The sequence below is a fragment of the Mirounga angustirostris genome, unplaced genomic scaffold (genome assembly GCF_029215605.1).
Source record: "Mirounga angustirostris isolate CCGP_5_RB_7025 unplaced genomic scaffold, mMirAng1.0.hap1 SCAF_8, whole genome shotgun sequence".
NCBI classification, from domain to species: Eukaryota; Metazoa; Chordata; class Mammalia; order Carnivora; family Phocidae; genus Mirounga; species Mirounga angustirostris.
This window is the reverse complement of record NW_026991716.1, coordinates 42,988,416-43,250,315: the sequence shown is the minus strand read 5'-3', so window position 1 is coordinate 43,250,315 and position 261,900 is coordinate 42,988,416. Positions and strand designations below refer to the sequence as shown.

General features: G+C 38.0%; 2 protein-coding genes and 2 pseudogenes across 3 annotated transcripts; 2 read left to right on the top strand and 2 right to left on the bottom strand.

Annotated features, from left to right (window-relative positions):
• Positions 1-15,259: 15,259 nt before the first annotated feature.
• LOC123837303 (putative adhesion G protein-coupled receptor F2P) lies at positions 15,260-33,848 on the bottom strand. Its single transcript, XM_045866178.2, has 7 exons — positions 33,777-33,848; positions 29,413-29,455; positions 28,564-28,715; positions 25,937-26,170; positions 23,434-24,795; positions 18,728-18,769; positions 15,260-15,361 (listed from the first exon to the last, which is right to left on the bottom strand). Exons 1-7 carry the CDS (start codon positions 33,846-33,848, stop codon positions 15,260-15,262), a joined length of 2,007 nt encoding a protein of 668 aa, XP_045722134.2.
• Positions 33,849-67,131: 33,283 nt separating this feature from the next.
• On the bottom strand, positions 67,132-199,871 carry CD2AP (CD2 associated protein). 2 transcript variants are annotated; one of them, XM_054505401.2, is made up of 18 exons: positions 199,395-199,871; positions 166,489-166,649; positions 149,386-149,539; positions 143,059-143,159; positions 140,082-140,202; positions 121,441-121,628; positions 118,906-118,984; positions 118,412-118,506; positions 116,967-117,071; positions 109,765-109,801; positions 108,605-108,667; positions 90,745-90,910; positions 89,980-90,122; positions 81,265-81,377; positions 80,426-80,527; positions 78,944-79,125; positions 74,437-74,511; positions 67,132-70,141 (listed from the first exon to the last, which is right to left on the bottom strand). In XM_054505401.2, the coding sequence occupies exons 1-17, from the start codon at positions 199,396-199,398 to the stop codon at positions 74,451-74,453; spliced, it is 1,875 nt and encodes a 624-aa protein (XP_054361376.1). In that variant the 5' UTR covers positions 199,399-199,871; the 3' UTR covers positions 67,132-70,141; positions 74,437-74,450. The 2 variants fall into 2 exon arrangements, with proteins under 2 accessions (XP_054361376.1, XP_045722954.1); XM_045866998.3 differs by having other exon boundaries at positions 74,437-74,500; positions 199,395-199,869.
• On the top strand, positions 174,377-175,446 carry LOC123837102 (serine/threonine-protein phosphatase 2A 56 kDa regulatory subunit alpha isoform-like; annotated as a pseudogene).
• LOC123837101 (activated RNA polymerase II transcriptional coactivator p15-like) lies at positions 186,092-188,872 on the top strand (annotated as a pseudogene).
• Positions 199,872-261,900: the final 62,029 nt, after the last annotated feature.

Here is a 261,900-nt window from a genome sequence, read left to right as displayed (position 1 = left end):
TCATTTAATCAGATGGCATAAGACAGTATTACCATCTTCATTTTATCAGTGGAGAAGCTAAGGTACAAAGTGTGGAGCAACTATGAGTCAAGGTCACTCATAAAAAGTGGTGGAGCCAGATGATGCAGCTGGAAAGCCACGTTCTAGAACGGGACCTCTCAGCAATGGTACTATTGACATTTGGGGCTGGATAGTTCTTTGTTGTCGGAAGCTGTCCTGTAAATTGTAGGATGTGCAGTAGCATCTCTGTCCTCAACCCAGTAGATGCCAGGAACAGCCTCCTCCCCAGCTGTGACAGCCAAAAATGTCTCCAGACATTGCCAAGTGTGCCCTGGGAGAGAAAATTGCTCCCAGTTGAGAACTACAAAGGGGCAAAGGGGGTCAAGTAACTTAAAATGAAATGAATATACACTACTGTCTGTTACTGGAGCAAGCACTGAGACTCTCTCTTATAGATGGATCAACTATTATACAGAGAAACTAGAAGCATGAGAAGGTAACTATTCTTTGGCCATGTCTCTGTTTCTTGCCTTTTTCTTTCTTTAATATATAACTGACATGTAACATTATATTAGTTGCAAGTATACAACATAATGATTTGATATTTGTATTTTTGTAAAATGATCAGTAAGTCTAGGTAACATCTGTCACCACACATAGTTACAATTATTTTTCTTTTGATAAAGCCTTTTTTCTTGATAGTTCCACCTTTCAAAGACAAATCTCCAAGAAAGCATCTTTACAACAGTTGAAATTCATCAACATCATCATGATCATCACCACCATACTTTTCTTACAGGATAGTGGAAACTAAGACCATTTATTGGAAACAAAGTTCCTTAGAACAATTTTCTGGTAGTACAGATGCAACAAAGTAAAAATATCATGAACTTTAGATTCAGCATGAGCTAAGTTGTTAATCATATTTATGCTATTGATGAACTATTTGACCTTTGTTGAGCCTATTTTCTTTCTCATCCATCTCATAAAATGTGGGATGATTATACATTCTACCAACCACCCTTTATCAAGTGCCTCCTATTTGCCAGGAACTGTGCCAGATGCTGGGGGTAGGGAAATAAAGGGTGCTGTCATTTCCATAAAGGATGTCCAGTGAGGAATGCAGACAAGTCAAACCAATAGTGAGAAGAGAGATCATCTACATACTGCAGCTAGTGAATAAGGCCAAGCAGAAACTGAGCCTCAGCAAACATAAATTCCTTTATGCTCTAATGGAGACAAACTAACTCTGATCCATCTAGGCTCACCAGGCAATCTGTGGCCAGGGAGCAAAGAAAACTCACTGATCAGGGATCAGACCTTTCCTGGGTGGAGTCAAGACTAGGATGGACTTTCATGACTCCAGTGAGCCTTCACATGAGAGGATGAATCACAGGCACTTACAGGAAGGCTTCCAAATTGTCTTTGAGCTTAAAATTCTTTGAGTTCCTAACCAATGAACAGGGGGGAAGTATTTTGACTTATACTATCTTCTTATAGAGCAAGTCTGAGCAAGGGAAAGAAAACATGGCAGAATGACAGGCAAAGTGTGGTAATGGATTTGCATAGTTGCTGGGATATGTGTGTGGAATTCAAGATCTTACTTGAGTGGGTGGAAAGAAGTTCTCATGTATGCAGCAAATTGGTGGATGGGCACACTAAGCAATTTGCAATATTAATATTATTTAGGATAGATTTTTAACTGTCCTCACTAAAGGAAATACCAGAAGAACCAGTATAAGTTGTCTTAGATGTGTCTGTATGTTTCACATATACACCTGTGGCTTTCAAAAATTTTTTATCCTGACACAGTAATAAAACAGATCTTACGGGCGCCTGGGTGGCTCAGTTGGTTAAGCGACTGCCTTCAGCTCAGGTCATGATCCTGGAGTCCCGGGATCGAGTCCCGCATCGGGCTCCCTGCTCAGCAGGGAGTCTGCTTCTCCCTCTGACCCTCCTCCCTCTCATGCTCTCTGTCTCTCATTCTCTCTCTCGCAAATAAATAAAAAATTAAAAAAAAATTATAAAAACAGATCTTACATCATGACTCATTGTGTACAGACATATATATGTATGTACACAGATATCCATATACAAAACTGGAAAGTACATGATTTTTATATTTCAAAAGCTTTTACATATTACTTATCCTTCCCACCTATGAGCAAGACACTCTGCTGTGTTTGTGATTTTTATCTTGCATTCCGCTCTATCTGACATTCTTTTGGAAACTGGTTGCCACCCACTAAATTGAATCCACAACCCTCTAATGGATTGTAACCTGCAATTGGAGAAATAGAAATACAGACTGGAAGATTCATTTTCATTATCAAGTTGAAAATCATTCACTTCTCCCACTGAAGTGGTCCTTTTGGTCCTTTCTCTGTACTATTTTTCACAATTCTATCAAAATCTTCTTCCCAAGGTACATGCATCAGTGAAAAAAGATATTTACATTCAGAGCCAAATAATAGGACTAATGCTAAGGGTAAATGCAATTCTCTTCCACCTAGAGAGCAATAGTTTGAAATGTACAATGAAAATGGGTGAAGACGAGCCAACAGGAGGCCACTTATAAGTAATAATGCCTGCTATCTAAGGCTTCAGAAGGAAGCTTTCTACTGTCCACAGTTTTCAATATAAGAACTTCACTTAATCTTGCTGGAAGAAAGTCAGGCATTTGGTACAATGATGTGATGTGATGTGATGTGATGTGATGTGATGTGATGTGATGTGATTTAGGAAGCCCAAAACTGTTTTCCTGAGCAGTGCTAGGGCCTCTGTAAGTCCACAGCTCCCGGAAGTGTTCGGGGACTAAAGGATCCAATAGTCATGGCATTTTCTGTAGATCATTATGCTCTTTATGGAACATGATGAAATAATGACACATTCATTTTTTTCCTAAGAAAAAATTTACTAGCCGATCATTTATATGTAGTATGAACTCATAAGCATGACCTCAAAAAACAAAAACTTTGAACTGAGTACAATTAGCTGTTTGGAGAGTTTTGGTTAATTAATTTGCTATTTCATCATTCCTGTTCTTATAGTCTGGTGCAAGGGAAAGGAAACATTTTGTATGATAATTATATGGTAAAGTTCCTTCAATTATTACAATTGGGAAGGAGGGGATGTTTAATAATGTTACCCAAGAGGAGGCATGGCATTCTTATTTTTGCTCAGAGGAGGATTGGCAGTGACGGGTCAGATGGAGAAATGTTTTCAAGGTATAGCTCCAAATGGGTTGTTTCTCTTCTCACCAGAAAGAGTAGAATGGAATCTGTCCCATCACAATATAGATGGCTGAAGCCACAAGCCAGAGTGTTCTGCAGAGCACACAATGAGCCAGAGCTTCAGAGCTCTGAAATGGGGAATTAAAAAATAAAAAGAAGTATATCCGGCATAATTCATAATCAGAGGCTGATATTTTATAGAACAGAATGGAAGAGACATACTTAGATTCACCGTTGATAAAGCCTTAATAATTAAAGTGAACTTTGAGTTTTGCATAACGCTGAATGAAAATTTTCTGCAAATATAAAGTATTTCTGGGCACCTGGGTAGCTCAATTGGTTAAGCGTCTGACTCTCCATTTCAGCTAAGGTCATGATCTCAGGGTTGTGAGACTGAGCCCCGCATTGGGCTCTACACTGGGCATGGAGCCAGCTTAAGATTCTCTCTCTCCCTCTCCCTTGCCACTCCATCTCTAAAAAAAAAAAAAAAAAAAAAAAAAATACTATATATATATAAATATAAATATTTAAAAAATAGAGAGAGAGAGTATTTCTCCAATATCCAGCACAGTGTCTGCATGTACTAAGTGACCTCTTGAAAGAATGAAGGAAAGAACAAGGACACAAAATCTAAATACATGCAACAAGACTGGATTGTGCCAAAGAACACTGGCAAAAACACAGACAGAACTGAAAGAGGCAGCTTTCAGATGTGAACCTAATCAAGGACAACTTGCCGGGCCCAGGGATCTACTGATTCCTAGTGAAGAGTGCTGGAGTCGAGGCCAGGTCCTCTCCCCCATGGAGAATCCGGAGTTACTCTATGTCTAGTATGCTTAAATTACCTTTACCTTAAAATACCATTCACTAACTTCTGGCTTTGCAGTGTGTTCAGTTTAACAACGAAATTGCGTGTTTTCATAAAATCGCTACTTCTCAAAACCCCTGGGGTACAGTGGCAGAAAAACGCTTTGTTGGGAAGAACTGTCCCTGGCTATTTAAATCAAGATCCTAGTACCTGGTAGGGGGAACATAAAAACAGTAAGCAGTAATCCTGACAGAATAGTGCTGCAACAATGGGTACGTATGCCTAAGGTTGACACATATTACCCGCCACTTATTTGCCAAGTTTGTAGCAGGCACCAAAGTTGAATTTTAAATGAATGGAAGAGAAACTTGACCCTGGGGACATGTGTATACACTGACTTAAATGTTCTGTGATTTCAGGAAATCTGCCTGTTTTATTTAGTAAGGCAAACAATACAGAGTTTGGTGTCAATTGCAGTTGGCCAAGATATTGTGTCCTAAAGTGGGTTTCTGTGGAACACTGGTCTCATGAAAGACTAAGGGGTTCCACGGTCAGATCAGATGGAGAAACCATGTGTCCCAGCACCACCACCCCCAGCCCCTCACATATATGCAGACGGATAGCAGAGTTCCTGGGAATCCTTGTGGTAAAAAGACTTGTTTCACTCTGGTTATACCGATTTACCTTATCATCCAAAGTGCTCTGGGGGATTTAAGGCTACTGCTCAAGGACCGCCCATCATCTTGGAACACGTGCTCTGGGTGGAGAGGTGAGGAAAGGCAAGCAGAGATGAGATGACCTTGAGATGTCTAGGATGATCCCAGGAAGGGAAAAGCAGACTCAGAAATGGTTAATTAAAAAGAGGAAGAGAAAACAAGGTGCAGAAGAACTCATGCCTGAGGCTTCTGTGGTGATTAGGTAAATAGTTCCCTGATATTTAGAAAGAAACACGCCCTACATCTTGTTCCCAAAGTGCCTGAAAGCCGGCCTATTTCAGAGATAAAAGCAACGAGCAACCTGGAATTGGCAGCTTCTCAGGTACTAGAAAAGTAGCATCCCAAATTCTTCCTCCCTGCTTCCCCAACCTGCCTCTCTCTCCCTCCCTGCGTCCTCATAAAAGTGTGAATTGCCCACTACCATCCACTTTTGTCTTTCACTTGATAATGAACAGCAATTCTAGGCCACTGAATGGAAGCCAGACTCTGCTCTAACAGAGTGATTACTTCAGAGAGAGAGAGAGAATAACCTTCGCTGGCCCCTGAGGCTGGGAGGACAATGTAGCTAGACTTCAGGGTCCCAGAGGTCATGTGGCTCAGGATGTCCCTCCCCAGGGAATTCTCAGCAAGGGATGCCTCCCATACCACTGCCTGTGGTCTAAGCCCTGATGATAAGGGGTCAACAGAGCACAAGACTTAGTGCTTCCAGCCCCAGAGCCTGAGAGAAATTGGCCCACACCTAGCAGAATAGACCAAAAAAAAAAAAAATCAGGTTGTCATTAGGAGGTGAACAGAAAGGGCTAGTTTTCTGTCCCCAGCACCCAGCAGAGTGTAAGAAACATAATAGCTACCCAGTCAGCGTGTGTTGAATAAATGAATGGCCCCCACAGAGAATGATACCAACTTCTGAAGTTTTTGTTTTAAAATCACAAGGCAACTTCTCTATCTTAGAGGGAAAGGTGAGCATATGTGGTACTCTAGATCCTTTTGGAACCTGGTGATTTAAGTAGACATGCTCCCAGCCTACCTCTTTGTTATACTACCTGGAGCCTCTGTGCCAAAAGATTGTGAGGTTCTATCTAGGTTCGGCAAGAGACAACACCACGTCAGATGAGTGAGTCTGCCCCGGGCATGGCAGCATGAGCATCCTTTCTGCCCTGTCTCCACAGTCAAAACTCACAAGATACTTTCTTGGACAGACCTAGAAGACCCCAGCTGTTCGGACAACCATTTCCTATTCGCCCCACCTCCCTTGTACTAAGAGCTGGGTTTCTGAATGAGTTGGAATTAGTCTGCCTGGGTCCCAGAGCTTGTTTCTGATCTGCGCTAGAATGGGGTTGTAGGATATGAGTCATGGAACCGAAGCACTCCCCACCTGCCCGGACACGGTGTGCGAGGGCTAGCATCAGAACTCTCAAAGCAAATTAAAAAGGGTACAGCCTGGGAACAGTAACCATAGTCAGGAAGGAAGGAATGCATGGGAAGCCATGATCTCTCAAACCCCTCCACACAGAACACCCCAAGGCAAGCTGGACTAGGATGTTTGCCCACGAAGTGGACACTGCCCCAAAGTATTCCCCTCCATGAACTTCACCCCAACGTGAGAGGGAGGGCCCCTTCCACTTGTTGGCTCACCTTCTAAGCAGCAACTCACCTCACATTCGTTGGCCAATCCCTTTGATGGGAAGGCCCAGTTCAGAAAGGTTAACTGAGGGTGAGGAACTTAAGAGTCTGCTGACCCACTCGTTGGGGTGTGTGTGTTTTGTTCCCCTCAGCTGAATTTCATAACCGTCCGTTCTGTCTACTCCACTGGGGTAATTAGAGCTCTGATTATAGAGTCAGACGGCTAACCAAGTTGTTTGTTGCTTGGCCTCAGTAACAGAATGGATTCAGTCACTCTTACCAGTTGTCCCTTGCCATGGAAGAGCTGTTTCATAAAGAGCCTTGCGGGAAAGAAAGATAGAAAAGATCTATTAGAATCAGAAGCATCTGGCGCCTGGGTGGCTCAGTTGGTTAAGCGATTGCCTTCGGCTCAGGTCATGATCCTGGAGTCCCTGGATCGAGTCCCGCATCGGGCTCCCTGCTCGGCAGGGAGTCTGCTTCTCCCTCTGACCCTCCCCCCTCTCTCTCATTCTCTCTCTCTCAAATAAATAAATAAAATCTTAAAAAAAAAAAAAAAAGAATCAGAAGCATCTTATCCTGGGCTATTTTAGATGGCTTCCATCCAATCTCTTTGTAGCTCAGTATCTTTTCTGAGAATGGCAGTCTGGTTCGAATACTGTTATGTTTGAAGAATCGCATGATTTCAGAGCTGGAAGCTATCTAGCCTCTCACCAGCTATCTTGAGACTTACACGATTTTAAAGTAATTGGTAAACTGGGCAATTGCTCGGCTCCAGGAAGAAAGCTCACTGGAATGCTGACACACACACAAAAGAGCGCTTTACGATACACATCTAAAAGGCCGCAATTGTCCTCAGAGGACAAGGAATATGGGTGATTAAATGGTACGGTAGACCACTCAAAACAAGGGTAGATGCCTTCGCAAAAAGGTTTTAGCCGTCACTGGAGGAAATGTTTCCTTTCAAGTTGATATAAAGACAGCTTTGTCAGCCCCACTATACGAAGAAACGACTAACGAATGCTTTATCAAAATACATATACAACTTTACGTTCAGCCTAAAGGAAGGGAATTGAAAGCTGGTTTATTTATCCATTTTATCAGGCAAAGGCACAATCAGAAAATGGAGTCCAATTGCCTGACAGAGTGCTTTGCATTTTCACTCCTAGGAGGGAGCAATTAGATCCTGACAAATGACCTTTTAAAGAAAAACAAATGCAAAAGAGATCTAGGACATACTTTAACCTTGAGCTAGCCAATTTCTAAATAATGTCAGCAAAGTTTCCTGCAGAATCAATCATTCCAGAGGATACCACCATAAATCACACATTTTCCCCATTCCGGAACACATGCAATACCAACCTGGTCTTCAGTCCGAGGAAGGTTTGGTCCTGGCATGTGTACTCACCGCACGCAGGAAAGCTAGCAGCCCAGAGGGAGAGTCGGCACCGAGCGTCCGGCCGCTGGGCCCCACCATCACGAGTGCCTGCCTTTGCATTTCCCATGGTCCCCCTTCAGCCCCTGTGATCCCTCTTCTCCATTTTCGAAAGGGAAATCCAAGAGGTCCCGGTGCAAACCAGCCACCGATTGTGAGAAGCCTATCTGAAACCGCCCTGGGTTTCAAGGCCTGTGTAAGTCTGTGATTCACTCCACGATGGGTCCATCAAGCACGCCTAAGAGAAATTACAGGTTTCTCCTGTCTGGAGTAAAGCCATTATAATGAGTCACTGTTTGTGCTTTAATTCCCCATCTTTATCTCAGATGATCACATGAGACCGGGTTGCATCTACCGCCCCGGTGTAATTAGAACACAGGGGATAAAATGCAAAGGTGGGCGGGCCACTGTGGATGCTGAGTTTTAAGGGCTACCAGAGTTTTGCCTGTGTCGGTGCTGAACTTGGGGAAAAACTGGCTAGCAAATGGATCCGTAAATCGTGATCTAATCCCTACCTTACGCCAAAGAGATTTTCGTTTTATTTTTTAATAACTGGGCCAAGAGTTCTTACTGAGCCTCGGGCCATGACCGGGGGCAATTCAGACATGGAAGGTGCAGTCTCAACTTGCAGGAAACTTCACATGGTCTGATTTCTTTTTTTCTTTTTCTTTTTCTTTTTTTTTTTTTTTTAAGATTTTATTTATTTATTTGACAGAGAGAGAGAGAAAGCACAAGTAGGCAGAGAGGCAGGCAGGGGGAGAGGGAGAAGCAGGCTCTCCACTGAGCAGGGAGCCCGATGTGGGGCTCGATCCCAGGACTCTGGGATCACGACCCGAGCCGAAGGCAGCCGCTCAACAGACTGAGCCACCCAGACGCCCCCACATGGTCTGATTTCTGACAGGGTAGCCCGGCTGGATTTCCTCTCTCACCACCAAAGCCCACACATCCAGATCCTAGTGTCTCCTATTTACATACCCTCCTCCGAGCCCCAGAACCTAAGGCAAACCTCCATTTCAGTATCACCAGGGGAAATGTTGACATGAAGGAGAAATAAGGGAAAGGCAATTTTGTTACATCTTTACGATAATGACAACTAAGGAGGCCACATTTGTGGAAATAGGTCATTTCTCCTGAGGTTGCTAGCTGAGTACCGGGTCATTTGGGAACTGGAAAAGCCAGTATCATCAATCCTGCGGTTGTGTAATCAGAAGCCTTTATTGAACATGTTCTTTGTGCTACACACCTGCTCTGCACTTCGGGCATACAAAAGGGAGTAACGTAGTCAGCAAATCAAGCGAGTAACCCTACCTCCAAAGGTTTACAGTCTTATCTGAGAAAGAAAATATTTGCACACCAAAAGATTAAAGGTAAATAAACAATAAAACACAATAAATATAAAGTGAGTGGCACACACTATTATAGGAATCAGGTGGGGACCATCAGCACTTCTGGATGGACCCATCAGGGAAGACTTCACAGAGAAGGCGAAAAGCGAAGCAGAGCTCAGACACAGTGTGCCCTGAATAGAACCCCAGAGTCTTTCCCAGGCAGGGGACTCTGTATTACAACCACAGTAACACTGAATGAGAGAACTGTCCAATGATAAGCTCAGCAGATTTTGCTGGCTGATCCCCCTGATGTTGAACAGACTGAATCAAATGCTTAATTCTTTTATTTAGAAGTCAATGAACTAACTTCCATGAGGGTGTCAATGTCCAAACTCCTGCACAAGGCCACGCCTGTGTGTTTGCTTGGGTCTGTGTATGTACGTGAATTCACAGGTACTTTAACAAAGACAGCTAACATTTCAATGGCCAAATACTATTCTAAGTATTTTACCTACACGTATTCATTTAATCTTTGCAATGACCTTATGAGGTAGACTCTATTTTTTTTCAATGTACGGTAGAGAAAATCAAAGTCTAAGGAATTTAAATAACTTCCCCAAGAATCATCATGTCTTAAGTGTCTAACCACGCATCAGCCTTAGACACTGGTAGCACCAGTTTCTCCTTGAGCCACCTGACCAAGTCACTTCCTTGGTGAGGTGTGAGCAGGGCACTGAATATGTCTCCACTTGGGGTCTTCCCTAGTGGAATGGACCTCCTTTCCATTTTTCCCAGGGCTCTGCCATTCCTGGAACCCTAAACGTGCGGTTCAGACATCTTTCAGGAGGGGACAGACTGAATTGTGGGCTGCAGGAGAGAGGGCACAACTTCTTCAAGGGATTTCCAAAAACTTCTGGAGTTTCTCTGTTAGCATCCATGGGCCCTTTCTTGGTTAATAATAATCCCAAGGCCAAATGCCTTTATTGCCATCCCATCCTAGGAAGTGCTCTGCATCTGAGTAAAGCATGCCTTCATCCTAGATGGGACTGTTCCCTGCTTAATGCACATACAGATGAAAGACCAATCTCTCTCTCTTGTTCATGCCCAGAGTTCCCATCTATAAAATGAGGCCACTGGACCCAGTCCTTTCTAAAGTTTTTCCAGATTTCTAATCCTATAACTATTTGGCTTCATGAGATTCCATCCTCACTTCAATATATTGACTCTGGGTAAGTCCCATTTCTTTGTACTGAGATCTCTGCGTTATGAAAACCGGGACTGTGCCTGCCCCACTCCCTTCCCTAGAAGAGACTCGACAGAAATAACTAGGGAAATGTCAAGTTAAAATCCCTTTCTGACTTCATTTGAGAAAAATGAGACTGCTGTTGTAAGATAAGCAATGCCACTTGAAAGATGACTTACCTGCAAGTTGGTGTATTTTTCTACCTTCTGATTGACTTCTTATATTTTTTGCTTTTTCAAGCTTCCTTACTTAGAGAAAGTTTTTTACAGTAAAAAAAGGAAGAGAGAGACCCCCTCATTCACAAAGTGTGTCTCACTTTCCCTTTTGTAACGTAACATCATTAACACTGGCTTCTTGGTAGGATAATTAGGGGCTGTTCACTGCCCCCTTTTCCTTTATCCACTCATTTCCTTCTGATGCATCAGCCTGGGTGCCTGCTTTATAAAAGAGCTTCCCCCACCCCCACCCCCAAAGGAGCTTCTACCTATTGTACTGCTCTCCTATCGGGGGGCTCCTTGTTTGAACATCGAATTTGTTTACCTACAAGGTTAAGAAAATGAGCAGCTCTGTACTTGAAATATGATAGTCTCCCTTCCTCATCACTGGTTTCAAAAAAACATATTGTTGGTGAGGGTTAATCTTACATCATCAGAGTAGACAGAGTCCCTCAGTGGTTCCATGTCTTGAGAAGCAAGTCCAGAGCTAGAAGCCTGCAGACTTGGTTTCTAGCTCTGGCTCAAGCCTGGATTAGCTATGACCCATCCCTCCAGGCTCCAGGCTCCATAACTTACAACGAGCATCTTTCTGGTTCAAAAGCTCTGTTTTCACTTGGCTCACGGCCAACTTTCCTCCAAGCCCAAGCCAGGCTAACTGTGCAATCCATTTAAATTTGGACAGGTGGACTATGCTGGCAGTTGGATTCCTTTTGTACACAGAACCAGCAATGACCTACTTAGAGTCAGCCCAACTCTTGGTGACTATTCATGAGGGCCCCTCCTTAGCAACCCACAGAAACCAGCCAGGTGACATCCCAGGCCACCTTGGCCAAGATGAACCAGACTCTCGTCCTGAGGATAAACACAACCCGACAGCATGGAGCTGGAGGCTCCAACAGGACCAAGGTCCTGCTGCAGCTCATTTGGTCTTTCTGTTCCCTTGTGGATGCCTGGCATGGCATATACACATGTATGTTGACAGTTGTTGGGGAGAAATGTTTAGCAGCGAAGAACGGCTTAGCCAGGGGGGACTTCCATCCTTCCCATACTTCATGCACTCTTCCATCAGCACCACAGCATGGGAGGCTTCCTTCATACTCCCCGGAGGCAAGAAGACGGGAAGAAGCACATTTTTCCCAGGGCTCTGCCATTCCTGGAACGTATGACCTTCTCAAGAACAGAAAATCACAACTTTAATGTACAAGCAGCACGAACCCGAAGCCTCACAACAGCTGCATTATGGGCTCACTCTTTCTGGAACAATAAGCCCCTTTGGGTCAAGTCCCCTGGGCAAATGGGAGTCTTTTAAGTCACTCTGGAATCCAGGGAATAGGCTGGTTTTCTGTTGCCTACAAACACTGAATTACAAACCTTGTCTTTCTTTAAGCTGGACCACTTCCTTTCCTCTTGGAAAAGACCCCTCTCTTTGTACAAGGCCCTGGGCTGCCACAGAAAGTCTCGGCCACACCGGCACACTGGAGCCCCGATGTACTGGGGTGGGGGGAGGGAGGGTCTGTCTGGATTTCTGAGCGCCTCTCTCTGCATCTCCCTCTGCTCTGTCTCTGTCACTCTCTGTGTGTCTGAGTGAGCCTCAGTCTCTCTATACATCTCTGTTTCTTTCTGTATTTTTCTGGGTCTCTCTCTGTAACCCTTGGCCTCTCTCTGTGTCTCTCTGACTCACTGTGAATGTGGGTATCCTGTGGTGGGTGTCTCCATCTCCCTGTCTGATCTTCTCTCTCTAGATCTGTAGAGACACGGACACAGAGGATTGGATGACTTGTCTGCACATGTCCACATATCTGGGTGGCTCTCTTACAACCCAGAGTCACCACGCCCCTCAGTGTCTCTGTACTTCTGTTTCCCCCTTCCCTCTGTTTCTATGTCTCTCTCTCTCAGACATTACCTCAAAAGTGAATGAACTTCTACATTATCCCTGAGGTCTCTCACAGATAATGTTTATGATAATTCCTTGATCTTTTCACACTAGGGAAAGAGAGGGGCCACAGTGGGATATGTGCAGATATTGTTGATCTCACGCCCTGGGGATGGCGGACTAGAGAGGGGAGGGGGCGGCAGCCACAGAGAACTGGCACCTCTGCTCACTGCCAGTGAGGAAATCATTCCTAATCACGACTCACATTGTGATGTTTTTAAAAGAAAGGTCATACAGATGGCATGTCTTTGAGAACCCCCTTCCTTCGCACTCACCTCCCAAGTTAGGAGTATGGCCGGGTTTGTTAGCTTGGCCCTTTGGTGGCGTGACAAGAGAAATCAGTACAAAGGTTCTGTTGATGACAAAAGTACAAATTGCACTTAATCATCATTAGTCCGTTTTCGATTATCACAATTATTCAAAGCACATAGAGAATGGTGACCTACAGCAATTGATTTCATCCTTTCACTCCAACCCCTCCTGCTTTATATTAGCACTGCTGACAACATGGGAACAGGCTGCTGTGAGGACTCCTCCACCGGAGCCTGGCCTGGCTCTCTCGCCTGAGGGGTCTCTAGTGTGGGAGGGAGGTGGGAGGAGGCAGGTGAGTGGCGTGGAGAGACCAAGCAACACTAGAATGCCTCCTAGCCCTCAAACAGCTCTCCTCAGCTGGCCTGCTGGAACCTTCCATGTTACAGTCATCCTTTTATAATGCACCCGAGTCTAAAACAGCCTCATGTTTTCGGGAAATGTTGCTTAAGACAGGTAATACATTAATTTGCCGGTGGGATGATCCCCACATGAGCATAGGCTAACGCACCACAATGGATGTAAAAAGAACTCAGACAAGCACATTTCGTATCCTGGGTATGGGAAGCCAGGACTGACACCCCACAGGCAGGTACTGTGAGGGGACAGAGTTCAGTCTGGTCTGTGGGAGGTTGCTACACAGGGAGCCCAGGTCTACAAGGCAGGAGAGAAGACAGATGATAAGCCTACTTCCTCTGAGGGGGAACTGACTTTCAAGAGCCTAAAGCTAGTGGGCAGAGGAAGGACTGCAAGAAGTTAGCATAAATTTACCCGGTTCCTAGACCCGTGGTTCATAGCCCTGGCAGCTCATCAGACTCACTGGGGAGTTCTAAAAATAAATAAATAAATAATTTTTTAAAAAGTGACAGGCCCTAACCCCAAGAGTTTCTGGTTTAAATTTTCTTGGGTGTATGTGGTATTTTTTAAAAGTTCTCTAGGTGTTTCTAAGGTGCAGCCCGCATTGAAAACCACGGACTCCAACAACAAACAAACTGATAATAAAGTTCTGGGTATAATCTTGACTTATCTTTTATGTAAAAGCACCAAGAGAAATGGGCCAAATGACTATTTCTGGATAGCACTGAAGGGCGGAGTAGCCCTGTATGGCTGGATGGATCGTACTGAAATCCCATCAGAAAGGAGCCATGCCAAATTGGAAGGGATTGCAAGCGCCCAGCCTCTGGGAGAGCACCAGGCAGACCAGTGAGGCACTGGTTGGAGGGGGGGCGGTGTACTTTTGCCAGGCAGTCTGGTTAGAGCAAACATGTGCAATGCTAGGTACTTCAGGAAGGCGTGGATGAGAGGGTCCCAGCCTCAACTACATTAGAACCACCCCGGGAGCTTGTAAAATTCCCAGACACACCGCACACCAATCCAGTAAGACTCTCCAGGGGTGGGACTCAGGCAACACGATTGGAAGCTGCCTACCTGACTGCAATCTTTGGCTAAGGTTGAGATCCACTGCTTTAAATCACTATTGATGTTTATTCTCAGTAAAACGTAGCTTTTTAAAATTTCAGCTGGAAAGGATATGGAGGGGTCAACCATCCCCCAGGTTTGGAGACCAAGGACCAAGTTTGGGTAGGAGTAACACCAAAGGACCTAGGAAAATAAAGGGAAGAGCAAGGAGGGAAGGTAAAAGGGGGATGAAGGAAATCAAAAGAGAGACTAGAAGGGCAAGGGATACGGGGTGGGGCAGTGCTGCTACTCAGGGCCACAGGGTGTGGCCCTACTGTGGGTATGGATCCCGTCCAATGTTGGCGTGCGAAACTCCACATTGCCTCTTCTCTTGTGATTGGGAATGTCCCCTGGGCCAACCCTGATGCCCCTTCTGCTGCCATCCAAACATTTTCCCGTGTTTCCCTCACTCAGAACAGCTGAGGGGTCGGAGCTTGGCATAACAATACCTGGTTTCTGCACTGTGCGAGTGAAGGTCAAGGAAAGGGCGTGTATGCAACTAGACTGGAGAGCCTTCTCTACCGCACCGCTGAGCCGGCCCCAGCCTTCCTTTACATCTCCAGTAACCGTGGCAACCAGCCCCTCTTGAAAATCAAGCTATTGGGAAGTTCTTTGTGTAGCTGCAGAATTTGTTTCCCTGGACTTCCTCACTTTGTATGTGGCTCAGCCAACTGGAGTCAGAGAGAAGGAGCAGGCTGTCACAGGAAGATCAGATTTTCTCTGCTCTCATTTCTGGGCTTGGGCAGGGGCTTGCTCCCCTGCTGCCTAGGTTGAGGTCTGCCCCCCGCAGCAAGCCCCCACCCCCATCCCCTGCCTGGCCACTCTCTTCTGAATACATCTAAGTCTGCTTTCCTCTCTTTGGCTGTGGTGCCACTACTCCAGAAAGAATCGGAGCAGCTCAAAGAGGTGCTCACGGGGCACTTTGGAAACACCCATACCACAGAGTGTTGGGGTGACAGTTTTAGGAACCCTCCACATGCAATAACGAGTATGAAGGCTTTACCTCAGATATTCTGGAGACCCATTTTGCAGAAGTTACTCGACTCTTCAAAGCTTCTCTTATCTGGAGAGAGAACAAAAGGAGTTAAAAGATTATGAGAAGTCAACACAGGTGCTCAGGCCGGGCGAACACTCTGCTGAGAGAGTGTGTGACCAGCCAGGCCCTGGCAGTGGGATGTGTGGGGTGAGCAAGTGGGAAGAGTGCTTCAGGAGAAGGTGGGGAGAGGGAGAGACATAAGGACATGAGGCTGGCACAGGAGACTCCGACTCAGAGGGTAGAACCCGTGGCTATGAAATACAGTTTGCCCCAAGTTGGAGGAATCTTTGATTTCACTTTGGGAGTGGGTTTTTGGAACACTTGAATAGTTAGACATTTCCCACAGCTTGCCTGTTATTTGAGCCCCCCTTTCTAGGGGCGCCTGGGTGGCTCAGTCGGTTAAGCGTCTGCCTTCGGCTCAGGTCATGATCCCGGGGTCCTGGGATGGAGCCCCGCGTCAGGCTCCCTGCTCAGTGGGGAGACTGCTTCTCTCTCTCTCCCTCTGCCTCTCTGCCCTTCTGCCCCTGCTCATGCTCTCTCTCTCTCATATAAATAAATAAAATCTTTAAAAAAAAAAATCTTAAAAAAAAAACCAACCCTTTCTAGAGGCCAATACATACTTTAAAAAAAAAAAAATCCTATGCAACACAGCAAAAGTCCATGGAATGAAGAAAATAAGAGTTATAAATAACAATTATATTTTGTTTTTTTAAATATATATTAGATTTCACATAAATATAAATATGAAATGTAAATATATTTAATACATATTAAATAATATATCACATATATAATTATATATTGTATATTAATGTAATCAATAATAATATAAATTGATCTAATATACTAATAAAGCATGCTTATGTACTAAATAATATAAATAATATATGATATATTGTATGTTAATACTAACATGATATATAATAATATAAATTAATATAATGTTAATAAGGCATGCTTATATATTAAGTAATTTATTAATATATCAAATACATTTTGTTGCTTAAATTATATTTTGTTTTATATTCATACATTTTTTTAAAAACTCTTTAAAGCACTTTTCATGCCTATCATCTCATTTTATTCAAGAAATAATCCTGTAAAATAGATACTATTATTTCCATTTTACAACTGAGGACAGTAAGAGCAGGAGATGAAGTGACATCCAAAGTCAGTTGACTCCTGAGAAGAACTGAGACTTGACTTCATGTGCCCAGACTCCAGACCAACCTGTCATTTTCCCTACATCTCTCGTGCTGAATGCAGGCGCTGTCTTATTTCTATTCCATCTTCCCTTCTACTTCATAAAATGTCATTCACCTTCCAAGGCCTTCACAGTTAAGAGGTACCAAACTCCTCCAGCTCAGAGTGACTTCACACTTCCCAGAAAATGCGGTATTCTTTGTCACACACGGGACCCAAAGGGGGAGAAGCACTCCCTGGGACTTGGGGGCTGTGCACTCAAGGGTCCATGGGGATATGGGGAGACAACCTGGGCCTTCTATTTACATCTCTTTCTTTCTCATCCTTTTTAAATTTTATGTTTCATAACGTGCAAAATACATACTTTGTAATTTGATAATAAACCCATCTGGGGACATATGTTCACTGCCTTTTACTGATCCTAAAAAAAATGTGAGGATTACTGGCATAAACAACTTTATGTCAATTAATCATGTATGGTCCTGTGACATCTTTGAATCTTGACCTTTTACACTATAATGTTAAATGTAAGAGGTTTTGATCTTGATAGAAAGTTCTATGTCTTAGAGTTCTTTGCACATCTCATGACACCTGGTAAATTAATAAGTAATAATGCTGCTGCTGATGCTTTGACAATAAATACTAGTTGTGGTATTATGATTAATAAAAAAAAATAATCATATGGTATACAACTGTGTACTACCTTAAATGCTCTCTGTGTTTGTCACTTGCAAAATCACATTTGTTCTTTACCAGGATCTAGCAGAAGAGGCAGGAAAATCATCATTATCTCTGCTTTCCATTTGGAGGATCTGAGTTCCTGAGAATTAAGGAACTCCCCCAGTGGCGCAGAATTAGTACACAGAAATAGAAAGACTGAAACACTAATACTCTACCACCTCTAAATAATTTTTATTGGGTCGATATGTTATTCTAATAACAAGATAAAGGACCAGTGTGAAATACCTCTTTCATAAACCTCAGCTATTATCTTAATAATAGAGTTAATTAATTAATTAATTAAAAATCAACCCTGCAGTGAAGGTGTTTGCATCTACATTTGAGAGGGTTGTTTACTTTGCTCACTCCAGGAGGCAGCACAGTACAAAGGAAAGAGGGTGAGCTCAGAAGCCGGAGGAAACATTTGATACTTCATGCATGTTTGTTTCGTTTTTTGATATTTCATGCTTGTTTCGTTTTTTGGTATTTCATGCATGTTTCGTTTTTTGATATTTCATGCATGTTTCGTTTTTTGATATTTCATGCATGTTTCGTTTTTTGATATTTCATGCATGTTTCGTTTTTTGATATTTCATGCATGTTTCGTTTTTTGGTATTTCATGCATGTTTCGTTTTTTGATATTTCATGCATGTTTCGTTTTTTGATATTTCATGCATGTTTCGTTTCACCACCTATACACACTCAATCTGCAATTGGAAAATTCCCTTCCCTGAGTCGCCTGCTCTTTAAGGTGGAACTCACTGTCCCAATCTCCCCTGCTGCGGAGGTGCAGCCATCTGACCTGGACTCAGCCAATCAGACATGACAGTGCAAACAAGCAGGTGCCAGTGGACGCCAACAGGCTAGCAGGCGGCGACCTCCAAGACAATAGGAACAGCAATTCTAGCTCAGCATCTGCTGCCTGACATGGGCCTGGTGAGCTGTGCTATCTGTGCCCAGGGAAGTGGGAGGAGCACCGGGGTCTAGTTCTGTGCTCTAGATTGGGAATTGTCCCTGGCATGTAGCCTCCGAGCCTCCAAGCCAGAGAGACCTTCCCAAAGATGATATGAACTTAATAAATCCTCTTTCAGCTTCAACTTGTTAGAGTGGGTTTCTGTAGAGCTCATGGGCAAGTTTAATCACTCTGAGTCTCGGTGTCCACATCCATAAAACTGAAAATAAGAATACCCAAGATCGTTTTAAGGGTTAGAGCTGACGTACATAAAATGCTTAGCTCCATAGGAGTTTGCCAGAGGGTCGATTTTACTTGCATCATAAAGAAGAGTGATGCCGTGTGCAAATGATTGAGGTCAAAGATGCTCAATAAGTGGTCTTTACAAGTGAGGATTTAAGGGCCAAGTACTGATAATGAAAAGAAGAAGAAGAAGAAGAAGAAGAAGAAGAAGAAGAAGAAGAAGAAGAAGAAGAAGAAGAAGAAGAAGAAGAAGAAGAAGAAGAATTTACAATACCTTGGGATCCAGGATTGTTCCAAACACCAAGATGAAGAAGCCCTGAGAAAGACAGAAGAGGGAAGAAGAGCCATTTTAAATACCAGTACTCATCAGTTCCTATTCTGGTAAAAAAACAAAACAAAACAAAACCACCTAAACTAAAAACAGTTTATTAAATCTTTGACTCTCTTAAGGTCACAACACCTAGATTCATCCATTTGACGAATTTTGACTGAGCATCTTCCATGTGCCAGACACTTGGGATACCTCAGTAAATCAAACAGACCAAGGTCCATGATCCATACCAGATGATGGGATTTTTCTTCTTAAATTGGGCAAAATAAAAGTGTTTTGCATTTATCAGGAGCTCACCACAATGTATATCTCACCAGAATATAATAGTCTGAGCAAGAGCTAGAGGAGATGTTCAGCCATGGACAGCAACCTTGCAATCCTTGGAGAAACTATAAGGAAAGAAACTTCCACAGGAAAAAAAAGCAGAAGTGGCTATGCTCAGCTTCTGTTAACACTCTCAACCTCCTTCCCCATCCATAGCCAAAGATTGTTATAAAACTTGCAAAGAAAAATCAAGTGCATGGACCCTCAGAAGACTAAGACCCAAAACAGACTGAGCTGCTAAGCACATAACGTGTGCTCAGAAACAGATGCTGCAAATATGAGGACATGGAGGGACTTACTTAGCTCTCAGATCCCTTACCATCCATCCAAACACAGACCCCATTCAAGTCAAAAGGAAGCTGTTCCTCTCTAGGTACAGTCCCTTTGAATTGGCCCCAAACCACCCTGGAAGAAGGAAGGAAACGTATTTGTCCCATTTTCAGACAAGGAGAAAGAAACTCAGAGATTCAACTTTCAAAATGTGATAGATTGCAACATTCATTAGACAGTTTCTCCTGAAGGTGTGGTTACTCAGGTCCTGGCTCACCTGAGAGGAGAAATGAGATAAAGACTTTGGCTAACAGGACATCACCTTGTTAAGCTGCTTCGATTTCATAATCGAATGTTAACCCTTACCCAGGCAGAGGTCTATTAAGACACCTGGGTTTAATGTAAATGGCACCATAAAGATGTTGCACCCCAGTGGTCCTCAGCAGGAACAATACCAAACCCACTGCTACCTCTATTTGTAAAAAAGCTTACCTGAGAGGTGGAGGATTTCACAGAGACTGGTGCCGGCCATAAAACTCATCCATTCCCCCCAAAACATACTAAATATACCTATCCATTCAGCCAGTCCAGCAAGCACTCCAAAGCTTGGAGAGCTTCTATGGGATTGCTTTTCTGTGTGACACTCTTAGCCTACAAGGTAACTATTGAAATCTGTCACTCTGTCTACCAAGAAAATGTCATAGATGGCATGGTCCATTAGGTTACAAAGTGTCATTTGTATAAAGATGTTTGGGACAAATACATCCAGGCCTGGTTTCAGTACTAGGAATACATTTTTAAATCAGAACCTCCATGAATTTTGCCTAAGAATTAAAATTTTTAAATATCTAGGAACCATAATTTTAGCCTGTTTCTTCCAAAAAATACATTCCTCTGGCTAAAGGACGAAGAGGAATTTCTGTCCTTATAAGATTTTCAATTTCTCGAGGCTAAACTAAGTATATTCATATCTGCAAAATTTAGCATAATGCTTGACACAAAACTGTCAGCAAATGTGGTGTCTCTGTGTATTTATTTGTGTGTGTGTCTGTGTCCACGTCTGTGTGTGTGTTTAATGGCTTTATTATGCAACCTGCATTCATACAGTCTTAAATACATAACAGGGAAATATTCCACTTTTCATTGGTCCCACCCTGGGAAAAGTTACACAAAACATCATTCAGAAAATGTGGATAAATTACTAATCAAGGGTTTAGTATCTGATTGATAAAAATTCACTGGTAGCAGCTTCTTTGTATTTCTTTTAGTAAATAAAGCACAATTTGAGCAGATAAATCTCAAGGTATTCTCCAAAATTTTAAAATATATGCTTTACTGTTATGGAAGGAATGTTCGTATCCCTCCGCCAAAATTCATCTGTTAAATCCTAGCACCCAATGTGAAGGTATTGGAGGCATGCCTTTGGGAGGTTATTAGATCATGAGAGTGGAGCTCTCATGAAAGAGATTAGTGCTTTTCTAAAAGGGACCCCAGAAACTTCCCTTGCCCGTGCTGCTATGTGATGTTATAGCAAGAGGATGGTTATACGTCTATGAGGCAGGAAGCGGGCTCTCTCCAAACACCGCATTTGTGTGTGCCTTGACCTTGGACTTGCCAGCCTCCAGAACTGTGAGAAATAAATTTCTGTTTATTTGAAACAATCCTTGGTGTTTTTGTTATAGCAGCCCAAATGGACTGAGACATTTACTTTTCTCCCACCAAAACAGCTATGAGGGGGTCCCCAAAACCTTACCCGGCCCACAGTTACTCTCAGTAAATACAAGAGAGGATACCAACCAGGAGTTGTGGATTACAAAGTAAGCAGTCAAGTCAGCAACTGACTACATACTAATAGTTCCCTAGCAAAGGGGGTGGGGAGGGGGCTGTTTGAGCTTTAAAACCAGTGGAACAGGGCTAGGACCGGGAAACCTCCAGAAGAGTCTTTCTCCTACATCTTCTGGACCTCGCCATGTGTTCAGGGGTCTCTTTTCTCTGTCTGCTCCATCAGCGCCCCTCATCTCGGTTCATCCTAGGATTCTGCTTGTCCTGCTTCCTTCCTCTTGCTTGATTGTGTCCCCCACCTCAGCAGATTGATGGCTCTCCTTTCTCTCCTCCCACACTGGGCATCCCGAGGATGCCCTGGCCCACTGACATGCTGGTAAATAGCAATAACCAGCTCTCCTAATTTGTAGCACTTGCCAGTCTCCATGGTTCAATACTCCCACACTGGCTGGTTTAAATCTAGCAATGCGACATCACCAAACGTGGAGTTAGGAAGCGACGGACACATCATCATACAGTGTTTCCACCGTACAGATACAATAGATGCAAATGACCTCAGGAGCATAGGAAAGTGTTGACAAATAATTGGAAAGTAATGCCTTTTGAGGATGTAGGACCTTACACAAAACCTTTGTTTTATTTAATTACAAGTTTACATATTTAATTTTTAATGAGGTCAGTTGGCAAAACTCCTGAAAATAGAAGTCATTTCTCTTGAGCCAGTAAACACCAGCCCCAGCACACCAGTGCCTATGGCCTGCCCCAGTGTCTACCCTTCACCCACACCCCGCTCTCAGCTTCTCACCTCCATCAGTACCAGCATTTAGATGAGCTCCACCCTCCTTGGCAGGAGTCAAGGCAGAAACTGAATTGAAATTACAGATTGATCCTGTCACCACAGGTAAAGGAGCTCATGGTACCAAAATGCAAATGCACACGGCCTAGTCCAGAACAAAACTCACAGGCAAGGTGGCCCCTGGGGAGACGAGGAAGGGGAAATGCAGGGGAGTAGATACATGAACTCCTTAAGGGCTCCTGACAGCCATGGGATACACTGAACAGAAATTTGAGAACACTAGGTGGTTATCCCAGCCCTATCCGTGACTAGCTGCATAAACATGGGTAAAGCTATACAAAAAATGTTGGATACACTTCATCTTTTTCCTATAGAAATGCATAAAAACAGAGATTCAAAAGATGAGGCACCCCTATTATTATTAACCTTGTTCGCCAAGGCGTCAAAATGCTTATTGTAAAACGAAATCATTTTTGAAAGAGAAAAAGGAGAAAATATTTGACTTCAAATCTCTATTATCCATCAGGTAAAACATTTATTTTCAAATAAGCCTACATTCAGAAAAAAGGATTATTTTAAAGGTCATTAGAAAAATCAAAGCTTTCTTATCAATTAGTTCCTATCTACATACTTAATATTCAGTAGAATAAACTTTGGCTCACTGGTACACAATGACAGAAAACAATGAAAAAAAACAAATTTCAGTAAGGAATTATTGAATATGAAATACCATACAGTCATTAAAGAGACATATTTATACACAGTAACCTCATAAGAGACTACTATGTATTTTTAAGTGAAAAAGTAAGGTGCATAATAATGTATATTTTTAACCCTTATATTATATCAAAATATATTTTTATATAAGCATAAAAATTTGGCAAGGAGACACATGAAACTGTGAACATTGCTTAATTCATAGAGGTGAGAGAAAAGAAACTCTTTAATATCACTCTGTATGACTTGCCTCATTAAAATAAGATGGCTTCCAATGGGAATTAAAAATTCTAAATGGAAAGAAATATAATAAAGATGCACATTTTAATACCTCCAGTTAGGTACCTGGATTTGGGGGAAGTGGTGATGTTTAATTTCTAAACAGTAGGAGCTCAACCTTACCGTTGTGCTATTTATGATCTTTAGGTCATTTTGGTACTTGGTGCTTTCCTATTCGGTGTTTTATTTCATTTTCCTAACACCATTATAAGGTGGGCAGTATTATACCCATTTTATAAGTGAGAAAAACGTGGCTCAGAAAAGTTAAGCAGGTATCTTAAGAGATCATTACGCATTAGTAGGTGAGAGGGTCAAGATTTGAACCCAGGCCTTTCTGGGGAAAAATAGCTTATTTCCTAACTCAATACGTTACCCCGAATCTGTTGTCTTTTATAAAGAAATACATTGCAGAAGCTCCGGATGACAAAGCTTCTTCCTGAATTCTCCCACTTAGTACTGGGTCAGTAGCACCTAGACTTACCTGGAACGCATTGAGCAAGGAGAAGATAATGTGGAAGGCCAGGATGCTGTCATCGATGACAGTGGCTATCCCGAATCCCCAGGTCAGCCCCAGCAGCGGTGTCAGGATGGCGATATTCTTACTGATTCTCACAATGGCTCTCACCTCTTGGAACATGGAACTGCCAATGGCAGCGCGCTGGGTCTTGACAATCACCAGTGTGACCGTGATCAGGTTTACGACCACGATGGCCAGGGCTGGGACCACGAAGGCCAGGAGGGCCTTGGTCATGTCCCAGTTGAGCCAGCAGGCCTCAGGTCGTAGGTAGCCTTTGCTGGGCTCAGTGGCAGCAACCGTAACAGCAGCAATGAGCAAAGGGCACCCGTAGCCGACTGAAAAGAGAGCAGCCACCAGGACTGATTTGGGCAGTGTACGGAAAATAATCAGGATTCCATAGAGGATAAGGAGTGCCTTGGCAAGCATCCAGAAAAACACAGAAAGGTAAAAGAAATGAACAAAAAATGTTGCTGCCACACACCCATTGTGGTGTGTCACAGGACCACTGAGATAGGAAGCCACAATGAACCACACGTCAGCCATCAGCAAGGTGGCCGCGATGTTGGCGATGCACACGTGGCGTAAGTATGAGATCTCTGTCTTCGTCACTTGGCCCCAGACCAAGGCCTCGATGATCAAGCAAAGGATCAAGCTGCAAATCGAGATGCCCAGGCCTATGTACGTGATATGAATCAGGATCGGGCTCTCCAAGATGTGGGGTGACATAAGAATGGAGAAGGAGGTAAACAACTTGCTTGGCCTACATTTGCAAACAGCTTGCTGGGAGTTTTCTTGAATTATTTGACAGGCCTGCTGGTCCCATCTGCTCTCCAGGGAGTGCCAGCCAACACACTGGGTCCTCCTCTCCTCCGACTTGCTGATCTTTTCAAAAATCAGCGAGATTCTTTTCAGTTCCTTGGGCAAAATGACAGACAAGACAAGCCCATTGACGGTGACATTCTCCAAAAGACTGGCCTCTAGGATGGCCCCAAGAGTCGGAAATGCAATGCTGACGGCCTGGGAAGGAGCGGGCACGTTCTGAAGTTCATCTCTACCGATCAGCACCTGCCCGGTGACCTCACGGCCTGTGTCATTAATTCTCATTGAAAAAGTGAAATTCTTGCCAGCGTTGTCTCGGGATATGGTGGTGCCCGTAGTATGAATGAAGACGTCTGATATGTCAATGGGATACTTACTTATAAATAGCTTTCTTGCAAAGGAATTGACCGAGTGTAGCAAGACACAGCTGCTGTTTCTTTCGGGGATGAAGGTCCAGTTTGAGATGCTCTTGCTGTTAAGAATGTGGTTGGCCATGACGCTGTAACTCTGCCAACGAAGGAGCAGCGTTAGTACCGAGCCACCACCTGAATCTGCCAGGACAGTCAGGGTTCACTTCTATAAAGTGTGGCCCGCCAGCCAGCCGCATAGGCATCCCCTGGGAACTTCTTAGAAGTATGAAATCTTGGGGCACCTAGTGGCACAGTCGGTCAGGCTTCTGACTCTTGGTTTCGGCTTGAGTCATGATCTCAGGGTCCTGGGATCGGGCCCCGTGTGGGGCTCCTTGCTGGGCATGGAGTCTGCTTAAGACTCTCTCACCCTCTGCCCCTCCCACTCGTGCTCTCTCTCTCTCTCTCAAATAAATAAATCTATAAAAAAAAAAAAAAGAGGAAGAAGAAGTATGGAATCTTGGGGCCCACCCCAGAGCTAGTGAATCAGAATCAGCATCATAATGAGATCCCCAGGGTACTCGCAGGCCATGGAAGTTTGAGCCGGAGAATAGAGCGAGGAAGGCATTGCCCTCATGTCATGTATGAAGCGTCTCCCTGTGAGGCAGGCAAGTGGGCAGCCTTCCCCAAGCTCACTGACATCATCAGTTTCCCTTCACACCGTGGTGAAGCCAGCCACTTGCCTACCCTGCTCAGAGGACCCATCATGCAACGAACATCTATTAAGTCCCAACTGTATGCAGGACCCTGGACAGGAACATAGTAAATTGAAATCTGACACCAGAGGCTGAACCTCCTTTTTCTCCTCTGCCTCAAAGATCAAAAATAAAAGAAGTGAATCCAGGTCCACCTCACACTTCTGCAGCAGACATGTGTGGCTGTTTTCTTTGCTTGCGGCTATTTTCCATTTTAGCAGCCTGTTCTGACTCACAGGTGAGAGTAGGAAAAGACTCTCTGCAGAACCAGAATGGTTCTTAGAGGTGTTCAGTAGCCGAAATGTACGTTGGAAAAGATTCCCGTGTAGGACCCAGCACCCAGTAAGTTCTGTCTCTAAACGCGTATTGGTTGTGTTCACCTTTTCCATTTTCCCTTGTTTATTCTGTGGTGAACATTTATTGAGCATTTGCTACCCAAGCATCACAGACACCGATGTGAAAGACCCTAAAAAGCCCACAGAATACTCCAGCAAACCTGCATTCCTTTGCACCAAAATGTCATTCTACCAAATCAAGGTCACTCACCTTCATCTTCGCCTCATCAACACCCGTCAATAGCACCGTGGATATGTTGTGTAGGAGCTGCACGATGACAGCGATGTTTCCCGGGATCCGGGGAGACCGCTGAATGTTCCTGAGTACACAGGACAAATCCTCCGGACACTTTTGCATCAGCATGTCTGTGATGGTCTCAGACTTTCTGGCATGCTCTTTTTCTATTGTATTTCCTCCGAATGGCTGACCCGAATAGGAATTTGTCTAAGAAAGGGCAAAAAGAAAGTTTGTATTAGGTTACTTTTGCTTTGAATATGAAAGTACCTTTAAAAAAATTTAGGATAGCCTTATCACGCAATTGTACACGCAAAATGTTTTTCAATTTTACATTTTCATAGTCGCATTTGCTATGGGATAACTTGCCCCATACCAAGGTAGGTGAAGAGAAAACCAGAGGTCCAGGTTGCCAGCTGACTGCACCTAAACCCTCGCCATGCCGAGAACAAATGCTATCTCTAGCATAGCACTTCAGAGCGCTTCTGTGTATATACACCGTATCTATGTCCTGTGCATCTGATAAATTTCTAGTGTCATTTAAGCTTATTTTTACTAAGCATATTTTATTTTTATTTTTTTTAAAGATTTTATTTATTATTTATTTGACAGAGAGATAGAGAGAGAGCACAAGTAGGCAAAGAAGCAGGCAGATGGAGAGGGAGAAGCAGGCTCCCCGCAGAGCAGGGAGCCCGATGCGGGACTCGATCCCAGGACTCTGGGATCATGACCTGAGCCGAAGGCAGCCGCTTAACCGACTGAGCCACCCAGGCGCCCCACTAAGCATATTTTAAACATAGACATTCTGAACCAGATTTGGATGAATCAACAGACACCAGCACAAAAGAGTGACTGAAAATAGTGATAAACAGGCTGCCCCACAGATTCAGGCTCTGGGTCCCACACTTCAGAGCAGGGGGGGCAAACATGGTCCCCGACTGGCTGCCTATATTTGTAAATAAAGTTTTATTGGGACCCAGGCTGCTCATTATTGAAGTATTGTCTATGGCGGCTTTCTTGCCACAGTGGCAGAGTTGAATACTCACAAGAGAGACCCTATGACCCACAGGGACTAAAATATTAACCATTTGGCCCTTTACAGGAAAAAAAAATTGCCAACCGTTACTTTAGAGGACCCTTTTCTGGCCTCCTTTTGCCTGCCCCCTCACAAGACAAAGAGACTGTGGGCCTAGAGGATATGCCCACTCAGAACTCATGTCCCGGCATCTAGACACTCAAATCCCCTGCTCAGCAACCCCAAGCCCACTTCCGGGGCCTTCATGGGCCTCTTCCCGAAGTCTATGCTACCAAGGATGGAGCATGGCACCATTATGCTCACCACTAGGCCTGAGAGGTGACCAAGGGACACTGGTTGCAGGGTTATGAGCATGTGACCTTGGCTTTCCACCACACTGGAGGTGCAGGTTAGAATCTGACGGGAGACCAGCAGAACATATTTTACTTAGCAGTCTGGAAGCTTGATTTAAAGCATTTAGATATTAAAACATATTGGAGATGGATCTCTGTGTGTATCTTTGCCCAGATTCCTCAAATTAGGGGTGGGCCCGGTGATGGACACCCTGGGGTGGGCAGTCTTTTGAAGTCTCGTCAGGGACTTCAGGTGCAGCATCCACTGGCACTCCCCCTGGTCACCCCCAAAACCACCAAATGGGGAATGTTCCCTAGGACCAAAGAGATGCAAAAGCATTGACTCCTCTGAAGGAATCAGGAGCTGAACTTCAGAAAGGTGAAGCCCCTAGGAGAAGAGGAGTGAAAGAAATAAAAAGAGAAGAAATAATATTTCACCTGATTTTATTTATCAAAATTTGATTTTTTTAAAATGTGTCATTACTTAAGTATGTATGGAAATAGGTTCATTTGTTTGATAATGAAGTCCTTCCCTTTAGGTCAGCTTGCTCCTCATGCTTTACTGAGCACAGAAATCACCTGGGGATCTTGATAACCTGCAGCTTCAGATTCAGCAGGTCTGGGGTGGGGCCTGCATATCTAAAGTTCTCAGGGTAGGGGTGCCTGGGTGGCTCAGTCGTTAAGCACCTGCCTTCGGCTCGGGTCATGATCCCAGGGTCCTGGGATCCAGCCCCACATTGGGCTCCCTGCTCAGTGGGGAGCCTGCTTCTCCCTCTCCCTCTGCCTGCCGCTCCCCCTGCTTGTGTTCTCTCACTCTCTCTCTCTCTGTCAAACAAATAAATATAATCTTTTTTAAAAAATAAACAAATAAAAGTTCTCAGGGTAGCTCATGCTGCTGGTCAGAGAAGGGTACATTGAGGACCGAGGCTTTGTAGTAAAGAGCTAAGAGCAAAAATGGAGAAGTAGGCCATGATCATTCTCGACAGCTCTTCTAGCTCTGAGCTGAGGATCAGGTTCCTTTGTGTCATGAAGTGTGTGAGCCCAGAGCACAGACTTTCAGATGCCCAGATTTAGGACTTCCATTTTTGTGCAGAGAGAGAAAATGAGTAGGTGTTTATTCACGTTAAAAAGCACTCACCTACCAGCCCTGCTTCGTGCTCCCCCTCTCTCTTATTGACCACAGTATGCATTGCTAATTTGGGGCTCCCCTCTGTGTATGAGAAAAAGGATATTACCTCAAAGATGTTGAAGGCATTAAGAGTCCGGCAGGTTTCAGTGATCTTGTACCATTTCTTTTGCCTGCATAAAAACCCCATATTCCCCTGAGTGTCAGGAGGGCAAGGTTGGCTACAGTGGGAATTGTCTACACAGACACCATCACATACACCTGGGGAAATAAAAGGTATCAGCATCAGATGGAGAGCTCAGGGCTGTGCACTGCATGGGCCAATCACCAAGGTGTCAGCATAATGAGGACACATAAACCCCGTGGACATCAGATGTATTTTCTTCACAAAGTGGAGGAAGGTTGAAATAGATCAGTGATCATCATCTATTTCAGTGACAAACACCTGTTGTCTCCAACAAACTCTTATCCAGAACTCAAACGTATAAAACAGATAAAAGTGGAACTTCGCCAGGTGAAGTGACAAGGGAGAGCCCACGTTCAGTCCACGAGGTCTCTCATACCCCACAGCTCCCTCACAGTCCTCCAGCTCCCCAGAACACAGTATGGAAGCCACTGCACCCCATGTTCTTTGAGAAAGCTCTCAGCTCCAGAACTTCGTTGAGTTATGTCATCCATGAGTTCTCACAGCCCTGCTCTGGCCACTGCTCCAGGCTGGCCTGGCTCAATTGAAAGAGTTCATGGCAAAGAACTCTCTGGCCAGGATGGCGCAGAGGGTCCTGGGAGGAGAGGGGAGCAGGGGCCAAAGGTACAATTTAATATGAGAAAACTAAAGAGTCCAAATGCGAGCCATCAGGGAGTCCCATCTGTCATGCCATCAACAGAGGGCTGAGCATGGCTCTCTGTCCTAATAAATAAACAAAAACTTCCATTTGATTACTAACCACTGCCAACATACCATGTGGCCTGGCAGAGATCTTCTCCTTGCTTTTGTTGGCAACCTAGAAAGGGAAAATCAAAATCCACGTGAAAACTAATTGTTGCAATGCCAGCCCAAGGATCCACTTTAGGCACAGACTAATGATGCCAGGCCGCCACCAACAGCCAAGACCATGAAGTATGTCATCATTTTGTCATCAGTCTGGACAGTTTTCTCTCCTGCTGCAACTCAGCAGGATCCCTCCTTCCTCTCCAGCAAGAAGGACCAGCATTCTATCCAAGAAATACACCAAGAGCAGAGGTGGAATTACGTGGAAGCTAAAGGAGGCTAAGCTTTGGAATCCCTTGCTTGTATGGTCCCCTTCAAAACACTGACAGAGGGTCCAGCAATGTGTTCACACGATCGTATATTTTATTAAATTTTCAAAGCAAAACAGTTTAACCATCTTCTGTTCAGACCACTACTTTTTGCCACTCCACTTTGCCTTCCTTCACACTCTCCCTCATTTTGGATGGATAGCACCAGAGAGGTTGTAGGTATTTATGGAATCTGGACAAGTAAAGGTTGAATTGGGGATCCATCTAGTTCGAACTTAATAGGATAGAGTTATGAAATTTGCAGTCATTTCCACATTACAATGGGGACGTCGACATGTAAGTGGCACTCATTTTTAGAGTATTTACAATTCTTAAAAATATAGTATTTACAATGAGTCACAGAATGAGAAAATTCTAAGTGTTCTGGACATCTTGCAGCTCATATTTCAAAGAAACTTGTTAGATGCTTTCCCAAAGTTGACAACAGACTTACATATTTACATGGCATTACTAATAATGAAAGGAGAAGCTGAAAGATATTTTTCTAAACTAGCAATAATAAAAAACAAATTTGATCAGCAATGCTGGAGGAAAAACTGAATAATCTTTCTATCTTCTCTACAGAAAAAAAAACATTATAAAATTATTGACATGCAAGTATGCAGCCAAAAATGTAGAGAAAAAGATGTGGGCAGTTTATTAATAAAAATACTGTGATTTTACTGGGTTTATTACTGAATAATGCTGAGTAATTGGTGAATGTAAAACTCTTTAGCATTTCTAAATTTGTTGTAAAATTTGAAATTTATTGTAATTACTTTCCTCAATTTAAGTAGACATTCACTTTTCCCTTAATTTTGTATTTGTAATTTTGTATTCCTGTTCTTTAAGGAAACCTCCTCCAAATCTAGGCTTCCCCCTATCACGAGCACTTCCCACTCTCCTGAGTAAAAACCCCTCTTCATCCCACTCATTCATATCAGACTGGAACCTTCACTGAGTGGCAGTCACACATTGTTGTCAAGGGGTATACTCTGGGAACAGACCACCTGGGTTCAAATCCCAGTACCACTACTTGAGACCTTGGAAAAGTTCATCTCTCTGGGCCTGAGTTCCATTATCCGTGAAGTAGGGTAAGAATGATAGTATTATAATTGTGTGATACCTCAGAGCACTTTAATGAAGAATAAATGAGATCATCCTATGGAAAACACTTAGAATGGGGCCTGGAATATTGTAAGCAGTATTTAAGACTTAGCTCCCATTATTACTCTCTGAATAGGGACTTACTGAATATCTATGACATACAAAGCTCAAGTTTGTCCCTTCCAAGAAGTCTTTCCTGATCCAGTTCTAAATGATACATCCTTCTCTCTCTCTGGCTCCTGTAAGATTTATTATATATACCACTATAACCCTCATTCAATGCTTTGTATATATGCACATAGTCACTTACCTGCTATTTAATATCTAACCATTTTTATATGCACGTATTATCTTTTCAGTTAAATTGCATGTTCCTTAAGAACATGGGTTGTGTGCTATATCTTTTATATCCCCCTAAGTAGCTAGTTCTGTGTCTCCCATGTATGTGTGTATGTGTACGTATTAACATGTATGTATCCACTGACATATGCATACATGTATGTGTTTGTGTGTGTGCGAAGAGAGAATGAAAAAGAGACTGAAATTTCCTGTTTTTGTGCCAGAAGTTTGCTCTCTAGTGGCTAGGAAGAGCCGTGGTCCAATTCTCCAACTTGCATTCCAAGATCTACACCACTAGGGAAGGACCTAGAAACACAGTGACTTAGTTATGTGAGTAACATGTGGAGTTCATGTCCCTTTCCCCTTCAAAATATTGTTTCTCTCTATGTTATCAAGAAACAAGCCCAAATCTTCCATTTTCTCTACCAATAAGAATTTATGGAAAAATCTGAATTGAGCATTTAGGGTCTACTCAAGGGGAAGAAGGTATCACCGAGGATTCGTGAAATACAATGTCCTTCGAAGCACTGATGTAAAATGACTTCTCATTTCACAGTCTAGAGATCCAAGCCTTATTATATACCTAGAAGACTTAAAGGCTTTTGACCCAACAAGAATAATAAAATGGCATTTTTTGCATTTTGAAAGACCTTTTTATTTTATAGGTAAGGAAGATGAGTCTTTGATAGAAGAGGTGACTTACCTGAGGCCATACAGGGGGTTCCTCTTAGAGCTGGGTCTAGAACACAGCTCTTCTCAATCCTATGACACTGTCCTTTCCACCAAGTCAGCCCACGTGCAAGGACGTAGGGTGTGGGGAAGTGATGCCCTAAACCCATCTTGAGAGGGCCATGGTCCCTAATACACCACAATAAAGGACTTCAAAGTGAACAACTCTGGATAACCCTTGGCCCATTAAACAGAACCTCATGAAGTCACATTATATTAATCAGATATGTGGGCAGAAGACCATGGTGTGCTATTTACAAGGAATTCTGGAAACCCTGTCTTCTTAAGTGAAGGACCTGATTTGCCTCTTCCCAATTAACTTGCCAAAGCACATCCACATCCAACTCCTCCTGGTCATTTCACTTCTAGGCTGGCCTCCAATATGAGTCCCTTCAGCTTCAGACATCTGCAATCTTCAGCAAAATACTATGAAAAAGACCCTTTGGAAACGTGTAATCTGCTAAACCTGAGAAGTGGCCTGAGTGAGAAGGGAGGTCAGGAGAGAGGTAGCACCCAGAAGCTCAGCATCCAGCAACTTGTACATTGAGAAGAAAGGTATGGAATGTTTGTAAGGTGGTCCCCAATAACCAAGAAAACAAAACCAACATCCCAGACTCTGTCTACTCTCCACGTTCTGTCTTGTGGGAAAATATGGATGAGGAAATGAAGAGGGGAAGGAGAACCAAGTTGTGGGGTTGGGATGCTTTCTGGAAGAAGTCTTTCTGAAGGAGTCTTTAGCCTGTCCCAAAGCAAGGCACCAGCTCAGCGCTGGGGAGAAGGGGAGTCATAGAGAAAACTCCCAGCCAGTGGCATACTACTTAAAATGTAAAGTAAGTATCATTTGGAAACTCCTACAAAGAATTTCCAAAGTCATTCTTTCCTAAGGAGGCTTCTGCTAAGAAGGCACATAATACAATGGAAAGAACAAGAAGCAGAATCTAAAGAAATAGGGGTCCTGCCTTGGTGGTCCTGTGGCTGGATCAGTATGTAACCTCAAGAAAATCACATTCCACGACATGGGCCTGTTTCCTTCTCATGTAAGAGATGGAGCTTCGCCAGTTGATCTCAAAGCTCCCTTCCAGATCTTGTAGTCCAATAATAATAATAATTTGATATTCCCAAGAATATCAAAGTAGTTTTATGTCTCTCTCTCCATCTGTCTATCTCAATGATCCTCCACACCTTATTTTAAGTAAGTAACTGTTAAGGACATTAAAATGACTTATGGTATGAGGGAAAATATTCCAGAGAGCGTCATAGGGCTCACTGCCCCAACAAAATTTACAACCAGTACATTGCTACAAACTTCATCCCAGTTAAACCTTGATTAACCATTGACTATCTGAGGGGCTCATTCCTCCTTCCGGCCCATCCATTGCATTCACTCTCAGGATTCTCAAAGAGATCTCATTTTGGGTGGGACAATGCTTCATTGAGCCAGACGATTCCTAGGTCCTGCCCACTAACTGCCATTAAGTATCTCCCAGTCACTGTGACACCCCCTCACCACCCCCACATTTTCATGTGCCTCCACGGAAATAGCACTCCCCTGGTTATGAGCAATGACAATCTTCACCATCAAAGGATATGAGAAAAAAAAAGGAGTTTATCAACCTTAAATCATTTGAGCCTCATTGCATCTCAGGAACTCATAGGAAAAAATTAAAGTGAAAATAGTTTGAGGCTATTAGCCAAAGTGGGTTTTGGATACCTGTCGTTGCAGGTAACTTCTTCTGGCTGGACCACTGCCTTCTCCCTCCACTTGAGCACAGATAAGTAGGAGCTGCCTCACAGATGGGCTTTCGCTTCCATTGCTTTCCCACCAGCCTTCTCCCACCTCCCTTTTCTTACCTGGCATAACATCCTGCAAGACTCTGTGGGCATAAGAAACACGAAGCAGTACAGCCAAAGCATGTGAGTCATCATCTTTCACGTAGCTGCCTTTCTTGCTTCTAGAAAAATTAATGAAAAAGCAAAGTGTCTCCAATCTGAAGCTTTTGAAGCTTCTCCCTGCAGACCCGGTCAACCTGTAAGTCTAGGTTCTGTCCTTCATGCGGTCAACTCAGACTTCTCTGCCCCACAGGTGGCTTCCCTGTGACCTCCCATTGATCACGGGGAGGCTGCAGGTGTGAGTAACAGTTGGACCCGGGAAGCGCAGGCAATGGGATACCTCCTGTGGGAATCCCTCCAAAGGACGCCGCCTGCTGGGCTGCAGTGAATAATAGCCCGTGTTCAGGCAACCAGAATGATGGTTCACTCCCTGGGTTAGGCAGGCCTGAGAAACGTGTGGGTGGCTACGGTAGAAGGTGAGCTGGGGTTCCTATGTGCAAACTCAGCCCAGAAATATCTTGGGAAGGAGAGTAAGCTCCAGGCTTGGCCCATAATCCTCACTCCCACCTGACACCAGAGCTGTATTTTCATAGGTAGGTATCAAACTTCAAAACTGATCTTAGCCAAGTCCTGACATTGTGATTTCTGTCCAAATTGATGTCAAAACTGAAATGGTTCCTTGGCACCTAGAACATTGCTGGACACATGGTGGGCCCACGATATGCTCATTATAGAAAGAGGAAAGGAGGGAGGGAGGGGAGGCGGTTAGGAAGAGCTGACAATTTGTATCAGGTCCATGCTCTGTAGAAGACTCACGTAAGTTGAATTTTTTTAGTATTAAATTTTAATAATTTTAATATTTTTCATTTTGAGTGAAATCCTCTTTGAATGGTATTTGATGTTTCTCTGCTTTTAGATGGAAGTGTTCAGAGGACTTGGTGTCATCAACAGAGGCCAGGAGCTTTTGCAATGGTCGATGTTTGCTATTTGACCATTTTTAGCCAAAAAGGAGTAGCCTTTCTCCCAATCATGCATAATTCTACAGCAAACAATACCATTATTTTAAAGACTAGGCAAAATGTCTTTTTAACCATATTTCCTGCAGTGAAATATTTACCGCACTGAAATCCAATGACTATTTAAAATATTTTACATTGCCTGTTTCAGCCTGTTGTTAATAGGGTTTTCTGGAGGTCCGTAGTTCTTTAAGCACAAGGATTACTTTGTTGCTCATCACTTTCTAACGTATTTAGTAGAAACCCAGATAGACACACAGTTTCAAGTAGATTTCAGTCAGGTTGGCTTCCTTTTTTCCAACTTACATCTTTCAAAGGGATAAAAATCCAGTATGAAAATCACCAAAGTGACTTACCACAATCATCACCAATGCAGTTACTGCTTTGGGTAAAATCATCAAAATTAGAAAGAAATTAAAGCCACTGATGAATTTGTTGGCATATTTTCATAAAATCTGAGCATGAGTCCATGTTTTTCTGAATTACATTAATTTTACATTAAAATTCTCATCATACAGAATGTTTTCTCTTTAAAACTCCTTTAAAAAAAAAAGATTTAAGGAATGATAGAAGACAACAAACTTTTGAAGGGTTAGCACTGCTCTGCCCAGACCCTCAAACAGATTTTTTAAAGGGGGCTGGGAAGAAGTTGAATGATTAGATCAGGTGGATGGATCAATATGAAATCTTTGTTTGCTTAAAAAGTTTAAGGTGTCATATTGAAAAAAATATTTTATTGTCCTGTTGCTTTAAATTTTAAACGTAGTTGTTTTAATTTTATCAAAATGCATTTTGATTACGGGTGCCTGGGTGGCTCAGTCATTAAGCGTCTGCCTTTGGCTCAGGTCGTGATCTCAGGGTCCTGGGATTGAGCCCCGCATCGGGCTCCTTGCTCTGCAGGAAGCCTGCTTCTCCCTCTCCTGCTCCCTCTGCTTGTGTTCCCTCTCTCGCTGTCTCTCTCTCTGTCAAATAAATAAAATCTTAAAAAAATATAAAATGCATTTTGAGTAATTGTTTTTTATGCATGGCAAAATGAGCACTTTGTGCTTTATGTGGTAATGACCTTCACAGACTTTACGGTAGGGACTTTTTTGATAGTTATGCTATTAAAATTTTGGAGCCCAGAATTTCCGGGCGCCTGGGTGGCTCAGTCGGTTAAGCGACTGCCTTCGGCTCAGGTCATGATCCTGGAGTCCCGGGACCGAGTCCCGCATCCGGCTCCCTGCTTGGCGGGGAGTCTGCTTCTCCCTCTGACCCTCCTCCCTCTCATGCTCTCTGTCTCTCATTCTCTCTGTCAAATAAATAAATAAAATCTTAAAAAAAAAAAAAGAATTTCCTAGCAACTTCTTTGCTATCTGGGACTAGCTTGTCATAGAAGAACTGAGGACCATAACTCTGGAATGCTATCTTCGTGCAAGTTTCAACAACAGTGGGACTCTAGGTGCATTTTGAACTTTTTCTTAATTCTTTTAACTGGAAGAAACATTTTCTAAGGTTGGCTTTGTTGGTATTTTGCTTATAAAACTGCTCTTTAAGTAAAGTGGACTTAAATAAAATCAATTTTCTTCCAGACTTGTTGACATTAAGCCATAATCATTGGTTCTTTTTCCAGTCCCTTGAAAGCAAAAAGTTTGGAAGAAGCCAAAAGTATCGTGGCAAGACAGCAGCAGGAATCCAATCTTTGACCCCCCGCCCCCAACCCCCACGCCACCCACCTCCTTCCCATTTTCTTTTGAAAAGCCTCAGGTCTCTAATGGTTCAGACCTCCCTCGCCTGCTCACCCCACACCTTTCTGCAGTGCAAGGGTACCCAGAGTGTAACTCTTCTCTCTCAAACAAAGGTTCAAAAATGTTGGTTTCATGTATCCCAAGCCAAAAAAAAAAAAAAATTCATTACAGACATTCATTTCAGGAAAGGCTTATCTCTCAAGAACATACCACCTGAAAAAACAGTTACCTCATGCGATTCACACCAAAAAATCATGAAGCAATTACATCAGCGCTGACATTTCACAAAGTAAAATGTGCCAAATACAAAATGTTACAATTTTTTTCAGGGAAGAAAACATGTCCCTTCTCCTTTATCAAGAAGAAGAAGGAGGCGGCGGAGGAGAACAGTAGAGTGTCCGGGTACTGTGGCTAGATCTGCAGACATCCTATTTCCAAACATCCAAACTAAAATATGTTTTCCCATTCTCTGCTGTCTGCTTTCCAAATCTGAAAAAGGTGCCTAAGATGTTCATGTATGTGTTTATTCAACAAACACAAAATGAGCTCCCACTTTCCAAGCGATGTCCTAACAGCTCGAACTTAAACAACCACAAGGATAATTTCTTTCCCTGTCTGCTCACCACCTCAGGGAAGCCACAGGCTAATGAGGCTTCTAAAGCAGCTCCAAGGGTTTGGGAACTTGGATGGGCTTTGCTCCCTAGAGACCTGAGGACTCTAGAAGTCAAAGCTACTCAAATCCAGCATCAGAGCAAGAATTCCAAAGTGCCAGATTTCACCTATCGATTCTCGTCTACGTTAACAATTTAATTTCGACATAGCTCTTCCTCTCTCTATGTCAGATTCCTCCACCCCAAAGCCACGTGGTTGACTGGCAACAGGCACAGCTCACTAATGAAAGACAAAGCAGGCAGAAAACAAGCAGGGGAGCTGCATGCTGGGGCGTGTTCTGTGGATGGCCCCATCAGAAACAAACAGGGCTTAATTTAAACACACACTCACACACGTAAGCGAGAGAGACCAGAGCAATTTTATAGGGTGATTTTGGAGAAAAACTCTACAACTTGAATCCTGAAATCTTGATTAGGAAAACACAAAAGTATTGGAACACGATTCATGGCAATCACAAACAAAATAAACAAAACTCCAGACAGAACTTTATCAGCCACTCAGGAGTATTTCAATCCCCAGCTCTGTCAGCTGACAGTCTGTGGCTAGCACTTGCAGCAATTTTTTTTTAATTTTTTTATTGTTATGTTAATCACCATACATTACATCATTAGTTTTTGCTGTAGTGTTCCATGATTCATTGTTTGTGCATAACACCCAGTGCTCCATGCAGAACATGCCCTCTTTAATACCCATCACCAAGCTAACCCATCCTCCCACCCCATAATTGGGTTTTGTAGCAAATTGCTGAGGCTCCCAGTGAGATCTGCAAAATACTATCAAAGTTCCCAAACAGTGGGAATACACTTTGGATGTATCCAGGGGTGGATGATCCTTTGTGTCTGTCATTTCTCCATCCCGCTGTTTTACCTCTAGTCAATCACCAATTCCATCCCTCCCACCTGAATGCAGACATCATGGAAGGCAAGAAGAGAATAAAACAAATAGTTATTGTCTATTTACTCTGCGTCAGGCTTATGTCTGCATTAACTCTTTTAATGTCATCAGGTAGTTCTGTGAGACTGAAGTGACTTTCACGATGTTCCAAAATTAAGGGGCTAAAAATTGACCCCGCCGAACTTCACGGGTACTAAGTAGCATATTTGGGATTTGAACTCAGGTCTGTGATTTTTTTTTTTTTTTTTTTTTGGTATATCATACGGCTTTTCTGATAGGAGAAAGAGCTGATCTTTGTATGGGGTTAATTCTTTCAGAACAGTTTCACATGTAACTTTCATCTTGACATCATAAAATTTTATGAGCTGGGCAGGTTCTTTTAACTACATCATTCTGTCCCATCCTCCTTCTTGCCCTGAAGATATAAAAAGACTGAAATGCTGATCACCATCTCCAGGGGGAAAAAAATGATGATAGATAGATAGATAGATAGATAGATAGATAGATAGATAGATGATAGATAGATGAAAGAGATTGAAGTTTAAGTAACCTTAACTAACTAAGTAGAATTGCCTTCAGAATTCCTTCTGTCTTTTTCCTGAGTCATGTCCCCTGCTGTGCCCAGATGTTCAGGTCTCACTTTTGGCTCCAGTCTAGAATCTCCCTCCTTGGACAAAGCTTCTCACTCTGAAGCAAACTGTCCCACATCAAGGGCCTCCTTCCCTAGGTCTTGGTCCTTCAGAATTCGTTTGACTGACAAGAAGGAACAGTTAATAAGATAAGCTGACTTGCAGTGATGTGAAAATGAATACAAATGGTTTTGTGATTTAGTCATCCCAGATAAGCACTGCAACACTTCTGGGACTCTATCGTATAGAAATAACTTATACAGGAAAACAGCATGCTACACAAAGTTGCTGATGGCAGATTTGTATATACAGCAGCAGAAAAAGAGTATGGAGGGGCGCCTGGGTGGCTCAGTCGTTAAGCGTCTGCCTTTGGCTCAGGTCATGATCCCAGGGTCCTGGGATCGAGTCCCACATCGGGCTCCCTGCTCGGCAGGAAGCCTGCTTCTCCCTCTCCCACCCCCCTGCTTGTGTTCCCTCTCTCGCTGTCTCTCTCTGTCAAATAAATAAATAAAAATCTTAAAAAAGAAAAAGAAAAAGAAAAAGAGTATGGAAGCAGTGTAAATGTCAAACAATAATGAAAGGAATAGGAAATTATGATAAATCTTATATAAATCTGTGATAAATCTATATAAAAATCTATGATAAATCTATATATATGATAAATCTATATAAACATTAAAAAACATTCATGAAGAGGTTTGATAATATATTAGTATGAGGTAGCTGTATTACATATATATTTATTAATATATTAAATATTATAATTATAACATTATATAATATGAATGGGAAAATTAGTCAATAAGGTGCTCTCTTAAAAATATGCACATCTGGGCGACTGGGTGGCTCAGTCACTAAGCATCTGCCTTCAGCTTAGGTCATGATCCCAGGGTTCTGGGATCGAGCCCCGCGTCGGGCTCCCTGCTCCACGGGAAGCCTGCTTCTCCCTCTCCCACTCCCCCTGCTTGTGTTCCCTCTCTCGCTGTCCCTCTCTCTGTTGAAAAATAAATAAAATCTTTTAAAAAAAATGCACATCTATAGAAAAACAGTGGTGGGATTTCTCAGTTAAGATGTTTGATTGGAAATGAATCATAGAATATTTCCCTCAACACTAACAAAATATTGAAAAAATAGCAAAAACTTCACTAATTGAAAAAAAATGAGAGAAGGGGCAGAACTTAAGGGAACAACTTCAAAAACTCTTAAAGAAGTGGAAAATTTTGAAATGGAGTAGAATATAGAAGCAGAGCACAGCTCCTAAACTTTATCTTTCTTTTCTCTTCCCCTTTTAGTCAAACTAGAGTGGAAAAAAATCTTCAGAAATCTTATTAGTACCCAAAAATATAGAAAGAAGCACAATGTGAGAATCCTTTATTTCTTCTGTTTTAACGGGACAAATTTTCAAATTGGATGTTAGCAATAGATTGTATATGGAGAAGGGAAATTATGACTGATGGGATTTGTCTCTCTCTCTCTCTCTCTCTCTCACACACACACACAAAATCAGTTCAAGCTATGATTTTTTTTATTACACATCAGCTTCAAAAAGAAATGATAAGAAGCACCTGGGTGGCTCAGTCGTTGAGCGTCTGCCTTCGGCTCAGGTCATAATCCCAGGGTCCTGGGATCGAGCCCCACATCGGGCTCCCAGCTCAGTGGGAAGCCTACTTCTCCCTCTCCTACTCCCCCTGCTTGTGTTCCCTCTCTTGCTGTCTCTGTCAAATAAATTTGACATAAAATCTTAAAAATAAAACCTTAAAAAAAAAAAAGAAATGATAAAATAACAGATTAAGATAAAGCCCCCAAAATCAAAATATCAAGAAATTCATGGGGTGCCTGGCTCAGCCGGTTGGGTGTCTGGAATACTATTTAATCATTAACAATGGCTTTTTCTGGTGTCAGAATTGGGCATTGTTTCTCATATTTTTATCCTCTAAATTTTCTGCTCTCTTTGAATTGCTTTACCATAAGCATATATTATTCCTACCAAATCAAGGGAATGGTTTAAAAGGAGGGAGTGAGTAGACCAGAACCAAATATAGCAACATATTAACAGCAGGTGTTTCTGGAGATGGGCATGTGGATGATTTTTTACCTTCATCTTTACCAAGGTTTTTCTAATTTCTAAATTTTTTTTTAAGGAAATATAAATAAAAACACTGGAAGGACACCAAAGTATTAGCAACTACAAAAAAAGGATAGAATAATTTTCCACATACTCTTCTTTCTCTATATATAGAGTATACATACAGATATATATAGAGTATACATACAGATACATATAGAATATATTTTTTACAAATAATTAGATTTATAATTGGAAAAAATAAGCTTTTTAACATTGTGGCAGAAAGAGCATGAAATAAGTTCAAAGTCAAAAGATCTATGTTCTTCCTCCAATTTTATCATGATTCATTTTATGAAATTTGGCAAGATATTAACTTCTCTGAGTCTCATTTCTTTATTCATTCATTCATTCATTCATTCATTCAGAAAACTTTTATCTTGGACCAGTTTCATGCAAGTACAACTTAGGCTCCAGAGACAGTTATGAAGACAGATAAGACGAGGTCTTCATGGATCTAAAGTGTAATTAAGGAAGACAGAAAATATAAATGCTATAAATTAAGGTCATAAGTATTCCCCTTGAGGTATACAAAATAAGCTTTATGGCAAAAGTCATAAACTATGGCAAAAAGTCATAAACTCTCCCTATGGGAATTTGGGGGACCACCACAAACAAGGTGACTTTAGGTGTGGATCTTGCGGGAGGCAAGGAAAAACAGTATTCCAGACAGAGAAATGGCAGGTCCGAAGCAGGAAGGTTAAATCAGTGTTCAGGATGACCAGGAGAGTCACAACATCGGAACATCAGGTGTTCAATGGGAAAGCAATATATGTAGTTCATCAGCTAAAACTGCGTTGATGCCAAAGTGAGGTGGGTTATGTTGCCCAGTAAAGCAATGAGATTCTTCCGTGGATGATGAGGAGCCATCAAATCCTTTAATGACAGGATTCGATTTCATTTAAGAAAATTATTCTACCAACAGCACGGAGGATAGGAGCGAAGGCAGAGATGAGGGCCAGGAAGCCAGTGGAGAGTCCATTCCTTAATCCAAGTGAACAATCGTAAAGACCGGAACCATGGCAATGGCATTCGGATGGATTCAAAAGACCCGATGACCAAAAGAGCAAGAAGAAGGAGCAAAGAAGTGAATACGGTTAAAAATTCGGTTTAGAAGAATAAGTGAAATTTAGGAAAGAAAGCATATGTGAAAAATATAGCAGAGAAAAACATGATGTTAATGTTTCTAGGCTAAGCATCTGGGTGAGTTTTTATGACATTAATCGAGAGGAAGTGTAGGAGGAGCAAAATAATCGAGATAACTGGGCTAAATATTTAGGTAGTACTTACAGGGAAAAATCTGTCTCAAGATTTGTGTATTTCCATTAATGCAAATTTTCTCCTACTTCTATCATCTTTCAGCTTTCAATAGACTTCAGGACTTTTTTTTTTTTTTTCAATAAAAGCCCTGCTAGTCTCATGGCTGTGAAACACATGGAGCCATAACACTCTGTGCTTCTGCAAAAGCCTCCCCGAGCTCTCGCATCCACATGAGTGAAGACTCAGAAGTGAGCAATCCCAGCATAAAAGTGCATAATAATTAATCGTACTAAAATAACTGTTAGAAGATTAAAATGTGTAACGGTCTCAGCACCTAAGAACGATTTCTGAACTGTGAGTATCTATAGGAGTATTAAATTTGAATTTTATATAGTATAAATCCTTATGATTATGCTCATGGATGAGTAATAATTCCATTTTCTTGTCACAAAATGAGAATATTAAAGTGAGGAATTTTAAAGAGCACCCTTACTCTGATCAGCATGGCAGCGGAGGGATTAAAAATGTGGATTTCTTGGCTCAATGCCTTAAACATTACATTAAAATATGCATATTTTTAACCAGATCACAAGTTGGAGTTTCAGATTACTATGTCACATTGAAAATAGTTATTTCAGATGAAAAAGGTTCCTGATTTGTTGGTGCTCTTTAGGTGCCTCACATTTGACACTTGGTACTCTCTCATTTATATTACATATATATGAAAGTATTATTCACAACTCATATGTATGGAATAGTCATGAATAATTATTTTCTTATATAAATAGAAAGAGAAAAATGTCCTTAAGTAGTTATAAAAAAAAAAAAAAAAAAAAAACAGTATGAAAACCAGGGGCCATTTAACACCTAAACCTGAAAAGATATTTTCATTCTGGTTCAGTTCTATGTTTAGGGAAAAAGTCCTTTCTCTTTTGGTTCCTTACATTTTACATGCTTTCTTGTATTACGTGCCTTTTCTTTTCACTTTACTTCTTGCTGGAATGTACCTTTTTAAACTTCTTTTCATGAAGATCTCTGAGAGGCAAATTCTCTTAATCTTTGAATGCCTAAAAATATTCTTATTTTATTCTCATTTGGGACGATTCAATGAATAAATAAATAGTCCAGGCATCAGTATTTCTATTCAAAGTGGGATTTGTTTATAATTCAGTCATTGGGCAGAAGAGACTTTAGCACCAAGTAAGTTTTGAAATGGCTTTCACGGATGAGATCCTGCAAAAAGGACAGCGGGCAAAGAGAACCAAGACACAGCGGGCTCGGGTGGATGAGGCAGAGCATCTCAGGCACAGCCAGCATTTTGGAGGGAAGCAAGACCTTCTGGATAAATCCACTGAGGAAGGACAAGTACACAAAGACCGAGATGATTATGTGTAGCAGCGCACATTTAGCAGTCATGAAACTAGGTTGGCACAGATGTAACTGTGTTCTGCGCTATTACTGAATTTAATTAGCACTAGAACCCTATTTGAGCCAATGATGGCAAATTTGCCCATACAGGGTAAACTCATTGATTTTCAGTTCAAACTAGGTCTCCTTTGATCAATTCAATATTTGCTCCCTCTTTTCCTCTTCCTTTCTCCCCAGGGATGATATCCTAGCATTGGAATAGAGGCATGCTAGGATAAGCCTCCAACCATGCTAGCTTCTGCTGAGCTGGACAATCACTGCTGGTCTTTGGGCCTCAGTGCTCAGCCCCACATTGCCCACACTGAAACATCTGTGCCCCACTCTCTTCTCTGGCAGCCAGGTCCGCAGGGATCACCCTGATTATTTCCTCAATGGTCAAAAACTACCCGGATCAAGCCCAGTCTCTGCAACTTCCCAGGGACATGGAGAACTGCTCCTCTGTCTTCATGTGTTCTTCCTCCTCTCTCTTCCTGCTCTGATTCCTTCAGAATCAGAGTCTTTCTCTCCCCTAAAGTCCAGTTCTTGCTACAGGAAGCCCAGTCTTCTTTTTGGGAGCAGCTGGAAACTTGGCACCATTCAGCCATTTTGCATTAGCTTTGTTCATCTCCTGCTTTCCTTCACCAATCACTGCCACCCTCCCCATCCCCAGAGAACAGACTCCCTGGTCCTCAGCAACCCAGTGCCCCTGGAGATGACAGGACCTTCCATGGGTGACTCAGGGACATGGAGCACTAAAATCCAAGAGCCACAGAATTAGGGACCATCACAAAAGGTCTGCACCCTGAAGCTTGCAGAGAAGTGATAGCACCACTCTCTTCCAGCTGCGAGACAATTTGAGACTGCTCAGACTCTCAGAATTCTTGCTGGACCCTTCAAGAGGCAGCCCCTTCAAAGACAAGACTGAGACAGAATGTCCTGCAAGACAGTTGTGGCGGGAGGTGTGACTCAGAGCCTGCTAACCAATTTAGAGAATTTCTTTATGGAAACATGAAAATGTATACTTGCTGCAACTGGAACATTATTTCTAGAAGGGACCTTCATTAATGGTATTTATTCATATACATTATTTAATGCATAACAACTTATAAGGCCTGCTTTGATATGGACAGAGTTTTTGCTTTGTTATTAAATGGATTTAATTTTTATTTTGCTATACAAAACTTTCAAAAAAACAGAATCATTCTCCATCGTTCCATTCTTTTTTTAAAAAGACATAATTTGAAATATAGCTATAATAGGGGGGCACCTGGGTGGCTCAGTTGGTTAAGAATCTGAATTTTGGTTTCTGCTCAGGTCATGATCTCAAGGTTGTGAGATTGAGCCCTGCGTCAGGCTCCACGCTCAGTATAGAGTCTGCTTGAGATTCTCTCTCCTTCTTCCTTTGCCCCTGCTCCCCCAAGTAAATGAATAAATCTTTTTTAAAAAAGAAAAATAGCTATAATAGGAAATAAAGGCTTTGACTTCTCAACAGCCAGATGTTCTCAAATTTAACCGTTCAGAACTCAATTTGCATATCTTCTGGAAGAGTACACTGGACAGCTATTACGATTATTAATAATTTTGCCTAGCGGGCCCCCACAGCACCCATGTGAGTCTGGAAACTGCTTACATCTCTCACGTTTGCTGCGTGTGCAGCCGTTCTGAAGATGGGCTTGGCCAGAGCTGACCTCATCTGGGCTGACCAGTCCTCACCCCAGGGATTGTCAAACTTCCATAGGAGAAAAGAAATGGGACTCACTCCCTTCTAGAGAAGCTGACAAAGATAGCAGCCCATAGCAGGAATTTCTGACTTTGAATTCCCAAAGGAGCTTTAAAAAACATTGCCAATGTCTGAAACCCAGTCTAGACCCACTGAAGCAGAATTTCTGGCAGTAAGGGTCAGATACTAATATTTCTCCAAGAACTTTTTATTTTATTTTGAATAATTTCATGACTACTGAAAAGTTGAAAGAATTGTACAGTGAACACCTGCACACACCCCTTCACCTAGATCGCATTAATTGTTAACATTTAGGGATGAATGAGTTTTTAAAAACTCCCCAGGTGATACTAATACAGAATTGAGACCAACCCCCAGTGATATGTAACTGAGAAGAACCCAACTATGAAAAGGACAGTATAAAATGAAGCAGATACACCAAGAAGGAAAAAGATTTTTTTAAAAGAGTCCTGGTGATGCTCAGAACCCTGCTATTTCATGCCCTGGGTTCTATGAGATACCCCAGAATCTTTATAATAAAATTACCTTTGGGACTTAAAGTCATGTGATTTAGGAGCTCGTTCATTGCAATCAAAAGATTCAAGAATAATACGCAAAGGCAGCATGATTCTACAGACTTACGCCTAACTAAAAATAAAACCAGAGTCTATTGGCTTTCGAGATCAAGATTATGTTAAGAGAAATACATTTTTTTAAAAAACACACAGAAGCCTTGAGAGATCAAGATTATGTTAAGAGAAACACATTTTTAAAAAAAATACACAGAAACCATGAATACCCAAGATTATGGGATTAAAGATAATTAGACCACATGCTAAACTATGGTTTTGTGGAACTAGCCAGTGTGTTCTAAAGCAGACTGTTTTTCCACTGGTGAATGAAGTCCAATCTTGCATAATGCAAGCACAGTACCAAGGCAGGAGGGGCTGGTGGCAGTGGGAGGGGGAGTGCTCTGTCCCAGGGGTGAGAACTAAGTATTTTATCAGTGAGGTGGTTTAGAATCACTGGAACATGCAGATAATAAAAGGGAGACTGACTTTTAGTCGGTTCTATTATTTGTTTAGACCCATTTAGAAATATTATTCTCCATAGACACTGCAACCCATTATGGCCCAGACCCAGGACAAACCACTTCCACCCCAGACCCCATGTCCCCGCTCCCAGGTCCAATTTTAGAAAGACCAAGCAGTCACCAGGCTTGACACTGTCCCCTGATCTCAGTATCTCTGAATAAGAGTCTTGGTTTTTATTTACAAATTTTCATTCATTTTGCAAAAAGACAATGATGCTGTAACTCTATATCATGCAAATACATTTGGAACGGGATTTGGGCTAGTACCCTTTTAGGATACAAGCCCTCCAGGCATAAAGTACATGTTTTGCAGTCTTTTAAGGCTAATTATTTGCTCAGCAAAGTACCTGAAATCATTTCTCTGAGCTACAAATAAGTTGATGTTTCCAAACTCTAAGAATAGAAATGAACTCTGAAAGAGGAAATTGAATACAGTAAACCAAAGATAATGTGAGATAAACTCAAGCCTCACTCTTCCATCTGTGAGTTTCCTGTAGGAGGGGAAAAACACACTTTGTCAAAATTCAAAGGATAAAAGTTTGTTGGTTTTTTTTAAGATCGATTGATTGATTGATTTGAGAGAAAGACAGAGACAGTGACAGAGAGCATGAGCAGGGAAGGAGAGGGAGAAGCAGGCTCCCCGCAGAGCAGGGAGCCCGACACGGGGCTCGATCCCAGGACCCTGGGATCATGACCTGAGCCGAAGGCAGACGCTTAACTGACTGAGCCACCCAGGCGCCCCAGGATAAAAGTTTTTAAGCAAAACTAAACTCAAAATTTACACTCAAGAAATAGCGATCAATAATCCTTCAGGGAAAGGAAGAAGAAGAATGAAGCATCCACCACAGCAGTATTTTAAGGAATGCTGTGAAAATCGATGCCAGCAGAAGCATTTGGGGTTCCTCTCCCCATTGGGAAGACGGACACAATGCCGACAAGCTTATGAACCAAGAGAAATCTCCCCAAAGGCTACATTCCTCCTGAGAAAGTCTGATCTGAGGAAAATAAGGTTCAGGATCAAATTCTTAATGCCATCGGTTAGTTGTTGGAAGTGCAGGACTTTTTTTTTGTGAAGGTGTAAACATATTCCTCTGTTTTCAGGGAGCCTTTAAAGCTGATGATGCCTAATAATAAGTCCAAATTATAGATAAAACATGACAAAGGTTGATGAGGGGAAATAATGATTTAAAAACAGTTAATTCGCTTCTGTATTTGCACGTAATCATTTTTAAGTCATCAGAAAAAATAACCATTTCTTTCAAGATTCCAATTTCCTGGACTCTGATATCTGGACGGGATCAGAGGAGCAGAGGGTAATAAAAACACAATATTTTCATACCAGGCTAGAGATCTTACTGAAGTATATAAAGTGCCTCCAAATTACCAAATTCCTTTTCATTATTTATTCACTGTGTATGTTATTAACGAAACCCCAAATTACAAAGCCTCACAACTGTAGAATCATAATGGGTTGCTCATCTCTGAAATTCCTCTCCAAAGGAAGTCACTGGAAGGAGAAGGAGGATGTGAGAGTACTCACTGTGGCTAGCCGACTGCAAAGTCCCTGGCCCCTGGACACATAGGTGTCAGTGGCTCTTCTTCATGGTATCTTGCAACAAATCAGCAGGCTGGGCTCCTGCAGCTCTGAGCAGCCAATGTAGCCCCGAATGGCGGATTGTCAAGCTGAGGCGTCCAGGCTGGGGCTGGCGCCCGTGCCAGCAGCCAGCCCCACATACAGGAGGAGCACCGCAGCCTGACGGACAAGTCCAGCATGGGAGTAGCTCCTGCAGTGGGAGAGGCCCAGTGCCGGAGAATGGATGAGTCATGCGCTAGGTGAGCCACACAGACTCTCACAAATAGCAAAGGCTTCTCTTTCTGTCAAGGAAGCCAAGACTACAGCGGTGGCACAGTGTCCGTGGTACTCGGCCGTACCTACGAACACCCTTATGAATCTACCTACACCTGAAAATGGGGTATGGAAAACACAAGTATCTACGCCTGCAGCTCTGTCTTTGGCTGGCTTTTGGGTCACTAGGATTATGATAGTATGGGTCTCTGATCGTTCCCTGTTGTCCCTACATCCAGGCACGGGGTCGCATTGCAATTCGTAACCTCTCTATGGGTGGATGGGGGCATGCAAGCTGTTCTGCCATGGTGACCGGCAATTCAAAATGGTAGCCTGGATCCCTGAATGACTGTAAGAAGCAGAGGGCCTTGCTGGCCTGTGATGGGCATGAGCCAAAAACTAATCCTTATTGTTCTTAGTCACTGAAATTTGGGAGCTATTTGTTACCTCAGCATAACCCAGCCTCTACTGACTGACTCGAGGACCAAGGCTCTTGGAAGGAAACATGGGCAGTGAAGTATTTTTCTAACTTTGAAACACTCGAAATTCCTTTCTAAATTTTTTTAAGCATTCACGGGCTTTCTAGCTCTCCAAAAAGGCCCATGTTTCAAAAACCACATTTATGATTATTTGTGGAGTGGCATTTTTCAAAACCCTAAGAAGATCTTATAACATTGTGACAGACACTCCTTATTTTTAATCCCAGCACTCTTTCATCATCTTTTGCTTCTTAGTTCTTGATCTTCTGGGGAGTGGCAAGAGATTTGAGAATCCCCTTTGAGGCTGAAATCCACTCAAGTCCATCCATTAAAGGGGAAAATTCAATATTTTTGTTGTATATATACAATGTTCCCAATGTGTCATATAGTGGCAGATATGTTGTTTATGTGAAATATGACCCTGACCTCTCAGAGCTCACAGTCTAGTTGGAAAGAGAAGAAACATACATGTGAAAATGGGCAAGGTCTCCTTTGTTAAGAGGTGAAACAGTCAGTCCAATGCAGGGGAAAGTGGATGGAGGCTGGTGGTCGGGACCACTTCATGGAGCCTGCAGGGCTGGGCCAGGACACAGCCATTTATATGGATGAGCAAAGTTTGGGCAGCAGGAAAGAAGTAAGCTTGTTCATAGTTCATTTATTCAGTAAACTTTTATCAAGCATCTACTAGAGACCAGGAATGTAGAAGCTGGTAAAAGCTCCCACTGCAAACCGAGAAAACCAGCTCAGGCATTCTTACCTGGGACTCTTAACTTTTTAAAAGGTAAGTACTGGCCTAAACTAAATAAAGCAGAGCCTCCTCACCCAACGCGCCCTGACTCACACGTTACACACTGGTAATGCCCTACTGAGTGTTTCCATCGTGTTATTTCAAGTGTCCAAGCCTCCATGCAAGCTGTGTCCCATGCCTAGGACAGCTTTCCCACCTCTGACTGCTGGCTAACTCCTTGTCTTCAGTCAGGAGTCAACCCCACTGGCTCTTTCTTGAGGGAGTCTCCTCCAGAGCCTGAGGTGAAACTGAGTACCCTTCCTTTTGCACACACTTTATCACTGATTTTGCAATGTTGGAATCTGAATCTTCCCCTCTGAAGTCATCTTCACCAGGGTTGTGACCTAGCCCATCTTGTTCATCTCGCTCTAGCTTACAAATTGGTTCATATCCATTTTCCATTCCATTGGCCTCTTCTACAGCCTGAAAGGCCCCCGCCCATCCCCACCCACAGCTTCACCTGGCTGACTCACTCTTGTCCTCAGGTGTTTCCTCCACTGCTGGACCTTCTATGACCAACCATCCCTGCCCAGTTCCCTGCTTCGTACCACCATGGTCCGTGGTACACAAGACCAGTGCCGCTCCATCATGTAGGTTTCAGTTCACATGTCATCTCCTCAGAGAAGCTTTCCCTGATCTGGCAGTCATTATTTACCTGCCCAAGGTCATTCTGTCTTCTTTCTCACCCAAAATCTACATTTGATGATTCATAACTATTTTGAACAGGTCTTCTTTCCTGGTCACTGAATCAAATGTGGGCAGGTGACTGTGTTCAGTGAATTTTAAGGGAAAGTCCACTGGGAGATGACAGTGTTCTAGGAAGAATTTTCTCCTGATACAATGAGGGAGATACTCTGGTGGGTGGGGGGGGGGTATCTTCCCTCCTTTCCCCCAACTCTTTCTCTCTCTGGCTTTGGGAACCATAAGATGTAATGTCTGCAGCTATGGCAGCCATCTTGCAACTATGAGGCTGAGGAGAATTCCAACATGTTAAGGAGGGGAAACAGAAGGATAGAAAAAGCCTTGGTCCTTAACGACACCACTAAATTACTGAAATTAATAACATCTGGCTTTTTAAAATAATTAAGTCACCTAAGACTTATGCCACTGTTAGGTTTTCTATTACTCATAACCAAAGTAATTTAGTTGATACTCCTAACCCCCTATCTTAAGTAGCACCCCATTCTCTATTATACTCCATTTATTTTCCTCATATATATCACTAGTCAAAATTACCGTGCTTATTAGAACACTGTTGGTTTATTATCTTCCCCCACTAGAAGCTAAGGACTGTGGGGGCAGGAACCTTGTCAGTTTTATCACTGCTATATTTCTAGCACCTAGAATGGTGCCTGGCACTTGGTAGGAGCTCAAAAAATATGTTACCCAAGTGATTGGATGAATGAATACCTCTGGTAACAACTCTGTTTCTTCTCTGTCTCTTATAGCAGACTGTGAGCTCCTTTATATCAGAAACCCAGATTTTGTTTATTTTTATTTCCCCCCAAAACAGACTGCTTGAGATACAGCAGATAATTAACAAATATTTCATGAATAGCAACATATGCTCTCCAGACTCTGTCTTGAATAACCACCCTCCACTTAGGATACAATTGCTGAACATCCAATATTGGACACCTTGGTAAAGGAAATCTAGACTGTTGTTTCGTGTGTGTGTGTGTGTTTTAAAAAATTATTTATTTATTTATTTTAGAGAGAGAGACAAAGAGAGAGCAGGGGGGAGAAGCAGAGGGAGAGGGAGAAGGAGAGAAGCAGACTCCACATTGAGCACGGAGCCAGATGCGGGGCTTGATACCACATCTCTGAGGTCCTGACCTGAGCTGAAATCAAGAGTTGGACGCTCAAGCTACTGAGCCACCCGGGTGTCCCTGGACTGTTGTTTTATGATAGTTAAGCTTACAAGAGAATTTTATAATAAAGTCTTAACTTGGCAAAACATCTTAGAGATTGGCCTTGTAGACCAAACTTCAGATCAAATACTTCCAGTATTGAAGAGCGGAGCCCCTCAGGAAGCAATGCTCACAGTCCCGTTGCAATCACATTCCCCAAGTGAGCTCTACTAGGCTTCTTCAGGATTGACAGCTAGGGCCAAGCTCTTACCTATTCATCTTGTCTTTGAAACCCAACCCGGAAAGAAATGCCTTCTCCATGTCTGCACACAAGCAGATGAACCTGGCAGGGATAAAAGTGCCATATGTCACTGACTCTAAGATGCCACTGATTGTAAGATTCCCATTGTTTTATGGCCCACTAAGAAAAAACAAAGTTAAACTCTAAACAATGATATAAAACTATGGGACTGTCAGCCGAGAAAAGGAGGCAAAACTGACAAAGAATAAAAAAAGTCTTTATTTGGCATCTCAGAGTTATATTTGGGGGAGCACAGATTCCAGAGTAACCGGAAAAGTGTCCCACTCATGCAGGGAAGAGCATGAGGTTTTTCTGAAAAAGAAGGGTAGGGTAATTACACGAATTAAAGAAGAGAAGAGGAAAAAAAGTTGCTAATTTGGTGCCGACCAGTTGAGACACTTTTGATTACTACCTTAATGATTAATTTATTGGTGTTATCAAACAAAACTGTCCCTGGTATGTATTAGTTAACTTCACTGTCCTCATTTGATCAGAATGCCAGTTGCTTTGTTGAAACTTTATGAGCAACTACTTTTGAAACGATTGCTGTTTCTGGCCCAGCTTAAGAGTTCATTGGTGGGAAAGGAAAATGGAGTTTCCAAATGGAGTCTCTCATGTCCTGAAACTTTATACAACCCCACAGAACAATACTAGAATATATCTCAATTTCAGAGGTGCAACTTAGAATTGACAAAATATAAAATATGGTACTTTTATTTTAAAATAATGAATACAGAATTCCACAGCCCCTCCGTGCAGTGGGTCAATCCTGCTGTGATTCACTGGCAAGCTCCTTTTTTCCATAATCCTGGGTGACAAATGACAGTACATTTGTTCTCTTCAAACCACTGATGTAACTTCTCCCCACCCCTAATGTTACCATCCTTACTGCACATTTTACAGAGAAAACAGAACCCATCAGATGAGAACTCTATCCACTCCTCACCTCCAGCCCCATAAACACCACCCCCCTCCATCCTGCATGCACTCCTGCCTTCTCCTCCTTCCCTCCTATCATGTTAGAGGAAGTGTCTGTCTTCCTGTCAAGATGTGTCCCTTCCCAGGAGCTCTACCCCTTCTCCTCAGGCTTTCTCCAGGACGGCATTCCTTTAGATTTCCCACTTCCTCCCTCATCAATCTCTCCTCCACAACAGATCATCCCATTAATGCTCAAATATGCTCAAGTATCTTCCTTCCTAAAACAAAACAACAGCCCCTGCTTTGTTCCCTGTGCTCCTACTGACTCTGCTCCAGGCTCTCCTTCCTAGCTAACCTTCTCCTGGGAACTGTCCACATGGCTGTCTCCACTTCCTAACCTTTGGGTCTCCCTCAATCCAGTTTTCTCCTCACGCCACTGCAGCCAATGTAAAAAGGTCACCAATATTCTCCCTCTTAATAAATCAACCTATCAACTCTATTCTCTTCTCACTTGATCTCCTGGCAACATTCAACTCAGTTGACCTCTTCTCCCTTTTTCGAAACACCTTAAAAAAATTATTATTTTGGGGCGCCTGGGTGGCTCAGATGGTTAAGCATCTGCCTTCAGCTCAGGTCATGATCTCAGGGTCCTGGGATCAAGTCCCATGTTGGGCTACCTGCTCCTTGGGAGCCTGCTTCTCCCTCTGCCTCTCTCTCTCTGTCTCTCATGAATAAATAAATAAAATCTTTAAAAAAAAATTATTATTTTGGTAAAAAAAAATATATACATATATATATATATATGTATGTATGTATGCAATTCAGGGATGCCTGGGTGGCTCAGTCGGTTAAGCGTCTGCCTTTGGCTCAGGTCATGATCCCAGAATCCTGGGATCAAGTCCCATGTTGGGCTCCCTGCTCAGCAGGGAGTCTGCTTCTCCCTCTCCCTCGGCCTGTCTCCCCCTCCGCTTGTGTACTCTCTCTCTCTGACAAACAAATAAAATCTTTTTAAAAATAAAATAAATAAATAAATAAAATTTACCATCTTAACCATTTTTAACACTCAACAGTGTTAAGTATATTCACATTTTTGTGCAATAGATCTCTGGAACTTTTTCATCTTGCAAAACTAAAACTTAATACCCCATGTCCTCCTCCCCCCAGCCCCTGGTAACCACAATTCTACTGTCTGTTTCTATGAATTTGGCTTCTCTGAATACCTCACATATTGTGGAATCATACATTATTTGTCTTTTTGTGACTGGCTTCCTTCACTCAGCATAATGTCTTCATGGTTTATCCATGTTGTAGCATCTGTCAGAATTTCATTCCTTTTTAGGGCTGAGTAATATTCCACTGTGTATATATACCACATGTTTATCTGTTCATCTACCAATGGACATTCGGGTTGCTGAAACACCCTCCACTTAAATCCATGTGATCCCCATCTTCCTATTTCCTCTCTGGTCTCTTCTCTACTGACTTCTAAGTTTCCCAAGTCCTCTCTCTTCATCCCTTGCCTCACTTCCCTCTCCTCCCGCCCCACCTCTGTCCTTCCTGGAGTAGCTCATCCATTTCCACAGCCTTGATCTGCAGGCCATATTTCTCCTCAGCAATACATTCATATGTCAGCAAGTCCTATCATTTTTTCCTCAAAATACATCTCAAATCTGTCCATTTCTATCTCCAGCCAGTCCAGGACATCTTTTCCCCTTGCCTACACTAATACACTTTCACATTGTCTCCCTGATTTTACTCTTGCCCCCTTCAAATCTGTCTTTCAAAAGTATCCTCAAACATATATTTAATCACATCATTTGCTCTCTTCAAACCACTGATTAAACCTACTTTCGTTGCACTTAGAATAAGATTGGTGCTCCTCATGTGCCCTGAAAGGCCTAGTTGACCTGGGACATGTCTGCCTCTCCAGCCCCACGTTGGGCCTCTCTTCTTCCAGTCCACTCTGAGGACCCAGAGGTAGAAAAGCTCCGGAAACATACCAAGCTGTTTTCCACCTCCAGCCACTGTGTATCCTGTTTCTTCTGCCTAGGACCACTGTTCCAGGTCTCCTTCTCCCCACCCCCTTGCCCCACTGTCTTCTTCAACACACACACGCACACGCACACACACACACACACACTCTTTGTGGGACTGGCTGTCTCTCCTCTCTAGCATGCCAAGTAGACTAAAATGAAGGAAAAGAAGCACCTGGGAGTAAACCTTAAAGAGGCTCTCACTCAGGGAAGTGCCAAACCTGCACTTGACTGAGAGTGAAGGCCTCCTTAAACCTTGTGTCCTAGGCCCCTCTCCTGTTTTGCCTCAGTCCAGCCTTGCTCCTCCCTCAGGTCTTAGCTCCAGTATCACTCTCAGAAAGGCCTTCTTTGACTATTCTCTCTCTAAACAGGGAACCCCATCCATCTACCCACCTACCTCATCATCCTGAATTACTGCACCATTTGTTTCTCTCAGTTCATTTATTCTAAGTTATAATTATCTACATATTTATTAATTTGGAGGTTGTCTGCTTATCCCCCCCCACTTCTGCAGGAAAACCAGAGCTGTACACATACAGTAAATGTTTGGTTGTGAATTCATTTAATACCCACAATTACTTATCCTGGAAAGAACATTGTTCAAATTCTATCAGGCTCTGGTCACCTTCTTCTGCCTTCTGGGGGTGGAGGAAAAGGGAGAAGGAAGGAGGGTAAGAGTTGCCACAGGACTGATATGGGAAATACAGTTTCTGTGAACTCTTCAGATTTCCAAGGGTGAAAAAAATTCAAGGATTACTAAGATCTTCTTGGAAGGAGCCAAAGAAATCTTGACATTTAACCCAATATGCAAAATTTAAAGGCCATTTGGTATGATATAGTGGCCTCATTTCTGACATGATACAATAAAACTTTTGTCATACGTAAGAACAACACTTCACTTTTGACGGGTCAACAGCCCAAATAACTACCTAAACAATTTATTGATCAAACAAAGCTGAGTCCGTTAGACCTGTTGTATGTAGTAAGAGAACGTCACCTTGGCAGAATGAGTTGGTTTCTGAAGAGGGAAGTCAGATATTTATAGAGTTTACAGGCCTTGAAAACTGGAGAACTGGTTGGGTTTGGCCAGTCTATGACATAAAGACTTGGCTGGATGGGAACAGCACAGCAAAGGTCTCCAGCATGTCTTGATGAACAAGCTGCTTCAGTAGATAATAAGCTGTTCTCTGTGGTTCAGAGCTTATCTTCCAGGGGTAAATATTTCCTGAAGAGCAAGTACCTAAGCTATTTTTGCTTATTTCTGCATGTGTTATTTCACACTGGGACAGGAAAGAATGTTCAGTTCCAATATTGCTTAACACAGGAAAGTACGTTGGTTTGAATTCGCAGCCATCAGGAAAGCTTATCTGTCAAGTTCTACAACTCGCCCTCAATTTTAATTTGCATTCCCTCTTCATTGCCCACCCCTCACCTTTCTTCAACTCCGCTGTTTATGTGGTTGATAACCTCGTTTCCCGTCTTAATCACTAAAGAGGCTTTTAGGCTCAAATTTGATCAGCAGGAGATCCTATTTTCTTCCTCTTCCAGCCTTACCATCTACCACAAAATTAGCCATCGCTGGCTAACTTAGAGTCTGGTTGCTAGAAGGAACTGTAATGGTGAATAAGTCCCAGGGGGAACGCGTTTCCTTTCCATTGTATTCATCAATTCACCTCAAGCCACCTCCTTGTTTTCCTTTTTAAAGGACTGGTCCTTTCAGCTGATTTCCTGTGTTAATATTTACTGGCGGCTCCAGTTCTGGTTCACTTCCCGATGCACCTCCCAGTGCCTTCATTCAGTGTGGTTGCTGCTGTTCTTGCCTGGCATCCTGTGGGTTTGGGTCTCAGGGGAAGGCTTCCAGCAGCACCCGCTTCCCTGACTTCTCAGGGGTTACTGGACTCGTGGGTAAACACTGCTGACTTGTTGACTATAGAAGTCCTCCCTAAGATTAAATAAGAGTAATTCTAAAGAGGAGTCACAACCAACTGTTCATACAGGTGGAATCAAGGGCAAGAAGGGGTAACACTAAACATACTACTTTTTAAATGTATATAATGCTAGAGTTTGAACAGCCCTTAAAATTCAAGTTTCTAGTTTTTCATTTGAAGACACAGATGCAAAGAGGTGATAAAATCTACTTAAGGTCCCTGAGATGGGGAACACAAGGCCAGGTTAGAAGCCAGATCTTGACTCTGATCTCCTCATTCAAGAGTAGAAAAGAACTACTCAGTAGTGAATCCAAATACTGACATGTAACCTAGCCTTTGCCCCTTGCATTGTCTGTAGATCCTGTCTTGCAAAACTTTTTATAAGAAAAAATTTTAGTTCTTATTAATTCAATTTAGTGTTATAGAGGTGATTAGGGGGTCCTAAAATAGTATCTATTAAAATAGGCTGTAGAAGCACATCAAACCCTTAAAACTGTATGAAAATCATGTATGTGTGTGAGTGCATCCTTCTGAGCCAAAAGAACTATTGAGGGATTCTCAAAGCACATAGACCCACTGTACCAGAGCTTGGTTCTCTAAAAGGCACATTTATGCCTCCTCCATCACCAACCAGCTGTGTAAACTTGGCCAGTTATCACCTCTCCCTTCCTCAGTTTGCTCATCTGTAGATGGGGGGGTGGCAAACTATTTGTCCACCCAATATTTACACTCCATTTTCCCTTATTAACAAGCTCTGTCTGATTTTCTTCAGAGTTGCAATGTGTTCTGTTAAAATGCATGCATTCCAACAGACCCTTGTGACTAGAGCTGGTTATGTGACCAAGTTCTGGTCAATGAGAAGTTAGTTGAAGTCATTGGGTGAAGCTTTTGGAAAAGTTCCTATTCTTTTCCATTAAAAGAAAGGGAAGTCGGGGGAGCAGATTCAGCAGGCACATGAAAGAAGGCATTCCTGCCTTCTACCTGGGATTCAGATTCAACACCTATTTTGTAAAATCAAGAATGAAAGCCACATGCTAAGGATGGCAGAACAGAAATAGGAGAAGTTGTGGTTCTTGATACCTTCCTTGAGCAGTTTACACAAGTTCTGGGCTATCTCCTGATTTGTGACATTATGAGAAAAAATTACACTGTACTGTGGTTTTGTTGTGTGTGTGTGTTTACATGCAGCCAAATACAGGATTTGATAATATTACCTTCCTCAAAGGATTGTCAGAGTTGATCCGTTCTAAATCCCTTCCAAGAGTACCTGGCATGAGTCCTTATAAGCGTTAGCTACCTTTGCTACCACTCCTACTACCATTACTATCACTAGTTCTCCCATCACTGGTACTGCTGTAGTTTAGCTCAGAGCATATGTGCCTTTTGGGGCATGAGTAAAACAGAAGAGAAAACTAGAAAAGTAAATACAGATCACACTGGGATGTGCTTTAAATATCAGGCATCAAAGCTTGTGAATCTAATCTGTCTTCACACAGGTCTAGAAGAAGAAAGTTTTCTAGCAGACTATTAGCCTTAGGAACTCACTGCCTCATGATAAATAATTTATCCTCATAAGAGAAAACTCTTCTGAAATGGAAAAGCCTCATCTGGGACAATGACCAGGGTCAGAAGGGGGTTTGAGTCGAGCAGGGCATTAGCTTATTACTCTCTATTGTTTTCTCATTAGGTCCTTTTTTTTTTTTTAAGATTTTATTTATTTATTTGAGAGAAAGGGCATGAGCAGGGGATAGAAGGGCAAAGGGAGAGGGAAAGGCAGACTCCCCACTGAGCAGGGAGCCCCACATGGAGTGTGGGACTCCATGTGGGGCTTGATGCAGGGCTCGATCCTAGGACCCCCAGATCATGACCTGAGCCAAAGGCAGACACTTAACTGACTGACCCACCCAGGCGCCCGTCTCATCAGGTCTTCTCTAGTCTCACTTTCTTCTCCTTGCCTCACTGTGGGTGTGTATTAATGGATTTGTATTAATGTCATCTACTGCAATAGCTACCAGAGTTTATACACAGGGTAAACCCGGGATGGAGGCTCAGCCTACTTGGAGCCCATGCAGACTGATGTAAGCCTTGTGAAGAGAGAAGTAGGGAGTATAATTAGGTACAATTTATGTAAAGGGCTCTGGGTACATATATTTAAACCATTAAACATCTTCGTATCATTAACTCAGCTGGTAATGCCACTTCTAGGTCTTTATTGTAAGGATATGAGATGTATCCAAATATTCATGTAAAAGAAGTTTTATCACAGCCTTATAATAGTGAAAAACAGAAATTTATGTAAATGTCCAACAGTTCAACAATTAAATTAGTTAAATATATTTTATAGTTTATATGATAGAATATTACACATGTAAATTCATGTTTTGGGGAATACTTAATGATGTGAAAAAACTAATAAAATGTCAGGTAATAAAATATCCAGTTTATATCCATGCCACATGGACAAATATTTTTAAAAATAATTTTTTCAAAATATTTGTCATTGTTAAAAAAAATGTAATTGTTATCTCTTTTCTGGTTACCAGATTTGTGGGATTTGTGGGAAAAGTGCAAAACAAAAACCTTCATCAGTCAGGTTTTCAGAAAACAGAAGCAACTCTTCGTATTCCAAGTACTGAGGGTTTTAATCTAGGGAATGAGAGGTTTACAGGTCTGTTGGAGTGGCCAGGGGAGCAATACTAGGAGCTGTTACCAAAGTCTCAGCCTGCACCTGCAAAGCGGGTGGTTGCCAAGAACGCACCAGAAATCACAGAGTCTGCAGGAAGCCCTGCCCACTCTCCTTGCGCTCTGGGGATTGTTCCGTAGGGGCAGGAAGGAAAAGCGCCCAGAAAGACGCAGCTCGGCCTGAAGCAATCCCAGGACCAGGCTGCAGCACGTGACTCCCAGGCAGCCCACAGCGCAGGTGTGCGTGGGTGGGCCCCCAGCCAGCTCCAGGGCCTCTCCTCTCCGTCTGCAGGCCGCCCCCCGTTTACCTGCAGCCCCAGTGGCGGAAATGCCCTATAGTAAAGTAAAGGAAAAAAGAAAAAAGTGTCTAAAACAAAATGCAAAAGCAACAAAAGTTTTAAAAGTGATAATACTGTGAAAGTTTCCACTTACCTCGAACTTCCCATTTGGGGCACCCGAGTCCTGAGGTTCTACCAGGGGGACTCCTTGGGGGGGAGGGGGTCTCTAGAAGGGTAGTGTTCCACCAGTCCAGCTATCTATTACACATGAAACAATATGTAAAGGGTTCTTTGTTCTATTTTGTTTTTTGTTGTTGTTGTTGTTGTTTTACCTCAGAGGATTATGCAAAGGATTTGTACAGCGCAGTCCTCAATTCTGACAGAATTCCATAAATAAGTCACTGCTCAAACTGGGGATGACTTTTTGAAATACACCCCTTAAAAACGTACTTTCTCTCACCTGTGAACTGAATTGTTCTCCTGAGCCTTTCCAACAATACTCCAAACAGAAGGGAATAAGGCTGGGACATAGGAACATTTCAGTCTGACAGGGAGAAGAGAGCCTATAGTAGGCGGAATAATCCCCTCTCTTCCCCACACCATAGATGTCCACGTAGATGTCCTAATCCCTGGAGCCTGTGAATATATTCCCATACATGGCAAACAGGATTGCAGATGTGGTAAGTTAGGACCTTGAGATGGGGAGGTTAGCCTGGATTACCCAGGTGAGCCCAGTGGAATCACAAGGGCTCTTCAAGGTAGAAGAAGGAGATGGGAGATTCGGGGTCACAGAAAGTTGGGACTACACAAAAGGGTGGAGAGAGGCAATGTAAGGACTCACCCCAACATTGCTGGCTTTGAAGACAGAGAAAGGGAGTCCCAATTCAAGAAGCATAGGCAGCCTGTAGAAATTGGAAAGGGCAAGGAAAGAATTCTCCCCCAGAGCCTCCAGAAATGAACTTGGCCCTGCCAACACCTTGATTTGGCACAGTGAGACTTCTGATCTCCAGTGTGTAAGATAATACTTTCTGTTGTTTATGCCACTAGTTTGTGGTGACCACAGAAGCAATGGGAAATGAATACAGAGCCCTTCTCCTTCTGGGACAGGAGGGGCCCGAAGAGAGAACGAGAGCAGGGCAAGACATGAGATGTAAGTATCTTCTCAGGTCTATACTCATCTGGGAAGGAAAGGGCAGAGGGAAGCAAGGGGCTCAGGAACACACAGCTACACTTGGGGAGACCCAAGAACGGGGGATGAAAGCCCCATTTCCACTAACATGTCATGGGGAGTTTCAAACTAGAGGAGTCTCATGAGGTGCCCGGCATGTTGCTAAATGTTGAACCAAGACAATAAATAGTAAAAGCAAAGGAAATAAGAGTGTAATGAGCTAGGTGTTAATCATCTCTCTTCCCCTGCCTGAGCATAACTTTACCCAGAAATCTATGGAGGCCTTAGTTAGGGGAAGCTTCGAGAATTGTTGGAAAAATCAACATGAGATGAGGCAGTGCTACGATCAGAGACTTGTTCTTGGAGATCTGGGCAGGAACCAAGTGTGTTATCAGTGCAATGCCATGGGAAACTCGTCAGGGTGAGCAGCACCTCAGTGGACATGGGATCAGTGAAGATACTGCCCTGGGAGACCAAAGAAGACTCAAAGGACAGAGCATAAAACTGAGGTCCTACCTCCTCCTGCTGCCAAGATGTATCTAATTTCCCAGCACACAGTCACCACCCTAAGAACAAAGACCCTTGAGTAGGGGAAACAGCTTGAGAAGAACTTTAATTGCTACTTTATATACATATAATAATGTAAGCCATATAAGATTGTTGCCTTTGAATGATAAATTTTGTCTTTTCTTCCTGCCGTCAGCAGGAACAAGGGCTTTAGACCAAGATAAAATCAGGGGCGCCTGGGTGGCTCAGTTGTTAAGCGTCTGCCTTCGGCTCGGGTCCTGATCCCAGGGTCCTGGGATCGAGCCCCACATCGGGCTCCCTGCTGCGGGAAGCCTGCTTCTCCCTCTCCCACTCCCCCTGCTTGTGTTCCCTCTCTCGCACTCTCTCTGTCAAATAAATAAATAAAATCTTTAAAAAAAAAAAAAAAAGATCAAGATAAAATCAAATAAGCATAAAGCCTTTTTACATGACACGTACACAGACATATGCAATGGACTAAGATAAATATACATTATTTTCTTTCATTTTTCATTTCCTTCCCTCCTGCCACGGGACTGGTGATAATCTTGGTGAGATTAAGGAAATGGTTCCTTCTACATCTGAATACTTTCATTGCTTTTGTCACCCTCCAGAACCTTTACCACTATTAAGAATCATAGATAACCTCTAGTTCTGTCACTTGCTCAAAATAACTAAGCCTTGAGCGCTTATCAACCAGCTGATACTCAGGGAAGTGCCCTGCAGATGGCTGGCTGAGTCTACTGGTCATGGAAAGAGCTGTCTGATGTTGTCCCACTCTGTTCTCCCCCAACGTCTGTACCACCTCTGCAGTCTTCCTGATGACCTTACCCTTTCTGGGATACTATTCTTCTCTGTTTCTGTGGCCCTGTAGTCATCACCATGATACGGACACTTTAATTCCATTTTCTCGGAATTGAAAAGTCATTTTAGGCTTAGAATTTGAGCTGAAAACAGATTTGCTTTTTCAAGCATAGTCACAGCACCATGGACTCTCCGACGACTCCGTGCTCTGGGCTGTCATGCCGGACTCCAACTCTGTGGCAATTACACTAGGCCCTTGGGGAGAAGACAGAGTGGCAAAGTAAGGGATGCTTGATCAGAATCTCCGCAAGAAGCCCACAGCACAAGCTTACTATTTTGTGAACTTGTTTCCTAAGTGCCTGTGGAGGAGATTTGTTGTCTTTGGCCTGGTTGATATAGGAACACATGGCAGGACAAAATGGAGAAACAGAAGCAGCTCCCAGCGAAGCAAGGATGGACAATAGCAGATCACATGTGTGAGAAGATCTGAAGAACCACTACAGCAGCCTGGGTTCAGAGGAGCCTTCATGGTCTCAACAAACAGGAGGAAGATCGTTTGGTTGCTGTTGTTGTGATGAGATTACAAACACAAAGCGCTCAGGGCCCCCTTTCTCTCTCTTCTCTGAGTATGGTAAGAGGGAAAGGCTTTAAGTTATGAGTAATTTTTTTTTTAATCTTTTTTTTAAGATTTTTTATTTATTTATTTGACAGAGAGAGAGCGAGCGAGAGAGGGAACACAAGAGTAATTTTTTTATAAAGATTTTATTTATTTGACGGAGAGAGAGAGACAGCGAGAGAGGGAACGCAAGCAAGGGGAGTGGGAGAGGGAGAAGCAGGCTACTCGCTGAACGGGGAGCCTGATGCGGGGCTCGATCCCAGGACCCTGGGACCATGACCTGAGCCGAAGGCAGACGCTCAACGACTGAGCCACCCAGGCGCCCCGAACAAGAGTAATTTTTAAAAATTCTCCTAAGATATCAGGGAAGAGACAAGATTTGAGTGATTTGCCAAATTCACACAGCTACTAATTTTCTAGAGCCAGTTTTCAAAGCCAGATCTCTTGGATTCCAAGGCCTCAATTCTTTTCATTGTATCATGCGGAACTCAGCAGAAGTGGCTAGGTGCTTGTGTCCTACTTCTGCATGAATTCAGAGGGCTGGAGCCCAAAGATTTTATTTGCAGCTTCTACAAGCCTTTTTACCTAAGACACACAAAAGCAGCTGAGCTTTATTTGACTACCATCTAGTGGTCATTTCTTTATGGGAGCCAAGTAAGGCTTTTCTTTCCCCACCTTGACTGAAAAGCCATGAAAATCACTTACGTTTGCAAAGATGTACACTAAGAAACAGAGAATGTTCCTTAAAATCTTACATGTGACACAAACAAATCTAAACAGACTATGGGATCACTGAAAATGGATTTTGTAAATTATCTAGTCTCCCTCACTGATGGAAAAATTTGGTAATATAAAGGATTACGAAGACTGAAAGAACTAAGAATAGAAATTTCCCAATTCAGGCTCCTTCTTTCCCATACATTATCTATGTAGGGCTAGCATACCATCAAGAACACAGGCTTCAAAACCTGTCTGGGTTTAGCTCCATCTCTTATTAGCCCAGCAGACTTGGCCAAGTTGCTTAGCCCCTCAAGCCTGTTTCCTCATCTGTGCAGCGTTAACAATAGTGCCTATTACATAAAATTGCCAAGATACATGATAGATGACAAATGTTACCTGCAACAGTGCTTGGAACATGGTAAGCACAATGCATACATTAGCTCAGTATTTGACATGATACCTATTTTTAGAGTAAAGATAAATTTCCTGTTAACCTTAGGGTAATTAAACTGACCACTTAGGGGCGCCTGGGTGTCACAGGGATTTCTATTTGCAGGATCAAGTCTTTGTTTTAGGACAATGTTTTACAAATCTGAATATAGCACAAGCTATAAAGGTCCTTGTGTGTCTGATCACTCACCTTTGAACGGTGTCAGTTACTTGCTGACTAGCTCAGGGAGGAGTTCGACAAGGGAGGGAACGTAGCTTTAATTCCGTCTGTTACCGAAACACGCTCTCATCAGAGCTGTTTTCTTTCCTAAGAGCATGTCTCCCTCCCCTTGGTTTTCAGCCTTCAAATTAATAGTGTGGCTTCTCTTTCAGTCCCATGTCCTGTGCCATTCTGCCATACAGGACTTGGGCCTAAGATGATCAGATAAACATTTCAGAGGAATCTGCACCTGACACAGGTCTGGGGAGGCTTATGTCAGTATTCAGGCTGTCCCTCATTTTGTTCCAAATCTCAAAGCATTTGGGAGGTTATTTTTTTTTATTATTATAAACTGTGGTTGTTTCCTTATTGGACAGCGATTTTTTAAAAGAGTTTGATAGAGAGACAGTGAGACCAGGAACACAAGCGGAAGTGGGAGAGGGAGAAGCAAGCTTCCCGCTGAGCAGGGAGCTCGATGTGGGGCTCGATCCCAGGACCCTAGGATCATGACCTGAGCCGAAGGCAGACGCTTATTGACTGAGCCACCCAGGCGCCCAGAGAGTGATCCAGGCGCCCGGAGAGCGATGTTTTTTACATCTCTTTTTTAATCTACTAAATCTATTTTTCATCCTGTTTGTTTTTAGTCATTTTCAAGGAAGATGAGGAGTAAAAATGTGTCATATCAGATTGTATTTGCATTCTGTTCAATTAATGTTTTAGGAATAGTTCTAAAAATACACTACATACTATGAAATGTTAAGTGATTTTCTTTACTGAAGAATTAAGTTACTCAGTACACTTCTTAAAAATGAGTTTTACTTGTAATAACTTTATTCACACAATTTTTTAGGAACTGAAATGTAGCTAATAAAAAACACTTGTAACCTGATAGGAAAAAAATACCACCCAATAGTTGCAAAATGAAAACCACAACACCTTCTGTGATAGAAAAGATTACTGGCTCTATGCAAAAAATATTGATACCTATTTCTAAATTTATTTTCCTTATATATATATATACAAGCATATTCACAATAAAGGTCTTAGTGGCAAAATGAAAGCAATGTTTAGTATTCAGAAACAAATTTTAACACCAAGACCCACCCAGTCTACTCTCTAAATCTTAATTGGCAAGTAATAAAGCCAAACAGATTGAGTTGAACTGCTGCTTTTATTTCCTAGAATTAAACCTGCAAATTGTATTTTCATATAAAACCATCTGCACAGGGATTGGATTGTTCAACCTCTTCAATGTCCCTTCAAATACTAAAATTCTGTAATCCAAAAGACAATGACGTCGTTTTGGAATGTTGGTGAGGTTCTGGAGTCGACAGCCAAGATTTTAGAGCCGTGTTTGGTACAAAAAGGGTTTTACTAGAGCTTGGGGATGAGAAGGAGCTGAGGCCCTGGGACTGTGAAGAGCAACTGATTTTATACTTCGGGGGTGGGGGAAGTAAAGATAAGGGAAGTTTCAAAAGGATTTTCATTATGCTAAAGAAGACTCACAGGATACTGGAGGTCTTGCTGTTGTCAAACCAAGGCTCTTTTTCCCTCTAGCAAGACATTAGTACTAAGACAAATGGGAACTTCCTGGAGGAACATTATACTCTGCCGGCCTCAAGTTATTTGTCAATGGGCTGCAGGTTATAAGGACATTTAATCTTATCTACATTTCCTTCTGCCTTTGTTTCCCACACCAATAAAAATAAAAAATAAAATTCTATAATCCAAAACTTCACCATCCTGTACCTGGCAGGCTTAATTTATGCCTAGTGTTTATCAAGGCCAGTAAGAAGCACGTAGAAATTTTCAAACTACATTTTTAACTTAAATGACTTGCTACATTTTTTTCTTTTCTGTATTACTTCATATTGGTGTCTTATTCCTTTTCTAGGATTCAAATCTTCAGGTGGATTTCTAAAAAGCCTACAGTCATGTATGTGGCATATTTTCGGCAAGAGTACATGGGCCTTGAGGTCTTCTGGACTCTTGTTTTTTTATTTTACCAGGACTTCCAGTTGCGAGATCAGAAACCCAAAAAATTTAAGAGCAAGTTTATGCTTAAGGAACCAAGCAGTGGATGGACAGCTGGGATTTAGGAATGACTGTAATCAGTTTTAAAATTCTCTGGATTGTTTCCATCTCTTTATGCTCTATTTAAAGATCTGTTCTTCCAAATCAGCTTTTTCCAGATGACAGACTATTAACTGAGAGCACTCCCATGCTGAGACCAGTGCTATTTCAAAAAAGAAAAAAATTTTTTTTTCTTTCAAATTTTTTTTTTTTTAAGGTTTTATTTATTTCAGAGAGAGAGAATGAGAGAGAGCACATGAGAGGGGGGAGGGTCAGAGGGAGAAGCAGACTCCCCGCCGAGCAGGGAGCCCGATGCGGGACTCGATCCCGGGACTCCAGGATCATGACCTGAGACGAAGGCAGACGCTTAACGACTGAGCCACCCAGGCGCCCCCATAAGAGACTCTTTTTTTTTTTTTTTTTTAAGATTTTATTTATTTATTTGACAGAGAGAGAGAGAGCGAGAGCAGGAACACAAGCAGGGGGAGTGGGAGAGGGAGAAGCAGGCTTCCCGCCGAGCAGGGAGCCCCATGCGGGACTCGATCCCAGGACCCTGGAATCATGACCTGAGCCGAAGGCAGTCGCTTAACCAACTGAGCCACCCAGGCGCCCCTTTCTTTCAAATTTTTACAATCAGTCTCTAAGTCAGGAACTCAATTTGGGCAAAGTACTCGCCCTTGGGTCAATCACTGGGTGGTCAGGGAGGCAGAATCTTTAAGATGGTAGCAGGTCTATTTGAATATAATGCAAATATAAGGAGCTATCTCCCCCAAAAGAAAGAGATGCTGTATTCAAAAACAGGGGGAGAACTACTATGCCTTTCTTTTAAATCTTATCTAATTTACATCATAGAAGAGTGTAACAGAAACATCCACTAAAAAAAAAAAAAAAAAAAAAAATCCACTCTATGCCAACTATTCTGCAACATACTTATATGTACATCATTTCAAATTATCCCAATAAACTTGGTAGAAATTATCATCTCACAGTTTCAGGGGGGAAAGAGACTCGCAAAGGTTCAGTAAAAGTCACATAGGCCCAGAACTTTTAATGCTTTCATTTTACTATTTACATTGTTTCCCTTATTTGGAAAACTCCCAAGTAATAGAATTTTCATCATACTTTGCAATAAACATATGCTGATGTGAATGAAAAATTAATAAAGACCAACACAACTGGCAATACTATTCTTTATTGTTTTTCTTCTTGAGGGAGAAGCATGCTTTTTTACAGCACCTGTAAACAAGTCAGTGAAGTATACTATTTTGAGTTTCCCCACATATATATTATTTTTATTTTTTTGGAATGTTAGAATACCACAACGCCAACTGCATTACATAATAGTTACTGAAGGCAAGTCAGGCTAAAACAAGGGTAAAGTTTTATGGCTAAAAATATTCATAGCAGCAACTTTTAAAAGATGATTTTATTAAATCAAATCATTGCACTTGGTCATTTTATTGCTACAGCAAAACAAGGCCATTAAATTTTTAACGCTTCTCATTTCTGATTTTAACTGATTGTCTTATTCTGTTCATACATTTCAAGTTTAAATGCAAGCACAAAATGTTTACCAACAACTCAAGAGAGCACTTGGTTTTTTTTTTCCCCATGATCACAGTAAAGCATAAAAAAGAGAACCCCCATTCTCTTCCTATCTTCAGACTTAAATTTTGTAAAGAGGTAACACCTTTATAGTAAGACCAACCACTAAAGCTTGGTGGTCACACACAAGCAAGCACGCACGCGCACACACACACACACACACACACACACACAATACTTCCAATATTGAAATACAAGTAGGAAAATTAGTAATATTATGTGTTTCAAAGAATAGCAGACCTGAAAAATACATTCACTAATAATTTGGCAATGACAGATTCTACGCTGTTCATCTCTAGTCTGTCATTTATACTCACTCATAGAAAAAACAATGATTTATCCCCAAATAAAGGCTATTTTGTGATATGAACTTTATGAATAAAAATAATAAAATTCCCACATCAAGAGCAAATACTGGTAAATTGCTAGATTGAAGTAATCATTTTTCCCTTGAGTTTGGCTTTAAGAACTTTACTTTTTGATCAAGGGCAGAAAAATAGAGCCACAATAATTTTCTAATAGAGACACAGTACTTTAATTTCTATTCTGACTGAGGAGTATACAAAGCAGATACTTTAAATGTATGTCAGCATTCATGACCACCTTCATTTTATGCACTAGTGAGAAAATGACCAAGAAAAACTTTAAGAACCGTCTGAAATCTGCTGGAAACTTCCCTTACCCCATTATCAGGGTGAGGAGGGGTCACTTAATAGATGTTCCAGTCAGAAAGCTGGAGAATGATTTCTAGGATACAATGTTTTTATTTCTACCTAAGGACTTAATTAAAAGAAAACAAAATCTAAGTAACATAAAATAAAAAAAAAGAAAACCTAATTTTTTTAGCAAGAAGGAAATCATTCGACAAGTCACTTAAAAATATTAGAATAGGAGTAAACAATTTTGTTCAGTAGTGACCTAATCAGAAAAGCCCAAGGACTCTTTAAAGAGTTAAAATGTACATACTCAATGCACAACCATGTTTCCTCAATTTAACATTAAGTAATTCCTGGAATTTCTATTATTTTCTACTTCAGTTCTCTTTTATGTGAGACAACATGGCAAAATTTCATTAACACAAGATTTCAGTATATAAGATTAAAACTTAAAGGAAAATATTGGTTTGGTCGTTTAAAATAACACAAAACGGAAGCATGATAGGTGGTACTCAAAATCTGAACGTCTTTGCTATAATAAAGCTTAAAATCTAATTTTTTTATAAATGAAAAGTCAATTTTTCTCTTTTTAATAGAAACCCACATATTTTAAGACATGTTATCTATAGAACCAACATTTTAAAACGTTCAACTGTTCATAAGTGACTCTGAAGAAACTACTAATTCATCCATCCTGTGAAAATGCATTTTGAATATGGTCAACTATATTTGGTTTTAAATAAGCTGTACTGTTATGTTTTATGATATACTAACACCCTGGTATCTAAATGACAGCCTAAAATATCTCCATCAGTTAGTTTGGTCTTTTAGGTAAACTACACATTGTAAAACCTGAGTATTTACATGATGATAATTTGTCAAAGTATGAACCTCACACCGAAGTTCTCAATGTTCTGAGTTTTGTTCTCATATTACCATTATTAAAAATCAGAGGGAGGAGCATGAAGAACTCAATCACAAGATCACAAAATGAGTAATATCTGAGCCTGTAAAATAAGCAGAAAAGTACAGCAATAAGGCTGGTGTTTGCATATTATATGTGCTGTAGTTTCTAGGCACAGGTTAAGGGTTAAATTGACATTTTTAGTTCCTCGACCTAATGAATTTAAAATATAGCTCATATTTTCCCAAATATAGTTAACAATCCAATACGTTTTAACTAAATTCCTTTTATGAATCCTATAGTGCAAGCAATATAAAACATTCTAAAAATTGAAGAAATTATTTTGGTTGTTTCATTAGTTATTACTATATGCTTGGGTGAATAATCTGGTTTATAGCTAGGAAACTCCTATTTCATCACCCAGAGTATAAACAGCACTGCAAACAAACAGGCACAACAGTGTAATCCTGGGTAAGAAGCTAAAAGTAAAAAATATATATATATATACACAAAGTTTATATCCCTTATGTATTATGGGAAAAGTAGTAGCTATAGTTACTATAAAGCTAATTTGTCCCTCTCAAATAGTATATTTTACAGATTATTTGTAAAGATATCACCATATTTATAGTATAGATCTCTTTAAAAATAATACTACAAGTTTCAATAAAAAGACTATTGTGAACTTTCTTTCCTTTTTATACAGATTCAGTAGTATTTTCAAGCAAACTAAAAAAAAAAAAAGTTTGCAATTCCAGCACATAAGAAATATAAGGCCTCTTCTTTTTTCATATTGGCAAAACAAAATATATATAAAAAAAAATCCACCCTCTCCCTACTTTTCTATAGATTATAGTTCAAATACTCATATTTCTTTATCAGGACAACAGCATTTGTTATTTTTAAGTAACAAGTCAGTTGAAGTTCATAGTGTTGCTTCTGAATTCCTGGAACCTTAAGAACACAGGGCCATGCCATTTTAAGAAGACAGGACTGCTTTTTTCAGCTTCTCTATTTCCACCTAAGATATAAAACATAAGTTGACAATAAATAAAATATCTTTAGTCAAATTTCTTTATTTTATCCTATGTCATTAAGATCCAATAATACTTTGAAGACTCCAGATTTTGATTTCCATTCTAAAATCCAATTTCCGATGGTGTGATCAATATAGAAAAAGTTTAACAGAAGAACACATCACAAGTTCCTAATACAAGTTCCTAAATGGCAGAAGACAACCACAAAACAACAACTACAGTTGTTTCAGCCAGAACAATATTAAGGAATGGGATTATCTGAAAAAATACTGTCATAAAATCAGCCCTCCAAAGAACAGGAGAATCCTTGAAACCAAATTAAGAAATGTACAAGTACCTGTAATTAAACAAAGGGGGGGGGCAGTAAAGAACTGAAAAATGATAATAAAGACCAGTTTAGTCCTATGTTTTTCACTTACTACCTAGTGAAATTGGCAAATCCCTTAACCTCATTTGCTCTTAAGTTCCTCATCTGTAAACAGTATGTTCTAGATTAAATTCTTTTTAAAACCCAGGAATATCTCTAAGATTCAGTCAATGTGTTGGAAATATTTCCACCTTTAGGCAGAAGACATCCTTCACTTAACAGAAATTCACAATTTAAGAAACTTAAGAGAATTAGGAAAATTCAATACATGTTCACAATAACTGTGGTTAATTCTGACATATTACAAATCATGATTAAATACCATGCCAAGTGCCCACACTAGCAAGTGGTACAGAACTTGCACTGATTGGGTCTAAGGCTCTGAAGCCCAGTTTTTTACTCTTCCCAATTATATAAGGTTTTGATGATCTCTGACCTTTCACTGCATGTGGAAATATTTAGGCTTTACCTCCTCCTGAGAGCATCATCCCTGTCCCCAATGCTGCATATAAGTAATACATGCTATAGCTAAACTCTGACAAATAATTCATTATTAAATGATAGCACTTTGCCAGTCAAAATGTATAATTTCAGTATGCTCAGAATCTCCTAAGGGATTCTAATCATTCAAATATGGTTTGTTAATTCTAGGATCTTTCCTGATATTAATCTTCCACTAATATGATTATTAGGTAAATATTTTAACAGCACTAGTTTGGGACAAGCCTTGATCTTCAGCCTGGACTGAGACAAAATACCTTCAATCTTCATCATGATGTGCTATTATCATCTCTATTCCAAAGATACATGAACAAACTATACCAATTTTAACAAGCAAGGATGCAAAGAAAATGGGGGGGAAAAAAAACACTGGTGAAAAAAGGAGTAGGGGACAGAAAGAATAACCCTGCATCAATCAGTAATACTCCTTATAGACTGTCACATAAATTTAGATATCAAGCAAATATTTTTACTGCTAGAGTTTCTCTTCTAGCACTTCTATGTTCATTGTTCATCTTTATTCCTTTTATCATTCCTCAGTATAATTTAATACTGTACGTTAACTTCATAGTTCAAAGTACTACTTTTAATCTTTAGGGAAATAGAATTTCTCCTTTCAATGTATGATCTTAAAACTCTTATTAAGTATGCTTTTATAAATACAAGGGTCAAACTTTCCCCATTAGGCAAAAAAAAATTGTAATACAAATCAGTGCGAGTCTAAGTAACAGCTGATTTTGCTAAAAAATTGAATCAAATAAAATTCTTCAAAAATGAAATATTCATTTGACTTGTCATTATTTTTATGACAAATTAAATCATATATAGAAATTCAACACTGTATTAGTTCCTCTTGCTTATAACACCTTATTTTCATATATGAATATGTGTATGTAGGAAATACAAGAAATAAAAATCAAGAAACTTGTTTTTAATTTCTGAATTTCTACTGTGTTACACACTGGGAATTTAAGACATTTTTAATATGTATTCTTTGACAAAAATTAGCTAATATGTATACAGCACTTTGCTAGGAGCTATGGACAAAGATGGAACAGACAGATACACCCTCAAAATAGTCTTACAATCTAGAAGATGGGCAAAATAAGTCCATAATGTCACAGTGATAAGATAGAAAATTATTACTTATTTATCCTTTTCAAAATAAAGGACATGAATTTCGAAGAAGACAAAATTACTTTTAAATCAGAGGAAGATGGGTACTAAATGAGGGTGACTGCTGGAGGTAAGCTTTCAGAATCTGTAGAACCTACGCATGAGAAGATGAAATAAAAGGAAAATCCAAGAAAATACAGTAAGAGCAAAAATTCAGACGAATTAACTGTGAGGGACAACTGAGGATCTGCAAGCAAGAAAAGATAAACCAGGACCAAGACATAAAAGACCTCACACGCTAAGTTGAGAAGTCTGAACTTTATTCAGCAAGTAACAGAAAGTTCTTGAAAGTACTAAATAAAGGAAGATTAATTTGAGATAAGAATGAGAGAAGCTTAAACAGCTAAAGAGAAGATAAAGAGCATGGGAAAAGGACAGAAATACTAGGAACAAGGTGATAAAGGTGAGGGAGTAAAGCTAACTGGCCTGAATGTGAATGCAACTAGACTGGAAGTACTATGTCTGTAAGACTTGAAAGGCAATGAAATGATCAACAGAACAGAAAATCGGAAAAGCAGGAAAGGAAGATGATAAACGTAAAAGGGTACATGCTAGTTCTAAGATCACAGCAGAACAACCAGAGAGACAAGCAGCTGGAAACAGGAGAGAAGCTGGGAAAAGAGAATTAGATTCAGATGGGAGAAGCACGAGAGCTAATCACGATGCTTGAGGGCACAGGTAGGAAAAGAGTGAGGAGATGCTGAGAGGAGGGCCAAGGACAGCTCTGAAGGAACATTTCACTTAGAGAAAAGAAGAGGAGGCTGAGAAGTGGACTGAAACAAAAGAATGCAGGATCACATAAACCATGACAGAAAAAGTGGCAACAGATTTAAAAATGTGAAATGCTGTAGAAACTGGAGACACTGGAGTTGCCTTCAGTAAACCTAAAATGTAAGAGTTGTTAATGACTGAATTAAAGGTGAAGAATTAGAGACCACAAACGTACACTTTTTTTTGGTTGTTTATTTTGCAGCAAATGAAATGCAAAATGAAAAGTGAAAACTACAGATTAAGAGGGCAGCTGGACCTGAAAGAGGGCTTTGATTTTTTGAAATAGGGGAAAAACTGAGTATTTTCATGGAAAAAGGGCAAGTGACAATAAAAGGGATACATCAGATGTAAGAGTGAAAATGGAGTTTTGATAATTTACCAAAGACCTTCATATATATTATCTCAACAACTAAAACTAAAAGGCAGCTAAGTGACTTCCTCAAGTTCAAATTCAAAGAGTATAACTTAATCCCTGAGAGCAAAGTTTCTGAAGTCTGGTTGTTTCTGTTAAAAATTTCAGCCCAACTGCTGATTTAATCACCCTAAACCCTTGTTTCCTCATCCTTAAAATAGGAACAATAATCCTTACAAGTTGTTATGTGTGTCCACTGAGATAATGTACAGGAGGTGCCAAGCCTAACTGACACATAGTTTAGAGCTGAAAGTCACCAGTATAAGTCAGAAGAGGGGCTCAAGATCTTCTTTGGTTGTTGTTTTGTTTTGTTTTTCCATTCCCATGTTCTTTCTGTTTCACAATGCTAACAAGAGAAATAGGGTAAGCAACAAGGCAAGGTAAAAATAGGGAAGCATATGAAATACTTAAGTACAGAATGGGAAGAGCTTCTGAAAAAAGGCAGAGTACACTTTCTCTGAAATATGCAGAAAATAAGAATACAAATGAAGACCAAAGTAAGCGTGGATGGAGCAGATGGAAAAAAAGTTAAGGAAAATAAGTGAAATTGTAGTCATCAGCAAAGAGTGAAGATGATGACTTTATAGTTATGAAGTAAATGCTCAGTGAGACATCAAGTCAACAAATCTATAGTCATCCCATTACCACCCTCACCCCCACCACCCTTGCCTCCAGGCCAAAAACAAAAAATTAAAAAGAAAAAAGTTTAACTGTGGGAAAAAAAGAGAAATAGTTCAAGAAAGCAAGAATGCAAAAGATCTAGAACTACACACTCTTACAAGGCCAGAACCATGTTTGTTTTATTTATGAATGTATACCTTATGCCTCTCACACATTGCCTGAGAGCTAGTGCTCAAAAATATTTGCTGCATGAATGAATGGAATGTGACAAGGAGTCAACAAAAGGTTAGTTAAATGGCTATCAAGCGGCAGGGAGTGTCCAACTTAAGTAGGATAGCATAATTTGTAGTGAACCCAATCACCTAGCAGAGATGGGAAAAAACACCTAGTTTATGCTGACTACAATCTCAATGTTAAGAGAAATGAATTACCTCTAGATTACTTCTCATTGCCTTCTCCTCTTCCAAATCCTTTCGTAGTTTTTCCAGTTCTTTCCTAAAAACAAACTATTCATTACTGTTAAGTCTTTCATTTAAACAATATATTTGACTAATGTTAACAGGATCTCTGTTACCTGACATACCAGAACAAGAGGAAAACGTTTTAAAGAAAATAGCCATATTGATCAAGAAAAATTTCAAATTCACTAATGGAATGGTTCAATACAACAGTTAAAAAAAACCTCAGCAATACCATGGCAAACCTATCTGTGATAAAGAATTTAAGTGAATAGAGAAAGCAGCTCATGATAAAATAAAGAAATAATAATTGGCCTTTAGAAGAATTTTCCATATTCAGTTATCATGCATTTTCCAGGCTGGACACTCTAAAGCCCAAGCAATTTGGTAATGTCAAAACATGTCACAGTACAAGGCAAATTATTTAACAGGGTTATCTGGACTTCACATTTCTCTTTCTCTATTTTTTAAAATTAAATATTACATTAAAATTACCAAACCAGGGGCACCTGGGTGGCTCAGTCAGTTAAGTGTCTGCCTTCAGCTCAGGTCATTATCCCAGGGTCCTGGGATCCAGCCCCACGTCAGGCTCCCTGCCCAGCGGGGAGTCTGCTTCTCCCTCTGGCCGGCCCTCCCCCCTCTCGTGCTCTCTCTCTCTCTCTCTCAAATAAATAAAATCGTTAAAAAAATAAATAAATAAAATAAAATTACTGGACCAATAAACAAACTTTAGCCAACAATCCATCCTCCTTAACTCATGTTTGCATTTTTCTGTGTCCTCGTCTTTTTTTATATAGTCATCTTCCCTCCACAGCTCTAAGTATATATTCCATATTGTGTCTTTTCACAAAGTATTTTAAAATATTTCCAGGCTGCTAAAATTATCATATTTCTGATAATTGTTGCTTGACACTCAAATATCCAGGTTTTCTGGTTATTGCTTTTTGGGGGGAGATGGAAAGAATAGGAATTTTATTTAACATCATGAATATACCAGCATATCAAATTTCTAAATCAAAAAGTAGGGACATTTTCACAGCTTTCTGACATATGCTAGGAAAATTCACTTCAAGAGTATCATAGAGGGGCGCCCGGGTGGCTCAGTCGGTTAAGCGGCTGCCTTTGGCTCAGGTCATGATCCCAGGGTCCTGGGATCGAGCCCCGCATCGGGCTCCCTGCTCTGTGGGAAGCCTGCTTCTCCCTCTCCCACTCCCCCTGCTTGTGTTCCCTCTCTTGCTCTGTCAAATAAATAAATAAAATCTTAAAAAAAAAAAAAGTATTCTAGAAATAATAGCTTGAAAAATGCATGAAAATGATCAGGAAGAAAGACTATATGAGAAAGAAAGGAACTTTTATTTTTTATTTTTATTTTTTTTAAAGATTTTATTTATTTATTTGACAGAGAGAGAGACAGCGAGAGAGGGAACACAAGTAGGGGGGGAGTGGGAGAGGGAGAAGCAGGCTCCCCGCCGAGTAGGGAGCCCGATGCAGGGCTCGATCCCAGGACCCTGGGATCATGACCTGAGCCAAAGGCAGCCGCTTAACCGACTGAGCCACCCGGGCGCCCCAGAAAGGAACTTTTAAATTCTATAGTTTCAAAACTAGTTTCTTCTGCGGTTTTAATGATTATAAAACTATTTCTCTATATTGAGAATAAATGTCCTACTGTTTCAATTTAAATTATAATTTAAATACTTAATTTATCTAGAGTTTATTTTGGTACATGATAGAAAATGTGCTAAAATATTAACTTTCTATTTCTAAAATGTTACCATTAAATTAAATAATGCTTCCATTTTCTAATTATTCTATTGAGTTTATTATACATTTAAATTATATTTAAATGAGGATCTATTCCTAAAAATATTTATCCCGCTGTTTATCACATTTTTATTTTTAAAAACACATTTGTGAATATAAAATTTTTATGTAACATTGTTTTCTTTTTACAGGAATAGATCAAACTATATATCTTGTTCTATAACTTTTCAACTAAAGAAATGGATTACTAATATATTTCTGTCAATCATTCCATGTCAATAACCTTCAATTTTTTAAATGATTTGTTCCAAACATTTTAGATTCTAATACTGAATGCATAAAGACTATGTATTTGTAAGCTATAAAGATAAAATTATTGGGCGCCTGGGTGGCTCAGTTGGTTAAGCGACTGCCTTCGGCTCAGGTCATGATCCTGGAGTCCTGGGATCGAGTCCCGCATCGGGCTCCCTGCTCGGCAGGGAGTCTGCTTCTCCCTCTGACCCTCCCCCCTCTCTTGTGCTTGCTCTCTCTCATTCTCTCTCTCTCAAATAAATTTAAAAAAAAAAAATCTTTAAAGATAAAATTATTAAAAAACCTAAGAATTCCAAGTCAGCTCAAGAAATAAATTATTATTACCAGTACCTCTGATACCCAGAGTGACCGGCAATCCTATTTGCCGCCTCTCCTTCACAGGAAAAGTTCTATAGTCTTTATTTCTTTTCTTTTCTACCACATATACAAATATATCTTGAAACAACACACTTACTGTTAGATTTTATATGCTTTTCAAACTTCATGTAAATGAAATAATACTATATGCATGTCTCTGACTTGCTTTCCCCACCCTCTTTTTTCAGACTGATTCATGTTGACACATATAGCCACAATCCATTTATTTTTTCTTGCTGTACACTGTATAGCATTTTGTTGTATCAACATACCAGTATGTGTTTTATCCATTCTCCTCTGATGCTCTTATTTTTCAGATTAAAAAATCTGCCATCCATTTCATTTTCCCATAGGAAATAACTTTGAAAACACCCTTTGGAAAGATTTCTAAAATATCTGATATATGTTTTAAAATATATACGTCATAAATATTTTATTCAACCTACAGCTACTTTAAGAACACCTACAGGCAATTTGTAAATGTAATTATCAGTTCATTAAATTTAGCAGACTTGGTATCAAAAATGTAAATGTCAAAATCAACAAATTAGGAGAGTTCTCTAACTTACGCATGGATGGTGTTCAATAAATACTTCCTAGATGAATGAACTTACAGTTTATAATGTGTTCATTGCGGAATCTGTAAAAAATTTCCGCAGGATTCAGACAGATAAACTGAAGAGTAAAGAAAAGACCCATCATGTATCAAATTAAAAACACTCTCTCTCTCCCTCTTCTTTCTCTCTCTCTATATATGCAAATATATTTTTTAAGTAGTCACTCAAGATAAATTTTTTGGTTCTACCTAAGAGACGTTTGTAAAAGTGCTCTGCAGCTACAAATATATCAACTGTTAATCTCAGTATCTTTTTTTTTTTTTTAAGATTTACTTATTTGAGAGAGAGAGAGAGAGAGAACGCACATGGTGGGGAGGAGGGGAACGAGAGAATCTCAAGCAGACGCCCCAGTGAGTGTGGAGCCAGACGTGGAGCTTGATCTCATGACCCAGGAGATCATGACCTTAGCTGAAACCAAGAGTTTTGGACACCTTACCAATTGAGCCACCCAGGCACCCCTCAATATCATTTTTAATAAAGAATCCAGAGCCAACTGAGAACTGGGGGAGAAATGGTAAATTCAGCTCCGAGGCAATGACTTTTATACCAGATTCCATATACCATCAAATACTTTTAGAAGCTACAGGGGAAGATGAGATAGGGGAAGAGCACCTGAACCAACCCTCACCCTTGGTTCAGTTAGATTAGCTCATCTTTGACCTGTTTTACCTACTGGGCCTTTGTAGAACTATGTTTAAAATGTTAACAAGTTTTATTTTTATATTTATTTATTTTTAATGTTAACAAGTTCTAAAGCTCAAATAATAACGGTTCTAGAAAAATATCTCTAAACCAACAGAAAATATGATTTCAATTCTAGCTCTGCCTTCTAAGAACTGTATAATCTTAGATAAATAGCTTTACCTCTCTGAACCTTTACTTCTTCAGTTAACAGAAAAGAGGGGAGCTATAGTAGGTGACCTTTTACATTTGTTTTCACTCTAAAAAGTCCGTAAGTTTCACTTAGGATCTCACCATATACTATTATTGAAAAGTTTCAGAATTAAGAGAATGGCTTTAAAGATCACCTATTCCCAACCCCTTGGTTTTATTTACATACCAATCTCAACTCTAACAGAGACAGTGATCCAGTCCCTCTGAAAAGTAAATATACATATACAGTCCAGATCCGAAATACAATATAACTTTTCCTAATATTTTTAAGACTAATTAACCCATGTGTTTGACCAGAAGATTTCTACCCTTGAATTATGGGTACATATATACCTTTTCCATAATAAGCCTATGAGAACAAGTTTCCTAATTCAAGTTTTTTGCAGAAAGGAGAGAAGCACTATTAATGAAAACTTCTTTGGAAACATACTTGCTTATACCAAAAATTTGGCAGATTACATTTCTACTTGATAGAATTTCAAATAATTCTTTACATATGTGTTAAGTAGTTTTCAAAGAGGAAAACAAGGGCTACTTACCCATGATCCTTTTTCAGCGCTTCTACAATGCAGAGCAATTCAATAATCTGAGCTCTAAGTTCATCCAGGGGATTTTTTTTCCCATCATCTGATTCTACTTTAGCTTTGATTTCTAATGGACTTAAAAAAGCAGCCGTATTTGGTTTAGAAGCACTTGAAGGTGTTGAAAGGTACACAGATGGCTGAAAACATAACAGAAAATTTTCTTAATTTGTATTTATATTTATGTTTAAGTTCAAAAAATTTTATAGCAAGGAGGTAAATAATTAAAATAATAATTCAAGATAAATGGTAACTTTGGAAATTCAAAAAGCAGTTTGATATTCACTAGTAAAACCACCAACCAACCAAAGAATAAACTTGTAATCACTAGGAGTTTATGTGAGAAATGTCAAAAGATTTACTAATAATAATTTTTAAAGAGTGGAAAAGAAAAGAAAAACCTATTAGATTTATCTTATGAATGAATGGTTTGCCGAGTGGAGCATCTAGAGGCAAGAATATATCAGCATTATTAAGGTGCTGCTTTGATCCTCCACTTTAAATAGTCATTATTTAAAATATCCAAAGAATTTCACTTAAAAGTAATTATGAAGAACTGAATAAGTCTGTGGAAGAGGCATTAAAATGAATCCATGGCCTGATGCCCTTTTTACTATTTTCACTAAAATAACAGGAAGTAAAATTTCAATCGACTGTTGACAAGTTGAGAGAATCAGACAGTGTATCTGATAAACTGGAAGAGCAGCCAAATGCTGCTTGGAATGAATTTGAGGAGGAATGAATAAATTTGAGGAGGAAACACGAATTTCTTAAATAGAAGATGTGTATAGGTTGTGATAATACTATCTTAAATAAAAATGCAAGAGTTTAGAAGAGTTTTGTTTTTTTTTTTTAGATTTTTATTTATTTATTTGACAAAGAGAGACACAGAGAGAGAGGGAACACAAGCAGGGGGAGTAGGAGAGGGAGAAGCAGGCCTCCCGCGGAGCAGAGAGACCTGAAGTGGGGCTCAATCCCAGGACTCTGGGATCATGACCTGAGCCGAAGGGAGACGCTTAACGACTGAGCCACCCAGGCGCCCCGAGTTTAGAAGAGTCTTAACACTATGTAATAAATAGAAGAATCCATGTATACTACCATTCATTCCAGTATATATTCAGTGCACCACACTAGGTTAGAAGTAAACAAATGATGGCTTCTGGCCTAAAGAGTGTATGTTTAATGGGAAAATGAAACAGATGGATAGATCTATGCCTTAAAAAATATGAAATGTGTAACATTTATACTACTCATTTAAAATAAGCTCTTTTAAAAAATGACCTACAGAGGACAGTGTGACTTTAGTAACTCAATTTTTTAGCAAGAATTTTTTTATTTCTTGGCAGAAGAAATAATTAGAAGACACTTTAAATTCCACAATTTTAGTGTTCACAAAGAATCCTACAAATTATACAAATCTTAGGCCACAATGCCCCTCACCTTTGGAGAATAGCATGAATCCTTTTTAAATTCAGATGGCTTTAAGTTGGCACCATCTTCTTCTTTTGGTAACTTCAAGATTTTTTCTGGGCTTTGAGTTGGCTGAATATTTTTTAAAATCAAGAAACAGAAAATACCAAAGAAGGAAAAGGCAATAAACATTTGGATGATAAACTAAGTAACTTTTATCACTGTTTTCAGCACCTACTGTTCCAGATATTCCATTATTGTTAACAGGATATTACATAATTTCAAGCTGAATAACACACTTGCGTATCTGGAAAATAAAAATAGCCTGCCTCTTGGCAACAAAAATTTTCTTTACTTCGGTAATTTAAAAGCACCATAGTGCTCAAGAGCTATTACAATATATCAGAAAATAAAATACTACCAGCATTCCAGGCAATGTATAGAAAACATAAAAAGAAGCTACACATTTAGATACCAGCATTAGTACTACAAAAAAACCCCACTATTTCAGAGGAAAAGAACGTTCTCATTCTTTCCTAAGGTGAGTATGTACCACTCAATTCTAATTATTGTTGTGAGATGGGTAGATTACATGGGTACCCTGACCCCTTTTGATTACATGTGCTTTGTGGTTACGGTCTCAGGATAGCTCTCTATTCCTGATTCTGTAACCTTCCATTGCAAGCCTCTTTGAAATGAACATGACCCCATATCTCCCTAAATACAACCAACCATTTGCCACTTGAGTATAATAACTATCTTCCTGATTTTTAAACTGGTGGAGTTACAAATCCTCCCTTGATCCTATCTTTAGAAGGACTCTGGATTTGCTAAATTCTCTGTGTTTTAGAACAGTAAGTGTAACTCACAGAATGTCCACCATTGAAGCGGCCCGGCAACCTTCTTCCAGGCATCTTCGGTCTATTTGCAGTGAGATGTAGCAAGTTTTCTGAGGAAGCTATGTCATCAAAATTTACAAGATCTGGAGAATAAAATTAAATATATCTACTAAGAGATAACCGTACATTTTAAAAGATAAAAAAGAACGTTTCTGGATTTCTAACAAATTATACATTAAAAAGTACCACTAGGACTCACAAGTTAACCTGTGCTTTTCATATGCATTTGGAAAACAACACTCACCCTTAAAAACAAACATCCTAATCTTTACCTGATACATTTTATAGCATAAGACTTTACTAACAATAGAAAGTTCATGTTTCTAAGTTAGACCTCAATAAGTTCTCATTGAAAAATACAAATCTGAACCAAAAATTACAGTATGATAAAAAAAACTGTCATCTTAAGTTCTTGCTTGTAAAAACAGATGATCTACTTCTTCAACTCATAATTAATTACAATATATCCGAAAATTAACACATAAAATGTTTTAAATTTAAAGTAGTATCCTAATATTCAAATTTTAAGAACTCAACTGTATGTGGGACCCTGATGCTTTCCAACTGTGAGGTGAAAGTATAATTTAATGGATCTTTATATATGTTGAGTGTGTGTATACAAACACTGTTTTGTAGCTGGGACTCAAACTGTTAATAGTTCACTGCACTTTTGCTTAGACATCAGCATGTTTGGGAACTATAAGACAGTTATAAATCTAAGGCAAACAGGATTATCAAGGAAAAATGCTACAAAGATCATTCACTTGTTTTACCACTATCAAAGGCTGGTTGACCTTTGATCCAATGACTTGGGTTTCTTTAAACCTATCCATGTAATTTGTATCTTTGAAACAATGGCATATAATACCTTCTCTTTTTCTAGATGATCCAGAAAACCTTGCTGAAAGAGGTGATTTTTAATTTTGAAACCTAGGAATCTGTAAGTGATACGAGAATCCTAAGGATAACTCCAGACACTTCCATTGTCAATATTATCTTCTTTTAGCCCAAATTCCAAACTAGGGATATTAATCACAGTTGAGATACTTGATATGGCAGCAGATATCTTTGGTTTAGTCTTCCAAATACAGAATTAATTCTGCACATTCCCATTGCTTAGATGTTTATAATGATTTGTCAAGTATTTAGATATCCAAACTCAGTGATGTTATTTCTTAAAAGACATCTAAAGATAATTATTATTACTGCCCTCAAAGCTTATTTATCAATTTTCATATTCAAAGTAATCAATTTAGAAAAAAATGTTAAGAGTAAAAGGGCACAAAGACATAAGAAAAGGTATCATTGTTTGGCAATATGTGTTTTATAACAAATTTAAGTATTTGTTGACCTCTGTTAATTCTTTTCCATCCTCCCATTGTGGGATTACTTTGTGTATTCTATCTTATATCTCGTCATCTGCTTACCAGGCTAATACATCACAACAGGCAATCAAATGTGCTCAGTTTAATTTTGGTCTTGAGTCTTTTGATAATTGTTTATAATTATAAAATATAACAAACCATAATAAGAGACAGTGGCTTTAATGGAAAATACATTATATAATGTGAAAGACCTTGAATTTAAATATACTTTTAAATATTTCATTTTATTTGTAAAATTTCATAAAGAAAATCAGTATTTTAAAAGATGTTAAAAATATGCTGTAGTTTGAAGGGTTAAAAATTGCTTTTAACACTGAGAAATGTACATTGACAACCTATAAAAAAAAAAAACCTTGAAAAGTACAATTCAGTAATTTTGGCCTGTGAAGATTATTTTCAAATGCATATTTAAGCAACTTGCAGAAAGAAAAAGAAACAGAACAACATAAGAAGGGATGAAGATAAATGAAACTGAAAGGATAAATAAAAGGTAGATTTATAAAATTATAGACCATGCTCATGTAAAAATGCCTTCCATATGTCCAGTTTTGGGCTACACCATCAAGACAAATAATTTTACTATTCTAAAACTTTCTCAGGTCCTCCATGTAAGCCATTAGGTTAGTAAAATAAAACAGTGCACATTTTGGAATCATGATATATTTGAACACATTTAAAATTTACCTAAGAGTAATCAGAGTGGATTTATACTGTACAAATGGCATGAAAGGCATGATAATCACTTAACTCTTCCAATTATATTGCCACTCTGCCAGCCATTTACATTTCTATACACAGAATTTTTAAAAAGTCAAAATGAAATATCAAATTTTGGTAGAAAATAAACTGATTTTTATGGTTTTCAATTAAAAAAAAAACTTTTATCGAAAGAATATCTTAATCAGGAAAATTTTTCCAACATAAATTTCATTTTATTTTCAAATGGAAAACCAAAAGGGTTAGAATAGACAGACAAACATGTACACTTTTAGTACAATTACAAAGAAAAATCAATGTGCACCACCTATTTATATGGAATATATTGTTTTGATTTCTTTTATAAATTGTCATCTTACCAAAATGGAGAAAGGTAGGATAATTTCCTGACACGTAAGAAGGGAAACATGGCAAACAGGCTAGGAAACAAAATCTGGAAAGAAAAGTCAAGGATAGGAATGTCTAGAAAAAAAGACTAAATCAAAAAAATTATTTTACAAAGCAGGAAAAAGGAACAGTTGTAGAATGAACAGAACCATTTCAATGTTTAGCGCATACCTACTGCAGTTTATCTAAACTCACATAAGATGTGTATTAGATTTTAGATTTATCTTTCGAAAGAAAAAATTATTAGTATTAATTTCAATATAAGTAGAAAGAAGCCTTTTTAAAATTACTCACTGAACACCAAGACAGCTTCAAAAGGATGTTTTAGTAAAAAATTAGAGGTCAGAGTAATAAATCAATATATTAACAACTCATTTATATAGTTATAACTAAAATTAAACTACCTTCCAGTCAAGTTTTAGTCTTCAGCATATGATAGTAATTAAATGAGACAATTTTAGTTCTATGACATAATAAAAGAAAAACATGACAAATAGTATTTTTAAATATCTCACTATAAAAATACAACTTATACATTTAAAATCACATAATCCATAAATGAATCTTCAATTATGCCTCATATGACACTATAAAAGAATTATCAAGAAAATTATTGTAAGAAAATAATAATTTTAATCTCTGCTCTTAATTCTCCAGGTAAATTCTACATTTTTGGGTGTGTTTTGTTTTGTTTTTGTATCCTAGTTTAGATATAGACTCATTTTTTATAGTATCTACCACTCAACAGGTAAGCATCTTATTAGAAAAATTCCACCTTAAACTCTTTCTGGAAAAAATAAATGAATAAACACTGAGAACATAATTCAAACAAAAATAGATTAACTATCAAACAAAACAAAGAATGTTTCAATATTTAACAATGAATGCTTTGGGATCAAATAATATTATGTATCTCTAAAATTTCCTTTTAACCCAAGAAGAATTTATCATAAAAAACAGTCAAAAAGGATAAAATATAATAACACTCTAAAAATACTTCATCAGCTGTGCTTTCTCAATGTAATATGTATTTACCACTAAATCTTCTATCTTGTATTTTAAGACTAATGTGTAAACCAATTTCATGTCCCAGAGAACTTACTATTTTAGAAATATTTAGACCATGTGAACTTTATAATTAACCAGTAATAGCAGTGAGATTATCCTAAACCAATTTTTAATGAAAAAGAGAGGGAAAAAATTAAAACATGGTTCTAACAACTACTCAATTTATAGTACTATCTTATATATGAGAATATATACTGAAGGACATTTATTTTAAAAATAGTTTATAAATGGCTTTATATACAGTATAATCACATCTGAGAGTACTGTCAGGAATTTATATCCCATTTTATAAGGAAGAGCAGAAATAGAATAAGATGAGATTAACAACAGAGGAAAGGAAAAGAAGGGAAGTAACATTTTATAACATCTTCCATGTCAGGTATTCTAGTAGGTATCATAGACATATTGGATTATTCAATTATCATTTAAGTTCAAAAACAAGACAATGATAAATGAGCTAATAATTTAAAACCCACATTTTTAATAACAAAGTGTACTTACTACTATATCATCACCTGAAATTATTGTTTTGTGTAATAATAAGACTGTTCTAAGAAGATTTTCATGTATATTTTAAACTTTCTGAAACATGTTAAAGGGCTAGGTTCATATGCTATTTTAAAAATTTGAAACCTCTAACTGTGCCAAAAATATAAATTAAAATATGCCTCAACCTAATGCCAAATTTGAGGCTGTATTTGATGCAGAACACAGTGTTTTTTTAAGGTGTCAATATCTCAAAAAAAGAGTTTAAACACTTTTGCACTACAAAGACTAAAACCATAATATTCCAATAAAAAATGGAAATGAGGAATAACCTGAGTTGAAGTTCAGAACATGAGCTATATGCTGCTTTAGCAGTCAGGTCTTTTGTCTTAGCATATTATTTGTGCCTAAAATAGTAATGGGATATAACACTTGCTCAGTATATATTTCCTGTGTAATATGAACACAAACATAAAATTTCTCATTTTACTGTGCTTTGCAGATAACTCCATTTTTACAAATTGAAGGTTGACGGCAACCCTGCGATGAGCAAGTCTATCGATGCTATTTTTCCAACAGCACTGCAAATCTTTGTGTCACATTTTGGTAATTCTCACAATATTTCAAACTTCTTCATTACTCTAATACTTGTTATGGTCATCTGTGATCAGTGATCTTTAATGTTACTATTGTAACTGTAACGAACTGTGCCCATGTAAGATGTTTAACTTAATTTGTAAGTGGTGTATATGTTCTGACTGCTCCACAGTGAAGCTGCTTCCCATTTCTCTCACTCTCTTTAAGCCTCCCTATTCTCTCAGACACAATACATTGAAATTGGGGCAATTCGTAACCCTACAATGGCCTCTAAGTGTTGGAGTAAAATGAAAATATCTCACTGTCACATATGGAGTAAAATCACACATATCTCACTGTCAATCAAAAGCTAGAAATGATTAAGTTTAGTTAGGAAAGCATACAGAAAACGGAGATAGGCCAAAAGCTACGCCTCTTGCGCCAGTTAGCCAAATTGTGAATGCAAAGGAAAAGATCGTGAAGAAAATTAGAAGTGTTACTCCAATGAACACACAAATTATAGAAAGCAAACAAGCTGATCGGGAGAAAGTTTCAGTAGTAGTCTGGATAAAAAAATCAAATCAGGCACAACATTCATTCCCTTAAGCCAAAGCCTAATCCAGAGCAAGGCCCCAACTCTCTTCAATTCTGTGAAGGCTGAGAGAGGTGGGAAAGCTGCAAAAAAAAAAAGTCTGAAGCTAGCAGAGGTTGGTTCACGGAGTTTAAGGAAAGAAGTCATCTCCATAACATAAAAGTGCAAGGGAAAGCATTAAGTGCTGATACAGAAGCTACAGCAAGTTATACAGAAGATCTAGCTAATTAATGAAGGTTGCTTCACTGAACAACAGATTTTCAATGTAGATGAAACAGCCTTAGAGCGGAAGAAGATGCCATCTGGGACTTTCATAGCCAGAGAGGGGAAACTAATGCCTGGCCTCAAAGCTTTAAAGGACAGGCTGACTCTCTTGTTAGAGACTAATGCAGCTAGTGAAAGCTAAAGTCAACGCTCATTTACTATTCTGAAATTCCTAGGACCCTTAAGAATTATGCTAAATCTGTGCTCTATAAATGGAACAACAAAAAAGGATAGCAGCACATCTGTTTACAACACGGTTTACTCAATATTTTAATCCCACTGTTGAGACCTACTGCTCAGAAGATTCTTTTCAAAGTATTACTGCTCATTGACAAAGCATCTTGTTACCCAAGAGCTCTGATGGAGGTGTACAAGATTAATCTTGTTTTCATGCCTGCTAACACAACATCCATTCTGTAGCCCGATTAAGGAGTAATTGTGACTTTCTTCTGACTTTCAAGTCTTATTATTTAAGGAATACATTTCATAACACTACAGCTTCCATGGATAATGATTCCTCTGATGGCTTTTAACAAAGTAAATTAAAAACCTTCTGAAAAGCATTCATGATTCTAGCTGCTATTAAGAACACTGGGGATTTATGGGAGAGGTCAAACATGAGTTTGGAAGGAGATGATTCCAACCTTCATGGATTACTCTGAGGGGTTCAAGACGTCAGAGGAGGAAGTGACTGCAGATGTGGTGGAAATATCAAGAGAACTAGAATTAGAAGCGGAGACTGAAGATGTGACTGAATTGCTATAATCTCATGATAAAACTTTAAAGATGAGCAAAGAAAGTTGTTTCTTCAGATGGAAACTACTCCTGGTGAAGATGCTATGAAAATTGTTGAAATGACAATAAAACATATAGAATAGTAGATAAACTTAGTTGATAAAGCAGAGGCAGGGTTTGAGAGGACTGACTTCAATTAGAAAAAAGTGCTACTGTAAGCAAAATGTTATCAAACAGTATCACATGCTACAAAGAAACTGTTCATGAAAGGAAGAGTCAATTGACGTGGCAAACTTCACTGTTGCCTTATTTTAGAAATTGCCACAGCCACCCCAACCTTCATTAAGCCACCACCCTGATCAGTCAGCAGCCATCAGCATTAAGGCAAGACCCTCCACCAACAAAAAGATTATGACTTGCTAAAAGTTCAGATGATGGTTACCATTTTTTAGCAATAAAATTATTTTTTAAAGTATGTACTTTTTTTAGTCACAATGCTAATGCACACTTAATATAGTATAGTGTAAATGTAACTTTTATATGCATGGGAAACCAAAAAATTCATTTGACTCACTTTAATATTTGTTTTATTGCAGTGGTCTGGAATGGAACTCTCAGTTATCTCTGTGGTATGCTTTGTGTATTTCCTGAATTTAACTGGGTGTTAAGTGTAGTACACCAAAGGCTGCCTGATAGTGGAAGGAATAAAGGACAGTAGTATGGAAGTTAGCTGTTAGTTTTCTGTCCTTACGTATGTCTCAGCTTCTCTAAATTACTTCCTTATTCATTTGAAGAAAATAAAACAAAACAGAAATTAGGAATTTGCAAACCCTGTTTCATAAGACCTATTTGTTTTTTAATGACGAGTAAAGAATGGATATGGATAAAAGTAAAAATTGGGACCAAAAAGAGTAAAAAAATCAAACTTTACAAACCACCAATAGTTTGACATTATTACATGTGTTATTTCTTTTTTTTTTTTTAAAGATTTCATTTACTTGAGAGAGAGAGAGAGCACAAGCAGCCGGAGCAGCAGAGGGAGAGGGAGAAGCAGGCTCCCCAAAGAGCAGGGAGCCCAATGTGGGGCTCGATCTCAGGACTCTGAGATCATGACCTGAGCTGAAGGCAGATGCTTAATCGACTGAGCCACCCAGATGCCCCTAAAGGATATTTTTTAAAAACCTTCTATAAAGAACATTTTTTTTTATTTCACTAACAGTAAATAACAATTTTCACCAGATAAAACACACTAAATATAACTGAATGAATGTCTCTAAAATACAATCAACATCTCATTTTCCAGAAATTATTAATGAATATGGCTTCATCCAGAGCAGGCAGGATCCAAACATATGATGAAAGGGTCTATAAAACATTCAAATTAAAAAACTAAAGGAGACCATGTGTAGGTCAGAGCTTTTGTATTGGCAAAATGACAATTCAGAAAAATAATAAAATCACCTAACAGTTTTCAAAAGGTAGTAAGTAGCATATCTTACAATATAGTGACAAAAAAAAAAAACAACCCTGAGTATAATTGGCCTTTAAGTCTGAATGTAAATATGAAATGTTAACACAAAGGCTAAACATATTAAGACATTAAAACTTTTAAAAGAATATCATGAGCACTTTATATAAAGGGAACTTAAAAAGTTCTCTTCTGCTTTATGTCATCTTGGACACTTGATGTGTCTATAGCGTAATTTCTTCAGAAGCAAAATAGCGTCTGTCTTTTAGAGTTATTATTAAGATAAAATAAGAATATATAGGAGAAAGTGCTTTGAAAATGTAAAAAAAACCCTAAAACCAAATGCAAGGTACTATACAATAATCACTACTACAAAGTAATGATTGTGCTATGTTTTTAATATTGAGACCTTTATCAAAACTGCTCTGTTTCAGGTTTTCCATTTTACAGCTAAGAGGTATAAAAGACCAGGAGACAAATCAGATGATTGATGAGTTGAAAAATCAGTCCTAAAACTTAAGGAACAACATTTAACTAAAGAAGTAAAGCCTGCTGATACACATACACAAAGAGAGAGAGAGACATAAAAAGTGTATTTTCCTGAATTAGAAACAAAAGTATCTTGAGATAAAGTAGAGAAGTAAAAATAATCTTCAATATAATCTAGTGCTGGCATTGATAATCTGTGTTATCTCTTTATTCTTAAACTTTTAAAACTAAAATGTATTCATATCTGCCTTAGTATGGACATTCCATTACAAGGGGACAGAATATATGATAAATGATCTTTTAACCCATTTCTCAGTCCTTACATGAATCAAGTATTTTGCTCATTTATCTTCTTTTAGTTTTATTTTTCTATTTTGGCTTCATAGATTTTAAATTTTAATTAATTTCTACTCTATCTATCCACACATAAAATGCATACACAAGTTTCTTAAATAGTTTCTGAAAACTGTATTGGCAACTTTTTTTTAAATGTACCACCCTTCTACATGTTAACTTACCTGTTTCTTTAGAGCTCCTAACTGTAAATGAATCTAGGTCTACTGATTTTGGTCTAAGTGGTAACTGTTCAGAATCTAGCTTTGGTTTTGATACTGGCTCAGTTTCAAATTTTGATGAATTGGTAGAAATTTCCCCATTAATCCTGAAATGAGAAAATCAAACATATGCAGAAATCACTTGTATGTGAATCATAACCATTTTTTAACATTGTGAATTAATGACACTAAAGATGTTATAGCACAATAATTTTTCTTTCTGTTCCACAAAATTATTTCCATAAACATAAACCTTCCACAATAACACTAAACATAATAAAATCAGAAACGTAAAAACAGCCTAATAGGTGTGTATTTACCTAGTATGAATATAAATCATTTAACAGAGAATCATAGTCTATAGAAAAAAATCTAGAAAACAAATAATTTAAAAATTATTTTGACATTTAGAAAAGCAATACAGGGGTGCCTGGGTGGCTCAGTCATTAAGCGTCTGCCTTTGGCTCAGGTCATGATCTCGGGGTCCTGGGATCGAGCCTCGCATCGGGCTCCCTGCTCTGTGGGAAGCCTGCTTCTCCCTCTCCCACTCCCCCTGCTTGTGTTCCCTCTCTCGCTGTGTCTCTGTCAAATAAATAAATAAAATCTTTAAAAAAAGTAAAAAAAAGAAAAGCAATACAGCCATTTATGTCAAAGGCAGGTAACCAATAAACTAAATTAGGTAAGTTAACTAAATTAAAATTACCTAAATTAAAATTAGGTAAAACTTACCTGGCTATAGGAGGTGGTGGAGGGACTGGTTTTTCAGGTCGCTTTGGGTATACTGTTCCAGGAGATCTCAATAAATTATTGGCTTTGGTGGGTGGAGTAGGCTTCTTAGGTGGGACTTGTGGTGCGGCTGGTTTAGAAGGTTTCTGTTCCAGTACTGACTTTTCATCTGGTTATTTAAAAATATTTAACAAGTTACTAACAATTATTTGGGTTTTTCTATTTCTTAAAGCTCACATCAGGCTGAAAATGTGTGAAACAGAGAGAGACATTATCTGTGTATGTGTTCACTGTTTAAAAGTTATAATTTAATAAGCTTAAATATCTAAAAAAGCTTACTTTGGTGGGAAGGAGGACCACTAATAAGCTTCTGAGCAACAAATAATGCCCAGTTCTTAATGTCTTCTCAGCATCCTTTGTTTTTAGGGGCGGTATACTATATATAATCACATATGATTTTACTCTAAGCAGAGGACAATATTATCTATGCTTAAATCCAGACCATTTGCTGAGACTGAAGTATAGGAAACTAGTGACATTTAACATACTTATTTAAAAATAATCACAATGACAAAGGAAAATACCCAATGTTAAGAAAAACAGGCTAGCTTGACTAGTCACAGATGAGAAAATTACAGGCTTGTATTTATAATCCTCACAATTGTACTCGGAATATATTAACACAATTTCATTGTTTCCAGTTTATTAACACCATTAGTAATTCTATGAACTAGGGGCTCCTGGGTGGCTCAGTCATTGAGCGTCTGCCTTTGGCTCAGGTCATGATCCCAGGGTCCTGGGATTGAGCCCCACATCGAGCTCCCTGCTCTGCAGGAAGCCTGCTTCTCCCTCTCCCACTCCCCCTGCTTGTGTTTCCTCTCTCGCTGTGTTTCTCTGTCAAATGAATAAATAAAATCTTTAAAAAAAAAAGAATTCTATGAACTAGATAAGAAAATATGCTGGAAATAAACAACACTGGGAACGATTTTAAGCCATGTTAATAAAAACAATTTTATCATCAAAAAGGCATGGTACTATACACAATGACATACTTGGTTCCTCATCTTTCAAGGTACTAAGGACAAATATTAAAATTGACACACACATGTGACTCTTAAACACAGAGAACAAACTGGGGATTGCCAGAGGGGAAATGGGTAGGGGAATGGGCGAAGTAGATTTTTTTTTTAAATTGACACAGTTGCACACATACTAGATATTCATGATATAGCAGTCAGCAAAAATGTGTCTAACGCATATATGCAAAAATAAGAAACTTATCTTAAGCGCAATACTGAGTAATTTTCAAAACTTACTTGGTCTTTGTAAAGAATGTCTATCACAGGACCACTAATAATTTCATGAGATTTCATATCAATCAGAAACTGGTGACTGAATCTTGAACAAACATACAAGCCATGGGTAAACCCCTGGTTCAAAATAGTTAGATTTAATCTAACAACAATGAAAATACAAATTACCCTTGTTTCAGTTTCATCATTTATGTATAGCTTCCTTGGATCATTTGAAAATATAGCTTAAGTCTATTAAAGCCATGGTCATCATGTTGTACAAAAATCCACTTTCATATGGCCTCAAAGTAAACAATGCATCATATCATTACATCATAATAATACCATCCAATTCTAACTATAAGCCAACAGAACTATCTGTATCATTTATAATAGTCAACCAAATCTCTAGAAAATGTTAAGAAAGCTGTTTTATATAAAATATCAGGAAAAATATTGAAGGTTAAATAGAAGTTCACTGATTAATTGAACATACTTCTTTTAACAGATATGTAACTAAAAGCTTGATATCAATTCAACGCTGTAGTTTATTCTAAAATAAAAGAACACATTTAAATATTCACAGAAATCAAAGGTGATAAAACTAAGATTCATCATTTCTGGTATAGCCATGACTAAATCAACAATAGTATATTGATATATAATATATGATGGCAATGTATTTGGGAACTAGGTTTTATCTACCTTTATTGAGGTGAAATTTACCTAACAATTTAAAGTGAACAATTCAGTGCCATTTAGTAAATTCACAGTGTTCTGCAACCACCACCTCTATCAAGTTCCAAAACTCATCATCCCAAAAGAAGAGTCTGGTTCCCACTGTTCAGTTACTCCCCATTTCCTCCTCTACCCATCTCTTGGCAACCACCAACCTGCCTTCTCTCTCTACAGATTTGGTATTCTGGGCATGTCATAAACATGGACTCATATAGTATGTAACATTCTGTGTCTGGCTCATTTCACAATAGTAATGTTTTCAAGGCTCATTCTCAATGTAGCATGTATTATTATTTCATTCTTTTTGTGATTACATAACATCCACTATATGTATATAGCACAACTCATTCATCTGTTGACGGGCATACGGGTTTTTTCAACCTCTTGGCTATTACGAACAATGCTATAAACATTTACATACAAATATTTGTTTGAATATCTGTTTTCCAATCTTTTGGGTATATATCTAGGATCACATAGTAATTCTATGTTTAACTTTTTGAGGAACTACCAAACTCTTTTTCACAGCAGCTGAAACATTTTACATTCTCATCAGTAGTGTATGAAAGGTCTATTTTGTCCACATCCTTGTCAACAATTATTATTTTTCATTTTTATTATTATTATAGCCATCCTAGAGAATGTGAAGCAGCTCACTGTGGTTTTGGTTTATATTTCCCTAATAATTAATGATACTGCACATCTTCTCACGTGCTCATTAGCCATTTGCATATCTCCTTTAGAAAAATGTCTATTTGGGGCGCCTGGGTGGCTCAGTAGTTAAGCGTCTGCCTTAGGCTCAGGTCATGATCCTGGAGTCCCAGGATCGAGTCCTGCATGGGGCTCCCTACTCCACGGGAAGCCTGCTTCTTCCTCTCCCACTCCCCTGACTTGTGTTCCCTTTCTCACTGTGTCTCTCTCTCTCTGTCAAATAAATAAATAACATCTTCCTTAAAAAAAAAATGTCGGGCGCCTGGGTGGCTCAGTTGGTTAAGCGACTGCCTTCGGCTCAGGTCATGATCCTGGAGTCCCTGGATCGAGTCCCGCATCGGGCTCCCTGCTCGGCAGGGAGCCTGCTTCTCCCTCTGACCCTCCCCCCTCTCGTGTGCTCTCTGTCTCTCTCATTCTCTGTCTCAAATAAATAAATAAAATCTTTAAAAAAAGAAATAAATAAAAAATAAAAAATTTAAAAAAAAATGTCTATTTCAATCCTTTGCCCACTTCTGGACTTTTTGCTGCTGAGTTGTTATAACTCTTTATATATCAGAACACCAAACCCGTTATATATTCCTGATACTGAATATAGGATTTGCAAATATTTCCTCCCATTCTGTGGTGTATCTTTTTACTTTCTTCATAATGTCCTTCAGTGCACCAAAGTTTTTAATTTTAATGAATTACAGTTTAACCATTCCTTTCTTTTGTTGTCTGAGCTTTTGGTGTCATATCTAAGAATCCATCGCCAAACCCAAGGTCATGAAGATTTAGCCCTATGTTTTCTTCTAAGAGTTTTAGTTTTATACCCCTTATATTTAGGTGAATGATCTATTTTTAGTCAAATTTTGTATATGGTAAGAGGTAAGGGTTCAACTTCATTCTTTTGTATGTGGATATCCAATTGTGCACAGAATTTTAGTTTAGCTAGAAATTCACCAAAACCAAGAGGAAATTTAGACTAAAGAAAAAACATCTTGTTAGTTTTTCAAATGCCCAAAGGAAGAAATATGTAAGGTACAGACGTTATAATTTAAGATAGAGAAAAGAATTATCATAAGTGTATGGAGAAAATTTTTAACTGAGAGCATCTAAAATATATGGCAGCTAACAAAATACAGCAAAATAACTGATATATGCCCTATCTTATTTACTACAGAATATAAAAATATATTACTAACACTATATGTAATAAATTCACCCATTTGTTAATTCAGATGAAGATTAGTTCCCCACTGCATGAATAAGAGTAGAAAAACAATTCTCAAAAAATTAAAAATGGAAATACCATATGATCTAATAATTCCACTACTACGTATTTACCCAAAGAAAACAAAAACACTAATTTTAAAAGATATATGCACCCTATGTTTATCACTGCATTATTTACAATAGCCAAGATATGGAAGCAACAACCTAAGTGTCCATCAATAGACAAATGAATATGGAAGATGGGGGGGAGGTGTACGTACATACACACACACACACACACACACACACACACAGAGGAATATCATACTTATAAAAAAGGATAAGATCATGCCATTTGAGATAACATTCATGAACCTAGAGAGTATTATGCTAAGTGAAATAAGTCAGACTGAGGAAGACAAATAGCTTATGGTTTCACTCGTAAGTGGAATTTAAAACAATAACAAATGAATAAACAAAAAGCAGAATCAAAACTATAAATACAGAGAACAAACTGATGGTTGCAAAGAGGGGAGGGGTGTGGAAGGTTGGGCAAAATGGGAGAAGATGACTGGGAAATACAGGCTTCCAGTTATAGAGCGGGTATGTTACAGAAATGAAAAACACTATAGTGAAGTATGGAAACAGACGGTAGCCACATATGTGGTGATTATAGCATAATGTATAAATTTGTTGAATCACTATGTCGTACACCTGAAACTAATGTAACATTGTGTGTCAATTATACTCAAATTATTAAAAAAATAGAAAAATAAAATAATTATACTGGCACCAAAGCATGAATGGATTACGAATGCATAAATTCAGACTGAAAAAATCAAATCCATTCTTTATCAATTGTTACTCAAAGATGTGTTAGAGAAAAATACAGTACTATCCAAAAAGTAGGAAATGAATTTTTTGGGGGGGGAGAGAAAGAGCACACTCATGCACGTGTGGTATAAGGAATGGACAGAGAGAAGGAGAGAGAGAATCTCAAGCAGGCTCCACACCCAGCCTGGAACCCAACACGGGGCTAGACCTCATGACCCTGAGATCATGACCTGAGCAGAAACCAAAAGTCAGACGCTTAACCAACCCATCCACCCAGGTGCCCCGGAAATGTATTCTTAATTGAATCTATTTTCCTAACATTTTTAGAAAACTTAAGGACAAAAAAAAATCTACCCATATTAATCTCACTGAAATAACTTAAACTGAAGGATAACATACTTTCAGAACTGTAAGTACAAAGCTCAAGAAATTATCATCACATGAACACACATGAATAACCACCACTCAGGCCAAGAACTGAACATTAGCCACAATAAGTTCCCATCATGCCCCTTCCCAATTCCTACACAACTGCTCCCACCCAAGGGTGGCTTCTAACCCTATATAGATCACTTCTGCACATCAGTAAAATTCTAAGATTCAAGTTGTTGCATAATATCTTGCTTGGCATGTGAATATACTTCAATCTATTTATCCATTCAACTGTGAATGGACATCCGTGTTGTTTCCAAATAAGAGCCAATATAAATAATGCTATGATAAACTTTCTTATTTGAATCTTTGGTACATACACACAGCACATTTCTGCTGGATATATAACTAGGAGTGCCAGTGCTGGGTAAGAGGGTACGAATATATTCAATTTAAGGCCTCCAGATTAGATATAACAATTTGCATTCCCACCAACAGTGTATGGGAGTTCTGCTAATCTGAATCCTCACCAACATTTGGTATTGTTAGTCTCCTTTTCAAAACTTCACCCATTTTGGTGAGACTTTTACTTTGCTTTAAATTGTATTTCCTTGCTGAGTAATGAAATTGAGTAACTTCATACTTTGATGAAGTATCATATTCAAGGCTCTTAGCTGCATTTTATCAAGCTGTCTTTTTCTTACTTACCTGTAGAAATTCTTTATATGTTCTGAATATAAGTACTCTGTCATTTATCTGTGTTGTAAAAAATCATTTCCTTCTCTGTGACATAACTTTTTATCCCCTATGTCGTGTCTTTGTAAAAGACACTCCTGATTTTAATGTAGTCCAAAAAGTCAATCTTTTGTCTTACAGTAATGTCTTATATATCCTGTTAAAGAAATAGTTCCCAAGGACACAGAAATACTGGTTTATAGTATCTTGCAGAAAATTTGTGGAGCCATCATCCACTTGGAACTTTTATGCCTACTGTAAGATAGGTAGGTAGGTATAAGGTATTATAAAGTAGGTGTAAGGTTTAAGTTTTATTTATTGAAGAATGCCCTTTATCACTTCTTTACAGTGCAACTTTGGTCATAAGGCAAATATCTATTTCTGGATTCAAATTTATGTACTATGTGAGAAAGAGATTAAGACTTAGTTCTTATATGAATATCAGTATCATTTACTCCATCTTTACTGCAAAGGCAACTTCTCTTTATAAATCACATGGCCTTAATTAAATGTCCCTCTTAATAAGCTTCTTGCTATCCTGTCTACTTTGTCAGCTATTAATATAGTTAGACCAGCTTTTTATTTTTAGGCATTTGCCTGGCATATTTTTGTCTACCCTTTTAATTTAATCATTCCTGAATTATTCTCATTAAGATATGTCTTGTTAGCAGACGATGGTTGGATTTTTTTTTGAGTCTAATAATTTTTCTTTTAAATGGAATCTTTAGTCTATTTACATTTTCTGTAATTACTATTATTTTTTTCTGGCTTGGTCCATTTCATTTTTTTCTCCTTTCTTGCCTTTTTGTATTTTTGTTATTCCACATTCTATTATCTTATACATTATTCTATTTTTTATAATTGCCTAGAGATTACAGCACATATCCTTTCATCATATATAAATTTTTCTACTGCCCTAACACTTTCACTCCATGTACACCCTACTGTCTTGTTGCACTTTTGTATCTATAAAAGCCCAGAAGATATTGTTTCTTACAGTCAATATTTAGATTTACCTATTTAAGCTTTTCTGTTGCTCTTGCTTTCTGTTTCTCCAAGTTGACATTTGGAATTATTTCCATTCTGCCTATAGTACTACCATGCAGTGATAAATTCTCTCAGATTTGACTGGCCTAAAAATGTCTTCATTTCACCTTTTTTTCTGAAGATATCTTCACTGGCATTATACTTCTAGGTCAGCAGTTATTTCCTTCCACACTTTGGTGACACCATTCCATTGTCTTCTGGCTTCAATTTTTTTTTTCCACTGAGAAGCAACTGTCAGCCTTATTTTTGTTCCTCTAAAGTTAATGTGTCTTGTTCTCTGGCTGCTTTCAGTATGATCTTATTTTTTGTTTACAGCAGCATGACTATAATGAGGGTATGGAGTAGTTTTTTTTTATGTATCCAGGCTGGGCTCCGTATTATTTCTTGATTCTGTGGCTTTTTGCTTTTTATCATTTTTGGAAGTCTAGAAACCATTGTATCTTCAAATAAGGTTTCTAGTCCCTGTTCTCTCCTCCCCATCTGGATCTTCAACTGCATGGATATTGAACCTTTTCACTGTATTCAATGTCTCTTAAGATCTTTTTTTCCACTGTTAAGCTTTAATTCAGAAATTTTCTTTTGAAAGTAACACCACATATTCCCACACATATATATATGAATATATATATGAACAACATGTTTGAATTGTACAGGCCTACCTATACACAGATTTTTTTAATACAGTGTTGTAAATGTATTTCTTCTTCCTTAACATTCTCATTTTCTTAATAACATTTTCTCTTTAGCTTACTTTACTGTAAGAATACAGTATATAATGCAAAATATGTGTTAGTTGACTGTTTATCAGTAAGACTTCTGGTGTACAGTAGGCTATTGGTTGTTTTTGGTGAGTCAAAAGTTATATGGGAGGGGCACCTGGATGGCTCAGTAGGTTAGTAGGTTAAGCATCAGACTCATGATTTTAGCCTCAGATCATGATCTCAGGGTTGTGGGATCAAGCCCTACCTCAGGCTCTGCATTCAGCATAAAGTTGGTCTGTCCCTCTCCCTCTGCTCCTCTTTCCACTCGCACGCTCTCTCTCTCTCCAATAAATAAATAAAATCTTAAAGTCCAGGAGTTTATTAAGGTATCTCCTTTTATCTGGGCCCTGAACTCCAATTTTTGTCTCTCAAACCCTAAAATATATTGAAAGTTCTTTTCACAGGCTCAGCTACCACTTTCCAAATTGGCAAATGCCTCAAAAGGAAACACAGGCTCAGATACCGGACTTACTCTACTGGGCTCCCCTCCTCTCCTAGATCTTGACCCTATAATTTCCTGTACCCTTCACAGCTCTTCTACATCTAGTATGTATGTATGTATTTCATACAACCCTACCAGCTGTTCTCACTCAGATCATTCTCTGCCTGCCTGTATGGTCACTCATCAGTCTTCTTCAAGAGTTCCAGTTCATCTAACAACTTCTTAAATGTACACAGATTCTAAGACTCCATGCTGAACCCTCTTCCTATTCTCATTTTAACCAACCATCTTGAACATATTACCCATATCCATACATTTAATAGCTAAGTTCCAAGACAGCACCTTATAAATAAATGCTTAATATAAACTCTCAGCCAAGATTCATCCCATATTTCCTATATTCATATCAAATTCCATGTCAAAAGCTGAACTATATGTGTTTTCCACCAGAAACTGTCTTGATTTTATAATTCATACCTCATTTCCCCATCCTCACAACCCTTGGGATTTAGTCAACAAGATGTACTAATATAAAACCTAAGCCACCTTCCTTATGGTATAGCCTAAATATATGTCAACATCTCTAGCAGATAATATAGTTGATTAACTCAAATCTATCCTACCTTCATATGATTACACCAAGCTAGTTAAGTGCACAACATTCATTTTATAAGACTTATTGGCCTGGAATTGAACATGTACCCAAAACTGGTCCAAGAAACTGAAAAGGACTTACATTCTATGGTTCTGGAGAGGTTTTCCTCTCTTTCCTATCAAATGGACAAGATATCAAGTTGCCCTAATTGTCACAGTCAGCATTCTTGTGACCTCAAGGGAAACCAATCTGAAGACAAAGTAGACACTAAGGATGGCAAATGGAGAGAGATATAATCCAGGTCCAAAATGAAATTATTCGGTGGGGGGTCATATGACTCCTCCCTCTAGACTTCCAATTATATGAGACTATTTCCCTATTGTTTCAGTTTGAAACAGTCTTTGCTCTTAAAACATTCCAATTTCCTTTTTATCCACACCACCACCACATCTATTCAAATAATAGCAATAGAACAGTTTCAGAAAAACGTATCTGAACATGTCACACCAGTTTTTAAAAATATTGTGTATTATTACATAATAATTAATGTAGTGAGTATTCCTTATGCATTATATACTTACTTTGCAAGAAACCATAGAACCAATGTCGAATAAAATTCACACACACACACAAACCCTACACCTTGACCCCACGAGGTTTAGTCAAATGTACAAAAATAAATATGCACAAAATATCTAAACTAATATGTGACAATATTGAGAAATATCTACTTTCAGAGCAATAAAGAAAAGACTAATGTCAAGGAGGTGACATTAAACTGGACATTTTAAGCTAGAATCTGAAAAATGAGAAGGAACCACATATAAAAAGATTCTGAGGGGAGTGCAAGACAAAGATGGGATTCCAAGGAAAGGATACTTACACCATGTAACTGGGAGGGAAAAAAATTCATTCTATGAACATTATAGAGTGGGGGACCCTATGACCACAGTCAACAAGAGAAGTATGGAATATATTAGAAAACCCAACAGGGGGCAACATCCCTCAAAATCTGGTAGGCTAAACTAAGGCTAATGTGGTCAGGAAAGTCTTCTTTTGAGACTAGACTAGACTAGACTATAAGCTAGAGTTTTTTCCCCAAATGCAACAGGAAGTATTCAAACACAGTAATAAGTTCATGTCCCATTAGTCATTATACAACTGACACATATTTGTATGAAACATGCACATACACACTTTATTTCCATAATATAAATTCTGAAACCCTTATCACTACTTTAAATCTTTTTTGGAGCAGGGCAAGATATAAACAAATAGCTAAATACAACTCCTTGCCATAGCACTGAAACACCTTTTATGAATCACACAAGTGATTATTAATTTTGTCTTCAGATTAGAATCCCGTAGAGAGCTTTAAAAACACTACAATGAGTTCTACCCTATAAAAATTCTGGAAGAGGATCCTCGGCATCAGCCTATTTTTAAGAGACACCCATGTAATCCTAATATACCACCAAGACCAAAAACAACTGTACCAAGCGACCTTTCTAGCTTGATTTCTTACAATTTTTTAGTTACCTATAGCCATTTCCTGAATATGTTATGCTTTCTCTCATTCTTTTCACATTCTCTTTCTGTGGCCTGGAATCACCTTCTCTTTTCTAGTCAACACATTATGCTCATTTTCAAAGTCTCTGAATAGTTACAATCTCCTCATTACAGTGCATATTAACTAGTCAACTAGCAATTGTCAGAATATCATTTGAAACAGAAAAAAAAACAGTAAACAAAAAAAAAATTAATCTTCCTAGTGACTGGCAGAAGCCAGCTGCCTCACATATACACACGGATTTTGCAAACTGTTAATGCATGTTTAACATTTGATTAAAAATCTGTTTCATGTGTGGCTTAAGTATAATAAAGAATATTCGCTACTTCTTTTTTAATTTTATTTTATTATGTTAAGTTAGTCACCATTCATTACATCATTAGTTTTTGACTTAGTGTTCCATGATTCATTGTTTGCGTTTATTTGCTACTTCTTAAGAGGTCAAGATTATTTTTAGGTTCAGACTGGAATGATTCTTTGTAGAACATTTTTGGTACGCATACTAAATATATAATACAATAGAGTCCTGCCACAGCTCTCAACTCAAGAGTCCATGTGCTACAGATTGTATCACAGATGAAAAGGCATTTGAGTTCAGTACCTCCAATAATAACTGCCGTGAAATGAGTCTTAAACACACAGATCTTGATTTTAATTCCACACTAAACTGTACTATACCAAAATTCCAGAACACATAATAATTTAAAAGCATATTTTGAATACTGATTTCCAAATCTCTCTGTAATATGAACAATACTATCCATAGCCAGCATATGAATTGGAAAATCTACAACTTTTTATTACATTTCAATTTCATTAAAATTTTTACTCTGCATTCTTTTTATTGGCTCAAAGGAAGAAGAGAACACTCCTAAGCAAAGATGTAAAGAAGACAACACCTCAAGACTTCCATTTCAGGCAATATGTTGAATTATGTACTAAAACCTATTTTGCCAGCTTAGAATTCAATGTAAGGTAAAATTATCTCTCAAGAACAAGGAGAAAAAAATACATTTCAAATAAAACATCCTACCACTAGGTCCTCCATTAAAGGACATTATTTTTAAAAATTATATATAGCCTATACATATAAATAATTTTATACTACATATATAGCTTATATAGATACATATAGCTTATATAATTTTATATATATATGGCAGAAAGTATGAAATGCAAACAAAGTACAAAGAAAGCAGCAATGAATATGAACAAACCCAAACAGTGAAAGGGAATCAGCAGCATGCAGATGGTGGTTAAGCCATGAGCGTTTATATATATGACTGTCTAAGCAATCAAGAATAAGACAACAAAAGATCCAACTCTGATAGTCCTTATTAATTCTTAGTTCAGTAACTGAACAAATGAATTAATGATGCTATTGGACCTTTGTGTGGGAACCAGCAGCAGTCACACCTTTTGCAAGAGACAAAATCTTAGTCAATAAAGTGTAACTTTTTCGAGGAGATAGGGTAAGATTCACAATTCAAATTACTGGGGTTGGAAGTCTCAGAAATCAGCCAACTAGACCCTCAAAATCTGTAGTCTCCTATATTAGCAGTGAATTCCTAGCATGTAAACATTTTCCTAGCAATAGTAACTTGTCCCCCTTTAATGCCAGATACAGAGACAAGAAAACCTCAAGAACATCCACTAGCACAACTCTCCCTTCCCTTTCTGCTAATTATGAAACAATATTGCCATTATTAACATATTGGTGTTTAGTTCCTGCCTGGAGGTGTGTACCATCTGGTTATGTTCTGCTTATGAATCAACTGAAAAATAAGACAAATTCTGTCCTTTAAAAACCTGCAGATACAGATACTGGAAAAAAATGTTCCTCAAGCAAGTGAATACAGACTCACTGCCTCTACTAGTAAAAGTATTAAACCAGTCTGGGCTTTAGCAGCCCATTACACCCTTCCTATGGATATGACTGGGACCACAGGGGAGAACATGTACATAAAGGTAACCATTTAAATGATTTTATAAGCCTAAGAGCTTTGCTTACATTCTCTCCTACACATATACATGTCTCGCTCTCTGTCACTCCAAAGTAAGTATCAGTTGCTCGCTTCCTCTCATATATATTTCATATCAAGAATACAAGTCACTGAGAATGAAGTGGGCTACTGAAAGGTATGTCCAAGAAACTTTTTCCAAAAAACAGGAGAAAAACTTGTGCTCCAAAGTGTTGATGTTATTCTTCTAATGAAGCACACTATGGCCAGCATTCAGGTACCTCTGAGAAAATAGGGGGCAAGAAACTACTAAGCAGATCTGAGAAAATAAAAACTACATGGTGGCCTGGGGCAGGGAGTAAACAATCAAGATTTATTCTTAAGATTTGAAAAGTATCCCATGAGACAATGGGGAGTCACTTAAGACTCAAAGGTAATAGGGTAATCAGGTTCACGTTTTCTTAAGATTTTTATTTTTATTTATTCGCCGGAGAGAGAGAGAGAGCACAAGCAGGCGGAGCAGCAGACAGAGGGAGAAGCAGGCTCCCTGCTGAGCAAGGAGCCCAAAGTGGGATCAGGACCTGAGCTGAAGGCAGACGCTTAACCGACTGAGCCACCCAGGCGTCCCATGGTTCATGTTTTCTAGTAGCTCCTTTTCCCCCTCTGCTCAACACAGCAGAGCTTTTCAAAGTGTATCTTCTGTAGAATTAAGATCATAACAGAGATAAAAGTCATGAACACACATGCTGGTGGGATATACTGTATTTCCTCTCAGAAGGTTTAACGCTCCTCAAATTGGCCCTGGCCATGGTTTGAACAAGCTCCCTCTGTTGAGGGTGGAAAAAGGGTAGAACTTTGTGTTTAATTTTATTTAAAAAGAAAGACTTTAATCTATACCAATATTTAACACTCAGACTGATACTAGTTCTCTCTCCCAATGCACATCTCCAACGCTTACTAGGCAAAGCACTGACATTTTTTCTATTCCTTGAACCAGATTTAGGCATGTCAGATTAATGAAAACATTTTGAAAATATTAAGAATTGTTTCCCTCATTTTACATTTGTCCTGTTTCATTAATTAAAAAATCCTTATATTTGCACACAAATCTGAAACCAACACTTAGTTTAAAAAAAAAAAGTTCTAAAACCTTTCCAATGAAGAATTTTGGTGCTATTGACAAATATTGACAAATATTTTCTTATTTAAAAATAAGAAAAAAGGGCGCCTGAGTGGCTCAGTCGGTTAAGCATCTGCCTTGAGCTCAGGTCACGATCTCAGGGTCCTGGGATCGAGCCCCGAGTCGGGCTCCCTGCTCAGCGAGGCTGCTTCTCTCTCTCCCTCTCCCTGCTGCTTCGCCTGCTTGTGCTCTCTGTCAAATAAATAAATAAGATCTTTAAAAAAAAAAAAAAATAAGAAAAAAAAGTCTTTTATATTTACTTAAATATTTACCATTTCTGGCATTATTAGTTTCTATTTATCCAAATGCCCATATAACATCATTTTCCTTCTGCCAAAAAGTACTTCCTTTAACATTTTCTGTGTAGTACATACAGGTCTGCTGGCAACAAGTTCTCTCAGATTTTGTCTGAAAGCTTTTATTTTGCCTGCACTTCCTGAAAGGTATTTTGCTAGGTAGAAAATTCAAGGTTGAGAATTATTTTCTTTCAGACTTTATGCTTTTCTTTTTATCACGGCTTTTCACTGAACTGATTATGATGTTCCTTATGTGGTTTCTTTTATGTTTCTACTGCTTTGAGTTCACAGAGCTTCTTAGATCTATGGGCTTATAGTTTTCAATAAGTCTGAAGATTTTTCAACTATTATTTCTTCAAATATTTTTTCTGCCCCATTCTCTCTCCATTGATTCAGGGACTCCAATTAGACATATGCAAAACTACTTAACAGGGCCTGTGGGTGGCTCAGTTGATTAAGTGTCCAACTCTTGACCTCAGCTCAGGTCTTGATCTCAGGATCATGAGGTCAAGAAGCCCTGTGCTGGGCTCCATGCTGAGTGTGGAGCCTACTTAAAAAAAAAAAAAAAAAACTATTTGATATTGCACTCAAGTTACTAATGCTCTACTCATTTTTTTCTAGTACATTTTTTTAAAAAGTAGGCTCCACACCCAACATGGGGTTTGAACTCACAATGCTGATATCAAGAGTTACGTGCTCTACTGAATGAACCAGCCAGGCACCCCTCTAGCACATTTTAGATAGTTTCTATTGCTGTTTCTTCCAGTTCACTAATATTTCATTCTGTAGTGTCCAATAAGCTGAATTCCATGCAACGTTTTTCATTTCTGATACTGTATTAATTCATCTGCATAAGTTCAATTTGGGTCTTTTTATATTTTCCATTTCTCTTACCATCATGCTTGTGTTTTCTTCTACTTTCTTGAACACATGGGATACAACTGTAATAGCTGTTTTAATGTCCTTACTGCTATTTCCATCATCTCTTGTCATTTCTGGGTCTGTTTAAGTTGACTAATTCTTCTTCTAGTTACAGGTTGCTATTATCCTGGCTTCTCTACATGCCTGGTAATTTTTTTTAATCAGATAAGGGACATTGTGTATTTTACACTCGTGGATGCTAGATTTTGTTACACTCTTTCAAACTGTATTGAATTCTGTTCTGGAATTAGTTCCATCTGCTTCCAAGGTACATGCAAAGAAACCTTTAGTCTAAGGTGATACAATCTTTTATAGACTCTATCCTATTCCTTATGAAGTCTTTCCACTGTGCCTTGTGGGAACATGAGCTATTAGTGAGTTCCAGAAACTGCTTCACCAAATGCTTTCCAGCAGTTATTTCTCCAGCTATGGAAGTTTCCTTTCTTATGTGTGTAATTCACAGTACTCAGCCAAAGCTTCATGGAAAGCCCTACAAAGATCTCAGAGTGCTGTCTGTGCAGTTTCCTCCATTCTGGAACTCTGCCCCACACACTCTAGCTGCCTTGGCCTCCCTAAACTCTTATCTCCTATTTCTGCAATTCTGCAGGAAAACTGGGCTCTGTTGGGACTTCCTCCTTTCTGTTGCCTGTAAACTGCTTCTAGACAATGAGGTAGGGTAATTTTAGGGCTTGCCTTACTTTTAGTGATAACTTCCTTCAGTGATAACAATCCTATGCTGTTGTCCAATATCTGAAACCACTATTTCATGTACTTTGTCCAGTTTTCTAGTTGTTTAACTCAGGAGGGCAAATTCAGTCCTTGTTACTTCATCATGGCCAGGATTCTGACCACATAAATGATATAAAAATGCATCACTTTCTAGTTTGTTTATAAGATCACCTGACTGATTTCAGGGAATATGGGAAGTCACTGCTACATTTAACAAAATCCCAATCTACCTGATGGAGGAGACTATAAAAGGAATATCATAATGTTGGTAATGAAGCCAACAACATAGTTCTTACATGTAGTTCTACATATCTTTATAGAACGAGTCTTTCATGTAGGACAGGTATTATAACCAGATACCAAAATAAACTGATCCAAGACTCAGACCTAACAATAGCCATATTACACCTGAGATTAAGAAATACTTCAAAGAATAAATTGTTTTTGCATAACAAATAAAAAATTCACAAATGTAAAGAAAAAAAGAATATAAAAAACTTCCATGCTGAGCACAGATGAGAAAGAAATAAAGCTATGAAAGTACATGACATGTTCAGGGACAAGAGTGTGATTATTGTATTTAGTGAATGAAAAAGATGATACAAAATTGTAATTTGGGGGTCAGTTCCCAACAACACCAAAAGCTGGCCAGGATAAGAAGCAACAGGAGTTCTCATTCATTGTTGATGGGAAAATGGTACAATTTGGAAGATAATTTGACAGTTTCTTACACAACATGCTCTTAACACATGACTCAGCAATCACATTCCTTGGTTATTTACCTAGGTAAACTAAACACTTATGTCCCCAGGATACCCAGACAAGGATGTTATTTATGGTAGCTTTATTCATATCTGACAAAGTTTAGAAACAACCAAGATGTCTTCAATAGGTGAATCTGGATAAACTGTGCTATAGATAGTCAATAGACTATTAATCAGCACTAAAAAGCAATCAGCTATTAAGTCATGAAGACATGGAGAAAATTTAAATACATATTACAAAATGAAAAGGCTATATACTGTTATGATTCCAACCACACAACATTCTGAAAAAGGCAAAACTATGGAGACAATAAAAAAGATCAATGGTTGCCAGGAGCTGAGGGAAGGGAAGGATGAAATGAAAGAGCAAAAGATTCTTAGGGCAGTAAGACATATTCTGTAAGATATTACATTACACATTTGTCAAATTACACATTTGTCCAAACTCATAAAATGTACACCAGGAGAGAACTCTAAGATAAACTATGGACTTTGGGTGATAATGTGTCAGTGGAGATCCATTCTGGTTCAGGATGTTGATAGTGAGGGAGGCTACACATATGAGGGGCAAGGAGTATATGGGAACTCTCTATACTTTCTGCTCAATTTTGTTGTCAATCTAAAACTATTCTAAAAAAGTCTATTAAAAATAAATGAATCTGGCAACAATATGAAATATAAGCCAGGCAAGGAACTAAAGTGAGAGAAATCAGCTAAGAGAATAAAGGAACACTGCAGGCAACACACAAGGATAGGCAGAAACAATACTGGCAGTAGAAACAGAAGCACTCTAAAACAGTGTTCAAGTTGTTGCTTGTACAGTTGACCCCTGAACAACACAGGGAGTTAGGGGCACCAACCTCCCACACAGGTGAAAATCTGAGTATACCTTTTGACTCCCCCAAAACTTAACTGAAAGTCTACTGTTGGCCAGAAGGCCTTAACCAATAACATAAACATTGAATTAACACATTTATTGTATGTTATGTGTATTATATACTCTATTCTTATAATACAGTAAGCTAAAGAAAAGGTTAATAAAATCCTAAGAAAAAATACATTTACAGTGTTGTATATTTATTGGGAAAAAAATTCATGGGCAAGTGGACCTCTGCGGTTCAAACTGGGTCATGCCGCTCAAGGGTCAACTGTATATATAACCTAGTATACTAGATATAATCATTGCAGATTTTTCTGCACAAAGAAAAGTTAATTATTTTCTCCAAATTAATAATAACAAAACAAAATGACTTTTTTTTTTATAACAAAATACATGTGTAACTTGGAATAACTTTCCAAGTTTGTATGACAAATATAGGCAGTAAAAATTAGATAATACACAACAAATCACGTCCATGTTTTAAAAGTTAGAACTCACCTAAGAAATTTTTTTTTAACTTAATTGGGACTCTAAAAAAATAATTAAAATATAACTATTTAATGCTTAGTGTTCTTATTTAACGAGCTATAATGAAACACTACATTCTTACTGAAGTAATGGTTTAACTTTTTAATGAATGTAAACTGGTATCAGTTTGAGTGAAATCTTAACTTCCTACCCATCTTGACAAACTACTTCCTCCCAGAAAACTCCAAACACTGCTAAATACTGAATAGCTGTTAAAAATCAATGTAAATCATTCAGTGTGGAGAGATATTATTATTTACAATGACGACCAAAGGGAGAATTACTTTTCTGAAAGTGGAAGAATTAGTCTCACCTTTTTCTTCTGGCCTTATAGGAAAATACTTCTTCTCTGTAGCTATTAGCTCAGGCTTTGGAGCTAAGGGGAAAAAAAACAAAGTTAATACTTAAAAAAAAATAGTTTAAAAGCACAAAGACAATTATACTACTAAACAGTACAGGTTAGTTTTAAAATAACATCAGAGGAAACATGGCTTAACAGAGGAACAATGTACAAGAATCACTAGACTGAATATTTAATCCTGTACCTACCACTATTACATGACTAAATAGTTACTTTGTGATCTCAGTTCTTTCTTTGTCAAATGAAGTTCATATCATCTATAACACTACTCTCAAGTAGAAATTTCTATGAGGATGGAAATATTCTATTTTTGTGCTATCCAATATTGAGTGTGGAGACTTGAAATGTTACTACTGTGACTGTGAATTCAATTTTTTTATTTTATTTAACTTTAGTTAAATTTTAAAAGCCCAAATATGACTAGTGACTAAAAAGCCTCCAACACCAACTTCTATAAAAATTACTTTTAACTTATGCTTTACTTGTTCTGGGATTAGGTCAGCAAATACAAAGCTGAAAACTTGGGAGCAGGGAAGAAGGACTTGTATTATTTTAAAATAAAGCAAATCTTCCAAGAAAAATAATTGTACTTCATTTGTAAACATCAGAAATTAGGGGCTAAAATTTACAGAAATAGACTAAGAGCCAGATTATAAAACTGTAACTCTGGAAAAGTCTTCTAAGAATACCATAATATATTCAACTGCTTAAAAAAAAAATAAAAATAAGCTGTTCTAGTTTGCTTAACCCACATAGTCTGAAGAAATACAAATTAGTATTTAAATGAGACACTAACAAATGGATTTAATGTGAAAAGGTTAAATTACTAATTGGCCAGATCAATATATTAAGTATTCTATCTAAATACATTTGACAAGTTATAACTAAAGTATCCAAATTACTTTTAAGATCCTATTTTAAGTTTATACTTTAAAAAATACTGATATTAATATATGTAAACATTTAATTTTTATATATTTCTAAAGTTTGTATATATCACATCATATATGGTTTTTGCTAATATAAGTGGTTTATACTTAAAACCCAATTTCACCATTTTATAACTTGAAAATATGAAAAACAGCAAACTGAATAATGTGTTTCTTACCTACCTGGACCTTTAGCAGGTGGTGGTGGTTTCTTTGGTTTCTATTAAAATAACAATGGTGAAGATACATGAACACTTACATGTTACATATTTATACTTAAATTCTGATCATTAATAATCTAAATTGAAGGACTATCTGTCCTCATCGCATCCCTGCCAAAAATTATAAAATAAAAAGATCTTAACAACCAAAAGGTCACTGACAAAAAATTTAATCTATCAGAACAAATGCTGGGGCGCCTGGGTGGCTCAGCCTTTGGGCGTCTGCCTTCGGCCCAAGTCCCCGATCCCAGAGTCCTGGGATGGAGCCCTGCATCCGGCTCCCTGCTCCAAGGGAGGCCTGCTTCTCCCTCTCCCACTCCTCCTGCTTATGTTCCCTCTCTCACTGTGTCTCTGTCAAATTAAGTAAATAAAATCTTTAAAATAAAAAAAAAGAACAAATGACTTCTTGATCAAAATTCAAATATGTCAAAACTCACCAGTGAGTTTGGTAAATGCCAAAATATCTTAATGATAATCAAAACTATTCATGACTGCCTCCCCTACTTTAAGATTCCTAGGCACAATTTTACCTCCCTTTAACAACTGAGTAGTACGGGGAAGGAGAGGTGGCAGGAAAGGAAGAGAGACAGGTTTACAAAAAAAAAAAAAAAGAGTAGCTTATACACTTAATTCTTCAGAACTCTCAAAGAGAAGATTTAAAGCAAAGGTCTGTGGGGCACATGGGTGGCTCAGTCAGTCAAGTGTCCAACTCTTGATTTCGGCTCAGGTCACAATCTCAGGGTCATGAGACTGAGCCCCACATTGGGCTCCATGCTCAGCATGGATTCTGTTTATCCCTCTCCCTCCCCTGCTTGTGCGTGCACACACACACTCTTTCTCTCTAAAACAAATAAATAAAACCTTTAAAAAAAAGGTTTATTTTTCCTCAATTTATTCAAATTCTCTTGGGTTTATAAGCATTCATTTCTTTCTTTTTTTGAGAGAGAGAGAGCGGGGGGGAAGCAGGGAAGAGGGAGAGAGAGAATGTTAAGCAGACTCCACACCCAACGTGGAGCCCCACATGGGGCTAGATCCCACAACCCTGAGATCGTCACCTGAGCTAAAATCAAGATCAGACACTTAACTGCCTAAGCCACCCAGGCACCCCAGTGTTCATTTATTTTTAAGACTTAATTTAGTGATTTAAAAAACGTGAAATATTCCTAAGCATGTGAATTTGGTTTTCCCAAATTAAAAAATAACTGAGTCAAGGCTGTATAAACACCAGATAAAGCCCCCCCAAAATAATTTGTTCATTAGGCATTAAAATAAAGCACCCTGAAAGGCTGAAAAATACTGAATGAAATCTAGCAAAAGAAGGACCTCAGACAGCATTAACCCACAGAGTAACCTCTAATAATTTACTTAACTACATAAAGACTACAAGGTTAGAAATTTCTACATTGGCTTAAATAAAATACGGTAGACTGTCTTGCTCTGGGTGTCTGCTCTCTAACTCAATTAGAGAAGCAGCAAAGTGGAGGCAGTCCAAGAAGGTGGCACAGGAAGACTCTGAACTGACTTCCTCCCAAGGACACAGTAAATTTACACCTACATATAGAGCCATTCCTCCTGAAAAAGTGAGGGTGGATTGAATAGCTTCTACACAACAAACAACAGAGGAACCACACAGAGAACAGTAGCATACAAGATAACAACACAAACCACACCCCAGATACAAGAACCTGCAGTAGGGAGGGATATCACTGAGGGTCCCAAGCAGACTCACCTGCCCTGAGGCACAGAAACAAAACAGCAATTTAAAGGGCAGCTAGACTACAAGTGAAGGAAATCCATTTACTAACTCTAGAGCCTCTGCCAAATGAAGGAACTGCTGGAACTCTTTCCAGGGGTCAAAGACGCCTGCAAGCGCCACTGTTTATGTTCCCCACACCCATACTTGACAGTACTGATGAAAAGAGTCCAGGTACTCTAGCTGGCCTGCTAGGACTGCCCCAGCAAATCTGGGCCCCCAAGCCCAGAACAGTTTCAGCTGTCCCACCAAGGCAATCCACTGCCCTGTGCCAGCCCCAGCTCTAGTCATCACAAAGAGGTGGCCCCAGAAGCTCCAGGATACGCCAGGCCTGCAGCCAATAGCTCAAGCTCTCCCACCAGTGTGGCCCTGGCACAGAGTACATTGGAAGCCCTCCTATGCCCACACCTGCTCAAGTCATCTGCCAAGGAGCCTGGACCAACTCTAGCCCCAGCCATCCTGCCAAAGTGCCCTGGTGTAGCAAGCCCCAGGGCACCCCTAGTTCATGTCTACTCCAGCTCCAGCTGCCCACCCTTGGTACACACAGTCAACAAAGGAGACATTCCTATACAAGGCCACTCCTTCAAGACCAAGAGGTAGCTGTTCCACCAAATTTACAGACAAAAACACAGAAAGACAAACAATATCCAGAGAAAGAAGATGTTCAAAACAAGAGAACAATATAGAATAAGAGAGATAAATAGCTTTCTTGATAAACAGTTCAAACTAATGGTCATAAAAATGTTCACTGAACTTAGGAGAAGAATGAAGGAATACAGAAAGAAACCTTAACAAAGAGGTGGGAAATATAAGAGATTACCAAAAAGAGGGGTGCCTCAGTCGGTTAAGCATCCGACTCAAGTTGGGCTCAGGTCACGATCTCGCGGTCAAGAGATCGAGCCCTGGTGTCATGCTCTGTGCTGGGCATGGAACCTGCTGGAGATTCTTTCTCTCCTCTGCTCGCATGTGCTCTCTCACTCAAAAAAAAAAAAAAAAAAAAAGTCACAGAGCTGAAAATTTCAGTAACTGAACTAAAAGTACACAGAGGGCATCAAGAGATTAGAGGATAAAGATGAATGTATCACTGGAAGGCAGAATAGTGGAAATCACCCAGTCAGAATAGCAGAAGAAAAAAGAATTTTTAAAAAATGAGAATAGTTGGGGCGCCTGGGTGGCTCAGTCATTAAGCGTCTGCCTTTGGCTCACGTCATGATCACAGGGTCCTGGGATCGAGCCCCACATCGGGCTCCCTGCTCAGCGGGAAGCCTGCTTCTCCCTCTCACACTTCCCCTGCTTATGTTTCCTCTCTCTCTATGTCTCTGTCAAAAAAATAAATAAAATCTTTAAAAAAAAATGAGAATAGTTTAAGGGACCTCAGAAATGACATCAAGTATACTAACATTCACATTATAGAGGTTTCAGAAGGAGGAAAAAGAGTAAGAAAATCTATGTGAAGAAATAATGGCTACAAATGTTCTTAACCTAGTGAAGGAAAGACATCCATGTCCAGGAAGCAAAGAGAGTTCCAAACCAAGATGAAACCAAAAAGAGCCACACAAAGATATATTATATTTAAAATGGCAAAAGTTAAAGAGAAAATCTTAAAGGTAACAAAAGAAAAACAGTCACATGTAAGGGAAACCCCGTATCAGCTGATTTTTGCAGCAGAAACTTTTTGTGGGCAAGAAGGGAGTGACCGTATACATTTAAAAACCTGAAAGGCAAAACTCATAACCAAGAATACTCTATGAGGCAAAATTATTCACAACTGAAGGAGAGATTTCCCAGATAAGCAAAAACTAAAGAAGTTCATCGCCACTAAAAAGGCCTTACAAGAAATGTTAAAGGGTCTTCTTTAAGTAGAAAAAAAGACCGTAACTACAAATAAAATAATATATGAAAGAAACAAAATCTCACTGATAAAAATAAATATATAATAAAGGCAGTAAATCAGCCACTTAAACAGTATAAAAGTTAAAAAACAAAAATAGTAAAATTTACTATAACTACAATAACTAGTTAAGGGATATACAAAATAAAAAGATGTAAAGTAAAACATCAGAACATAAAACATGGATCACATGCGGGATAAAAGTTTAGTGCTAGAAATACATTTGACTTTAAGTAACTATTAGCTTAAAATAGACTGCCATATATAGGTCAATAATACAGAAACCGTGTAGTAACCACAAACTAAAAGCCTACAGAATAAACACAAAAAATAAAGAAAAAGGAGCCCAAACATAACACTAAAGAAAACTATCAAACCACAAGAGAAGAGACCAAGAGAAGAAATGAACAGAGAAAAGCTACAAAAACAAACAGGAAACAATAAAATGGCAGTAAGTACATACATACAAATAATTACTTTAAATATAAATGAACTGAATGTTCCAATCAAAAGACACAGAGTGGATGAATGTATAAACAGAAAACCAAGACCCATCTATATGCTGTCTACAAAGACTCACCTCAGATCTAAAGACACAGACTGAAAGTAAAGGGATGGAAAAAGATATTTCATGCAAATGGAAACAAAAAGAAAGCTTATGTAGCAATACTCATCAGACAAAAGAGACTTTAAAGACTGTAAGAAAAGACAAAGGGTATCATATAATAAAGGTGTCAATCCAAGATGAGGTTGTAACATTCATAAATATTTATGCCCCCAACACAGAAGCACCAAAATTATATATAAAGCAAGTATTAACAGACATAAAATTGACAGTAACACAATAATAGTGGGTGACTTTAATACTCCACTTACATCAATGGATAGATCATCCAGAGAGAATATTAATAAGGAAACACTGGCCTTAAACAACACATTAAACCAGATGGACTTAATAGATATATACAGACAATTTTATCCAAAAAACTACAGAATACATATTCTCTTCAAGTGCACATGGAACAGTCTCCAGATGTGAAGCCACAAAACAAATCTCAAAAAATTCCAGAAGACTGAAATCATAACAAGTATCTTTTCCAACCCCAATGGTATAAAATTAGAAATTAATTAACAAGAAGATACCTGGAAAAAAACACAAACACAGGGAGACTAAACAATGCTACTAAACAATCAATGGGTCAACAAAGAAATCAAAGAGAACATCAAAAAATATGTTGAGACAAATGAAAATAGAAACAACTTTCCAAACCTATGGAACACAGCAAAAGCAATTCTAACAGTCAAGTTCATAGCAATACAAGCAAGCCTACCTCAAGAAATAAGAAAATTCCCAAATAAACAATCTAAATTTACACCTAAAGGAACTAGAAAAAAAAAAAAAGAACAAAACCCAAAGTTAGTAGAACAAAGACCAGAGCAGAAATAAACAAAATAGAGATTAAAAAACAAAAGACAAGATCAATGAAACTAAAAGCTGACTACTGAAAAGATAAGCAAAATCAATAAACCTCTACTCAAAAATCATCAAGACAAAAAGAGAGGACCCAAATAAATATACAAGAAATTAAATAGAAAAAATTATAACTGACATGACAGAAATATAAAGGATCATAAGAAATTACTACAATTATATGCCAACAAACTGGAAAACCCAGAAATGGATAAATTCCATTTATGGATAAATTTCACTTTTCTAATAATTTATCCATTTCCTCTGGGTTCTGAGACTTGATTACAAAGAAATAGAAAATGTCAATAGACCAATTACAAGTAATAAAATTCAATTAGTAATTTAAAAGTCCAGGACCAGACAGCTTCATAGGTTAATTCTACCAAACATTTAAAAAGGAGTTAGTAACTATCCTTCTCAAATTATTTCAAAAAACTAAAGAGGAAGGAATGCTTCCAAACTCATTTTATGAGGCCAGCATTACCCTGATATCAAAACCAGTCAGACATCCAAAAAAAAAAAAAAAAAAAAAAATTTACAGGCAGTATCTCTGGTGAACACAAATGCAAAAATCCTTAACAAAATATTAGCAAACTGAATACATCAAAAGGATCATACATCATGATCACTTAGGATTTATATCAGAATGATTCAACATCTTTAAACCAATCAACAAAATACACCATTTTAATAAAATGAAGGATAAAAATCCTATGGTCATCTCAACAAATGCAGAAAGACCATTTAAAAAAATCTAACATCCATTTATAAAAACTCTCAACAAAGTGGGTATAGAAGGAATGTACATCAATGTAATAAAGTCCATACATGACAAACCCAAAGTTAACGTCACACTCAATGGTAAAAAGCTAAAAGCTCTTTCTCTAGGATCAGGAACAAGATAAGGATGCCCACTCTCACCACTTTTCTTTAACACAGTACTGGAAGTCTTGGCCACAGCAATTAGGCAAGAAAAAGAAATAAAAAGTATCCAAATTGGAAAGGAAGAAGTAAAACTGTTCACTACTGGAAGACAACATATACATATATACACACACACATGATGTATACATACACAATGGATTATTACTTAGCTATAAAAAGAATGAAATCCATAGATGGACCTAGAGGATAATATGCTAAGTGATATAAGTCAAACAGGTAAAGACAATACCATATGATTTCACTTATTGTGAAATCTAAAAAACAAATGAAAAAAAAAACAAAAACAAAACAGAAACAGACTCACAGATATAGGAAACAGACTGCTGGTTACCATAAGGGGGAAGGGGCTAGGGAGCAGGTGAAATAAGTTGAAGGGGAGTAAGAGATACAAACTTCCAGTTATAAAATAAATAAATAAGTCATGGGGCTGTAATGTACAGCATAGAGAACATAGTCAATAATATTATAATAACTTTGGTGACATAACTAGACTTATTATAGGGCCCATTCAGTAATATATAAAAATATCTAATCACTATGATCTATAACACCTAAAACAATAGGATACTGTATGTCAATTATATTTCAGTCAATCAATCAATCAATCCTCAATGAGGTCCATCGTTCTATGGGGAAAAAAGGGATCAAGTTGCAGAAAAGCAAAAGAGCACTAATGACTCAGCGTTACTTTAAATCCTGTAATAAAGCATAGACTGCTTCTTACCCTCCCAAAAATGCATTGACAGAGTAGTACTATAAGATCAAGAGTAGCTTAAAATAAGATTTTCCAAAAAATTAAAGTATAATTTCTTCCAGGGAAGTGTTAATTTGTCTACTATGAGAGACTTTTTCATTTAATTATAATAAAGTAACAAAGTCTAACATTACTTTTCAATATAGTCAGTGGGGAAAGAACACCAGAAATAAAACACAGAACTGTAATATTATTTTGTTTTACTACAGTTCAAATCAATTTTACCTCAATATATAAATTGGAAACCCCCTCATAAAGTTATTCAGTAACAAAGCAAAAAACCTGTTTTTAAAGAAATATTGGCAAAAGGTTCATTAAACTATTATCATCATTGAAAAATAAAAGCTTACTGGAAAGTCTTTATCCAGTTCATTTATCTGAATAGCAAAATTATCCGGAAATACTCCTTCTTTACCATTAAGTTCACCCTTCCACCAGCCAGCTTCTCCAGTCTCCTATAATGCAAAATGAGGAATAATTAAAATAACTGGGGTTATCTTTAAATAAGAAAAAAGTTTACAACAAAATGGGAAAGTACTGAATTCCATTATTTTTACAAGGAAAAAAAAGGGCTAAACAGATCATAAGGTCCTCCTAAAAGCAAATATTACCCACATATTACTTCCAGCAGTATTATAAAATTGGGTTTCATTTTTTTAAGTAAGTCAAATAATTTTAAAATTCCGTTTACAAGGAGAAAGGAAAAAGGAAGTGGGAGAGGAGGTGGAGCGAGAGTATGATTTTCTAAACTGTATCTTACTTAACATTCTTAACATTTTATATACCAAAAAACAAGCACATTATTCATTTGCCTTAGAAATTAGCAAGATATTCTACAATTCTTTCCAAATACCCCCCCTTCCATGAGAAATTGGGTGATTATCAGTCCAAAACTATGGATATTAAAAATCACATACACTAAACCATCTGATAACAAAGTCAATTTAAAACAAGGGGAAATGTTTTAGAAATTATTCTATATGGTTATAACAAAACCAAAACATTTATAGTCTTCTTCTATTACAAACAGTAACGGGGTTCTGCCCAGACCCCAATACTCCTGAGTTTTCTATTTTTTTGCCATAATTTATTCCAAGTTATAAAACTACTTCATTCTTTGAAATAACTGCATCACTTTCCACTGTATGGTTTTATAAACATTTCCATATTGATGGAATTTAAATTGTTTCCTTCTTTTTCTTCTTTTTCTTTTTATGTCATTTTTTTTTTAGGAGTTTATTTATTTATGTGACAAAGAGAGACACAGCAAGAAAGGGACACAAGCAGGGGGAGGGTCAGAGGGAGAAGCAGGCTTCCCGCCAAGCAGAGAGCGTGATGTGGGGCTCGATCCCAGGACCCTGGGACCATGACCATGGCCAAAGGGAGATGCTTAATGACTGAGCCACCCAGGTGCCCCTCTTTTTCTTTTTTTTTTTAAGATTTATTTATTCATTTTGAGAGAGAGAGATCAAGCAGGGGAAGGGGCAGAGGGAGAAGATCTCTTTTTATATTATAAACAACAAACATTAGATGGGGAAAATGTAATGAGGTAAACTAGGAAGTGGGAACAGAAACCTGGAGGAGCTGAGGTTAGAGAAAAAACATACATGATGGTAAAAATAATCCCCAATAAATCAATTAGATAGACAAGAAAAATGTTCTCAAAAAAAAGCCTTTCTGAGCACTTACTATGTGCCAGGTTCTCAAAGTTCCAGCTCCTCTAGAGCTTACATTGTAGGAGGAATGTAAGAATGAATAATTAAATAATGCACTGAAAAACTGAGAAACAGCTTACCTTACTAATCAAGTAGATTATCTCTCCCTCTTTAAAAGAAAGCTCATCTTCATTAGTACCTTCATAGGCAAATAATGTTCTACAATATTCCTTTGCTAAAATAAAGAATGTAAATAATGTAGTTTAAACAAATTGATTCTTTCAAAAATACTTATTAAGCCTCTACTCTGTGTAAAAAAAATGCACACTAGAAGCTATTAAAGATGAATGAATAATTTTGGCCAATACTATACACTGAATTAAGTAATAATTTCATTAATCCATGCACTCAAATAGTTACTAAGTGCCTACTATGTTCTAGGCGCAGTTCTAACCACAGGGGGATACATGAGTGAACAAAGCACACTAAAATCTTTGAGCCTGTAGTACTTACATCTCATAGGATCTAATAGTCTGATCAAGCAGTACAGTGTTAACAAACATCTTCAAAAAATCTAATAATGTATTTGGGGCATGCTTCATTACCAATATGCAAATTTTATTCAAACACTTACCTTTAGTTTTACTTTCTGTGTCTGTTTTTGTTATGTCCACACTCTGTGCTTTGGATCCTACTGACTGTATAACTAAAGGCTGGAATAGAAAAGGATGGTATCAACTATTTTAGGTGAGAATTAAGATAATATTCTTAAATAAAATTTCCATTTGCATTAGCCAGCTTTCCCTAACGATACCTACAGCCAGGTTAGTAATGTGACTGACAACTCTGTAATGAAAAGACAAAGATGACATAGGCTTTCCTAAATGATAGCTCAGAACTTCACATTTTTAAAACTCCCTATCTTAAGGATAATTCACATTCTCTGCTACCCATAATACAGTAATTTAATTTTAAACCTCTAAAATCAATAAAAACAATAGCATCTGGGACACCTGGGTGGTTCAGTCAGTTAAATGTCTGCCTTCAGCTCAGGTCATGATCCCAGAGGCCTGGGATCGAGCCCCATGGGGCATCGGGCTCCCTGCTCAGTGGGGAGCCTGCTTCTCCCTCTCCCTCCGCTGCTCCCCCTGCTTGTGCTCTCTCTCTGACAAATAAATGAATAAAATATAAAAAAAAAAAATATCATCTGAAAATGTACTGAATACCAATCCCTTAGCTAACGCTTAATATACATTATAACTTAATCCTCAAAACAATCTGCATAAAGTAAGCACTATTATGTGCTCCTTTTATAGATTAGGAAGCAGTTAAGTAACCTGCCCACAATCACAGTAATTTAGTAGTGGAACCCAGATCTGAATCTTTTAGAAAAGTCTGACTCCAGAAAGTGGCTCTTAAACAACAGCACTAAACTTCCTTACGATGACATAGGGAAGAAAACAAAGTCTTTATACTTCATTGCTGCTATCTGAATAAAAATACCTAGGTAATGTTATAACCTCTGTAACTATAGTCTAGGAGAAAATTTTACCTTGTAAAGGACTGAAGTAAATCCTTCATACTAGTGTTTTCCTTGACTTCTCTCCCCAGAAAAAACATTACATTTGACCTTAGCTGTCATTAGTTAAAAATCTAAATGTATCAACTACCTATTACTGTGTGTTCTGTGTATTTTAAGATACTCACTTTAATTTGTCCCAATTCTACCCATCATTTCTTCTAATCTGATGTCACCCACAAACATAGCAAATGTGCTCTCTATCAATTCCTGGGTCAGTGATCAAAGCAAGGCTCAAAGGCCATCAATACAGGGTAACCCTGAGACAACTCTCACTAATAATTAACTCTTGAGTAGTGAACATTTTAAGTGGCATCTTGAAAGAGTACTAGTGTAATCATTAATTAAATAAAGTTACTTGATATAAATCATAAGCTTTAGAGTTAGAAGGGAGCCCCAGATTATCTAATGTCCCTCATAATGCAAACACTGCTTCTCCAACATTCCTGGCTTTTACATGGCTATACTGCACCATTCCAAAACCACAAGAATTCCAATCTTCACCTTCAAAACTAAGAATCAATTAGGCTCCATAATCTTACTGCCAGACAGTCTCAGAGCTAGGAGAGGGTAGGGTAGAAAGTACAAGTTCTCTTTCCTGAATCCAAATCATTATTACATGAAAAAGTATGTAGCAAGCTGGGAAAGAAAAAATATATTGAAACTAACCACTTTAGAAGAAAACTTGAGAATATATCTCACCAACCAAAACAGTCTTATAAGTGAAATATAGCTGAACTAGGCAAGCAAATACTGAAATACTTAAAACTCTTAAGAGTTAAATACAGATAAACAACTGAGAACTAAAACGAAACAACACCCTGAAAGTCAATGGAAAAAGCTCCTATCTGAAATAAGTAGTCTGTATTTCTAAGGTGTGAGCCTCAGAAACAATACAGCCTTGTAATTAGTGTTCCAGAAATTGCAGCTATTTCCCCCCAAAACAAAGACTTGCGAGTTTATTTTAAAATCTGTTATTAATTTGGAAAGAAAAAATAAAAAGGATCTCACCAAGTGGTAAAAAATAAAGTAAAATAAGTAAAATCTGTTATTAGATGTTATAATTTATGGTACATTCATTTTGATTTATTTCACAATGCCAGTGAAATACTAATGAAAAATAAAGTTCTCCATACACTTAGAGAGAGATTAGCAGATTTCACCATAGCAGACAATCCAGAGGAAAGTTAAGTAGAGCCTAATTAACTTAGTATCTCATTGTGAATCCATTTTAAAATGACCCATGTTAGGCCTATTTCAAATTAAAAGAAAAAATATGTAATTTTAGCTTTTAAAAGGCAAAGCAAAAAAAAAAATCACCTTTTCTATTTTTACCTATGATAACCAAAAACTCTAAAGTTTCCACTAAGAAAAGTTGGTGTTAAATTTACCAGTAAACGTTCTCATTTTAAAGGAACCAAATATAAACATTAAAGTAATCACTATAAAGTTGCAGTTTCTCAGTCTTCTCATTCATAACCAATTAGTGATCTCAAAAAAGGAAATATAACAGAGTTGCAAACTTTTACATTTTAAAAAATACTTAATGAGAGAATAAGTGCAGTTAATCTAGAAGTTCAACATTATTACCTTTTCTGTTTTCTTCTCTTCTATTTCACTACCAGATGTTCTTGTCCTAAGTTTCACAGAGCCTTCTTTAAAAATATCTCCAAATCCAATTCCTCGAATTTTCTTTGGCTGTGTAACTGATCCAGGTGCAATTTCATTCCCATTCCCCGGAGACGGTAAAGGTGAGGTAGTCCCAGTCAAAACAGTTTCTGAAAGAATAATTTGTTTTTGAAGAATGTAGAATCACAAAGATCTTGACTTTCCCCTTCCATACTGTTTACATTCTATACCTCCTAATTAAAAATGGTAAAATAAAAATAAAAAATTAAATGACAGACCACTAAAATATCCAATAAAGTAAAATTCACTTAAACTGATTATTTTGGATATTGTTTTAAACGATAACAATTTTAGGAATATTTAGGTAGTAAAATGCTAATTTAGAAATCCAAGAAGTCATATTATACAAGTTCCTTAACAAAAGCATGTCAAAATTCACAGCTCTTAGCCAAACATGACAGAGCTGTGAATTTTGACATGCTTTTGTTAAAGAACTTGTTGGACAAAAATTAATCATTTTCTAAAAGTTATATACATAAGATTCAATCTGATCAAAGTAGGTGAGTTTCCAAATACAGCAACTAGTAATATTAGCAAATTTTTATTTTAAAAAGTCCATTTTCATTCTTAAAAGTTTAAGATCATTTTAACTCATAGATGACTGAAGTCTAAATTTGAAACAATAAAAATTTAAACTACAATAAAAAATTTTTTTAAGAAATTTTAACATTATATAAGAAAGAAAGTTGTTTCGACAATCTTGCTCAGCAGGCAAAGGATCTTATTTATAGGCTTTAATGAATTTATGAACAACCCATGGAAAATTTTATGGGTATTTTTTCAGCTTATTTTTCTGGGTATAAGAAGCATATCTCTTATCAGATTCTCAAAAGGCCTTATAATCTAAGAAAAAGTTCTAGAGTGTATCATCCAAGAAAATCCCAGAAACACTTCAGAATGGGGTTGAGGGGTAGGGAAAAACACATGATCTCAGTTCATTGAACTAAAGGAGTCTGTTGAAGTTTAACAGTAAGGATAACAACAAGGTAATTAATAAAAATGTAGTTACATTTATTCAGGGCGTAATCTATGGCAGGCACTTGCTAAGCACTGTACATGAATTATATCTAATTTACATAATCATTCATAGGCTTAACATTAAGAACTATTATTCCTCATTTTGAAAATAACTGGGTAAAGAGATATTAAGAACTCCCCCCCCCAAAAAAAACCTTTCCAAAGCCATATATGTAGTAAGTAACAAAGCCAACATTTGAACTGAATTCTAGATGATCCCAGAACCAAACATTTTAATTAGATTAATAACAATAATCATTAATAATAATGGTTCAAACAACAAAAGCCTCCACTCACATATCTGAAACATTTGATAATTAAAGCAAACAACTTTTAATAACTTAAATGTAATGCTAACAAGTACAGTGATCTATTCTAACCACTTTCAATATTAGCCTAAGCCACATATCTTTTTGTAATATATTTTAAATTAGTTTATTAGAATGTTTACATACAATAAAATGAACCAATTTTAAATGGACATTCCAATATCTTTTGACAAATGTAGGCACCACGGAACCACAACAATCAAGATATAGAACACTTCCGTCACCCAAATGGACATTCATACACCACCCTCATCAATCCTTCCTAAGTTCAAGCTTCAAGAAACCTTGATTTTCATTGTCACTACAGGTATCTGAGTTTCAAATAAATTTAATCATACAGCACATACGTCTTGTGTCTGCTTCTTTTGCTAGGCAGAATGTATAAACTATATCCATGCTGTTCCATGCATTCCTACTTCAGTTCTTTTTATTGCTGATTGGTATTCCATTGTACAGATATATCACTATTTATCTAACATTAAGAATGTTAACTGCAGGGGGGCACCTGGGTGGCTCAGTCATTAAGCGTCTGCCTTCGGCTCAGGTCATGATCTCAGGGTCCTGGGATCCAGTCCCACATAGGCCTCCCTGCTCAGTGGAAAGCCTGCTTCTCCTTCTCCCACTCCCCCTGCTTGTGTTCCTGCTCTATCTCTCTGTCAAATAAATAAATAAAATCTTTAAAAAAAAAAAAAAATTGTTAGCTGCAGGTTTTTCATAGATGAGCTTTGTTCAATTTATAAAGTTCCCTACTGCTGCTATTATGGAGCTTTTTTAGTGAAATTAAGTATTGAATACATAAAATTCTCTTTCTGCATCTACTGAGATGGCCATCTTTTAAGCTGTTTAATATAGTATATTAACTTTTGAATACATGGGATAAACATCATTAATTATAATATATAACCTTTACATTTTACTTTTGAATGAATGGGGTAACTCCCTTTAATCATTATGTATAACCTTTACATATTTTGCTAAGCTTGATGTGCTAATGCTTTGTTTTGATTTCTGTGTTTATGCTCATGAGATAATGGTTTATAATTCATTTTTTCATGACTTCATCAGATTTTTAGATCAAATACCAACCTAAGAAATCTGAAAAACTCTGTGTAAGGTTAAATTCTTAATAGAATTCAGCAGTATTTTGTGTGAAGATTTTTGATAATGAATTCAAATTTCTTCATATGCTACTCAGACTATTAGTTCTATTTCTATTTTAATAAGCTGTATTGTTCAAGGAATGTGTGCATCTAAGTTATCAAATTTATGAGTATATTTTTTCATTATCCCTTTAATGTCTGATCTGCAGTGATACTCGTATCACTGGTTTTTACTCAGACATTTCATATCTGATTATCAGTAATATTTTTTCCCTTCTCTGAGCAACCATTAGAGCTTTAACAATTTTATACCTTTTTGAAAAACTCAACTGTTGAAATTGATTTTCTTGAAAGTTGGTTTGTTCTTTATTTCATAGTTTTTTGCTCTCATTTCCTGACTTCTAATTATTTCAGGTTTACTTTACTCTTCTTTTACTGATTTCAGATAAAAACTTATGATTATTGACTTTTGTTTTTTCTAGTATTAGCACTGAAAGCAATAAATTTCTCTATAGGTGCTGTTCTACCTGCATTCCACAAATTTTTATTGTTGTTTCCTTTTTTCTTTTTTTCATTTGAAAAACCAGTTTAATTTCCCTCACAATTTCTTCTTTGATCCACAGGTTATTTATAAATATTGCTTAATTTCCAAGTAACTGAGAATTTCCCAAGTATCTATCCCTGAAATACTTCCACTGGGGTCACAAAACCTACTGTGTAGGACTTCAAACCTTTTAAATTTCTGAGACTTGTTTGATGCCCAAACATTAAGGGTCTATTGGTAAATATTCCATGTACTTTTCAAAAGTATGTGTATTTTACTGTTGTTGGGTTAAGTATTTCAAAACATCAACTAGATCACTTATTTGATCATTGGACTCTTCTATATCCTTACTAATTTTTTTGCCCACTGGTTCTATCAATTAATGAGAGAAGCATGTTCAAATCTATGCATAGATTTGCCTGTTTCTTTCAGTTCTGGCAGTTTCTGTCTCATGTACTTTGTAGTTCTGGTATTAGGTTATACATATTTACAACTGTTACGTAATTTTTATGAATTGACTCCATCATTATGAAATGTTTCTTTTTATCCCTTTTTCCTTTGTATATTAATATATCATTATTAATGTAAGCATTCTAGATTGCTTATGCTCTGCACAGAATACCCTTTTTCTTTCTTTTAACCCGTATCTTAATATATTGAGCAAGTTTCTGGTAGGCAGCATATTATCCAGTCAACTGGCCTTTCAATTAGAGTTTTTAGACTTTTTTTTTTTTTTTTTTTAAGTAGGCGACATGCCCAGCGTGGAGTCCAGTGTGGGACTTCAACTCACAACCTTGAGATCAAGATCTGAGCTAAGATCAGACTTAATGACTGAGCCACCCAGGTAACCCTAAACCATTTAATTTTAATGTAATCACTGATGTGGTTTAAATCCATGATCTTGCTATTTGTTTCCTATTTGCCCAGTTAATCTTTGTTCCTTTTTTCTTTTTTCCTTTGGCATTAACAAGAGACTTTATTTTTTCAGTTCTGGAGTCTAGAAGCCCAAGATCAGAGTGCCAGCATGTTGGGTTGTGGTGAGATCTCTCTTCATGGCTTACAGATGGCTGCCTTCTCACTGTGCCTTCACAAGGCCTTTCCTCAGTATGTGGACATAAAGACAGTGGGCTCTGCTGTCTCTTCCTCTTTTTTTTATTGAGATATAACTGACATATAACATTATATTAGTTTCAGGTGTACAAATAATGATTCCTTATGTGTATATATATTGTGAAATGATTACCACAAAAGTCTAATTAACATCTATCATCACACAGTTAACAAATTTTTTTTATGATGAGAACTTTTAAGATCTACTCTCCTATGACTTTAAAATATACAACACCGTTTTATTAACTATAGTTACTTTGCTGTACATGACATCCCCAGAACTTATTTAGGAAGTTAGTGCCTTCTGACCACCTTCATCCATTCCACCCATCCTATACCCTCCGCTTCTGGCAACCATCAATGTGTTCTCTGTATCCCTAAATTCAGTTTTGTTTGTTTTTAGATTCCACATGTAAGTGAAATCATACAGTATTTGTCTTTCTCTGTCTGACTTATTTCACTTATAATAATGTCCTCAAGGTCCATCCATGTTGATGCAAATGGCAAGGTTTTTCTTCTATTTTATGGCTGAAAAATATTCCATTGTGCATATATAACACACATTTTTTTATCCATTAGTAAACAATGCTGCCATGAACACAAGGGTGCAGGTATCTTTTCAAGTTAGTGTACTTCTCTTCCTTAGGTAAATGACCCAAAGTGGAATTTCTGGATCACACAGTTCTAATTTTTTGAGGAACCTCCATACTCTCTTCATTAGTGGCTACACCAATTTACATTCCTACCAACGGTACAGGAGGGTTCCCTTTTCTCCACATCCTCACCAACACTTCTTGTCTTTTTGAAATAGCCATTCCATCAAGTGGTTTTGGTTTGCATTTCTCTGAATATTAGTGATGTTGAGCACCTTTACATGTATATATTGGCCACCTCTACATCATCTTTGAAAAAATACCTATTCAGATCCTCTGCCTATCTTTTAATCATGTTTTTTGAGTTGGATGAGTTCTTTATATATTATGGATATTAACCCCTTATAAGATATATGATTTGCAAATATTTTCTCCCATTCCATAGGCTGCCTTTTCATTCTGTTGATGGGTTCCTTTCTGCGGAGAAGCTTTTTAGTTTGATGTAGTCCCATTTGTTTATTTTTGCTTTTGTTGCCTTTGTTTCTGGAGTCAGGTCCAAAAAATCATCTCCAAGACTGATGTCAAGGAGCTTACCACCTAGGTTTTCTTCTAGGAGTTTTATGGTTGCAGGTATTTGTTCGAGACTTTAATGCATTTTGAGTTGATTTTTGTGTTTGATGTCTCTCTTTTTTAAAGTATTTTTTTAGCATTTCATTTTATTATTAACTTATTAGCAATTCTTCATTGTTTTATTTTCTTAGGGGTTGCTCTAGGCTTATAATACGCAACTTTAACTTGGCCAAAAACCATTCAAATAAAATTATATCGCTTCACGTGTAATAACCTTGTAATAATAGGTACATTTCCATGTCATCTCTTCTGTGTTTACAGCTACTGTTGTCATGTTTTACTTTTACATAAACTATGTTTCCCGTAATATATTATTTTAAAGTCAATTATCTTTTAAAGAAATTTAAAAATGTAAAACAGTGTTTTATACTTATCCACATATTTACCTATATTTCTGTCACTCTTCATTACACTTATATAAATACAAGTTTCCACCTGGTATCATTTTGCTTTTTTTCCTAGAGAACTTTAATTCTTTAGGGTATAGCAGGTCTGCTAGCAATGAATTCTCTATTATTATTTGTCTGAAAACTTTATCTCACCTTTATTCTGGATAATATTTTCACGAAAATAGAATTCTGGGTTGACCACTTTTCTTCTTTTAGCACCTCAAAGATATCATTCCATTGTCTTCTGCCATACTTAGTTTCTGATGATTATCTGTGGTTTTTATCTTAATTCTTCTCTACTTAAAGTACCTTTTTCTTCTAATTCCTAAGATTTTCCACTTTACTGTTTATTTTCAGCACTTAATTATAATGTGCCATTGCAAGCCCTGTGTGGGTGTGTGTGTTTATCCTTAGTTTGCATCAAATCTGGGCATATTTTAACATTCTTCAAATTATTTTTCCTGACCACCTTTTCTCTACTCTTTTTCTCTAACTCAAGCTATACATGTTAGACTATTTAAAATTATCCCAAGTTTTCTGCAGTCTTTATCCTGTTAGTGCTTCATTTCGAATGGAGTCTATTGCTACGTGTGTAAGTTTCAATTATCTTTTCTTCATTCTCTAGTCTACTGTTGAAATTCCACAAGAAGGAATTCATTACAGATACTGTGTTTTTCATCTCTAGGAGTTAGTTCCATTTGCTTCTTTTTTAATGTCTTCTATTTCATTCATTACATTCACATTTTCTATTACATCCTTGAGCATACTGAGCATTTTTATTATAGTTATTTTTAACATCCTTGTTGCTAATTCCATCATTTCTGGTTCACTTTCTATCAACTAGATTTTCTTCCAAACTGTGGGTCACATTTTGCTACTTCTTGATATACAGCTAGTAATTCATTTTATTTAATGTTGTTGAGGGCTAGATCTTGTTGTAATCCTCTAAAAACCAGTGATTCTTGGGGCCCTGGGTGGTCCAGTAGGTTAAGTGTCCAACTCTTGATTTCAGCTCAGGTCATGATCTCAGGATCATGGGACTGAGCCCTGTGTCAGGCTCCATGGAGCCTGCTTAAGATTTTCTCTCTCTCCCTTTCCCTCTCCCTTTGCCCCCACCCCCCAAGAAAATTTTAAAAATTTAAAAAAGTTTTAAAATAAAAAAACAGTGATTCTCAACCTGGGGTGCTTTTATCCCCCAAGGGATACATGGGAACATTCTGGAGACAATTTTGGTTATTACAACTGAAGAGTGTCACTGATATCTAGTAGGTTTAGATCAGAAATATTTATAAACATTCTATATGCCCTGAATAGACCCCCCCCCAAAGTAAAGAGTTATCCTGCCCAAATGTCACTAAGGACAAGGTTGAGAAACCCTGCATTAAAGAGTACTAATTATGGGGGCACCTGGGTGGCTCAGTAGGTTAAGCATCTGCCTTCAGCTCAGGTCAGGATCCCGGAGTCCCGGGACTGAGACCCACATCAGGCCCCCTGCTCAGTGGGAAATCTGCTTCTGCCCTTCCCCCTGCTCCTTTTCTCTCTCTCAAGTAAATAAATAAAATCTTTAAAAAAAAAAAAAAAAGAGTGCTGATTTTTTTTCTGGCAAACAGGCAAGTACCTGCATATTAGTGTGAAGCTTTCTCAGGGTAGAACTAGAATAGCTTCCATTTGAACACCAATCTACCCTCACTTCACCCTTCCACTGAATTGCCCATGTATTCAATGAAGTCTCTCAAAACCAGATGGAGAGAATTCAAACAATTCTTGATCTTGTGTAAGCACTGGAAATTATTCAGGTTAATCCCAGTGATTTATTTTTCTTCACCAACTATTCATGTCTAAGCTCATGGGGTTTCACTCTATGCATTCACAGACTGATATTAGCCAAACACTCAAGGAAACCCCCTAATCACGTTGTTGAAGCGCTTTCTCTCCTCCCCCCCCCCCCCTCCAACCACCCTCTCTCTTTCCCCAAGTAATCAGCTCCACAATTCTAACTACCCTGGATTCCTTGAACTCAAATCTCTAACTCCTCAACAAAACTGACAACCTTCTGCTGAGGTTCACCCTTTTGGCACTGCAGTCCAAAAATTAGTTCCTGGTAGAAATTCCGGACAATGATAGGATTTTCCTTGTTTCCCCTTTTCTCAAGTATCTCATTCTTGTGCTTCCTATTGTCTGAAAACATTTGTTTTCTATAATTTGTTCAATTTCCCAGTTTGTACGGTAGGAAGATAATTCCACTGTCTTACCTCCTCACTGCTGAATTGTGTTCTAAATATTGTAATATACATCTGCAATAACCAGCTTATCAGACAAAATAATATTCAGACACAGAACAGTATGAGGTACCTACCTGAAAGGCTTTTTTGAAACAATCTATGATATTAATAAGCTGCACATTAATAAAGGCAACATCATCAAATTATTCTAAGGTACGATTTTCAGTTTTTAGAATTATGGCCATAAAATGAAAATTTTCTTTTAGATTTAGTGACTGTAAACTTTACTGGAGTCATTAAAACATATCATTAAAATAAATGGCTAGATATTAAAAATATCTAAACACGAAGGATAGGCTAATTACTTTCAGCTCATTGAAAATTGTCAAAACTACTATAATGACTATTCTTTTTAAGATTTTATTTATTTCACAGAGAAAGAGAGAGCACATGAAAGAGCACAAGCAGGGGGTGCAGCAGAGGGAGAGGGAGACGGTGAGAGGAGCAGAGAGCCTGATACAGGGCTTCATCCCAGGACCCCAGGATCATGACCTGAGCCGAAGGCAGATGTTCAACTGACTGAGCCATCCAGGTGCCCCTGTAATGACTACTGAATCAATGGCTGGAAGGCAGCACAGTGCAGTAATAAAGCACATGAACTCTAGAGTCAAATCATATCACCTCCTCCACTGTATGTGCCCAGTTTCTTCACCTATAAAACAGGATTCTTCATAGGATTGCTATGAGGATTAAATAGATTACTATAAAGTGCTTAACAGGGTCTGGTTCAGTGCCTATGATTTTTGAAGAGTTTAAAGATGTATTGCTGAGCACCATTCAAGCAAGAGAGAGCATTATCACATAGAAGAACCAAAAAATAAAAGGGAAAATGTCTTAACTACTACAAGGAAGAATGGGTGAAGAAGGGGTAGTAGAGAAAGGAAAAGAGGTAGATGGGGAAAGCGGCCAAACAGGAGGTTTTATAATCAGACAAAACAGAAATCTTACCTATATGGTATTCCTAATATTTTTATGCCTATATACTTTATCTGTCAGATTGTCCTTGAATTTCTAAGTTTGTAGAAAAATTATATCTACATTTTATGTGTGCCACTGTCAGTCAAAAAACATAACAAGCAAGTGTTCCTATTAGGCCTAAAATTCTTTCTCCCTTTTTCATTGAATCTCTATAAGCAAAAGCCACTTAATGTCTTGTACCTCCGCATAAAATGACAAAAGAACCAAGAGTCCCAAAGTAAAATCACTGGGGAAAAAAAACAAAACAAAAGCAAAAAACCAAGAATCTTTATGTGAACTACACTGAGTGCTAAAGTAGAAACTTGATGAAAATACAAAGCATTTAATGGAAGCAATCCAAGTTCACTATTAAACTAAATGGGAACTCATGTAGAATATGTTAAAGTAAAATATGTAAACCAAGTAGAAGGACTTAGAATCTAAAGTTGCTGGCACAAATTTCCCCTTTTTACTCCAAAGAGTATCTTTTACCATCATTCAAAGATTTTAAAAATAATCCTACATTTCCTAAGAAAATGTTGCATGTGTTTTAAGTAGTTAAAATCTGTATTCCTTAGTTCCTCAACAGAATCTTTAGAAACCGCATCTAGCTATAACCTAATTTATAAAGACGCATAAAATATTACCAGTAAAAGCATCAAAGCCCCCAATAATTTTCCTTACAAAGCCATTTACTTCAGGCTGCTCAAGGTGAATGCTAATGTGGAAATACAGACACCACCTTAAATCCCGCAGACCAGGCTGCAGGCCACCGAAGTTCAACCCACCACCTTTGGCACGACCAGCGTACACCGCCATTACACAAGCTCCTATGCCCCACCAGCAATAAGCACTGTCTTCTTCTTCAGAGCTTGAATAATCAAATTAAAACACTGTTCACTTCTCCTAAGAGAATGACTATTTCTACCCACAAGAAACCAGAACTTCTGAAGAACAATCCGTCAGGGTTTCTTAACCATTTTATGCCACGCATCCCTCCAATAGCCCAGTGAAGCCCAGAGGGATGCATGGCTCTAACATTTGACTACTGGGACCCTTTTAATTGCCTCAAAATTCTGACCTCTCATTCTTAGGATCTCTCCTCTTTTATAGAAAAAAATCAGAAGTCAGACATCTCTCCCTCAGCTTCTCAACACTAACTCTGATGTATCGCCAATCAATTGAGATTAATGATACCTACAATATGAATCTCATTCCCTCTACCTTCTGGGTAAATCCTGTTCTGATGATAAATCCCATCCTTCCAAATATGCATCTTCAACTTCTTCCTCTGTACTTGTTCTTTGCCATTAGCATTTAAAAATGATCAAGACTTTTCCTTCTTAAGAACAAAAACATTCTTGAATATGTTGTCCTCAACTGCTGGACTGCTTTATGCTTCCTTTCTCCACTGCTCTCCACCCCCCCCCAATCAACTCAGCTTCTGTCCCAATCACCTTTCTTTACTGCGCTTATCCAGGTCATTAATGATCTCTCCATCCCTAAATCCAGGATTACATTTTCTCTCTTATCTAACTTATCTTAACTTCACAAGGAGCATCAGACATTACTGTCTATGTCCTCCCTGAAAAACTCTCTTTCCTTGACTACCACATACTCATAGGTTTTCTCCTGGCTCTCTCTCTATGCCCTCTTGGTCTTCTTTTTAGTAATTGTATCTAAATCCACACCATAAATGTTGCTATATAGGATTCGGTCTGGAGCTCTTTTCTTCACTCTAGACCGTCTCTCTGGGTGATCTCATCTAACTCCTGCAAAGGCTGAGACAGGAATGTTCCTGACATCTTTAAAAAACTATAAGGAGACCAACATGAACAAAAGGGAGAGTTAAGTAGGAGACAAAGTCAGAGAGGTAGGGGAAGACATTGAGGGTGCCAGGTCAGAGGGCTCTGTAGTCAATTTAAAAAGACTTTGATTTTTACTCTAAGTAAAATATGTACCTACTAGAGTGTGAGCACATTAACATTCAGGAAGCAGGTAATGGCAAATTAAGAACCCACTGCAATTGTAAAGCAAAAGATAACTTACACCAGGTAGAGGCAGTAAAAGAAAAGAGTTCTATTTTTAAGATTTTATCTGTCTGAGAGAGAGAGAGAGAGAGAGCACGAGTGGGGTGAGGGGCAGAGGAAGAGACAGACTTCCGGCTGAGCAGGGACCCTGATGCAGACTCGATTCCCGGGACTCTGGGATCATGACCTGAGCAGAAGGCAGATGCTTAACCGACTGAGCCACCTAGGCGCCCTAAAAATAGTTCTATACATTTATTTAGTAGGTAACAAAATCTGTTAATGAATCAAGTGTGGAATGTGAGATTAAAGAGAGTTAAAGATGAATCCAATTCTTTGGTTTAAATAAAAGAACAACGGAGTTGCCATTAACTCAGATGAGGAAGACAGTATAGAGCAAATCTAGGTAGAGAAAAGGACAGATGACCAATTTTGACTATCTTAAATTTGAGATGTCTCATAGACATCTAAATGGAGATTTTTATAGGTTTAAGATGGGGAGAAGACTTTATACAAGGCAGGAAAATACCGGAAGCTGTAGTCACTGGCTTTACAGAATATGGGGGGAAACTGAAAGCAGGTCCTACTTAGCAAATAAAGTGGAATGTAAAAGATGATAAAGGACACTCTAAACAAAAAGGGTTACGTATATTTGACAAAATGAAAAAGGAGTCATTTCATTATAAAAATGGAAACATAACACTTCTTTACAGAAGCAAAGCTTTTCCTGAAATTGAATATTAGAAGATATTTATCTAAATAAGTAAAATAGACTAAAAAGATTATAAAAATACCAATTATAGACAGAGTATGTTATACTTCATTAGGGCATAGGAATAGTGGACATCAATTCTGTAAATAATGCATTAGATGGAACTCTTAAATCAAAGCTTAAAGATCTGTATTCTTTTATCACAAGAGTTCTAAAGTTCTTATAAAGCACTCACTTCCTGGCATTCAAATCAATATGCAAAAACTTTGTGCCTAAAACTTAAAAGAGTTTTTTTTTTTTTAAAAGGGAATTATAGTGTACTTCAACCACTGACTTCCCCCCCCATAATCACAAAGCTCCACATTTAGAATGCAGTGTTATTTTAAAAGGGTTAAGTAAGCAAGGAAGTACATTTTTAACAGACATACTTCTGCAAAGTTACTAAAATTCAAATAAGGCTGAATAGTGCAAGAAAGTACCCAAAGTATTTATAATTATAAAAATTTAAAATAAAAATTTATAATATAAAATGTAAAAATATAAAATATAATAAAATTTAAATTGTATTTCTTTTGCTAGTGGTCCCATATAGCCTTAAAATTCTGGGGCGCCTGGATGGCTCAGTTGGTTAAGCGTCTGCCTTTGGCTTAGGTCATAATCCCAGGGTCCTGGGACAGAGTCCCGACCTCATAGTGCTCCCTGCTCAGCAGGGAGCCTTCTTCTCCCTCTGCCTGCCACTCCCCCTGCTTGCGCTCTCCTCTCTCTGTCAAATAAATAAAATCTTTTAAAAAAATTTTTGTACATATTTTAAGAGCTGAGTTTACATGGCATCATAAACATCATTTCACCATAAGCTTTAATTCATAATAATTTTTTGAGGGGGGAGGGGCATAGAGAGAGGGAATCAAGCAGACTTCATGCCCAGCACAGAGCCCTACACAGGGCTCAATCTCACAACCCTGAGATCATGACCTGAGCCGAAATCAAGTCGGACGCTTAACGAAGTCAACCAGGCACCCCAAATGTTAAAAATAAATATTAGAAGATCCAATACCTATGAAACACATGAACAAAAATATGCATCAGAAGTAATTCAGGGGACAGTCTGCTAAGTAATAACTATACCACTATGTTTTCTGTACTTGTTTGTTCTCAATGTTTTTACACATCTTCAAGACATGAGTTCTGACTTTAGAATACCAAGTATTCTCAAATAAGTAGAACATAAAATAGTATATGTTTTTATGACTCATATATCTTCCTATCTAAATGATTTTCTATATTTCAATGTAATCAGCATCTGCATTGAAAGAATGATTTCAATGTCCCAACCCCACCCCACTATAACTCCCAGTATTAGGAATACAATAGTACCCACAAATGCTAAATGATCAAGCCCCTAATTTTAAAAGCACAGTGCTCCATGCAATTAGGTTAACCAACCATAGCAGAGACTGATTCATCTACTCTCCCTAGGAATAACCCGTACCATGTCCTTGCGCTCCAGAAAACAGATGACATAATCAACTGGTATGAGGGCTACCTGTTCCATATATAAATTACTAAGTTTTTTTTACACTATCCCCCCCAAAGTGTTGGCCCTATAAAAAGGCACATGACATGAGAGAAAATATAATACACCGGAATAAAAATTAAACAGACCATAAGCTATTCATTTTTTGGATCCCTACAGTAAGCAGTAAGCAAACAAAGAAAAAGAACAGTCTCTGTCTATAAACAGCTGACAGTCTATTGGAGAGGAAAAACATAAACATGTGAATAGCCATACGTGCCATGATAAAAGTCTGCATAGACTGGTCAAATGAACTTCAACAAGGGTGTTATGGCGACTCAGAAGGGGAAAGGACTCTCTCTGTAACAGCTTCACCACAGGTCTCAAGGGTAATTATTAACCTTGCTACAAGTTTACGCACTCCTTGCTTGCTTTAAATCCCTTGATTTTGCAGCAGAACTTTCTTTGAGATTTGCAGATCACTGACCTTGAGGACTAAAGGACCAGACTTTCTCAGAAGATAAGGCCTGACTACATTGAAAACAGCTGCCAATGATGCCAGCAAGTCCATTCCGGGTCATGTCAACATACGGCTACACCGCCTGGGCACCGGCTTCTCCTGCAGGTTACCCTCCTCCTTTTTTCCCATGCCTTCCCATTTAAAACTCTCCAGCTTCACCTGGACAGTGAAGATGGCTTTGAGACATTATTCCACCATCTTCCCAGGTTACCAGCTTCCTGAATAAAGCAACCTTTCCTTTCCCACCATCACTTGTCCTTCGAGTATTGATTTTTCTAGCAGTGAGCAACCAAACCTGAGCTTGGAACCAGTTCTCTGTCCAGTGACATCCTTAACAAATGCTGCTAGCAAAATTGTATATCCACATGCAAAACAATGAAGTTGAACCCTTGTCTTAAACCATACACAAAAATTTACTCAAAATGAATTAATGACCTAAACATAAAACCAAAAATTATACAATTCCTAGAAGAAAACACAGGGAGAGAGTTTCATTTGCACTGGATTTGGCAATGATTTCTTAAATATGATACTAAAAGCACAAGCAACAAAAGAAAAAACAGACAAATGAGACTACCTATATGAAAAACTTCTCTACATCAAAGGAAACAATTAACAAAATGGGAGAAAATACCTGCACATCATATATCTGATAAGGGATTAATATCCATAATATATAAAGAATTACTACAACTCATCTACAAAAGGAAAAAAACCAAATAACCTGTTTGAAAAACAGAAAAGGACTTGAACAGATACTCCTCCCAAGATGATACACAAATGGCCAATAAGCATATGAAAAGATGCTCAAGATCACTAATCATTAGAGAAATGCAAATCAAAATCACAATGAGATATGATCTCATACCCATCAGGACAGCTAATAAAAAATAAAATAAAATAAAAAACAACCCAGAAAACAAGTGTGTTTGCTGAGGATGTGGAGAAATTAGAACCCTTTACACCGTTGGTGGAAGTGTAAAATAGTGCAAACACTATGGAAAATGATATGGCATATCCTCAAGAAATTAAAAATAGAACTAGCATATAATCCAGCAATCCCACTTCTGGGTATATATCCAAATGGAAAACAAGGTCTCAAGTATCTGTATGCCCATGTTTTAACAGCCCATGTTTTACTCACAACTGCCAAGAGGGGGAAACAACTCAAACATCCATGAATGGATGAATGGATACACAAAATGCAATACATACACAGAATAGAATATTATTCAATCTGAGAGAATTCTGTCACATGCTGTAACATGGACAAACTTTGAAAACGTTATGCTAAGTGAAATAAGCCAGTCTCAAAAAGAAAATATTGTATGATTTCATTTATATGAGGTATCTAAAGTGGTCAAATTCACAGAAACAAAGTGGAATGGTGGTTCAAGGGGCAAGGAATGAGGAGTTATTTAATAGGTATGGAATTTTGATTTGTGAAATGAAAAAGTTCTGGAGATCTACTGCATGGCAATGTGAATATACATAAAACTACTGAATTATACTAAGAAAATGGTCAAGATGATAAATTGTATATAATGTGTTTTTTATAACAATTAACAATTTTTTTTTAAAAAATGCCTGTATAGTGGAAAAAAGGGGAAGAACAATTAGAAGGAAAAGAAGTTTAGAAAATAACATCTTCTAAAATAGTTGTAGTCAGAGCTGCAGATATTTTTAATGTTTCCTAGATTATTTCTGAAAATATGAAAATGTACAAAGTAATTTTTTTAAGTGACAATGTATTCTGTTTAGAACTGTTTTCCACCAGCACCTCTTACACTCAGACCATTTTAATCCAGACTGAAATGTACTAATTTGAGTTCGTATTTGTCTTATCCCTCAGAGGCCTGGACCTTAAGCTTCTGGACTGCAGAGGGGATTCTGTGCCCTCACAAAACCAACCTAGCACTTAGCACATAGAAGCCTTAAGAAATTTCACTGATTAAACTGTCCTCCACTGCTTCCTAAGGTCATTTATTTTATTCTAAAAATAAGATTAGAGTTAAAACTATTCACCAGACTGATTTATACCATCACTCTATTACCTATTATTACTAAAATTGATTCTTAAAACCCTTTCCTGAAAATTCCCTTTAAAAGTAAAGTAAATTCGGGCGCCTGGGTGGCTCAGTTGGTTAAGCAACTGCCTTCGGCTCAGGTCATGATCCTGGAGTCCCGGGATCGGGTCCCGCATCGGGCTCCCTGCTCGGCAGGGAGTCTGCTTCTCCCTCTGACCCTCCCCCCTCTCATGTGCTCTCTCTCTCATTCTCTCTCTCTCAAATAAATAATTAAATCTTTAAAAAAATAAAAAATAAAAAATAAATAAATAAATAAATAAATAAAAGTAAAGTAAACTCAATTATTTATTTCATTCATCTCTACAGCTAACGGGCTTAAGGATGAAATCATTGCAGACTAGAATGCACCCTGTGTATTAAAATAGAATTAGAGGTACCAGTAGAAATAGGTAGGCAGGCAGATAGGTAGGTAGGTAGAGAGATGGATGATAGGTAAAGAGATACAGGAGTGTGTATGTGGGCATGTGTGTACATGTGAAAGCATTCCCCCGTTTTATCTACTAAGAGTGCCTAGAAGCAATAGCACCCCAGATCAGTGAGCACACTTGTACTCAGATCTCAGTGATTAACTACTATACCTCTCTAAAAGTAACCAACTTTGCCTGAATAAGTAGCTGATTAAGGATGAAGTAGGTAAAGTTCAACATGAGCCTGGAACATCTTGTACAACAAAATAACGAAGTGCTCAAACAATGATGAAGACCTGTTCAGAGGACACAGCAATGCAAACTGATCCATAATGAGAAAAAAGCAGACCTATGATCACCTGGAACCAGAGACAGAAACAGAGATGGACTGTATCAGGGAATGAGGAATATTCTGGGGATGATGCAAATGTTTTGTACATTTATTGTGGCAGTGGTTTTCATGGATGTATACTGTACATCTGTCAAACTTACACTGTATATTTTAAATAGGCAGATTATATATAAATTATATTTCCAATAAAGTTGATTTAAAATAAAATCACAGAAACTAATTTGAAGGAGCTTTCATGGGCCAAATCTGGTGGTATCAAAATAAATAACAGTAACAGATTAATACCTAGTAAATAAAATAGAACACTGGTGAGTCCACACCGATAAATAAACAAACTGAGCAGAAAGAAAGTTCTTTAGAGAAAAATGTCAATTTTATAGTCTCAAAGTATTTCCCCACAAGACACTTACCAATTATAAAGAAAACAACAGTACCCTTACACTGGCATCACAGCTTTAACCAAGTAATTAAATTGAACATCACCAAAAAGAAAGCACAGACATCATGTGCCTCCTGATACAATGCAATGAGATAACATTTTGTAATCCTGTTAATAAAAGACAACCTGAAACTAATCATGAAGAATCTGAAGGAAAGCCCAAACTGGGATCCATTATATAAAATATCAGCATAAATCCTTCAAAATTGTCAAGAAACACAATGAAATACTGGGAAACTATTCTAAAGAAACTTGAGAAATAAATTCCCTGCATAGTCTTGTCCAGAATCGGGAGAAAAAAACAACTATACAAAGCATATACTAAAACAATTAAATCTGTATGTGAACTATGAAATAATAGTCAATATTAAATATTGTCAATATTTAATGTCAATTTTGAAAATATACTGAACCTCACTACATACATTTTTCCATACAGAAAAAGATCTACTTTAGATCCCTGCATTACCACTTTTGAATTTAATTTCTCTTACAAAAAACAAAAAACAAAACAAAACAAAAAACAAGGGTGCCTGGTGGCTCAGTCAGTTCAGTGTCAAGACTCCTGGTTTCAGCTTAGGTCACCATCTCAGGGTTGTGAGATCAAGCCCCACATTAGGCTCTGCGCTCAGGGCAGAGAGACTGCTTGAAATTCTCTCTCCCTCTCCCTCTGACCTTCCCCCTGCTCACTCACACATGCTCTGTCTCTCTTTCTTTCTAAAATAAATAAATAGACCTTAAAAAAAAAAAAAAAAAAAAACTAAACTCCACAGCAATTCTTAAAAATAAAAATAATTTAAATTCAGCTTTGGGATAAAATGTTCTTTTTTTTTTTTTTTAAGATTTTATTTATTTGACAAAGAGAGACACAGCCAGAGAGGGAACGCAAGCAGGGGGAGTGGGAGAGGGAGAAGCAGGCTTCCTGCCGAGCAAGGAGCCCGATGTGGGACTCGATCCCAGGATCCTGGGATCATGACCTAAGCCGAAGGCAGATGCTTAATGACTGAGCTACCCAGGCGCCCCTGGGATAAATGTTCTCAATCATACTTTTAAATGGTGAGCAAATTTAAGATGAATTTGTGGGTAAGCCTATAAATGAGGGCAATCACAAAATATTAAATGATATTCTGGCTACACAAAAAACTAATTTATTATCTGAATATGAACAAAAACAAAAGCAAGATTTTTTAATTAAAAAATTCTAAAATCTCTGAAGTAGTTATGACATTTGCAAACTCAAATCAAAACATTAGTACATCTTAAGTGGAAAGAAATCAGATAACATAAGTAGTATTAACTCATAATCAGGGTACTAAACTTTTACTTTGGGTTGAAACAGACATCAGAGAAGGAAAAATATTAAATTATTTGCCTAGATATGTAGTTCATTTTAAGTCCCTGTCATAGCTGCTTTTTAAAAGTAGAAAAACTGAAGCTCATAGTTCAACAAGAACAGAGTTTCAAAAAATACCAAATAAACATCAGATCATATATAATTTTATTTAAATCTATTCAAATTTTTAAAATAATCTACCTGAATCCTCCTGGGTTTCATGAGTTTCACCATCATCTGTTACCTCTAATTCTTTCACAAAATTTGAGGGAAACAGTCCCAACTTGTTGTTCAGCGTTCCACTCCACCAGCCTTCTTCTACCTGAAAGAGTTCACAACTCAAAAATAATAAAAAGTTCTCTTAAGTAAAATCTTCCCACTATGGGAAAATTAAACTACATTAAGTGAATGAGCACAAAGTTAGTGATGCAAAATAATCCCTCTAAATCTGTAAGAAAATAATGGTGAAAAATATATTTTAAGTAGATTAAATCTAAATTGATTAGACTTATCATATATGGGATTAGTCATATCAGTAGCATTTACAATGAGAATTTGTAATCAACTGCAATCCACGGTGTAAGTAATTTTTATAAAAATATCAGATAACCAAGAATAAGGTATTAATAGCAGGAAGTAGATAGCTCTCTTCTGGAACATCACTCTTTTAAACACCACTGAGCCTCAATTTGTAATTATTTCAATATTTGTAATATGTTTCATATATTATTTAAGTATATGAAAATTCAGATTTAGAAAAAGTTTGATGACTATATGAATATAACTTCCCAAATGCCACATAAAATTACTAAGCCTTTTTACTTAAACAGTGAATCTTAACCCAAGTAAGAAAAAGAATACTCCCCAAACGTCAACCAGAAATATCCTCGGGAACCAAACTCTTTAGAAAAATACTTACGTTCACTAGTAACGAGGTTATTAATTTTCATGGTTATTTAATACTATTTAATAATTTTTAAAATGTATAATTTTTACTAAGGATGCTAAAAGGTCTTAATAGGTAAAAGAAAAATTTTAAGAGTAAACTATTCACTGTTAACAGCAGAACATGAAATATCACTACTAGAAAAGGCTCTTTATTTAAAATATGTTTTAAATGTTTTTCACTTCAGAATTACAAAGCAAACTTTAATAAGGTATTCATCCAACAGGCATTCACTACGTATGAGCCATGGTGTTAACTGCTAGTGAAAGGCTGAAATTTGCATATGAGAAATCTCTGCCCTTGAGTGAAACAATCTAAAGAAGAAAACAAATACTAAGTAGATATTACAATGTAATGTAAGAGGTACTACAACAAAAGTATGAACAAATTGCTGTAAGAGCACAAAAGGGCTTAAAAGATTCAAAAAGGCTTCCCTAAAAAGAAATGACCAAAAAAGCTGGATATTAAAGACTGAATAAGAGTTTTCTAGGTACAAACCAAGTTAAAAATACGGTGACATAAAAATAAAGGATTTATTCCTGGAATATATACAGCTGAAATACAAGATGGCTAGAATACAAACTGTTGGAGGGAGAAATGGAAAGCTCTTAAGACTGAAGAGTTCAGAATTTTTTAGCAGACTTAAGGAGACACCAAAGGATTGAGAGTTCTTCAAACCAAGGTGATGGGGATATACAGACCAAACTGTAACAGATACAACTGAGAAAAACATCAGGAAACTTAATTATCTACACCTGCAATCCCAAATGGGCAGCAACTGAGTAGTTAGGGTAAAAATAACCTTGTAATTCCCATAAATTAAGGAATTCCTAAGAGGCAGGATAGTATAGCAGTAAAGAATAATGACTCAAATTGTAGATTCGGATTCTGGCTCCTCTGCATCCCATGCATATGGACTTGGGCAAAAATGGCTGAAACAAGATCTCCTATCCCACATGATCATCTACAAGGTAACCTTGACATTCCACCAACAGATGGTCTTTGTTCCATTGCCTTCAATCTTGCTGGCTTTTGACATGCTTGTAGCCAATAGAATATGGTGAAAGTGACACTATCACTTCCAAGGTCAGATTATAAAAGGCTATCACCATGTTTGCTGAAATGTTTATACTAAGAGCCCTGAAATGGCATGCAATAAGTCCAACTATCTTGGGGCCTCACACAATGAGAAAGCCAAGTCAAATGGAGAAGCTACCTAATAGGTCTCCAGAGGCAGTCTTCGAGCCTTTTAGGTACCAATCACGTCAGTTAAGGCGCCTTCCCATGATTCCACCAGCACCCGAACTTTGAGTCTTTCCAGTTGAGCTCTCCAGACATCTTGGAACAGAGGCACAAGCCATCCCAACCATGCCCTATCTGAAATCTTGAGTCACACAACCCATGAACCTAATAAGATAGCTATTCTTGGCTACAAAGTTTGGGCCAGCACATTATGCAGCAACAGTAACTAGAATAGCCCATCACTTATCTTCCATGACTCCATCTCTTCATATATAAAATGGATATAAAAATTCCTGTCTGCTTAGGTTGTTTAGAAATTTAAAGAAAATAAATGTGAAACACTTAGCATAATGCTTTAGACACATAGCCTCAATAAACATTAACTATTATTATTGCCACCTGGTAGAAATAAAACAGAACTGTCTCATATATATTGGAATTTAATATAAACATTAAGTGATAAGTTATATTACATGATGTTATGACATAAAATCAATCCCCATGACTATATCTGATATCAAAACATATACTTTGAAAATGGGATCTTCAGCTGCCAAATGAAATCTTTAATATTCTTTTAATGGTAAAAGAAGAGATATGAAAAGTTATGTCTACCATCTTTTTAAATCTCACTGTAATATATTAAAATGTGGGAAAAGTGTTTTTGGTTCACATTTGAATGTGACAATTCAAACAAGGCAAAGCTTTTAAAAAGATTCTGTTTTTTGTATCCCTCTGCTATGCAGAAGGTAAAACTGCTTCTATTTTATTTCTTTGGGCCTAAAAGGAATTCAGAATCGAAGGAAATGTTTATTTTTATTCTTAGCTACTTAGATTACATTAATCTAAACCTGTATCTTAAAATTTTTATAAAATACAATGAAACTGGCAAAAAATTCTAATGAAAAATTAATACTCTTACAAAGCAGTTTTCTAATACCCAGAGCATCAATTCCAATTGCTGCTTTATCTCTAGCACGTTTTCCTTACCTCTTCACTAATATCAATAATATCTCCCACTTTCAGCTCCAGTTCATCCTCATTTTGTGGAATATACTCAAAGAGAACTTTACACTGACGCTTCTTGGTCTCTAAAAGAAGTGACATAGTAAAAAATGAAGTTAAGAAAGATCATTAAAACAAATAATAGCACCTTTATTTACACACCATATTTATTGCCATAGAATTCATATGTATGAATAAAACAGAACATGTAAGCATTCAAAGCAGCTAACCACAATCAGTTCTGGCTGGCTTTTCACCTTGCCCCCACATTATGCATGCCAAAATAAATTCAAACCAAATACAACTAAGGTACATGGTTCCCAGCCATGAAATCTATTTATACATCTAATCCCACCAATTACACCAAAGTAAAATATCCAATGCCAATTTTGAAACTTAAAATATAAACAATAAAAGACACTGTTGGCACAACAAATTTTTTCACAGACAAGCTGTCTTCCAAGCCAGTAATTTTCAGACTACTTCCTGATTAAAGTCTGGAAATACTAAAAATGCACTAATTTAAGAGTGTCTGTGTTAAAAAGTCACAAAATGAAAAAGTCCAAAATGTATATTAAGAGTTCTATTTTCTGACATATAAAAATCAAACTCACCTAGGTACAGATAAAAATTTTACTTAAAGTTTTCAAACAAGTTTCATTTATTCAAATAAGTGACGATCATTTATAACCATCCAGGCTTGTAGTTCTCAACTTCTTTCAAACTCTAAGAGTTGAGAACTCAGATTCACCCTCATCTTTAAAACTGACTCATTAAAGCACCTATGGGTAGATCAGGTATAACTGATTCAAGGGTAACTTCTTGCTATTCAAAGTATGTTCCTCAGACCAGCAGCAAGAAATGCAGTATCTCAGGCTCCACCTTGGACCTACCCATTATGGATTGAACTGTGTCCTTGACTATATTGGGAGGTAGGGTCTTTTTGGGAAGGTAATTACGGTTAAATAACATCATAAAAGGGAGCCCTAATCCCCACACACACTTAATTGTGCACATGTGCATGTGGGCATACATACACAAAAGGCCATGTGAGGATACAGGGGAAAGGCAGGTACTTGCAATTCTGGAAAAGAGGCCTCACCAAAATCCAACTCTGACAACACCTTGATTTTAGAATTCTAACCTCCAGAACTATGAGAAAATAAGCTTCTGTTGTTTAAGCCACCTAGTCTGGGATATTTTGTTATAGCAGCCCTTGCAGGCTGAATCAGAATCTGCAGTTTAAGATCCCCTAGATGATTCTTAATCTTGTACTCAGTGATCTAATGATACTGATTTCTAATTGCTTGAAAATGACAAATCCTATTCCTTCTAAGACTTAAATATACTGTTTTTTGAGGCACCTGGGTGGCTCAGGCAGTTAAGCATCTGCCTTCAGCTCATGATCCCAGGGTCCTGGGATAGATCCCCATGTCAGGCTCCCTGCTCAGCAGGAGAGTCTGCTTTTCCCTTTCCCTCTGCCCCATCCCCGCTCGTGCTCTCTCATGCTCTCTCTCCCTCAAATAAATAAATAAAATCTTTAAAATATATATATACTGTTTATTTGGCCAAGGACGCTTTACTTTCATCCACAGAGTCCACCTTTCTCGGGCTTCAACTCATCTTCAGGTCTCAACTAAGAAGAAACCTCTTCCCAAATAGCTTTCTGAATTAGGCACTCTTCCTTTGTGTTTCTATAGCACCCTATACTTACACTATTTAATTCTGTAACCTACCTGTTACTGACAACTCACTTCTTCCTTTTTATTCTATCATAATGATTTTTTCATGTGTGTACACCCCATCCTCTGTAGGCTAAAGATAAATGGGCACTGAGTTTAACTGCTTTCTCCCTAGTATCTAACATAGTGCCTGGCCTATTGTCAGGCCCATTACATATTTTTGAATGAATTAACAATTATCTAGGCCTAACTATATGGCATTAATGCCAAGAAATATCATGGCAAGAGTATCTACATTCCTTTACAAACACCAACAATCTTGTGACTTTTCTTAATAAGTTAAATACACACTTAAGCAACTAAAAGAATTTAGGAAACAGGCAACAATTAGTAATAAAATACAAATACATAATGAGACAGTAAATATTTAGAGCAAACTACAAATATCCCAAAAATTAATAGAAAGGACAGGTTTGAACTGGAACAGACATGGAAGAATTCAAAGAAAAATGATCAGAGTTACACAATTAAAGATGAACACAATACAAGAAGGTGGAAAAGACGTGGCAGATATTCTAGATAAAAAAGGTTTTCCCAGGGGCGCCTGGGTAGCTCAGTTGTTAAGCATCTGCCTTCGGCTCAGGTCATGATCCCAGAGTCCTGGGATTGAGCCCCGCGTCGGGCTCCCTGCTTAGCAGGGAGTCTGCTTCTCCCTCTCCCTCTGCTGCTCCCCCTGCTTGTGTTCTCTCTGTGTCTCTCTCTCTGTCAAATAAATAAAATCTTAAAAAAAAAAAAAAATTTTTTTAAGTTTTCCCAAAGAAATAGGAGTTGATAATACAAGGATTCTAAAGAAATTGTTGCTGACAACAAAAGAGAATGCTTAAAAGCAGTCTAGATAGATACAACTTCACTACATCAAGTCATAACCTCTCCAAATAAACTTCTGTATATAGTAAAAAAAAGATGCCATGGTACAGAAGAAATAACACTAGCTTGGAAGTCAGAAGACTTGAGTTCTAGTACAGCTGTCATTTCCTCATTATTTGACCTAAGTTCTCTGGGAATCAATGTCCTGAACTACAAAATAAAAGAGTTGGACTAGACAACCATGACCGTTACTTCAGTTCTGATATTATATGGATCTATGAAAACTGTTTACCAAAACAAAAAATAAATCCAACTGAACCTCCAAAACAATAAAAGAAGCAATCAACACATGAAAGAGGTACAAAATAGATGACAATCAAATAGAAAAATCTAGTCTCCAAATAAGAAACAGTTACACCTCAGTAATTGTTTCCTCCATTTCATAATGGAATATCTGATTTTAAAAATGTTTTACAATAGAAGAAACCAAAGAAAGTAAACACTGACCATACTTTTTTTTTTTTTTTTAAGATTTTATTTATTTATTTGACAGAGAGAGAGAGAGCACAAGCAAGTGAGCACAAGCAGGGGGAAGGGCTGAGGGAGAGTGAGAAGCAGGCTCCCCGCTGGCAGGGAGCCTGATGTGGGACTCGATCCCAGGACCCAGAAATTATGACCCGAGCCCAAGGCAGACGCTCAACCAGCTGAGCCATCCAGGCACCCCAACGCTGACCATACTTTTATAACTAACCTAGAGTTTACAGTATAATTTTTCAAATGTCACCTTTCATTACATCTCAGAGTAAATTTTTAAGTAGTAATTTAATAGTGGCTTTTATGCATACTGCAGGAAAACTTCTCATTTCTTACACTATAGATAAATACAGTCCCTAAATACTTTTGGAAGTTGAAGTGAGCTTGAGAAAATGTGTCCATTGTAGTTAGCACTTCATAGGTGAAGGAAAAATGATCTACATTACTGAAAAATTCTATTCTGCTCAGGGTGCACTTCACAGAAAATCCTATCATTTGATAATTTTAGGCCTTTAAAAAAAATGTAGCTTGCTTCTTCTTAATGAGTATGAGTATCTTTTAAATAACTTAAAGTAGATAAAGAGTATTAATTAGCTCCCCCGCACCCAAGCATATCAGTAACTTTGAGGAGCCTAGTTATATTATAACCAAAAACTTTTGAGTTTGTGCTTTTTTCCCTGTTCACACACTAAGCATAATTCACCAGAGTGTTTTCCAAAGTAGTTTGCAAAATTATTTGCAAATAATTTTTCCCCCAAAGGAAAGAGCCACATTGGATAAAAAATATCTGAACGGCCCCTATTATTACTACAAAATATGAGCCATTTATTTAAACTTAGGATTTTCTGTTTTATTTCCTATTTTAGGAAAAATAGAAAGTAACTTTACTTTTTTAAGTTGCTTAAACAAAATTCTCTACTACATTATCTCTGTGCCTGATTTTATAAGGGTCTCAGCAGCAATGTGAGCTGTACCAGTTTTTGCTATGAGATGTGCAAATTTTTCTCTTCTATAACTTTAGCAACTTATAGTAATTGTTCTGAAAAACATTATTCTGTGCTCACCCTAAAAAACACCTGTTTGTTTTACCAGTTATTATGGTTAGCTTACACACATAAGCAAAAGTGCGGCTTTGTGACTAGACTTCATGAAATAGCCAACAGTTTTTTGGCTTGGGAGACTAAAGAAGAATAGCTAACAAGCCCAGTTTCCAGCTACTTACCACCACAGTATGTACCTGAAACTCTCTTTTTAAGTTGCTTAAACAAAATTCAATACACATGCAGATTCACTTGTCTTGGCATACAGAGATTAAAATTGAACATTCACATTGCAGATTATTTTATCAACTTTTACAATGTTTTTTTTAATTATTAATAATACTGGATAGTAGTATCCACTACTATTTAATATTAAAATAAACCACCTTTTGAATTACTGGTCTATTTTGTGAATTAAGGATATGATACAAACAATAACAAAAAAAAATCAGATTAAAAAAAAAAAACATTAGCTTGCTTTTCCTGGAAAATCAATCTGAAAGCAAAAACAACCTGCATCCTGTTTTACATGTTAGCTAGCACCAAATTACCAATTTAGTCCTTGCAAGAACATGCACTTAAAAACAAGTTATGGAGGATCCTCAGGAAAAAGTCTAATAAACCTCCTGGCACCAACTACATAATGGTTTTTCCTTTTACAAGAAAAAGAATTATAACCAGTGTTCTTGAGGAAGGTAAAATTTAGTATGTCTTCTCTTATTAGGAGACAAAAATGAATAAAATAATCATAACCTTGAAGTCCTTTGTCTAGTCTCTACTTAAGAAAACTGTCCTTTTATAGCTCAGTAAAACTAAAAGTGGTAAATGGATTTTATAATAGACAGATGTCATAAATTAACTCTCCAGTGGGCCTAAAAATTCTCCTGTGCACAAAAATTCCATATAGAGGTACACCTGTAGGATATGAAATACTCTCGGTAATCTGTCCCCCAGTCTCTAAAACAGAGTCTGAGCATCCAGGACAATTAAAACTATTGAAACTGTTCACCTTCAGGCAGTAGTCTGAAAGCAGTATGCGTAATATCTAAATATTGTTTGTATAATGCATTTACTGGGAAACAACACAGAATCCTTTAATTGGTCTTATTGTCATGAAATCTTTTTAATTTTTATGAAAATCTGCTTTCATCTTATGAAAATAATCAAAGGATGACAGAACCGAGAAAGTAAAGGTTTCCCCCAAACTTCACAGATAGTAGCACAGAAGTAGCAAGATAATAAGGAGACTCCATAAAAATCATAAATAGTCTTATATTTGTAAAATGTATATAAACAAAATTTCTTTACTGTAGACTACTTGGTACCACAAGGGATTTACAGACCACAATATCAAAGACATTGATCTAAGATAAATATGGTTAAATACTCATTTACCACTTATTAACTCAAATTAATCATGTAATTCAGTGTTCAATCTCTCAAGGGGCTTCAGGTCTTACTATGTTAAAATACCATCTGCTCCCATAAATGCTGTATTTTGTACATGTTTAATGTTTAATACTTTAGTAACTGTCTTTCCCAATACCGTAAGCTTTTCGAAAACAGCAATATTAGCTGTCTTTTTTACCACTTTCTCACCAGCAGCAAAATAAAACTCAAGAGATTAAATGATCTAAGGTCATAAGATGGACTCAAACTCATGTCTGATTTCAAATGTGGTGCTCTCCCTCTATGCTAAAATGTTCTAACATATTTATAGAGTACTAACTACCTAAAAGGACTGCTGGGCCAATCACCTTGTGAAGCTGAATGTCTATATTCAGATGTCTAACCAATGAAGAAAAACATACTGCCAAAATGCATGCATCTATACTGCTTAAAGATGAGCAGACATCTTAGCATAAAATAAATTTTATTTATGGTATAAATATATAAATTGTATTAAAATAAATTTAAGGCAAAGCATCAACTATTCAACAGAACCTGTAAGGCTAATAAGAAAACAAAGCCCCATACTTTCATTTCTAATTCCTATAAACAATTGTCAGCAGGTCATGCTCAATTATTGTATGAAGAATGACTACAAGGGCCAATAACTAGTAACATGAGAATATGAAGTTTCTGCAGTCCACTGCAAAAGGTTAAGCTAATTTTTCTTAACATAACTTATGAACGGTTATAAAACATCCTTTATTTTGGTTTAAACAGGAAAGAAATTATTTACATACTCTTCTTAATGTTTTTGGTTTGTGGATGTGGTTGAATTCCTCCAGCTGGAAGTCCATAGGTGCTTATTCGTTGTACAAGACTTGCTACATTCCCATGTCTTTCCCGTTTAATGGGCAAATTGTCATCCTTGGATTCTGTCTCTCTCTTAATTTCCTATAAAAGAGGAAATCAGTAAATAGGCAAATTAAGTTGTAGTTTATTAAATTAAATCCTCAAATGTAAAATACCAAAACACCGGTACAGTGATTATTATATAAAACATGACATCAAATTTTTCTCTGCCCACACATATCTAAAGAATGCAGCACACTTTGGTAACAGTGACTCATGAGTTTAAGTCTTACCAAAATGGGAGACAGACGTAAAGAAAGACAGGCTGAAACACCACCTCCACCCCAAGATACAAAGAAACTCTGAGATACATAAACAATGAAACAAACAATAATTCTAGATCAGGGTGGGCAAACTTTTTCTATAAAGGGCCAAATAGTAAAATATTTTAGAATTTGTGGGCCATATAATCTCTACTGGAAAAATGAACCCTACCATTTGTAGTGCAAAAGCAGTTATATACTTAAATGAATGAACACAGCTATACTCCAAAAAATTTTATTTATGGACACTAAAATTTCAATTTCATGTAATTTTTACATGACATTAAATGTCATTCTTTTGATTTCTTCCAACTATTTAAAAATTCTTAACTAGCATTCTCAGCTCATGGGTGTTATAAAAACAGGAGATGTTCAGATTTGACCTGTGGGCTGTAGTTTGATGAAACCTGTTCTAAGTCATAGTTCTAACAGAAGATATGCAAACCTTCATGAAAAGAAGGGGCGCCTGGGTGGCTCAGTGGGTTGATCATCCAATTCTTGATTTCATCTCAGGTCGTGATCTCATGGTCATGGGGTCAAGCCCCAAGTTGGGCTCCCTGTTCAGCAGGTAATCTGCTTGAGATTCTCTCTCCCTCTCGCTCTGCCCCTCCCCCTGCTCTCTCACACTCTTTCTCTCTCTAAATAAATAAATCTTAAAAAAAAAACCCTCATGAAAAGAAGTATGCAATTAAAAAAAGACAAATGGAAAGTCATTCCATGTTCAGTGATTAAAAGCTCAATTATTATAAGGATATCAATTCTCCCTAAAATTGATGCAATGATGCAATGCAATCCCAATAACTGTACCAAAGATTTGGGAGAGCAATAAACTGGTTTTAAATTTGTATAGAAAAAAACACAAGGACAGCCAGAATACTTCAGGGAAAACAAAGTGAGGAGGCTTTTCTTTTTAATAAGATATAAAGAAAAACTATATGATACTATAATTTAGACAGTGTGGTACTAGCATAAAAAGACATACTGATAAATGAAACAAAATAGTCCATGAACAGAAAAGCTTGACTTATAACAGATAAAAAGCAAAGAAAAACACATGATGGCTCATAAACTAATATTCCATATTTAGGGGGTTGGGAGAAAACTGTATTCCTATACCTCACACATTTGATAATAAAACTTAAAAATTTCTGTTTATTAAAAGTAGACATCAGAAAAGCAAATCACTAACCAGAAGATACTTTTCACATACAAAGTTAACAAAGAATTTGTTATCTCTAGGTGTTTACATCTACCACAAGGTTAACCAAGTTGTTACTCTCTAGCTGGTAGGATTTCAGACAATTTTCACTTCTTTATACTGTTCAGAATTGTTTCATGTTTGTTTTGTTTTTAACAATGCATATTATCTTAACAGTGAGAAAAAAAGTTTTTCATTTTGGGAAAACTATTACACTGGTCAAGAATTGTGAGAAGTTATTAAAGTATAAATCGTGGAAAATACAAAGTATTTCACAAAATGGGCTGCTTCATTTTTATTGGTAATTCACTTAAGGAAAAATACTCCAATTTGCTATTAACACATGGGATATCAACACCTGAAAACCTTAAGTTTTCAGACTGCACTAAGTATACTTCAAACTAATAAAAGCATAAAATTTTTGTAAAGAACGGTACTTACAACTTCAACTTGCTAAAAAGTATTCATTTTGAATTCTTCTTACTGTCTCATGAGCTGCCCACATTTTAAAAAACTAAAAGTCGTATCTCTGAGGGCTATTGTTTTCTAATACAGGGACCAAGAACTTGGCTTGCCATTCAAGTTTTGTTCCTCTAGGAAAGTAACTCCAGTTTGACGAAATGTGATTAAGAGTACAGGTTCAGGAGACAGATGACCTGGTTATAAATCCTGATTCAATCCTGTTCACTGGCTATATAACTTTGGATATTTGTGTTATCTTTTAATAAAAACTTACCACATGTATAAATATATTGACACAACGTTTCTTGTTTCTAAAAAAAAAAAAAAAACTTACAACATATTGCTCAAGACCTAGAAACATTTTAAGGACCTTCAATATTATCAGAGACATAATCACATCTAAGAATATTAGATATAATAAATCTTCTGAGGGCATAAAACATAAAAGGAAAGGCGGAATGTGAATTAGAAGTATATAGACTACACTGAATAAAGAAGACTCAGGTTTACAACCTCCCCAATACACAGTGCCAACTAAGATGTTTAATCACAAATATCAAGTGACCTCAAAGCTCTACGTAAAACTACAGATAAATTTGCTTTGAGCTCCACCTCCTCTTCCTCTGGAACCTCTTCCTGCTACAATCCACAACCACCAGATACACACACACACTCACTCACCAACCTAATTTTCCCTAATTCCTGGACACACAGTGCCTCCAAATTACTCTTTGGCTATCATCTTCAACAGCAAATCTCACTGACTCCTATGAAGTGTTACTAAGGTGTCCAGTGTTTCTTCCTTCTTCTGCCCTTTACTTCCTTTTACCTAACCAGCCAGTAAATAAACTACTAACATAGTAGTATCTATTTTCTACCAACTTCACTTCCTTTCCTAACTTTGAAAAATGACTCCAGGAAATCCAGTAAAAAAGAATCCTCACTTGGGGAGTATCACGTATTGACAAACTCAGAAAAACTTTGAATTTCACCCTACAAATGAGAAAAACATCCTACAAAATAGGTAGTATCAATGCAAAATTGGCCAAGAAAAAGACAATGTGGATAATCTTCATAGAAATAAGAATGCAATTACACTAATTTGTTCCATAGATATGGAGTAAGAAGAGGCAATTTAGAGGGAGGCAAGAAATACAAGCAAATGAGAGGGAGCTAAAAAGTTTGGAAAGGATACAGTTATTCTTCATCTATTAAGATAATCAAAGATACTTAACTCTGCACTAACCAAAAACAACTTAAAAGATGATCAATAAAATTCACAAACCACTTCTTGTTTTAATATATCTTCATAATAATTTGGTTATCTAATCATAGCCAATGCATGATCATAATCTGAAAAAAGAAAGCAATTAATTTCTATATCACAGAATTAAATAAACATCACAAAGAATAATAAAAACCAGATTAAAGGGAAAGAGTCTTTTTTTTGTTTCTCAAGTGAAAGAGGTCATCCTAAACTGAGTCACAGTTCTTATGCTAATTAAAATTTAAGGAATACACTTAATGTTTTTAATATAACATTAAGGATTTCCAAAAGTGTTATTAAAACTAGTACCTCCAACTTTACAAAACATAAATCAGAAGATATGGAAAAGTGATATTACTAAAGATGTATGAATCTAAGCAGAACTGAATGTTTATTTAATATGTCCACTGTTTTAGCTTTGGCTACATCCATTAGACCCATGTTTGAAAACGAGGTTTGCAACCTAACAAAAATGGTTTACCCTATTCCTAAAGTTTTTATTTTGTTTTTTTAGAATGTAAGTAATAGTATATAAGTAATCATGTACCTCAAGTCATTAGATTTTCATTTTTATGTCTAAATTAAATCAGATAGTAGCAAAGAACCTTTAAGTCCAAAGTGAAAGGACCAACAGGAGAAAATCTCCTTAATATGAAATAAGTATACACCTCCTGAGTGCCAACATATCAAAATCATGAAGGAAAACAACAGATATAACAGGACTATTTTGAAAGTTTCTAAATTTATTCTTTCCCGCAAATATGCTATTCTCCACACAACTGCTGCCTCTCCAACTTGGACAAAGGGCCTTCCTATTGCAGCTGCCCCTCCCCCACTGGAAAAGACAAAAGTAGGAAAAGAGAGAGAAAAAGTTATGTACATTCATTGTCAATGGAATCCTACTCCTTTCTCTTTTTCCATCACAAGAATGTTAATGAGAGCCAAGAGAAGTAGAGTGGGAAAGACACTAAATAAAGAACTCAGACATACTACACTGAAAACACCCCAGTAATTTATAATAGTCACATTTCTCATACTAGTTATATGGATTTAAAAATGTTATTTGTGCTTGCAGTTCTAGGATGAAGGGATTTTAGGGTAAGAACGGCAGGTAATGAGGGCTAATATACCTATGACTCAAAAGACATTAGACCCACATGGAGATCCTTCTCCCAAAGCTGCTAGACTCCTTGAGGCCACAGATGACATTATCAAGCAGGCAATGAATGCTGATCCAAAAAGCAAGATCAGGAGATATCCCAGAAGCCCAGGTTCTGGCACTCAAACTTTCCAAGCTTCAATTATTTCTACAATTTGAAATACCTTAGCAGAAACAAAATGTATTAACTCCTTCAGGGGAAAAATCAGAATTTAACTTTCCAGGTAAGTCCAAGGTACATTAACATGATTTATATAATAATGTCTTAAATTTAAATTTATGGTTTAAATATAGGATATAAAGGGGGAAGGGGATACAAATAATTCAGTTAAAAAATTTTTCTATAGATAACAGTCTGTATCTACCACATTCCTAAATGTGGAAGGAGGTTGGAGGAGGGTTATAAGGAAAGAAATGTAATTTTCACAATAGCCACTTCTATATTCCTTGAATTTTGTTTCAACATGTATTATTTCAGTGATTTTTTTTTAAATAAAAAATTTGATGTGCTCACAAACAACAGTGCTACAAGTCAAATTCTTCCAGGGCATTTAGAGAAAGATCTTAGTTGTATGAACACACATTACTACGTCTAAATCCTTACACATCTTTTCTAGCATTACCTGTACTGAACTATTTCGTTAATACAGTGAACACAGCCTACACAGGATTCAGAATATTATCAAAAATATCCCAAGTCACAGAACAAATTGCTCTTAATCGGTGTGTATACTTACTGTTTTACAGTACATAACAAAATATGTACTACAATGTATCATAAGTATAACTTCGACGTTTTATCTACTGTTTTTATTGTAATTCCCAGTAAGTTGTCTTCCATTTAGTATTCTGATATCTACAGTTGTTTTCTCATCTAATGTGTTTCAAATAATGAAAGTAAATCAAACACAAAATTTTCTCCTGATATAAAGCCAGCTTCCTGAACTATTCTATTAAGGTCACCAATACATCTCCTAAAACTTAAAAACATCACTGAGGTTTATCTAAAAGAACAGGTTTCATAAAATAAGGGATTCAAAAATATCAAGGTAACATAAAATCATGTTGACATTTCCTTCATTAAAAAAAATTCTTGGGTGCCTGGGTGGCTCAATTGTTGAGCGTCTGCCTTTGGCTCAGGTCATGATCTCAGGGTCCCGGAATCAAGCCCCACATCAGGCTCCTTGCTCAGCAGGGAGCCTGCTTCTCCCTCTACCTGCCACCCCCCCAGCTTGGCTCACGCGCTCTCTATATCTGACAAATAAATAAAATCTTAAAAAAAAACAACACAAAATCTGCATTCTTCTAGAAAAATGTGATATTAAAAAAACAAGAAATCACGAAGATGCTTCCAAACTAGCCACATACATCAGATCATTATCTTATCCCCATATTGCCATTTCTCTTTAAAAGTAACTTTTTAAAACTTTTTAAACACACTTAAAGACTTAATGTCTGCTTAACCATTTAACCCATGGAATACAGACATAAAATGCAAGATAAGTTGTCAAACTCCCCAATTAAAAAAAAAAAAAAGACTCAATGAGGGGCGCCTGGGTGGCTCAGTCAGTTAAGTGTCTGCCTTCGGCTCAGGTCATGGTCCCAGGGGCCTGGAATCAAATCCAGCATGGGGCTCCCTGCTCAGCAGGCAATCTGCTTCTCCCTCTGCTGCTGCTTGCTCTCTCTGTCAATTAATAAAGTAAAAAAAAAAAAAATCTTAAAAAAAAAGATGCAGTGATTTGATTTAAATCTCTTTCTAAATGAGAAAAATATTGCTAGAAATTTATGTCAAAATAAAGAAAGAAGGGCGCCTGGGTGGCTCAGCTGGTTAAGCGACTGCCTTCGGCTCAGGTCATGATCCTGGAGTCCCGGGATCGAGTCCCACATCGGGCTCCCTGCTCAGCAGGTAGTCTGCTTCTCCCTCTGACCCTCCTCCCTCTCATGCTCTCTGTCTCTCATTCTCTCTCTCGCAAATAAAAAATAAAATCTTAAAAAAAAAAATAAAGTAAAATAAAATAAAGAAAGAAATATCCAAATGACTTTTATTCACTTGCCAGCTCCCAAAAATACTTAAATGTTAAAACTTTTGTTTCCTTGTTCCTTATTATATCAAAAATTATATCAAGCTCTGAGGACTCTTCAAAAGGAAACAAAATTTCATTTTAAATTTAAAACGATGGGAAAAAGCAATACATTTACCAACATCTGAGACATCAATGAATATATCCACTTATTTTTTAAAGTAAAAAAATCATAATAACATCATGTAATAACCTATAATACCATCAGTATAAAGCTCACAAGAAAGCTATATCAAAGCTCACAAATAACATCCCTTATCCACACTGTCCTGCAAATACTCTTTAAGTACAACCAATAAAAGTATTTATTAATTTCTTTTAATATCTTATTTCACTCATATTTCTCTGCTTAAGAGAAACTAGCTATTACTACACCATTTCTAAAAGGAGAAGTTCTTTCTATGTAGTGAGTTTTTAGACCATTAAGGATATGCACTTCAATCTCTATTAAAATGTGTAACCATCTATCTGATGGTTACGAGAGGGGAGAAGGTTTGGGGAGATGGGTGAAACAGGCGATAGAGATTAAGAAGTGGACTTGTCCAGTGATGAGCACAGGGTGATGTATGGAACTGTTGTATCACTGTATTGTATACCTGAAACTGTATAACACTGTATGTTAATTAACTGGAATTAAAATAAAAACTTTAAAAAAATGCATCACCATCTAGATGGAATAGATCAACTGTTTCCTTAGTCCTCCCACTTAAGTACAGTTAAAAACTCTAGACAATACATATTAAAAATTAACAGATAAAAATATTCTGAAAGTGGAGAAAAGCAGACAGATCAGCCAAGAGAGCCCAGGTTCCTCAGAACCTGGTTAGTGAGCTGACAAAGTTTTCTTTTTGCCTCATATATTCTAGACTGAGTACTGGAGAAACCAGCAACTGTTACTGCCCATGAGAGGAGAGGAAAAAAGCTCCAAGAAAAGTCTGCTCTCTCCAGCAGAAGGACCAAGAAAAGGGTAACCTAGCAAGATGGAAACCAATCCACTGTAGTCAAATAGTACAGAGAAAAAGAAATCAAACTGGCAGGGAGCCTAGACTTCCACCCTCACCAGGCTGTAACCAGACCACCCAACTCACCACCACTACCCCATTTTTCCAGCCAGCGTGGTGTCAGACAAGGCCAAGTGGAGAGCCAAGACTCTCGTACCCACCGGGTGGGAATGAGCCCCCTTCTCCTCTCTGTCAGTGGAGGCCAGAAGACAGCACTAAGTTGGCATACCTGCCCTTTCATCAAGGGGGATTCAAGGACTAGTGAGCCGCAATCCTACACCACTCAGCAGTAACAAGCAGCTCTTCCCTCTACAAGTGTCCACAGAGACAGAGTGGGGAAGTAGACTTGGAGGTAACTCATTTTTTTTTTTCATCACAGCTTTTCTCTTTAGTAAGATACAATTTAAATGTAGATCCAAGGTCCTCAACCAATGTTATGATTTTTAAAAAATTACTGCCAATACTTCTACCAGGACATGAACACAAATCCTCAGCTTTAAATAACATGTCCTGACAAATGTCGGCTTTCTCTCCTTTCTCAGTAACTAACTTTCCAAAGGCATTTTAGTGGAGCCCCTTTATCTTCTTAGAACTACCTTTTCCATTCCAAAGAACTTAACAAAAAAAATTAATTTCTACCAGATCACTTTTCTAAATACATCCTGACTCCAAAGGCCATGTTCCTTTCCTAATGTCATGCTATCTTCTTGACATAGCTCTAGTCAGGATGATAGAAGACCTATCAAAATTAGTTTTACCCTAAGGAGCTAGTTCTTACACAAATCCGAACACACTAAAAGCTTTTTTATTGTCTAGCCTCTCACACACAGTTGGTCCACTTTTAAACACACTTGATCTGTTCCACCACAACCACCATGAAGACTATAGATTTGGTTTAGAGAAATAGGCTAATCAAACTAACTGCTTGTCCCATATTTTCTCATTTTAATTACTTTCTTCTTTATTTCTGTCCTTCCTTAAAAACAACTAGCTTTGGGGCGCCTGGGTGGCTCAGTCAGTTAAGTGTCTGCCTTCGGCCCAGGTCATGATCCCAGAGTCCTGGGATCAAGCCCTATGTCAGGCTCTCTGCTCAGTTGGGGGCCTGCTTCTCCTTCTCCCTCTGCCCCACGCCACTGCTTGCTCTCTCTCTAGTGCTCTCACTCTCTCAAATAAATAAAATCTTTAAAAAAAAAATTAACTGCTAGCTTTTTTAAAAGAGAAATTAGAACAGTTTTAACTTATTTACCTATTTTATTATTGTTTGATTTAACAGTAGCTGGTATAGTATAGTCACCAGGAAAAAAACCCCATTTGTTGACTAAATTAACAATTTAGGTGATTTCCTTCTCTGACTTTCCCTTTATGAAATGGATGGGCAATTCCTGAGCAAAAAAAATAATAATAACAGGATAAAATAATAAATCCATAATGTATCTACTTGCAAAGTACAGACACTCAAAATCTAGAACACCCAAAGTAAAGTATTAAATGCCATTTTCCACCTCCCACAAATCACTTTTTTTGCTTTCAAAGCACTCATGACTATCAAAATTATCATCTTATTCATTCATTTTTTCATTTTTGTCTTCTCCCCACCATTAGAAAATAAACTCATAAAGAGAAGGGAACTTACTTGTTTTATCCACCATTGTGTCCCTAGCATCTATAAAAGTCCTAACACATAGAAAGAACCTTGGTAAATATTTAACAAATGAATAAATGGCAAACAGAAAAGAATAAAACAATGGAGAGGCAGGGTATGAGGAGGATATGCCACAGTATTGCCACCAATCTTACTAAAACATAGCTCAATAGAGAGTGCCTGGGGAATCTGGTTTCTTCTTCTTTTTTTTAGATTTATTTATTTCAGAGACAGAGAGAGAGAGTGGGTGCAAGCACACGAATCGGGGGACGAGCAGACGGAGAGGAGAGAATCTCAAGCCAACTCCCCGCTGAGCAGGGAGCCCAAAATGCAGCTCAATCTCAGGACCCCGAGATCATGACCTGAGCCAAAACCAAGAGTCAGCCACTTAACCGACTGAGCCAACTAGGTGCCCTGGAAATCTCGTTTCTTATCAAGGATACTGAAGAGTCCCATTATCTAAAAAAGAACTGAAAACCCTGCTGTAACTGCTGCAAGAGACATGTGGTTGATGAAAACTACAGGCTTCAAAAAGAGCTTACTGAGAAGTATCCCTTACTTGGTTGCTGTTAATCTTACCTGCAATAAAGAAAGCTCTTATTTTACTTATATTTAACATAACTCACTACCTGGACTACATGAAATTTTGTACGAAAGCATGTATTCCTTGTGTTATGCCACCCCTGAGATTTTAATGTTGTTACTACAGTATAAGCTATCCCATTCTTACTGATACATTGGGCCTTCTATTTTCGCTTTTAAACTTTGTTTTTCAGCACCATTTCTAGGGATGGAGGCAGTAGAAAAACATGAATGAAACTGTTCCATTTTATAAAGTTACCCACAGATAATTTTACACAAGCATTACAAGTCCTGCTTCATTTTCCAAATATCATTATTTGTACATTTTCTACATGTTTCCATTCCCTCTTTAGTCTTTGCAATGCCCTCATGTCAAATCTCAAGTTTAGTTTTGGGGGGAAAAAAAGTTTGTTTCCATAAAATTGCATTTTGAGGAAGCAGTTTGAATTTTCTTCTTCAAGGGTCAATTCTAAAGGTTATCAGAAGCATTTAATTTTGTAATTCTAACATCTTTCAATTATGCTGATGCTACTGGAGAATTTCAATGGCTAAGATTCATATCACTTTGTCTTTAGATTCTTAAAAGCAGAGAATGTTACAAAATGATCACATTTCTCCAATAACCAGCACATACTATATAAAATAATTTCTCATCTAAAAACAGGCTGACATTTGCCTATTACAGAGCTATCAACTACCAAGTCCTTGGTCCACCAACTATTACCAGTATGACTTTGGGCATAAATGACATATTCCTTGTCTTACTTTCATAGATGTCAGAATAAAGTGAGAAAATATATGGGAACTTGCAAAGTCTTAACACAAATAAAAGGTATTATGCCTATTAACTCTCCCTTTGCTTCCATTCTCACTGCACAACTCTGATTTCCATTACTATACTTTATAGCCTCAACTCTCTCCTCTTTCATAAAACCTTTCCTTCTCACTAAGATTAATCCATTAAAGCATTCTATTCTCCCTCTCCTGTCTCTAAAAACTCTGTGATTTCCCTAGTATCTTTTAAATAGTCTTAATACCTTTACAGGATACTCAAAATGCACAGTACCACTGGCTTTAATCCATACTTTTGGCCTTAAATCCCATTATACACACCCCCATAGAAAAACTTACATTCAACCAAAGTAGTCCATTATTTTTACCATAAAACACTTTGCGCCTTTGTCAGACACAGAGCACACCGACTATTCTTCTAACTTCCTATCTTTAAAGACAAGTCAAGTGTTATTTTCAACATCTTTTCTGAAAAGTATTTTTTCCAAGATCCTTTAGCACCCATCATCTTTACCACACATTTGACATTCAGCCAATAAAGCACTGCAATTTATCCTTCTGTTTTCATGCTGTTATCTCCCCCAATAATATAAGTTGTGGGAACTCTTCTCACCACACCCCAAAATACTTCAGACAATTACTAAGTATCTGTTTAATGGAGGAGTGTTTACTTTGTTTCATCTCAATTACAAAGACCCAAAGTGCCAAATATCAACAAGTCACAACACTGACACTGAATCTCAAAGTTTACACGAACAAATAAATCAGACACTTGACTCTCTACTTTAGTCCAAAACACTGAAGTTGAGAATGAGGAAAGATCTGATAAACTCGCAAGTTTCTTCCCAGTTTTGGCTCAATTCTTAAAACACTACAAATCTGTGAGGACTATTCAAATTTTTTTATGTGGAAAAAATTTAATTACTGCCTAAATCACATCTGTACAAAAAGTAAAGAGAGACTGATGAAGAAAGACTTATACTGAAAAATCAAAACTTTAAAACTAATGAAAACATAGATTATCTTTAAAACCTTCCTGCTCCCAAGTTATACTGAGACAAGCCACAAAAAGCACCATTCTCATCATAGTATTTCTTAGTGTGAATACTGTGAATTCTGTATTGTGCAAGAACTCAACAAAAATGGACAGAAATATCTGAACAAGCTAGAAACAGGAAAAGAAATTTAAATGGCCAATAAATGTGAAAAAATGCCTAACTTCCCTCATAATCACAAAAATGAAACACTGAAACATGTGGATATTATTATAGATCTGTAAGATTAGAAAGAAAAAAAAAAGAAAATCTGATGGTATCAAATGTAAAAGAACATGGAAGAAAAACTCTTTTATACTACTGGTAGGAATTTAAATTGGTGTAATTATTGAGAAATTAGACAATGTCTAATATAGCTGAATATGTGCGTATCCTAGGATGCAGCAAATTCTCAGCTATGTATATAACCTACAAAAGGATATTCATTGCAGCATTGTTTTGAATAGCTAAAAAATGAAAAATAGTCCTATTTTACCTCATAAAATGTGAAGACCCAGAATGGAACACCACAGGACTGTGCAATCTCTACTATAAAACTACATGTACATTCCTAAACATCTGACCTTCTGGGGGGAAAAGAAAATCATACACACTAAAATACTACTGATTAAGTGAAAACTAAATCAAACACTAAAAATACCAGTGATTATGCAAAAAAAAAAAAAAAGTGTAGGGTTTGGGACATACCAATTTAGACCTATGCAACTTTGGAACCTGAGCACTAAAATGAAAATAAAAATAAGTAATAATAACCTTAGAAAATGGATAATAAGTGGGTAATAACTTAAGGCTGCCCAAGCAGATGACAGACGGATTCCTCCATAGGTATTAAAAATTCATAAAACAATAAAGTAGAAAGGTTGGTTTATGGATGTTAAGATAGTGCAGAGAGAAGAGGAGTCAAAAGATAGAACTTTATATGCTAGGACTGTCAACTTTGAGGAGAATACCCAGGTACAGATAATCACCTTAACAAAAAAAAGGTTTCACTTAGGGATGCCTGGGTGGCTCAGTTGGTTAAGCATCTGACTCTTGGTTTTGGCTCAGGTCATAGTCTCAGGGTCCTGAGATCAAGCCCTGAGTTGGGCTCCATGCTCAGCCCGGAGTCTGCTTGTCCCTCTCTCTGCTCCTCCCCTAGCAAGCTCGCACACGAGGTGTCTCTCTCTCTCTCTCATTCTCTCTCTGGAATGAATAAATAAAATCTTTAAAAAAAAAAAAAAGTTTCACTTAAAAGCTTAAAGAACTCCTGTTTACATAAGCAGCCAAGATGAGAGCCTCTCCCATTCTTACAGAAATTATAATTCTACACTCTTTATCACAGCTCCCTTTACCTAGTAAATAACACAACTTTCCCATTGTCCTGACATCATTCCTCTATTTACCACTTTTTTAAAGATTTATTTATTTATTTAAGAGGGAGAGCACATGTACAAGCATGTGTGCAAGTGCGGGGAGGGGCAAAGGTAAAACTCTTCAAGCCGACTCCCTGCTAAGTGCAGAGCCCCACCTGGGACTCGATCCCACAACCCATGAGATCATAACCGAAGCAGAAACCAAGAGTCGGATGCTCAACCAACTGAGCCACCCAGACGCCCCCATTTACCAATCATTTATGAGCTAACTACACAGTGTTATAAAAATATATTGTAGTCAAAGTGATTATGTTATGTATCGCATTGAAACCCGTATTAAGTTTTAAAAAGTTGCAACCTGACAATTATGCCAATGTCTAAATCACACAAAATACTATTTGTTTATGCACAGGTAAATATGTATAAAACTATGTATTATAAGGATACATATAATTTCAGAATATGGAGTTTGGGAGGAGAGGGAAATGATAAGGAGGTTAACAAAACTCAATTTTATCTATAATGTTTATTATGAAAGTAACACTCTAAAACAAAAATGCCAAAATGATAACATTCTATACATAAGTTCATGAATCCTTGGTTCTATATTGTTTTAAACTATTTTTTAAATCATGTAAAGATGAAATAACACTGCAAAGGGACAATGAAATGAACAGTTTGTCATAAAACAAATTTAGTGTCCATAAACGTTTTTTTCAATAAGCTGCAAAAATTATTTGACCTTTTTATCCATCTTCCAGCCCAACTGGAATGGAATATCAACGCTCTTCAGTACAGCTATCTGAAATAATAACAGGGACGTGAGTCTTTTAGAGGAAGCCTGGTTAGTTCTACCATCCACTCCATAGTCTTACATTTACAAGATAACCTACATACCTTAATGTAACAGTACATTAAGCATAAAAGGCTTATTTTCAAGGGGACAGTGACTTATAAATTCTAACTTTCCTTTAAATCTTCATATACACAGCTGAAGTAATAAAGCCAATTTATTATCTATCGCTGTTGATTGCCTTGGTTAATTTTTTCAATAAAAATTTTACTTTAGAATAATTTTAGGTTTTTGGAAGAGTTACGAAGGTAGTCCACAGAGTTCCCATATCCCCTTCACTCTGTTCCCCTAACATTGTAACTTGCATAACCATATTACACTTGCCAAAACTAAGAAATTAACACTAGTACATTACTACTAACTAAACCACTGACTTTATAAAGATTTCATCAGTTTTTTCACCAGTGTCTATTTTTTTGTTCCAGAATCCAATCCAGGATACTACAATGCATTTGGTCATCATGTCTCCTTAGGCTCCTCTAGTCAACATTAGTTTCTCAGTCTTCCCTTGGTTTTCATGACCTTGAAATTCTTTTTCAGCCCTGGTCAGGTATTTTGTAGAGTGCCTTCAATTTAGGTTCATCTGATTCTTTTTCTCACGCTAAGACTGGGATTATGGGTTTGGGGGGAAGAATAAATACCACAGAGATGAAGGGGATACACGATATCAACATAATATATCACTGATGATGTTAGCTTTGATCACTTGATTATGGTGGTACTTGCCAGCTTTCTCCACTGTAAAGTTACTATTTTCTTCTTCCATCTATTTTTTTAGTCCAGCCCATTCCTGAGGGATGCTTTTGAGGGGAGGGGAGGGGATGGAGGGAAAGGAAGTATCTACAAATATTTGAAATAATTCTGTGAGATTTCTCCCTTCTTCCCATTTATTTATTTACTCAACCATTTATCTTTATCAGCATGGACTTAGTTATATTTATGCTCCACTTTGGGTAATGATCAAATACTAGGTTATTCTGTTGCTTAAACCGTTCCAGCTCTGGACACTGGAAGCTCTTTTAGATTGGCCCCTATTGACATTTTTCGGGTTTTTTTGAGCACTTCCTTACTTTCTGGTACTATGAGATGCTCCAGGGTCCACCACGTATTTTCCTTGGCACAACCCTAAAATCAGCTATTTGTCTAAGGAGCCCTGCTTCCTTTTATTGGAGAATAATATTTAGAAACCAAAATCTGGACACTGGGTATAGTCATTGCTACTGGTGTGTCTTAACTTTCCTTTAAATCTTCATATACACAGCTGAAGTAATAAAGCCAACTTATTATCTATCGCTGTTGATTGCCTGTGGTTAATTTTTTCAATAAAAATTTTTTCTAGGTTTCTAGGCTGTCTCAGCGGAGAGAGCTGAGAAATATATGTATGTGTATTAACCAAGTTAATACAAATATTAACACACACATATATAAATATATCTTTATGTGTTGGTACATATCTTTTTTTTTTTTTTTTTTAAGATTTTATTTATTTATTTGAGACAGAGAGAATGAGAGACAGAGAGCATGAGAAGGAGGAGGGTCAGAGGGAGAAGCAGACTCCCTGCCGAGCAGGGAGCCCGATGCGGGACTCGATCCAGGGACTCCAGGATCATGACCTGAGCCGAAGGCAGTCGCTCAACCAACTGAGCCACCCAGGCGCCCTGTTGGTACATATCTTAAACTAAACAGGAGTTCATACTGATGTCTCCAACTCTAATTTGGTACCCTGTGGTTACTTTTTAATCCCAGATTATGCTTCCCTCTATTATCCAGCATTTTCAAACTGCATCCTCTATTCTCAGGCAATTCATTCAAGTCAAGTTCTAGTGTTAGTTGTACCGAAACAGTAAAGTAACATGTATTTCAAAATGGAGTCCTGTGATAGGTCATCTCCACTACTGGGACAATACATCAGCACACAATTAAGAGAACTATATAAATACTTAACTTTAACTTATTTTCTTTAACTAGTGTTCTATTACTTCAATATATTATCTCTGAAAAGGCACTTTCCTTTTAAAAAAAAGAGAGAGAGAAATGAAATGAAAGGTCAATGGCATGGCTTACTACACACTATCAATATATCATTTTAAGTATAAGAAAACAGAGAAATTATGTGGTTTGACCTATATTATTCCACCAGCAAAAAACAAAGCTGGAACTTGACTGTGTTTTAATCCATTTATTCTACTCCAATTTCCAAATCTGCATTACACTCCATTTTAGGTTATAAGAAATAAGTCAATTTATAAAACAAAAAATAAAAAACAAAAGTGACCTTCTCCTATAAGTTCAAGTCCCTTTTACTGCTTTTCTTAGTTGTTTCAAGAGATAAAATATAGTTAGGTAAAGTACAGTTAGTTCACTTCTGAAATCAACTAATATTACAGTAGGAGTTCATATTTAGAGGTAAAACCATAATTAAAATAAACACAAATTATTCAGGGAACAAATATTTACTAAATATCCACATTGTGCAGGTGGATATTACTACGTAAGGTGAACAAACAAATGAGACACGTTCTAGCCTTCCCAGAAGAACTCATAATCATAATCTAATGAGGCCAGGGATACAGCTAGGTATAAGAAAACTAATATAGGAAACAAGACAATTATAAGTGAAGTATAAATATACAGATACTCTTTATTTTTTTCCTTCTCTAAACTACTGAGAACTTGTTTGCTAATGATTTAAGAATCTTGATTGTTTTCTGGCAGAGGCAACTAGAATATTTACTAAAAAGGGAATGTTTGGTGGTTAAAGAGTAAACTGTTACTTTGATAAATACCTGCTGCAATGCTGAAACTTAACAGAGGAATCTGATATTTGCAAAGGGACTACGAAAGTAACAATATACAATTAGACTTGAGTCAACTATCCTGGATTTCATTTCAAATTCAAGATCTTCTTAGCTAGTCAACATTGGGTAAACCGTCTCATCTATATGTCACCATATTTAAAATGGGGTTATCATCTGCCCTACTTACAAGACAGTAGGCTCAAATGAGAATGTACATAGCAAAACTACTTTGTAAGTAAAAGAGTGCTACCCAAATGCAAAGTACCATTTATTTTTTTAAAAAGACAGGTAGATACATACATACATATATAAACACACATGTACACACCATACACACAGTGTTATTATCCACCAGGACACCAAGCAAATGTAGAGTAAAAAATACACCATGAACAATTTAGTTTTTAAAATACATGTATTTCTTAAAGTTAAAGATTAAATCCTATGAAGCTAAAGCTAGAAATTTAATTAAGTGAGAGTACTAACCTTAACAAAATTATCAGGAAACATTCCTCTTCTCCCATTTAGTTCTCCTTCTAGCCATCCTTCCTCCTGCAGTTTTTTCACATTCCTGATGATTTCACCAACTCGAATAGTTAATTCATCATCATGTACAGCATCGTAGTCATACTCCACAATATAGTCAACTAAAAAAAAGAAAAAGAAAGGTCTAAAACTTAATTCATGAAATACTATTAACCATATTAATAAACTTAAAACTAAGGAGCTTGTTTAACAACAATAATATTACAAAGACATTATCCAGACTTACTTCAATGATTTTAAATATTTGGCTACATTTGTAAATTTCTTGATTGCCTTAGTATGAAACACAGTACAAATTTTAAGTAGAAGCCTCAATACAATATATAATTCATGTCATAACTTGTTCTTATGGTCAGATGTATGTATTATTAGTGACAGATAAGCTCTATAGTGGTCCCTATGATCCCCATCTCTTGATATTCATGGCTTTGTGCAATTCCCTCTCCTTGACAGGGGACATGACTTATGACTGACTTCTGACCAACAGAAAATGACAAAGATGATAGACTTTATAGGACTACATAAGATTACAATGTCCATCTTGCTAGGAAACTCTCACACTTGCTGGCTTTCAAGATGCAAGCTGCTTTGCTATGAGCTGGCCTACCAAGAAACTGATGAAGGTCTCTGGCTGACAGCAAAACCTGAGGGCATCAGTCCAACAGCCCACAGAGAACTAAATGATGCCAACCACCATGTAAACTTGGAAGCAGATCCTTCCCCAGCTGAGAGCCCAGACCTGGCCAACACCTTCATTGCAGCCTTGCATAGTACCCAGTTAGTCACACCCAGACTTACTGAATCACAAAATCTGTGAGATAATAAAATGTGTGTTGTTTTTTGTTACTACATAACAGAAAATGAATACACCCTGATGATTAGTTAAGGATCTATTTTACCACCTTTAAGTACAGAATTTTAGATTATAGGACATCATATTTGCATACTATTAATATTTTACAGGGCTCAATACAGGAAAGCAATAACAGATTTCCTATTTAAGATGGCAGACTAGCCATACCTCCATTCATCCTTTCTTCCTCCTATAAGAATGATTTTTTAAAAAGAATACACACATACACACACACACAAACACACACACAGTTAGTTACAACCAAAAGAAGGGATAAGGATTATGGGCAAACATTGTTGGTTGCCAAACCAACAGCCTTTACTAAAAAGGGAATGTTTGGTGGTTAAAGAGTAAAGTGGGAGTACACTGACTCCCGACATCCTTCTTCCTTTCTTATTGAACCCCGATTTTGTTCAGGTATTTTGAGATTTTGTACTTTTACAAATGCGGCTTCCCTCATCCCCAGAGGGTTAAATCTTTTCTTGTCCAGACCAGGGCTTTTCAAATACTAATGTACAATCAAGTCATCTTACTGACTTGCAGAAGTCATCTTGTTGAATCTTCCTTAAATGTGTACTCTGAAAAGGTCCTGGATATCTAATGCTGCTGGTCAAGGAGGCAATGGTCTAAAGATAATTTATTTACTAAAGACAATTTATTTATAGTAATTTCACACACACAAACATATATGCATGCACACACTGGTTTTCAAATACACATGTGATAGATGGATTCTACCCATAAGATATGAGCAAGGGTTCGCGGAAAGTTTTATCCAACCTTAAAAACAAAACACAAGGAAAAAAATGTCTTCTTGCAGACTTTAGATATTCCTCAGTGAGAATGTAATGCCCAAAACTGCTATAACTATTTAAGACAAGAAAAAGACTAAGAGATTGTCTTAATCCCTTCTTAAGACAAGAAAAAGATTATGATGGAAAAGAAGAAAGAGGAAAATGACCTAGATCTTTGCTAGATTCATCAAACTGCATATTAACCAACAATACCATTAGTTTTCTTATTACAGAAGTAGTTTTTTCTTAACCTTTTTTATTTTTTTTTAATTTTTTTTTTAAAGATTTTATTTATTTATTTGAGAGAGAGAGAATGAGAGACAGAGAGCATGAGAGGGAGGAGGGTCAGAGGGAGAAGCAGACTCCCTGCGGGACTCGATCCTGGGACTCCAGGATCATGACCTGAGCCGAAGGCAGTCGCTTAACCAACTAAGCCACCCAGGCGCCCTTTAACCTTTTTTTAAAGATTTATTTTAGAGATAGAAAGCGTACGCATGAGCGGGAGGGTCAGAGAGAAGGGGAGAGAGAATGTGAAGCAGACTCCACACTGAGCACAGAGCCCAACTCGGGGCTCGATCTCACAACCCTGAGATCACGACCTGAGTGAAACCAAGTCAGACACTTAACCGACTGCACCACCCAAGGGCCCCAGTTTTTTCTTAACTTTTAAGTAAATTTTAGACAGGATTTCTACTTGCAGCTGAAAATCCCAACTGGAGAAGAAAGCCAAAAAGAAATTTTTCAAATTTATGAAAATGGATCCATAACTAATAACCAGGAATAAAGCCCAGAGAATTTCAGGAAACTATAACAGATACCAAATTGCTCTGCAGAATCCCATAAAAGCTAGAAATTCAGAAAAGGAGGGCTTATGGGAAATGCAAAACTGAAAACGGGAATTACCTCTACATGGAAGAGCTACCACTCACTATCAACCACAATAGTTCTAAGACAATAATGCTAAATAGGCAGGCATTTTTCTCTGAAGGCCAAAAACTAAAGGGTTAATCCCCACCCTCCACCTCTGCCCCTCCCCCAACACACACACACACACACACACACACTTTGGGGAAACTAGTATAGCTCCTATGGATGAGTGCTGGTTTCTTATAGAAATGACTACTGATTTCCAGAATTTAGAGGTCTACACAGCAATGAGCAGCTCCCTGCCTAATAACTGTAAAATAAAACACTTAAGTTCTATCTACATAAATAGTGTCCCCAGCTTATTATTTATTCATAAATATGAATAGACTATAGTTAATCATGAAAAACCATAATAAAATGAAAAATTACTCCTGGATGAAACATACATCCACCTCCCCCCTTCTACCCTCCAAAACAATGGAGTCCTAAAGCCATTTAGGGGTAGAAGAGCACAGTGGGGAAAAAGGGGGGGGAGTGAGGAGGAGGAGTCCAATATGAGAAGTTAAAGACCAAGAAGAGTAAAAGAGGTATCCAAAATTGGGGTGGAGGTAGAAGCAGGAGTCAAGCTATCAGAGCCAGAGTACAGTAAGGAGAGCATCCATATATGGGGGCCTCCCTAGTACAGCTTATCAGCACTCTAACACAAGGTAAGGAAGGCATCCAGGTACAGGCACCCTGACATGGTGTTTCAGACCCCAAGCACAGTGGAGAGGGCATCCAAGCTGAGGGGTAGCTTGGTAAGGGATATCAAAGGTCAAATGGTATTGGGGGTGGGTGGGAGATTTCCATGCAGAGTTATGGAAGGGTAAAGGTGATCTAAAATGAGGACTAATAGTCCAAGGAGAGTAGGGTGTTTGCGTGAGGGTGAAGAGTGACAACAGAGATGGAAGACTAGCTACATCCAGAGGATTGATCAAGTAATTAAATATATTAAAGGTAATAGAAGCCAAGCTTCTCTGTGTCAGAGAAGGGAGTTGCAAACATAAAGGAGAAAAAGCTAGATTCAATAATGTGATACTAAATGAGAAGTATCACCATGAACTTAGTTTTCAATACATAAATATACACACACATAAAACACACACACACACCAGCTCTGTCCACTGAAAGGGCCCGAAACCAGCAACAGTTCAATAGCAATGAGCAAACCTAATGCTGAGATCTTAAAAACACCACTTTCTACTAAAAAGAACTAGGAATCCTTGGGAAGACAGGCACTTCCGCCACTAAGGCAGGAAAAGTACAAGATAAGCCTGGGACACAATATTATGTCACAAAGCAAGGAAGTTAAAAAAAAAAAGATAAGGTGATGCCAAAGGACAGAGAGAAGTGTGATATCAAAAAGGCTCCCATTGGCCAAATCACGACAATTTGAGCATCAAAATAAAAAATGACAGTAACAGAATATATCCCATTGAATAAAGTAAGAAATCATGCATCCATGCATGTATAAATAAATGTTAATTTTTTAATTCTATGGTTGGATTGTGATTAAGTAGAAGATCCTGGCTTGCAGAAAATACACACTAAAAGATTGAGGAAAAAGACTATTAGTCAGGAAAAATGTCTTTGTACTGTACTTATTTCTACAATTTACCATTTCAAAATAAAAATTGTGAACATGTACAAATTTTTATCCTCAAGAGATATAACGAAGTTCATAAAATCAGAACAGACTGCTATAAAAAAAAAAAAACTAAGAAAATAAAAAGGGTTGAGAAATCTGTATCTTCCTGGGCGCCTGGGTGGCTCAGTCAGTTAAACATCTGCGCTTGGCTCAGGTCATGAACCCAGGGTCCTGGGATCCAGCCCCGCATCCGACTCCCTGCTCAGCGGGGGGGCCATGCTTCTTCCCCTCCCTCTGCTGCTCCCCCGGCCTGTTCTCTCTCTCTGTGTCAAATAAATAAATAAATAAAATCTTAAAAAAAAGAAATCTGTATCTATCAACATGTTTCATTAACTTTTTTTCTCTTTCGGAGAGGTGGAGACAAATCCAAGAAAGTTTTCCAGAAAAGGTAAAGCAAAAAGATATAAAGAAAATATAAAAGACAGATGACCAATCCAGACAATTCAACATCCAATTAACAGTTCTAGGGAAAAAAAAAAGAGAATTGACAATGAAATAACACAAGGAAATACTCCAAAGCTAAATGAACAAATTTTCAAATATAAAGAGGTCTATGAAAATCCAGTACAATAACAAAAAAGTAAGTACTCACATCTAGATGAAATTTCATAACAAAGATAAATATATCCCTGAAAGCTCTCTGAAAAGAAACAAGAGTTCATCTACAAAAGAATGAGAATCATCAGAAGACTTCTCATTGAGGACACCAGATTCTACAGAAGTAAAAAGGCAAGGTCACTTAAGTATTAAAGGAAAATGAATTCCACACTCAGCCAATCCGCAGGCAAGCATAGGGTGTAACATTTTCACACAGGCAAGGAAAAGGAAATTAACCCTACATATGACCTTACATGCTACCCAATAAAATAAAAAATATGAAACAAAAGAAAGGAAGACATGAAATCCAAGAAATAGTGGAGCCAATCCCAGAGAGTAAGAAAAGTGCAAAGGGCGCCTGGGTGGCTCAGTCGTTAAGCGTCTGCCTTTGGCTCAGGTCATGATCCCAGGGTCCTGGAATCGAGCCCCACATCGGGCTCCCTGCTCAGCAGGGAGTCTGCTTCTCCCACTCCCCCTGCTTGTCTTCCCTCTCTCACTGTGTCTCTCTCTGTCAAATAAATAAATAAAATCTTTAAAAAAAAAAAAAAAAGAAAAGTGCTAAGATGGTAACTGTGCAACAAATCTAAGGAACAGTCTAGACTAAGAAGGAGACAAAAATTTCTAGGAAGTATTTGGGGGCAAAGAGGAATGAGGAATAGACTGTTTTTTAATTAACTTTAGATTTTTAGAAGCTAATAATACATGTGGTAATCACTAACATAGTAAGAGTATAAAATGCCAAACAAAAAATACTGGACTTACAGTTTCAGCTCCAACACATGAAAAACTTAGAAGCTGTCACTCCCACCCCTACAACAAGAAAAAAGCTAAACAAACTGAAAGTCACTGACTTTCCCTGGACCCATCAGAGAAATGAAGACACAAGGCAAACTGCCAGCTCAAGATATGGAGAGATGGACATACCCAGGAAGTCAAAGCCAAGAAGTACTAGATCACCTCAAATACAAACAAGAAGAACCATAAACTGAAAAGAACATTATATTAATTTCCCAGGGCTGTCATAACAGTCACAAACTAGGTGACTTAAAACAATAAAACTTTATTCTTTATAGCTCTGGAGACCAGAGTACAAAGTCAAAGTATCAGCAGGGTTGGATCTTTCTGAAGACTCTGAGAAAGAATTGCTTCACACTCTGCCTTGGCTTCTGGAGGCTGCCAGAAATCTCTGGCATTCCTTAGCTTGCATAATTCCAACCTCTGCCTCCATCTGCACATGACCTTGCCCTTCTGTGTGTCTCAAATCTCCCTCCCCTTACTTTTTTTTTTTTTTAAAGATTTTATTTATTTATTTATTGGAGAGCGAGCGAGAGAGAAACAGCATGAGAGAGGACAGGGTCAGAGGGAGAAGCAGGCTCCCCGCTGAGCCGGGAACCCGATGTGGGACTCGATCCCAGGACCCAGGGATCATGACCTGAGCTGAAGGCAGTCGCTTAACCAACTGAGCCACCCAGGCGCCTCCCTCCCCTTACTCTTAATAAGAACACTGCTCACTGGATTTCTGGTCAGTCCTAAATCCAGGACAGTATTATCTATCTTAAGATCCTTAGTTACATCTGCAAAGACCTCATTTCCAAATAACATCACATTCATATCTATACCAAGGCTTAGAACTTGGACTTACCATTTTGGGGGCAGAAAGTTAATCCACTGCAAACACCTAAATGGTATTTTTGATTAACTACTACAGGCTGAACATGGAAGAGCATCACAGTAGGAAACTTCTGGGAACCACAGTCTCAGGATTCCATCTGAGGAATAGTTCTTAGGAAAACTCAAGTTCTTAGGAAAACCCAGACAGCCAGGAAGACAAAAAAAGGACTCTAAAGAAATGTGAAGCCTCTGGCACCTACACCTAGAGCAAATATTAAATACAATACAACTCTTGGACAGACTAATATAAAATCTCACACTCAATATCTGTTTATCTCAGCTCCTATTCCCTAATAATGTCCAACTTTCAACAAAAATTATACATCATGCTTTTAAAAGGCAAGAAAAAACACAAAGCAAGCATCAGAGACAGACTCAAATATAATACATATTTTGGAATCAGACAGGGAATTTAAAGTAACTATGATTAATATGTTAAAGGTGATAATGGGGAAAAACAAAAATACAACAAGCAAGAACAGATGGGTAAGGTAAGCAGATGGAAACTCTAAAATCAAAAGGAAATGAAAGAAATCAAAAATACTAATGGAAATAAAGGATGCCAGGGTGGCAGATCACTGCCCCAGGAAATGAGGGGTGCGTGCTGAAAGGGAAAAGTGAGCACCACAGCAAAGGTGGTGTCTCAGAGGGGATCCACAATGGTAGCACCTCAGAATAAGGTTTCAGGCAAGGTAGGATGCATGGCAGCAGCCACTGAGATGCTGGCCAGCTGGTTGGTGACCTAAACTGAAGGGACAAGTGGCACGCTCAGCATCCACAGCCCTGAGCCCTTGCCTCAGTTTTCTAAAATTCAGGCTCCCTTCCACCAGACCTTTACGCCCAGAATCAACAACTTTATCAACCCTCTCCTCCCCCAGCCCCTGGAGTTCTGTGTGGAGCAGGGACCAGGAACTTCCAGCACTGAGATCCGGCCCTGAGGGGTTGACAGGTAACAAGGAAGTCCCAGGTGCCCAGGAGGAGGGAACTGTGCAGGAGAAGGGGGAAGTGACTGGGCAAAGGGGTACAAGCTCTCTGCACCTACCCCCATCTCCTCCCTCTGCCATTGCCCATTCTGTGCAAGCAGCCCTCCTAAGCACCAGGGCCGTGGAGGTGTCCTGGTAATCACCACTAATGGAAGCTGCCAGCACCACCATCTGGACCTCAGAGAAAATGGTCAGCTTTACCCAGAAATCAGTATGCACAGCACACAGGCAGAAATGCTCCCAAGGCTCCTGACAGTTCCGCAGCAGGGGCAACAGGCAAAGGGGCAATCCTTGTCCCTGCTCAAAGATGACACTTCAAATGAACAAGAGCTTTTCTGTCAGAAGTTAGTTGCATCAGTGTTGTATACTTCATTTCATGGACTCAGTTTCAGACTTGAAGACCAACAAAATTAAAAGAACAACACTGAATGAACTGATTGAGTATGTTTCAACTAATTGTGGGGTAATTTGTCTAATCAGTTCATTGTGATAAAGTAAAAATGATCAGTGCTGGCATCTTCCATACTCTTGCTCCAAGTCATAATCTAGATTTTGATCCAGAAAAGGATGAACTTGAGACCTCTTGGCTTCACATACAATTGGTGTCAGAGTTCTTAAGATTTTTGGAGTTTTGGTTTGGAGAGCATTGCAAAGTAATGTATGGACCAGAAATTTGTAAAACAGTTCCTGACCTTTTCAACAGTGAAGGTATCTCAGAGAACAGGAATACCTGAAAACTGTTCTGCACTGAATTTATAGGAAATTTCTTGGATTAAGAGCATTTATCAGAAAACAAATTAACAACACTTTCCTCAGTTTTATATATGAAACCATATTTCCATGGGGTTGCTGAACTCTTTGAAATATTAGTAAGTTTTATCAATGGCTTTATGCCATTCCACTGAAAGCAGAACATAAATAATTTCTAATGAAGGCTTTTATCGTACACTTACTGCAAAAGGATTAGCTTTGTCCCATGCTCAGCTAGCCTACTGTGTTGTATAGTTTCTAGGGAAAGATACAACATTAACATAACCAGAGATCACAGGACTGCTAAAATTTTGGCCAAAACATGCAGTCAGAAAGAGGTGATGCTTTCAGAAGAAACTGAGAAATCTTAGATGTCACTGAACCAACACAATTCCAAAGAACTGAAGAGCCCCTTTTTAAGCAGATATCCAGATGTGTGTCCAGTTCTCAATTTTAGGTTGGAGAAAGGGTACTGCACACTTCTGGAATAATGAATATATTCTTAGTTTGAGGAGAATATTAATAAAATCCTGACAATTACATTTGGCAGTTTGTAAAAAATCTCCAATGAACACTGGAATTAGACCACTCGCAGCACTGGTGTACAACACGCTGAAAACCCTAATGGACATAAAAACGGCAAGCTTTCCAACAATCTTACTAGCTCACCCAAAGATGAAAGACAAAAAAGAGTAAAAGAAGAAATTGGAACACAAAGAATTATAGGGAAAAATCAGAGCAGCAAAAGCTAAAGAAAGCTTAAGAAAAGCAGAACAGTGCTTACAACACGCACAGTAGTCTCAGCAATAGAAATGACAAATTAAAGAAAAAAGCCTACACTACTGGATAAGCACAATTTTGTACAGTTTTGAAACACGTAAAAAAAAAATTTTTTTTTAATTTATTTATTTATTTGACAGAGAAACACAGCAAGAGAAGGAACACAAGCAGGGGGAGTGGGAGAGGGAGAAGCAGGCTTCCCGCCAAGCAGGGAGCCTGATACGGGGCTCGATCTCAGGACCCTGAGATCATGACCTGAGCCGAAGGCAGACGCTTAACGACTGAGCCACCCGGCGCCCCGAAACACGTAAAAATTTTGAAACAAACTTCATCAGTATAACTAAAGGGCCAATTTTATTTCCAGCAAATGTAAATGAAAAAAATATATAGACTAAACATAGCTCTGTGCTATACCATGGTCACAGTACATTGTAACCTTTGTCTCATCATTGATTTATTGTGTCACTTTCAAGTTATGAGTGAGATAATTATGAGAGTGGTAAGAATTATGATTTGAATTTTCTTGTTGCACATATAGGTATATTTTTCCTTTTTACAATGCTCTTCATTCATATTGTTACAGACCTTAGTTACAGCCTATGAAAAAGAGTATCTCCTAAAATAAAACTGAGGTATAATCCTTACCCTTTTCTTCATTTCTCCTAGAGATATGATGAGGGGAATTGCCCACTCTAAGCATTCCCTCACTACAGATATTACTTTTACTCTAAAATCTAAGCAAAAACTTAAATCTCCAAGTTTTTAAAGCACAAAATATAAATAAAAGCTGGGAAAATAAAACAAATAAGATAAAGGATGCCATTGGTGGGCTCATCACCAGACTAAACACCACCAAAGACAGAATCAGGAAACTTGAAAATAGGTCAATAGAAACTTCCCAAATTGAAATGTAAAGAGAAAAAAAAAAAAAAAAACAGAACATCTAAGAACTGTGTAACAATTTTAATAGATAGAATATATGAGTAACTGGAATGCTAGAAAAGGAAGATAATGGAGAATTTTCCAAAATCAGTATCATACACCAAACCACACACCTGGGAAACTCAGAAAATACAAAACAGGAAAATGTGAGAAAAGTCTACACCTAAGCACACCCTTTTCAAACTGCAGAAAACCAAACATAGAAATTCTTGAAGCCATAAGAAAAAAAGCACCTTACGTATAGAAGAACAAGGGTAAGAATTATAGCAAACCTCTCTTCAGAAACACTCAAGAAAGGGGAGTAAACTATTTGAAGTATTGAAAGAAAAAAACTACCAACTTAGACTTCTAAGAGGGAAGTTTACAAAGATAACAGATCAACCTTAAGAAATAAGAAAAATCTCTGGGGCGCCTGGGTGGCTCAGTGGTTAAGCGTCTGCCTTCGGCTCAGGTCATGATCCCAGGGTCCTGGGATCAAGCCCTGCATCGGGCTCCCTGCTCGGCGGAGAGCCTCCTTCTCCCTCTCCGACTCCCCCTGCTTGTGTTCCCTCTCTTGCTCTCTGTCAAATAAATAAAATCTTTAAAAAAAAGAAAGAAGTAAAGTCTCAAATAAATAATCTAACCTTATATCTAAAGAAACTAGAAAAAATACAAACAAAGCTCAAAGTTAAAAGGAGAAAGAAAATAATAAAAATCAGACCAGAAATAAATGATACAGAGATTTTTAAAAAATAAAAAAGATTAATAAAACCAAGAACTGCTTTTTGGAAAGATAAATGAAATTGATAAACCTTTACCTAGAATCATCAAGAAAAAAAGAGAGTACTTAAATAAATAAAATCAGAAATGAAAGAAGTAACAACTAAGACCACAGAAAAACAAAGGATTATTAAGATACTACTATGGAAAATTATATGCCAACAAATTGGCTAACCTAGAAGATATAGATAAATTTCTAGAAACATAAATATTCCAAAACTGAATCAGAAGGAAATAGAAAATCTGAACAGACTGATGACCAGTAATGAAATTAAACAAACAAAAGTCCAGGACCAGATGCCTTCACAGTTGAATTCTACCAAATATTTAAAGAGTTAATACCTATTCTTGTCAAATTTTTCCAAAAAATAGAGGAAGAAAAGATTCCAAATTTCACTCTACAAGGCCAGCATTACTCTAATACCTGAACCACTAACACTACAAAAAAAGAAAGCTACAGACCAATTATCTCTGATGAACACAGATGCAGATATCCTCAACAAAATATTAGCAAACTGCATCCAACAATACAAGAATCATTCACCACTATCAAATAGGATTTGTTTCAGAGATGCAAGCATGGTTCAGTATTCACAAATCAATCAACATGATATATCATATTAACAAAATAAAGAAAAAAATCCATATGATCATCTCAATAGATGCAGAAAAAGCATTTGCTAAAATTCAACATCCATTCATGATAAAAACTCTCAACAAAGTGGATTTAGAGGAAACACACCTCAACATAATAAAGGCCATAGCTAATGTCATACTCAATGGTGAAAAACTGATTTTCCTTTAAGATTAGGAACCAAAAAAAAAAAAAAAATAGGAACAAGGATGCCTACTCTTGAAATTTTTATTCAAAACAGTACTAGAAACGCTAGCCATAGGAATCAGACAAGAAAAGTAATAAAAGGTATCCAAATTGGTAAGAAAGAAGTAAAATTGTCACTATTTCCAAATGACATGACCCTGTATTTAGAAAAGCCTAAAGACTCCACCAGAAAACTTTAGAATAAATGAATTCAGTAAAATTGCAGAATACAAAATGAATACCCATAAATTGGTTATATTTCTACACACTAACAAAATAGCAGAAAGAGAAGTTAAGAAAACAATCCCATTTATAATTACACCAAAAAGAATAAAATAGCTAAGAATAAACTTAACCAAGGAGGTAAAAAACCTATACTGTGATAATTATAAGACACTGAAGAAAGAAAATGAAGACGACACAAATGGAAAGTTATACCATGCTCACAGAGTAAAATAATTAATATTGTTAAAATGTCCATACTCCTCAAAGCACCCTACAAATTCAGTGCAATCCCTATCAAAATACCAAAAGTGTTTTTCACAGAACTAGAACAAATAATCCCAGCACGTGTACGAAACCACAAGACACTGAATGGCCAAAACAATCTTGACAAAGAACAGCAAAGCTGGAGGTATGACAATCCCAGATTTCAAGATATACTACAAAGTCAAAATAATCCAGTGTTGTTCACACAAAAACAGACACTTAGATCAATGAAACAGGATTGAGAACCCAGAAATAAACCACACTTATATGATGAATGTACAATGTGTAAAAGACAGTCTCTTCAATAAATGGTGTTGAGAAAACTGGACTGCTGCATGCAAAAGAATAAAACTGGAACACTTTCTTACACCAAGTAGAAAAATAACTCAAAATGATTTAAACACCTATATGTGAGACCTGAAACCATAATATTCCTCAACAACAACAACAAAAAAGGCAGTAGTCTCTGACATTGGCCTTGACAACATATTTATGGATATGTCCCCTCAGGTAAGGGAAATGAATAAAAAAAACAAATTATGTGGACTACACCAAAATAAAAAGCTTTTGCACAGCAAAGGAAACCATCAAAAAAATGATATAATTTAGGAAAACATGTATAATGAAATTTCAAATGATTAAGGCAAGAGACCAAACTAAGTATAAAGTACAAACCAAATCCGTAAAATATATTTCTTTTTTAAGACCTGAAATACATCAAAATAACTGTTCACTCCGCAGAAATGTACAGGTCTTTTTTTTCCTCCTTCTTTATTCTGTGTTTTCTAAACTTCCTAAAATGAACAGTTTTACAATTAAAGATGATACTAATGTTGGTAATTCATAATGTGCTGTATTTACAGAACGTTAGTGTGGCAGAACCCCAATTATGCAAGTGTTCCTTATTATAATGCCGTTCTTTTCCAGCTAGGGTTCGTTCCAAGGTGATAAAGGAGGGTATCTGATGTTATGCCCCACAGTATACATCAAAACCTTTCATCTAGAAGTAGAGCTAGTTAGAATCAATGGGATATGTTTCAACCCTGAAGGAATCATTAAAAAGCCTTAAATCCCATCCGCCCTACTCTGATAGAATTTTCTTATAATTTAATTACCAAGACTAAACTCAATACAAAAAAGTTAATCCCAATCTTCCAACAACACTTCACTGTCTTAGAAACCACAAGTTCTACAGTACACATCATATGGAACAAGAAATGTTCCTGACTTACAAATGTACTGTTTTTCAAGTTCTTGTCTACTTCTCAATAGTGCTATCTGATCTTAGCCATCTACTTAATTATAACACCTATATCTGGATATGAGAATTGTTAAATTTCTTTAATGATATTCATATATAATATGTACATACATATAAACTATACATATGTATATATAAACATATACAATGTTTTTCAAAATATTATAGTGAGTCATGAAGTGTGGCAAAAAAATATGTCAGCAATACAATGAACTCCTCCTTAAATTATGTTGAATTACTCTAAATTATTTGTGCCTTCTTGCAGGAGAATTATACTGAGTTGACTTTCAAATATTTTATCCACTTTAACAAAATCTCTACTCGAAAGTCCAACTTTCAACAGTTCATGTCTAAGTAAAATTTATTCCTTAAAAATTAGTTTGTTGTAAAAGCTATTTTATACATAGTTCAAGTAGTATTATATTTTCAATTTTTTTTCAGATAAACTACAACCAAAAACACTAACTTCTCATTAACTATTAGAGCTAAATGAACCAGATCTTCCTAAAGTCAGTAAACTTCAAAATAAACTCATCCTAGGGCGCCTGGGTGGCTCAGTAGGTTAAGTGTCTGCCTTCGGCTCAAGTCATGATCCCAGGCTCCCGGGATCAAGACCCACATCGGGCTCCCTGCTCAGCGGGGAGCCTGCTCCTCTCACTGGCTCTCTCTCTCAAATAAATAAATAAAAATCTTTTAAAAAAATAAAAACAAAGTAAATAAATAAACTCATCCTAGATTTGGGGGGATATTTTTGCCAATATATATACAGCCATCCTAACCCCAAAGACTTAAGTTATGATTATTTAACTAACCAATAAACAATAGTAGCACTTGTATGGTTAGCTCACCCAGCAATCCACTTCTCAAACATCTCAAAAGATTAAATACTTCAAAGAAGCCTATCAGGATGAGCAATGAAAAATAAACTGGAGCCACAAAAGATTACAGAATACACAAAGGGATTTGTCAATTCAACACTCTAAAATGGGATGCTGCAGAGTTGGGGCCAGACTCAGAGGCTCAGAGTCATGTGACAACCTATGAAACTGGGCTGGTTCTTGGTTAGACTATAAAGTTCCAACCCTAAATCTCAATTAAATGGATAAATTTCTATTTTAAAAAGAAACACGAATTACTCAAGAGATTAAAAATAAAATCAACAGCCATAATCCAGGAATAAAATCAGAAAGTGGCCTAAAAATAGCCTCAAAAACAGTTCCCAAAAACAGATGATTTGTTTTAAAGGTTAATTCTTTCAAAACTACCATAAAACACAAAATAAGCCTACAAAGACTTCACTATCTTAAAATAATCATTATTTAAAAACAATTTAAGTGATATTAAGACCAAAAATTGTACCCACAAATATACTGTCTCAAACACATAAGGTTCTAAATAAAATGCCAATAAAGGAAATTGAAATGCATAGATAATTAGCCACCACAATAAGCAGGGGATAGAAATTTAATCTTGGAAAATCTGGGGCAACTGGCTGTCTCAGTCAGTAGAGCATGCAACTCTTGATCTCAGGGTCATGAGTTCAAGCTCCACTTGTGTGTAAAGCTTACTTTGAAAAAATAATAATAAAGAAAGAAATCTTGGAAAATCTAATTTATCATATAAACAGATAAAATTAAGAAAAACCACATGATCCACAGATTCAAAATAGCATTCGATAAATTTGAGCGTTAATGTGTTTTGTGTGAACTCAATCCCTCTTGTCCCAGTAAAAAGCTCCTAACATGAGGTCTTAACCTCAAGTTTTGCCCCAGAAAACATAAGCTTTGGGGCCAAATTAGCAATTCAGTTCTTCTCAGGATAACTATATTTATAACATGTACATTCAGACCTAGTTTATACTAGGGCATGGTTCTCAACCAGGATGATTTTGCCCCACAGGCGACACTTGGCCAAGTCTGGAGACATTTTTGGTTGTTACAGCTCAGGGAACGCTACCAACATCTAGTGGGTGGGGGCCGGGGATGCTCCTAAGCATCCATCAATGAACAGGACAGTCCTCCACACAAATTAATTTCTGGCCCAAAACTGCTAAGGTTGAAAAATTCTGTATAAGGGGAAATATGCTACATACCGATTTTCATCTCATCCCGTAAATTCTAGTTGAGTGAAAAAGAACTCTTCTCAGGGCACCTGGCTAGCTCAGTCAGAAGAGTGTGCAACTCTTATCTGAGGGCTGTAGTTTTCAGCCCCACACTGGGTATAGAGATTACTAAAAAATCAAGCTTAAAAAAAAACCCCACACACAAACAAAAAACACCTCTCCTCTCACACATACACGTACACAAACACACGCACGCACACACACATGAAAGGAAGAGGGTAGGAGAAATGCAAAGGAGGGAAGGGAGGAAATGGAAGTAAATATCAAGATTGTGGTGAGAAGCTTCTAAGCAAACAGAACAATCAAAATTTAAAAGCAAGCAAACTGGAAACTAGGAATAAATATTTGCAGCAAACCAAAGAATTAAAAGCATTTCTAAGAACCAAAAAGAAAAATAATACAACAAAGGCTGAAAATAAGCAAAAGAAAATGTAGTATTTAAAATGAAGTACAGCCACTCTAGGAATTTAATTCTCACTTGGAAAAAAAAAAGATACATATTTTCTTAGCAACCTGGACTCACAGTAGGGAGGGGGGCCGCGCAGGGGGGTTACTGATAGTATTTTTTAAGGAGTCTACATTTTTAAAAATTTTTTAATAGTGATTTTTTTAAAAACAATTAATAAAAAATAGTGATTTTTTAAAAAACAAAGTAAAGTCTGAACATCAAGGTTAAAATTCTTAAAATCCAGAAATTTTTTTTAATTATGCATAAAATATCAACAGTAATATTATAAAGTTCACCAACTATTCTGCCCCAATAAACATGTATTCTTCTGATAATGAAAAATCACATCATAAAAAATAATATAAGCAATTTATACAAATTCCAAACAGGTTTGAGTTGTATGGATATTCACTAGGGAATATTTACTTTGGTTCTAATCAATACAACATAGGTAGATACCACAATATCTAATTAGAGGTCTGTCAAATTAAATGTACTCTGTATTATACCACCGGTTATATTATGCCATTGAGCTTTAACCTTTATTACAGCAAATGACAAATTACAAGAAATTATACAAAAATTAACAAAATTATGCTCCATTGGGGCGCCTGGGTGGTGCAGTCAGTTAAGTCCCGACTCCTGGTTTTGGCTCAGGTCAAGATCTTGAGGTCACAGGATCAAGCCCCACTTAGGGTTCTGCGCCCAGCAGAGAGTCTGCTTAAGACTCCCTCTCACTCTGCCCCTCCCCTCTACTTTTTCTCTATAAAAACATACTCCACTGTAAATTCAGAAACAAGTATAAGCTTTATTCCAAAGAAGCAATAATATAATAGAAACACATTAATGGTTCCATTAAAAAAAGAAAAGATAAAAAGTATTTTTACTTTTTATTCCCAAGATTAAATACTTATTTTTTACCAGAACCAAAAGTCTTTACCAGAAACTTCTTTCCAGGACTATCCTTACATAAATGCAGAAATGCAAAATTGATGAGCATTGCTTAATATCATTAACCAGTGACATTCCATTATTTAGGTTCCCTAAAGTTATCCGGAATGTCAAAATACTAAGAAAATTCCCTCATATTCGTTAAAATAGAACTGATAAACAGCATTTCTTACATTTTTTTCAACAGAAGTTAAGTAAATCACTCTAAAGATATCATACACAAAACCCACCCCTCCCATTTGTATTTCAAATAGAGCACAAAAGTTTGCATATTAGGTACTTTATCAGAGTATTCAAAGAGAAGAGAGTATGTGGTGTAAGAAAACTTTTACACAGTATTACATTCCTTTTAATATTACTAAATCGGATCTGTAAGTGATAAATGTCTATAAAAATAATCTAAATTTAAAAAAACAAAAGTATTTTAATCTCACAAAGACCAAATACCTAATAATAGTTGAAAACAAATTGCCATGCATGCGTGACTAATGGCTCCTTACAAAATAACAAAGCTTAAGAACAACAAATAAACAAAATCGATCTGAAGAGCAAACAAGTTAGAAAATTCAACTAAATATTTCTCATTCAGATTTTTATTCCATTAACTTTGAGAAAATACTAAAGAAATTAGTTTTAAGCAAGTTTCAAGCCATATAAAATACCATGCATTTGTCATAAAATTTTATAGAATTCACCAAAAAAGTCTTATGATAGTCTACTGGATACGTAAGTGAAAGACCAAAGTGTAACACACAGTTAAAATTAGTTAAAAATCTTTTGAGAGAAAATAATTACCCAAATACACGTACAATGTGTAATACCAATCCACAATTTTAGGATGATAAAGATTTAATTATCATTTCTTTATTCTTAAACCACATTAGGACAGATATTTCAATCAGTATTACTTGTTCTGTTTAGCTCAACTTTTCCCCCCAGTGTTTTAAGAAATAATTAAGAGGGAGTGCCTGCGTGTTTCAGTCCGTTGAATGTCCAACTCTAGATTTCAGCTCAGGTCATGATCTCAGGGTCATGGGATTAAGCCCCAAGTCAGGCTCTGCACTCAGCTGGAGGTCTGCTTCTCTCCCTCTGCCCCTCCCAGCGCGCGCGCACGCACACACTCACTCTCAAATAAATCTTCAAAACAAAACAAAACAAAAAAATAATTAAGAGACATGCTTTAAAATCAAAGCAATAGAACTTTTTTTTTTTTAAAGATTTTATTTATTTATTTGACAGAGAGAGACACAGTGAGAGAGGGAACACAAGCAGGGCAAGTAGAAGAGGGAGAAGCAGGCTTCCTGCAGAGCAGGGAGCCCGATGTGGGGCTCGATCCCAGGACCCTGGGATCATGACCTGAGCTGAAGGCAGACGCTTAACAACTGAGCCACCCAGGCGCCCCCAAAGCAATAGAACTTTAATCCAGCCTTCTCCACATCCTTTCTCTGACCTTGGGTGAGTAACAATCTCTTTAATTTCTAATTTTGAAAAATGGAAACAATGATGTTTTACCCCAGAATGCTCCAGTGGAAATTAAATACTGAATAAAATACCTAGCATTGTAAGCATTCCCTAAATGCTAATAATCAGCAAAATATCAATTAAAAAGAAATTTTAAGGTTACCAAAAAATGGAAACTGGGTTTAAAAGACAATTTCACTCTTTAAGTAGACCTTAAAAGTGTAATGAAGTTATATAACTGCAAGAACCTATAAGAAAATCAGAGTCATGCAATCGTTTTATTTTCTCCACGTTTCCAAGCATACACCAAAAGTAAACATGTGCATTAAAAAATAACCTAAATCCTTACACTCAAAAAGGTGTTAAATTCAAATTACCAGAGAAAACATTATCTGGCCAGGGTTGAGAGCAGGGCACTTTGTTTTATTTATCTTCGTAGTCCCAAGCCCCATCACAGTGCCTAATATATCAAATGTACTAAACAGCTATTTGTAGCACTGAAACAAAAGGTACTACATTGCCTAGAATTTTAAATTCTTCTTTCAACACAAGTATAATGATACTTAACACTCATCCAGCAAATATTTGAGTGGCTGCTACTGGAAGGTAGCCACTAGTTCCAGGTACCTCTAAGGTAGAAAGGAAAAACAAACAAAAACAAAAAAAACCCAAAGCTCTGCACTCCTGGAGTTTATACTCTACATTTATATTCTAAAAGGGTAAGACAAGCAATAAACATGTAAATAAGGAAAATACAAAGTAAGTTACAATGTGGAAAGAATGGGTTAAAAAAAAAAAAAGTAGGGCAGGGTAAGAAGGATCAAGAATGCCTATTATCTGTAACCCTAATGACACCTCTCAGAGGAAGAGTTAGGAATTGGTTCCACATTAATAATGGTTAAGAGTAGCACAAGCACTGGAATACACAGTTGCCTGTATTCAGTAAACTACTTCTGTGCTTCCTTCCTAATCTGTAAAATGAGAAAAATAACAGAACCCAAAAATACAGAGATTTGTTGTGAGAATTAAATAATGCCTGTAAAGTGCTCAAAACTATGCCTTAAATAGGAGTACCTAATAATATTCACCAAATGTTAACACCCATTATAATAAATTACAATATACTGCAATCTCCCCAGTACTCATCAGCAACCCAGGGCAAGGAACTTGTCCATCTTTTTATTTTGAATGCTTCTGTCCATGCTGATACACAAGACCTCAAGAAATATCTAATTTAAATCAAACTATTTACTAACAAGACAGAATTATAATTATTATTATTCTGGGAAAAAGCAATTACTGTGGAAGATGACTCATTACAAAGAACTAGAAATGAGAAAAGGTGGGAAAGAACTCACAGAATAGCTATTTAAGAGTCCTTGAGAACTTTTTTCAGAACTCAGACCTCACTGAAAATCCAATAAAAGATACAGATCCTTTACCCGAAACAATTCCATCACAAAGGTCCATGCAAAATTTTACATGTTTAAAACTGACAGGCTCCTGAAATATATTCCTATGTCATTTCTGAGAACATATTACATGCCCAATAATTATTTGTTTTTCTTTTGTGAACCTTGACCAACAGCATTCATTTATTTGTGAAATACCACTCTTAAATCTTACTTATCTCTGAAGTTAAGCATTATAAACTGAAAGAACAGCTCTCTAATTACTAAAGCCAAATTATACTTTCAGGTAACAATCCAAATGTCATTCAAAAGCTTCAAATTCTCTAATATACCAGTAGGCCAATTGCCAAAAACCACATTTTATTTAGAAGACAGAATGAAATAAACGTCAGGCCTCTTATATGCAATCTACTAAACTGAACATTTTTTCCCATGAGAAAATATATTTAACTATAAGTTATCAATAATTAAATATCTAATACAGAATTAATCAGATAAAACCAAAAATGGTTTATCATTAACAAACCCTAAAATAGTACAATTCCTTTTATAATAATTTACAATTGCATAACTTTAAAATATTTTCATATATATTCTCATTAGATTCACAACAAACCTAAGGGTTTACATTCTAAAAATGCCACATGACTACTAAGCACTTGAATTATGGCTAGTCCAAACCAACATGTTAAATAAATGCAAAATACATACCAGATTTCAAAGACAGAAAAAAATGGAAACATCTCATTAATAATTTCTTATACTGAATATATGTTGAAATAATTATTTTCTTTAACCCAACACATCCAAAATACTAAAATTAATTTCACCTATTCCTTTTAATTTTTTAACATATCTATTAGGAAACTTTTAATTATATACGGAATTTATCAGGTTACTATGCTCCAAAGAACATAATGTATACTTGTTTCACAATACCCATGTAAGATGGTATAATCTTACAGTTCACTCAACATTGTTTATTTTAAACAAATGTTTAAGCAACTTAAGCCTTTACACTTAAATTTAACATGATAAATTGGGAACTTATATAGAAATGTCTCTGATTTGTGAAACAGATAATTTTCCCTTTATTTACTAGGAGAATGTAACGTCAATGCAATACAGACGTAAGTAAGCCATCAGCAACCCACCTGACAAGATGCTTAATATCCCAAGTTACTGACTCTCTTTTAAAAGAATTTAAGAACCTCAATGAGTCTTACAGAAAGGATTAAAGAATTTATTTCTTTTTTTTTTAAGATTTTATTTTTAAATAATTTCTACACTTAATGTGGAGCTTGAACTCACAACCCTGAGATCAAGAGTCACACAATCTGACGGAGCCAGCCAGGCACCCCTAAAGAGTTTATTTCTAAAAAGAAAGTTAGACCTCATACCAACTTGAAACATAGCTCCAGTAGTCAGAATTTTGTTAGCCTGGTTTAGGTGGACATATTTCAACGTACTTAAATTTTGTATTATTCATTAGACTGGCTGAATCCCTCTCCCCAATTATTCCAAATTAAAGTATAACTGAATCATAGATTTAGTGGATACATAGCAGGCTCACAATTTTCTGCTAGTTATTAAGGGGGTTAAATTTTTTTAGTAGAACAAAGTAAGTAATACAGTCTCTGGCATCAATGAGCTCAGGGCAAATAAGGTCATTCATTACATATGAAATGAAGAGAATAACAAAGGAGTTTTTATTTAGGCTTTACACTATGAGGTTCTAACTAAGTTCAACTGGGTTTTATAAAATATAAAGAATATGAGAAAGTCGGGAAGTATTTGTGCGAAACGGATTATCTTGGGGTCTAAAATATCACCTTTACATCTTCATTTGACATTCATTTGAAATTCTGTACTCTCAATAGATTTATTTTCATCATTTAAGGCAAATTTTTTAACTGCTTTATAAAATGTGTTTGATAAGAATGGTGTAATTAATAAGTAAAAATGGAGTCTTCATCTTATTTATGCACACACACTCCAAAACAGCAAGACAAAATACTCAACAGAGTACAACCTGATGCAGCAGAGTAGGAATTAAGTAACAAAAAACTTTGATATAAGGAGAACACATCTCTAAATAACTTAAAGTTAGTTGTTTCTGCTCTAAAGAATAAATAAAAAGCATGTAGGAGAGTATACATTTGAAAGATCAACTTTAATCTTTCCTTAAAACATTATATTCTACTTTAGCCAAGACTGATGGTCTCAATTTTACAAATCTATTAACTTCCGTGTTGCAAGTGAGCGAGCAGAAGGCAGTTCTGCTGCGAGAGTGGAGCAAGGCCTAAATCAAAGGAAGTTGTTTCTTCAAACTCTTCTGGCAGCGATTCTGACAGTGAGATTGACAAAAAGTTAAAGAGGAAAAAGCAAGTTGCTCCAGAAAAACCTGTGAAGAAGCAAGACTGGTGACACTTCAAGAGCCCGGTCATCCTCTGAGCACAGCAGCAGCACAGACAATAACACGTTTCAGATCGGGAAAATGAGGTACGTCAGTGTTCGGGACTTTAAAGGGAAAGTTCTAGTTCATATTAATGAATACGGGATGGATCTCGAAGGTGAAATGAAACCTCAAAGAAAAGGTATTTCTTTAAATACCAAGCAATGGAGCCGGCTGAAGGAACAGATTTCTGACATGGATGATGCGGTAAGAAAACTATAAAATCAGAGCCATAGGAAACCTGTACGGTAATCGTTGTTTTAATCTGTTTACATTGGCTTTTGTTTTCTAAACACTGTTTTCCAAGCTACTGTATAAGATGAATACTTTTTATGTGCCTTATTAAAAGTGTTCTGAGTGAAGTTAATTATCAACTTTATTAAGGAGGATTGCCTTGTGCCCACCACCTGGTATAGAATAAAATCAAATAATACAATCTTAAAAAACAAACAAACAAATGTATTAACTTCTATACTTAAAGCCCAAAACAAACAATTTGGCACTTATAATAATCACGATAAATAAATGCTCTAGAAATTTCACTCTTAAAGTTATTAAAGTCAGTCTAGATGTTACATAAATTTCTGGCCTCAGTACTAGGCCACTGATAGATAATAACAATGTTAAGACAGTTTTAATATTTCAGGTAAAAGAATCTTAAAAATATCAGTGCAAATGAAGGTGTACCTAACTCTAAAGACTCAGTGCCAGGAATACAAAAAAAAAAAAAATGCCATGTCACTGGTCAAACTAATGACAGATGAACAAATCCCATTTATCTTCCAACACAGGAATCTATATCATGATCTTCCTTATGCTTCTCCTATAACATTTTAACATTTCTGACAATGGAATAACCCTGTTATTGTGCTACATTCCCTCTCTTGTTCAGATTTCTAATGATTCACATGTTAAGTTTTATTCCTATCAAGTTAAGTCATATTCATATCATAGCACTACAAGCCATCCCAAAACATTCATGACACTCATCAACCCCTGGAGGGAGGAAGAGAGAGGAACATGTATGTTTGTGTCTCCAGGGGTTGAGGAATTTTTTTTTAATCCAGGTGATTCTAATAGGCCCAACCCATAAAACTGCTATCAACTACTTAACGCACCAAAACGTATTTGTCCTAATCCCCCTAGTGGCTAGCATGGCATTAACCACATTCCTAACATTAAGGCAAATACCTCTTGATTAATCTTTCTTTAAAAAAAAAAAATAATGATTTATTTATTTATTTGACAAAGACACAGCGAGAGCAGGAACACAAGCAGGGGGGTGGGAGAGGGAGAAGCAGGCTTCCCGCTGAGCAGGGAGCCTGATGCGGGGCTCGATCCCAGGACCCTGAGATCATGACTTGAGCCAAAAGCAGACGCTTAACCCGCTTAACCCACTAAGCCACCCAGGCGCCCCTTGATTAATCTTTCATATAAAGCTCCTTTCCTTGACCATAAGACCTTGCAACAGAACCTTTGTCTTAATGTTGGTGGTAACTATTTGTTACTGTTACCATACTTAGTTATTTTTCTACTAGAAACTCCCAGTGATTAGGTGCCACACAGTCACTCTCTTGGAATACGTGAACGACGAATCATCAAAAAAGAACATGAGCTACAAGACACTAAAACAGATGCTGGAATTTAGGATCCCATATTAGTCATCTCTGTTTTGTAAATTAGTTGGGAAAGAGAATGGGATCATGATGGAAAGTTTAATAACAGATACAGAATTTGAAAGATGATAAAATGCAAGTATCCTAGAGGCAGGAAAGGACTGATATGGTATAAATAGGTTCTAGGAAATAGTCTATTAACATTGCCATATCTGGCAACAGATCAACATCTTAGGCTACATAGCAAATTAGAACACTGAATTTTTTAAAAAAGCAGAGCTTCTTCTTAGAGTAAAAGCTCCTTTAAATGCGAACTAGTAAATACATTTTCAGTTTAATGAAAACAGTCACTGAGAGAATAGAACATCCAGGTACCCGACACCTTCAGAAACAAACAAAAACCAAAATAAAACAAAAAAGAAACAATATTAAATTTAGTCCAAAGGAGGAAACTTTTAGGACCCCAAAAGGAAAATGTCTACCTCACTTGGAGCTAAAACCAGAGTTCTGACTGAAAAATCAAAGTACCTTAGACCCATGAACATACGTTTGAACTGCTCGGGTCCATTTATACACAGATTTTTTTGATAAATACAGTATAATACTGCAAATGTATTTGAGTTCTCAGAGAATACATGTAACATACAAAATATGTGTTAATTGACTGTTTTATCAGTAAGGCTTCGGGCCAAAAGTAGGCTATTAGCACAGTCTTGGGGGAATCAAAGTTATACTGGAATTTTCAACTTCAGGGGCGGGGGTGGGGTGGTGTTCAGCACCCCTAATCCCGGAGTTGTTCAAGGGTCAACTGGTATTATAACACAGTCTTGGGTCAGAAAAGCCCTACTAAGATTATGAAGGGAATTTTATCTGCTTAACAATGGTAATAAATGACTCTCTGAACTAGTCTAAACATCTAACATGAACCTAAAAGACAACTAGCGGAAAGGGAGGAGTTTGGTAGGAGTTTGGTAGGAGTGAAAAGGACAGGTACACTCTCCAAAAACAAAAAACAAAAACCCAAGTCTTTGTAACAAAGAGCCTAACTCCACTTCAGTAAAACAAGAAACCACTAATTATTGATACTTTCAAATTTCTTATATCTTGGGGCGCCTGGGTAGCTCAGTCGTTAAGCGTCTGCCTTCGGCTCAGGTCATGATCCCAGGGTCCTGGGATTGGGCCCCACGTCGGGCTCTCTGCTCACTGGGAAGCCTGCTTCTCGCTCTCCCACTCCCCTTGTTTGTGTTCCCTCTCTCGCTGTCAAAATAAACAAATAAAATCTTTAAAAAAATTTTTTTCTTATATCTTACTTGCCTGTTTAATATTATATTGGTAGTTAAGACTACTCAACACTTGTTAAGGATTGTGTGCTTGTTTCTAAAACAGAATGGTAGGCTGAAACTGTAATCTGCTTTGCAATGTGTCTGAAAGAGGAGGAACTCAGGTGAAAAAGAACAGCAAAGAAAAAGCAGACAGGGGGGCATCTGGGTGGCTCAGCTGGTTAAGCATCTGCCTTCGGCTCAGGTCATGATCCCAGGGTCCTGGGACTGAGCCCCACATCGGGCTTCCTGCTCAGCGGGAAACCTGCTTCTCCCTCTCCCACTCCCCCTGCTTGTGTTCCTTCTCTCGTTGGGTTTCTCTCTATCAAATAAATGAATAAAATCTTCTAAAATAAAAGAAAAAGCAGACACATCAAATCCCTGGGACCTAATAAACAGAAGGAATTCCAGACTGTGACCAGGGAATATCCTCTCAAGCATTTGGACAGAGAATCTCATTCCACCCCAGTTATCCAGGACCACTTATAGATCCAGGTACCAACAGAGACCAGTAATATGCTCTCAAGACAGAAAATATGTAAGATCTATAGCTTTGGAGCTCAGCATCTTTCAGTATTACTGCTTGGCCAATCCTAAACAATTCCAATAACCAAGTTCATTTTTGTGCCTGGGAACAAATACCTACCTTATATCTCTCATAAAAATCTGAGCCCTGTCTGGTTCGTTTCCTTGTGGCTAGGTCTTCAAGGCCTACTGCCAAACCGCATTTCCTCCCCTTTCCCACAAGATATCAGTCTGAATGTCTACCTAGTGCCTGCTACCAACCACCATCCCACTTCCATACCAAGCCGGCCCACTCTATCTATTTGTCTATACACTGCCTTTTACTACACATATCCCTCATGCTGACAGACTGACTACAGAAATAATACGGACCTCTATCTAGATTCCTCAGACCAGTGTTTTGGCCTCTCCTCCATCTAGAAAGACCAAAATCCTACTTGAAGTCAATCTACCTAGTAGTTGGATATCAAAGCCTACAACTAAGCAAGTCACAGAGCAGTCATAATGATAACCCAATTTACCTAATTTCAATCACATCATATTAGATTTTATTTACCCTTTCTCTTTCGAACACAAACTGAACACTTTCAGATCTTTAAAACCTTGCTTCACCAGTTTACCTAGAAAACAAAACTGCAGCTTTGTCCTCTTCTCACCCAAATCAAGAATCATTACACCTTTCTTTGCCCTTCTTCAAGCCCTTGCCATGACACCACTTTTAACATATATATTAGAAAACTAAACATTTATCATACTTAAAATATGTTTTAAGTTTCTATTCTAATTCCAGTTGGTTAACATACTGTGTTATATCAGTCTCAGGTACAATATAGTGACTCAACACTTCCACACAACACCCAGTGCTCATCACAAGTGCACTCCTTAATCCCCATCACATATTTCACCCATCCCTCGTCCACCTCCCCTCTGGTAAACTTCAGTTTGTTCTCTATAATTAAGAGTCTTTCTTGCTTTGTCTCTTTTTTTTTTTCCCTTTGCTCATTTGTTTCTTAAATTCCACATGAATTAAATCACACGGTATTTTTCTTTCTCTGACTTATTCCACTTAGCATTATGCTCTCTAGCTCCATCCATGTCATTGCAAATGGCAAGATTTCATTCCTTTCTATGGCTGAATAATATTCTACTGTGTGTGTGCGTGCACATGCACATGTATATATACCACATCTTCTTTATCTATTCATCAGTCAGTGGACACTCAGGGTGTTTCCATATCTTGGCTACTGTAAATAATGCTGCTATGAACATAGGGGTGCATGGGGTGCCTGTGTGGCTCAGTCAGCTAAGCATCTGACCCATGATTTCAGCTCAGGTCATGATCTCAGGTTCATGAGACCGAGCCCCGGGTCAGGCTCCGCGCTGGGTATGGAGCTTGCTTGGGATTTTCTCTCTCTCCCTCTGCCCCCGAATCTGCTCTCTCAATCAATCAATCAATCAATAAGCATAGAGGTACATGTAGCCCTCTGAATTAGTATTTTTGTATTCTTTGGTAAATACCTAGTAGTGCAAATGCTGGACCATAAGGTAGTTCTATTTTTTTTTTAACTTTTTTTTTTAAAGATTTTATTTATTTATTTGAGAGAGAGAATGAGAGAGAGAGAGCACGAGAGGGGGGAGGGTCAGAGGGAGAAGCAGACCCTCTGCTGAGCAAGGAGCCCAATATGGGACTCGATCCTGGGACTCCAGGATCATGACCTGAGCCGAAGGCAGTCGCTTAACCAACTGAGCCACCCAGGCGCCCCAAGGTAGTTCTATTTTTAACTGTTTTCCAGAGTGCTTGCATCAAGTTTGTATTCCCACCAATAGTGCATGAATGTTCCTTTTTCTCCACATCCTCACCAACACCTGTTGTTTCTTGTGTTGATGATTTTAGCCATTCTGACAGGTGTGAGATTAACAGTTCATAATCGTTTTGATTTGCATTTGCCTTATAATAAGTGATGTTGAGCATCTTTTCATGTCACTGCTGGCTATCTGTATGTCTTCTTTGGAAAAATGTCTATTCATGTATTCTGCCCATTGGTTAATTGGATTATTTGGTTTCTGGGTGTTGAGTTTTATAAGTTCTTTATATATTTTGGATACTAACCCTTTATCAGATACATCATTTACAAATATCTTCTCCATTCTGCAGGCTGCCTTTTAATTTTGTTGACTGCTTCTTTTGCTGTGCAGAAACTTTTTATTTTGAGGTAGTCCCAATAGTTCATTTTTGCTTTTGTTTACCCTTGCCTCGGGAGACATATCTAGAAAGAAGCTGCTATGGCTGATGTCAAAGAAGTTACTGCCTGTGTTCTCTCCTAGGATTTTTATGGTTTCAGGTCTCACATTTAGGTCTTTAATCCATTTTGAATTTATATTTATGTATGGTGTAAGAAAGTGGTCCAGTTTCATTCTTTTACAAACTGCTGTCCACTTTTCCCAACACCATTTGTTAAAGATACTTTTTTCCCACTGGATATTCTTTTCTGCTTTGTCAAAGATTAATTGACCATATAATTGTAGGTTATTTCTGGATTTTCTATTCTGTTCCACTGATATATGTATCTATTTTTGTACCAGTACCATACTGTTTTGATTACTACAGCTTTGTAATGTAACTTGAAGTCCAGAATTGATGGCTCCAGCTTTGCTTTTCTTTTTCGAGACTGCTTTGGCTCTTCAGGGTCTTTTGTGTTCCACACAAATTTTAGAACAGCTTGTTCTAGTTCTGTGAAAAATGCTGTTGGTATTTGGATAGGGACTGCATTAAATGTGTAGATTGCTTTAGGTAGTAGAGACATTTTTAAACATTTATTCTTCTAATCTATGATCATGGAATGCCTTTCCATTTCTTTGTGTCGTTTTCAATTTCTTTCATCAGTGTTTTATAGTTTTCAAAGTACAGGTCTTTCATCTCTTTGGTTAGGTTCATTCCTAGGTATCTTATTATTTCTGGTGCAATTGTAAATAGGATTGTTTTCTTAATTTCACTTTCTGCTGCTTCCTTATTGGTGTATAGAAATGCAACAGATTTCTGTACATTGATTTTGTATCCTGTGACTTTAGTGAATTCATTTATCAGTTCTAGCAGTTTTTTGGTAGAGTCAGGTTTCCTATATATAGTATCATGTCACCTGCAAATAGGGAAAGTTTTACTTCTTCTTTACAAATTTGGATGCCTTTTATTTCTTTTTGTTGTGTGATTGCTGTGGCTAGGACTTCCAGTACTATGTTGAATAAAAGTGGTGAGAGTAGACATTCTTCCTTGTCTTGTTCCTGACCTTAGGGGAGGAAGCTCTCAATTTTTCCCCATTCAGGATGATGTTAACTGTGGTTTTTCATAGATGGTTTTTATTATGTTCAGGTATGTTCCTGATAAACCCACTTTGTGGAGGATTTTTATCACGAATAGATGTTGTACTTTGTCAAATGCTTTTTCTGCATCTATTGAAATGATAATATGGTTCTTATCCTTTCATTTATTGATGGGATGTATCACACTGATTGATTTGCAATCAAAATACATTTCACAGAGAAAGATATTCCATCACAGAAAATAGGACAAAAAATTAATCACAGATCTGGATTACGTACAAATAAAAATTTGGAGGCATTTTTGATTAGCAAATGGAATGAACCAAAAGCACTTCATGTTTTACAACTTTGTTTTTATCTCAAATGCCTTAAAATTTAGATCTTATTAAGTTAATGTGACATCATTTTACTTTGTAAACTCCTCATTTAGAGAAGTATATGGCATACATCAGGCTAGTTTCCATAGGAAAATATAAAATATTATCAGTGTGAATTTCCACCCTTAATGGGATTTTATGGAACTATAACTATTCAAAGTTTGAAACACTTAGAAAAACCTGATCATGAGTACTTACTAATTAACAAATACAACTTATTATTAGTTTTGTTAGTGATCCAAATTTGAAACAAAAATTTCCTAATAGGACTATTTCATGTTCTGGATTAGTTTAACTGAAATAAATCCTGAGACTGAAAGGTGAGCCCTTAGCAGGCAACTTCCATTTGCCACTACTTATCCGCATGAGTCAAGATTTTCTCCAAATAGTGCAACAAAGTAAAATAAGGAAATAAATCACTCTATTATACTAGTGCATAGATCATCTCTAAACCAATTGCACTTTTCTGTCCATTAAACTGCCTCATAATTTAAACATGTTGACTGGTCATATATGAGCTTAAAAAAAAAACAACCTGAACTAAGAAGTTCATAACCTTACCTAAAATTTACAGAAATTCAATCATTAAAATCCACTTACTTTTTCAAAAATAAAAATTCATACATTGTAACACTTTGTACCATTTGCTATCTTTTTCCTCTTCAAAATGCAGATCTGTATTTCTGGAATAAGAAAAGTTAAGTTTGCCTTTCTATATCTCTAAACTCTCCACAAATTCTTTCACACAGAATACCTCAAATTTCTACATGTTAAGCATTCTTCTATATGAAGAAACTGAAAGCAGTGCTTTAGCTTAACATAAAATTCAAAGAAACTAGTCTTCTAGGACTCATCCCATTTACTTTCCCCAAAACTACTAAACTTACTATCAATAATGGACTTTTTCAAAATATAATCAATACTGAAAAAAAAAATCTCCCTACATAATTTTTATAAGGATACATAAAATTAAATTTCTGGGGGAAAAAAATGAATGTCTGCATTACTACAAAACATCTTATCCCACCAATTCTGTAAATGCAATATGAGCTTCTAACAAAGGTCAAAAGTGAGAATTGTTTTTGTAAGTTGGTGCAAGAATTAGGGAAATCATTTGAAAATGAAAATAAGAGCAATCAACACTGGCCATGTTCCGAACACTTTACAAGTATTAACTCCTCCAATCCCCATAACAACCTATGAGGTTATTTTTACTCCATTTACAGAGTAAGAAACTGAAACAGAGACAGGTTAAGTAACTTGCTCAGTCACAACAACTAATAGGTGGAAAAGCCAGGATTTGACCTTAAGCTGTCCCAGTCCAGAGCCCTGCTCTTAACTCTCTAGTTATACTACCTACCTAAATAGTTCACATGGTAGGAACCATCACTTAATAGGTATCCAAATTATTTCAAAACAAAGAAATTAAGGATTTTTTCATTCTGTGACACACCAGATAAAAACAACATATATATTTTTTAAGCTGCCATCTTAAATCATAAGAAATAAAGACTAATGATAATAAAACCAAGCAAATGAGATTTATATTAAAGAGGAAACTCCTTTTAAATGATTTTGATAACTTTAACATGCATTATTACATGACCAATAAATTTAAAGTATACATTCACATAGAAATGCCTGACAAATACCTTTCAAAAATTAACTACAAATGCCAAGTAATCAACCTTCAAAACACATACTGGGTAGTCAAATTGAGAGCATACAAACATCACACTTTACCTAGATAATGTGGCAACTTGCCTAAACAGAATACAGCAGACAAGTCACTAAGGAAAGGCCTCTGAACAATTAAAATAGATACTCCAATGCCCAAGTATTGATGCTAATTTTCTCAAGGTAACATCTCACACACTAAGTAAGCGTATACTTATTTTCCCCTTATGCAGAATTACAAATTTGAATGATTCCCACACTTGTAGAAAAATTAGAGAAGGGAGAATGAAGGGGGTTCTAATCACAGTGACAAACATCCAATAGGAAAGCAGAAAAATATTTAAATAACATCAAAATGCAAAAGAATTGAGTCAACAGTCCTATATACAATCCAACACATCCCTCAAGGCATCACAGTAACTGATGGTCACAAATGATGACCCTAGGCCACCATTAATTATATTCTGCATCCTATTTAAGACAAGAAATAATTACATATTTTAGTATGATTTCCATCCAAATCAGTTAAAGTGGTTTTATAATTTGATGCTTAAAGGAATAAACCCTCAAATACTCAGTAAACTCAACAAACCAATTAGAAAGGAATTCCTGTGAAAGTTCCAAACAGCGAAGGTTTTACCCTCTGGAGGTTTAAGAGTAGTTTGTGTACAAAAGTTACCTGAAAGACATAAAAGTAGAAAGTCTAGCAAAATACAGAAGAGCTAACGAGGATCTGTAAACACTGTGCTTAAAGCATTGCCCACGAAACATTGTGTGGGCAGAAGGTGCCACATCAGCAGTAGTCTGTATTTGTCCTGCTTCTAAATCATTTGTTAGCTGCATGAATTATTAATTTCGGTTAACAGTGTGTTGATATGAAGAGTACCAACTCTCAACTACAAAAAATGATAGAGTCCTCCTGATTTACTCTACAAAACCAAAGTTGGGATTATTCTTCTAGAACATGCTTACGCTCGTCGGTGGCACAAATTTATGTTTTATAATGGCACACATTTGTTTTGGCACACACACACTTCTTTTAAATTGCTTTTAATTTTTAAAGGATTAAGAGAGTGCCTAGCCCACACCGAAATGTGTTATCAAAAGAACTGTTACACTACTCAACAAAACTCCCTTTCAAACCAGGCTGCAACACATTCTGCTTTCTCTAGCTCCCACCAAAACTTTAAAGCACATAGTAAATAACATATAAGGCCTTGTACTTTTCTCTCTCGCAAGGAAGTCTAACTCCAAACAGGAAACAGCTTCTCAAAGGGTTCAACACTGAAATCCTATCAAACCCTAACTCGGTCCTCAGGAAGAGATTTAATATTTAAGTGCCAACACACTTGCCTAGGTAAAAACAAAGTAAATACTCAAGTTTCCCCGTCCTTAAGACATCCCTCCCTTGAAAGTTTTAGCGGAGGAAAAAAAATTACCTTTCCTAACAACAACAAACGAAAAACTTATTAGAAGGCCAATCTATACAAAGCCTAGCAGAAGATAAAGAAGTTAAAAGTGCTACTTTGTCAAGTTTTTCCACCACCCTCCCCCATCCGACCAGAAGGGGGTAGGGAAAGAGGAGGCTGGGGAAGGGAGGCAAGTTCGGGCTAAGGTTAGCTGGGCAGTGGGCGCGGAGAGGGGACCGGGTGCCCCCTCCCCCATCCCCTCACCTTTCCCGAGAACGGGAAGAGGCGGGGAGGGGAGCGCAGGAGACAGCGCCCGCAAGCCCTCCGACCAATTTCTCTGCGAGAAGAGCAAGGTGGAAGGCAGGGCGAGGAGGGGCGGGAGAGGGTGCGGTGTTGCGAAAGGGCTGACCGCGGTCCCTCTCTGCCCAGACCTACAAGGGGAGCCGCCTGCCCTAATCGTGAAGGTCTAGCCGGGCGGCGGGAAGATCCCGCGGGTCTCTTACCCATGCTGGGGGCTCCCGCGGGGAGAAGCCCGGCGCCCCCTGCTCCTCCTCTGGCTGGTCGCACGGCCGCACTTGCGGCGGGAGGCGGGCCCGCGCTCCGCTCCTGCCCCTCCTGAACTCAGGCGGGGTGAAGAGGCGCCTCCATCCGCCCGCGGCGTTCCCCGGCCAGTCCCGTCAGCGCGGCCCGCGAGCTAGAAGCGACAGCGGCGGCTCCTCGCTCCTGGCCTCCGCCGAAGCCGCGGCGGCGGGAGGGCTCTCCCCCGCCCGCCCAGACGGCTTTCCCAAACCCCGGACGCTCCCGCAGCAGGGGTGGGACCTGCCAGCACGTCCCGGCCGCCGGCTCCAACCGGGAGCGCCGGCCGAGCCCCGGAGCCCGCCTCCCGCCGCTCCCTTCGACGACCGCCGTTCTAGAACGCGACACCGAAAACAGAGGTGGAGACCCCACAGAGGCCGGGAAGGTGCCGGGAGCTGGACCCGGGAGGAGGGAAATCTCGCGAGAACCCCCTCGTTCTCCCTGCCCCGCCCCCTCCGCGTCCCGGCTCACTACCCGGCACCCCAGCTGGTGCCAGGTGCGGTGACGTCAGGGCCGAGGAGGCGCGCGCCACCCGCGTCCAGGTGCAGCAGGCTGAAGAGGAAGGAATCCGGAAGAGTTGCGGTTACTCCTTCGCCTTGAAGTTCGGCACAGCTGGGACGGCCGTTTTGTATGGTTTGTCGCCCCAGAAGGAAACAAAGTTTTTGCTCCTAAGCAAAGTGAGCCTGTGTTGTGAGCCTGTGTTGCCCCACTTTCCGCGGGGGCGATGCGGTGTTGCTCTGTGCAGAGCGGCAGGTTCTGGGGGACGTAACAGAAAACAGATGGCAAGAGACAGAGGCAGAGAGACCGAGACCTCTTGCTTTCAACCCTCAGAGGCCCAGCTCCTCCGGGAAACCCCGTAGTTTACCTTGCAAAGTTCTTAACGAATCACAAGCATTTGTTCGTGGGAAAAACAAAGCAAAACCCTAGGCACACACACAAAATTATATTTTACAGAAATAAATCATTGGTTCATTTAGCCTCTGTCAGCTGACTACAACATCTAAATGCCTTTACTTGAGCAGGGGAAGAAATAGTCATTATCTGAAATATTGCCAGGCATTTTTTCGAGTCTCAATATGAGGAAGGACATGGGATTACTGTAATCAACATGAACATTTCTTAGAGGAGTTGGAACAAGTATAATCCAACCAGGTTTTTCCCCCTACTGTTTAAATAGACCCAATTCCAGACTTGTGTGAGAGCAACACTTGTTGACTGCCAACTACTGTGCCTAATGCTTTTTAAAGAAATTATGTCATTTAATTCTCAAAACTATGAATTGTAAGAATTGCGAATCTAAACACTAAAACTGCCTTGCTGTTTGGAATCAAGTAGACCTGGGTTTCTGACACAGCGCAGTCATTTTTTTGTTGAATCTTGGGTAAATTAACTAAACCTGGCTGAACTTCAGTTTGTTGAGTCTGTTGAAAGAAATCTTTACACTATAAAGCAGTGTTTGTCACATAGTAGCAATCTTCTAAATATTTATTCCCACTATCTCTTACCTGCTTTTGCCATCTTTTAATATTTTTTTCTTCCAAAAAGGTTGCATATGGTACCTTTATAACAAGAATTGTCAATCATAATCAGAGCTGAAAAGGACAAAATAAAAAATTTTAATATGCACACCTAAATGAGATGTACATGTTGGCTGTGTTGTATTAAAACTACAGAACATGTGCCCTTTTTCAGTCAACAAATATTTTTCATCACGGTCGACATACAATATTATAGGAGCTTGAGGTGTACAATATGGTGATTCAACATATATACATTATGAAGTTGTTGCAGAATTGCAGGGTTCTTGTCTCACGGAGTCCAAGAATGAATCTCCTGGACACAAAAGGGTGAAGTGAAAGTTTATTAACTGAAGGTGAGAACAGAAAGGAAAGAAAAAAACTCTAGGGTGAGAGGGGGTCCCTAAAGGGTTGCCACTGAGGGCTTTTATGATGGGTCTTTTACAGAAAACTGACCAGAGAACTTGACTTCACCACTGGTAACACCATGTTTATGTCCCCCTCAAGTCTGGTAAATTTCAGAGGCCAATTTGTAACTTTCATGAAAATATCTTGTCTATAACAAAACAAACAGGGAGGTCTCCTTACGTTTCTTTAGCTCTGGTTTTGTTTGTAACTCATGAAAGTATTTCATCTGTAACATTTCTCCTCGTCTGGGATTTCTGTGAGCCTGGTCAGTAGCCCCCTACCTATCTCTCCCTACCTAGCTCCACCTGTCCTTTACTCAAAGTGAACACCAGGATAAATTAAACTATCTCTCACCATACAAAGTTGTTACAATATTATTAACTATATTCTCTATGTTGTACATTGCATCCCCGTGTCTTATTTATTTCATAACTGGAAGCTTGTGCCTTTTTTTCGCCTTCCTCTACTTTGCCCATCCTCCCATCCTCTTCCCTCTGGCAACCACCAGATTCTTCTCTGTATCTATGAATGGGTTTTGTTGTGTTTGTTTTGTTTTTTAGATTCTACATATAAGTGAAATCATACAGTATTTGTCTTTCTCTATCTGGCTTATTTCACTTAGCATAATACCCTTCAGGTCCATTCATGTTGTCACAAATGGTAAGATTTTATTCTTTTTATGACTGAATAATATTCCAGTGTGTGTGTGTGTGTGTACCACATCTTTATATTATATATATATAATATATGTAATATATATATACACACCACATTTTCTATATCCATTCATATATGATAGATACAGGTTGTATCTGTATCTTGACTATTGTAAATATTGCTGCAATATACATAGAGGCAAAATATCTTTTCAAATTAGTGTTTTTGTTTTCTTCAGATAAATACCCAGAAGTGGAAGTGCTGGATCACATAGTAGTTCTATTTTTAATTTTTTCAGGAACCTCCATACTGTTTTCCATGGTGGCTATACCATTTTGCATTCCACCAATAGTGCACAAGTTTTCCTCTTTCTCCACATCCTCCTCAATACTTGTTATTTCTTGCTTTTTTTTTTTTTATACTAGCCATTCTGACAGGTATAAAGTGGTATCTCATTGTGGTTTTGATTTGCATTTCCCTAATGATTAGTAATGTTGCATATCTTATCATGTATCTGTTGGCCATCTGTATTTGGTGTTTTTTGTAGAAATGTCTGTTCAGGTCCTCTGACCATTTTTTAACTTGATTATTTTGGTTTTTAATATTGAGCTGTGTGAGTTCTTTATATATTTTGAATATTAACCAATTAACAATTATATCATTTGTGAATATCTTCTCTCATACAATAAGTTGTTTTTTCACTATGCTGATGGTTTTCTTTGCTGTGCAAAATTTTTTAGTTCTGTGTAGTCCCATTTGTTTGCTTTTGTTGCCCTTCCCAGAGGAGATAAATCCAAAACAGATATTGCTAAGACTGATGTCTAAGAGTGTGCTGCATATGTGTCCTCCTAGGAGCTTTGTGCTTTCCAGTCTTGACATTTAGGTCTTTAGTCCATTTAGAGTTACTTTTGTATGTGGTGTAAGAAAGCAGTCTGGGTTCATTCTTTTGCATGTCGATGTCCAGTTTTCCCAGCATCATTTATTGAAGAGACTACATTTTCCCCATTGTATATTCTTCCCTCCTTAGTCACAGACGAATTGACTATGTAAGCATAGGTTTATTCCTGGACTCTCTGTTCTGTTTTATTGATCTAAGTGTCTGTTTTTGTGAGAGCAACAGTTTGGTTACTAGAGCTTTGTAGTATAGTTAGAAATCTGAGAGTGTGATAATACCAGCTTTGTTCTTTTTTCTCTAGATTGCTTTGGTTATTCGGATCCGTTTGTGGTCCCATACAAGTTTTAAGATTGTTTCCTGCTGATATTTGCATCAGTGTTCATCAAAGATATTGGCCTGTAGTTTTCTTTTTTTGTGGGGTCTTTGGTTTTGGTGTCAGGGTGATGCTGGACCCATAGAATAAGTTTGAAAGTGTCCCTTGTTCTTTATTTTTTGGAATAGTTTGAGAAGGATAGGTATTAACTCTTCTTTCAGTGTTTAGGAAATTCACCTGTGAAGCTTTCTGGTCCCAGACTTCTGGTTTTTGAGAGTTTTTGATTACTGATTCAATTTTACTACTAGTAATCAATCTGTTCAGATTTTCTATTTCTTTGTAATTCAGTCTTGGAAGGTTTTGTGTTTCTAGGACTTTATCCATTTCTTCTAGATTGTTAAATTCATTGACATAATTTTTGTGGAAGTCTCATGATCCTTTGTATTTCTGTGGTATCTGTTGTACTTCTCTTTCATTTCTGATTTTATTTATTTGGGCCCTCTATTTTTTCTTGATGAGTCTGGCTAAAGGTATATTAATTTTGTTTTGTTTTGTTTTTTTAAAGAACCGGCTCTTAGTTTCATTGATTTCTTTATATATTTTTTAATCTCTATTTTATTTATATCTGCTCTAGTCTTTATTATTTCTTCCCTTTACTAATTTTGGGTTTTGTTCCTCTTTTTCTAGTTGCTTTAGGTATAAAGTTAGATTGTTTATTTTGGGAATTTTCTTATTTCTTAAGCTAGGCCTGTATCACTATGAACTTCCCTCTCAGAACTGCTTGTTGTTGTTGTTATTGTTGTTGTTGTTTTTTACACAGAACTGCTTTTGTTATGTCCCACAGGTTTTGGTTGTTGTGGTTCCATTGTCATTTGTCTTAAGGTATCTTTTTATTCCCTCTTTGATTTCTTTGTTGATCCACAGGTTGTTTAACCTCCAGGAGTTTGTGGTTTGTTTGTTTGTTTTAATATTTAATTTTTTAAAATATTTATTTATTTATTTGAGAGCATGCACACAACTTGGGGGAGGGGCAGAGGGAGAGAATCTCAAGCAGACTCCCCACTGAGCATGGAGCCTGACATGGGGCTCTGTCTAATGACCCATGAGATCATGACCTGAGCCGAAATCAAGAGTCAGATGCTTAACTGACTGAGCCATCCAGGCACCCCCAGGAGTTTGTGTTTTTTTCCCTTTTCTTCTAATTGATTTCTGCATTTATACTGCTGTGGTTGGAGAAGATGCTTGGTGGGTTTTCAGTCTTCTTAAATGTATTGAGACTTGTTTTGTGGCCTAACATGTGATCTACCACAGAGAATGTTCTGTGTGCACTTGAAAAGAATGTGTATTCTGCTGGTTTTAGATGAGATGCTCTGTATATATCTATTAAGTCCATCTGGTCTAATGTGTCCGAGAAGGCAGTGTTTCTGTATTGATTTTCTATCTGGATGATCTGTCCCTTGAGGTAATGGGGTGTTACAGTCCCCTACTATTATTATATTGCTGTCATTTTCTCCCTTTATGTCTGTTAATATTTGCTTTACGTATTTAGGTGCCCCTATGTTATGTGTATAGATATTTGCAAGAGTTATATCCTCTTGTTGGACAATCTCTTTATCATTGTTAATGCTCTTCTTTGTCTCTTGTCACAGTCTTTGTTTTAAACTCTATTGTGTTTGATATCAGAATTGCTACCATAGCTTTCTTTTCATTTCCATTTACATGGAATATCTTTTTCCATTCCTTCACTTTCAGTCTTTGTATATCTGTAGATCTGAAGTGAGTCTCTTGTAGGCAACATATGTATTGGTCTTATTTTTATCCATTCAGCCACCTTATGTCTTTTGATTGGAGCATTTAGTCCATTTACATTCAAAGTAATTATTGATAGATACCTACTTTTTGCCATTTCGTTAATTGTTTTCTGTTTGTTTTGTAGTTCTTCTCTGTTCTTCTTTTCTTTTCTTGCTCTTTTCCCCTGCAATTTGATGACAGTCCTTAGTGTTATAGTTGTATTCCTGTCCCTTTATTTTTTTTCTGTGTCTATTAGAAGTACTTGGTTTATGGTTACCATAGGTTCATATACAATGCATATGTATGCATACTGCTATATGCATATAGCAGTCTTTTAAAGTTGTTGGTTGCTTAAGTTCAAGCCTGTGCTAAAAGCACTACATTTTTACTCTCCCTGCCGTGTTTTATGTTTTTGACATATTTTACATTTTATTATTTTGAGTATCCCTTGACTAATTATTGTAGATTAAGATAATTTACTACTTTTGTCTTTTATCCTTCATACTAGCTATGTAGGTTGTTGATCCACTACCTTTACTATATATTAACCTTTACCAGTGAGATTTTTTTTCTTTCATAATTTTTAAATTTCTAGTTATGGCCTTTTCGTTATCATTTAATGAAGTCCCTTTAACATTTCTTGTAAGGCCAGTTTGGTGTTGATGAACTCCTTTAGCCTTTGCTTGTCTAGGAAACTCCTTATCTCTCCTGTTCTGAGTGATATCCTTGCTGGGTAGAGCATTTCTGATTGTAAGCTGCTTCCTTTCAGCCCTCTGGCTGTGCCACTCTCTTCTGGCCTATTAAGTTTCTGCTAAGAAAACAACTAATAATCTTATGGGTGTTCCCTTGTCCATAACCAGTGGTTTTTCTCTTGCTGCTTTTAAGATTCTTTATCTTTAACTGTTGACAATTTGATTATAATGTGTCTTAGTGTGGTTCACTTTGGGTTCATCTTAATGGGAACTCTTTATGCTTCCTGGACCTGGATGTCTGTTTCCTTTGCCAGGTTAGGGAAGTTTTCAGCCATTATTTCTTCAAATAGGTTTTTTCTTTCCCTTTCTCTCTCTTTTCTCCTTGGGACCCCTATAATGATTGTTAGTACTCTTGATGTCCTAGTGGCCCCTTAAACTATCTTCATTTTTTATTCTTTGTTATTTTTGATGCTCTGATTGGGTGATTTCCACTGCCCTGTCTTCTATATTGCAGCTCATTCTTCTGCATCATCTAATCTGTTGATTCTCTAGTGTGTTTTTGATTTCAGTTATTGTATTCTTCAGCACTGACTGGTTCTTCTTTATATCTTCAATCTCTTTGTTGACGTTCTCACTGTATTCATGCATTCCTCTCCCCAGTTCAATGACCATTTTTATGACCATTACATTGAACATTACCTGGCAGATTGCTTATCTCCATTTTGTTTGCGATTTTGGGTTTTGTTTTCGGTTTCTGTTTTGTTTTGTTCTTGAAATTTTGGTCTTTTCTTTAATTTGGAACATCTTTCTCTATCTCTTCATTTTGCCTAACTCTCTGTGTTTGTTTCTAATCACTAGGTAGATCAGTTACATCTCCAGGTCTTGATGGAGTGGCTTTATGCAGAATGTGCCCTGTGGGGCCCAGTAGCACAAACACCCTTGGTCTTCTGAACCAGTATCCCAGAGGTGTCCCCTGGGTGGGCAGTGTGCACCCTCCAATTATGGCTGGATCGTGACTAGTGTGGACTTGCTGTTGTGTGAGGCTTTCCCTTGTTGTGGCTATATGGTAGGCCCAGCCATGACTGCTACACACATGCTGTTAAGTACAGCTAGCCCCGAGCCTGTCTGGCTGAGATACCTGGCCATGACTGCTGCAGGTGCACTGTTGTACAAGGTTGGTTCCCTGCATGCCTGCCTGTGAGGCCCAGCTGTGACAGCCCTGGGCTTGTTGGAGGGCAGGGCAGGCCTCCAGTGTGGCTGGCTGCAAGGTCCAGGTATGACTGTTGCACTCACTCTAGTGTGCAGGGCTGGCCCCTGGTGTGGGGGCACTTAGAGGGACCACTGATGCTGGCCAAGGCCTCCCACAAGGTGTGGTGGGGCAAGGGGAGCTGCTTGAGAGGGGCTCCAGTGCCAACCGAGTTTGCCCCCTGGGTATAGGCGGGGTGGGGAGCCACTTGGAAGGAGTGCTGATCTGGGTTAGGTAGGTTGGGTGAGGCGAGTCTGTGGGGGAACACTGGGGCTGGCAAGTGTTGCCAGCACAATAAATGGGCAGAGTCAGAAATGGTATCCACCTAGTGCTGAGCCAGCTAGATAGAAGGGAAGTGAAAAGAAAATGGTGCCCACCAGTGCTTCCATTTCTGAAGAACATTCTTACAGATCCCTGCCTCTCCAGCACATGCCCTAAAATTAGCCAGTGCTCTCCTTCACATGATACCTGGGGGCCTTTCAAACTGTTGCCATGGCAGTGAGTGAGATTGTGTGTGGGCCCTTTAAGAACAAAGTCTCAGTTTCCTGCTTGCCCTCTGACTCACCCCCATATAAGCCAACATAAGCCCACTGGTTTTCAAAGCCAGACGTTACTTACGGGTGCTCGTCTTCCCAGTGCAGGTTTTCTGAGCTGTGGAGCCTGATGTGGGATTTGGACCCCTCGTCCCTCAGGGCCTCTATGGTTATGATATCCCTCCCGCTTGTGGGTCACTGCATCAGGCTGTGGGTCCTGATTGGACTGCATTTCCACTCCTACTCATCTCATTGTGGCTTTTTCTTTGTATCCTCACTTGCGTAAATCTATTCAGTTAGCCATCGGTTCATTCTCAGAGATAGTTGTCCTGTATGTAGTTGTACATTCTGGTGTGTTTGTGGGAGGAGGTAAGCTCAGGATCTTCCTACCCCACTCTCTTGATCCCCTCCTCCAACAAATATTCGTTGAGTATTATCCTCACTGTCCCCTACCAAGCAAACAAACAAACACAAGCTGATGTACAGCCCTTTTACTCAAAGATTTGCATTTTATCTAGGAAGTAAGACATGGACACATCATTTGTTAAAAGTATGAGGTAGTAAAGGTGAAATGCCTGAGAATTTCAAGGAAAATAAATTACCATAAACAAAGCAAGCTTCAGGGAGATGGTATGAATGGAACTAAAGCTTGGAGGAAGGCAGTAATTTCAACCTGGAGGAGTCTTAGAAGTAAGGAGTGGAGGCAGATATGCAAACAGACTATTCCTGAGTTTAAAGAAGTCTGTGTGTCTCCAGCAGCCCATAAAAAAGTAAACAATTTAAAATTTGAAAGAATGAGGCTGGTGAGAGGCAAAAGAGAATTCATGAAAGGAGACAAAGAAAAATATAATACATAGGAAGAGAACAAAATTCTTAGGTCTCTAGGATGCCAGACATTCAAGAAGAAAGACCAATGAATAGAACTAAAGAGAGGTTAAGGAAAACAAACAAGAGGAGGGAAAAAAGACTACTGGATTTTATAATAATACCTTCAAAGGTATAATTTCAGGATATATATAACAATATATAATAGATATAACTATATGTATTCAGAATATATATAACAGAAAAGTTAAAAGTCAGTTAAAGGTTTCAGTGGCTAAATGATTGATAAGGAAGTGGAGGTGACAGGTAGATAAGGTGACTGACCATATTTTCTTAACCAGGAGTCAGGTCGCATGATCTGCCAACAAGATAAAAACATTTACAATCAATTCTATCCTAGAAAGTTCAGGATCTGTTTTATTTCCATAATAAACCATGTACTTTACAAGTTTAAAATCAGAATAAGCAAATCAGTTTGCAAATTCAGAGGGTAATATCCCATTGAGGTAATTGTTGAGGTATTGGATCATAAAAGAAATTAGAAGGATCAGGGAATAAGACCTGTAAGAAAGGTTGAGAAGTAATCACCATCCCAGAGTTGATGCCATCTTCCAAAGGTAAAGCCGGAGGAATCCCAGTAGAAGAATGAAATCTAGAAATTAATATTTTAAACTTACCAAATGGCATGTAAAACTATGTTCTAAACTTTCAAGTACAAAGCACATGTTTGTCATTAATTACTCCATGGAGGTCTTTTCATCTTGTGAGTCTCACTTCCCCAGTGAGACCTTCAAGGTATGGCACTATATTTTATACATTTTCATATAGCTAGCACTCAGCTCAAAACCTTGCTTTCCTCAGCAATCACTCTTAATTGAAGGATAGAAAATATGGTGAAGAGATAATCTCATACTTACCATGTATTCAGATCTAACCTCAAATACCTTTCAGCTAAAAACAAATAATCTCTTTGGTTTATTTTCTTTATTGTTACCATATAACAAATTAGGTTTTTTCTATCCATCTGTCTTTTTTTCTTTCTTTTTTTATTAATTTTATTTTATTATGTTATGTTAGTCACCATACATTACCTCATTAGTTTTTGATTTAGTGTTCCATGATTCATTGTTTGCATATAACACCCAGTGCTCCATGCAATACATGCCCTCATTAATACCCATCACCGGCTAACCCATCCCCCCACCCCCCTCGCCTCTAAAACCCTCAGTTTGTTTCCCAGAGTCCATAGTCTCTCATGGTTCGTCCTCCCCTCCAATTTTCCCCCCTTCATTTTTCCCTTCCTACTATCTTCTTTCTTTTTTTTTTTTTTTTTTAACATATAATGTATTATTTGTTTCAGAGGTACAGGTCTGTGATTTATCAGTCTTACACAATTCACGGTGCTTACCATAGCACATACCCTCCCCAATGCCCATCACCCAGCCCCCCCATCCCTCCCACCCCCCACCACTCCAGCAACCTTCAATAGTTTCCTGATATTAAGAGTCTCTTTTGGTGGGCGCCTGGGTGGCTCAGTTGGTTAAGTGACTGCCTTCGGCTCAGGTCATTGTCCTGGAGTCCTGGGATCGAGTCCCACATTGGGCTCCCGGCTCAGCGGGGAGCCTGCTTCTCCCTCTGACCCTCTCCCCTCTCATGCTGTTTCTCTCTCTCTCTCTCTCAAATAAATAAATAAATAAAATTAAAAAAAAAAAAAAAGAGTCTCTTTTGGTTTGTCTCCCTATCTGGTTTCATCTTGTTTCATTTTTTCCTCCCTTCCCCTATGATCCTCTGTCTTGTTTCTCAAATTCCTCATATTAGTGAGATCATATGATACTTGCCTTTCTCTGATTGACTTATTTCATTTAGCATAATACCCTCTAGTTCATCCACGTCATTGCAAATGGCAAGATTTCGGATTTTTTGATGGCTGCATAATATTCCTGTGTGTGTGTGTGTGTGTGTGTGTGTGTGTGTGTGTACCACATCTTCTTTATCCATTCATCTGTTGATGGACATCTTGGCTCTTTCCATAGTTTGGCTATTGTGGACATTGTTGCTATAAACATTGGGGTGCACATACCCCTTCATCTATCCATCTGTCTTCACCTTTCTTTATATTCCCAGACAAATGGACTAATACCACTCCAATCATTCACTTTCTTTTCTGCTAAATACTGAGTATGTTGATCTGGTATCAAAGAGAATATTATAAACTCTGTGAAAACATAACTTCAGACCAATGTAATTCACTAAACTGCCATCATTTTTACCTATTTTTTTCTTAGAAATTTATCAAAAGATATCTATATTGAAAAAAATCATCTACCTTCTTTCCTTCTGGTAAAAACTGTTCTAACCAGGAAGCTATTCCAAAGGAAATTAAATATTAACTCAATTGTGTTATTTTTAAAGCATTCATTTAGCTCAAATCTTACAGACAACTAATTTTGTTTCTTCTTTCTTAGTTGTACAGTACTAGATGTCCTGGCCAGTTTTCTTATTGTTATCTTGTTTTGGTTTGGCTATTTTACTGTACACTTAAGCACAGATTACATCAATGTATAACCTGAATTTTAAAAATCATTCTTTAGAAAACAATTGCAGGAAATAATAATCTCAAACACAATGCCTATATTGTGAGGTCATTGAAGCTGGAAAATCTCCCTGCTCAAACTGGTGACCCATCAGCTTGCAGCAAAATCCTGCTACTCTGTTAGCAATTTTTGGGATGTGCTCAAACATATGACCATTCTAAGCACTTTTCATTATTGCACATTAAGAAGAAGTTTAGTGGCACCTGGGTAGCTAATTTGGTTGTCTGCCTGTGGCTCGAGTCATGATCCCAGGGTCCTGGGATGGAGCCCCACGTTGGGCTCCCTGCTCAGCAGGGAGCCTGCTTCTCCCTCTCCTCCCTGCCTGTGCTCTCTCTCACTATCTCTGTCTCTCTCCCTCAAATAAATAAATATAATCTTTTTTAAAAAAAAGTTTAAGTACATGGTGAGCCCAACCAAATGATTCACCACTTTGCCAACTGAAACAACCTTTTTAATAATGTCATTTGCACTTTATTCAGATAGTAGTGTCATCACAGAGCTGGAATATAATATAGGTAAGTCATAGAGCCTCGTAGGCTCTCAAACACGGTCTCTTTCAAGAAGCATTACTTTTTCAAAATGTTAAAACTAGTCTCTTTTGAAGGACCAGATATGTTAAGTAGTCCCAATGACAAATACACTTGCATTTTTCAAATATCAGACAATTCAGTTATTCACAAAACATCATGTCAAGAATTTCCAGTCATGAGTACTCATTCATTCAACCCAACATTTACTGATCACCCATTACAGATAAGCACCTGCTCTGTCATAAATATAGAGATAGAAAATATATTCTCTGCCCTCAAAAGAGGAAATATTGGGGAGCCTTTAGGGGTACATTGAAGTTGCCTAGTAAGAAGGACAAGGAAGAGTATTCGGACAGCCAAGTCAACAGGCAGGTATACAATTGAAATGCCTTTTGGAGGGGCGAGGCTCAGGAAAACAGATTCAAACACAAAGGGCTTCATGTATCATAGAAATGATTTAAGGTCTTATCCTAGAAGTTACGGGTACTTAATGAAGGACTCTAAGTAGATAATTGATTTGCTTTTTCAGTCATATCTACAGTCATACACAAAAAATGGGCACATCTCAAAAAATTTGATATAGAGGCGCCTGGGTGGCTCAGTCAGTTAAGCGTCTGCCTTCAGCTCAGGTCATGATCTCAGGGTCCTGGGATCGAGCCCCACATTGGGCTCCCTGCTCAGCGGGGAGTCTGTTTCTCCCTCTGCGTCTACCCCTCTCCCAGGTCATGCTCTCTTGCTCTCTAGCTTTCTCTCTCTCAAATAAATAAAAATCTTTAAAAAATGTTTATATAAAACATTTGGTTCAATAAGCATTGATTAAGTACCCACCACCCTCAATCAATTATGCTTTTTCTAATATAAAAAATGTCTAAGTGGGGAATGCCTGGGTAGCTCAGTTGGTTAAGCGTCTGCCTTCAGCTTGGGTTGTGGTCCCAGGGTCCTGGGTTGGAGCCCCACATCAGGCTCCCTGCTCAGCGGGGAGCCTGTTTCTCTCTCTCCCTTTTTCTCTGCCTCTCCCCCTGTTTGTGTTCTCTCTCTCTCTCTGTCAAATAAAATCTTTTAAACATTTAAAAAATGAATAAAAAATGTCTAAGTCAATATAATATACAAGGCACTGTGTATTCTGGGGACTGTGAGAGATGTAACACAGCAAACACAAACTCTGCCTTTAAGAAATGTGATTTCCAGCTAAAATTCTAAGATACGCTTTAAATGTATGCTTATTTAAGTAAAATCCACCTTATTGCAGAGAATCTACACTTAGAATCATCATGACACAGACCAGTAAACGGGGCACACTCTCATGTCAGTAATGTATTTGCAGTATTCTTATTTACATCATTTTGCAAATTTTAAGCAGTAAATACAAATGACCTGTTGCCCAATAATCAGAAATGATATTTGTACTTATCACAAGTTCCTCTACCCCAGGGTAGCTTTTTTGAAAACAAAAATATTAGTCATCTGTGTTTTCATCCCTTATGCATTTATAGAAATGACAGAAGAGGTTTTTTGTGTGTTTGTTTAATAGTAACCCAAGGGCACTCTCCTTAGAGGATTCTGTCTATAATCATTATCCCTTGGGCATTACCCACTCATCAAATTGTTACATTTCTGCCCACCTAGCCAAGAATTGTTTCTGAAACAAGAAGTGGAATTTTTATTTCAGATCCCTTGTAACTTCCTTAACTGAACAGATGACAATGCAGGTTATTACCCCTATGACATTGGAACTCTTAAACTATCTGTTCTCATATTATTTTGCTGCCCAGAATTAAATGCCTACCAAAGCAAAAGAAGCTCATAAACCAAGACGTTCGTCTCTGCACATTACTGAGAATTCACATTCTGTTCTGCTGGTTTCTGGGCTAGGTCTCACCACTCCCCCCACTGCACCCCCTTCTAGACGTGGCTCCTAGCAGCTCTCCTCCAGCCCCTTGTCAGCCCACACCTCCTTCCCCAGCTTTGCCTTTCCTCACATCTCCTTAAGTATCTGAGGGTAAGTTCAAGTGAATCATGATACACTTCCACCTGCTTGCTCCTGAGACTTAGACTAATACCTCCACTTTACAACCAGGGAACCTGAGTCATTCCAAATGATCTCCTGTACCCTCTGCCTCCCTTCTTCTTTACAAAGTGGATTTTTCTTCGACATGAACTGTGTCCTCTTTTTCTCTCCCAACAATCTTATCTCTGATTTGGACCCTTCATAATTTTATATTTGGCCTATCTTTTCTTCACCCTTAGTTCCTAGAGCATATCTTCCTCCTTTTCCATTTTTCCTTCCCCACCCCTTTTATCTACTTTATACCACATCTTTTCTAACTCTTTAACACTGTTGCGGGATTGTCAATCCAATCTGCCCGGTCTAGTAAACCTGATATAGGTAGCCTCTTTGACCTCCTAACCCTCCCTCACCATTAAATATCTTTTCAAAAAATAATCTTCCACCTTACTGAGACTATTTTGAGGTAACGGTTGTTTACACATTAATATATATAATCTCAGTGAGTTCCTTAAAATAAATCAGTAAAGTAGGCAATATTATTTCTAGGTTCACAGTGTTGGCAACAACAGCAACATTAATAACAGCTAACACCATCTGATCATTTTAAGTCTTGGGCAATGACTTACACACTTCATATATCTCATCTGACATGATACTCACTGCAAGACTATGAGTCATAATATTATTATCCCCATTTTAAAGAGCAGGATACTAAGACCAGTAATTACCTTGCCTAAGATCACATAAATATTAAGTGGCAGAACCCAGGCTAATTCCATAGCTAATGTACTACCTTATCTCAAGTCAATTTGCTCCTTGAGCCATGATTTCGTCTTTTGTTTAAAGAGGTGGAGGAAAGAGAGAAAGGGTGAGAGAAGGATCTAAAGGGATCTTTCTTCAATGATCTGTTGTAAAAATCAACCAGGAAAGGGCCTGGCACAGAGTAGATACTTGATGCTAATTTCTTTTCCCACCTTCAAGCATTCACTGAAGACCTACTCTGTCCTGTACAAGGTGCTTGTGTAGATGGATGCAGAGAAATGATAAAGGAGATATCATGGAGCTTATGGTCTAAGGAATGAAGCTGCATTTCCCAAGTACACAATATAAATCATCTGTATTAATTCTCATATGCCATCTGCTACATGACTTTCTTAAATGTGTTCTCTCCTTCTTCATAAACATTGTCCTTCTACTTCTCCTAAAACATTTGGTGTGTTTTCTTTTGTAATACAACTTCCATTTCCTGTTACGATGGTGATGTCCTTGAAGACCCGGACTATGCCTTACCTGTGTTCTGCATTCTTGCCAACTATTAACACACAGGAGGTACTCGATAATTATGCCCTAAATTTAACAGTAGAAAAACACTGTAAAATTATTTCTCTGTGTCCTCAAGATTTCAAATCAAGGAACTATTACTTCAGTGATTAGATCAGATTTTTCTTCTTACGAATGCTGTCTTATAAATGAGTTCTTCACCACTCCGCAACAAACTCTTCCTGGAGACGATTAGCCAAGGTGTGATTACCTAAGATAGATCCTTAACCAAGTGGTCCCTTATCTTTTTTAGTGAAGGCAATCCCTGTTAAAGAATTAAGAAATCGTTTTAAGTTCATTTTTTACATACCTAAATTTCTTGGAAATGTTATCTCCAAAAACCTGAAGAAGTATATTCAGAATAAATGCATTCCATTTATTACAAGGTCATATTTTTTTCGAAGAATTATGGGGTGGGAGGAGGTAGTGAATTAATGCTGATCGTGTAAGGGAAATGCTGGTACAGCCTTATCTGCTCCATAGTCCACACCGGAGCAGCCCCTCCCCAAGGCAAAGTCTGGCTTCCATCAGCCCAGCCTCTGCGCAGACATGTTGTTGTGTTTCTATACACGAGAGCATGTTCTCTTTCCATCATGGACTCACCATCTGATTCTTCAAGCCTTACCTCTCACCCCTAAAGAGTATACGAAGAATGGAGAAATCCAGGCCGTTACAACACTACAAGGCTGTGCGCAAGACCTATTAACATGACCTGCTGATTAGGACGTTAGTCACTCCCTACCCATGAGCAGTGTGCGGTTTTACCTCAGATCAGGTTAGAAACGAGAACCCAGAATTTGGAGACAGGCTCAGTGTTTCAGAATCTGATTAAACAGAGCATTTACAAAGCAGAAAGATGTTGTGATCACCACGCAGCAGAGTTTTGTTAAAAGACAAAGCCCAGGGAACTGATATTAATGCCAAGGGAAACAGCTTTGTAGGAATTCCCATTTCTAATGGAAGTCCACATTCAGATCTCTCTTCCCCAAATGAAAATGTTAGTTAATGGGTCTATTTGAATATGCTTTAAACCAAAATGAAAGGGAAAGGAACTTTATGGCAGACACTTTGTAAAGACAGGAATTGAAAGCGCTTGGGGACGGTTTCCTTTCTGGGGGAAGAACCCTGAGAAAGAGGAACTCTCTAAACAAATTTATTGAGAGAGACAGTAAGAGGCCTGAGAGGGAAGCTCTCTCACGGACTGATTGATTGATTCATTGATTGATTCATTCATTCATGTTGAGAGGAGAATGGTTTTTTGTTTTTTTTAAGATTTTATTTATTTATTTGTTTGTTTGTTTGTTTATTTATTTGTGAGAGAGACAGCACAAGTTGGGGGACAGACAGAAGGAGAGGGAGAGGGACGAGCAGACTCCCTGACAAGCAGGGAGCCTAATGTGGGGTTTGATCCCAGGATCAGGAGATCATGACCTGAGCTGAAGTCAGACCGTTAACCAACTGAGGCACCCAGGCGCCCTGAGAGGAGAATGTTTTAACCATAACTCAGGATGACTTTTTTTGTGAAGTAATAAATTGAAATCAAATATATCAGTATAAATTTAAAAATCGGCCTATTCTTAAATCCATATTTTAATCACACCCACATTCTTATGCTTTTCTTTCAGATTATGTAAAAAATACTTGTACAAAATTCAAATAATACAAAAATGTGTAAAATAAAAGGTAAAGGTCTCAAAGAATCCCACATTTCAGAACAACCACTATTAACAGTTTGATTTATATTAACTGGAATTTTTGTTCATGTTCTTACATGTAAATGGCTTATAATTATACTACACGTATTGCTCAGCAACTGTACTTTTTCAGTCCATCCATAGGCATATTCCCATGTCAATGCATATGTTTATTTCCATATTAAGTCATTGCTCCAAATGGTGCATTCCATTTTTTTTTTTCCTGACCATGACCAAGTCTCTATTAATGGCCTTTTGAATTATTTACAGGTTGTTTTATTTTTTGGTACTGTAAATACTGCCTCAGTGAATATCTTTGTACATATGTTTTTGCACACTTTGAAATTTTTCACAGAAGTGGAATTGATAGATCAAAAGCCATCCAAAAATGTTGTACCAATTACTGTTTTTCGACAATTTACACAACCACCAAAACAGAATATTAACAATCTTAATTTAGTCCATATAGTAGGAGAAATAGTGTTCCCTATTGTTTGAATTTATATCAAGGAGGCTGAGAATCTTTTTTGATTGACTACTTTTATTTCTTCATCTAAAAATTGCCAACCCACCAAGGCACATTCTCAGTTCATTTTTCTATTTTTGTTATTTATCATTTTCTCACCGATTTCTAGGAACTCATATCTAGGGATATGAGTAATTTTTCCTGGTATCCACTTGCCCTTAGATCCATTTCTCCTTTTCCCATTGGTGTGTATGGAGTGGTGGGGAGATATGGTGTGCTGACCCATGCAGATTGCTTTCCCAGTTGGCTTCCAGCTGAGTTTGGACAATGAGAGTCCCTGGTGGAAGACTGGAAGGTGTGGAAGGCAGAATAATGGCCCCTCTAAGAGGCCTAGGTCATAATCCCTAGAAGAACATGTATGCTATGTGACAAAAGGGAATTGGGTTGCAGATGGAATTATGTTTGCAAATCAGGTGACCTTAAAGAGAGCATCCTGGGTTATCCAGGTGGGTCCAGTGTAATCACAAGGATCCTTGAAAGTGGGAGAGGGAGCTGGAAGTGGGAGAATCAGAGAGATGGTACTATGAGAAGGACTTAACAGTCATTGCTCTCTTTGAAGATGAAGGAAGGGGCCATGATCCAAGGCAGGTGGCCTGTAGAAGCTGAAAAAACCAAGGAAACAAATACTTCTCGAGAGCCTCCAAAAAGAAATACAGCCCTACTGACATCTTGTTTTTAGCCTACTGAGTCCTGTTTCAGACATCTAAATGCCAGACTGTAAAATAGTAAATATTTATTGTTTTAAGCCACATAATTTGTGTTGGTTTGTTATAGCAGTAATAAGAAACTAACACAGGGTCCAGAGAAGGGATAATCCACCCCTAGCTCCTAGGTCAAGTAGCATGTCCAGCATTCACTATGTCCCTCTGGCTTCTGTTTCCACTAGAAAGGCCTGCATCATTCTGGTTTCAGCCCTTGGCTCCTGGGCTCTGGGAGTACTGCATCTTCCATTTTCCCCTCCAGTTCAGGGGCCAAGAGGCTACTTGCTCTTGAGGTGCTTACCATCCTCTTTTTGGCTTTTTGCCTTTTGCGTCAGCAATGAAAACAATTCCTGTACTAGATTCTCTATGTTTCAGATATTTAGAGATCTCTTTTCCTGGTTGGATCCTGTTTGATAGAGTCTGTACAAGGGAGTTACAGATGTTTTCCCAACTTGATATTGGGGTTTTTGTTTTGTTTTGTTTTGTTTTGCTTTTGAAAGTGTTTTTAGGCCATTCAGAAGATTTAACCTTGCATGTTTAACTACATGTCAATCTTTTTGTAATGACTTTTTTTAAAAAAATTTTTTAGAGGGGTGGAGGGGCAGAAGCAGAGGGAGAATCCTAAGCAGACTTCACACCCAACATGGGGCTCTACCTCATGACCCTGAGATCATGACCTGAGCCAAAATCAAGAGTCAGATGCTTAACAGAATGAAACACCCAGGCACCCCTGTAATGACTTTGGAGTTTTATGTTACAGTTGAAAGGCCTTTTCTCATAAAAATAATCTATCATTTAACATAGTTTCAAAATGTTCATTGATAAGTAATATATAATCACAAAAGTATGTATGTCATAAATGTACAGCTTGCCTAATTTTCACAAACTGTAAAAGCTCTAGTCATTCTAATTTCACTTTTTACACTTAAGGTGGTATGTTTGGATTTGATTTAGGCTGGATAGAGTGATATTGGAATTCAGGTTTGTTTACCCTTCAATGACAAGCTCTTCCTAATGTTTGAGAACAGTAATCCATATTACTCTTACAGATCTTAAAGCCACCTGTATCATATTCTTAATCTGTATCACCTTGATCAATTTCTGGAGTCTGATCTATCTATACCTGTGTTTGTATTTCACTATTTCTTAATGTTTTAATATAAAATTGTGAGTGCAAAAGTAGGTGACCAGAGAGAGAGCTGACGATACTGATCTAATCAGGTATGTATACATACCCTAATTACTCATCCTCAGAATATATACTGTTTTAAATGTGTAGAATTACAAAAGGGCCTTGCCTCTGCAAGAAAGAGTGAGTCAATATCAAAAACAAGCTCTAGGTCAGGTAACATAGTTGTTAATAAATTGTCATGTACAACTCTGTGCAGATATTTATCTTTCTACTGCCAGTTTAGCCAGGACCTGGCACATGTAAATATTTAGTAAATATGTGCTTCCCAAGCCTGATTGAACATTAAAAGTATGCCAGACATACATTTTGACTAAATTCTAAGTGAGTATAAAAATCAGTCTTCATCAGAACTCACATGATCAAATCTGGGTATGGCCATATAATTGAAATGATCGCATACACAAATAAATCTGAACTTTCATTAAAAATTACTACTCCAGGGGCGCCTGGGTGGCTCAGTCGGTTAGTGGCTGCCTTTGGCTCAGGTCATGATCTCAGGGTCCTGGGATCGAGTCCCGGATCGGGCTCCCTGCTCGGCGGGGAGCCTGCCTTTCCCTCTCCCCTCTGTCTGTCGCTCTGCCTACTTGTGCTCTCTCTCTATCTCTCTGTCAAGTAAATAAATAAAATCTTAAAAAAAAAATTATTACTCCAATTGAACAAGAAATTCATCTATCTTGGAAACTTTTTGCAAACGGATGTTGGGCAAAATGCCCAATTATTTTATGGTAAGTTTGAATGGTAATTTGAAAATGAGATATCAATAAAAGCTAATTCTTCCTTAAAAATCTTCCTTAAAAAATTAAGGAATGACCGAGCCATCCAGGCACCCCAATATTTATTTTTATACTCAAAATAGTTCATTGCATTTTCAGCTTCTAGAAGGCACCTATATTTCTTGACTTATAGTTCCTTTCTCTGTCTTCAAGATCAGCAACTTTGCATCTCTCCAGTCATTCTTCAGTTGTCACATAATCCTCCAACTGACTCTTCTGCCCCTCTCCTCCACATTTAAGGATCCTTGTAATTACATTGGGCCCACCTGAATAATCTAGGGCACTCTCCCTATTTTAAAATCAGTTGATTTGCCTCATTAATTACATCTTAATTGGTTTGGGGGTTTTGTTTTTGTTTTGGGGTTTTTTTTGGCTATTAAATGCAGCATATTCACAGGTTCCAAGGGATTAGCACATGAATATTTTGGAGAGCTATTGTTCAGCCTACTACAGCATACACATTTAGATACATTTTATCAGCCAAGATTCAACTGCAGAGAATATAATCTACTCCAGTTAGCTTAAGCAGAAAAAAAAAAAATCTATTTCAATGGCCTCAGAACTGATGGTTGAATAACTAACTAGATTTCAGCTAAGCTTCCAGGAGTCATTTCCAAAGAACACAGTGCAAAACTAGGTGACCAGAGAGAGAGCTGACGATACTGATCTAATCAGGTATGTATACATGGAATCTGGAGGCTGTGGGTAAGGCTGTTGTCTGTAAAAGTTACATCACCTCCACTACAATCAGAAAGCTGCCTCTGCTAAATTGGAAATCCAGTACTACACTGCTGAATTGTGCAGCCTCTGCCGTTATTCACACCAACAAAATGGATGCCTCTTGCTGTCTCTCCTCACTTAGCTCAGTTTCAAAATTAAGTGTCATGCAAGTGCATCTGATGAGAGGAACCTAAATCACAGCAGGAACTCTGATTATAATGGAGTCTGGCTGATGTTACTTTTAGTTTTCCAGCTCCTGCCACACAGGAAGGCATGATAGCAAGAGGTTAAGAATGGATATTAAACAAATTAACCAAGATATCTGCTAGATGCATACATGATATGTTTGTGGAAGGAAATATAAGAAGCCAGTAGAGTGGATGCATCCAGGAAGGGGAGTTTGAGTGATTGGAGTCTAGAATAGGAGGGACACTTTATTTTCACTGTACATCCTTTGTAACTATTGAAATTGGTACTTTGCACATGTATTTGTTTTTTTCACAACTAAATAATTTTTAAATAGTACAGGGCAAAACAAAACCAAGTAAGCTAAAATAAAAATAAAAAGATCTCCAATGATTCTAATACAGCTAGTCCACAGACCAGGGTAACCACCTCAATTAATAGTTGCTCAAATTAATGTATTTTCAATTTGGTCTAGTTGAGGAAGAGCATAGTTAGCTGCAGAGTAACTGATAATTATTGGATTTTATTTTATATTTTATTATTTTGACATCATCTGTAGGTAAAAAAGTAATCTTTAATCACTTGGGGAAGGCTAACCTTTGGATTGAGCTCCATAGCCAGAAACCACATTTCCCCTGTTGGCACCTGTAAGGATTGCAGGCATGATGCCAGAAAGCGAAGAGTTCTGTAGGATGGTCTTACAAAACTAAAACCTATTAAACCATGAAAATACTTTGAGGAGTAAAGGAAACATAATGCTGAGCCTGAGGGACTAGAAAAAGGCTTTATTTAAAGAAATGGGGACAGAAATGGGGAATCCAGAGGATGTGGTATTTTGGCTGGGGAAGATAGTGAGTTGATTTATGCAACATCAGGGTTGGTAGCTGGGGATGGTCTTTCTAATAGCACAGTCTGAGCAGTCAGTTGAAATGAGGAACTGAAATTTAAGAGAGGGCAAATCTGCTGGACATATGCATTTAATAATCATCAAGCACATGTAAAACCTTTATTATAAAGGTCTTGATGAAATCTGGTTTACCACAGGCTCAAACCATGTTTCCAGTGTATGTAGTGATAGGAGTTTCACTCTTAGTAATATAAAAAGAAACCTGTCAGTGGGAATTGAGTAGAAATGGCAACTGAGGCTTTCTCTCTGGGAAATGTGGCATACAGCTCTAACCATAATCAAGTTGTTGATCGCTCTGGGCAGATGTCACTGAATTGGCCTGTGGACTCCCAGGGGCTAAAGGAGTAAGTGGAAAACCGTCTAGTCAGCTGCGCACCATAGTGCGGCACCCAGGAGAAGGTACACTGTGATTTCCCTTCTACAGCAATCGAGAGCTTTCTGAGAAAATAAGACTTCATTCTTTTTTTCCAGTTTTATTGAGGAAGAGTTGGTACAGAAAAAGCTGCACATAATAAATATATACAACTTAGTTTGGACATGTGTATACATTCTTGTTACCATCACCACAATCTAGGTAATAAATATATCCGTCACCTCCACAAGTTTCCTTATGTTCTCCCCACCTTTTTTTTCTTATGGTACCATGAAATTGACCCTCTCAATGAAGTTTTAAGTGCACAATAACTTATTGTTAACTATAGGCATTGTGTTCTACAGCAGATCTCTGGAATTTACTCATTACTTCTGACTCAATGATAGTCACAACCCTTTGGAATTGGGCCATTAATTGATCAGGAAAAGGAGACTTCAAATAGGTCTTCTATGTCCCCCTCCCCACCCCACCCCCCCCCACACACACTTAAACCAGCTGTTGAAGAGCTGCCTGCAAAAGTTAATCACTGACTAGAACCAGAGAGACATTTCTCGGCTGCTCTCAATACTACAAGATGTGACTCTAGAAATCTGCATATATACTCATGATTCCTTGGAGAATTCACTGGGTGTGGAGGAAGAAATCGCTTCAAGCAGTGACCTGACCCATGACCAGAAATCTGACTCCACCAGAGAAGTTGTAGACACTCTCAGATGCAATCTCAGCCGGTGAACAGGAAGAGAAGCAGGGCCGCCTGCCTGGGGCTGAGGTGTCCAGGTCCCCAGATGACTCAGGCTTTTTCTAAGGTGGACAGGAGGAATGCTACTGCGGGACTATGCATAGAGGTGGCTGGTGACCTTCCTGTTGTGCCCAGTATTAAAAGTTTTGCTTTGTCAATAATTTTTAAGGTCAGGATGCTGGGAAATGTGGATGTTGGCACCAGGTATCAAATAGAATAGTCCTGTCGCCAAGATGTTCACCTCTGTGGTATGATTTCACTTTGCTGAGAGTCTGAAAGCATCTGCTCAAAATTACTTCCTGATCTCCTGAGGCAAGGGAAACAAAAGCAAAAATAAGCTATTTGGATTTCATCAAAATAAAAAGTTTCTGCACAGTGAAGGGAACAATCAACAAAACTAAAAGTCAGCCTACAGAATGGGAGAAGATATTTGCAAATAATATATCTGATAAAGCATTAGTATCAAAAATATATGAAGAACTTATAAAACTCAACACCCAAAAAACAAATAATCCAATTAACAAATGAGCAGAAGACATAGACATTTTTCCAAAGAAGACATACAGATGGCCAACAGTCACATGAAAAGATGCTCAACATCACTTATTATCAGACAAATGCAAATCAAAACTATAATGAACTATCACCTCACACCTGTCAGAATGGCTAAAATTAACAACACAAGAAACAACAGGTGTTGGGGAGGATGTGGAGAAAAAAGAACCCTCTTGCACTGTTGGTAGAAATGCAAACTGGAGCCCACTCTGGAAAACAGTATGGAGTTTCCTCAAAAAGTTAAAAATAGAACCCCTATGATCCAGCAATTGCACTACTAGGTATTTACCCAAAGAATACAAATACTAATTCAAAGGGATACATGCACCCGAAATGTTTATAGCAGCATTATTTACAATAGCCAAGACATGGAAACAGCCCAAGTGTCCATCGACTGATGAATGGATAAAGATGTGGTATATGGTACACACACACACACACACACATATAGATAGAGATAGAGATACACACACACTGGAATATTATCCAGCCATAGAAAAGAATGAAATCTTGCCACTTGCAACAACATGGATGGAACCAGATAGAGAGTATTATGTTAAGCAAAACAAGTCACAGAGAAAGACAAATACCATATGAATATTATAACACTATGCTAACTAACTGGAATTTAAATAAAAACTTAAAAAAAATTACTTCCTGTAACTCCTCCTGAAGTTCATTGAACACAGAGGGGCTGTGCCCTGTTTTGTGAGCCTCTTAAGGGCTTTCTTATCGGGGAGGGAGTGGATGGAATATGTTCCATGGCCGGCAAGGGAGGGGAAGAAGAGCCGGAAAGAAAGTTCATTAGGGCAATGGTTCTATATATATTATTATTTTAAGCAGTGGAGTCTCCTTTATTTTTCCAGACAAAATTTTATGTACAACCCGGACATAGAAAAGCAGAGCTTTTGTGTTTGGGGCTAGACTGTTGGGATTTTGGTCCCTCCTGCTAGACCCCAAAAGTTGGACCTCCTAAATTTTAAAAACTATTGCAAAGTAGCAAGTGTTCTCCTTTAAAATGTAAAAACCCATGCAACAACTATGTTAAGCCAGAATCTATCTATTGATAGTTTAACACCCCTTAGTGTGAATTAATTTCAATCAGATTTCTGTTTTTCCTAATAAATGGTTGAATTAAATTCACTAGAGAATGTTAATTTTAATGAAGTAGAAGGAAAATAAAATTAGTTTTGAAGCATGTGACATTATGAGGTACAGTAGACATGATGGCATGTCTCAGGAGGGGTTTGAGCCTGGTTTTGATTACAAAGACAAAAAATTAGGATACTGTGACCATGAGGAGTAGCTTACTGCAATCTTATGTGGTACTTAGGCCAATTATTGCCTAATTCCTCATTTAGGACATGGCCATAATAATAGTACATATCTTATAGTGTTCTGAGGATCAAATGAATTGATATTTTTTAAACCTTAGGACACTGTCTGACACATAGTGAACACTCTAAGTTTGGGAATCAACCATTCATGACTCAGGATTCATAGTAGCAAAAAGTATCTCTGCCCTAACTGTGACACACACTAAATCAATTACACAAAAGCTATCACTGTACTTTTATTTTACTCAGAAATAATGTGATAAAAGTTGGTATGTAATCTTTACCAATACAGTCCTAGAGAAACCAAAAACCTTTGACATCAGAGATTACTACTATAAAGAATAATTCGCTGTATGAGAAATATTGAAGGGAAAGAGTATGAAAATTTTTTCATCTGCGTAATAAAAGCAAAAGTTTGTCACCAAAAAGTATCCTAGTGCAAAGAATTATCGAGTGTAGTCTATTTGCCAATATGAAGTAAAAATTCAATTCGTGTGTTCTGGAAATAGAAAATGATTTAATAGAAAAGAAACTTCCAAGTACTAGCAGATGATCAAGAAATTTACCCAAGATTTAGAGATACAACTTCTGATTATTCTGATGATTTTAACTTCCTTATCCCTGTAATTTTGTAATAGAAATGTGGAAGGACAGAGTTTCTCTGCTGAAAGAGGCCGTAAAAGGCATTTGGTCCAACTATTTATCTGGTTATTCAAGCTATCCTTGCCAAGTAGAATTCAGTCTATCCTTCAACCCTATCTTTAATTGGGAATTCATTGCTCCTTGAGGCAAAGAAAACTTTCTTCAGATACCTCTGAATAATAGAGTTATTTATATTACTGTGTTTTACTCTGCCTTCATAGGGCCTAACAGAATAAGTCTAACCCTTTCTCATTGGTCCCTTTAAAAATGTGAAGAGAGGGGTGCCTGGTTGGCTCAGTCAGTAAGGCATGTGACTCTTGTGAGTTTGAGCCCCACATTGGGCAGAGATTAAAAGATGTGAGGATAGGGGTGCCTGGGTGGCTCAGTTGTTAAGTGTCTGCCTTTGGCTCAGGTCATGATCCCAGGGTCCTGGGATCAAGCCCCGCATCGGGCTCCCTGTTCTGAGGGAAGCCTGCTTCTCCCCCTCCCACTCTCCCTGCTTATGTTCCCTCTCTAGCTTTGCCTCTGTCAAATAAATGAATAAGGTCTTTAAAATATAAAAATAAAAATAAATAAAAGATGTGAGGATAGTCTCTTACTCCTGAGTCTTCACTTTTCCACCTTGACATCCCCAGTTCCTTCAACCCTTTCCAGCTGATGTGTTTTATGTGTCTTTCCCCTCCTGGTTGATTGTCTCCATTCCAGGTTTTTCCACAAACTTTTAAAATGCATCCAATGTCCTGACTAGTGCAGAAGACAGAAATCTACCACCTACCATTCTAGACCCTCTACTTCTATCAATGAAGCAATGAATGCGTTTGGTGACTGAATCTTACCCATCTGTTCCTGTGGTAGAGTAGGATTTGGGGTTTCAAGTGTGATTCATTTTGTCCCCGGTAAAAGTTAAATTCAACTTCTAGCATCTTTTTCTTTCGGATTATAATTTACTGCCATTCAACCCACTCACTCTATCAGTTTCATGCCCCCTGGAAATCTGACAAATGGGTCTTCACTAATACAAAATTTCTAGTAGCGTCAAGGACAAAGACAGCTCTGCACCACACTCTCTTTCCATGCGGACATTGATACCATTGCTATGCTTAATCATCTGAATATTGGCAGCATTCTACGACTAGACAGGACTTACAAGTAGCCAAAGCAGGCAGGTGCTTTCAAAGGCATCAGGTTTTCCCAAACTGTCAGAATGCATCTCCAGTTCATTCTCAACACTTTGGGTTCTAATAGTGTCTGAGATTTTTCTTCTTTTTTTTTTTTAAAGATTTTATTTATTTATTATTTGAGACAGAGAGAATGAGAGAGACAGAGAGCACATGAGAGGGGGGAGGGTCAGAGGGAGAAGCAGACTCCCCGCTGAGCAGGGAGCCCGATGCGGGACTCGATCCCGGGACTCCGGGATCATGACCTGAGCCGAAGGCAGTCGCTTAACCAACTGAGCCACCCAGGCGCCCGATTTTTCTTCTTATTAAATTGAGCTACCATCTGGGATGCCTGGATGGCTCAGTCTGTTAAGCATCTGCCTTTGGCTCAGGTCATGATCCCAGGGCCCTGGAATCAATTCCCCCATCCGGCTCCTTGCTCTGTGGGGAGCCTGCTTCTCCCTCTGTCTGCCGCTCCCCCGGTTTGTGCACGCTCTCTCTCTCCGACAAATAAATAAAGAAAATTTTTTTTCAAAAAAGAGCAAGTGCTCTTTCTCAAATAAATAAATAAATCTTAAAAATAAAATAAAATGAGCTAGCACCTAATAGCACCAAATCCTTCAGTCTTATCTGAGTGTAAATTTATCAGCAAATTCTGGGACAGCAGATTTTCACAGGGAGTAGATTGGAGACAGCAGGAAGGCCCAGGGTATCTGAGAAGTAAGGGAATTTGAAAGAAATTTGGAAATGCCCTAGTAAATTTTACTTCAGCTTCTTCAATGTTTTTGGACCACAAACTCTTTCCACAGTAATATATGATTAAACTTTTGTATGAATTTAAAAATAATCTCACCTTTTTCTATGATATAATGCAGAACTTTATAGTGGGTAGTAGGTCTCAGATGAGTGATAAACGAAGTGATAAAGTAGTAAGTGAATCTGGGCTCCATAACCACAGCCCTGCAGACTTTTTAAGAAACAAAACTCAAATACTAAAGAAGAGGTTTTAAATTTTAAATATTTTATTTTAGGTCAGCATAATATTTAATATTATATTAGGAAACTCATTGTATATTTTCCTTAATGATGGCCATCACATGTGAAGATATCCAATCTTTTCCTACTTCACAAATAGGAATTATCTAATTATCTAATAATTAAATAAATTAGATAAGTATTAGATCATTTTAATTTTATAAGGAACATTTACTTACCAACAAATAAATTTTAAAAGATTTATTTACTTTGGGGAAAAATTTAACTGTTATGGCATCAAAAATTGATAAATGCTCTCATAAATTGGTGTTTTGAATTTTTGCACTTTCCACGTAAGAGAAAATCAACTGCTCTTTTCTCTTTTGTGTTTTGTTTACAAATGATGAGGTAACAGGGGTTGTAAGCACCTCCCTGCAAATGACACATGTGTGAACAGTCATGTCCAATAATTGAAAAGTCGGAATGGCTGTAATCCTTGCACTTGTTTTGTATTTAAGTTTGATTTTTTAAAAAGAAATCAATACATTTGGATATACTATTTGAGAATTTGATTTGATGACTGTATCCTGATGGATCTGGAGAGGATCAATCTGAGACTTGGAGAATTAGTATCGTACTTATGGTCCTCATTGATAATCTTGTACTTTGTCATTAGTATTTCTTTTGTTTCTGAGTTATTAGCTAACAATGCAATATGAGTATAACATTATAAGAATAACAGAATGATGTAAAGCTGTATATCCACCAAAAACTTCATAGTGAGCAGCAGGTCCCAGCTGAGTGATAAACCAACTGACAGAGTAATGAGCAAGTGCATCTCAACACCATCAACCAAAATCCTGTAAACTTTTTAAGAAATAGTAGGATAGTAGATCCTGACACTGCCTTTAACAACCTGATCTCTTATACTACTGGTTGGGAAACATTTCATAATTTTGCACATGATTGAGAAGTTCAAAGAAAAGTAAAACCTAAATATCTTGAAACAAGCATGGTGAAAAGAAAAATAGGGGCGCCTGGGTGGCTCAGTCGTTAAGCGTCTGCTTTCAGCTCAGGTCATGATCCCAGGGTCCTGGGATCGAGCCCCACATGGGGCTCCCTGCTCAGTGGAGAGCCTGCTTCTCCCTTTCCCACTCCCCCTGCTTGTGTTCTGTCTCTCGCTGTGCCTCTCTCTGTCAAATAAATAAATAAAATCTTAAAAGAAAAAAAAAAAAAAAAACAAACCTCTGTCTACTCTCATTCATTAAACCTAGTGCTTCCAAAGTCAGTGAAAGATAACTAACATTGCATACTACCAAGAGGATGTAGTAAACTTATTCCGAATGTTGTGAGTCTTGAATAAAGTCTCAATTCAATTAAAAGACATCTTGAGACAGTCAGTAATCCTAGGCAACTGGTGAGTAAAACATTTAAAGTTTCCCCAGGTCAGAGCTTCTCCAACTATACTGTCCACCTACATCACATGGGGGTGTTACTGAAATGCAGATTCTGATTCAGCAGTTGGGAAGAGGGCAGCTGAGATTCTGGATTTCTAACAAATTTCCAGGTGATGCTGATGCTGCTGATCCAGCCACAGGGGATTCCAAGGCCCTCTCCAGAGCTAGCAGGAAAATGCTAAATAACCATGTTAACCTTATTCAATGAAGTGAAGTATACAGGAAAGCCATAAAGCGCAAACACAAGCTACTTTTTATATTAGGTACATTCTATCCATTTCCTTGTTTCAGTCCCTGGACCCTACATCTCCCTGGCAGGCATGAAACACCATCACCATCAGCAACAACAAGGACTCATGCTTACCCTAAATCCATCTGTCTCCTCTCTAAAGACACACCACCCACTGAACCATTATTTGAGATTTGCGAAGCCATGAAAGCTGTGGTTATATATAAACAAAAGCCAGTAAAGAAAGATAGGTATACAAATGGCAGGTGATGAGGAAAACCTGGCAGAAAAGGATCAGAGAACCTTTGTTAACTAGAAGAAAATCTCATATACTAACTCCTATTTGCTTTTGAGATCAGACGGGGATACTCGTTAAGGAAATGTTCATATATTTTCTACATTTGTAAATGAAAATGTCATATATTTGCATGAAAAGATGGAATGAATAAACAAATGCAATAAACTGTAAACTGTTACTGTTGGGGTGGGAATGGGGTTGGTTAAGGTGGATAATGGCTACAAACCATTATGGCACACCTACTGTATGAAAACTGCTTTACATAGCTCATACTTAATTTCCACTCAACCTTGAAAAACAACTACAGTACTGAAGTACCCATTTCACAGTTGAAGAATCTGAGACTCTGAGAGGTCATAGAAATTGGTGAAAACTGACCTAGATCTTACCTAGATACCCCTAAAAGTGAATCTTTATACTGAGCCTGCTGTCACATAACTTACTTGAATTTGAAAGTTCATTTTCTTTCCTTTTTCAAAGTTACCTTGAATCAATAAGCATTCATTGAAAGATTCAAACAGCATCGTTTTCCACCAACCCCTGGGTGATATATTTGAGATCCCACTACAAAGTTGGTGAACCGATCAAATCTGGATCCACCTGTCTGAGCTCCCAGCAGAAGCATCATGTGCCTGTGAGTCATGAGACGGGCCTGGCTGCTTCTGGCATGTTCACGAAATCTCAGATCTGCAGCCAGGAAGGAGGCTACAAATGAAGGGTTGTTTTTGTTTGTTATTTCTATTTAGTTTTGTCTGTTGATTTTGTTGTCCTTGCATGATCTTGGACGGAAATTTCATTTGATGTGCTATTTCCTAGACTCTGTGAGAAAGTTCATGTGCCCTTTCAGGGATTTCTAATGGTTTCTTGTTGGGTGCCAAAATGCCACTGAAACTCTCCTAGTCTCATTTAACTTCTTAGATCTCAGTGATTGGAAATTATAATGGTGGTTTGAGCAGAAAACCTTTGCCCTGGGGAAACAAATGGAAATACAAAGTACTTTGTCGAAGTCTTCTTGATAGCCTAAAACCGAAGATAACTTGTTTACCATGTAATTTAATATGGAAATTATTCAATGGCTGTAGTTTTTAGATCAGCAAAGATCAGAAAGAACTTTCTCCCCCACAGAGTTGCAGTTAGTAAAACTTGGCTAGGAGATTAGATTCACCTTGTTATGTCAACGCTGAGCATGCAAGAAAAAAAAAAAATTATAGCTGATTGGCTGCCAGCAGGCACAGTTTTTAACCCTTACTAGCTACACTCAAGAAACAGGACATATTCTTTTTAATTAGTTTTGTCTTCAGGTATCTGTGCAGAAGGAGCACTTGATACACAAAATTTAGAAAAGAAAGCTGAGCTAAGGACAGTGAAGCCGATGTTACTGAATGAAACTTAAATGCATTGTTCTTTTCATTCTTTGATCAAGTAGTTAACATTTTCTTAAGGAAACTTTTTTTTTTTTTTTTGGTCGTTTCTGGCATGAAGAAAGAAGACATAGAGTATATTAAAATACAAAATCAACCAGTGCCTCGGTGACTATTTTTGGCTAACTTCAAAGGTTGGTGTTCTGAATATTTAGGATTTTCGATCACAAATGCAGAAATTCTAGACTATTCACATCCAATTTCTAGACTACAATTTCCAGAAAAATATGAATGGCCAAGTAAATTGACCCTAATAAAATGATAATTTTCCCATGTCAAGTTCCTGACTAGAATGAGGGGTTGGACATACATTTAGATGTGATGGCAATTGTATTTTAAGAGAATGAGCAACTTAAACCCTGAACATTTCAAATTTTGAAATCATTAAAATAAGAACAACAGCAGAAAAGAACTAACCATGAGAATTTAAGCTATCAAAACAAAAACAGAAGCAGAATTTTGACTGTGCCTGATTTATTAAAAAACAAACAGAAGTTCTTAGATTTTTCTAGCCCAGAATCGTACAGGTCTGTCAACTTCTGTTTTGCTTAAATACTCAATAGTGTGGCCCTACAGCAAATTGGAAGCCTTTAGAAGACAAGGGTGATACTCTATCCATGTCAACTGTAAAAACCCAGAGTGGTTTGGTTTTTTTTTTAAAAGATTTTATTTATTTATTTGACAGCAAGAGAGACAGCAAGAGAGGGAATACAAGCAGGGGGAGTGGGAGAGGGAGAAGCAGGCTCCCCGCTGAGCAGGTAGCCTGATGCGGGGCTCGAACCCAGGACCCTGGGATCATGACCTGAGCTGAAGGCAGACGCTTAACGACTGAGTCACCCAGGCACCCCCAGAGTGTTTTTTTTATTTGAGCCACAGCATACAGAAGGGTGACAGGAAATTGATGGCACCATGTAAAAGAGGACAATGTAGCAACTTAGAAGAACTGTAACTCTAATTGCTCCTCCCACTGCTGGGAGAGAAGGATACCTTCTACGGGTTCCTTGCATAATGGTATCCCAAAATTCAAGGCTTTGTGTAATATCTGTCCAATTCTATCACTGATTGCCATGTTCAAATAATAGCATCCCATGTACAGCCCACTAACTTCATAGCCCAGCTAGTCTTTTCTTGTTATATATATTATTTGAAATTTTGAAAAGTTGATATTAAACTGACCTGAGAGGTCATTTTTTTTTTTACACAAAATTATTCATCGACTTGAAATGCACAAACACTTCACAAAATGGTGTCAGAAATCATTCATAAAAAAAACTAAACAAAAACAAAAAAAATTATTCATTCAAATATTTAATTGATATTTATTTGTCCTGTCCTATATGCCACAATTCTAAGCTCTAAGGAGATTTTCTTGCTCTAACATGTTTTTTAAAGATAAAATTTAAATTTGATTGATAATCCCTATTCATAATTTAGCTTGCCAAGATTTAAAGGACTTCATTCACAAAATCATGACCTAAAATGTATAAAATAAGAATATCTCAGTGTGACACTTTCTATATTCTAGAACAAATGTAAATGAGATAGAGTGGCTTAAAGCTGTCAGGAAGTTCAAAGTAGGCAAATATGGTAAAATTCCCACTTCCTCAAATGTTTAATATGCTTTTTCTATAAAAAGGAGGGAAAAATAAAACAAGACGAAATCAGAGAGAGAGACAAACCATAAGAGATTCTTAATCATAGGAAACAAACTGAGGGTTGCTGGAGGGGATGTGGGTGGGGGGTGGGGTAAGTGGGTGATGGGCATTAAGGAGGGCACGTGATGGAATGAGCACTGGGTCTGATATGCAATAGATGAATCACTGAACTCTACCTCTGAAACTAATAATACACTGCATGTTAATTAATTGCATTTAAATAAAATAAAATAAATGAAAAAAAGGGATCACCATGATCTACATTCTCATAAAACACTTAAAAAATATGAAAGCTACTTTGAAAATGTAATTATGCTTTCCAGATCATGAGCATAAATATAAGAGCATAAATATAAGAATTTCCAGAGCATAAATATAAGAATTCGGGTGTTCAAAACTGGGCAGAGGTGCAAGTGGGCTACTCCCAGATGGAAGAATGGAGCAGCACAGGAATCTTGAGATCCATAAGCAGGAAGGCAATAAAACAAAGGGTTGGGGGGGCTACATGTTGGGTAAGGCAGAGTGCCTACTAAAGACACTAACAAGGAGGCTAGTGGCAGGGACATAAGAGTTGACCTACTGACCCCAAAAGCTACTTTTCAGATTATTTTTCTCCTTTTCTAATACTTCCAATTCTATCTTTAGCCTTTCTGGATTGATCACTTAAGAGTTAATATTTTCTTCATCTTGTTTGTGAAACCCTTTACTTGTAAACTCTTCTTAATGTTCTTACCATTTAGGCATGTACCCTCAACCTTTAACCTGGTTGTGTTAAGGATAGATTAAATAACTCAAAACAAGAAATTTCTGAAACATCAGACAGGTCCTTTAGATTTGAAGAAGCCTCAGGCTCTCTCTGTGAAATGAAGGGGTAGGTAACGTACCAAACACAACAGAGACTATAACAGAAAACTTGGTTTTAGCTTGTTTGAACAACTGAGATTTATTGGCCCACATAACTGGAACTTCAGTGATTGAGCAGGCTTTGAGGTTGGCTTAATTAAGTAATTCCAGCAACTGTTTTCACAATTTTCCCAGCTAGGCGCATCTCTGAGTATTGGCTCATTTTCAGAGTAGCATCCCTCTTGGTGACAAATTTGGCTGCAGAATTTACAAGCTGCACATCTCCACCTCACAACATGGAGAAGAAGAGTGTCTTTTCTGGTATTCTCCTTTAAACAAGGAATATTCTTTTCCTAGAGGTTTCCAAAAACTTCCCTCCCTGTTGTCTCAAATTGGGTCCCATTCCAATGCCTACTCCATTGGATTAGTTTATGAGGGCTGCCAAAACAAAATGCCACAGACCATGTGGCTTAAAAAACAGAAATTTATTTTCTCACAGTTCTGGAAGTTAGAAGTCCAAGATCAAGGTTTCAATAGGGTTGGTTTCTTCTGCGGCCTCTCTCCTTGGCTTGTTGATGGCTATCTTCTCCCTGGGTCTTCTACTTCTCTTTCCTCTGTACGTGTCCGGTTCAATTTTTTCTCTTATAAGGACATTGGTCATATTGGACCGGGACCCACCTCAGTGATCTGCTTTTAACTTAATTACCTCTTTAAAGGACTTAGCTCCAAATAGAGTCACATTCTGAGGTACTGGGGATTAGTGTTTCAACATGTAAATTCTGGAGGGACACAATTCAGCCGGTAACACCCGTCCTAATAACAAGGATCCAGCTGAACAGATTAGCTTAGACTGAGATTCTGAACCAATGAGATCATTCCCACTGCTAAGTCAAGCCCATTGCCAAAACACACTGGCGGCATTGGAGAGGATGGAAGACCAGGTGAAAATTGGGCTGACAGAGGGAACAAGCAACCATCGATATTCATTATAGGACAGTTAGGCTAAGCAATTGCTAAGATTTGTCTCTCACTATAAAACTCAGTGATTCAAAATCCCAAGTATTTTTCCTCATCCTGTACTAAAAGTTAATTCAATACAAAGCAATAGGTGGAGCTTTGATAACAGTGGACCAGAAGTAGACGATCAAAAAGTTACATTACCAGAGAAGTCATCAGGGCAGGATGACATTTTCTTAGAGGTGTGGCTCTGCTTTCTGGAGAAAGTGACAACGGAAAACAAGACCGTGAGCTACAGTCAATGGCGGAGGAAGGAAATAAGGAATCACTCCGCTTTGTGTGGGGACGGGGAAAAGTGGCTCAGCATAGCCTACATCTCATTATTTTGAAGATGGTAAGAGTTCTGCAAATGTCACAGGATGCTGATAAAGACAGTTGACCGAAAACCTCTTCAGCTTTTGACTTGACCTTTGATTATGTTAGGTTAAGCCAGGAGAAATTGATGCTTAATAGGTTAAAAATGATTAACATATTGGCAATTTCATGGTTCAACCAAATAAAGGCCTTTCCCAAGAGGCCTTAAGGGCATGTACTCCAAAGCCTAGCAGCAAATATAAAGGATTTATGAAGGAAAATATATCTTAGAACATAAATTCGCTTTCAGCCTGGTGGCCTCCATAGACTCCATTTATGATACAAAATGATGAAAACAACAATCTTGACTTGTAGACAGAAAGCTAAATTATCTTTCACACAGTGTGTTTTCTTTATCTGGGGAATATATACGTCTGAAAGTATTCAAACAAACTAAGAAAAATTGTGGCATTTTTTAAAGCTTAGATATCATTCCCTGTTTACACTAACTGAATCCCCAGCTGTTGATGAGGAAAATTAATTTTCTGAGTTTTCTAAAAATAGTAGCAAAATGATTTCATTCCCTACCCCCACCATTCACCTTTCCTATCTTCTAACTTTGTTGGCATTGAAACCCCCACATTTGTCTAATGGGTCATTTGCTTTGTTTGGATCTCACATTAGAATTTGTTTTTAAATATTTAAGGTAGGTATTAAATGTCCCAGATAGGCTTTAATGGAAAAGAAAAAAATGGCCCCAGACAGATGAATCCCCAAAACTTTTGGTTTAGACTTTAGTCTCATTTTCTTTCCCCCAAGTATGGGCGGAGATTTAAACACTTCTTTCTCTTTATTCTACTGAAGTTATTTCATGTTCACAGAGATTTTATGTTGAAGAAGTTTCTTTTTATGATTTGATATCCCTCCCTTTATGTTTGATATACATAGGATTTACACTGATAGGGGAAATTAGAAGGCTCTCAAGAATATTTCCTATAAATTTCTAATAAGGAAAAACATCACTTACAGCTCTGATATGGGGAAGTTATGCAAAAGAACCTCTACAAAAGATTTGAAATTTAGATTGCTTTATTTATTTATTTATGTATTTATTTATTTATTTATTTATTTTAAAGATTTTATTTAGAGAGAGAGAGCACAAGCAGAGGGGAAGGCAGGCAAAAGGAGAAGCAGGCTCCCTGCTGAGCAAGGAGCCCCATGCAGGACTTGATCCCAGGACCCTGGAATCATGACCTGAACCGAAGGCAGATGCTTAACTGACTGAGCCACCCAGATGTCCTGAGATTGCTGCATTCATTTAACATGTTGGCAAAGAAATATAATTTTATTTGCACAGAATCTGAGAAACAAAACTTTCTTAGATTTTTATAATAGACCAAGCATATCACTTGCTAATCAAAATTTGGGGGCAGTGCTGCTGGTAGAACAATGTGTTTAATTAAAACAAAATAATTCTATTTGAGAAATTAAAGGAATGTCATCTTCTTCTTTTCATTTTTCTTAAGGTGATCTCCAAAAACTACATTCCTATTATTCAGTTTGTTGAAGTGCAATTACTTACGTCGCTATGTCTGGCAGGAGTGAAGTACAAAACTCATTTTTCCCCCCATGTGGACACAAGCACTCCTCTGCATTACAAATTGCTGTGGGAGGTGTTTATTTTGCAATTAAATCGGAGTAAGGACAATGTTCTGAAGTTATTGCTTAGTGTCCCTCCCCCTCTCCTCCCCTAATACCTTTTTTTAAAGATTATTAAAACCAAGGCTGAAAGTGGTTTTGGTAAAGGAAAACTCTGATCTTTAATAAATTAGTGAACATTTAACAGAGATACGTGTAACAATTTGCATTTCACTTTTCCTACCACACCTTAGGCCACCACCACCATCACCTGTTTTAGGTTCTATGGAGAATTATGTGTCAGGAGGTGCTTCATTTGATTCTCTGTTTGACACTATTTGGGGCATCTGTAATATACGAGGCCCTGTGCCAAGAATTCTGATCCAGGGTAACCTTATGGCTTCTTAGAGGAAATAAAAATATGTGCCTAAGTAACTGTAAGGCAAGAAGGAAAGCAAAAAGTCTCATGAAAGTTACAGTCAGTGTTAAGCTCCAGGGGAAGAAATGTTGCTGCTCTTCTGAAGAAATGTGGCATTTGAACTGCTTTGAAAGACAAGAGCATTTGGATGTGCTGAGAAGTAACAGGGAGGGCTCCCAGGCAGAAAGAACTAGCATGCACATGGCAAAATGAAATGCATGTCTAGGAAACACCAAACAGTTAAGCGTGGCTCTAGTACGGAGTACGAGAAGATTATGAGGAATGAACTGGAGAAATGGACTGACCTAGATGAGAGAGGGTCAGAATGTCAGGCTAATGAGTTCGGTGATGTTCTATGGGCCATGGGGAGCCACAATTGATTTTGTTTTAAGTAGGGCAATAACGATGGCCCCAAGTGATGATTCGTATAAACAACTTACTGCAGGACAGAAAACAAGGTGGGCGAGGTTAGAAGGCTTTTGTGTGTCCAAGTGCAAGCTAATGAAAGCCTGAGTTAACAGTATTGGCCAGGCTCCTATTGCTTCTCAAGCCCCCACCCACCCACCCTCCTATATATCATCTAACTACAGGCCTAACAAACGAGGTCTTGACCTACCTTTCCTTACCTTTTCTCAATCTCCTTTGCTTTCATCTCTTTCCACCGATCAAGATTTTTGGCTCCCTGACTTCCACCTTCAACTCTGAGCCCCAGGCATTTGACCTTCATCCTTAACTCTTGTAGCATTTGGACGCTAGTTTTTGCCTGTGCACTCTGGTCAGATTCACTTTTCCATCCTTGGATTATTCTATTCTCTCAGGTGGGCTCGTGATGCCTCAGCCCCAGCCTTAGCCCCGCAGAGCACAGTCTCACATGTATCAGTCAGGATTTGCAGTTGCAAACAGAAACTACTCTATTTTTTAAATATTTTATTTCTAAGTAATCTCTGCACCCAGTGTGGGGCCCCAATTCACAACCCCGAGATCAAGAGTAGCACGCTGCACCGACTGAGCCAGCCAGGTGCCCAGAAAATAACTTAAATGTAGTAAAGTATGTTTGGTACCTCATGGAATCTCCAAGAGGGCTGGAAAGTTGGGCCCAGAGGCTCTGCAGCCTGGATCCACGCCCCACATCATATCGTGAGACTGCTTGGGGGAGAAGGCACCATTGCCCACGCCAGTCACTCCGGGGACCCAACAAAGAAAATTCACCAAGCAGGTTCTGGAAGAGCGACGCCTCTGTTGTCATTGCTGTGAAATGGTAGATTGCAAAGGCTCCTGCTTCCTGCCTTCGTTTGCTTCTGGGGTGAAATCTTCATGATTATAGCTGATTAGTGAAGCCTCAATGCATGGAGAGATGGCATGAACACGGTGCTTATGAAGCTGGAGCGTTAGGACCCCTCACATGCACAGAGCCCTTCCAAGGCCCCGGGAGAGTCCTAGAAAGGTCATAGGTTTGGGACAATTTGCAAAAGAGAGATACCATAACTGCAATTCTGTCTTCCCCACCACACTTACTAAATGCACACAACATGATCAACCATGATTTGTGAAGCTTTAAAGAAACTTTCTAAACAATCAATAAAATTTTTTCTTGACCAACCTTGCTAAAGGAGAGACTAAAACATCTTTCTATTCTATTTTTTTTAAGGTTTTATTTTTAAGTAATCTCTACACCCAACGTGGGGCTCGAAATTATAACCCTGTGATTAAGAGTCACATGCCCTACCGACTGAGCCAGCCCAGTGCCCTTCTTTCTATTCTTGTGTAGAAAAAATATTATAGGGTGCCTGGGTGGCTCAGTCAGTGAAGCATCTGCCTTCGGCTCAGGTCGTGATCCCAGGGTCCTGGGATCGAGCCCCGCATCGGGCTCCCTGCTCGGCGGGGAGCCTGCTTCTCCCTCTCCCACTTCCCCTGCTTGTGTTCCCTCTCTCGCTGTGCCTCTCTCTGTCAAATAAATAAATAAAATCTTTAAAAAAAAATGATTTGCAGGGCACCTGGGTGGCTCAGATGGTTAAGCGACTGCCTTCGGCTCAGGTCATGATCCCAGGGTCCTGGGATTGAGCCCCGCATCGGGCTCCTTGCTCAGCGGGGAGCCTACTTCTCCCTCTCCCTCTGCTGCTCCCCTTGTTTGTGCTTGCTCTCAAATAAACAAATAAAGTCTTAAAAAAAATATTATAAAATCATTGTCATGTGAAGATGTAGTCAAAAAGAATTACTATTTTTTTTTGATTTGTGATGGTTGCGGTACTGGTCAGCTTTTTAAAATTTATAATCTGTTTTGATTTCTTTTCTAATTTGAAACAAGCACTTAATTTTTAAACCTAATCTTAAATTCATTATTTTGTTGCTTTTTATTGAAGGAGGCCCCTAAAATTTTATTGGCTTCATGCCCCACAGAACCAGATCTGGTGCTGGCCGAATTCCTGATTCCTAACTAAACAGGCTAAGAGAGCTATCGCAAAGGTAGGAAGGGTGTTTAAACGTGCCTGGTGGCCCCAAACACAATGAATGTCCATTCCGTTGTGCTTGAGCACATGTCTGGCATGTGGAAATGACACCCCTCTTGAGGAAATACACTTGGCTACGTTTTGGGAAACGAATGGAGAGGTAGGAACACACAACAGAAACACCCCATAGACACGATGAGAAATTGGATTGTGTGTGAGAAGAGATAGCCCTGAGGATTAGTATAGATGATTATCAGGTTGGTGATGCTACTAAGCCAGATAGGGATCTCAGAGCTGATAGAGGTTCAGGGAAGAATTGGGAAGGCAGAGGGTTTGATTTTGAATGTTCAAGGACTCAAATTGTGCAAGCTTCCTCGAGGACTGAAGTCAGCAGATCTACTAGTGTTTAATTCACCATCTCATAGCACTGATGAAAGGTAGTAAAATTTTCATTTATATAGTGTAACTTAGCAGCCAAAGGAGGAAAATAAACTAAGAGATTAATTAATTTTATTTTTTTAAAAGATTTTTTATTATTTTTTTATTTTTATATTTTTTAAAGATTTTATTTATTTAAGAGAGAGAGAATGAGAGACAGCACAAGAGGGAAGAGGGTCAGAGGGAGAAGCAGACCCCCCGCCGAGCAGGGAGCCTGATGCGGGACTCGATCCCGGGACTCCAGGATCATGACCTGAGCCGAAGGCAGTCGCTTAACCAACTGAGCCACCCAGGCGCCCAAGATTTTTTATTTTTAAGTAATCTCTACACCCAATGTGGGGCTCAAACTCACAATGCCGAGATGAAGAGTCACACGCTCTATCCCCTGAGCAAGCCAGGAGCCCCAGTAACAGATAATTTAGAAAAAAAGTATTAACAAATGTAACTGAAGGGCAAATGTAACCAAGACATATTAGACAAAATGCCATGCCCATGATTAAATGCCAGAGATCCTGCTTTGATTTTAACCAAATTTTAACCTTTTTAGTCTAAAAAATAGCAAAATTAGGAAGGACTGCCAAAACAAAACACAGTTGGCTTACAGAAACAGTTATAATAACAGCAGCTATTTATAGAGGGCTTACTACACTCTAAGTATTATCCTAAATAATTTACATATATTACTTTCATTATTCCTTGTAAAAACCCAGTATGATAGTGGCATTATTCTCATTTTACATAGGGATAAACTGAGTCTAGAGTTACTCTAAGTTACTTATATTACCTGCCAATTGGCAAGCAGAGGTCTGGACTCTAAAACCCATACCAGGGCATATAACCAGAACATTATATTGCTTTTCAGCATTCAGCTGTCCTGTCTTTATTATTTTTCTGGAGCACATCTATGTGGAGAGAGCATTAGGCAATTATATATGCTTTGTTCCAGCACAATCATGACAAGTTAAACTGATCTTTGATAGCCTCACACCCTTACTAAGAACAATGGCCTACCCAGTTGTGCAGAAATAAATGACCAAGAACATTGAATTGCTCGAATGAGTGCCTTTGGTAACTCTGGTGTTTGGGGTGTAACTCGGCATGATTAAGGGAGGCAGCACGACATAACGTGAGTTTGTCTGAAAAACAGGAAGAGAGAAGTTATTTGTACATCATGGATTACATTCAGTCTTTCTTTGCCTTTCAAGTTTCAGATGGAGAACTTAAGCAACTGGGCTCCAGGGAAAATGAGACCAGGAAGCTATGGGCATCCTTCCCTGGGGCTTGCCTGCAAGTATAAAGCCGCATAGGACAACTAAACAGTCCAATATTCCCCACCAAGTGAGGTAGAGAAGAAAGAGAGATAAGAAAAGCCTGCAGATTAACTGTTTCCAATTTCTCGTTCAGTCAGTGAAAGCAACTGGGTATCTTTATCTAAAGCAACTATACTGTCTTGAAACCAATATTGCACTGTATGCTAACTAATGAGCATTTAAGTAAAAATTTTTAAAAAGTAACCATACCTGAATGTTTAGCCTCTTGTATTTCCTCCATCTTTATCACAATTACTTTTCTTCTTTATTTGCTTTTTATCGGTCTTTGCCCTAGAGCATGCATTTTTCACAAGGATAAAATCACCCCACAAGTAAAAATTGGTTCTTGGAAGGGAAAAAAAAAAAAACTTTCTATGTATAAAGCAGAGAGTAGACACAATATAAAACAGATACATAGTATCTCTGTGGTAGTAAAATTTCATGATGGGGTGGTTAGAAAAAAAATATCTGAAGTGTTTCCTTGGAGGGAAGTTAATGTAAAAAGATAAAAGAAGACTGTTCTAGGTGGAAAGTGTCAGAAGGGTAGGGGGTGCAGAATCCTTGCAGGTTGCAGCCCCAGTGCCTAGCACTGCTTTGCACAGAGTAAGGGCGTAAGAAGTATTTTGCAGAATCAACTCTGCATTTGCCTTTCGCACAATAAATCACATCTCATGTAGTGTTATCATTATTTTAAAGTGGAAAGCAGAGGGGCACCTGGTTGGCTTAGTTAGTTAAGCATCTGACTTGATTTTGGCTCAGGTCATGATCTCAGGGTGGTGAGATTGAGCCCTGTGCAGGGCCCCTGAGCTCAGTGGGGGAGTCTGCTTGAGATTCCCTCTCTCCTTCTCCCTCTGCCCCTCACCCACTCAGGCTCTCTCACACTCTTTAAATAAATAAATAAATAAATAAATAAATAAATAAATAAATAAATAAATAAAATCTTTAAGTGGCAAGGAGAGTTGGGGAAGGAAATTATGTAGAGGAAATCTTTTTTTTTCCCCCCCAGAAAGGAGGCTAGGTGGGTGGGCAAGAGTACATATATAAAGTTTCAACTCAGAAGAGAAGTCATTTTTCAGAAAGCTACTCTGTCACAATTAGCTGGTGTTGACTTTTAGATCTCTCCATGCTAAATACTTTGTTTAAGAATAGGCACACAGAATGTAAGTCAAAACTTTCTGCTTATTCTTATCCTCTGCCCAATGTCCTTGCTATAGGTATTAGTATTTCTTCCATGAGGCCAGACTTGGGTCTGATGAGTTCAAAGTCCTGACTGCCAAGAAGGGCTCGTGAGTGGGTGTAAAGTGTGGAAGAAGAGAGGCCCAAAGGCTTTCAGCCATTTCCTAGTATCCATTCCTGGCCAGACAGGCTCCATGCCCTGCTTCCTAACAGACTAATATTGGGTTCCTTTAAGGTCAGCGTTGGGACAGCTGAAGATAGTTGAGACAGTGGGCATTTCTTGTGGTCTCTTCCTGTTTCTCGGGTCCAAGACTTCTTCCTAAAGCTTCCTCTCATGGAGTAAAAGTCACAGCCTCAAAGCGTTCTGTAGAAAAAGAAAAAAAAAAATGCCACAGTCATGATCTGATGCTGACAGATTTCTCCTCAACGCTATGCTTTACATGCTCACGGTCATGTGGGAAAACTTTCAGTATGAGGATCTTCAAGGACATTCCATCCTGTAGTGCTACCTCTATAGACCTCAGCCTCCTGTTCTCTACACCTGTTGGCTTACGTAGACAGAAACGCTCTTAACAGCATCTTATCCCTAGATGGAGTCTCTACATACTGATAGAAAAGTTTCTGAGTAAAGCAATAGTGATAGTAAAGGAATAGTAAATAAATCTCTTTAGAGAAGGTAAATTATCTGTTTATGCTGAAAGAAGCAGCTGGAGAATGATTTAACAAATGTCTATAGAGGATGTATGAAAATATGTCCCCCTATCTCTCCATTCATTTTTAAATCTCTAAATGTTCACAGAAATGATTACACAAGATTAAATGGTTTTGGAGTATAGAAAAATGTGCTCCATCGCACAAAAGAAGAGATTTTGACTGTGGGAACTTTCTAGAATTCAGAGCATGGAAGGATTGTTAGCCTTTGAGAAGGGTTCACTCTTCTGAGACTTTTGGAGAGGGAAAAGATGATGAATACAGGGAAATAGGAAGGTGGAAAGTTCGCTAAAGTTTCCAAGATAGGTGTCTCCTCCTGATCTATCTCCAGAAGGAACATTCTCAAGATCTAACCTCAGTGGAGCTCATATTCAAAAATATTCTTGAGATGCAAATAAATGCTCCCCTGGAGTTACTATTCCGTTCTGTCACCCATCATGCAGGTTACTTCTGGTCAATGGAGATTTAGCCAGACTAGCACTACGTAAGCTGTCCCCCTACGGGAGGGTAACAAGGATCATCAAGTTTAACTGAAGGCAGTGAGGAGGAACTGAGGACTTTGAACTGGGAAAGAATTTTAAACAGCCCATATTTAAAGTAAAGCATATCTGGGAGTTCATGTGCCCTGAAGAAGTTTTCCTGATGTTCAGTAATCAAAGGATGAAGGAGGAGCTCCTGGGTGGCTTAGTTGGTTAAGCGGCTGCCTTCGGCTCCGATTATGATCCCGGGATCCTGGGATCGAGCCCTGCGTCAGGCTCCCTGCTCATCGGGGAGTCTGCTTCTCCCTCTCCCTCTGCCCCTCCCCCACTTGTGTGCGTGCTCTCTCTCTCTCAAATAAATAAATAAAATCTTTAAAAAGAAAGATGAAGGACATTTCTACAGTTTTTTTTTTTTTTAATTTGGAGAATTCAAATGATCAAAATGTTGTTTGTTTTTTTTTTTTAAAGAAAAAGTGAGAAGGGGCACCTGGGTGGCTCAGTCAGTTAGGCATCAGACTCTTGCTTTCAGCTCAGGTCATGATCTCAGAGTCGTGAGATCATGCCCCTCATCGTGCTCCACGCTCAGTGCGGAGCCTCCCTGTGCTCCTCCCCCGGCTCCCACACAATCTCTTTCTAAAATAAATAAATAAATCTTAAAAAAACACAAGAAAGAGTGAAATTATGGAAGTATAGCAGAGACTCTCCTATCACACTTCCTTTTAACCAAATGTCCAGATTAGCCGATCCTCTCCATTCTCTCTGTAGCATTCTGGCAGAGGCCCATGGCCAGTTCACTACTTTCTAGCTCTCCTCTATTCCCATCAGTTGAATTGTTTGTGCAAAGAGTACTTGCTATTACAATTATACATTATCCCCTTCTTAAATTATGATATATTAAGATGTACTTTTTTGGTGTACAGTTGTTTTGTGGTGTATATAGAACATATTGTAGAGATTAGTATAACCACCACCACAATCAAGATACAGAAAAGTTTCATGAACCGCCTCCAAAGCCTCTCAGGCTATTCTTTTATAGTCACACCATCTCCCCATCCCTACACTGGCAATCACTGATCTGTTCTTCAACCCTACAGTTCTGTCCTCTTGAGAATGATATAAATGCATTTATACAGTACATAAGCTTTTGAGACTGGCTTCTTTCATTCAGCATAATGCTTTTGAGATTCATCCAAATTGCTGTATGTCTCAGTCGTTTGTTTCTTTATATTGCTGGGTAGTGTTTCATTGGATGAATGCACCACAGCTCGTTTAGCTATTCACCCACTGAAGGACATTTGGGTTCTTTCCAGTTTGTGGCTATTATGAATAGAGCTACTAAAAACATTCATGTACAGATTTTTGTGTGAACATAGCTTCCATTTTTCTAGGGTGAGTACCGCAGGAGTGGATTGCTGGGTCATATGGCAGGGGTACGTTTAACTTTTTAAGTAACGGCCAAATGGCTTTCCAGAAGGGCCGTCCCATTTTGTTTTACCACTAGTGGTATATGAGAGTTCCAACTGCACTGCATTCTTATTAGCACTTCGTACTGTCAGTATTTTTTAAAGCCATTTTCATAGATTTGAGGTGGTATTCCATTATGGTTTTAATTTTCATTTCACTAACGGTTAACCGTATTGAGTATCTTTTCATGTGTTCTTTTTATGTATCTTTTTTGTTAAGTGTCAACCATTATTTCTTCAAACATATTTTTATTTTTATTACTTTTTTTAAGTAAGTTCTACACTCAATGTGGGGCTTGAACTCATGACCCCGAGATCGAGTCACATGTTTTTCTGACTGAGCCAGCCAGTGCCCCTCTTCAAACATATTTTTAGCACCATACTCTTACCTCTTTCCTTTTGGGACTTCCAGTGGCTATAAGGAAGGATGCGATGGAGAAATTGTCAATATGACTCTGAGCTTTGGGGTTGAGTGATTGAATAGTGCCAGTAACAAAAATAGGGAAGCCAGATAAGGGAAGCATTTGTAGGGGCAAAGAAGTAGTTATGGAAGGGCAAGAATAAGATAAGGATGTAAGCTGTTGAGTTTGATGTGATGATTATCCATCCAAATGTACGTATCAAGCATGGGAGAGTGATCCTCTTTCCAATCTCTTTCTTCTCTTGTAGAGTCTGCCATCCACGGAGAACAAAGGAATAGAAAGTGGCTTTTTCTCAATGTGGCTTCAGGCTGGAGAGGCAACAGACATTTTTAGGATAACAATAAAACAGAATTTTAGTATAAAAATGCTAGGAAGAGGTAAATCTTCCCAGGGACAGGTGGCATGGAGGGTTCTTCTTTTACACTCTTTGATCAGGAGCAGCCCTCACTCCCAAACATGTATACTCAACCCATCCAACTGCAGTTGTAGACATGGTTATGAATGACCGCAACTCAAAAAAAAAAAAAAAAAAGAATGACCGCAACTCATACAGAGGAATAAAAAAGGGGAGGTAGGACTTTGGAGTTGGAATCTGTGTCAGGGGCACACTCAACATCCATCCCAGCCTTCTTCTACCTACCCTTTCCCCAACCAAAAATCTCCCCTTCCCAGACTGCCTTGTGGTTAAGGCTGGCCATGTGACTCAGTTTGGCAGATGAGATCTAGATAAACAGAAACTCTCAGCTTCCTATTTCTTTATATCTGGAGTGCATAGAGTGCTCGGAACTGCAGCTATCAGTACTAAGGAATGAAGAAGCAGGGGGACGAAGGATGCCTACTTTCTTATAGCAAACCTTGGATTCTTAGTCCTTTAGGTAAACAAATCCCTATATGAATAAACCACTCTAGGGCGCCTAGGTGGCTCAGACGGTTAAGCCTCTGCCTTCGGCTCAGGTCATGATCCCAGCGTCCTGGGATCGAGTCCCGCATCGAGCTCCCTGCTCCTTGGGAGCCTGCTTCTCCCTCTGCCTCTCTCTCTGTCTCTCATGAACAAATAAATAAAATCTTGAAAAAAACAAAAAGAAAAAAACCACTCTAGTTGAGTTTTTTGTTGGCCATTCTCTGGGGTTATATGAGGTGGCATGACCAGCTAACAGTTACACTGATTTAGCGCAGACCGAAATTAAGGAAGACTTCCTTCCATGATAAAGTAGCATGGTGCTTAGGTGACACCAGTGTTCGGTAGGAGATGACAAGAATGGAGTTAGAAAGGGAGGATGTTGGGGCGCCTGGGTGGCTCAGTTGGTTAAGCGACTGCCTTCGGCTCAGGTCATGATCCTGGAGTCCCGGGATGGAGTCCCGCATTGGGCTCCCTGCTCGGCGGGGAGTCTGCTTCTCCCTCTGACCCTCCTCCCTCTCATGCTCTCTCTCTGTCATTCTCTCTGTCTCAAATAAATAAATAAAATCTTTAAAAAAAAAAAAAGGAAAGGGAGGATGTTTATTTGGAATTCATCATTGCAGTAACGGTATTTCTAGCTAGTTACATGACATCAAGCACAATAAATGTTACATAGTAGGTACTTAGTATTTACTGTATGAGTAAATGAATGAGAGTTAATAAGATATCCAACACTGAAAGGTAATTTTACCATCCTTCTAAATGGAATCACCTATAATTCTCCGCATACTCGCACCTATCTCAGAGTCATACCATGTACGGTTCCTCTGCCCCAAAATGTCCCTCCTTCTCCCACCTCCACACAGCCCTCCCTCACTTTAAAACTCACACTGCTCAAAAAAGGATTTTTTTCTTCTTCACCCCAACCAGTCTCAGTTGCTCTAATAACCACACCCTGTCACACAGTATTAATTTTGTATAATGTCACTAACTACTGCAAGTAATTGTGAATTTCTACAGCTTAGATAAAGCAAACGTATCTGTCTCTCTTTTTTTTTTTTTTAATGAGATTGAAAGCTGCCCAGAAGGGATATATATCTTTTATGTCCATTCTATTTCCTGATACTCCTACCTTTGAAAGCTGTAGCTATTTTTCACTCAGTAAACATTATAGACTGACTCATGCGGGGACACAATTCTTGCATCACATTGACAAGAAATGTAAATGACAAGTCAGATCTAGTTCTCTAGTCACCAAACAAAGGAGGGAGAATGATCATCTAAGCAGTGTTATGTCCAACATTATATAAAAAATATAACATTTAGCATTGACCTTGGAAACATCGCAAATTTGGACTTCGCTCTAACTTTTTCGGAAACCCAAAGAAAGACACTTAAGTTCCGGTCTGGGTTCTTGTTTTATTTCATAGGAAATGAACTGTTCTGTGGATTATTTGATATATATAAAGCCATCTCTAACTACCCTGAGTAAGGAGTTTGGGATAGGGAAAATAAGCTCTTCTGAAAGGGAGAAATCTCATTAGAATCAAGTATGTAAAATAAATCTCTAAAGATACATCCCATTTCTGTGGCTGTATGGTCTTAAAATATTACAGAAAGTAAAAAATCAGCATTCATGGAACTCAAAAGATCTTAACGTCATGTAGCCTAGTTTCCTTATGTGACAGATAAAGGAACTTAAACCTTGACAGGTTTTGCTTCCCTTTCCATTATAAGATTAGACGAGGCTTGGGGAGGTCATACTCAGTTCTCAAAACGAGTTTATAAGTAGTTCCAGGAACCTCTCTTTAATATTGTCTTTGGGCACATGCTGGAGAAAATGTTATTGGTGAAACCAAGTCAGATGTATTAAGGTTTTCTAGCAAGGAGAACTCTGTACAGAACACAGATGGACAGAGTTACATCAGACTCAAACCTGCCTTGTAGTAAGCTCCAGTGAAGTTTAATAGCAATAATAATAAGGGTTTTTGCCAAGATGCTGCTGCATAGATCTGAAAACAAACCAATAAACAAAAACAAACAAACAAACAAAACCCATGTGCAAAGCTAATTAGACCCAGCTATCATAGGGCAGAGAAATGATATATTATACAGAGGATGATGTTGAATTTTGGGGGGGAAAATCAGCAGTGAGGGGCGCCTGGATGGCATAGTTGGTTGAGTGTCCAACTCTTGGTTTCGGCTCAGGTCATGATCATACGGTCATGTGTCGGGCTCGATGCTCAGCGTGGAGTTTGCTAGGGATTCTCTCTCCCTCTCCTTCTGCACCTCCCTCTACTCTCTCAATCAATCAGTCAATCTTTAAAAAAATCAGCAGTGGAGAATAGTAAATGCCCTTTGAATGGAGTGTTTGGTTTTATTTTACTTTGGGTAATGGGTTACCTTGATCAGTGAGGGTGTGTTAAGAAGCAAACTGAAGGACAAAAATATACTCCAGTCCTGGTTCGACTACTGATTATCTGTATAATTTCATTGATCTGTTCAACATCCTCCCCTCACACACTTTTTTCCCCTTCAAATACCTATTAGGACTGAGATTGTAATGCCAAAGTAAGGGTAATAACCCGTAAGAGTAGTTGCTAAGTAGGGGCGCCTGGGTAGCTCAGTCGTTGGGTGTCTGACTCTTGATTTCAGCTCAGGCCATGATCTCAGGGTAGTGAGATCGAGCCTGTGCCAGGTGTGGAGCCTGCTTAAGATTCTCTCTCTTTCCCTCTCCCTCTGCCCCTCCCCCTGCACTGAGCTTGTGCTCTCTCTCTCTCTCTCAAAAAAAAAAAAAAAAGAGTGGCTATTAAGTATATATATGTGTACACACACATAGTTAAACTATATGTAAATATTTATCGGGCAATAAACTCAACAGAGAAAACAATTTTAAAATAATGATAAATAGGGTGCCTGGGTGGCTCAGTCGTTAAGCGTCTGCCTTCGGCTCAGGTCATGATCCCAGGACCCTGGGATAGAGTCCCACATAGGGCTCCCTGCTCGGCGGGAAGCCTGCTTCTCCCTCTCCCACTCCCCCTGCTTGTGTTCCTGCTCTCGCTATCTCTCTCTCTGTCAAATAAATAAATAAAATCTTAAAAAAAAATAATGATAAATAATGCAAATACTTTGCTTTCAATATATTTTTACTATTTGTTATTTTACCCACCCATATTAAATTATAATGCATTTTATTACTGAAGCCCAAGTTAAATTATGCCACAGGGAGACAATCCAGAAACAAAGTGGTAGAAGGATGACATCACAAAGGAAAAATGGCTATGTAATTCAGAGTAGGTTTATGCACACAAGTAAAGGAATATTAGCGATCGATGCCAACCGCCAGTATTTTAATTCATTACTAAAAAACATACTTTACATTTTGCAATATAGCTGGATAGGTTGAAGAAGACTCTAAGTTAGAGCTTAGCTATAGCTTTTGTATGCTGGAATAAGTGGACTGCAGAAGGAAAAGCCTTTTTTAAAACTTCCTGATGGTTCAGAGGTTTTAGCAAATGTGTCTGAGTCTTTCCACTGAGAAAATTTTGTCTTCAGGAAGGAAAACCCGAGGGCCAATGCAGGGCAATACCTGCTTTGTTCAAGACAACTTTTAGCCGTTGAGATAGATTGGGTGGGTGTGGACATATTTACAGTACGTATTCCATTCCAGGGAGATGACTCAGAATTCAGAAGCCTGGGGTTTCAGTCACCCACAGCTCTCTTCCGGACAATTCTAAATATTTGAATCCTGATGCTATGATTAACTGAGCATCTGATATAACCCCTGGAAGCCATATTGCATCTTAATTGTTCACCAGCTTTGGAACTGGTGGAGGGGAGGGCAAGGAGGGGCCAAGAATCTCACCTGCTCACTCTTTAACAGGACAAAGAATAACATACAAAATGCAGAGGAGAAAGATGAAGGCTGGAGGCTGGGGGAAGAGGGAGGTTGCTGTTTTTTTTCTTAGTATGTTGATAAAATATTTGCCAAGATCAGAAGCAGGAGATACTGAAGTTAAACTCTACTATAAGAAACTTCAAGTCAAACTCAACTAACAAAACATCAAATTAGCCATCGTTGCTAAGCACAAAAGTAAGTACCGTATCTAATAAATATATCTTGGCTTCTTGCTGACTTTTTATTTTGTCTTCCTGCCTTTCATCAATTTGTTATTCATTTGGGGCATAGGATCTCCAAGGGAAACTTATAATTGTTTATAAATAATATGATGTCTAATTGTACAATCATTTGGGCTATTTCTTGGGAAAAATGAAGCAAGCCAAAGTTATCCAATCTAGAAAGTCAGAAGAAACTGAAGCCTGCTTTTAAATTGCTTCCTTCCTTTTTTACTCTTGCTGTACTTCTGGAAGGGAGAGTCAACATGATCTAATTGTAAGTGATTGGGATTTGATATGCTGGTTAATGATTATCCAAGGGGAAAGAGGGTTTGCCAGGCTGCTACAGACCCAGAGCATTTTTGGACAAGAAGCAATAACAACCAAGCCAAGGAGTCTGATCACTGAGGGAAATTCCTCTTTAATTGGATGCAAAGCGTAATAATACTTAGTGTAGGGAAGACATTTAGAAAGTGGATTGTCTCTATATACCTGTCCCTTTGTTTATTTCCTTTGCAGGAAATATTGATTTAAAACTTTAGAGCAGAGAAAAAAGCCAATGAGAGGACAACTTTGGTTAAAGAAGAAATGAGTGGTTCTGAAATGTTTACTCCTGACCTTCTACTTATTTTTACTTTTTAAATTGTTATCTCCCTCCTAGTGACTCATAGTAATACTAATTTTTCATTAGGTAACTTGAGGCTTAAAAAACTCATTCCAGTATTTTCTATTAAAGCGGAAATACAGCGCTTTCTAAGCTCTTTTTGTTTCTTTCTTCTTTATGATTTTTTAAAACCAAACTTATCTTCTAGTTTTCCCCCAAAGATCTAAAACATCAAATGTGATTGACAGATTTTTCACAAAACTTAGGACTAATTTGAGGCTTAAAAAAAAATGGTTGGAGGTTTATTGTTAAGGCCTCAGAGCAAGACTTGCTCCTACAGCTTTTTTTATTTTTTATTTTTTCCTAATTTGCTTACTTTTTAAAAAAAATAAGCTCTATGCACAACATGGGGTTTGAACTCATGACTCCAAGATCAAGAGTCGTATACTCTACTGACTGAGCCAGCCAGACACCCCTCATTTGTTCACATTTTTGAACACTATTTTGCTACTTCATATCCTTTATGAAGAATATCCTCATCTCTTAAATATTATAATTTGCCCCTCCAAAGTCAGGAAGGAGATACTGAAGTTAAAACCACTCATTTGTTGGATAAAGAAGATGTGGTATATATATATATATATATATATATATACGATGGAATATTATGCAGCCATCAAAAGGAATGAGATCTTGCCATTTGCAAGACGTGGGTGGAACTGGAGGGTATTATGTTGAGTGAAATAAGTCAAACAGAGAAAGACATGTATCATATGATCTCACTGATATGAGGAATTCTTAATCGCAGGAAACAAACTGAGGGTTGCTGGAGTGGGGGGTGGGTGGGAGGGATGGGGTGACTGGGTGATAGACACTGGGGAGGGTATGTGCTCTGGTAAGCGCTGTGAATTGTGCAAGACTGTTGAATCTCAGATCTGTACCTCTGAAACAAATAATGCAATATATGTTAAGAAAAAAAAAAAGAAGAAGAAGAAGTTAGCAGGAGGGGAAGAATGAAGGGGGGGAAATCGGAGGGGTAGACGAACCATGAGACACGATGGACTCTGAAAAACAAATTGAGGGTTCTAGAGGTGAGGGGGGTGGGAGGATGGGTTAGCCTGGTGGTGGGTATTGAGGAGGGCGCATTCTGCATGGAGCACTGGGTGTTATGCACAATGAATCATGGAACACTACATCTAAAACTAATGATGTAATGTATGGGGATTAACATAAGAATAATTAAAAAAAATAAAAAAAATAAAAATAAATTTTTTTTTGGCATTTCATAGGTTTTCAGATGGAAAGGAAAATAAATATGTGTACTCAGAAAAAAAAAAACCACTCATTTGTGCCCTCATTATTCAGTCCCCACAGATTTCAGAATTATCATTCTTTACCTGTCTTTGAATTAGCTCTTTTAAAATGGCATGGGTAATTGACCAGAAATCCACCATGTAAATAAGAATGGAGGAGGACTACTAAAGATAATAGACTATTCCCCCTTGTCTTTAGCAAAACTGTTCTTGTTATTTCATAATTGTTGAGGCTTTATTTTAAAAATTAACTTATTGACCACATTATTTACCAAAAGAATGAGGTTGGATTCTTACTTTATACCATATACAAAAATTAACTCAAAATGGATCGAATACTTAAACATAAGACCTATAACTATAAAATTCTCAAATGAAAACATCAGGGAAAATCTTCATGGCATTGGATTTGACAGTGATTTCTTGGATATGAAACCAGAAGCATAGGCAACAACAAGAAAATAGACAAGTTGAACTTTATAAAAACTAAAAACTTCTGTGCATCAAAGGACATTATCAAGAGTGAAAAGCCAACCCACAGAATGGGAAAGAATATTTACAAACTATATATCTGAAAATAACAAGTCTTGACAAAGAGGTAGAAAAATTGGAGCCTTATGCATAGCTGGTGGGAATGCAAAATGGTGCAATCACTATGGAAAACAGTATGGAGGTTCCTCGAAAGACTAAATATAGAATTAGCATATGATCCAACAATTCCACTTCTGGATATATACCAAAGTAATTGATAGCAAGGACCTGAACAGCTACTTGTATACTAATGTTCACAGCAGCATTATTCACAATAGCCAAAAGGTGGACAGAAATGTCCATCCATGGATGAATTGCTAAACCAAGTGGGGCACTACATACAATGAAATATTTTCAGTCTTAAAAAAGGATACATGCTACAACATGGATGAACCTTGAAGACATTATGCCAAATGAAGTGAGCCAGATACAAAAGGACACATGGTGTATAAATCCACTTATGTGTGGTACCTGAAATAGTCAGATTTGTGGAGAGGAATGTAGAAGAGTAGATACTGGGGCTGAGAAGCAAGGGCAGTAAAGTGGCTTGGGGAAAAGTGATGGGAGGAGTTATTATTTACTGGGAGAGTTTCCATTTGGGATGATAAGAAATTTCTGGAGCTGGATTGTAGTGATGGTTACACAACAGTGTGGATGTATTTAATGCCGTGAAGTATACGCTGAAAAATGGTTGAAGTGGTAAATTTTGTGTTATATGTATTTTTCCACAATAAACACACACACACATCTATATATTCTTAATTTGGACTTCCCTAACAGCAGACGCTGGGAGACAAGGATTTGAGAGTGAGTAGCGTGTTTGGGATCCCCAGAACCATTGTTGGCAAGTGGGGAAGAAAAGCAAGCAAGACGGTTTATGTTACCAAGCCAGATACCACCATGCACAGCTGAAATATAATTTAACTGGGAACTCTGGGATCCAATATAACATAACCTGAGAGCTAATTCCCTGGTTGGGTGAAGGAAAAGGAAAACTGGTCTACCAGATCCCATCAGCTATTCTTAAAGGGCTTCTCCTTAGACATCTGCTCATTCCCTTGAGCAGATGCAGCAGGGTGGACACCTGTGGCTCGATAAAGTCCTTGGGCAAAGGGGTCCTAATCTGGCAGCTGGCTGAGGCATTGACAAGACCTGCTTCAATATATTTAATTCAGACTTAAAAAAAAAGCCCTAATTCAAATGGATGGCATTAATTAAATAGGCAGAGATTTCTCAATAGGCAGACCCTCAGTACTATAGGATAGAGTTTCCTGGATGTGCAGCATGTATTAAGTACCTCATCACTCCCATCCTGTGACTGTGGGACTTTGAACTGTCTACTCTGTAGCATCTTGTAGCTTTGGCCTAAGTTTTGGTCCTCATCCCCTGCTCCAGTAAGGAAAAGCCCCCCTGTAGCCTTCCTTTCTGATGAAGGAAAACTTGGGCCAAAAACCTGTTTTCTTCTGAGTGTAATTAAAGCTCATTTCGTTATTTTTGTATCCTCTATACCTATCTACAGCTTTTCCTGTAAGTATTAAATAAAAGAAGGAGGTGAGGTTGAATGGGAGGTAAGGAAGGAGAAATCTCTTGGAGGATAAGAGTTGGGGAGGGTGTCCAAGAACAAAGCTAACCGGGGCTGTAAAGGAAGGAGAAAGATCAAAGCTGAATTCATTTACATTTCAGTGAATACCAGGGACAACTCTCTCTGTGAGACTATTTATTGTAGCATTGTTTGAAACTTTGCAACTTTCTCTTTGTTTGGTGTTTTACCCGTTTCCTGTTTCCTGTTAAAATTAACAAAAAAACCCAAACTTAACCAAACAAAAAGCCCTTGGAACACCTTAAAAAGTTTAGGCAATTTTAAGGTGATCATGGGTCACATACATTATTAGCCAAAGTCGTCCTTTTACATTAAGGCTCACTCTTGGTGTTGTACATTCTACGTGTTTGGACAAATGTATAATGACATGCATGCGCCATTAGGCAGTTTCACAGCTCTGAAAATCCTGTGCTCTGCCTATTTCATCCCTCCCTCCCTAACCCCTGGCAACCCCTGATATTTTTACTGTCTCCATAATTTTGCCTTTTCCGAAATGTTAGATAGTTGGAATCGTACAGCATGTAGCTTCTTTCACTTAGTAACATATATTTAAAGTTTCTCCATGTCTTGTCATGGCTTACGAGCTCATACAGTATGTATAAATCTAAGAATACAAGCCAGGCAGGCAAATGAAAAGCAAAATCTCCTCCACGGTTAACATTAACTTTTCCTCTCACTAAATCTTCCAGTTGAGGAATTTCCTGACATGAAAATGGGTTTGGTCCCCAAAGTGAGAAATGGTAAGACATTTTGTCTTCAAGACAAAAACCTACTTAAACTGTAATTTTGTTGTCAGCCCTTAAGAAATTAATCATCACACTTTTCAGTATTTCCATGGGGAAGGTTTTGATACAACTAAGTATGCCAAGAGACTATCGCCTCATCTACCCACTCCACCGGGTGGTGGGGATTCCTTCAGCTTTAAGCCAGAGTGGCAAATCATAGTGTGTGCCAAGGATAAAAGGTATGGTGGGCTCTTTTTTACCTTCTCACTTCATCAGGCAGGAACCATCAGCTTCCATTTTCAGTGGCGTCTCCAAGAGGATTTTAGTCCTCCCAGTGGCCCCTATATCGAATATAGGTTCACCAGTTATAACAAAGGCACCGCTCTGGTGGGGGTTGTTAATAATGGGCAAGGTCTGTGTGTAGGGGGGTTCACAGGGTATATGGGAAATCTGCGTACCTTCTGCTCAACATTGCTGCGAACCTAAAACTGCTTGGAAAATAAAGTCTGCTAAAAAAAAAAGTGTGCTGTATGTTCAACAATTGTGTACTTAACAGCCAGCCATACAGCCTCTATCCTAGGTCTCAAAAGAGAACCGTCTTGGGTGGATGTCGCCACCTCGTGGCCGATATGGGGAACTGTCCAATGTAAGTCTGCCTGCTTTCTCCTTCAAAAGCAGGGTGAACTTGTAATATACCAGATTTTCTTTTTGATAGTCACTGTTCCAGCTCAACAAATCCCACTGAAGATACTCACACACACACACACCCAAACTCCTCTTACAACATTCCCTCACTGTTCCAGCTCAGCAAATCCTACTAGAGATACACACACACACACACACACATGCACACCCCAAACTCCTCTTACAACCCTCCCTCCCCACTGTTGCTAATTGTTTCTTCCTGCTCTCCCACAAGGCAATTTTGTTATTTCCCTCTCTGTCCTTCTTCTTTTTCTTAATTTGTAACGCCCTCACTCAAGTTAATGGAAAGCGTATGTTTCACAAATAATGAGGCACATTGAAACCAATGTTACAAATTTTAAAACTTTTGCATTCCCCAGAATTACTCTTCTTTCAGAATCCTCATAAAGTTTACAAGGCGTTTCTCCTTGTCTCTCAATTTGATCCACTTTTTCTCAATCACCGGTATTTAAGGCAACATTTAAAAAAAAGATTTTATTTATTTATTTGAGAGAGAGAACACATGCCTGCATGTGAGCATGGGGAGGAGCAGAGGGTGAGGGAGAGGGAGAGAAGCAGACTCCCCACTGAGCAGGGAGCCCACACAGGGCTCCATCTCAAGACCCTGAGATTCATGACTCCAGCTGAAATCAAGAGTCAGCCGCCCAACCCACTGAGCCGCTCAGGCATAAGGCAACATTTTATTTTTATTTTTAAATTTTATTTATTTATTTATTTTTAAAAGATTTTATTTATTTATTTGACAGAGAGAGACACGGCAAGACAGGGGACACTAGCAGGGGGAGTGGGAGAGGGAGAAGCAGGCTTCCCGCTGAGCATGGAGCCCGGTTTGGGGCTCGATCCCAGGACCCCGGGATCATGACCTGAGCCGAAGGCAGACAACCAATTACTGAGCAACATTTTAAAATCACTTAAGGTATTTCTTCATACATAGGTATTTGCTGATTTGTCAAAGGGAAACTGGTAGGATAAACCAAGAACTAATAAACATAATTTCCTGAAGGGGGTGGGAGAGAACAGGGTTGAAGGCAGGGATAGAAGACACTTCCCTGAACGCAGTGTTTGTTTGTTTGTTTAAGAAAGCAGCTTAACTGAAGTATAATTTACACAACATAAAATTCACTCATTTTTAAGTTACAATTTAATGACTTTTTTTTAGTAGATTTACAAAGTTATGCAACCATCACAGCAATCTAATTTTTTAAAGTAATCTCTATGCCAAACATGGGGCTTGAACTCATGACCCTGAGATCAAGAGTCACATGCTCTACTGACTGAACCAGCCGGGCACCCCAACAACAATCTAATCTTAGAACACTTCCATCAACTTCCAAGGAAATTTTGCCCTTATTTGAAGTAACTCCTCATTTTCTTTCTTTCTTTTTTTTTTTTTTTTTAAAGATTTTATTTATTTATTTATTTGTCAGAGAGAGAGCACAAGCAGGGGGAGTGGAAAGGGAGAAGCAGGCTTCCCGCTGAGCAGAGAGCTCGATGTGGGGCTCGATCCCAGGACCCTGAGATCATGACCTGAGTGGAAAGCAGATGCTTAACAGACTGAGCCACCCAGAAAATGAAGACTCCTCATTTTCAATCGTAGCTCCAAAGTCTCACAAAGTCCATCATCAGCCTGGTTGTTTTATTCTTTCTTTCTTTCCTTCTTTCTTTCTTTTCTTTCTTTCTTTCCTTCTTTCTTTCTTTTCTTTCTTTCTTTCTTTTCTTTCTTTCTTTCTTTCTTTCTTTCTTTCTTTCTTTCTTTCTTTCTTTCTTTCTTTCTTTCTTTCTTTCTTTCTTTCTTCCTTCCTTCCTTCCTTCCTTCCTTCCTTCCTTCCTTCCTTCTCTCTTTCTTTCTTTCTTTCTTTCTTTCTTTCTTTCTTTCTTTCTTCTTCTTATTTTAGCCCTGTTGTTTTACCTAGGACCCTAACCAGGATGACCTTACTACACAGCTCCAGGGGATTATGTTCATTTGTAACCCATGTAGGTGGTGCCTTGTGGAGTCGTGCTATACCCCGAGGCTGCCACTTAATCTCTATTGCATGAAATACAGGTTATAATATAAATCAATAGCAGAATATCATGACATAGTCACAATTTCTTTATTTTTAAAGTAGGCTGCACGTGCAATGGGGGGCTTGAACGCATGACCCTGAGATCAAGCATCACATGCTCTACCGACTGATCCAGCCAGGCACCCCAGAATGATCATACGTTTTTAGAGCAGAGACTCATTACAGCAGAAATTTTCTACTGCTCAAAACTGTATTCGTGTTATAAAGCCACACTATTTGTAACAGTAGCTAAAGATTATTAATCTCCATCATTTTATTAATCTCCATCATCTAGTGAAAAAACCAATTAAAATAACATAATTATTTGCAGTTTTTAAAATAGACTTTAGTTTTTAGAGCAGTTTCAGGTTCACAGCAAAATTGATACAGAGATTTCTCACATACCCCCCCCCCACATGTATAGCCTCCTTCATTATCAACATTCCCCTATTTGCAGTTTTAAGTATTTCTCCTTGGTATCTGATTCTAGCAGGAATAAGTTATGAGGTCATTCATTCAGTCAGTCATTCATCTAACAAATACCTGATAAGTATTTATTATATGCCAGGCACTACTTCAGATGATAAGAATAAACAGTGAACAAAAACTCACAGAGCTTATGTCTGGAGAATTCAAACATTAATCAAATAACCCCACACAAATATAATTGTAGAAAGTGCAAGGAGACAGGGGCTCACAGTCTGTAGAAAGATATAATCAAGGTTGTACATGAGGCTTCATCCAGAGGGACAGATGACATGTCACCTACTTCTCTTCTAGTTTTTTCCACATCATTACACAAGCTTTTTTTTTTTTTTTTTAAGATTTTTATTTATTTATTTGAGAGAGAGAATGAGAGAGAGCACATGAGAGGGGTAGGGTCAGAGGGAGAAGCAGGCTCCCCGCCGAGCAGGGAGCCAGCCCGATGCGGGACTCGATCCAGGGACTCCAGGACCATGACCTGAGCTGAAGGCAGTCACTTAACCAACTGAGCCACCCAGGCGCCCTACACAAGCTTTTTGTGCATAAAACTCCTCTCCTCTTTAACAGTCCTGATTCTTGCCTTCCCAGAAACCCAGACAAAATAGATGAGATAGGTAGTCATCAGCCCCCCAGTCCTATCACCTGCTACAATCTGAATACAATTCTATGAAGTGAGAACATTTAGAATGCTGGACTTCAGTCTTCTGAGCAATCTTGATAAAATGCCATGATTTTAGACCAAGTAGAAATTTTCTCATCAGTGATTGGAAAAGTGAAATTAATTCAATAAATATAAATCATATATCATAATTGAAAGAACTATATCACCCTGGTTGAGTACAGAACAACACAAGTGTATGAATATCTTAAGGCCTACCAGATACTAACAATATAATACTAGCAAGAAAAACGTCAGGGCAAGAAATTTAGACTTGATGTATTTAGTGATTAAAATGTTTCCTTGAATTTCTAGGAAAGCCAAAATAACTCATCAAATGTTAAAAAGTTATAATCAAAGACCTTTTTAAAAAGTCTTCTTCAGGGGCACCTGGATGGCTCAGGTCATGATCCCAGGGTCCCAGGATCAAGCCCCACGTTGGGCTCCCTGCTCAGCGGGGAGTCTGCTTCTCCCTCTCCCTCTGCTTTCTGCTCCCCCTGCTTGTGTGCACGCTCTCTCTCTTTCTGTCAAATAAATAAATAAAATCTTAAAAAAAAAATTCAAGAAGTGTCATCTTATCAGAAACTAAACAAACTGGAAGATAATGGGAAAACATCTTTCGTATACTGAGAGAAAAACTGCTGACTTGAAATGATATACTTGGTAAAAACAACTTTCAAAAATGAAAGCAAAATAATGTATTTTCAGACAAAGGAAAGCTGAGGGAGCTAAGGGCCAGCCACCTGGCACTGGAATGTTAAAGGGGATCCTTAGGCAGAAGGAGTATAATTTCAGACGGAACCTGATTTCACACAAAGAAATAACACCAGAGATGGTAAAAATGGAGATTTTGAAAAAGCCTCCCTTCCCTTAGTTTTAATGACTTTTTTTTAAAAAAGGTTTTATTTATTTATTTGACAGAGAGAGAGGGCGGGGGTAACACAAGCAGGGGGAGTGGGAGAGGGAGAAGCAGGCTTCCCGCGGAGCAGGGAGCCTGATGCGGGGCTCGATCCCAGGACCCTGGGATCATGACCTGAGCCGAAGGCAGACGCTTAACGACTGAGCCACCCAGGCGCCCCAGTTTTAATGACTTTTTAAAGTGATTGTTGAAAGTGAAAATGCCAACAGTGTATAATGGAGTTTATAATATATGGAAAAGCAGAATGCGTGGAAACATGAGCACAAAGGAGAGGAAAAAGCAATCAGAGAATGCCATGTAAGGTTCTCACACTATATAAGAAGTGGTTATATATTATTTGAAGGTAGACTGTAATGCGAAAGGATGTAGACAGCAACCACTAAAATAGTTTTAAAAACAAGGTATCTAATAAGCCAATCGTGGAGATGAGTCACCATAAAACGAGATGGTGGTTGTAATTCTTTCAGAATCCACCAACCAGACATCTGTTTTCTCTATGGACTGTGTCCCTCCTTAAACTTATGCTGCTGTGTTGCAGTGTTCAGTGTGTCTTTTTTTCAGCAGGAATACACTTGAGCACGACTCCCCTACGGAGAAATCAGACCTTCGGATACTTCGTTTGTTGGACCTCATCCCACACCTCCATGAAAAACAGATCCGCAGAGCTGCAGCTACCTTCCCAATGAAGACAAACTTCTGTGTTACCGTGCATAGCAGCAGTTTGGAGTCTCCCTCCCATCATCCAGACCTGGACTCTTGGTATATTGTGTTTCCTGGAAAGATGCAATAAACCTCCTTCTCAAAATACAGAAGGATTGAAGAAACGGGAAAACTCTGGAAGCTTCCCATCGTGCTAACCATAAAGTTTCAAAAAATTAATATCTAGGGGCATCCTGACTGGCTCAGTAGGAAGAGCACGTGACTCTTATCTCTGGGTTGTGAGTCAGAGCCTCATGCTGGGTATAGAGATGACTTAAAATAAATAAACTTAAAAAAATTACTCTCTAGAACCTGCATTTTTAACAAGCTCTAAAGATGATTCTGATGAGTTCTGAGTCTGAGACATACTGGCGTAGGAGATCCACAGGCTTTGGAAGGTGATGGGAAGGATGGGCCCACCTGTGAGGCAGAGCATGGAGGAGGAGTTTTCCCTGGGAACTGGGATTTTTAAACAAGCTCTCTAAGTGACTCTGATGTGCGTGTTCTGTGGAAAACATGGGGGAGTCTTGCCTCTAAGATGACAATGACTAAGCATGAAGACTTTGAACCCAGACTCTAAATACTACTATTATTACCTATGCAACTTTTGGGAAGTTGGTTGGCATTTCTGTATCTCAGTTTACTCACTTGGAAAATGGGGCTGATAATAGTGCCCACTTTGTAAGGCTGTGAGGATTGAATGAGTTGGTAAATGTAAAGTGTTTGAAATATAAGAAACATTCAATATTCAATAAAAAATAGAGCTTCATTTCCATTAGAACACCTCTCTACAAAGAAAATTAAAAGTGATGGATTTTTATTTACAAATTCATTGGGCCAATGTATAATGTCCAGATTCCTGTTAAAGTTCAAAGAGTTCAAAACGATGAGAGGTTTTAAAGCAGGATATATGATTCCATTTTCGGCACTCTATTATTTGCCACTAATCCACCTGTCTATATTTACTGAGATGTCTAATCTTAGGGATTCATTATATCCTCAGAACTGGAGGGCCTGCAAAAAGTTAGCTTTTTAAAATGTGAGTTTGTAGCAGATGCATGATCAAGAAAATAACTAAGTCTTTTAAGATAACAATTTTTGGATGGTTCTGCTCCCCCCTCAGATCTCTTATCTGATTTAAGTTCCTTCATAAATCAAAATATTTGTTCTAAAGTTGACAAGAGCTTGAGAATTCTCAACAGATGAGATCTTAAATGGCTCTGGAATACTTCAGATTATGTGAAACAAAACAAACTAAGAAAATAACTCCAATCTTCCCAGGGTTTTATAAAATTATAAAAAGTTATTATTTGCTTGGTTATGAATTTCTGCCTAACCCTGCTTATTAAAATGCCTCCAAGACTACCATTTATGACTACTGAGACATCATACATATAATACTCAAGAGTGATGCCAAAAGCTCTTGATTTCAGTTTGTTACCAGGGATCTAAGTGCTCTTTTTGGTTGTGACTCTTGGTAGACATCACTCTTGCTCATCTATCAGAGCTGTCATCTCCTCCTCCTTGATTAAAATTGTGTCTGTGATTTGGGAAGTTGGTAAAAGCAGAGAATTGTGCTGCCTCTGTCCTACCCCCACCCCAGTAACAGTTTAGT

Excerpts from the sequence above, each read along its gene's own strand:
- LOC123837303 (XM_045866178.2), bottom strand. The coding sequence starts at position 33,848 with ATGACTCACATGCTTTGGCTGTACTGCTTCGTGTTTCTTATGCCCACA. Across the intron at positions 28,716-29,412 it reads GATCTCTGCCAGGCCACATG|GTGTATGTGATGGTGTCTGT; the intron begins GTATGTTGGCAG and ends TTATTTCCCCAG. Across the intron at positions 18,770-23,433 it reads CCTTGCTCAATGCGTTCCAG|GGCTTCTTCATCTTGGTGTT; the intron begins GTAAGTCTAGGT and ends TGTCTTTCTCAG.
- CD2AP (XM_045866998.3), bottom strand. Across the intron at positions 90,911-108,604 it reads TATAAGGCCAGAAGAAAAAG|ATGAAAAGTCAGTACTGGAA; the intron begins GTGAGACTAATT and ends TTAAATAACCAG. Across the intron at positions 80,528-81,264 it reads GCTTCAATGGTGGACATTCT|CCAACTCAAAGCCCAGAAAA; the intron begins GTGAGTTACACT and ends AAAAATATTCAG.